Genomic DNA, 286849 nt, shown 5'->3' with positions numbered 1-286849 from the left:
TGAACACAGATCTGCAACCATGAAACTCCTAGAAGAAAATAAAGGTAATAAGCTCTTTCACACTGGTCTTTATGATGATTTTCTGGATTTTACACCAAAAGCAAATGCAACAACAGCAAAAATAAACAAGTGAGGGTATACCAAATTAAAAGCTTCTCCACAAAAAAATGGAAACCATCAACAATACAAAAGACCAACCTACCAAATGGGAGAAAATATTTGCAAATTAAATATCTCATAAAGCATATGTAATAGCTCAGATAGTAAAGACTGCCTGCAATGCAAGAGACCCAGGTTCTATCCCTGGGTTGGGAATATCTGAAAAGGGGTAAATATCTGGAATACATGAAGAACTCAGTAGCATAAAATGGAACTAAACAGACATTTTCTTTTCCAAAGAAGACACACATGTGGCTGACAGAAACATGAAAATGTGCTTAGCTTCACTAATCATCAGAGAAATGCAAATAAAAATCACGATGATAAATTGCCTCCAAACCTGCTAGAATGGCTATTATAAAAAGATATGAAATGACAAGTATTGATGAGGATATGGAGGAAAGGGAACATTCATGCATAGTTGGTAGCAATGCAAATTGGTACAGCCATTATGGAAAACAGTATGGAGGATCTTCAACAAATTAAAAATATAATGACCATACGATCCAACCATTCTACTACTTCTGGAAAAAAGTGAAAGTGAAAGACACTCAGTCTTGTCCGACTCTTTGTGATTCCATGGACTATACAGTCCACGGAATTCTCCAGGCCAGAGTATTGGAGTGGGTAGCCTTTCCTTTCTCCAGGGGATCTTCCCAACCCAGGGATCAAACCCAGGTCTCCTGCATTGCAGGCAGATTCTTTACCAGCTGAACCACAAGGGAAGCCCACTTCTGGCTGTTTACCCAAAGAGAGCAAAAACACTAACTCAAAAGATATATGCACCCCCATGTTTATCGCAGCACTATTTACAGTAGCCAGGAAATGAGGACAACCTAGGTGTTTCAAGATGGAAGAATGGATAAACAAATTGTGGTACATGTACACAATGGAATATGTGGCAAAAAAAAAGGAAAGAAATCTTGTCATTTGCAAAGACATGGATGGACCTTCAGGGCATTATGCTAAGTAAAACAAGTCAGAGAGAGAAAGATAAATGCTATTTCGCCTAATTTATATATGGAATCTAAAACAGCAACAAACAAAAGCAAAACTGAGCTCCTGCATACAGAGAATAGACTGGTGGTTGCCAGAGGCAGCAAGTGGATGGATGGGTAAAAGGGGTGAAAGTGGTCAAAGGGAAAAACTTCCAAATATAAAAATAAGAAAAACATTTTTATCAGATATAGAATTTATAAATATTTTCTCTCATTCTATGGGTTGTTTTTTCAGTTTCTCGATAGCATTTTTTGAAGCACAAAAGTTTTAAATTCTTTACCACTACTGCTACCTGGGAAGCCCACTACAGGCTATAAGAAGGCCTAACATTGAAAAACTGATTGTACCAAGTGTTAGTGAAGTTGTGGAGGAGCTCTCATACATTGTTGAAGAGAGTGTAAAATCACTCAACCATTTTGGAAAATAGTTTGGTAGTTTCTTTAAAAGTGAAACAGGGGGACTTCCTTGGTGGTCCAGTGGCTAAGACTCTGTGCTCCCAATGCGTGGGGCCAGGTTCCATCACTGGTCAGGGAACTAGATCTCACATGCCCAAACTAAAGATCTCACATGCCTCAACAAAGATCGAAGATTCCGCATGTCACAACTAAGACCTGGTGCAATGAAATATTTTTTTAAGTGAAACATTACTACCATATGAGCCAGCTATTCTACCCCTATGTATTTACCAAAGACAAATGAAAGCATATATCTACACAAAGATTTGTATACAACTGTCCCGAGCAGCTCTATTTGTAATAGCTTAAAACTGGAATAACTGAAGTGTCTAGCAGAATACTATTCAGCAGCAGGAAGGAAGAACTACTGATACATGCATAAGATTGAGTGAATCTCAAAATAACAGTGTTGAGTGAAAGAAACCATGCAAAAATGAGTATAGTAGAGGATAACACTGGGTAGGAATATGATAACTGAAAGGTGTTTGTTGTTAACCTTCATTGGAGGGAACTCACTTCTTGTTCACCTATGCAAGAAGCTTTTACCTAGGAAACTTATCCCTTATTCTTAAGAATTATAAACAGAAAGCACTCTCTCCCAACCACGCAAAATTCCTTATTTGGTTGCTTGGCAATAGGTGTATTGGCTGAAATGTTAGAGTGAATTAAGCTGTCTTATACTTGAAGTACTCTCCAGAGGAAAGCCAGCACATATTTTCAAATTTTCTTTTTTTTTACCATGTATTTTCTTTATTTAAGATTTGTTTAATCCATATTTTGAAAGGAATGCAAGTCCGATTCTATGGGATAAAGGTGTTGGTCAAAGTTCATTAAGTATAAGTAATTGCAATTCATAGGTCTATTGGGGGAAAAAGACTTTATTCTATAGTACAGTTAAAAGAGAAAGCCACCCACTTCTCAAATTATAAAGACCTCAGGCTTGGAATGCTTGCACAGAACTCAGTGTGCTGGAAACTGTGTAGAGTTTACATGTTCTGCTGTTACGCTATTTATTATCTACCATGTCAAAACTGTTGTACATGCATTCCTCTCAGCCATTATGTTCATTTTTCTTTTTGTTCATTTTCTTAACTGCAGAGAGAGGGGCATGTGGATGAGCAGAGTTGCCAGATAAAATACAGGATATATGCATACTAAAAAAAGGAGTCATTGTTTATCTTGAAACTCAAATTTAACTGAGAGTCTTGTATTTTTATTGGTTAAATCTGACAACCCTAAGGATGAGTAGAGAGTTAACAGTGACTAATCTCGGGAAGTTAAAAAGGACTACATATTGTACAAGGTAGAGTAGCACTTCTAAAACTTTAATAGAGTGTACATAAGAATTATCTGGAGCGCTTGTTGAAAAATAGATTCTAATTCTGAGGATCTGCAGGAGAATCTAAATTTCTAACAGTTGATGCCAATGATGCTGGTTTCTGGATCACAGTTTGAGCAGGGCTCTACTGGAAATTTGAGTGTGTGTGTGTGTGTGTGTGTGTGTGTGTGTGTGTGTGTGTGTGTGTGTGTGTGTGTGTGTGTGTGTGTGTGTGTGTGTGTGTGTGTGTGTGTGTGTGTGTGTGTGTGTGTGTTTTGGCTGCCCAGCATCTGAACTTGCTTTCTGAGCATAAGGAATTCACCAACATATTTCTTGAAGGAACGTGGAGCCAAGCTCTCACTATGAAAGCAGAAGGAAGGTGTCAAATACTCATTTTACCAGACTGTTTTGCAGCCTGGATTTAGTTCCATAATCTACATGGGGATTTAGTTCCATGATTTACACAAAGCAAAAGGCAAAGGCGAAAGGAAAAGATATACCCAACTGTATGCAGTTCAGTTCAGTTCAGTTGCTAAGTCATTACCAACTCTTTGCCACCCCATGAACCGCAGCACGCCAGGCCTTCCTGTCCATCAACAACTCCTGGAGTCCACCGAAACCCATGTCCATTGAGTCAGCGATGCCAACCAATCATATCATCCTCTGTCGTCCCCTTCTCCTCCTGCCCTCAATCTTTCCCAGCATCAGGGTCTTTTCAAATAAGTCAGCTCTTCGCATCAGGTGGCCAAAGTATTGGAGTTTCAGCTTCAGCATCAGTCCTTCCAATGAATATTCAGGACTGATTTCCTTTAGGATGGACTGGTTGGATCAGCTTGCAGTCCAAGGGACCCTCAAGAGTCTTCTCCAACACCACATTTCAAAAGCATCAATTTTTCGGCGCTCAGCTTTCTTTATAGGCCAACTCTCACATCCATACATGACCACTGGAAAAACCATAGCCTTCACTAGACGGACCTTTGTTGACAAAGTAATGTCTCTGCTCTGTAATATGCTGTCTAGGTTGGTCATAACTTTCCTTCCAAGGAGTAAGCATCTTTTCATTTCATGGCTGCAATCACCATCTGCAGTGATCTTGGAGCCCAGAAAAATAAAGTCAGCCACTGTTTCCACTGTTTCCCCACCTATTTGCCGTGAAGTGATGGGACCAGATGCCATGATCTTAGTTTTCTGAATGTTAAGCTTTAAGCCAACTTTTTCACTCTCCTCTTTCACTTTCATCAAGAGGCTCTTTAGTTCTTCTTCACTTTCTGCCATAAGGGTGGTGACATCTGCATATCTGAGGTTATTGATATTTCTCCCGGCAATCTTGATTCCAGCTTGTGCTTCCTCCAGCCCAGCATTTCTCATAATGTACTCTGCATATAAGTTAAATAAGCAGGGTGACAATATACAGCCTTGATGTACTCCTTTTCCTATTTGGAACCAGTCTGTTGTTCCATGTCCAGTTCTAACTGTTGCTTCCTGACCTGCATACAGGTTTCTCAAGAGGCAGGTCAGGTGGTCTGGTATTCCCATCTCTTTAAGAATTTTCCACAGTTTGTTGTGATCCACACAGTCAAAGGCTTTGGCATACTCAATAAAGCAGAAGTAGATATCTTTCTGGAACTCTCTTGCTTTTTTAATGATCCATTGGATGTTGGCATTTGATCTCTTGTTCCTCTGTCTTTTCTAAAACCAGTTTGAACATCTGGAAATTCACAGTTAACTTCACAGTATTGGTGAAGCCTGGCTTGGAGAATTTTAAGCATTACTTTACTAGCGTGTGAGATGAGTGCAATTGTGTGGTAGTTTGAGCATTCTTTGGTATTGCCTTTCTTTGGGATTGGAATGAAAACTGACTTTTTCCAGTCCTGTGGCCACTGCTGAGTTTTCCAAATTTGCTGGCATATTGAGTGCAGCACTTTCACAGCATTATCTTTGAGGATTTTAAATAGCTCAGCTGGAATTCCATCACCTCCACTAGCTTTGTTTGTAGTGATGCTTCCTAAGGCCCACTTGACTTCACATTCCAGGATGTCTGGCTCTAGGTGAGTGATCACACCATCGTGATTATCTGGGCCATGAAGATCTTTTTTGTACAGTTCTTCTGTGTATTCTGTGTATTCACCTCTTCTTAATATCTTCTGCTTCTGTTAGGTCCCTACCATTTCTCTCCTTTATTGAGCCCATCTTTGCATGAAATGTTCCTTTGGTGTCTCTAATTTTCTTGAAGAGATCACTAGTCATTCCCATTCTATTGTTTTCCTCTATTTCCTTGCATTGATCGCTGAGGAAGGCTTTCTTATCTCTCCTTGCTATTCTTTGGAACTCTGCATTCAAATTGGTATATCTTTCCTTTTCTCCTTTGCTTTTCGGTTCCCTTCTTTTCATAGCTATTTGTAAGGCCTCCTCAGACAAGAAAGTGGAGAAAACCACTAGACCATTCAGGTGTAACCTAAATCAAATTCCTTATGACTATACAGTGGAAGTGAGAAATAGATTTAAGGGACTAGATCTACTAGACAGAGTGCCTGATGAACTATGGACGGAGGTTCGTGACATTGTATAGGAAGGAATCAAGACCATCCCCAAGAAAAAGAAATGCAAAAAAGCAAAATGGCTGTCTGAGTAGGCCTTACAAATTGCTGTGAGATAAGAAAGCCAGAGTTCCAAAGAAATCAAGGAGATAGATAAGAGCCTTCTTAGTGAACAATGCAAAGAAATAGAGGAAAACAATAGAATGGGAAAGACTAGAGATTTTTTTCAAGAAAATTAGAGACACCAAGGGAAAATTCCATGCAAAGATGGGCACAATAAAGGACAGAAATGGTATGAAAGAAACAGAGCAGAAGATATTAAGAAGAGGTGGCAAGAATACACAGAAGAACTGTACCAAAAAGATCTTTACAACCCAGATAACCACAATGGTGTGGTCACTTATCTAGAGCCAGACATTCTGGAGTGTGAAGTCAAGTGGGCCATAGGAAGCCTCACTATGAACAAAGCTAGTGGAGGTGATGGAATTCCAGCTGAGCTATTTCAAATCCTAACAGATGATGCTGTGGAAGTGCTGCACTCAGTATGGCAGTAAATTTGGAAAACTAAGCAGTGTCCACAGGACTGTAAAAAGTCAGCTTTCATTCCAATCCCAAAGAAGAGCAAATGCCAAAGAATGTTCAAACTACTGCACAATTGCACTCATCTCTCATGCTAGCAAAGTAATGCTCAAAATCCTTCAAGCTAGGCTTCAACAGTACATGAACTGATAACTTCCAGATGTTCAAGCTGGATTTAGAAAAGGCAGAAGGATCAGCGATCAAATTGCCAACATCTGTTGGATCATAGAAAAAGCAACCGAATTCCAGAAAAACATCTACTTCTTTTTTTTTTTTTTTTAGGTTTTAAAATACAGCTGTGTTTTTATTTTTCATTTATTTTTATTAGTTGAAAGCTAATTAATTTACAATATTGTAGTGGTTTTTGCCATACATTGACATGAATTAGCCATGGATTTACATGTGTTCCCCATCCCGATCCCCCCTCCCACCTCCCTCCCCATCCCATTCCTCTGGGTCTTCCCAGTGCACCAGCTCTGAGCACTTGTCTCATGCATCCAACTTGGGCTGGTGATCTGTTTCACCCTTGATAGTATACTCGTTTCAATGCTATTCTCTCAGAACATCCCACCCTCACCTTCTCCCACAGAGTCCAAAAGTCTGTTCTGTATATCTGTGTCTCTTTTTCTGTTTTGCATATAGGGTTATCGTTACCATCTTTCTAAATTCCATATATATGCGTTAGTATACTGTATTGGTCTTTATCTTTCTGGCTTACTTCACTCTGTATAATGGGCTCCAGTCTCATCCATCTCATTAGAACTGATTCAAATGAATTCTTTTTAAGGACTGAGTAATATTCCATGGTGTATATGTACCATAGCTTCCTTATCCATTCATCTGCTGATGGGCATCTAGGTTGCTTCCATGTCCTGGCTATTATAAACAGTGCTGCAATGAACATTGGGGTGCATGTGTCTCTTTCAGATCTGGTTTCCTCTGTGTGTATGCCCAGGAGTGGGATTGCTGGGTCATATGGCAGTTCTATTTCCAGTTTTTTGAGGAATCTCCACACTGTTCTCCATAGTGGCTGTACTAATTTGCATTCCCACCAACAGTGTAAGAGGGTTCCCTTTTCTCCACACCCTCTCCAGCATTTATTGCTTGTAGACTTTTGGATAGCAGCCATCCTGACTGGTGTGTAATGGTACCTCGTTGTGGTTTTGATTTGCATTTCTCTGATAATGAGTGGTGTTGAGCATCTTTTCATGTGTTTGTTAGCCATCTGTATGTCTTCTTTGGATAAATTTCTGTTTAGATCTTTGGCCCATTTTTTGATTGGGTCATTTATTTTTCTGGAATTGAGCTTCAGGAGTTGCTTGTATATTTTTGAGATTAATCCTTTGTTGCTTCGTTTGCTATTATTTTTTCCCATTCTGAAGGCTGTCTTTTCACCTTGCTTATAGTTTCCTTTGTTGTGCAAAAGCTTTTAAGTTTAATCAGGTCCCATTTGTTTACTTTTGCTTTTATTTCCAATATTCTGGGAGGTGGGTCATAGAGGATCCTGCTGTGATTTATGTCGGAGAGTGTTTTGCCTATGTTCTCCTCTAGGAGTTTTATAGTTTCTGATCTTACATTTAGATCTTTAATCCATTTTGAGTTTATTTTTGTGTATGCTGTTAGAATCTACTTCTTCTTTATCGAGTATGTCAAAGCCTTTTACTGTGTGGATCACAACAAACTGTGGAACATTCTTTTTTTTCCCAATTATTTTTATTAGTTGGAGGTTAATTACTTTACAGTATTGTAGTGGTTTTTGCCATACATTGACATGAATCAGCCATGGATTTACATGTGTTGGAAATTCTTAAAGAGATGGGAATACCAGCCCACCTTACCTGCCTCCTGAGAAATCTGAATGCAGGTCAAGAAGCAACAGTTAGAACTGGACATGTAACAATGGATTGGTTCCCAATTGGGAAAGGAGTAGGTCAAGGTTGTATATTGTCATCCTGCTTTTTAACATATATGCAGAGTACATCATGCAAAATGCTGGACTGGATGAATCAGAAGCTAGAATCAAGATTGCTGGGAGAAATATCAATAACCTCAGATATGCAGATGACACCACCCTAATGGCAGAATGTGAAGAGGAACTAAAGTGCCTCATGATGAAGGTGAAAGAGAAGAATGAATAAGCTGGTTTAAAACTCAACATTCAAAAAATGAAGATCATGGTATGTGGTCCCATCACTTCATGGCAAATTGATGGGGGAAAAAATGGAGACAGTGGCAGATTTTATTTTCTTGGTCTCCAAAATCACTGCAGACGGTGACTGCAGCCATGAAATTAAAAGACGCTTGCTCCTTGGAAGAAAAGCTATGACAAACCTAGATAGTATATTCAAAAGCAGAGACATCATTTTGAGGACAGAAGTCTGTCTAATCAAAGCTATGTTTTTTCCAATAGTCAGGCATGGATGTAATAGCTGGACTATAAAGAAAGTTGAGCACCGAAGAACTGATGCTTCAAACTGTGGTGCTGGAGAAGGCCCTTGAGAGTCCCTGGGACAGTAAGGAGATCAAACCAGTCAATCGTAAAGGAAATCAGTCCTGAATGTTCATTGGAAGGACTGATGCTGAAGCTGAAGCTCCAATACTTTGGCCACCTGATGTGAAGAGCCGACTCATTTGAAAAGACCCTGATGCCAGGAAAGACTGAAGTCAGAAGGAGAAGGGGGTGACAGAGGATGAGATGGTTGGATGGCATCATCAACTCAATAGACACAAGCAAACTCCGGAAGATAGTGAAGGACAGGGAAGCCTGACATGCTGCAGTCCATGAGGTCGCAGAGAGGCAGACATGACTGAGCAACTGAACAACAAAAACATGGGGCCAATCAGAAGCACCTACATAGGAATTTGAGTCAAGGACTAGTAACATGTTAACTATGAAAGCAGTGTTTTCTCTCTTGCAACAGCCCCAGTTGCAAACTGGCCAAATTGTAAACCCAAGGTGGCAGTGGTGGTAAAGGAAGGGGCAGAGTCCAGGATACCTGGGAATATCAGAAACAGCAGTCTTCCCATTGGGGGGAATCTGCAATGTGATTTTGAGCAATTTTCCTAGCTCCCCAGCTTACTTCTTAATCCTCATAATGATTCTGTGAGCTGTTCACTTCCTTTTCTAACCTTAATCACTCAGAGTTGGTATTTGTTGCTTGAAACTAAGCACTCTGATCCAGTCAAAGGGTCTGTCAGAGGCTAGCTGGCTTGCACAGCCCCACCAACTGGCATGTGAGATGCAGTCTAGGTCACCACTCAGTGAGATCTTTGCTTCACAGGGTGAAGACATTTCAGACAGAGGGGCAACCTCCACTTGTGGGAAGGGTATCTATTTCCTGACGTACACGACTCTGTCCCTTCTTTTATTAGTACCTCTGGTGATGGCTGGACTTCCCAGGTGGCGCTAGTGTTAAAGAACCCGCCTGCCAACGCAGGAGACTCGGGTTCGATCCCTGGTCAGGAAAATCCCCTAGAGGAGGTCATGGCAACCCACTCCAGTATTCTTGCCTGCAGAATCCCATGTACAGGGGAGCCTTAACACACAACAACTTAGCACACACGCATGCTGGTGATGACTGGTCTTGGTTTAATAGAACTAGATTCATTCACATTCTATCCCTGTCACTAACTAGTTAGTTATGTGATTTGGGACAAATCACTTAGTCTACATTTCCTTGACTGTTAAAGGAGGAAAGATTATTTGCTTTTATTATTCACTTATTCACATTATTTCATAATTATTTTTACAACCTTATTGAGATACAATCTGCATATTCTAAAATTCACCCATTTCAAGGGGAATTTAGGGGAGAATGGATACATGTATATGTACGGCTGAGTCCCTTTGCTGTCCACCTGAAACTATCACAACATTGTTAACTGGCTATACTGCAATATAAAATAAAAAGTTTTTTTAAACTATAAAAATAAATAAAATCCACCAATTTCAAGTGTACAATTGAATGACTTTTAGTAAATTTACCAAATTGTTCAACCATCTCCATAACCTAGTTTTAGAACTTTTTGTCTCCCCAATAAGGTCCCTCAGGCCTATTTACAGTTAGTTCATCCCCATATCCACCTTCAGGGCTGACTAGCCACTAATTTATTTCCTGTTGCTATAGATTTGCTTTTTCTGGCCATTTTAAATAAATAGAACCATACAGTCATAACTATTTGTTACACAAGCTTTTTCTGCTCTACAACAAGTTTCCAAAAGGCATGTATCTAAGGATAGAAATCAATAAAACTGAAAACAGGAAAACAATAAAGAAAATCCATGAAACAAAGAGCTGGATCTTTTAAAAGATCAGTTAAATTCACAAACCTCTAGCAAGTCTGACAAAGAAAAGACACAATTACCAATATCAGGAATGAAGCAGGTAGTATCACTACACATCCTGCAGACTTCAAAAGGAGAGAAAGCAAATATTGCAAGCAATTCTAGAGTTTAGGTGACATAGCTCAATTGCTTGAAAATCACAAACGAAACTCATTAAAGACAAAAAAAAAAAACTACTGTGAATACTCCTATAACTACTAAAGAATGTTAATTCGTAATTTAAAACCCTCTCAAAAAGAAATTCCAGCCTCAGATAGTTTTACTGAGTAATTATGGGTCTTCCCTTGTGGTTCAGACAGTAAAGAATCTGCCTGCCAATGCAAGAGACCCGGGTTTGATCCCTGGGTTGGGAACTGAATAATTATACCAAACATTTAAATGAAAATACCATTTCTATGCAACTTCCTCCAGAAAAGAAAACAGGAGCTAACACTTCTCAACTTATTTTATGAGGTTGGTATTACCCTAATACCAAAACCAGACAACGAGCACAAAACAGGAACTACAAACCAATATCTCCCACGAATTTAGACACAAAAATCTTCAACAAAATCTTCTAACAATAGACTAAAAAATTATGAACAAATTACAACCATGTGGGCTTTATTCCATGTACAAAAGGCTGGTTAAACATTTAAAGATCATTCACTGTAACCAGCCATGTGATCAGTCCCTCACTCCAGTTCTACTATTCGGAACCCCATGGGACTGTAGACCATCAGGTTCCTCAGTCCATGGAATTTTCCAGGCAAGAATACTGGAGTGGGTCGCCATTTCCTTCGCCAGGGGTTCTTTCCGACCCAGGGATCGAACCCACATCTCCTGCATGGGCAGGCGGATTCTTTACTGAGCCACCTGGGAAGCCCCGTAACCAACCACATCAATAGGTTAAAGAAGAAAAATCCTATGATCATGTCAATTGACACCGCAAAGCATTTGGTCAGATTTAACCCCCATTCATAGAAAAAGGAATAGAGAGGAACTTTCTCAGTTTGGTAAAGAACATCTACAAAAACCTGCAGCTAACATTATGCTTCACAGTGACAAAGCAGCATACTTAACCACAGAGGAATGAATGCTTTTCCTGGGGGCGCGGAATCCACCCATGGAGACTGTGGCACCAGGAGAGAAGCTGCGGTGCAGTCCACTCGCCTGCCTTTGCCCTAGCCTCTCGGGGAACGAGCCGCCCTCAAAAGGGGACTACTTGTCCTTCCGCCTGGTCCTGCGCGGCCGGAGGTATGAGGGTCTGGGGCCCCAGCCCAGTTGTCTGCCGGAATGAGTGGCAGGAGATTAGCCTAGGGCTAATCCAGAATCGTCTCACACGAGCAGCCTCAACCCTCACGGACACTCCCCTTCCCACCAGCTTGTTTGCTTGCCTTTTTTCCTTTCTCTCTTTTTCTGTTTTTCTTTCTAACTTCCCCAGCGATTCTCCTTTGAACCTTCTCCAGTTGTTGACCCTGTCTTCTAAACACCTTTATAATTCTCTCTTAAGTGAGGATGAATGAGGAAAAAGAGCGTTCGTTAGAATAGTAATTAGCATGTTTGTCAAGGTTTACCCTAGGCATTCCACCACCGTCCAGGCTTTCCTAACAGACCGCACGTAGAGTGGTGCCATGGAGACTTCTCGTTGAGGAAAAAGACCGTACCCTTCATAATTCTTTAGAGATTCCATGGTCTCTTTCAACATTCTTGACTGTTCTCTTTTAATAAAGAGAGTCTTAAATTGGTGAATTTCTCACTTGGTTTTCGTCTGTGGTTCATTCAGAACATTTGATATCTTATTCTTTTTATATGGGGGGGGGGGGGAGGGAACGGCACTACCACCCCTTGCACACATTTGCAGACCTATGAGGCAATTGACATACACGTTTGAAGGAAGCAAATACTAAATTGCCTTGTGTTTTCACTTGCGTTATATTCTCCTGAGACTGTGGCTTACCTGTAAGCCCATGCCATTGGTATGGGTAATTAGCAGCCTAATAAGAGGGAGTAAAGAAAGTGCTATCAAAACAAGTAGGTACAAAGACCTAAATGTAAGGCTAGCCTCTTAGAGGAAAACATAGGCAGAACACTCTTTGACATAAATCTCAGCAAGATATTTTTTGATCCACTTTCTAGAGTAATGAAAATAAAAACAAAAATAAACAAATGGGACCTAATTAAACTTAAAAGCTTTTGCACAGCAAGGGAAACTATAAACAAAACTAAAAGAAACCCACAGAATGGGAGAAAATATTTGCAAACAGAGACTAACAAGGAATTAATCTCCAAAGTATACAGACAGCTCAGGCAGCTCTGTGTCAAAAAAAAAAAAAAAAACACAAAACTAACCCAACAAAAAATGGGCAGATCTGAATAGACATTTCTCCAAAGATGTGCAGATGGCCAAAAAGCCCATGAAAAGATGCTCAACATAACTAATTATTAGATAAACGCAAATCAAAACTGCAGTGTGGTATCACCTCACACCAGTCAGAATGGCCATCCTCAAAAAAGTCTACAAACAAACCAAAAAAAGTCTACAAACAATAAATGGTGGAGAGGGTGTGGAGAAAAGGGAGCCCTCATAACACTGTTGGTGGGAATGTAAATTGGTACAACCACTATGGAGAATAGTATGGAGGTTCCTTAAGAAACTAAAAATAGAACTACCATATTATCTAGCAATATCAGTCCTTTGCATATACCCAGAGAAAATAATAATTCAAAAAGATACATGCACCTCAAAGTTCATTGCAGCACTATTTACAATAACCAGGACATGGAAACAACCTAAATGTCCATCAACAGAGGACTGTATTTCTGCTTCAGATAATATCATGGACCCTTGGTGTCTAATTTATCCTGACTGTGTCTAAAGTGGAAGTAAAGCAATTCAGAAATATGAATCTGAGAAGGTAAATGCAGCAGAAGTGAAATGAGAATGTTTAAATGAAAATATAAACCCCACTCAATCTGAATGAATTCCTCTAGCACCTTGCTTCAGGAAAGAATCTGTAAGGGTCTTAATGATTGCTTCACTCACAACAAAGTGTACAACCCCAAGTGAGTCACTTAATCTCTGTGTCTTAGTGTCTTTGATTTTACAACAAGGTTAATAGGACCAAAATGCTCCTATACTTATAGGAGAAAAGAGAATCACACTATTTCTGAAATGTGCCTAATAATTGTCAATCAATTATCAAGAGAAATTTATGGAGCCCTGGATACATCCTTCATTATATGCCCAAGTCCTGGTAATCACTTTACATATAAATGCTCAAGAAATCTTTATTGCATGTATGAATGAGAAAATAAATCAATGAGCCATCTACTGTGTGCCAGGCACCTGAGATAAATTCCTGCCTTCAATGAACTATTCAGTAATTGTGTAGTCAAATAAGACATCCATAGATAATGTTATTTAGTAATTTAACATAGTAAATGCCAAATGAATGTTATCATCCATCATCTTCAAACTAGAATTTCCAGATTCTCAACTTCATTTTGAATTCTTCCCTAAAATTTGCCAGCTTAAGAATATGCCTATGATTTTATCACAGAGAAATATTTAAAGACTTTCAAAAATAGAAATATATTTCATGAGGATAAAATTCTATAGAGAAATGGAATGAAAATGTAAGTTCAAAAGGAAGAAAGAAAAATATAAAACATTTCAGTCATTCCCCAAAATTTCCTCATGCCTCAATCTTTTGAATCTCTTCTTCCATCCCCAGCTCAAGTACAGGTACTCATTGATCTGTGCATTCTGTCATTATAGATTCATTTGCATTCTGGGATTTTAACCAAATGGAATCACGCTCTATGTATTTTTCTAATGACTTCTTTCAGTCAGCATGGTGGTTTTAAGATGCATCTATATTGTTTCATGCATTAATAATTGTTCTTTTCCATTGATGCTTTCCATTTTGAGGATATACCCCAATTTCTATTGTATACCACAATTTGTTTATCCATTCATCTGTTGATAGACATTTGGGTTGTTCCCAGTTTGGGCTCTTACAAATAGAATTGCTATGAACATTTGTGTACAAGTCAATTTGAACATATGTTTTCATTTCTCACAGATGCATATCTGGAAGTGGAATAGATGGATCATATTGTAGGCTTTATGTTAAAAAATTTCAGAAACTGTCAAACTGTTTTCCAAATTGGTCGTACCCATGGTACATTTCTACAAGCAGAGCATGAGATTTCCAGTTCCTGCACATCCTTGCTAACACTTGATATGGTCAGTTTTTAAATTTTTGTGTATTCTAATGGGTATGTCGTGGTATCTCAATGTGGTTTTTTATTTCCTTTCCCCAACGACTAATGACTTAAAGTATATTTTCATGACCTTATTGGCCATTTGTCTCTTCTTTTTGTCAAATGTATGTTGAAATATTTTTTGCATTGTTATTTTATCTTATTATTTTTTTTGTTTTTTTTTTATCTTATTATTATTGACTGTGTGTGTGCATATTCTGGATATTTCCTTTGTTTGATACATGTATTGTGAGTATTTTTCCCAGTATCTGGCTTACCTTTTCTTTTTCTCAATGGTAAATTTTAAAAATTGAAAAAAAAACTTACTGGAGTTTTGCATTTGTGTTATACCTATAGATTTGGGGAGAATTGTCACTTAACATTATTGAATCATGGTATATTTCAGTACTTTTTAATTTCCCTCAGTTTTGTTTTGCAATTTCCAAGTAGAGAAATTCAATCAGATTTACTTACAAATATTTTACATTCTAATGCTATTGTGAATAGATTTGTTTTTTTAGTTTCATTTTCCAATTGTTTGCTCTTGATATTGTTGTTGTTGTTCAGTTGCTAAGTCATGTCTGACTCATGATCCCATGGAGCACACCATGCCAGGCTTCGCTTCTTTTACTATCTCCCAGAGTTTGCTCAAACTCATGTCCATTGAGTCGGTGATGCCATCCAAACATCTCATCCTCTGTTGCCCCCTACTCCTAATGCCCTCAACCTTTCCCAGCATCATGGTCTTTTCCAATGAGTTGGCTTTTCACATCTGGTGGCCAAAGTATTGGAGTTTCAACTTCAACGTCAATACTTCCAATGAATATTCAGGGCCGATTTCCTTTACAATTGACTAGTTTGATCTCCTTGCAGTCCAAGGGACTCTCAAGAGTCTTCTCCAGAACCACAATTCAAAAGCATTCTTCATTCTTCAGCGCTCAGCTTTCTTTATAGTCCAACTCTCACATCCATACATGACTACTGGAAAAACCATAGCTTTGACTAGACCGACCTTTGTTGGCAAAAGTTGGTATATAAGGATGCAATTGATTTTCTACATTAACCCTGTATTCTGTGACCTTGCTAAGTTGACTTATTAGTTCTAATATTTGTTTTCTAGATTCTCTGGAATTTTCTACATTAATAATCATATCATCTACAAATAGGGATTTAAAAAATTTCAGTGTTTTCAATTTATTTATTTATTTTTAATGCCTGGGACCTTCAATACCATGTTGAATACAAGAGAAGATGGTAGCATCCTTGCCTTGTTCCCATCTTAAGAAAGAACAATTCTATCTTTTGCCATCAATCATGATGCTAGCTATTGGTGTTTCATAGATGCTCTTTATTCATTTGAGGAAGTATTTTTTTTTTACTATTTCTAATTTTCTGAAAATTTTTAATCATGAGTGGACATTGGATTTTGTCATATGCTCTTTCTACATTGAAAGAGTCTATTGAAATGACTGTATGGATTTTCTTTTTTATCCTGTTAATATGGTGAATTACATCAATGGATTTTTGAATGTTAAATTAACCTTGCATTCTGGAATAAACCCTACTTAGTCCAGAGGAGCCTGATGGGGTACAGTCCATATGGTCACAAAGAGCAGGACACAACTGAGGGACTGAGCATGCCTGCAAGCAGAGTCTTGAAGTATGACTCTTTATTTAGTAATGTTTTGTTAAGGATTTTTGCCTCTATATTTATAAAGGATATTGATATGTAATTTTATTTTTACAGTATCTTTCTCATGTCTTGGTGTTAAGGCTATGCTAGCCTTACAAAATGAGCTAGACGGTGTTCCCTCTTCCTGTTTTCTGGAATGTGTTTGTAAAATTGGTGCTATTCAGTGATGAAGCCATGCAGTTTCCTTTTGGAAGTTTTTTAATAACAAATTCAACTTGTTTAATAGATAGAGGGATATTCAGACCTTCTGCTTCTTGTGTCTATTTTGGTAAACTATATTTTTCAATAAATTTGTCCTTTTCATCCATGTTGAATATGTTGACATAATGCCATTCACAAAGTTTTCTTATCCTTTAACCACTGTAGAATCTATGGTGACAACCCTTAGTTGTAGTTGTCATTACTATATATGCATTATGCAATGTATGCTAACATGTGATAGATTTATTATTGTTAAAATTAACTAGTATATAAATATTTAAAAATTTTAACGCAAAAAATATTATAAGTAACTTGCATAAATAAAAACTCCTTGGTGTCTTCAATTAATTTTTTAAAGCTGCAAAGGGCTTCTGAGAACCACTGATGTATAATATTCCAATGTCTCTATGTGCCATTATTTATCTATCTATTCTATGGTTGATGGACAACCGGGTTTTCTAGAGGTTTTGGTTATTACAAATAAAATACAATGGCTATTCTTGTATATATCTCAGGGTGGATATGTATACTCATTGCTCTTAGATATCTAAAAGTGGAATGGCTAGGTCTCCTGGTACTAGTATTTTTAAATGGATAGTAGTGAATATCAAACTCTGTTGAATTCAGATTCCTTTGAATATATTTCAAAGATAATATTCTGTAACATATATTTATGCAAAGGGTGTCAGTTTTAAATTCATCTTCAGCTCATTGCTCTTCTTACTTGACACATTCCCCTTGGTGAGGTCATATACATGCTAATCTGTCCCAAATCTTTTTCTCCAACTCAGAATTATCTCTTGAGTATTAGACTTCTATATATGACAAATTGCTGGACATCTTAATGTCCCATTCATGATCCACAGAGCAACAACCCAAACATCTTAAATGGAACTTGAAACTGGCTATTCTTCCCATATTCTCTACCCAGAAGCCCACACTAGAGAACTGGGCCTCATCTTAGGTTCCATCTTCACACTTAATCCCCACAACCAGGCAGTTACCAAATCCTCTCAGTTTTTCTGCCTAAATGTTACTTAAATTCTTCTCTTCTGCCATCCTATTGTCACTGTCCTTTTTATTTTCTTCTACACCACCACAAAGGCACCCTAATAAGTCTTCAAGCATCTAGCCTTTTTTCTGTTATCTTAACAAATATTTTAATTTTTTTAAGTTACAGGTGTAAAATAATAGCAAAAGGGAAAAGAAAGATATCAGTTACTGAGTTTCTACGCTTTATCAGGTACTATAGTAGGCACATATTACCTATATTATCATATGTTATTTTAAAATGGTCCTGTGGAGTAGATCTTTTCCCCTATTTTAAAAATGAGGAAACAAAGACTCAGAGTAAATTGCTTACAAATACTACCATATTTACAGATGTGGATAATAAATAGGAGAGGTCCAATTTAAAATCAGTTCTCTGGTTGATGCATATAGCCTTAATTCCTTCAAGTCTCTTCCACTTTGAGTCCAGAGAAATCAAAGTAAATCACAAATCTGCACTTCATTCTTCCGTAAAAATTTTCAATGGCTCCCTATGTCTGTCCACAGGGTTAAAGTCCAAGTTCCTATGTAAGGTATTCAATGCCCTCATTCATCTACCCCTCCCTCACCCCCATCTACCTCTTCATCTAATTTCCCTCCCCTGGCCCTTACTCACAAGTAATACTGTGTGATTTCTCGTTCTTCTGAATATATTTTGCTGCTTTGTGTCAGTTTAATCCCTTGGAAAAGCAGATGTCAGATGGGACTGGACATGCAAAATATTTATTGGAAGAACCATTTGTAAAGGATAAAAAGGGAGCAAGCAAGAAGAGGTGGGAAGAGCTTAGAAACCATGTTACAAGTCTGACACTCGTGAAAGAAAAGAGGAAAGAAAGTTCAAGTAGGAAAAGCCTCATAATGCGATGCAGTTCTAAGAAAGTCTTGGACAAGGCGGATGCGGAGTACTCAAGCAAAAACTGTGCATTAAAAGAATCTCATAATAGGCGGAAATGGACTGGTACTAGTAACCCTGCTGTGCCCAGTCATTGTCTGAGAATTCCCCTGGGGGAAGCACGGCCTGGTGGAAAAGCTGCAATGGACTCAAAGTTACTATAGCTAGAGCCTGTCGGTCATCAATGATCTCCAAAGCAGGTTCTCTCACAGGGAGATTGGAGTGGACTATTGATGTGACTGCTACATGATCTTACTCCTATAGGGTTTGTCCATTCTTCTCTCTACCACTATAATTTAAGCTCAGCCATCAGGTCCTTCAGGAAGCCTTCCCTGACACACCCAGGCTGTGTCAGGAGCCCTCTTGGAGTATATTTCTATTATAGCGCTATTATACTTATGAATCTGTTTCTACTACTTGAACACAAGCAACTTGAAGGCAAGGATTGTGTCCCATTTTTCACAATATTCCCAACACATGACCTTGTGCTCACTTAGCATTTGCTCCATGAATGAATGAGTAAATGAATAAATAAATACCCAAACTCAGTTCTCTTACCCCTGATGCATAACATCTGCTCTAAGCAAACTGGTCCATTGACTGAGTCATGGAAGCATTATTTTTGTTTATGTCTCTTTGTTTTCCTTCATGGCTCTCATCTTACCTAAAATTCTCTTCTCTGTCTTATTGAGTTATGTTCATCCTGTAAGACTCTGCTTAGTCTAAACTCAGCTTAAGACCAGGCCTTTCACATCTATTTCCATCTGCTCTAGTTTTCTATTCTCTGAATTCTCACTGTACTTGACAGTCTGAACCACATACGTGATCATAAGAGTTCTTGCATTGCTCACTAATTATTTCTGGGGTTTTGAGCCTAGTTTGCCAATTGGATGGTAATGCCATAAGAGAATGGTCTATGTTGTATCCCCCCTTCCCTATCCCCCCTTTAATATAGAGCATAATGCAAAGTACTGTTTACAAAATTTTAAACCTTTCAACAAAGTCAGTCTCTGCATACAGTTACCAGAGGAGTGTGAAACTCTTTTCCTAGAAATTACTGTATATAAGTGAGTTGACCATCCTTGAAACTTGTTCAAGAGCCCTCTACTGCCAAGTGATTCAATCAGAAATGTGAAGAACATAGAAACACTTAACTGAGATCTTAGAGGCCTACGTAATTATATTTTTCCCACCAAAATTTATATGACAAGACTGATTTTTTTTTATTAATGAGAGATTCATTCTAATTACTCTATTGCACTTCTTCTACATGAAGGTAGCATTGTTTGACATTCCTCTGTTATTTGATATGTCCTCAAGAACCTCTGATCCCAGCATATATGATCTATTTAGTCATTAATTCATTCAACATATATTTGCTGAACATCTGAAGAGGCAGGTCTGTATAATGGCTAAGGTTCCAGATACTAGAACCAGAATGTCTGAGTTCAAATCCTGGCTTTATCACCTTCTAGTTGTGTGAATGCAAACAAAGTACTTAGCATCTTTGTGTCATCTGTAAATGGGGATAATAAAAAAGAATATATACTTGTATTGAATAATCAATATTATAAATTGCTGAGAACAGTGTTGGCACAAGACAAGTGCTATATAGTTTTTAGTTATATAAACTATTACAATTGTAATCATTACTATATTCCCACTATCTCTACTGCTGCTTCTCCCTTCTTCTTGCATACAACTTCTTCCATTCACTGAAATGTTCTGAGAGGATATTTTCTCTAGAAGACCCCTCTCTCATAGTCAGCATACATTACTGGGAACTTTGGTTATTTAATCAGATATACTACTTGATCTCTTTGGTTTTTTTCATACAATGAGAAACAGAACAGGAAAATTTTAATGTGTGACCATTGAGTACAAATAGGAAGAGTATTAATTAGACTGGAAATAAGGAAAGTGAAAGTTTTAGCCTCTCAGTCATTTCTGACTCTTTGTGACCCTGTGAACTGTACCCTGCCAGGTTCCTCTGTCCATGAAATTCACCAGGCAAGAATACTGGAGTGAGTTGCCATTCCCTTCTCCAGGGGATCTTCTTAACCCAGGGATTGAATCAGGGTCTCCTGCGTTGCAGGCAGATTTTTACCATTTGAGCCACAAGTGAGTGTATGGAAATAAGGACCTAGGTTCTAGTACTTGTCCTGTCATTTTTCTCTGCCTTTTGTGCGATATTGGACAACTCTTTTTAATCTTCAATTTTCTATTAAAAGAAGCAACAGTTAGAACTGAACATGGAACAACAAACTGGTTCAAAATTGGGAAAGGAGTACGTCAAGGTTATGTATTGTCACCTTGCTTATTTAACTTATATGCAGAGAACATTATACAAAATGCCGGGCTGGATGAAGCTCAAGCTGGAATCAAGATTGCTGGGAGAAACATCAATAACCTCAGATATGCAGATGACACCACCCTTATGGCAGAAAACGAAGAGGAACTAAAGAACCTCTTGATGAAAGTGAAAGAGGAGAGTGAAAAAGCTGGTTTAAAATTCAACATTCAAAAAACTAAGATCATGGCATCTGGTCCCATCAATTCATGACAAATAGATGGGGGAAAAGTGGAAATAGTAACAGACTTTATTTTCTTGGGCTCCAAAATCACTGCAGATGGTGACTGTGGCCATGAAATTAAAAGACACTTGCTCATTGGAAGAAAAGCTATGACAAATCTAGGTAGTGTATTCAAAAGCAGAGACATCACTTTGCGGACAAAGTTCCATATAGTCAAAGCTATGGTTTTTCCAGTAGTCATGTATGGATGTGAGAGTTGGACCATAAAAAGGTCAAATGACGAAGAATTGATGCTTTTGAACTGTGATGTTGGAGAAGACTCTTGAGAGTCCCTTGGACTGCAAGGAGATCCAACCAGTCTATCCTAAAGGAGATCAGTCCTGGGTGTTCATTGGAAGGACTAATGCTGAAGTTGAAACTCCAATACTTTGGCCACCTGATGTGAAGAGCCGACTCATTGGTAAAGACCCTAATGCTGGGAAAGATTGAAGGCAGGAAGAGAAGGGGATGACAGAAGATGAGATGGTTGGATGTCATCACTGATTCAATGGACATGACTTTGGGCAAACTCTGGGAGGTTGTGAAGGACAGGGAAGCCTGACGTGCTGCAGTCCACGGGGTTGCAAAGAGTTGGACATGACTGAGCGACTGAGCAACAACAATTTTCCATTGACTCATTTTTAAAATTAGTTAGTTGGTCTAGAGCAATAGTTTTCAAACATTTATTATTTATTTGTATCAGTGGAAATTTTTTTCACATAAATATTAGATAGAAGTTCAAAATATAAACATGGAGTTGCTGCTTTAGTTAAAGAGAAGATGAGGAGCTTCCAGAGACACCTGTTAGTTAAGCATTGGGCCATAGGCACTGCAACCACAGAATTGAATCAGTGTTGTGCTAGTAAATCAGTTCTCCTAGAACAAGTAAGCCTTGATCAGTAATTTTCCTACCATAGCCAACTTTCAAGGCACAAGAATTGCCATGCTTTCCTGTGTGCAACACTCTTTAGGAATAAAACCAGTCCATTAGCCCAGGTCAGCTAATTACAATACCTACCTAGCGAAGAGCAAGTCTCTGAAGGTTATGCTAGAGGTAGGTGAGGTTTCAGAGAAAAATAAGGGCAAGAGGTAAGAATAAAAAGACATAGAAAGAGACAGTCTCTGGAGAAGGCAAACTCAGGTAGGTGTCATAAACACACAAAATCATCATGAATTTCCAGGATACTGGAGTGTATTGGCAATAGGGGAAGAGACATGGAAAGGGAAGAAGAAAAAGGAGTTGCAGACAAACTTCTTTCACGATGTCACCATTTTGCTTGGAAATGGCCTTTTTTAACTAGTGGAGGGAAAATGGAATCAAGGCTATCCCACAAAAGATGCAACACTCAAATGTTTTTCTATTGAATTTGGATTTTTAAAATTTACATTTGAATATATGTTGTAGGAGTTCTCTTGAAAGTAAATATGACATGACTCAGGAGAAGTTGAGTAACTAGTTTTCTTCTCCTGCTTTGCTGTTCAATTACTTGCTGCAGCCCTGCTTCATGTTATCAACAATTCTTTTTCAATGTGGTATTTAATTTTTTCATAATCGCCATCAGCCTGCCTATTAGTAGCCACCCCTCCATTTGCATTGACAACTGACCATTTCTCTCTTTTGTGTAGAGTGCAAAATCTAAAATCTACTTCCAACTAATAGTGTTGAGTAAGCCTCTCCTATATATAAATGGAACCTCAACTGCTCACTTGGCACTTCTTAGTATAGGAAAGAGAGTAATGTGAGTTTGAAAGGATGTCTCAGACTTCCCTGGTGGTCCACTGGATAGAAGTCCACCAGTGAAAGAGACATGAGTTCCATCCCTGGTCTGGGAATATTCTACATGCCATGGCAACTAAGCCGGTGTACCACAGCTGCTGAAGCCCAAGTGCTCTACAGCCCATACTCCATAAGAGAAGCCACTGCAATGAGAAGCTGATGCATCAAAACTAGAGAAAGCCCATGTGCAACAATGAAGATCCAGAGCAGCCAAAAATAAATAAATAAATATTTTTAAAAGCAAGCAAACCATGAATAGTTACTTTAAATGACTCAATAAATTTATTTTAAAAAAAAAAAGAAAAAAAAAAAGAAAGAAAGAAAATTTGTCTTTGTAGACAAACTCAATGCAAGGTATAAAGGTATCCATGAAGCTGTGGATTAGGTGATTTAGGTATAAACCATCAGTAGTCTTCTTATACTGACGCTGTAGTTGCTCAATAAAGTTATTGATATCAGGACATTGAGAGTATGTGCTAAGTCATGTCAGTCATGTCTGACTCATTGTGACCCTTTGAACTGTAGCCCACCAAGTTCTTCTGTCCATGGGATTCTCCAGGCCTGAATACTTGAGTGCCCTTCTCCAGAGGATCTTTCTGACCCAGGGATTGAACCTGTGTCTTTTATGTCTCCTGCATTGGCAGGAGGATTCTTTATCACTAGCACTACCTGGGAAGGGAACAGAGAAATGAGGCAAGTGGGACAATGCTTAAGTGTTAATGCTTTATTTACTTATTGCAATCAGTGACTTTATTCAAACTCAAATTACCCTCTTTATAGGAGAGGGTAATTACATATTATATATACATATTAACTACCATGTCCCTACCCGCCCACTCCCCAGCTACCCCCCACCACAGTCCCAGGCTACCACTAGTCTACTCTCTAACTATGCATGGTAGTTAATATGTAGAGGATTTCTGGAAATTGACCATGGTGATGGTCATTGATGTCTGTGATTATGATTCAAAAACTGAACTGTATACTTTAAATAAATGAATTGTATGATACGTGAACTCTCAATAATTTTTTTTAAAAAGTCTTATACACCAATGTCCATAGCTGCATTATTTATAATAGACCAAAAGTGGAAACAACCCAAATATCCATCAGCTGAAGAATGGATAAACAAAAATTAGTACGTCTATACAGTGAAATATTATGCAGTCATTAAAAAGGAATGGACTACTGATACAGGCTAGTACATGAAGAACCTACCTCAAAAACATTATGGTAAGTAAAAGAAGCTAGACACAAAGAGCTACATACTGTGATCCCATCTATGTGCAATGTCCAGAATAGGTAGATCTGTAGAGACACAGAATTGTTCCTGGGGATGTGGGTAGAAGGGACTTGGGAGTGGCTATTAACAAGTATGGAATTTCTTTTGGGGGATGATGTAAATTTTCTTGTTAGACAGTGGAGATAATTATACAATATTGTAAGTATATTAGAGATCACTGTACTGTACACTTTAAAATGATGAATTTTTACTTTAGTTTATCTCAGTTTAAAAACTGCTCCCAAAAAGGCTATACAGGAGTAAATCCTGATTAATGGTAGTCCTGGGTGAAATAAAGGAACATGGGGACAGTTGGTCAAAAGAACCAGAAGCCTGGAGAGGAGTTTTAAGGATAGACTAGTCAAAATCATCCAAATAATTTCCCATGTGCTGATTCCATTCTTACCAGGCATCTTTTTTTATTATAATTTGGCTTCTTATGTACATTTCCTTTTGAAAGAAAATTTGCTGACCAGAGTTTCCCAATCTTCTTTGCTATTATATTTTTCAATAAAATAAAGAATAAATTGGATTAGAATTTTGGTTTGGTTCATCCCTCCGAGGCAGATTGACTCTCCCTCCTCCCAATTTTACTTTAGATGTGCAGGTTCAGACACTTGTACAGAATTTGAGAGAAATTTCATTATTCAAGGAACCCTCACGGAAAACACAGGGGCCAAAATGGTCAGGACTTTCTTGAGAGGCAGACTGAGTGCATTAGGCCTTTATTGTCTCTAAGGGATGGAACTCACTAGCTGTAGATTTGCAAGTTTTAAATTTCCCTCTTGCACCAAAGGAAGAGGCAGAGGGCTGGAGAGCTGTGAGTTTGAAATTTCCCACCTGCACTGAAAGAGAAGGTGCCATGAGTGTAAACTTCCTAGTTTTAAATTTCCTACTGACAACAAAGGAGAGAGCACTGAGCTTTCTTATCAGCCCATCAAGAGGGAGGGGCCACCTGCATGAAGGTGAAAGTGTTACTCAGTCATGTTTGACTTTGCCACCCCAAGGACTGTAGCCCACCAGTCCATAGGACCCCACCAGGCTCCTCTAGTCATGGGAATTCTTCAGGCAAGAATACTGGTGTGAGTTGCCATTCCCTTCTCCAGGGGATCTTCCAGGTCTCCTGCATTGCAGGCAGATAGTTAACTGTTTGGGTCACCAGGGAGTGAACTGAAAGTTGCTCAGTCCTGTATGACTCTTTGAGACCCCATGGACTATACAGTCCATGGAATTCTCCAGGCGGAGTGGCTGGCCTTTCCCCTCTCCAGGCGATCTTCCCAACTCAGGGTTCGAATCCAGGTCTCCCACATTGAAGGCGTATTCTTTACCAGCTGAGTCACCAGGGTAGCCCATGGCTAATTCATGTTGATATTTGGCAGAAACCAAAAAATTCTGTAAAGCAATTATACTTCAATTAAAAAATAAATTTTAAGTTAAAAAGAAGTGGGGAGCAACCTATGAATACTTTAAAATCCTGGAACTTTAAACTTTCCATGCTGGTTATTTTAATTACTTTCTCTCTTTCCTTGTAAGGCTTATTATCAGAACCAGTAGCAAAGAGCAGTATAGGTGAGAAAGAAGACATTTGCTCAAATAGAAGAATTGGTACAGTTCAGTGGCTACTTGAACTTACATGAATAATAGTTCCTTAACTATTGAGGCAAAGTTTTATGTCTTGGTAACTCTTGTGAGGATGACCACTAGTGCCATAGACCTTATGAGGAAAATTGGGAGAAGAAACTTTCTATACTGTTATATATTGTTTAGAGTATGTTTCTGCAAGCAGAATCTTGGCAGGTGTTTTTCTTAACATTTTAATTATCATAGACATCTATATGGCAGAGTTAGAATTAACTGACAGATGCAACCAAAATCATATTTTAAAAACAGATTTAGTTAAATTAATCAATTATTTAAATAATTATTCCTCTTACTCATCTGGTTTATGTCTTCACCTCTTGGGTACAGTACTTTTCAAACTGCAGCGTCCAGCTCCTACACACTGGGAAGACCTAGAATTCACGTTTCCACGTGGTCAAATTTGATGCACAGCCCTGATTTCTGGTTTGCAACGCGGGTTGGACAGTGGGCTGACCGAGGTGATCTGCTTCAGCCCCAGACCCTCGCCCTGACCCACGGCTTGTAACCCACAGCCCACCACCCACAAGCAGCGGACCGCTGACTTCGAGAATGTGTAAAGCCTTGCACATGTCTGTGCCCGCCCTCCCTGGTCAATTAGAAAAGAAACCCGGATGTTTGGGGGGCGGGGGGAGAAGCTGGCGTCTACCCATGAGGCAGCGCGCTTAGTTATATACTTCTGCCCTCTTCTGAGGCACTCATTCCTCTCTGAGAGTCGCTGCGGGCCGTCGCTGTGGCTGCAGTCGCCGCCTAATGTTTTCGCGCTCCTCCCTTCCCTCCTCCTCTTTCTCCTCCTCCGAGTCCCAGTCAGGCTGACCTGCCCCGCTCGCGGTAAGTGTCCCCCGCCTGCGCCGCGCGGAAGCAGGCAGGGGCTCTCCCGCGAGGCTGTGGCCACTTTGCTCCGAGGGCAGTTGAGGTGGCCCGGGTGTGAGGACTGGGTCGAGGGTCTGGATGCTGGCATAGGTCGCCAGGATTGCCCAGGGTGCGGGGGAGGGGACGGACTTGGCGCGGTGGCGGGTGGGCCACCATCTTGCGCCAGCCCGGCGGGGTAGGCATCTCGGAAAGGTAGTTGCTTGGCGGCAGCGTTTGGCCACCCTCAGGCCGACAGCGTTTGGCCACCCTCAGGTCGGAGCCGCGCGGGTTGCTGCTGCTCCCTCCTCACCCTCGGGGGCCTAAGTGTCGGTCTGTCCCAGACTGGTTTTGGCTTTTCTTTCTGGAGGCAACTCCCTTTGGTCTTTTGTACACATGATGCCGATGTTTGGCGAGACCCGCCCACCCTCAAGGCTCTTCAGTCTTGGGAATAGAGGGGAGAGAGGGTCCCGAACTTTCTGGCTCCTGGCCTCCTTGGGCCCTTCCTTTCTGTGCTGACTCGCCCGACCCAGGTTACTGGTCATTCAGTGCTTACACCCTTGTTCTTGCCAAAGGAACCCCTCTCCTCCGTCGTAGAAATCGTGCTCCATTCCGTTATTGTCTAGAGGAGAAGAGCCTGAGGAGAAACGTGGAGTTAGAGACACAATTTTTTAACTGTGATCATTGCAGGTTTTACTTAATGAGACGGAAAAAATTATCTCATTCTGAGGTTTTATCTTTCTCTAGACACGGAGGGAGTTCCTCTTAACTTATCTCAAGTTTTAATGCTATTTTAAAAGGAGAGATCGGAGAAGAAAGTGTCAAGTGAACTAGCTTCTACATCCAAGGAGTTCTCTTTGTTTGCAAGGAATTTTTAGGTTTGTTTGTTTTTTTTTAATCTGTGAGCTTAAATTTTGCTTTTATTATTTTCAGGTTTGAACAGTGATTTTTAATGTCTTTTAGTGCCATTAAACATAAAATTAAAACCGAGAAGTAGAGTTTTAACCACAAAATTCTCATCTTAGCATTTGTGATGTGTCCTGCTTTGGGGGGTTACAGTGAAAATTCAAACTGTCTCCTTAAGCAGAAACTTTACTAAGCCTATGAAGACACCCATTTGCTTATAAAATTAAGGCTATGTGCCCTTGATGTGTTAACATTGGTACAAATCCCACTACAGTTGTATCTTGCATTTATACATTTCATTGCTATCACCTCTTTTGAGGTGGGCTGTGGGGTGTTGATAGAACTGTTTTGAAGTTGAGGAAACAACCTCAAGGAGATTTTACCCTTAGTCTTGCGGCTAAGAGTGATAGAACCAATTCTTGAACCTAGGTCTTCTGACTCCTTAGCCAATGCTCAGTCCACTATATTATGATCCACTTTTTGTGAGAGTGAAGTGGTTAAGGAGGAAAAGCAAGTAAACTCACCTAAAATATATAGGTAGCACTTTTCCATTTTCTTTTCCTTTATATTTAAAATACTTAAGACTTCATATCAAAACAACATTGTAAATCAGCTATACTTAAGTAAAAATTTTTACAAAAGAATTCATATCTTTTCAACTTTTTAGTATTAAAATAATATTATTTCCAAGTATGTTGAAAATTTGAAAAAAAGTTCTATGTTGAAGGGGTCCAAATTTCAGCTTCTCCTCTTCAACCCATTTCATCAGTTCAGTTTTCTAGTCCAATCTAATTTTTTCAGCCTAGGGTTTTACTCCTTGGCAACAGCTCTTTTAGTGGAAAAAGTAAGGGGAGTGGATATATATTTCTGTACCTCCTCTTCTCTTCAATTTGTTTTCTTTATTCAAGAGGACATTTAGAACCATACCGAAATATTTCTGTTCTTCTTATTATACAGGGAAAATACCTAAATGATTAGCAATTTTTGTAAACAGAAAATAGCCCATAGTTTTAGTGACAGATAAGATATTTATTGGATATTTATATTGAAAATGTTCTATTTCAAAAGTGTTTTGTTGAAGGTCAGAAGTATTTCACATATTCACTAAATATGTAACCCTGAATAATTTTCTTTTTGCTTCAGAGAAGGACTTAAAATATACATGATTTTCAGTCAGGTGGTTTTAAATAGTGACTCAAGAAGGACTTGGTTTTCTCCATGATTTGTATCAAAAGTGTATCTAGGCTTTTTTAATTCATTCCTTGCAAAGCAGTTTTCTTTTAAGAAGTGTTTTTAATAACCATATATCAAGAAAAGTAGTCATCCCTACATACCATCTGGGTCCAATGGACTACTTTTCTTTCATCTTTTGTATTTTAAGTCATTTTAGAAATAATTGCATAAGAATAAAAAATAGTGAAACCAGTTTTATTAGATAAGTATTAATAAGACATAGTGTACTCCTTTGTATGTTCTTTGAAAAACAAAAAATACATTTCAGAAATTGCTAAAAGTACCAATTGTCTTTTTATTAGGACAGATCCTAAAGACATTTGCAAAAATGTGAATCAGTGTCATTCTTATTAGATTTTTTGTTTTTGAAAGTAGTTATTTTAATTAAAGTATATGGGCATGTGATGGACTTTTTATTACTTTAAATAAGTTAATATATATTTAATTTTTTCCTCAGTTTCAATTTCTAATATGGTAAGTATAAATAGATATAATCCACATAAACAAAAAGCTCATTGGAGTCATCAGTAAGATTTAAGAATGAAGAGTGGGCCTGAGATAAAAAGTTTGAGAACTACTAATCTGGCGTTCTTTATTTGTGACAATATTTTAACAGTTCTATACATGAACTAGAATTTTTGTTTCTTTTTAGTGCTTATATTCACCAACTTGTATGACTTTTAGTAAAGAAGGAAATGAGCAAAATAAGGCAAATTACTGTATAATAATTTTTCATGTACTTTATTTAATCTTCCAGTAGTGCTGCAAGGAAGGTACTACTGTTTTCATTTTACAGATAGAAAAACTAAGTTCAAAGAGACCAATTAAATATCCTATAGGTTTGGCAACCAGAAAGTGGTAGACTTCAAATTCCCTCTCAGTTGTTCTGCTCCTATGTCTAGTGTTCCCATAATTGTGCTCCATATCTTTACTTGATATTTTCCCTAGTGGTTTAGTTTTACTCCTATAAAATGTGAATTAACAATATATACTTCCTGAGGTTACTTTAGAAATTAGTGATTATAGAATATCTTATGAAACTTCAATTAAGTATTTGTTATATAATTTGGCTTTGAAAGGTCCACTATGCACTAGTCTTTTCTCCAAGTTGTATCTTTTACATGTGAATTGCAATAAAAACATTTCCTTATCGATAAAATCTTTACTCTGAATATGATATAAAAATCACTTTGCAGAAAGTATATTTTACTAGAATGGTGGTCCATCTCAAAAGCTAATGTTAAAATGTTTTAAAATATAGACAAGCTTTGCAAAATATTGTGCTAATGATTTTAAATCTTAATGTCAAGTAGTTGTTTTCTACATATAGATGAATTATGAAAGTCAACTGAGACAAAAGTTGAAAACTTAAATTAGGGAAGAAATAGTAAAATTATTAAAGATCTGCTCAAAATGTACATAGACTCAAAATATACCTGTGCTCAGGCTTTCAAAAAATAATTTCCACAATATAAAAACTTCTTAGACAAAGACAAGATGATGAGTCTATGTTTTTCTTCTAAATTATATATGATTTGTTCCCAAGACCTGGTTTGAGAGTTTGAATTGTTCTTAGGTGCCAGTGAAGTTGTCTAATAAACCACAGTATAATACAGTGTTTCTTGGATTTGAGTACAGTACCAATAAAGTCCTATTATAAGGAAAACATTTTCACAGATACCCTCTTACTTAAAACAGTTAAATATTCTTAGAATGCTTGTACAGTCATAAAATAATCAGGACTGCAAAGTCAATACTATTCAAATCAACCTTACAGCACTGAATAATACACTTTGATGAAACAAAGTCACTACTTCAATTGAGTTTTTCACACCCATAATTCATATCTATCTAGGTAGTAGCAAGAATTTTCTATTTAAACTTTTTCAGTACCTTCATTTCTTTGTATAAACTGTTATTTTTCCCTTTGTTTAGTACAAATACATCATTTAGATATTCTTTCTTTCTGTTCTTTTATTAGGTACCAGCAGTAAAAGTAATAGTACTTGATGACAATGCAGTAGTAAATATAGACAAAAACATGAGTACTGATATAAGAAAACAATTCAACTTCTGAGTGTTTACCCAGAGGACACAAAAACACTAACTCAAAAAGATATCTCCACCCCCATGTTCACTGCAGCATTATTATAATGTTATTATTTAATAACCAAGACATGGAAAAATCTAAGTGTCCATCTTTTGATGAATGAATAGAGAAAATATGGAATATTATTCCACATTATTCCATGGAATATTATTCAGCTATTAAAATGAAGGAAATCCTGCCATTTGCAACAACATGAGTGGACCTTTAAGGCATTATGCTAAGTCAAAGAAAGACAAATAACTTGTGATCTCCCTTGTGTGTGGAATCTTTACAACATACACACATTTCATAGATACAGAACACATATTGGGGGAGGGGAGGACAAAATTGGGTGAAGGTGGTCAAAAGGTACAAACTTCTAATTACAGAATAAGTCCTGGGGATGTAATATAGTATGGCGTGACTACAATTAATAAGACTGTGCTGGGTATTTGAAAGTTGCTAAGAGAGCAGGGGGCTTCCCAGTGGTAAAAGAATCCGCCTGCCAAGTCAGGAGATGCAGGTTCAATCAGTGGGTGGAGAAGATCCCTTGGAGTAGGAAGTGGCAACCCATTCCTGTATTCTTGCCTGAAAAATTCCGTGACAGAGGAGCCTGGCAGGCTACAGTCCATGGGGTTGAAAAGAATCAGACACAACTGAGCACACAGGCTACTGCAAGAGAGTAGCTCTTAAAAGACCTCATCACACACACACACTCAAAACAACTGTAGTGATAGATGTTAATTAGACTTACTCTGGTGATCATTTTGCAATATATACACGTGTCACATCAGAACTTGAATGTCTCCCTGTTCTACCTTCTTTTTCTCTACTCTGTAATCTTATCGCTTTGCTATTCTTTGTTGGTGTCTTTCTTAGGTAGTCTTTCTCCATGTAGTCTTTTTCCATCACCACCAGGCTTATATCCTATCAGCTTATTATATGCCTAACAGCTTTATTCAGCTATAATTCACATAATGTACAATTCACTCATTTGAAGTGTACAATTCAATGATTTTAGTACATCCACTGTGCTGTGCAATTATCACCACAATCAAATTTAAAACATTTTCATCACCTTGTGAAGAAACTTTATATCCATTAGGAGTCACTCATTTAGTTACAAGTAATGTTTTTAGTTCTTTTTAGTTACAACCATTCTAGTGAGTGAAATGGCATCTTGATATTTTCAAGTATTTCATCTTGTAAAATGCACATAACATACAATTTACTATTGTAATTCTTTTAATCCACAGATTTTTTTAATTTTTGTAGAATTAACTCTTAAAAGATAGCTGAATTTTAGATGTATAAGAGCTGAAACAAGATATATATATATATATATATATATATATAAATCATAATTATTTATACATTCAGTCTCCAAAGCCTGAATGGATAATGCTCCAAGAGGTCTTTCATTAGTCAGTTACTTGAAATTCATTTTCCCCTGCATAAGACCAGTCTATTGAATTTGGGCATCCCTACCTGAGTCAGTAGCTGAGGTGGAGAGTTCTCTTCTGCTTATTTTGGTGTCAACTCCGAGTTGCAGAACCTGGAGACCCTTTGGAGTTGCTGTTATAGGAATGCTAAGATACTCCTTACATATTTTGCTAGATATTCCATTTCTCTAACAAATGACTTAATTTCTCATAGAATTCTTTGCCTTGCCACCAAAGCTCTGAAGTGATGATCTGAGAGTTTTTTGTGGTGATCACTTTGGGGAGGCTTAACTGCTTTATTGGGTAATGTAGCTTTAAAGTTATGATTCTAATGGCATCTGAGAGTGTTTATGAATGCACTGATTGAGGCTCCTTGGTGGCTACTATTGGCCTCAAAAGCTATCTCTGTAGTCATAGGCAGTAGATATGACTTGTTTATTATATAGACTACTTGTACATTTAGTACTAATGTAGGCCTTTAGTACCAAACAATATTGTTTATGATCATTTAATAAAAGGGTTCTATATGAATTTCAAAGGCTGTACAGTGGTGACTCTTAAAAAACACTTTCCATTCTTCATAGCAGTAGGTCCTTAATGCTGAGCAAGAATTGTCATGAATCTATGTACTTGACATATGCATTAACCTTAATTCTAGTTTAGGGACAAGCAATAACTATTCAAATAATTCAGTTCAGAGGTTTCAATAGCCACACCTCAGAACTAGGGACATTTAAGTACAGAATTCACTAGAGAATTTTATAATGGTAATTCAGACATTTCTACCAGGAACTTCTTCTGGAGTTAAGTTTTTTTTTCCCTTTGATCTAATGATTAAAGGAAATGATTTGAAATTGGAAGAAGCAAAAAAGCTTGCTTTTGCTAGTCTGAGGATAATCAGTTAACTGTTTATCTAAATCCTTTAGATTATTGATGTTTAAGTTTTAACTTTTTTAAATAGCTGAAATTTTTTAAGCATACTTATCTTGTATGTAAAACAATATGATATGTGCATGAGAATTCAGAACAGAAGTTATTGTTTTAAAAAAGCAATTTAAATGTTTTTTGAAAATGTTTAAATGTTTTAAAAAGCCCAAAGAAACATAGACATTAGATCATAAACTTGTGAAAGTAAGTCCTATGATTTATCTATCAATTTTCCCCCTAGAATTGAGCACATTACATTGAGTGCAGAAGGAAATGAGTAATTTTTTAATGAATTAATCTATGATAAAGTGTGTCCAACTAATTTTCTGTTCCTTTCAGTTAACATTGGTAAGAGACCAAAAAAAAAAAAACCCTTAAAATTTCCTTTGAATGCATTTTAAAAATAATATTATTTCTGAAATGTGAAGAATAAGTTAAAAATTAATGTTACTTAGTATTTCAAACTCAGATTTACTAAAACATGTATTACAGGGTCATTACTCATTTTTATAGGATGCCTTTCAAAAATTATTTGTAATTAAATAATTTATCAGATTTCTTCAAGTAATAAATGCTATTTACATTCAGGATTTTATTTAAAAAATTTTCATTCAGGAATGAACCAGTTATGGAAAGTGAGTAGTATGTAAATATCAAACTCAAAAGGTAAACTGTTTATAGAGAAGAATATTTAATGTGTTAGCATTTAATTTAACAAATCCACCCTAATAGTAAGTATCTTTACTTTTATAGGGCAGAAAACTAAGACCTAACTTGCTACCTTGTCTGGAGTCACATGGTGAGTTTCTGGAAATTGAAATTAAACCCAACGATTTTTGAAACCCAAATACCATGTTTCAGTATATTTGGTGTTACTTCAAGTGACTCATAAAATTGATTGATGTCATGTGTTAGTGCTTAGGTGACTCTGCAACTTGATGGACGACGACACCTCTTTTCAACCAAAAAGTAAGTATTGCTGCTGCAAGTGATACTAGTCTACTTGGTTCTTGTATTGATAACCTTGCTTCATAAGAAAATGTGAGAGAGACGGAGGTGGGCATATTGAAAAAAAAAAAACACAAAAAAACTCTTAAATTTATTGTAGTAATCTGTGTAGTTGCTAAGTTGTGTCCAACTCTTTGCGACCCCATGGACTGTAGCCTGCCAGGCTCCCCTGTCCATGGGATTCTCCAGACAAGAATACTGGAGTGGGTTGCCATTTCCTCTCCCAGGATTGTAGTAATACTATATAAAACAAGAACTACATACAATAAAAATGTCAGTAAAATAGAAATGAGGTGTTTCTTCCTCATCTCCAGAGTTAACTATTATATATGTTTGGTATACATAATCACAAACTTTTTTCTATGTGTAGACAAAAATATAAATTATTACCAAATAAAAAAAAATTAAATATAAATTATTACCAAATAAGATCATATTATAGATACTATTACGTGCCCTTAAAATGTTTTACTCAGCAGTCTATCTTGAATATAGTGATAGTGTCAGAACCCAGTTAATAAGAATATGAAAGACCTATGTATCTACATATTAAGACCATGGTATTAACACAGATATAATTTTTTTGTTATCAGTATACATGGGTCTCTCATTTTTTTAAATTTGGCATTCCCTGACTTTGCCTAGTTTCTTAGCCCTTATATTACCATATTACCTTATATTACCAATTACCAATTACCTTATATTGCCAGTTAAGTGCTTACTGCATATCCAGTAGACTGCTGTGTGTAGGAGGAAATGTAAAGGGAGAAGAAACTATGTTCTCTACTCTCAGGGAGCTTACTTTGGAGTTAGACATGTACAGTGATATATGGCAGAAAAGAAACCAATATTACAAAGCAATTATCCTTCAATTAAAAATAAATAAATTTAAAAAAAGAAACAGCGAGGGACTTCCCTGGTGGTCCAGTAGTTAAGAGTCCACTTGCCAATGCAGGGGACACAGGTTCGATCCCTGGTCCAGGAAAATGGGGACAGCTAAGCCTGCTCGCCCAAGCTGTTGGGCCAAACATGGGCCCTCTAGAGCCCATGCTCTGCCACAAATGAAGCCACCAAAATGAGAAGCCCGCTCATCACAACTAGAGAAAGCCCATGTGCAACAATGAAGGCTCAGTGCAGCCAAATAAATAAAGTCAATTAGATTAAAAAATAAATGAAAATAAATAAATAAAAGATAAATTTTAAATAGCATTATCTAATTTAAAAAAAGGATATTATCATCTAAGTCAGAACCCTGGAGTGTTATTAGTTTGTTTTGTTTTTATTTTTTCAAAGTTGTCACCCCATCCACATCTCACTCCATATATCTAGCTAAGAGTGAGAGAGCAAGCAATAAAGGAGGTGTGCATACTGGGTCTCTGTACTCCCTGTTTTTTTTCTCACAACATCCACTTTCAATAGTTTAGTTGTTAGAAATAATTACTTCCATGTTTCTAAAATTTTAAAATACTGCTGTCTCTTGAATCATCAGTTTTTGCCATTATCTAATGATTTCCTTCAAGGAATAGCAGGATTTTAATTTTCTTACACTGAACCACCCCCTAAGCATCTCCCAATGCAGTTATTTCTCAATTTCTAGTTAAGTCATATTTGATGTTTTTATTGTGATGACCACATAACAAACATTGTTTTCTGATGTATCCAGCAAATTAAATTTTTTTTGGTTTTTAAAATTCACTAAATTTTACTAGAATCTATAGCCAAGTCCTCTCAAACCCTTCTGTCACCTCTTAACTTGATTTTCTACATGTTAAAACTTGTCAGATAATCTAACAATTTGATTGTGTGTGTGTGTGCGTGCACGCACGCGCATGCACACATGCATGTGTTTGGTCTCCTAGAGACATTCCTTTTGGGAGTAATGTTCAATTCTATTCTGGCAGGTTGCTCTCTAGACTTGAAATAGCTATTGCCCTGGGACTTTCTTTTGTCTTTGTATTGTGTTGGATATTATGTTTTCTGCATTCCATTGTCTTCCTCCTTAAGTCTCATATTTTGATATGGTCTTGCTAAGAAAATAAGGGTGAATGGGAGGTAAATTTTGTGTGGTGTTGCTGGCCTTTATTCCTTTTTTTTTTGCTATCTAATGCATGTCCATTTATTTTACACTTACTAAAGAAATCACCCACCCTATGCCACATCCCCCCCAAGACAGTCTCTTTTTACACCTAAAAACTAAAACCAAATGAAGATAGACAAGTTAATTTCAGTACAATTATTTTTCAATGAAGCTGTCATAATTAGAGTTTAAATTTCTTACAAGTGACCAATGTCCAAGTGCTGTGCTTAGTTGCTCAGTCCAGTCTGACTCTTCACTACCCCATGGACTGTAGCCCACCAGGCTCCTCTGTCCCTGAGGATTCTCCAGGCAAGAATACTGGAGTGGGTTGCCATGCCCTCCTCCAGGGAATCTTCCCAACCCAGGGATTTAACCCAGGCCTCCCACATTGTAGGCGGATTCTTTAGCATCTGAGCCACCAGGGAAGCCCAATGTCCGAGTGACTTATAAGGAAATCCTGATTATATAGGGAAATCCTGATTATTGACCATATTACAAGTTAACAAATTCTAGTACAAAAATAGCCTGTGTGCTGGAATAGGCTTTCCTTTTACATAGGTCTCAGGTTTGTCTCTATAATCCGCTAATGTCTTGGGTTTTTTCTTCACAAATGGCTCTTTCATCATAGGTGAAGCAGCCTGGCACCCCTAATGGTGTCTGGGCTGAGTCTGCCTGGGGCCGTGCTGGAGATAGCAGGCCTGGGCATGCATCACTGGTCTGGGGGCAGCAGGGCAGGGACCCAACTCCAAGCCCTGGAAGGAGGGAAGACTTGTGGGCAGAGCTGCCTAAGACAGAGGCTCTCTGCAGGATAGCTCACCTCCTGTGGCATCAGTGGCCAGTGCAGCCCTGCCTTCAGTGTGTGGGGGAAGTGGGGAGCAGGCTACTTGTCTGTAAGGAGGTTGAGCTTCTCCTGGCACTCAGTGAACAGGTGCTGGAAGCTGAAGTTCTGTGGACTCCCACTGACTTCAGTGGAAGTGTGATCCAGCCCCAGTAAGTCCTTGCACTATTTCCGGGAGTTGGTATTCAAACCCTTTGTTCACGAGGTAATGCGTGTGAGATGAGGTACTGCGAAAGAGGGGGTAGCACGAGAGGAGATACCACGAGAGGACGTACCGTGCGAGAGGACATACCGTGCGAGAGGACGTACCGTGCGAGACGACGTACCGCGTGCACGAGAGGACATACGTGCACGCGAGGACGTACCACGTGAGAGCAGGTACCACGTGGACAAGAGGTACTGTATGAGAGGACATACCGTGCATAGCGGAGCCAGTGGCAGAGCCGCAGAAGAGGGGTGTACAAGAGAGGTGGGTACCGCAAGAGAGGACGAACCCCGCGAGAGTGGGTACCGCGTGTAGAGGCAGTACCGCGTGAGAGGATATCCTGCGAATAGGCCAGTGGTGCTATCGCAAGAGAGGAGGTACCGCGAGTGGGGGGAGGGGTACCGCGAGAGAGGAGATACCGCGAGAGAACGTCACGTGCGAGAGCACAGACGATGTGTAGAGGCGGTACTGTATGAGAGGACATACCGTGCATAGCGGAGCCAGTAGTGGTACCGCAAAAGAGGGGTGTACTGCAAGAGAGGTGGGTACCGCGAGAGAGGACATACTGCGCAAGAGCGGGTACTGCGTGTAGAGGCAGTAGTGGGTGACAGGACATAACTGCGCCTAGGCCAGTGGTGCTATCGCAAGAGAGGAGGTACCGCGAGTGGGGGGAGGGGTACCGCGAGAGAGGAGATACCGCGAGAGAGAACGTCGCGTGCGAGAGCACAGACGCTGTGTAGAGGCGGTACTGTATGCGAGGACATACCGTGCATAGCGGAGCCAGTAGTGGTACCGCAAAAGAGGGGAGTACTGCAAGAGAGGTGGGTACCGCGAGAGAGGACGAACCGCGCGAGAGCGGGTACCGCGTGTAGAGGCAGTACCGCGTGAGGATATCCTGCAAATAGGCCAGTGGTGCTATCCCAAGAGAGGGGGTGCCTCGAGGTGGGGGGAGGGGTACCACGAGAGAGGAGATACCGCGAGAGAGAACGTCGCGTGCGAGAGCGCGAATGACATGTAGAAGCGGTACTGTATGAGAGGACATATTGTGCATAGCAGAGCCAGTGGCGGTACCGCAAAAGAGGAGTGTACTGCAAGAGAGGTGGGTACCGCGAGAGAGGACATACTGCGCAAGAGCGGGTACTGCGTGTAGAGGCAGTAGTGGGTGACAGGACATAACTGCGCCTAGGCCAGTGGTGCTATCGCAAGAGAGGAGGTACCACGAGTGGGGGGAGGGGTACCGCGAGAGAGGAGATACCGCGAGAGAGAACGTCACGTGCGAGAGCACAGACGCTGTGTAGAGGCGGTACTGTATGCGAGGACATACCGTGCATAGCGGAGCCAGTAGTGGTACCGCAAAAGAGGGGAGTACTGCAAGAGAGGTGGGTACCGCGAGAGAGGACGAACCGCGTGAGAGTGGGTACCGCGTGTAGAGGCAGTACCGCGTGAGAGGATATCCTGCGAATAGGCCAGTGGTGCTATCGCAAGAGAGGGGGTGCCTCGAGGTGGGGGGAGGGGTACCGCGAGAGAGAACGTCACGTGCGAGAGCACAGACGATGTGTAGAGGCAGTACTGTATGAGAGGCCATACAGTGCATAGCGGAGCCAGTAGTGGTACCGCAAAAGAGGGGTGTACTGCAAGAGAGGTGGGTACCGCGAGAGAGGACATACTGCGCAAGAGCGGGTACTGCGTGTAGAGGCAGTAGTGGGTGACAGGACATAACTGCGCCTAGGCCAGTGGTGCTATCGCAAGAGAGGAGGTACCGCGAGTGGGGGGAGGGGTACCGCGAGAGAGGAGATACCGCGAGAGAACGTCACGTGCGAGAGCACAGACGATGTGTAGAGGCAGTACTGTATGAGAGGCCATACAGTGCATAGCGGAGCCAGTAGTGGTACCGCAAAAGAGGGGTGTACTGCAAGAGAGGTGGGTACCGCGAGAGAGGACATACTGCGCAAGAGTGGGTACTGCGTGTAGAGGCAGTAGTGGGTGACAGGACATAACTGCGCCTAGGCCAGTGGTGCTATCGCAAGAGAGGAGGTACCGCGAGTGGGGGGAGGGGTACCGCGAGAGAGGAGATACCGCGAGAGAACGTCACGTGCGAGAGCACAGACGATGTGTAGAGGCGGTACTGTATGAGAGGACATACCGTGCATAGCGGAGCCAGTAGTGGTACCGCAAAAGAGGGGTGTACTGCAAGAGAGGTGGGTACTGCGAGAGAGGACGAACCGCGCGAGAGCGGGTACCGCGTGTAGAGGCAGTACCGCGTGAGGATATCCTGCGAATAGGCCAGTGGTGCTATCGCAAGAGAGGGGGTGCCTCGGGGTGGGGGGAGGGGTACCACGAGAGAGGAGATACCGCGAGAGAGAACGTCGCGTGCGAGAGCGCGAATGACATGTAGAAGCGGTACTGTATGAGAGGACATACCGTGCATAGCGGAGCCAGTAGTGGTACCACAAAAGAGGGGTGTACTGCAAGAGAGGTGGGTACTGCGAGAGAGGACGAACCCCGCGAGAGTGGGTACCGCGTGTAGAGGCAGTACCGCGTGAGAGGATATCCTGCGAATAGGCCAGTGGTGCTATCGCAAGAGAGGGGGTGCCTCGGGGTGGGGGGAGGGGTACCACGAGAGAGGAGATACCGCGAGAGAGAACGTCACGTGCGAGAGCACAGACGATGTGTAGAGGTGGTACTGTATGAGAGGCCATACAGTGCATAGCGGAGCCAGTAGTGGTACCGCAAAAGAGGGGTGTACTGCAAGAGAGGTGGGTACCGCGAGAGAGGACGAACCGCGCGAGAGTGGGTACCGCGTGTAGAGGCAGTAGTGGGTGAGAGGACATCCTGCGCATAGACCAGTGGTGCTATCGCAAGAAAGGGGGGTGCCTCGAGGTGGGGGGAGGGGTACCGCGAGAGTGGAAATACCGCGAGAGAGAACGTCCCGTGCGAGAGCGGGAACGTCGTGTAGAGGCGTTACCGTGTGAGAGGACATACTGTGCGTAGCGGAGCCAGTGGCGGTACTCATGGCTGGAGCGGAGGATTAGCGCTGCTGCAACCTGACTGTCCAGGTAGGCTAGGGTGGTCTGTTGTAGGCCCATGTAAGGCACGGAGAAGAGGTAGGCCGCCTGACTCCGCAGCAGGTGGAGGCGCGGCCCTGGCCTGTGGCTAACGGTTGGGAGCACATCATGGCGTCCTGGGCCGGTAGGCAGCTCCTGATGTCTGCGCACTGGCCCAGTGAGTCCTATTTGTCAGAGACCAGGTTCAACACAGACAGTGACGGGCTGAAGTAGTTGACCTTGCTGTCCAACAGGTTCATCACGGGAATCTCGTGCTGCATCAACAAGACCTGAGACACCAATATGTCGCTTCCTGCCGGTACGGAGTGGAGCAACTCCTCGTTGCTAATCTTTATTCTTTCTTTTTTTTTTTAATTCTTGATGAAAGAATATATAATTTTATGCTTGACAAAAATTGTCTGGGTATACAATGCTAAATTGAAAAAGTTATTTTCACTTAAGATTTTTAAAATCATTTTTCTAACTTTCTCCTCTCAGATTCTAGGATATTCTGTTTATCTCCAGCACTTTGAAATTTCATGATTTGTCCATCTACTGTAGGTTTTTTCTTGATTATTGTGGTAGGTGCTAGTGGGTCCTTTTATCTGGAGAATTTATGTCCTTTAGAACTGGGAATTTTTTCTTGTATTTTTCCTTTTATTATATTCCCTGTCCTTTTTTTTTTTTTTCTGGGACTTCTATTATGTGAGTTGTAGTTTTGAAACTGATTTATCACAAATTTTTCTTCTCTATTTAGTATAGGTATATTTTTTTGTCTTTTAGTTCCACTTACGGGCTATTTGGGGCTTCCCAGGTGGCTCAGCAGTGAAGAATCCACCTACACTGTGGGAGCCGCTGGAGAGAGACCCTGGAGGAGGGCAAGGCAACCCCCTCCAGTATTCTTGGCGGGAGCATCCCTGGGACAGAGGAACCTGGGAGGCTACTGTCCATAGGGTCACAAAGAGTCGGACATGACTGAAGCAATTTAGCACTGCACCATGTGTGCGTGCACCGGAGGCATGGGATATTTACTCAATTTTGGCACTTTATTTTTCTTCACTGAATTTTGACTATTTTGTTTTTAATCTATTAGCTCTGAATATTAATTTTTATAGCATTCCTGTCTTACATCTTTAAAATGCTGATTATAATTTCTAATATTTTTTCTTGTCTTCAGTACTACCTGTGTTTTAATGTCCTTTGACCTGTTTTATTGCTTTGGTCTTTCACATTGGAGATTTTAATCATATTTCTGGTGCTTATTGGGTGTCTGTCCAATATTTAAAAATGAGACACTTAAGGTGCTTCCTGGTAGGTCTTTGTGATTGGTCAGCACTTATAGACAGGTGGTACCCACAGTATGTTCTTTACTTAGTTTCTTCAAGTGAGAAATGCTGCATTGGGATGGAATAAGCTTCACTTAATTATCCTATTTTTGTTCTAGCACTTCATCCCTGTGTTGCCCTGTGCCTAGTATCCCTGAATCTGGTTCAGTTTTCCTAGCATCTCTCTCACCTGTTGCTACTTATTCTCAGTTTATCTCCCTTTTGTTATTATAATACAGAAGTGTCTGGGGTTTTTTTTCGGGTAAGAGTTAGGTACACTCTTTTTGTGAATATAATTATATTCCAGCAATAAAATTAAAAACTCACTTTGATTGGATTTGATTGTTCCTAAAATTTATTAGCCACTAAATAACTACTGTCATCCATTATCTTCCTAGTTAGCTTAATTTTACTAGTTTAGATCTTAGAGATTGGGTTCAGAGTTTCATATTTTTGTTACCATTTCTGACTTTAAAATTTCAGTTCAATTATTGCTATTAGACTTAGTAAAGTACATCTTAAATATCATACTATGGATTACAAGAAAATATTTAGAAAAATAAAATTTGATTCTCTCTTTTTTGAAAATTAGATAATTCCAGAATGGCAGAACTGTTTATGGAATGTGAAGAAGAAGAGTTGGAACCTTGGCAGAAGAAAATAGAAACTAAGGAGGAAGATGATGATGATGAGCTGATCTTTGTTGGAGCGATACCAGGTTCAAAATCACCTGTTTCAAGTAAGCATTTACTTTCAGTGAAGCAAAGTTTTAACAGATGATGTTCCTAGTGGAAAATGTGGGAGTGTCTTATATATCCTTGTTATACTATAAGGTGCTGGACATGAGAGGAGAATATAGCAGTCAGTAAGAATTTGTGAGAATCAGAAGGAGAATGTGGTTAGGAACTTGAATAAGGAGGTGTGAGAGGTAAAAATATATGAGAGAAAAGGAAAATGTTAACTGAGTTACCTAAACGTTAAGATTGCTTAACAGCATTGTAGACCTTGTGAGATTAGAAATCATAATTTTATTGGAGCCAAGTCATCTATTTACCTGTTTATTTGTTAATTTTTCTTTTTCTCCCCTAAGCCCAAATGTACCTAGAAAAGGAAGTGTTGGAATGCTTTGTTTAAAACATCAGACTACTAAATAAGTTTGTGTTAGTCTCTGATGGAGTTTCTGACACCCAGTCAACTGCCTCATCAGTGTCTTTTTGATTTATGTCTACAAAATAAAAAGGCTCTGGTTTGTATATTGACATGAGCAGTAGTTTCTGGCCACACCCATCTTTCAGCAAGTCCTGATTATATTCATGAAGAATATACAGTGACTTGATTTTCAGCCAGTATACTAGGATGATGCAGGCAGTCAGCACACTTAATCCTCATGGCTTTTTGGGAGAATGTCAGATACCTTTGTGGATTTCTATTAATTAGATTTGACATTGTTGTAATGTAAAAATGAAGATATTAATGACACTTGTTAAATGTCCAGTCAATTCCCTGGTGGCTCAGAAAGTAAAGAATCTGCCTGCAATGCAGGAAACCTGGATTTGATCCTTGAGTTGGGAAGATAGATCCCCTGGAGAAGGGAATGGCAATCCACTACTCCAGTATTCCTGCCCAGAGAACTCCATGGAAAGAGGAGCCTGGTGGGATACAGTCTATGAGTGAGTGAGTGAAGTTGCTCAGTCGTGTCCGACTCTTTGCGACCCCATGGACTGTAACTTACCAGGTTCCTTCATCCATGGGATTTTCCAGGCAAGAATACTGGAGTTGGCTGCCATTTCCTTCTGCAGGAGATCTTCCTGACCCAGGGGTTGAACCCGGGTCTCACATTGTAGGCAGATGCTTTACCATCTGAGCCACCAGGGAAGTCCAAATGGAGTCCATGGGGTCACCACAGAGTCGGACACAACTGAGTGGCTAATGCTAAAACAAACAACAGCAACAAAAAGGCCAATTAGAATTGTGTAAAATTCAGAGGAATAACATTTAGTTACAGTGGTGAATGAAGAAACAGTCTTTCTCATTATATTTACCTCTGTTAAGCCAGAAGAATTTACCGAAGAATGTAGCCAGCATACCAATATTTTCTTACTATGGCTGTGCATATTAGTGTGGTTTAGAGAAAGAGTTTTAATTTTCTGAAAGCCTAGTTCTTGTTTCTCTGTCTCTAAACTTGGAATAGCACTTCTATTCAGTTATCAAAGGTAGAATAATTTAGTTTAATTCTCAGTATTACTTCCTGTGGCAAACTGAGAGATGCTAAGCGGAGTGCCACTTCAATGAAGTAGGCATGTTGATATATTTGCTGCTGATAGAGAAGCAGAATATTAAATTATTGTAATGTTTCCTAGTCACTGTGATGATTTTTATAGTGAAGTATTAACCATATTTAAAAGTTATTCAAATCATCTTATTGACATCGAATATATATCAATTAGTGATAACTATTACTCAACTAGAATAATGTGTATTAGTAGTGATTCTGTCAAAAAGAAATTTGACCCCAGTGAAATTTCTTTTCTAAGTAACCCAGAATTTAAATGATTCTATTAATGTCTTGTGAGTCATAAAATATTTTAGCATATGGAACATGAGTCTATAAAAGGGTGAATAAAAACTGTGTTTGATGGACTACAGTCACCAAAAAGTACTATAAAAATTATTTACTGGCTTGGATAAATACATATCTTGAATTTCTAAATGAAAACAATACCAACTTATTTGAATTAACAGATTTTTCTTCTAAAAGACTTTCATAGTGCTTAGTCATAGAGCACTTCATATGATAAAACAGCCCTACTTTTGTGTGACTCTTTATACAATTATTTTATGAGATCTAGTTATTTTCTACTGGGAGTGGAAAAAGGAAATTTTTTGATGTCTTACGGGATTTTTTTTCTGCTTTGTACCTTCTCTTGACTAGCAATTTTAGGTAAATCTCTATTCCAAATTTTCATTTGATTCCTCAATAACCTAGAAGTTATGGGTTCACATGCATAAACAGTGAGCAATCTTAGACTGATCCAGAAAATCACATCAGGCTCAAATTGACTTTTGGTGTAATGAGTAGATATGAGCTACTTTTATAAACTCTATAGATTCAATTTAGTCTTTGATGGTATTCCTGTCAGTAGTCAAGAGCAGTGGTATAGATAATCCATCAGCTTGCCCATGATGAAACTTCCAGGCTTTTAGGGGTGTGAATGTGACATGGAGATTGGGAAAGGGCTTGATTTCAAGTCACAGTAACGCAAGTTTGTATACAACCCTGTCACCATTAAAAGAAAGCTATATGCTTCAAGTATTACTTATATATAGATTTTTGGGGGGAAGTTTTTCTATTTTTATAATATATACTTTTACTGAAATAAAAAAATTTTTAAATAAATACAATTTTCATAGATACTGTGAACAGGGGTAATCCCAGCTCATCTTCAAAGGAAATAAAGAATGAGACAGTCAGTCAAGGTATAGTATTATTGTATTACTTTAAAATTAAAGTAAAATATTGCAGTAGAATTGGTTGTGTAGAAAAATAGTACTTGTGTAATTTTAAAATACAGGTATTGCTGATGCTTTCATGCCTTTAGGTGACGACTTCGAAGACTCGACATCAAGTCCAGAGGCTGCCTTTCCTAGATTTCATCCTGAGTCTAGATCTTCACGTAGCTCTGATACCGTTCAGAACGTGTCTAAATGTGTAAGTGTTTTTAAAACTACACAATTAAGCACAGGGACACATTTAGATATTATAATACCCAGTTAGAATTGTGGACTATCATAGCTAGTTATCATCCCAGTAGAAACATAATCACTGTCAGAAAATGTCACCATTTTTATGATGGTGCAACTGATACCCAAAATAATAGCGGCAGGAACTAACTATTCAACCTGTCAATAAATCAAATAGTATAATTAAATTGGTATAATATTGAAAACTATGCTGTCTAAAAGTGATTTAAAAAGTATAATCAGTAATGAATATTGCATAGTGGCAAAATTCTTAAGATAGTAAGCTGAATTGGGTATTCTTAATTGGGAAGATTTCTCCAAGGTCGTTATTGCTGTTTATTTTGAAAACATACTTTCATAGTTTCATTTTTAACTTTTTTTGTTTTTATTAGTTGGAGGCTAATTACTTTACAATATTGTAGTGGTTTTTGCCATACATTGACATGAATCAGTCATGGATTTACATGTGTTCCCCACCCTGAACCCCTCTCCCACCTCCCTCCCCATCCCTTCCCTCTGGGTCATCCCAATGCACCAGCCCCAAGCACTTGTCTCATGCATCCACCCTGGACTGGCAGTCTGTTTCACACTTGATAATATACATATTTGAATGCTATTCTCTCAGATCATCCCACCCTCGCCTTCTCCCACAGAGTCCCAAAGTCTGTTCTATGCATCTGTGTCTCTTTTTCTGTCTTGCATATAGGGTTATTGTTGCCATCATTCTAAATTCCATATATATGTGTTAGTATACTGTATTGGTGTTTATCTGTCTGGCTTACTTCACTGTGTATAATGGGCTCCAGTTTCATCCATCTCATTAGAACTGATTGAAATGTATTCTTTTTAATGACTGAGTAATATTCCATTGTGTATATGTACCATAGCTTTCTTATCCATTCGTCTGCTGATGGGCATCTAGGTTGCTTCCATGTCCTGGCTATTATAAACAGTGCTGTGATGAACATTGGGGTGCATGTGTCTCTTTCAATTCTGGTTTCCTCTGTGTGTATGCCCAGGAGTGGGATTGCTGGGTTGTATAGCAGTTCTATTTCCAGTTTTTTAAGGAATCTCCACACTGTTCTCCATAGCAGCTGTACTAGTTTGTATCCCCACCAACAGTGTAAGAGGGTTCCCTTTTCTCCACACCCTCTCCAGCATTTATTGCTTGTAGACTTTTGGATAGCAGCCATCCTGACTGGCGTGTAATGGTACCTCATTGTGGTTTTGATTTGCATTTCTCTGATAATGAGTGATGTTGAGCATCTTTTCATGTGTTTGTTAGCCATCTGTGTGTCTTCTTTGGAGAAATGTCTGTTTAGATCTTTGGCCCATTTTTTGATTGGGTCATTTATTTTTCTGGAATTGAGCTTCAGGAGTTGCTTGTATATTTTTGAGATTAATTCTTTGTTTCTTCATTTGCTATTATTTTCTCCCATTCTGAAGGCTGTCTTTTCACCTTGCTTATAGTTTCCTTTGTTGTGCAAAAGCTTTTAAGTTTAATTAGGTCCCATTTGTTTATTTTTGCTTTTATTTCCAATATTCTGGGAGGTGGGTCATAGAGGATCCTGCTGTGATTTATGTCGGAGAGTGTTTTGCCTATGTTCTCCTCTAGGAGTTTTATAGTTTCTGGTCTTACATTTAGATCTTTAATCCATTTTGAGTTTATTTTTGTGTATGCTGTTAGAAAGTGTTCTAGTTTCATTCTTTTACAGGTGGTTGACCAGTTTTCCCAGCACCACTTGTTAAAGAGGTTGTCCTTTATCCATTGTATATCCTTGCCTCCTTTGTTGAAGATAAGGTGTCCATAGGTACGTGGATTTATCTCTGGGCTTTCAATTCTGTTCCATTGATCTATATTTCTGTCTTTGTGCCAGTCCCATACTGTCTTGATGACTGTGGCTTAATTTCTCTTTCTGTTTTTCTCATTGTTAGTGTACAGGAATGCAAGGGATTTCTGTGTGTTAATTTTATATCCTGCAATTTTACTATATTCATTGATTAGCTCTAGTAATTTTCTGGTAGAGTCTTTAGGGTTTTCTATGTAGAGGATCATGTCGTCTGCAAACAGAGTTTTGCTGCTTCTTTTCCTATCTGGATTCCTTTTATTTCTTTTTCTGCTCTGATTGCTGTGGCCAACAGTTCCAAAACTATGTTGAATAGTAGTGGTGAGAGTGGGCACCCTTGTCTTGTTCCTGACTTTAGGGGAAATGCTTTCAATTTTTCACCATTGAGGATAATGTTTGCTGTGGGTTTGTCATATATAGCTTTTATTATGTTGAGGTATGTTCCTTCTATCTGCTTTCTGGAGAGTTTTTATCATAAATGGATGTTGAATTTTGTCAAAGGCTTTCTCTGCATCTATTGAGATAATCATATGGTATTTATCTTTCAATTTGTTAATGTGGTGTATTACTTTTAACTGAAATAATCAATAGTGGTAATATTTAACATTTGTTAGTCTTAGTTCTAAATACTGTATGTAAATTAATCTGTTTTAATTCTTATGACTTCCCTATGAGGTAAGCACAGTTATTTCCCCCATTTTATAGTTGAAACCGAGGCTCAGAGAGTCTAAATGATTCATCATGGCCAGTAATGATGGATCTGGGAGTTCAATCCAGGTTAACCCAAAATTTTTAAAATATGCACATCCATATATACATTTAAGTATATACTGGTGGCTCAGACAGTAAAGAATCTGCCTGCAATGCAGGAGACCTGAGTTACATCCCTTGGTTGGAAAGATCCCCTGGAGAAGGGAATGGCAACCAACTCCACTATTCTTGCCTAGAGAATTCTGTGGACAGAGGAGCCTGGTGGGATACAGTCCATGAGGTTGCAGAGGGTCAGACCCAACTGAGCAACTAACACTTTTACTTTCATATGTACATTTAAGTATATGCTTTTAGAAACAGAAGCATTATCTTAGAGCAGTGGTGTATTTCACAGACACTGGGGTTCCCTGAGAGTCTTTCAGGGGGCCTGTGAGGTCAAAACCGTTGTCTTAGTAACACTAAGACCTTTGCCCTTTTTACCTCTGTCAACATTTGTGCTAGTGGTGCATAGGCAATGGAACTGAAACTGCTGGTGGCTTAATATGAATCAAGGCAGTGGTACCCAGCTGTACTAGTAGTTTTTGGATTGATGATCACCAAGCACTCACAATAGAAAAATTTCACTTAAGAATATCCTAGAAGAAGTAATAAATTGTTTCTAATTTTATTAACTTTTGACCTTTGAATACACTTCTTTTTTAAATATTGTGTGTGATGAAATGGGTAGTATGCATAAAGCATTTCTATATCTGTAGTATGAAGTTTCTCTTGAGGAAAAGTACTTGTGAGAATGAATCACAAACTGAACTGGCTGGGTTTATTTGAAATAGAATGCAATTTTTACTTGAAAGGATGACTGACAAAGCACCATGGAGTTATTTATTGCTGCATAACAATAGTACCACAAACTTAGCAGCTTAAAGCAATATATACTTATTATTTCATGGTTTCTGTGAGTCAGGAGTTAGGGTATGGCCTAACTGGGTCCTCTGCTGGGCCAGGCTGCAATCAGTGTTTCAGGTAGAGAGAGCTGGAGTATCATTTAATACTGCTTCCAGACTCACATGGTTGTTGGCAGTATCCAGTTCTTTGTGGGCTGTCAGACTGAAGGCATCAATTCTTGCTGCTGTCAACTGGAGACTGTCCTCAGTTTCTTGTGTAAGCTTTCCTAGCATGACTTGGTTGCTTCCTCAAAGCCAGCAAGGGAAAGATGGGCTTTATAACATAATCATGTACATCCTGTTGCTTTTGCCAAGTTCTCTTGGTTAGAAGCAACCACAGGTCCCACGCACATTCAAGGGGAAATTAGACAAGTGTAAATATCAGGAGGAAATCATGGAGGCCACCTTTAAGATCTCTTTGGCACACACAGTGTTTCAGTACTCAGAAATACACAAAACCTGCCTCTCATGAAAGAAAACTGATAGTATTCTTGCCAATGATTAAATTTGGCTTTTCAAGCCAAAAAAAAACCCCATTTTTTGAAAGCTAGTATCTTCATTCTGAAATTATCATCAGTAATAATATGAGCCCTGGACTAATATTCCAAGGAACCTGGAAATTGAGAATGAAACTCTAATGCTGAGTCTGTCTTTGTTCCTAAGTAGAGCATTGTCACAACCTCTATGAGCCTCACTTTCTTCATTTCTAAAATAAGAACCTTTACCCAGACCACTGGATCTCAAACTTGGATCCTCTAAGTATCCACAGGCTGTTCTTTTTTGTTTTTAATGTGGACCATTTGAATTTGTTACAGAATTATTTCTGTTTTATTTTGGGCCAAAGCCTTGGTTTTGGCAGAGAGGCTTGTGGGATCTTAGCTCCTGGACCAAGAATCAAACCCGTACTCCCTTTATTGGAAGGACATATCTTAATCACTGAACCACCAGGGAAGTCCTTCCACAGACTGTTCTTAAGAATAGGTGTACCTAAAGATTGCGGACTACAAGAAATGCAAATGCAAAAATTATTTGATTTTAGCTAGAATCAGATGAACTCAGTAATTTTCTCATGCTATAATAAGCAGTTTGGCATTTAGGGAAAACAAACCAAGGAATTCTCTGGCAGTCCAGTGGTTAGGACTTGGTGCCTTCACTGCCATGAACTTGGGTTCAATCCCTTGTCAGGGAACTAAGATCCCATAAGCTGCACAACAAGGCCAAAAAAAGAGGAAAAATGAAGGAAAAACAAACCACACACACAAAAAATAAGGAAACATTATTATTTAAATGCAGTTAGGGACTTCCCTGGCAGCCTAATGGTTTAGACTTTGCCTTCCAATTCAGAAGGTGCTGATTTGATCCCTGGTCAGGGAGCTAAGATCCCATATGCCTCCAGGCCAGAAAACCGAAACATAAAACAGAAACAATATTGTAACAAATTCAATAAAGATTTTTAAAATGGTCCTTGTCAAAAAAATCTGGAAAAAAAAAACACAAATGCAGTTACATGAAAATCATTCCTTTGTTGGACTCAGGGAGGAAGAATAATAAGACATGGGTATCTTTTGTGTCACAAAAGTTAGAAACTAGAGCTCATCCAAACTCAGAATTTTTTGTTTCTGTGGACACAGTTGTTTAATCAAAGTTCCTTAATCAGGTTCCCAATCCTAGGGCGCTTTTTAAAAATAGAGATTTTTGTCAGTTGGTCTGGAGTGAGACCTGGGCATAATAGATTAAAAAAACATAATCTCTCCAGGTGATTATGTAGCCACAGTTGGGGATGACATATATTCTCAAATGAATTGAGAATCCTGTGTAAGGGGATTTTGTCTGAAATTTTTAAAACTGTCTTTAACCTCAGTAACTCTTTGGGGCAGGCAGGGAGATTATTATTCCTTTTAAAGTAAGTGTGATATATTTTAAACTGTTCAATATATTATTATTTTTGCTTTTGGAAGCTAATTATTTTTAAGAATTTTTAAATAATAATAAGTATTTTTATATTTACCTACATTAAAAAATTAAGAAAGAAAGTAAATGTGATATCGTTTAAGGCACAGACTTTGTAATAAGGCTAACGTGGGTTCTAAATTCAGCTTCATCAGTAACAAGCTGGGTTGTATTGGGAACCTTACTTAACCATACTTAACTTTAATTTGCCTATTTATTTGTATAAATAAATGTAAATATTTATATAAATATGGGAGATCATTTTAGGTCTTCATTAGTACTGCTATGACAACTGCTTAATAGAATACTAGTAGTACAGATCTTCCTTGACTTATGATGGGATTACATCCTAATAAACCCATCACAAGTTGAAAATGCATTTAATACACTTATCCTACCAAGCCTAGCCTATGTTAAATGTGCTCAGAACACTTATATTTGCCTACAGTTGGGCAAAATCATCTGACACAAAGCCTGTTATAATAATGTATTAAATATCTCATGTAATTTTTTGAGTACTGTACTGAAAGTGAAAAACAAAATGGTTTTAAGTATATTGTTTGTTTGCCTTCATGATCACGTGGCTGACTGGGAGCTGTGGTCTGCTGTCACTGCCCAGTATCAAACCACATCTCACTAGCCTGAGAAAAGATCAAAATTCCAAGTATGGTTTCTGCTGAATGCTTGTCACTTTCACAGCGTCATAATGTGGAAAATTGTAGGTTTGAACCATTGTAGGTCTGGGACCGTCTGTACTGTGAAAGAGGCAAGTATATTTTAAGTAGATAACAATTGGTGACTTTTATTTCAGTTGCAGAAGAATAACTTGAATCTCAGAAGTGACTTGGCAAAGGTTCCATAGTTAAATAAATGGACAGGTCTTCTGAATCCCAGTCCATCACCTTTTGTACTTACCGATGTATTTGGTATCTTTCTGAACTGCTTTATGAGATGTTAAAAAATCCCAACTGGAGAATTATTTTAACAAGTTATTTGTTGGTTTAAGAACGTATCTGCTCTCTGAATTGATGGTGGTTAATTGACCAGAATTATCACCTAGGAAAGGACTTAAAGTATGAACTTTGGAAGAACTTTTGTTAAAGAACTATTTGTGGAGTTGCTGGTGAATATTTTCCATGTTTCTCCAAATATTTGGAGAAAATACCTTGGAGTAAGATTGCGCTTGGTTACAATTAAGTAATATGGCTATTATTGATTTTATATAATAGGTATTAAGGCTGAAATGCAGAAATCTGAGTGTTATGCCTCAAATTCTAGGAATGAATGGTTTGTGTAACTTCGATATGTCTCCATAACTTCTTAACAGTCAGTCTTTGTCAACAGAAAACTTAGTAGCAAAATAAAATTCTTAATACCTGATTCTCTCTCAACTTGTAAGCACAAAGCACGCAAGCAAGATCCTTATATTCCCACGATAAAGGTAATAATATGTTTGGGGTTTGGTGTTCGGCGGGGGGAGGTTTAGAAGAAACAAGAGAATTTCGTTTTCTATGGATGGTTAGTATGATATATAGAGTCTGTTAATCAGGGCTATATTTTAAATACAGGTATCTACCTTATTTCCCACCAAACTTTATATTGGAAAAATTTCTTTTTGTCATTGGCCATTTCTGAAAATCATAATATTGCATGATAGTTTGTTTAATTGATGTAACCATTCCACCATTGTTGGACATACAGGTTTTCAATTTTTGCAATTATAAATAATTCTCCACTAAATATTTTCATTTTCTTAGCATATATAAATGCTTGGAAATGAAATATTTAGAATGATTGGCTCAAAGGATATAAACTCTTATAAAGCCGTCAGTAGATAACTGCCAGAATTTTCTTGCAGAAAAGTTGTACCGATATATAACCTTTACTTTGCTAGTAATACTATTATTTTTTCATTTTAACGGTTTATCTAAAACTAACTTAACTTTCAGAAAAATTACAAATATAATCCAGAGAGTTCTCTTGTACTTTTTACTCAGTAGATGCTAATTTTGACAGCAGGTAATAGTTATCTTTATTTTATAACTTATTAGTAATTGAATCATTAGGTGTATATTTACAGTATTGATGTACAGTTAAATTTACCTTTATAAAACTTTGTCAAAAAAATAATTATAACTTATTGCAGGATTTTACAAAGAGTTCATCACAAGTTGAGTCAGATGAGTCTTCAGACCCATTCTACTTGAGCCAGAATACAGTACCACTGTCCCAAGATGGATCAACAATTTATATAGAAGGTTTGGTTTTGGCACTTTTTCTAAGCATAGTAAAAAAGATACTTGATGAATATACATATGCAGTGAATTTCTATTTTTAAGCCTGTATCTTCATATTACATTTTTCACATATTGTAAAATGGAATCTAGGGCTTCTCAGGTGGCTCAGTGGGTAAAGAATCTTCCTGCAATGCAGGAGACACAAGAGACACGGGTTCAGGGTCTCTGAACACAGGTTCAGAGCCACGGGTTCTCTTCCTGGGTCAGGAAGATCCCCTGGAGGAGGAAATGGCAACCCACTACAGTATTCTTGCCTGGAGAATCCCATGGACAGAGGAGCCTGGCGGGCAGCAGTCCATAGAGTCACAGAGTGTCTGATGAGCATATATGCATGCAAAAGGGACACTAATTGTTCTTGAATACCTTTCTTGAGTGATTTCCTATAAAATCATATTTCATGATAGAATATTTTCTTTCATTTTATTAAATTGGCTAACATATATTCTTTGAGCACTTTGTCACTTGGAGCCAGCCATGCACTGAAAAATTTAATAATTTCTGTGAGTCAGGGAAGTCCCTGGTACCCTAATACTGTAATTTTTTTAAAAAAAATAATTACTTGGAAGACCATTAGTGTGAGAAAAAGCACATGGTTATAGTTGATTTCAATTAAAGAAGAATTACAGTTCTTTGATTTATACAGTAGTATACCACGAAGAAGTTTTATCTAGTTGAAAAATCCCCTGTTATCAAAGCAGTTATTGTTTCTGTGTTAGCAAATTAAATGTATATCACTAAGTGGAGAAAGGTACACAGAAATTTTTGTGACTGTTTACATTGTTTACAAACAAATTAGTATGTATTTACCAAATCAAAATAGAAAGAATTTATAGTAATATGTGTGCCAAAAATATTTTCCCTTGACAAGACTCGGTTTGATATTCACTTATGTAGGCATCACTTATCTAGATAGTAAAATAGCCAAGAACTAAAATAAATAAGGAGATGAAATAGATGTCTGAGTTTTGATTTTATGAAGCACCATAGTCTTTAATCATAGGAAAAAAAATCTGAATTCTTAAAGCTTCTACTCTAAGTTATCATACTGCAAGAATGAAATTTTGCCTTGATGGTAAATGGGTTATAGTTGATTAGAAAGAGGCTTGATCCTCTGTTTTTGCAGCCTTTATTAAGTCACCTAACCAATATCTTTACACCTCAATTCTCTCATATTATTAAAATAGATATTTTTATTTTCTCACATAATGCATTCATTCTCCAGACCTGAAATCAACCATTTAGCTATATAATTTTGATTCTTGCTCTCTTTATCTCGGGGATTTTTTGAGGCTCGGGTACGTGAAAAGTGAGAAATGCATTAAAGCTTTAAAAGACAATAAACATTGTTAGAATTGATCTCAGTGAGGCAGCAGTGAGTGGTGGCATGAAGTGAGATCGGAGTTCCTTGCCCAGTAATTGAACCTGGGTAGCCTGGATTGAAAGCCAGGAATCCTAGCCACCAGACCAGCAAGGGCTAGAAGCTATTTTTCCCTGGATCTTTGTCCCCCAGTGAAAAATGCAGTTATCACAGAGGCAAAAATATGCAGGTACGAAGTTTATTATTAGAGACAGCACAGCAACAAGTCAGAGAGCACATAGATAAAACAGTTGGTTTAGTTGAGATGGAAGCAAGGCAGAGATGCACACCCAGAGAGAAAGAGTGTGAGTGTGTCCCCCTAGGGAGGAGTGCAGTAAAGAGGAGGTTAAATCATTTATATAGGTCAGTTCTTCTGGGTCTTTGTTTACCTTTAGCCAATTTTCTGGTTTCTTTTTCCACACCTGACCTACCCTAGGGCCCTCCTCAACATACATTAGCAACTTTTTCCCAAGATGAATTCTGGCCCAGAGGCCCTTAGCATCACATACTGTGGGGTGGTCCCCTCTCCTTTTTGACCCCCAAGGAGCCTTTCTGTACGTGTGAGATGTCTCCCTTGCCCGGAGGATGGGAAATATATGACCTCCTGATCTTTTAACGGGGTTTAGTTCCACTCTGTCCCTGCCATAAAAATGCCCAGTGTCTGGTTATTTACCCTCTTCCTGTTGCTGGTTTTTATATCATGGTTTAGATTTCAAAGCATAGATAGGAGTCCAGATTTCAAAGTATAGATAGGAGTCCAGTTAAAAATATGTGGTCCCAGACCTGTTTGTCTCTTGCTTTAGGAACTGTAAACAAGGGCTAGTAATCAATGTCCAGCCTGGAGCTCATCTTCTTCTCACCCCAGGAAGTGTGAACAGGGGGTCAGTTATAAATGCCTAGCCTGGAACCCATCTGTCTCCTGCCTTGGAATGATAATTATGATAATATGTACTATATGTTCAGAATCATGCTTAATGGACCCCTGTCTAGGATGACCATAGGTTCTTGGAGAGGGCTGGATTTGAACTTGATTTTGAAGAAGGAGAATAGTATTTTTATTGGTTCTGTTGAAGATAGTGAACAGCACAAGCCAAATCCAACAGAGATAAGTTGAATCAGAATTTAAAACTTGAGCTCAGAGTGATCTTATTTTACTTGGCCATTTATGCATGCTGTAAAAATTATTATATATAAAACAGCCTGTTGGATAACTGGTTGCCAAGTCCAAATAGCAGCGCCCATTGGTTGTTAGTTAACCTGAGGATCTGAGAAGAATGCTAGTGTGATTACACAGAAATTAGTTCTAAGTACCTGCAATAAAACTGTCAGTAATCACATGTTTGAAGATGGGAAAGAAGCATTTCTGTGTTATCTGAAAGAATAAAACGCAGCTTTGACAGAGGAACCCACCTTTGCAATACTCTTTTTCTGGCATATTATCTATTCTGTTTCTCTTATTAGTGTAGAGTTGGAAGCATTGAGTTACATGCAGGTTTAGAATCTTTATCACAAAGTATGTGTGTGTATGCTCTGTCATGTTGGACTCTTTGTGACCCCATGGACTGTAGCCTGCCCAGCTCCTCTGTCCATGGAATTTTCCAGACAAGAATACTGAAGTAAGTTGCCACTTCCTACCCCAGGAGATCTTCCCCAACCAAGGATCGAACCTGTGTCTCCTGCATTGACAGGCGAATTCTTTACTATTGCTCCATCTGGAAAGCCCAACTATGTGTTATTTTCAAAAGGGACTTTTTCTGGATCTGGTTACAGCCTAAATAGCCCCACTTTTGCAAATACCCTTAATCACATAATTCTTTAACCTTTAAGGTTATGGTTTTCAAACTCAAAGCTATTCTTAGCAATGAAATCTCTATTCAAACAAAAATTTTATGTAAAAATCTAATTTAAAAAAATACGAGGACAATGTCTCTATCTGTGCCCACTGTATTCCCTAAAATGGAACCATTAGGCTCAGGGAAACATAGTTTGAAAGCTATCATACTAACTCCAAACCTCTTCATATGAATAAGTGAGGTATTGACATTCAAGATATTTGAGATTAGTTGATTCTACTTTGCCCGTAGGAATTATATAGATAGTGTAAACTACCCATCAGATTGTTAAGTGGGAAAAGAATCAACTCAGTTTTCCATTAGATGTCTTGGGACTTTTTCCAAGTATCTTAAGGCATTTCTCTATGTTTTTAGATTAGAATACATCACATGAATTTTTCAAACTGTGTCATCCATAATGACTGTTGCGCAGTTTCTACCTGTTGATCATACAAATTTTGATCATTATTTTCAGTTGTATGATATCATAGTTCAGTTATATTACCTTTATTTCTAAAGTATTCTTACTTAATTTTAAGTATAAGGCCATTTTAGTAGCATTTGTAAGCAGTATTCTATCCTAAAGCAATCTCAAATATCTTTCCCACTATTTTAATCATTGTAGGTCTAGATGAAACTCTGCCTAAAATAAAACATTCTGATATTTCTAAAGTAAACACTGTTAATCCAAAAAAGCCAAAGACCAGCGAAAATGTTTCAGAAATAAATCCTTGTGCTTCACTGTCTTTAATTAACTCTCCTTCAGCGACATCTTCCTATGTCATGTTGTCAAAAGGTAAATATAGAGCATAAAAAAGAAGCTGTATTATTTATACATAAATATCAGAAATTATTATGAATTTTAAAACTGCTGTTACTGGTTGGATTTAAGGTTAAAAAAGAAGAATTTGAGTCATAAAACTCCTTTATTTTAGGTACACAAACCTCACCAACTCCCAATAAAACTGGAACATTTTTTGTAAGAGCTTGTCCGAAGTGCAATGTTCAGTTCAATCTTTTGGATCCTTTGAAATATCACATGAAGGTAAAACTTTTTTGAAATTTGATTTTTAAAAATATTCACAAATCTCTGAAAATTTTAGTATTAAAATATTAAGAATTGATGTATAGTAAATGCTAATTTGTCCAGATATTTAGATAAGATATCTTCTCACTGGTATTTTCATATAACTTAAGTAAAAATTGATATTCATAATGATACCTTTATAAAAGATTTTAAAAATCCTTCCAAATAATTAAATTTTAAAAATTAAGTTTATATACACTATATATTATAGTTAATTTTTAATGAAATCATATACTAATCAGAATATTTTATTGATTAGATCATGCCATTCTTCAGACTTCTTATAAAGCAGGTCTTTTTATTGATGCTTAATCTTCCATGTAATTTAATTCTTTTTTTTACATTATTTTCTGTCCATGGTGATATATGTATGTCACATTACTCAGTGAAAATCTTAGCCTTGCATTTTAACTTTGAGCACTCAGACATAAACTCCTTATGGTGGAGCATTTCATATGAAATGATAGCTTTAACTCACGGATTACAGTTTGTGTAGTGTTATAAATTAATTCTAGCTTTATATTGGTTTAAGAAGCTCTTGAAATTAAGTTTTAGGTAATTTTCAAAGTGCTAAATGAAAATATTTTAAAAATATTTTAGTAGATACTGCACCATTCTATGCATCTGTGAAAAGATAGTCTGTATTCTTTTTGTATACCCAGTATAAATGGCAGGAAGTGGGGAAGGAAGCAAGAAAAATGGCAGTGTAGAAAATAATGCAGGAAAGAAAATTGAGAAGAAAGGAAGCTATGTAGGGAAAGTTGTTACTCACTATCTCAAAGATTGGCATTTTGTTGTTGTTGTTCAAATTCAACATTTTACCAAAAAAATATAGAAAGAAAAGAAACATCCTAGAATTCCAAATACAGTCTCTTTATTCTTGGGCAGAACTGTATTTGGTCTCTATCACTGTTCCTAACTCCCTGAGTATGACTTCTGTTAACTGGACTTTGGGCTTTGGTTTTAAAAGTAAGAAGTAACTTCTACAGTGCTTTCAGGTTTTCTATTTATGTAATATTGTGTGGAGACACTAGGTGTTTTTATGTTTTGAATAATAAATGGAGAGAGAAAAGAAAATGAATTTGTTATCTTTATTTAATTTGGGAGTAATATGGTCACATGATTGAAAAAGCACAAGAGGGAATACAGTGAAAAACATCACCCCTGGTCCTGTTTTGCCTAGTTCCCAGTACAACTCATAAAGGAAATATTAACTTGTTTTGTATCTTCTTTGATTTTCTTTCTGCATATACAGGCACATGTGACTGTTCTTATTTTTCATTTGTTGTTATACAGAAGTCATAGCATATTATATATACTTCTGCACCTAGGGAAAGTGGCAAACATTCTCTAACTTGTAGCTTTTATTGTTTGTTTGTGATTAAAACTATGGGAGACTATATTTCCACATGAGTGAGCCTGTATCTCACTTTTAAAAGAAATATAAATGAGGCTTTTTTTTTCCTCTTTCAGATTTGTTGTCCAGACCTGGTAGATGCATTTTTGGAAATGATTAAAGTAGAGCTTTCAAGCACTGAAAATAGAAATACGACTGGAGAGAAAGGAAAACTGATTATGTTAGTTAGTGACTTTTACTATGGAAGACATGAAGGAACTTTTGATGATGACGAGAAGACTTACACAACCTTTAAATGCTACAGTTGCTTGAAAGTTCTTAAAAATAATATTAGGTATGTAAATATTTATTTCTATTTTGATTTGAAAATTGCTACAGGTGTAAATATTGTATTTCCTTTTCTGTGCGATCTTAGATAAGCAATATTAACTTTCTACTGAGAATAAAGACAGATTTTCATGTTGAAAAGCTCATCCTTTCTTACATGTTTAGGAGTTTGACACTTTGATCCATTTAGTTGTATTTCTTTCAGATAGTTTAAGACAGGACAAAATTTATTTTAAGCTAGGGGAAATTCTCTCTATCATTGGACTAGGAATTTCCATGAGATATTTTTATTTTTTAACTGCTTCTGGTCTTACTTTTCCTATCACAGGAAGAACCACTTTATCCAATTTGACCTCTCCATGTCTGTCTTACTTAATATTCTAATTTTACAATTCATATTTATAGTTTTTAGTACATTTGCCTTGAGAAAGTGATTTTTTTAATCTTCTTTAAAGTACTAGTTCTAGGCAGCATGTATGCTTTGATTTTATAACGTAACACATTTTCAAAGTAGAGATTTAACTCAATGGAATTCTGAAGGGTTATACATGTATGCTTTAAATTTTAGAAATTTGTGCTTTACAATCTTTGAGTTATATGGCATATTACATATCTGTTATCCTAAGTGAGATAGTAACAAGACTTATTGATTAGTATTTTTCAATTGGCTATATATCCTGACATTTTTCCAATATTTTATTATAAAAAATTTCAGATGGCAAAATTGAAAAAATTTTAGTGAACATACCTGTATATTTATCACCTCGATTCTACCATTAACATTTTACTATATGTACATTGCTACATATCTATTTATCCATAGACCTATCTGATTTTTTATACTTTGCAGAGTGAATTGCAGACATCAGTGCACTTCCCTTAGGTGAGATGCATACATGTATATGTATGTCTGTACCTCTGTTGTGACACACATGCATATCAACTTTTAAAAATATTTACCCTTGAAAACCATCATTTATAACTAGCATCACTAAGTATTCTATAGGTAGGTAATTTTTAAGCCTAGCATTTATTTTATTTTCTGGTGAATTCTTGGGTCCAAAATGAAGTACTTATAAAAACACTGGAATACACTGTAATATAAGCCTAAAACAATTGTGAGTGCTACATTTATGACAGCACTTGATAGTTTTGAGAGACCTTTGACATATATTATTCATATGAGTTTTCACACTTCTTTACTTCCTTTTATCAAGTGCTACCAGCTATCAGTTGTTAAGGGTCCCAGTAGGTTAATAGAAGAGAAGTTGTGGTTTGAGATATAACACTGAGACAGTGTTATGATAGAACTTTGTGACCTCCTTCCATATTATCACTCATAGTAAAATACGGTAGAAAATAATGTTAGTAGATTCGGCAAAATGCATTGGAAAGTGGTTCACTAGTTAAGTTTCTTGTTACGTGTGTGTATGTGTATACTCAGTCATGTCTGGCTCTTTGCAGCCGCATGAACTGTAGCCTGCCAGTCTCTTCTGTCCATGGGATTTCCCAGGCAAGAATACTGGAGCAGATTGCCATTTCCTTCTCCAGGGGATCTTCCCAACCCAGGGATAGAACCTGTGTCTCTTGCACCTTCTGCTCTGGCAGGTGGATTCTTTACCACTAGCGCCACCTGCAAAGCTGAAATAGTATGCATCTGATATTAGAAGTTCTTCCATCATTAGCTTTTTGGCTTTTCTTTAATGAGATTAGTCCATTTAATATGAACATGAAGTTTTCTTTGTTTTTTTGTTTTCACTTCAAAAGACTGACTACAGATTTCTAGATTATCAGAATATCTAGAAATTTTAAACTAAGCATATTTTGTAAAAACCTAGGAATGTTGTGGCATTTTGGACATACTTTTAGTAAATGAAACTGAACCAGTAAACATTGGATAACCAAAGATGCTATATGTATTAAATAACATTTTACCTTAATGATTAAAAACTAGGACGGCACATTGATGATTTTAAAGGATGGTAGATGTTAATAGCTCAAGATTTCTCCTCTGAGCCCTGTCAAAGGATTGTAGGATATTTTTTCCTACAACGAGTGTCACCAAAACCAGTTAGAGCTATTTTATTCTGAGAATAGACTCACGAGGGGTTTTCTTTTTTTCACATCCCCATCTGCTGGTTTAAGAAGTGTGAGCTGCTGATGAGGGCAGGGTAATAACTAAGGAATAGCTAGTTGGTTAACAGATTTTTTTTTCCTGGGTGTGCCGTGATACATTCAAGATCTTAGTTCCGTGATCAAGTATTGAACCTGTGCCCCTGCAGTGAAAGTGCGGAGTCCTAACCACTGGACCGTCAGACTTCCCAACATTATTTATACAAATAAATTTTACTGAAGTTATGAGCTGAAAAGTTAATGGTTAATGACCTTTAAATGTAAATTCTTAGGCAAGACTAGGATTTTTAAAAAGATTTAAATAGAGATGATGTTAAAATGAAAGAAGGAATAAATGATACTTCAAAGCAAACCATGAGCAACTCTAAATAGAAGTGATGTTTTGTAGATGTGAACAGATAAATGTTAAAACCTCCATAATAATTATTGTCTAGGTTACAGACATTATTACTTCATTTCATGATTATTTCCTTTGGAGACTCGGTGACTAGCTGTTAATATTTGACCCAGACTAAAGATTGTAATTTTGATTAAATAACTTTACTTTGAAATTCAATAAAACATCTCAGTAAGCCCTTTGAAATAGATAAGCCTGTTTATATTGTACTCTCTGCCATTGAAGGTCGTAGTTACTTCTCATAAGAAACCTTTTAGGGAATCTGACAGAGCAGAATGTAGAACTGAAAAATGGACAGTAAGTGCTACAGAGGGAACAATCTGCGAGTTAGAAAGAACCATTTGTGCTAACAGTAAACGTGTCATTAAATAAAAAGATTCTTGTAATTATAGGTGTTAAAATTGCTGTTACATGCATTTAGAAATCAAGACACAAATAAAAATACTAATAATTTGTCTTCTAAGCACCTGAAAGCTATTGTATATCGCCGAGGCCATCAAGAGATTTCTCTCATGATTCTTTTGGTGGTAGCTGCTTTTGTTGGTAAAGTTCCCTTCCTTTAGGTATTTATTTTAAAATGTAGATAGTATTTCACATACAGAAAAGAAGCCTGTTTTTCCTTACAAAAAATTTTAATGTGAAATAATGGTGAAGAAGCTAATTAGTGGTATTAACTATATTAATGGATTATTTTAAAACAAAAGATGCAAACTGTTTACTGATGCACTTAATGAAAGTGATTATTTGAAGTGCACACTTTTCAAGAGGACTCGAAATGAGTCCACAGAGCCTTCTGACATCTTCCAAAGGAAGGTCTTATTATGAGGCTGGAAGGATAATCAGGGTGCCACCTGAGAGCTCTGTCCCTCCCCAACTTATGGTATGGCCCACCAGAAATAAGTGCAAGTTATTACTAGCTTGTGGTGAATATGAGTGAGTCCCTGCAGTTTACCAGTAGAAACGACAAGATGGCTGTGAAAGCACTGGCGTCAGGCTCTGAAGCAAACCCACCGTGGCCAAGCCGAAGGGACTGCAGTCCAGGAGAGCCTCTCGCAAGTCAGTGAAATGGAGCTGGGGGAGATCAAAAACCAAGGTCCCTTACAAATTAACAGAGATCGGAGTCAGATGTTATAAAGTGTAGAAAACATCCAGCAGCTCTAGAGGAAACAAATTGCTTGAGTTCCAGCTTCAAGGAAGAGCTAAATCATATGTGATCTCTCTTAATTGAACTACTAAAGCCTTATATCAAAAAACAAGTTAAGAAAGAGTGACATTGTAAAAGCCTTTGGAATTATAAGTTGTAAAAGAGCAAATAATTTGAATTGCGAGTGTGAAATAAAGATCGAGAGGATTGATGGCTTTGGAGGTGTTACTTGGAGTAATGCACTTGCGTTTTTAACATGTAAGTTCAGATACTTATTTGTGAGATTTGTCCTTGGTTATACATTTGAGTATTTGCACCTGTTGACTATCATGTGTAGGTTTATGAACCACATGAAGCATCATTTGGAACTTGAGAAGCAAAACAGTGAGAGTTGGGAAAACCACACCACCTGCCAGCACTGCTACCGTCAGTACCCGACGCCCTTCCAGCTGCAGTGCCACATTGAGAGCACACACACTCCCCTTGAGTTTTCGAGTAAGTCACAGTTCTGCTAAGCTCCTGAACATGGGTGATTTTGATTAGCTAATCTAGCAGGCATCCTTAAGAATTCTGTTGGAAAAATAAGAATAAGAAATAGATTTTGTAATTGGAAAGCTTGAAAGCATATTTTAACTTGTATAAACTTTTCAATACAGTTACTTACTAAAGTTGAAGTCCTGCTTGTAAATTGAAATATCCTTGGCATAACTCATGCATTGTACATAGGTGGCAAATGAGAAAACTCAGATCCCCTAGTTTGCAAATACGAAATAGGTGGTTTTCATTTATACTGTAATAAGAAAAGTAACTGCCTATTGCGATAGTTAAAATCACAGAGTCTGGAGTCAGACAGCTTGAATTCAAATCTCAGCTCTGCCTCTTAAAACGGCTGTGAGATGGCAGGCAAGTTACTTAATCTTTCTGGGCCTCAGGTCCCTTATCTGACAAGAGGGGATGAGGTTAACAGTACTGCTCTCAGTGATGGTATGAGAATAAAGCAAACTAATAATACGTAAAGTCCTTAGAACAGCATCGCAAAGTTAACAACTGTGAATTGTTGGAACTACCGTCAACACTACTATTATTATTTGTTGTTGTTGTTGCTGCGGATATACAGATTGAATCTTTGATTTATATACATCCTTAAAATGATGTCATGTGTGTTTCTCCACTTTCAGCTATTTGTAAAATCTGTGAATTATCGTTTGAAACAGAACATATTCTTCTGCAACACATGAAGGACACTCATAAACCTGGTGAAATGCCATATATTTGCCAGGTACACAGACATTTTATTTTGTATCTAGGTATTTGTTTAGTTTTCAGGAAATAGTACTGCTTTTTTGAGTTTTTAAAACCATTTAAATAAAAATGAGTTAGCAAAATGAAGAACCCCTTTAGTATTTGAAACTCTTGGTTTAACCCATGTATGTGTGGTGGTGGGTTGGATTTGATCTTTGGGCCATAGTTTGCTGACCCCTGTACTAGGCAGACAAAAAGCCCTGCTGTAGAAAGACAAACATACAGGCTTTCTTACCCTATAGGGAAGACCATAGACATGCTAGAGAAATAGGAATTATTGTTAGTTATGAGGAACTCAAGGCCTTTAGGGCGGTATTTTTCCAAAATTTGAAGTGGTTCCCAATAAGATAGCAAGATAAAGAGAAATTGCCTGTGTTATAACCTGTATGCTATTTAAAATCCAAAGAAGAGAATGCTCCATTTCATGTAACAGGAAGAACTTTATAGATCAAGGGGTGTCAGAGCTTGAAAATTCAAGTCAAGCTGGGGGATAGTAGATTTGAAAAGAAGAAGGGAAGCTATGTATGTTTAGAAATATATCCCTAAACTTTGCAAGACAATTTTTCTGTTTCAGAGATCATGTGTATTACTTGTTGTATCAGGATCCGTGGTTATATAGGCAGCAGAGCTGAATTTGTAGTACATAATATTACTCTAAACAAATGAGTTATTGTTCCTACTTTTGTATAATTGCATATCATTTATAATTTTTCAAGTTTAATTAACTCTTCTTTATACTTCTAGGTTTGCCAGTATAGATCATCATTATTTTCTGATGTAGAAACTCATTTTAGAGCATCCCATGAAAATACTAAGAACTTGCTGTGTCCATTCTGCCTCAAAGTTAGTAGGATGGCAACTCCCTACATGAATCATTACATGAAGCATCAGGTAAGATGCAGCAGTTCTTATTTGTTCATTTTGCCTTAGTGAAAAGGTTATATATCTAAAACTTAGAACATTGGTTAGTTTCGTTCTAGAAGGAAAGCAAGTGAAGGTGTTAGTCGCTCAGGTGTCCAACTCTGCGACCCCATGGGCTATAGCCCACCAGGCTCCTCTGTCCATGGGATTCTCCAGGCAAGAATACTGGAGTGGGTAGCCATTCCCTTCACCAGGGAATCTTCCTGACCCAGGGATCAAACTCAGGTCTCCTGAATTGCAGGAAGATTCTTTACCATCTGAGCCACCAGGGAAACAGAAGGAAAGCAAAGTTGTTCCAAATAACACAATTAATTTACAATTTATGCTGAAATACTTGGGAAGCTTTCACTGCTTTTCCTTGTCTGCTTCCTGGTGGTGATGAGGCTCAGTAATAGTGAAATTTCTAAAAGGTAAGTAGAATTAAGCAGCCTAAAGTGGAGGAAAAGAGGAAAGATGAATGGAATATTTAGTTGGATATTTCAAGGATTTAAGAATGGTGAGAATAGGAATGATTTTAAAGGTAGTTAATCAAGACCGTGGGCTTCCCTGGTTGCTCAGACGGTAAAGACAGCACCTGCAATGCGGGAGACCTGGGTTCCATCCCTGGGTTGGGAAGATTCCCTGAAGGAGGGCATGGCAACCCACTCCAGTGTTCTTGCCTGGAGAACCCCATGGACAGAGGAGCCTGGCAGGCTATAGTCCATGGGGTTGCAAAGAGTCGAACATGACTGAGCAACTGACTAAGCACAGCACAATCAAGATCAAGGAAGAGGATAAATTTTTAACTGAGGAAGATAAGATTGAGGATTCATAATCTTCTTTTTTTTTTTTTGAGGATTCATAATCTTTTGCGTTCCTCTTTTCAAACTTTATTTCCACTTTCTAACCCATTTTTTATTATAAGACATGTGGTTGTCATCAGTGATCCAGGATGGTCTCTTGTAGCAGCCAGTGACGAAGGAAACAGCAGTGACATGTTTGTAGTTGTGAACTATGACAAAGAACTGTGTTTAGGTTGTAACTTGTTTCTTGGATGACTTTGGACCCTTCTGTTTTGTAATTTCTGGGATATTGGTACTAGTGCTTGCTCCTTTCCCTTAAATTTTCATTTTATGCTTGCTGGTTCTTTACCTGATGCAATTAGACCATCCTTTATGTGGACTGAAAACTTTGATAAAACAGTGAGCCTATTAAGTGTTTGAAAGAGCAGTCAGACATTTGCCAAAATCAGAAGTCACTGAATTTACTGAATCTGATTACATAATCAAGTTTTTTCTTCTCACTGACTGATCAGCTCATCACATTTTCTTATTATCAAATGCATTATCATGGCCATTTTTTTCAGCACTTGTGCTAATGTTGCTTTCAGTTCCAGTCATTAGATGATCATGAAATCAACTTGTAGGTGTTAATTGGAAAAAAAATCATAAAAATAGAGTACCCAAATACATTCAGGATCACCTTTGTTGTGTCAACACGCTTGGTTTTTTTTTTTTTTTTTTCTGGTCCTGGTATGTCACCTCACTGTTACAAACCTATAGCAAAATCTTTCTATTCAAGTTTCCCCAGCAGTGTTCAATCAGATATCAAGTAGATAGATGGTCTACTCTAAAATTGTTCCTGGAAAAAGAAATTCAGTAAATGGCTGAACTCACAAAATAGCTTTTTATTTTTAATAGAATTTTTCAGAGCTTTTCACATGCTAAAAAATAATTAAAAGATCATAAATTTCCAAGCAAAGAAATGGTATATATTGTTTCCAAAACTTACTTAGCCATTAAATCCTTTATTTGCATAATACATTTTAACATCTCTTGAGGAATAGAGCTTGTGAAACACTGATCTTGGTGCTCTCTGTTTTATCTTTTGACCTTTGATTTTGAAAGAAAGACTCAAGGAACATGAGTTTGAGCATATTCTGTGAGATAATGAAGGTCACAAAAGCCTGGGGTGCTGCAGTCTATGGGGTCTCAAGGAGTCAAAAACAACTTGAGACTCAATGACAAAGAGATATAAAGCAGTAGCTTTATTTTATTGTGAAACTTTTAACATAACTCTTTTTCTTGTGCTTTACTAAGCTCCAGAGTGAGGTGTGGATATGGAAAGAGTAATAGATGTTTAGAAAGGTAAAGAGATGGATGGGCCTGCTATGTGGACTGTGTCTCCCAAGTGGTTTAACCCAATCTGTAATCAGTCTTCGTACTGTGAGTTGTGTGTCTTAACTTGCCACATATATAGGAAAGTGTTAACTCAGCAAGTCTGAGTTGCTCAAATCATGCACATTTTCAGAAGGGCCTGCTTGTATAACTGGCCTTGGCTAACTCCTGGAAACTGAGCCTTTGTTATTAACTGATTAAGTGTTTTACATGCCTGAAACCTTGAGCCATGTTGTACCAGCTTTTCTAGCTCATTTGTGCAATAATATGATTGTGGTGACCTCCTGCTTTTCTTCTGGGAGTCTGAAGATTAGGTGACTGAAGCTCATAAAAAACCCAGACTTTTAGACTCAAAATATCTTCCTTAGAAAACAAAACAAAACCCCAAAAACTTCACACTTGTTGCTACAGTTGGTTGCTGGGGGATTGATGAGTGTGTCTCGTGCAACTCCATTGGGAGAGGGCACTTGGAAACTGGTATCAGTATCCACCAGATTTCACCTCATGCACTTTTTTCCTATATTAATCCTGTTCTGTAGCCTGTTACTGTAATAAATCATAGCTGTGAGTATAACAACTTTTAAGCCCTGTAAGTCCTTCTACTGAGTCATCAAACCAGGGAGTACTGATACACGATGGGTGCCCATTTGTTTTATAAGTTTGGCATACCTACGAGGTAGGCGGTCCACAGTCAGTAGAGGAAAGAATCTATTAATAAGAAGGATCATCAGACATCCTTCAAAGTATTTGCAGTTTGTATAATTGTTCATGAAAGACTTGAAAATTATAGCTGAGCATGTTTATAAGCTTGTGTAATTAAGATGCTATTAGGGCAATTTTAGACAATAAGAATTGTTAAGTTCTTTATATAAATATGGGTCGTTTTGTTCTTTTTTAAGACTTTGGTTGTAACCTTTTCCTTAAAATAATATGTTATTATGAATTGAGTGATTTTAGAACCAGCAATAGTTTGTACAACTTTTTAAGAAATAATGAAGGATTTCACTTGTGTTAAATAGCCTCATTAGATCTTTATAGTAATAACAAGCAGTTAACATATATTTATCACTTGCTGTGTGACAGTCACTAGTGCTTTTACTTGGATTATCTTTTTTAATCCTCACAACCACTTTATGAAGCAGGTATGTAATCATTTCCATTTCACATACAAGGAAACAAAGCTTTATAGAGAGTTAAGTTAATTTGCCCAATATCACATTCTCTAATAATTGGCAAAGCCAAAAATTGACCTATGGCCCAAACTTTTACTTCAGAGTCACTTTACTGGCATTAGATCTAAAGGCAGGTATTACAGATAGTCAGAATTAGCCTTGAAGACCCTCCAATCACCCAGACAATATGATATCTTTGTCAAAAAGTTCAATACAGTTTTTTCTCTATCCTTGGGATAGGTTACCATTTTTTGGTTGAACATCATGTTATTTTTAAAATGTACTGTATTATTCTTAGCACATCACAAGCATACATGTAATAAGAGATATGAAAGACTTGAGTTCAACTAAGGGAATCTTCAATTAATGTCCTCATCTCAGGGCTCTGGGCAAATGCTCAATGAATGGAATGTCAGATACTTCGAACTAGTTAATTGTGCCTGCTTCTCGTATGTACTGTCATTCACTTGCTGCCTGCCTCACTGTTTATTTAACAGATATTTATTTAGTGCCTAATATATGCCAGAGACTGTTTTACAGAAGTGAGCAAAACAATTTGTGCCTTCTGAAATTGGCATTATGGAGGGGGAAAGAGAAACAGAATGAGAATGCATATTATGTCTGAATGTATGTGTATTCAAGCACATGATAAGTACCATAGGAAAGAAATACAGGAGGCAAGGGAATACCAGGGCTTAAGAGCTGAAAGAGCAGTTGTTTATATATATATATATATATATGGGATGGTCAAAGAAGTCTCTCCAGAGGAAATAAGGGAGTCAGCCATGTGGGCACCTGAAAGTGAATGTTGCAGGCAGAGGAGCCAGTGGGCAGTGAGGTGAGCATATATCTAGATGTTCAAGAAGCAACAAGGAGGCCAGTGTGTCTGGCACGTGGTAAACAAGTGAGAGGAAGAGTAGTAGGAAATGAGGTTGTAGTGAGAGAATGTGGGGAAGATATTGTAGGTCCTTGGAAGCCACAGTCAGGATTTGGGAGTGTTACGGAAAGCCATTGTAGTGTTTAAGCACGTGAGAGATCATTCTGGCAGCCATGGAGAGAAGAGATTGTTGGGAGAAAAGAGTAGAAACCAGGAAAAGGTAGGAGACTACCGTGAGAGTCCAAGTGAGTGACTTGGACTGATCTGGTGGCAGTGGTAGGAGGTGACGAAAAGTGGAAAGATTATGGTTTTATCAATGGAGTGGGTGTGGGGCATGAGAGAAAGAGTTGAGTGACCAATTTCTTTCATCCTGAGCAGCTGCAAGAGTGACGTTCTCATATATTGAGATATTGGAGACACTAGGGAAGGAACAGATTTTTTGCAGGGTGGATGGGGGAAAATCTGGAGTTTAATTTTGTCCATGTGAATGAAATGCATGCTAGATATCAAATAGTGATGTTGAGTAGGCAGTTGGAGGTGGATGAATGCTATTTGAAATCATGAAATTAGATAAGATATAAGTACAAACAGAGAAGAGATTTCTGGCAGCTCTATCTGAGCAATTTTCTGTTATGCTGTCTTGCCATCCGCTTCTTGACTGAGTTTTTTTTCCTTCTTTCCCCTCTCTTGAGCACATACAGGTGAATTTGTTTATGTTGGCTGTACCTATGATATAATGCAATTAATATTACTTCTAAATAAGATGAAACCAAAATAGTAATACAAATGCATTATAGTTATATAGTGCTTTGAACTTAGTAAAGAATTTGTATTTCTCCATTGCCTGTTATGCACCAGTAATGTCTAGATATTTTCATATATGTGATCTCATTGGATTTTCCTAAATGGTTACTTGTGTTTTAAGTGGAAATGATGAGCCTGTGGAAACACACTTCTAGAGAAAACATTCTTTGGTATTGGTATGTTGTTTCAAATTTACAAATAAATATAAAATGCATCTTTTAATGGACGAGTGCATGTACATAAAAATTGCAGTTGCTAATATGTAGTAGAAAAACCACTAAGTAGCTATGAGCAAGTGCCTTACATCTCTCTTGGGTCCTGTTTCCTATTGGTAAAATAATAAAAGGACCAGCTTTGAGAAGGAACATGGTCAAGGAGTTCTCAAATAGTAGATTCAGATCAGTTGTTCTGATTTATGCTTCCGTAGCCATGCTGTCCAATATCATAGTCACTAGCCACATGTGTCTATGTAAATTTAAATTAGTTTAAAATTAAAATTTAATAAAATTTAAAACTCCATTCTCTGTTGCACTTGCCACATTTCAAGTGCTCAATAACCACATGTGGCAGTGGATACCACTTCAGACAGTGCAGCTATAAAAATCATCACTGTTTAAAGTTCTGTTGGACAAACATTGCTTTATACAACCATTTCTATAATACGACTCTTTGGGGAGTTATCTGGTTAAATTTGCTTAATTTTAGAAAGTTCAGTTTATTTTACCAACTTGGAAAACAAATGGAAATAACAAATTATTGATCTTTCAAAAAATAAATTGTAATATGGCTAGCTCATTTTCACAGTATCATGTTTGAATAGTTTATTCTTCACATTTATATTTAAATAAACTCATACTACAAATAGCATAGGACTTGTCCCATTGTAATCTAATTGATATAATTATCATATTGATTACCTGTATTATAACAAATACTTTGAAACCCAAATACTAATGTAAGAAGTACTTTTTAAAAATGAAATGTTTTAGTATTTATGATACAATGTGGTAAAATTCTGGCTTTTAAATTCTTAAGCTGTTAGAATTAAGAGCAATTTCTGATCCTGGGATTTGTGGTGGTAGAAATTATTCTTTCTAATATTATTTCTAATATTTTCTGTAAACAGAGAAAAGGAATTTATCGTTGTACACAATGCAGACTACAATTTTTGACCTACAAGGAGAAACTGGATCACAAGATTGAACATCGGACCTTTCTAAAGCCTAAAGAGCTAGAAGGATTGCCTCCTGGTACAAAAGTGAGTTGTGCTTTTTTTCCCCTGGTATTTTTCTTTTTTTACAGTTTTTATTTTTGGCTTTTTTATTTTTAACTGAAGGATAATTGCTTTACAATTGCTACACAATGGTGTTGGGTTCTGCTATACATCAACATGAATCAGCCATAGATGCTGCCCTCTCCATGTGTCCCACCCTCTCTTTTCTCCTATGTCCACAAGTCTGTTCTCTATGTCTGCATCCCCAAAAGTGAATTTTAAATAGGTTGTATTCTAACATTATATGACAATAGAAATAAATGCCTTATAATTTTAAAAATTGATTTCTGGTTGTTATCAAAATTTTTTTTAGGTTTTATCATTCTTATGCATAGAAAGACAATTTTTTACCCATTGTTTTTGAGTTGATTGAAATGTGCTATATTGGAGAATAGTCCTTTGTAGTGAGTGCAACTAGATTAACTGTAGACTGAGTCAGTGTGTTGTTTCAATATCCTATAGTCTGTTTTTGAGCTTTTCCAGTTGGCAGCTTATATGTCTGCTTCAGCTGGTGAGGAATCATGTTTAATTTATCTTTGTGTCTCCAACATCTGTTATAATGCCTTGAATGCCATGGTTTGTTGAAGTTAGTATTACTGAAACTACTCTTAGAGAAGCAAGTTCTCTTGATTAACATTGCTGTGTTAAGTGAGCAAACATACATCTGACTACAAATTTCATTTTCCCTATTTGCCTTATGTACATCTGTTTTCTCTCACTTCTTTATATAAAGTCAGCTTTTGACTATTTGCTCCAGTGGAGAGATACATAATCCAAAGTGAAATAATTCCCAAACACTTACATATTTTGAGTACTAACCTTTGAATGTGAGTATGTCTGCTATTTGAGTTCATTAAAATAATGGAAAGCAGTGCTCTGAAGCTCTAGAGGGAGAGAAGCTATCCAGTATCTTTCCCTATAGGCCATTCATTCCATGCTGGAAGAAGACATACAGAATTCTAATATTAGTATAAGCAGTGCAATCCTCTCTCATATCTTCCCTTATTAATAATTATAGTAATAATTAGTATAGTACAATATTATTAAAAATAATACTAAGTGTCTTGTTCAGTTCAGTTTGATCGCTCAGTAGTGTACGAGTCTTTGCGACCCCATGGACTACAGCACGCCAGGCCTCCCTGTCCATCACCAACTCCCGGAGCTTGCTCAAACTCATGTCCATCGAGTTGGTGATGCCATCCAATCATCTCATCCTCTGTCATCCCCTTCTCCTCCCACCTTCAGTCTTTCCCAGCATCAGGGTCTCTTCCAATGAGTCAGTTCTTCACATCAGGTGGCCGAAGTATTGGAGCTTCAGCTTCAGCATCAGTCCTTCCAATGAATGTTTAGGACTAATTTCCTTTTTGACTGGTTGGATCTCCTTGCTGTCCAAGGGACTCTGAAGAGTCTTTTCCAACACCACAGTTCAAAAGCATCAATTCTTTGGTGCCTCACCTGTTAGCACTTCAGAATTAAGTTTTTCAGTGTGCTTTTTCATTCATTCTATTATTTAATCCCTGTAACAAACCAATGAGGTAGAGAAGGCAGGTATTATTCCCATATTACAGATGAGGAGGCTTAGAGAGGATAAGTTACTTACTCAAGGTCACATGGCTAGGAAGAGGTAGTATTGAAAGTTAACCTCAGGTTTTTTGACTTCTATTTCAGCACCTTTTGTATGATACTAAGCCACAAGTATTTCATAGGCCTTCCTCATTTGCTGTTCCTTAAGTACATGGCAGTAGTATAATCAAGTTATTAAAGAAAATGTTAATAGGTGACTGTTTTTCACCATTAACCAAATGGGTATAATCAAACATTTATTTTTCTGAATATTAAATGTTAATTTTTTATTAGCTCCAAGAAAATTCTGAGTATTAATTAAACTCTCCATGCTATATGATGAATTGCTGTAACCGCCACAGTAACCTTTGGAACCATAAATCCTGCTCGATGAACTCCCAGAGAGAGCAGGTCACATTTACTGGAGATCTGTTCATTTGTTTTTAGAGGGGTGTAGGTTCTTTTTTTTTTTTTTTTGGTTCTTTTTTTTTAATTGAAGTATAATTGATGTACAATATTGTATGTTTCGAGTGTGACATAGGATTCTGGAGCTCTGTCTTATAGTTACCAAGGAGTAATGCAGGCCTTTCCAGAGTTATCTCAGGATTTGAGATTTAAATTTTGACCTCTATATTTGCAAATATAGCTATTCAGTTATATCAGAACATAAAATAGCCATAGGATGAGCTCTTTTGACCTATTAATATTTCTGTTAACATATAAATGCCATCAATACAAAACCAGTATTACAACAGTAAATAAATACTGAGGTGAATTTCATTTAATTGGTGTGACTATAAAATAAGAGCTGACTCATTGGAAAAGACTCTAATGGTGGGAAAGATTGAGGGCAGGAGAAGGGGGCTACAGAGGAGGAGATGGTTGAATGGCATCATCGAATCACTGGACATGAGTTTGGGCAAACTCCAGGAGATAAGTGAAGGACAGGGAAGCCTGGCATGCTGCAATCCATGGGGTTGCAAAGAGTCGGACATGATTCAGTGACTGAACAACAACAACAATTTAGAATAAATTGGAGACTTCTTTGATTGTAGTTTATACTTAGATATTTAACTTTTTGTATGGCGGTGATTTTTTTTCCGGTAACAGCTTTATTAACATGTAGTTCATATACCATGCATACAATTTACCCATTTAAAGTATACAATTCATTGGTTTTTAGCATATTCACAGAGTTGTGAAAACATCCCTACAATCTATCTGAGAACATTTTGTCATCCCATATCCATTAGCAGTCACTCCCAATTTCCCCTCCACGACAACAAACTTTAACCTGTTTTCTGTCCCTATGAATTTTCCCATTCTGGACATTTCATATAAATGGAATCATATAATATCTACAATATGTGGTCCTTTATGGCTGATTTCTTTCACTTAGTATAATGTTTCTGAGGTTCATCCATGAGGTTCATCCTGTAGCTTGTATCAGTGCTTCATTCTCTTTTAAGGCTGTATTAGTACTTATGTATCAGTACCTTTATGGCTGAATATTATTCCATTGTATGAATATACCATATTTTATTTATTCACTCATCAATTGGTGAGCATTTGGGTTGTCTCTATTTTTTGGCTGTAATGAATAATGCTATCAGGAAATTTCATGTGCAAATTTTTGTATGAACATTTCCCTTGAGTGGAATTGCTACGAGTGGAACACCTAAGGGTTATATAATAATTCTTACGTTTAACATTTTAAAGAACTGCCAAACTGTTTTCCAAAGCTACTACACCATTGTACATTCCCACCAGCAATATATGAAGGCTGAAATTTCTCCACATCCTGTCAGCACATGTTGCTACCTGTCTTTTTCATTATAGCCATTTAGTTGGTCTAAAGTGATGTACTGGAGTTTTGATTTCCATTTCCTTACTGACTAATGATGTTGAGCATCTTCTCGCATGCTTATTTCATATGTATATCTTCTTTGAAGAAATGCCTATTCAGATCATTTGCCCATTTGTTAATTGGGTTGTCTTCTATTGAGTTGTAAGTTATGCTGTATACATGTCCCTTATTAGAGATATGATTTGCAAATATTTTCTCTCATTCTGTGGTCATCTTTTCCCTTTCTTAACAGTGTCCTTTGAAGTACAAAAGTTTTCATTTTTATGAAGTCCATTTATCTGTTCTTTCTTTGGTTTCTTGTGCTTTCAGTATCATACCTAAGAAATCATTGCCTAACGCAAGGTCATGAAGATTTACTCCTATGTTTTCTTCTAAGAGTTTTACAGTTTTAGCTCTTACAATCTGGTCTTTGATACATTTTGAATTAATTTTTGTATTTAGTATGAGGTAGGGTCCAAATTCATTCTTTTGCAGGTAGATATCCAGCTGTCCTAACACCATTTGTTGGTAAGACTATTGCTTCCCCCCTTGAATTATTTTGGCACCTTTGTCAAAAACCAATTATGCTTTGCATAACGTGTGATTTTTTAATATTAATGTGATGATTAATTTTCTAAAAGTATATATTACCTTTATTTTTATAGGTCACTATCCGAGCTTCAATTGGATCTCTTCATTCAAGACCATCAACTTCCAGGAGTATTCTACCTTCCAGTAGTTCTGCAAGCACTTCTCTTCAGATCTCTTCTTCAAGGTCTAAAAGTACTGGAAGTTCTTCAAAATTTAATGCAAGTGAATATAAGACAAAAAAGTTTCATGCAACTGCATCCACTGGCAGTAAACCTAGTACAAGTAAGCAAGGTAGAGGTGCAGCTAAATGCAGAGCAAAAACCTCTTACAAGCCAAAGAAAAAACGCAACAGGAAGAGTAAACTCAGCATAGCTTTGAAGAACTTAAGGTAGTATCTTTTATTCCTGATACACATTCCTATTTCAATATTAAATATTCAAGGTTATTTTAATATAGCTTACCATATCACCAGATAATGCACATTTACATGATAATCACTTATATGGCATAAAGGCCAAGAAAATAATAAAAAGATACTTTTTACTACTGCTGAACAGAACTTTGAATTACTGTACTTATTTTATAATTGCCATCTTCTACACTAATCTTATAATTTGTGCTTATATCTTGTGATAGTTGAATTGGTTTATGTGATCCTTTTTATTCCAAGGAAACATTAGCTGATATTAGAGTTTTTACTTACTCTAGCTTATTGTTTCAAAGCAGATTTTCAAATTCCAAGTTAAAGATTTAATTTAAACGTTTTGGCTCCAATTAATAAAACATGAATAAGTCTTTACCTTATTTTTTGGTTTTACAATATATTTTTATCATTTTTTTCTGTCTCCATAAGGTTTCGTCGGGGAGTATACAAGTGCATTGAATGTCATTCCAAAATAAAAGATTTTGCAAGCCACTTTTCATTATTTATGCACTGTAATTTTTGCAAATACAGCACTAACTGTAACAAAGCCTTTGTAAACCATATGCTGAGGTGAGTTAAACATGTACACGGCCAGTCATAACTACCATTCAAGATAACTTGGTTTTTGAAAACAAAGCCACTTTGTCACATCAAAGATCTAAAAAGATCTAGCAACAGGGAGCTTCTAGGATATTACCCAATACTGTTTTCCAGCATAATAACTCATGAAATTAGTGGGACAAATGTTTAGGAACAGTTAGGCTAATGAAATTAGAATAGGTTTAGTAGGGAAGTTCTTTTTCTAAGTCTTTCAAAAAGGGGTCCATAAAATTTCAAATGTTCCAAAATATCTTATCAAATAAGTGCATGTAACTATGCGGTGTTCCTCACTTCAAAGCAATCTCTTTTAGAGACTTCAGCTTTGTCAGAAATGCTGGGAACATCATCAGTGCTCACATGCTCACTCTCTTGTGTTCTTTATCGCTCATTCTCCTTCTAAGCCATCTGTCTGTCCCATTTGTTTTTCATGGCCTCCATCTTTGCATTCATTTGATGAAATGTGAAATGAGACTGCAGGAATAGTCCAGTCATGACATTACTGTTGGAATTCTTTTTCATATATCAATTATTTTACATCATTTGAGCACCTACCCTGTACTCTATGCTAGAGAAACACTTCAAAGCCCACATTACTTTCGTTTGAGTCTTATTAGTACTTTATTCCTGCAATATGGATTTTTCTAAATAAACAAAAATTGTTCAGATATAAATATGCTAAGTTGATTATTCAAATGGAGGTAGGTCCATTTATTTTCAGTCAGAAATAAGATATAACCAATAAAAGTGGTTTCTTATATAATTAGCTTATATAATAATAAGGGTCAAGTACCTTTATTCTGCCTCTGTGTTACTTTATGGTCATAGTTAGCTACCACTTTCAAGGATTTGCCCACAATTTTTAATGCCTTCAGCACTTAACTCTCAGTGTTTTTTCCCCTTGATGATTCCCCAGCCCAACTGCATCGTACCTTGACTTTCAATGCCAGCACTTCACATCCACCTCTAAGGCATTAAAAAATGCCACCATCCAATGTTACCTTATCATATACAATATACATTCATTTTGAAATCTCATTACTTGAAGACTTTTAGCCTTGGCTCCTCTTTTCAGTCCAGTACCACCAAATCCAATCTTATAGTTAACTTCAGCCTCAAAGTCATCTGTTGTGAATCTTGCTTTGTTTTTTGTTCTAGAATCCTTCACATCTTCAGCCATGCTTACCTTGCTATCCTTGACTCTCTTACCCTTTTTGATCTTTCTCTTTGCTTAATTCTAGACTGTGCTTGATTTAGTCAGCTTTGAATCTATGACCTTTAATTTTAATGTGGTCCTGTCTTGTCTTAAGAATACTTATTTGTGGGACTTCCCTGGTGGTCTAGTGGCAAAGACTCCAAGGTCTCAATGCATGGGTCCTGGGTTCAATCCTTGGTAAGGGAATTAAATCCCACATGCTGCAACTAAAGACCTGGTGCAGCCAAACAAATAAACATTTAAAAAAAAAAGAATACTTATTTGTTTTTGTCTACAACATCTGTGTAGATGCTTTTCAGTACCTTCAGGATTTTATTCTAGTCTCTCAATTGTTAACCTTGCCCACTAATTACTCAGAGGTCTTTTTCATTTTTCCCAAGGTTAACCTTTTTGTACCTCAAATTTCTTCCCTTCATCCAGACATTAATCTCAGAAAAAGACATGTCCACTTTTTCAAAGTTAGTTTTGCCCCTCATCTCCTCCATTTCCTCCATAATCTTATGCACCCTCATTTCATCTTTTTCTCTGTACCACATTCCTTCTGCCTACAAATATTTTCAGGGTTGGTTTTTTGGTTTTTTTTTTTAGTATGAGGAAGAGTTGCCTTTAATTTGCATATTTTGTTGTCTTCCTTTCACTGTCAACATTTGTAAAAAGTATTCTTTTCTATCTTATTTGTCATTTCTTTACCTTTTGTAATTTGAATATCACTCCCATCTTAATCAGTTCAAGCTGCCCCTTTCAAGATTATCAGTCATGTCCTAATCACTAGATGTATTCACTGCTTTCATTCTTATTCTTCTATGAGTTCTTTAAGAGTATTTGATACTTTTGATGCTCACTTTTGAAACTCTTCTCAAGTTCCCCTAAATGATTACCACAGTTTTTTTCTTTTTTGCTCCTCCTCTATTTCGTTACCTTTTCTTTCTTCAGCTCTTCTTGCCTCTTTGCATTTCTTTTCTTGGTACGTTAACCACTCTTGAGAATTTTATATTTTACCTTTCAACAGTAAATCCTCCAATTTCAATGCTAAGTTTTCCTGAGATCCAACTCTTCATCCTAAACTATTTGATAGATCACGGGACACAAATAAGTCAAACATTTTTGTCTGTCCAGGATCCAAGCTATTACTACCCCCTCCCCTTTAAGCTCAGTCTATTTCAATGCATCGTTTGCGTAAATGTGGAGCATCACCTGGAAATAATACACTTTTAAGTTTCTGAAGCCTATGGTGTTCTCTTGATATGGCACCATTCATCATGGCTTCCTGAAATAATACACTTTTAAGTTTCTGAAGCCTATGGTGTTCTCTTGATATGGCACCATTCATCATGGCTTCCTGAAAATCTATCTTTCTGTAATTTATCACTCTGCCTCACAACTACTGCAGTGGTTCTGCACCTATGCCTCAGTTGTTCCAAACCAGACTCCAGCCAACCTTTCTCTCAGTATACTGCTGGGGGGAATAGTGGTCTCTTGTTCTGTGCCAAAAACGTGCCTGCTCCAACAGGGCTTTAATTCTGCCCTGAATTTATAGGAGATTAAATTGAAAATTGTCTTTGTATTCATTAAGTTCATGGATCATTCTGTCCTCTCCCATTTGCCATAGGCTCCTCACCTGTCTTGTGGGACCTATGGCCCCATTCTACCCCCAAAATATCCCCAGTTGGCCCTAGGCTTCCTTCATAAACTTTTTCTAATTTCCAGTGAGCCGCAAGCCTGCACTGCATCATCTTCAGGCACACTTACTTATCGTTCGGCTCATACAGAACTGAAATCCTCCACTTCTGCTCTTCTAAGGGCTTTGTAAGTTTCTCTGTGTTTCCGCTACTTCATTCTTGCCTTGCTTCCTTGGTTGCCTCAAGTACCTCCCCCTAATTGGAGACCCTCACTCACTCTGACTCAGTGTGGACTTTTGTCATAAGATTGAGCTCTGTACATACAGAAGCTTTGTTTTCTCAGAGGTCAAGTACCTTTATTCTCAACCCATACAAACTCTAACCATACCAGACAGAAGTCAAGCCCCTCAAAATAATTGATCTTCCTCAGTGTATAGTTTGTCCCATATGCCATAGAGTGACTTTTCCTTATTCTTTGTTATTCTTTGGCATGCGCCTCTCCTTTCCTCTCATTTTACCTTCTGTGAAGTATCTGATCACTGTGGCCCCTCATAGGAATCAGTTGTTTTTTTGAGTTCTGTACTGTTCAGCTATTCTGCCTCATATTAAATATGTGTCTGTCTTACCTACTTGAGAGAGTGGTTCTTTGTATTCACCATGGCACCTATTCTGAGGACATTTTCTTGGGAGGATAGGTAGTCATTCTTTTCCCATGTGTACATGGTATGTTGATGGATAGTTACCATGTGTCTGAGGATATCCATTGAATTGATGTGTTGCCTAGTTTGGGTCTGTCAGTGCAAGCTAGGGCTAGTACTTTTCAAACTTTAGTTTGTGTAAGAATCATCTGAAAAACTTATTGAAACTGATTTCTGGGCACCACCACCAGAGATTAATTCAGTAGGTCTGGAGTGGGAGCTGAGACTTTGTATTCAGTATTTCTAATAAGCTCCCAGGTGATGCAGATGCTTCTGGTCCTATGGACCACACCTTGAGTAATACTGTGCTATGCCGAAAGAAAGTGAAAGTGTTAGTCGCTTAGGCATGTCTGACTCTTTGCAACTCCATGGATTGTAGCCCAGCAGGCTCCTCTGTCCATGGAATTCTCCAGGCAAAAATACTAGTGGGAAGCCACTCCCTTCTCCAGGGGAATCTTTCCGACCCAGGGATCGAACCCAGATCTCCTGCATTAGCAGGCAGCTGCTTTGCCTTCTGAGCCACCAAGGATCCTGGCTAACTCTGCCTGACTTTCTAATAGAGGAAAGCTTTCCTTATTAACTTAAAAGGCAGTATAGAAGCTGTTAGCATTGGCTGCAAAATTTGGTTAGTGGTTTTCTGTTCTGTGCATAGAGGAAGTATTGTTTTAACTCGAGTTCTGCTTCCTTTAATTCATATTCTTTAAAAGCTTTTCCAGTAATTGCAGAAGATTCTTTAAGTATTTCATTTTGCTGATGGTAATGTCACTTGGCCTAAGAAACAGTTTCTTCCAGGGTCATTCATATTCTTCCCCAGGCTAAGTATATTAAGATTATAAAGTAATAAATAATTATTATTCACAACAGTTTATATTACTGCAAAATACATCATTAGCAAATAATTTTTAAATTGTTCTCAACTCTTATTAAGTGAAAAAATTAATTTGATGTTCTTTGCATGTTTAACTCAAGTTATTTTTTTATAGCAGTGAGGTATAATCATTTAAGATTATTCTCAGGGAAACATGTTGTTAGAAAATACAATGATAACATGAAATGTAAGATAAACATCTTGAATTAAACAGATGCTAATAGAATTTTATAATTTAAATTGTGGTCTCTTATTCAAAACTAGGAAACTAAGCATAGGCTTGAAAAATTGTCATAAAATTAATTAATGACTTACTGTATAATAAAATCTCATTTGTCTCTTGTCTTTCCAGCTCTCATAGCAGCCAGCCAACTAAACGGTTTTATATTTTTAAGAGGCGTTCTAGAACTCTCAGGTAACTAACTAATCATTTTTTTATTCTCTCTATAGTAACTTTTTAATCTGATGCTGGAGTGCCTAGTTTGGTAAATGAAGTGATTGCTACTGGACATAATAGAATTTTATTCATTATATACTTAGATCAAAGAGGGGATTACCTAATATTCTCCAGCTAAACTTTGTTTCAGTTATATTAGGCATTAAGATGAAACTTTTCATGAATTTGCATTATAAAATTAAAAAATAAGGCTCTCCAGCAATATTTGAATATTTTAAAAACTTTTAAGATAGTTGACAAAGTGACTAACACAGTTTTATTTTTGAAATAAAAATACACAACTTGTTTACTATTCAAAGGAATTGTGAACATTTCTGAAAAGATCAATAATTAATGTTGGTTCTACCACACACACTTAGCTTAGAATTCACTAAGAACCATCTTTTCACATTCTTCTAATTCCTTTTCACTCCATTTTCCTTTGGTTAATTATTTTGTTCATGCTATCATTGCTATTAGAGATACCAGTGTCAAGATCTTTATATTAAGAGCATCAGGCTAAGACATAGACTTAAGTTTAGCCAACACTTGTTTTACTGCTTTGGGTTAGTGGAAGAGGAGAAGAGGGGATGCTGTGACTCAGGATCTTGTATTTTGATCTCTTCTGCCTCGTTTGCTCTTCCCCAGATACCTGCATGGGTAGCTAGCTCTGTCGCCTCCTTTAGGTCTCTACTCCAATGAGTGAGGCTTTTCCTTGACCTCCCCATTTAAAATACCATCCTTTCCCCAGCCCCACTCCTGACACTCCCTATTTCCCTTTCTTACTTTGTTTTTACTTCATGGCAACTTTTTACTGTTCAATAGATTGTATATTTCACCCTCTTGTTTACTTCTGTGTCTTCTCACTAGAATGTGTATGATTTGGATATTTGGCTATGCCAGAAATTTGCTGGGCTTTCAGTAGTGGCCTGGCATATGGTAGGCATTCTGTAAATATTTATTAAGTAAATTAATATTGAAAGTGACATATGTGGAGTGTGTAGATGATAGACCAATAATAGCTCATAGGAAGAGGAAAGTTTTATTCCATTTTTTAAAATATATCAGTGCAATTTTAAAACTATTGGTAAATTCAAGGAATTAGGAAATACTAATAAATTTTAGATATTAACATTTACTAAAAATTTTTATAATAATGAAAAATGTATTAATTCTAAGGATGAGAATTTAATTTGATTTTTATCTCACTATTGTCAAACTGAGTTGTGCGCTTGGTTCTTAGATTTAATCGTACGACTTTTTTTCTCACACTGGGTGAGTCTCAAATTTAAACCGAAAATTGGTGATTTTCTTTTTTTTTTCTTTTTTTTTGGTGATTTTCTGTGTATGGGAGTTTTCATACTTAAAATTTTAAGAATAGTAAATTTATAATTGTTATTAAAATACAGTGTTCATTTTTAAATTCACTGTACATCTGTCATGTATAACACAAGGTAGCAAATTCTGTGAAGATGGCAGTGATGAAGTAGGCTTGATACCAGCCTTCAAGGAATGTACAATTTATAAGATGTGAACATAAGTAACTACAGAAATTAATACAGGGAGGTTTGTAATAAGTGCAATGAGAGTTACTGATTTGACGAGAAAGAGAGGTTTCTACTTATAAGAAGAGGCACAGGGGCATTTTAGTTGGAAAAAGAGCATGAATGAAAATTAAGAAAGGAAAAAAGCAAAATATATACACAGTGAATGACAAGTAGTACAGTTTGGATGAAGCATGAAGTTCATATAACATAGTACTAAGTTCAGAGTCTGGGAATAGTTTTGAGCTTAGATCCAGATTGTGGAATCTTTGGAAAAGCCTAGGGAATTTGGACTTAATTTGAAGATGTTGGGAAAAATCATTGGTGCTTTATGTAGAATCAAGGATACTAAAGGAAGATCAATTTGGAGGGGTAGCTACATGAGGCAAGTGCATGCATGTGTGCATGCTTAGTCACTCAGTCGTGTCCAACTCTTTACAACCCCATGGACTGTGGCCTGCCAGGCTCCTCTGTCCACGGAATTTTCCAGTCAGGAATACTGAAATGGGTTGCCATTCCCTTCTCCATGGATCTTCCCCACCCAGGGATCAAACCAGAGTCTCCTGTGTCTCCTGCCTTACCAGGCAGATTCTTTACCACTGAGCCACCTGGGATGCCACATGAGGCACATAGACTGATTAAGACTATTGCAGTAGTTAAGACTGATTTAATAAGATAATCTGGGTTGAAGTGGTGAAGTGGTATCATGCCACATTTAAGAATATGAGCGCTAGAATCAAAAGGTTCAGTTTCAGACCTGGTCCTGATCTTGCTAAGTTACTAAACCTGAACCTGGCTTCTATAAAAAAAAGTTAAAATTACAACATCTACCTCTTTGGGTTGTTACATGATATAGGTGAGATGATATATCTAAAACCTTCAGCCTACACAGAGTAAGTGCTCAATAAATTGCTAATAATGCATGTTATAAAATTTTTCAAATAGTTACTGTCTTAAGGAAAAAAGAGTCAGAAATAGCTACAGTTTTGAGCATTTGTGTCAGGGGCATGGCATCATTAAGGAGACCAGTCAGGAGGAATGACTTTTCACAGGTAAGGAGGAAAGTATACGACTTTAGTTTGATGAAGATCATTTCTGATGAGACAACTCAGTGAAAATATACAACAGGCTGTTAAGAGTAGAGCTGCAAGGGAGAAGTTAGTCTAAGCTATGCTATGAATTTATTCCTATATGGGTAAAGTGCTTAATTTTGAAGTATTTAAATTTAAAATGAACTGCAAAAGTATATTTATGCTTTGTTAATAAGCTGATAATAATAATTGCATGATTTATTTATGTTTACATAATTTATTTTTAAGACCTCATTTCTTCTCTGATTTTATCATCATTTAAATAAGACATTAGATTGTAGGCTTCAGAGAGTATCCTTTTTTGTTCACTCTTATATTTGTAACACAGATACATACTAGTTAGTACAGAGTATGTAAAGAAGGTTCTCAGCAAATGTATATTGAATGGATGAATCTTGCTTTGCTGATGGGCAAAGGCAGAGAAAAATTGTGCCTTGAACAAGTTATACAAGTTGTTAGTGGAGTGCTGATTGGGTTTTAGTTCTCTCTTCACTCATAGCTTTTAGAAAACACATGGGAGGGAACTGGAGAAGGAAATTGCAACCCACTCCAGTATTCTTGCGTGGGAAATCCCATGGACAGAGAGGCCTGGCGGGCTACAGTCCATAGGGTTGCAAAGAGTTGGACACAACTGAGCGACTAAACAACAGCAAGGAGTGGGAACAGCAGATAGAGCACTAGGCGTTCGCATAATTTAGAAATGGTTATGCCATTTTCTAGAGACATAGTTATACCATTTCAAATATATCGGGCTTATATAACAAAATTTGGAAATGGTGGTCACAACACACAAAAAAACTAATCAAGTTATTACATAGAAAAATAATAATTGAATTTGTGTATGGATTTTTTTAAAAGACAAAAACCTGTTCTTTCTTATTTTTTTTCATAGGGGCATTACTCTTGTGTGCCTTAAATGTGATTTCCTCGCTGATTCTTCTGCTCTCGATCGTATGGCTAAACACTTGAGTCAACGCAAAACTCACACTTGCCAAGTTATAATAGAGAATAGTACGTATATAAAATTGTGTTACTTTAGATCTCTGATATTTATTCCAGTGTTTTTGATCAACCACAGTACGGGCTCTTACATATTAAAATAATAGTTTCATTCTTCATACATTCTTTTTTTTTTCTTTTATTTTTCCCTCATACATTCTTTAAAAACATTTTATTTTATAATGAAGTATAGTTGATTTACAATGTTATATTAGTCTCTGGTGTACAACACACTGATTTAGCTATACATAGATATATATAGAGAGAGTCTTTTCATTACAGTTTATTGCAAGATATTAAATATAGTTCCCTTGTTCTTTATCTATTTTATATATAGTAGTTTATATTTGCTAATCCCGAACTCCTAATTTATCCTTTCCCTCCCTTTCCCCTTCTCATTCCTCATATATTCTATTTTAAATGTAAAACTCTTTCTAATTTCAGTTCCTGAAAGTACCTCAACTCTTGAACCCACTTCTGCGTAAGTTTAATATTCATTCAGTGCATTTTTCTTTGATGGATTGAAGCACTATTGCATTTATTGAATGTGTCACTAACAGAAATAAAAAATATTAAAGTATTTTGTTTTTGTTTTTGTTTTTAAAGCCTCTTGTTGAAATAGATTCCTGCTCTATGGAGCTCGTGCAACCTGGTGCAAGACAAGTTGGAATTTCCTAAGTTCAAAGTTCTGAAGTGTTTTCTTATACAAAGGCAGTTTCCTAAGTTCAAAGTTCTGAAGTGTTTTCTCATACAAAAGCAATTAACAGCCAAGTTCATGACACTAGTTCTCATTATTCAGCTCTTTTCAGCTGTCAGATGGCACTAGAATCTTATTCCACCTTATCTTTGTGTCAGGTTAACATACCTTAACATATGCTTTTTTCCTGTTGGCTTTCTTCAAAAATAACTTCTGTTGCTATGGTCTTTTCTTGCCTTGCTTAAAATAATTCGTGTTTTTCTCCGCTATACTTGCTTTCAGAATACTGCATTCCAAATGATGTGACTGTTCACCTTTCTTGTCTGTTTTGTCCGGTTTCTTAGTTAGTTTCTTAGGAGATTACATTACATTTTTAGGTCAGATAGTTATCTTTTTCTTCATTCCTTGTCTGTCATTGTTCTATTTTTCATATTTTTCAGATGCAGAAGCAACACAGAAATTTCAAATAAAGTCCAGGGTATTCCTGGTCAGTGTCCCCCTTCGATGGACACGTCTGATGCCTGTCCTCTCTTTCCAAGGAATGTGAATTATTTGACTGTGAGACCTCCTCTAGATTTTGGCCTTAAGAAATCAAATCTTAGGGAGAGTCCCTTCCTTCATGACTGGCCTCCCATAAGACTGATTTGGCGAGAGATGACCTCAAGGCCCACCAAATAAAGCACAACTTTCTGCTGGGGGCTTTGGTTCTTGATCTTAAGCTTATGGGTCGATTCTGACCAAGAAAAGCCCATCAGATCAATGCTTCAACATCCAAGTTGAAGTTTAATCATTCTGGCTGCTGCCCTTTTATCTTCCTCTAACATGCATGCAGTCCAGGGAATATAAAAACTGGTTATATAGGGAACCAAGGTTACTTTTACTTTCATGTTCTTGAAAAACAAGTTTCTGAAATTACAGTTCCAACATCAGTTATTTTTACTGTTGTTTAAAGTTGTTTCCAGTATTAAAACCTAGACGCATTCAGCAATACTAATATTCAATTTTTTTAAATTTTTTTAGTCTAATTTTATCTTGGTTTTATGTTGTCTTTGCCAAATTTATTAATGTCTGTTTTGTTATATCCTCTTTTCTTTCTTGTCTTTAAAGCTTGTTTTGTGTTCATTTTCTTTCGTTAATAACTCAAAAAAATCCTTTGAATTCCCTACAAATTTTATGTAGCTACCTATTGGCATCTTCTTAATTTGGTAATTATTCAGAGCACTAGATGTTATTACATCCACTGTCTATCTTGGAACTATTGTTATCTTAGTGATTGTGAGTTCAAAGGCATGAAGAATTGTCAAAGAACACTTCCTACAGACCTTAAAACGAGTTTTAATGTTGCATTTCTGTACATCTAATGCATACTATCTTTTTAGCCATTAATGTAATTCCTTTGGATAAAGATAATATATTCAGAAAATATTGGGACCAAAAAATGCACTTGTTTCTTGCCCATATATATATAGATGTATATTTTTTTTAATTTGGTGTTTGTTTATTTTGGTTACATTGAATATAGATTTGCTGAACAGTTTTGATGTTATTATTTTTTTAATAAAATTTTTGAAATTTTATTGTGAAAGTGCCTCTGGAATTATTTTCTAATAAAGAACTTCGAATAAAAGTTGTAGATTTTGTCATACATCTAGGAGCATTTCTTTGCTTCTTACATGGAAGCCTGATTAGGAAGGCCTACAGACTGAGCACTTCATTGAATCCATCTTATAGTTTTTCCTTCAGCACAGTTAAAAGCTCACTATGTGTACCTTAGGGATTCCCAGTGGTAAAGAAGCCACTTGCCAATGCAGGAGGCGCAGTCTCAATCCCTGGGTCAGGAAGACCTCCTAGAGGAAGAAATGGCAACCCACTCCAGTATTCCTGCCTGGAGAATCCCATGGACAGAGGAGCCTGGTGGGGTGTGGGCAACAGTCCATGGGGTTGCAGAGAGCTGCACGCAAGCACCCACATGCATCCATCATCCATCCATGTATACTTCTGTAATTTTTAGAACTTTGAAGACTGGCATGAAGGTGGGCAGGCTCAGAATTTTCATCATGAGTGATTTTTACTCAATCATGAGTGAGTTTTATTTTTCCCTCTTAACATTAGAACTTCTTGAACTGTAATTTGAAACTTTGTTTGAGCTGCTATAACAATACCATAGACTGGGTGGCTTGTAAACAATAGAAATTTATTTCTCATTATTCTGGAGGTTGGAAGTCAATGAATAAGGTGCTGGCAGATTCAATGTCTGTTGAGGACCCCTTCCTGGTTCATAGACAGTTGTCTTCTTGCTGTGTCCTCACGTGGTGGAAAGGACAAGAGTTCTCTGGGGCCTCTATTACAAGGGCATTAATCTGATCGTGTAGGCTCTACCCTCTAGACCTAATTACCTAATGAGGCCCCACCTCCAATACCATCACAACTGGGGATTAGGTTTCAACATATGAGTTTGGCTGGGAAAAGGGGGACACAAATAGGCAATCTATAGCAGAAACATTTTGAAAGCCAGTTTCAATGATCACTTGTTATGTAGTCTACTCCTTGTAACTCATAATCAAAAGACTTGAACTTACTATTTTTAATTTTCCAGACTGATTTCTGCTGTAAATGGCTTTCCAAAATTTCCAAAAGTTGCTTGTTTCTGGGTGCACTTGGTAATATTCTAGTCTTTAGTTCCATATTTGTATCTTGATATGTTTCATTTACCATCTTTATGCCCATTTTTTACTTTTCGAAAAAATCGTGGTAAAATTATATAACATAAAATTTACCAGTTTATTTTCAAGTGCATAATTTATAAGTTAATTACACCAAGTTTTAAACTTTTGCCCAGGAATAACATGGTTTTAATGTAGGTTCTTTTTATATAGATTTTCTCTGCCTCTGTCATAGTTCACAAATAGGAAAACCACATTCTTGCTATAGTAATTATTTTATTCAGGGGTGCATCTTTGTGTTCTTCCATAGGATTCTATTTCCACAACATACATTAAGTTCATTTTCTTTTTTTTAATAAGTTAATTTTCTTAAAGTATAATGCCCTTAAAATTCTGTGTCCTATAGCATCATTTTTTTACTTCATTTAAAACATCTCAGTCAGTACTAAGCTTGTTTATTATAGTCAGTTGGGTTTTAATTGATGCTAATGAGTTTTAGCTTGACAGTCTCTTCCCTTTACTTTCAGGCTATTCTCAATAATTCTTTGACCTGATTCAGAAATAGCCATCTCACACATGAGTGTTTCTTGGTTACAGCTGAATAAAAGGTGTAATTGACTCAGTTTCAATTTATCACTATTACTAGAAAAATAAACTCAACTACAAAGACTTGAGTTTCTTATTCTGTTTCCTCAAACTTTGTCAAAACACCTCTTTGGGCCTCATTTATTGGTTTAGCAAATGTTTACTGAGCACTTACTGTGTGCCTGACACTATTCTAGATGCTGGTAAAATAGACTGAAATCTGCCCCTGTGGAGTTTATTTTTCAGTGTTGGAAGACACAACAGAAAATAAGGGAAGTATATATTGTGTTAGATACTGAACAATACTATTGAGAAAAGAACGGGAGGATAGTATGGATTAGTAGTTGCTGCTGCTGCTAAGTCGCTTCAGTCATTTCCAACTCTATGCGACCCCATAGACAGCAGCCCACCAGGCTCCCCCGTCCCTGAGATTCTCCAGGGGAGAACACTGGGGTGGGTTGCCATTTCCTTCTCCAATGCATGAAAGTGAAAAGTGAAAGTGAAGTCATTCAGTTGTGTCCGACTCCTAGCGACCCCATGGACTGCAGCCTACCAGGCTCTTCCATCCACGTGATTTTCCAGGCAAGAGTACTGGAGTGGGGTGTCATTGCCTTCTCTGGGATTAATAGTTGGGAGGTTGCAATTTTAAATTGGTGGCCCAGATAGGCTTCCGTGACAGGGTGACAACTGAGTTAAAGATGTGGAGGTGAGGAAGTGAGCCACTTGGGTATCTCTCAGAAGAGCATTCCAGAGAGAGGACAGCAAAGGGGAAATTGGAATCCTCACTCATTGCTGATGTAATGCAAAATGGTTTGGGCACTGTGGAAAACAGTTTGGTGGTTGCTCAAAAAGCTAAACAGAGTTACCATACAACCTAGTAATTCCGCTCCTAGGTGTATACCCAAAAGACTCTCAAGCAGTGACTCAGTCGTACATGCATGTTCATAGCACTATTCACAATAGCCCAAAGAGGGAAACCAACCAAATGTCATCAGATGAAAGGATAAATTCTAATGTATTCATGGTGGTGGTTTAGTCGATAAGTTTTGTCCAACTCTTCAACCCCATGGACTGTAGCCTACCAGGCTCTTCTGTCCATGGGATTCTCCAGGCAAGAATACTGGAGTGGATTGCCATTTCCTTTTCCAGGGGGGCTTCCTGACCCAGGAATCGAACCCAGGTCTGCACTGCAGGCAGGTTCTTTATCAACTGAGCTGTGAGGGAAGCCCTTCTATATTCATATGATGGACTATTATCTAGCCATAAAAAGGAATGAAGTAATGACACATGCTACATCAAAACACATGATGCTAAGTGAAAAAAATCATAGAAGGTCACATTATGTAATTATATGAAATACATACAGTAGAGGCAAATCCAGAGAGACGGAAAGCAGATTGGTGTTTTCCAGGAACTATGAGGAGGAGGGAAGCGGGAGGAACTGCTCAATGGTTACAGGGTTTTCTTTTCAGGGTGATGACAGTGTTCAGGCACTAGATAGAGATGAGGGTTGCACAACATTGTCAGTGTACTGAATGCCACTGAATTGTTCACTTTAGAATGGTTAATTCTACAGTACGTGAATCTTCTAAAAAAAATTTAGCAAACTAGGAATATGAAGGAAACCTCCTTAACCTAACGTATACCTAGTAAAAAACATATAGCTAGCATAATGATGAGAGGAAGAAAAAGAAGGGCCCTGAAGCGGGATCATGCCTGGCTCAAGGAAGAGCAGCAAGACTGATGGGGCTGCAGTAGAGTTGAGGGGAGGGAGAACAGTAGTAGGAGATGGGGTCCGAGAGGTGATGTGGACCTTGCACTATAGAGCCTTACAGGCAATTGTGAAGATTGGATTTTCATTCTGGGGTAGGAAGCCATCAGTGGATTTTGAACAAAGGAATGTTTTTGTTTTGTTTTTTTGTTTTTTATTAAAAAGTATGAAAAAGCTGGCTTAAAACTCAGCATTCAGAAAACTAAGATCATGGCATCCGGTCTCATCACTTCATGGCAAATAGATGGGGAAACAATAGAAACAGTGACAGACTTAATTTTCTGGGCTCCAAAATCAATGCAGATGGGGACTGCAGCCATGAAATTAAAAGACGCTTGCTTCTTGGAAGAAAAGCTATGACAAACTTAGCATATTAAAAAGCAGAAACATTACTTTGCCAACAAATGTCCATATAGTCAAAGCTATGGTTTTTCCAGTAGTCATGTATGGATGTGAGAGTTGGATCATAAAGCCGAAAGAATTAATGTGCCAAAAAGAGTGCTGAAGAATTGATGCTTTTGAACTGTGGTGTTGGAGAAGACTCTTGAGAGTCCCTTGGACAGCAAGGAGATCAGTCAGTCCTAAAGGAAATCAGTCCTGAAGTTTGGGGTCCATGTATCATTTTGAGTTAGATTTTTCTCCAGATATATGCCCTGGAGTGGGATTACTAGATCATATGGTAACTTTATTTTTAGTTTTTTAAGGAATCTCCATACTGGTTGTTAGTTCACATTCCTACCAACAGCGTAGGAGGGCTTCCCCTTTCCCACGCCCTTTCCAGATGAATACAGGAGTGTTTTATACCTCAATGAAAAACAAAAATTCTTAAGTACAGTCCACAGGATCACTCTACTGCTGACTTGAGAATAGGACGCGGTGGACCAAGGGCAGAATCAGGGAGATCAGCTTGGAAGCTATTGTAATAATCCAGGTGGGAGATAACAGGGATTTGGGTTAGGATGGTAAGAGTGCAGGTTTATAAGTGGTTCAATTAGGGCTAGATCGTGAAAGTTGAGCCAACAGAAATCGTTGATGGTTTTTGGATGTGAAATGTGAGAGAAAAAGTGTTTGGGGAACAGCACAATCAGTAGCCTAAGCAACTGGGAAGAGGATGTTGATATTAACTGAAGTGGAAAAGAGGAGCAGATTTGGGAGAGAAGGTAGGGACTTTGATGTGGGGCATGTTTGAATTTGAGATGCCCATTAAATATCCAATTGGGGATGTCATGGACATTCTCATGTGTGAGCTTGGAGTTTAGGGGACAGGTCCAGGCTATCAGTAACATTTAAATCTTTCAAGTCACAAGAGTGAGATCTCCAAGGGACACAGTAGAGGTAGAGAACGGACAAGGTCCACAGATAAAGCAGAGAGATGAGATGGAATCGGCGGAGGAGACTGAGGAGTGGCTGGTGATGTGAGGACACCAGGGAAATGACTGTATCCCTGACCTCGGATGCACTATTTGTAAAATGTAGGTAGTAAATTGTTCTGAAGTTCTTGGATTTTATTATTCTATTTTGGTTATACCTATATGTAATTTGTTCTTAGAAGAAAGTGAATTCAGAAAGTGTGTCCTTAAAACTATTACTATCTTCAGCTGATTTTTATCTGTTGAGTTTCTTGTTCTGTAAAGTTTACTTCCTATGTAAATAGCTTCAAGAGATTTTCCTTGATACTAAGATTATGAGCTTCAATCCTGAACTCCACAGTAAAGCCTCCCTGTACCTTAAAAGGGCAGTTTGGTGGGGTGGCTAAGAGCCCAGGGCCTGCAGCAGACTGCCTAGATTGGACTTCCTGCCCAGCCACCGACTAGATTTTTGACTTTGGGCTCTGTGCTTCAGTTTCCTCATTTGTAAAATGCAAGTAACACTACCTACTCCTAGAGTTAAGGGAATTAAATGAGTTAATATGTGTATATAGCACTTAGAGTAGTGATTGGCATCCAGGAATGTAAGTCATCATTGTTACTATTATTGTTAGTCTATTATGACCCTTCCTGATTTTATTTCTACCTTCTTTTATTCAGATTGAACGGCCCTAGTCTTTCCCCCTATTTTTCACTTCCACCTTCCAACACCACTTTTACAATCATTTTGGTCAATTTTCTTTTCCTAATCCAGTACCTAGTACCTTTTCCTAACCTAGTACCTTTTTTTCCCTAACCTACTACCCAATGATTCTTTCTCGAGAATCACTCTTGAAGCATACAGTACTGAAGGTACCATTAGCTTTTGGTGTCTCAAACTCACCAGACTTCTATTTTTAGGGAACATGTATGAACACTCCTAGGTCTGGGTCATAATTGTCTTTTATAAATAGTATTAGGGCATTTCCCCTAAATTAAACTGTCTTGTACTTGATCACACCATGGTTCTCCTCATACTCATACTCACACACCTCAATTCTCTGATTTTGAGATCATTCTACAACCTCACTTCTGTCTCTTTGGTATTCGACCACCTGGAAAATCTTGCTTGCATCAACCAACTTGGAGAGCCTACTGTTTTTAATCCTTCATACTGAAAAATATCTATTTTTCCATACCACTGGATTATCTGGTGGTGTGAAGGGAGTTCAGCCTTGCAATAAGATAGTCCTAGATTTAAATCCGGGGTTTGAACCTAGCCAGCTGTGTGGCCTCCTGTGAATTACCTAAACTTGCCATGCCTCAGCTTCCTCATCAGTGAAAGGTGTATGTGTGTGTGTGTGTGCGCACGCATATGCGAGGCATATATAGAAATAAATAATTTGGCACTGGCCTGGAAAACAGTAGGCCCTCAATAAATGCAGCTGCTTACCCTAGTACCGTGAACGTGAGTGCTGTTCCTGCTGCTGCCCCTGCCATGACTGCTCCCATTGCTGTTACTCGATACTACTGCTAGAAGGAGACCGTGGGAATACACATCAGTGGAATCTTCTCATTGACAGCTTTAGAAGCAATCCATCAGCACTGTGGTGATCTGTAACTTTGGCTTATAGTTCCCAGGTCAGGCGATACATTCCTCCAAACTGTGAGGTGGATAACATCTTATCACAGAGCTTCAGTTACACATGCTATAATTCTCTAATGTCAGAAATGAGGGTAGTTCTGGCTTTTCCTGTCACGACAATGATAAGACACTGACTCATTAAAAAATGAGTGCAGAATTCAATCTGCTTTGGAGGAAAACATTTCTTTTGTGTCAAAAGAATCCCATGTTTACAGGGAGCTTTTAAATTATTATTACCAGGAATTCATTTCCAGGGATCTCGGCTGCTTATCTAATACTAGTAATTTTTTTTTTAATATACAGTAGGAACATTTATTTTAACACTTCTAAAAGATATTTCTCCATGCCTGATGATTTGATATAAAAATCAAACCCATCATACTTTCCCCATCAGTCTCTCTACATCAAGGGCAATCAGAAATTTGTACAACATGAATATTTGCTTCTGAAACAAAAATTACAACTTAAGTGATAACAAAAATACACAAATCAACTGGACCCTAAACAAATTTCAAGTGTCATTGTAAATACCACAGTAAAGTAGCCTTTCCTTTGGTAGTTTAGTCACTAAGTCATATCTGACTCTCGTGACCCCATTGACTGTAGCCTGCCAGGCTCTTCTGTCCATGGGATTCTCCAGGCAAGAATACTAGAGTGGGTTGCCATTTCCTTCTCTAGGAGATCTTCCTGACCCAGGAATCGAACCCGGGTCTCCTACATTGCAGGCAGATTCAGCCTTTCCTTTAGTAAAGCTTTGAAATGATTAAAAAGTCCCTGCTTTTCTCAGAAGTTAGGGATATTTTCAGTAGATCTGGTAACAGCTCTGTTTGCCCCTTATCTCCTCCTTTCCTGCCCTCCATTTCCTCCAATGTATCTATCTGGACATGGAACGACAGACTGGTTCCAAATAGGAAAAGGAGTATGTCAAGGCTATATGTTGTCACCCTGCTTATTTAACTTATATGCAGAGTACATCATGAGAAACGCTGGGCTGGAGGAAGCACAAGCTGGAATCAAGATTGCCGGGAGAAATATCAATAACCTCAGATATGCAGATGACACCACCCCTATGGCAGAAAGTGAAGAGGAACTAAAGAGCCTCTTCATGAAAGTGAAAGAGGAGCGTGAAAAAGTTGGCTTAAAGCTCAACATTCAGAAAACTAAGATCATGGCATCTGGTCCCACCACTTCATGGCAAATAGTTGGGGAAACAGTGGAAACAGTGGCAGACTTTATTTTTTCAAGCTCCAAAATCACTTCAGATGGTGCCCGCAGCCACAAAATTAAAAGACACTTACTCCTTGGAAGGAAAGTGATGACCAGCCTAGACAGCATATTAAAAAGCAGAGACCTTATCTTTCCAACAAAAGTTCGTCCAGTCAAGACTATGGTTTTTCCAGTAGTCATGTATGGATGTGAGAGTTGGACCATAAAGAAAGCTCAGCACTGAAGAATTGATGCTTCTGAACTGTGGTCTTGGAGAAGACTTTTGAGAGTCCCTTGGATTGCAAGGAGAGTCAGCCAGTCCATCCTAAAGGATATCAGTCCTGAGTGTTCATTGGAAGGACTGATGTTGAAGCTGAAACTCCAATACCTTGGACACTTGATGCAAAGAGCTGACTCATTTGAAAAGACCCTGATGCTGGGAAAGATTGAAGGCAGGAGGAGAAGGGGGCTACAGAGGATGAGATGGTTGGATGGCATCACTGACTCAATGGACATGAGTTTGAATAAACTCCCGGAGTTGGTGATGGACAGGGAGGCCTGGCGTGCTGCAGTTCATGGGGTTGCAAAGAGTCGGACATGACTGAGTGAACTGAACTGAACATAGAACAGAAAGAATGCTTAAAGTTGTACAAGTTTCTTTTTCTTGATAAAAATGTTGGGAATAGAAAGGAGCATTTCTACCTAGCAAATCTTCAGTATCTTAAGTGTCCTTGAGTAAATCAGTAAATATCTCAAGCTTAGAAAATTAGGCCACTTAATCAGTTGTCTATTTATTGATTCATCCTAAATGCCACATTTTGAAGTGATTTTAAAAGTTGATTTAGTTATCTCAGTAACTTTCAAGTGACTTTGTGGTTAAATTACCTCAATTCTGAATAATTTAAAAGAAAAATATATTCAATGCTGCTTTATTTTTTGTTATTTTTCTATGATGTTGTTGTTTTTTTTTTTTTGCTTTGTTTTTTAATCTTTTGGCCATGCCTATGGGATCTAATTCCCATACCAGAGCTCGAACCCATGTCCCCTGCAGTGGAAGCACAGAATCTTAACCACTGGACCACCAGGCAAGTCCTATCGATGCTTTATTTTAAAAACTGAAAAATCTGGAAGAACCTGAAGTCTTCCATTTTTTCTTCCTTAAAGCCCTTGATATTAAGGGAATTGAATAAAGTATAATATATAAATGTTTACCCATAAAGTACATTTCACATGTTATTTGAATCTTCAAAAAGCCTGTAAAGATGATTTTCAACACCATTTTACAGAGGAACAAACTGAGGTCACTTGTCATTCTGAAAACAAAATGGAATCATCCTTCCTGTTCAGCTTTGGTCAAATCTGAATATTTTCTTTTTTTGTTGTCTCACTGTCATGCACAAAAACAATTTTTTAAATTTACTTTTTAATTGGCAGGAAATTGTTTTACAGTGTCATGTTGCATTTTCTTTAGTGGAAGATCTGCACAATTCTGAAGCTTACTTCTGATCTGCAGTCAAGGAAGCAACCTTTATCCAAAAGCCTGAAACTTGACCATCTTCACAACTGGCTTAAAACGCACATGGCCATTGAAAAAAGCTAGTGCACAATCACACTATTCTCAGGGTTGTTCATACAAATGGAGAACTGGAAAGGTTCTTAAAAGTCCTTTCTTCCCATCTCTCAAATGGTATTAGAAGCCCTTCTAAAACATCTATTTTTTAAAGTTCCAACTGTCAGAACCAGCCCATGTCTAGACTTTCCATCCTCCTGCCCTCCCTCTCCTCCTAGGAGGACCATTTGATCCTCAGGTACCTGCTCAGTCCCTACCCTCGAGTTTTGGACTTGGCCCTGCACCAGGAGTGATATCACCAGGTCAAGCCCTGGCATATAGGATCAGCTCCCAACTAATCTACTACTTTGTCCTGGATGCAACAGGAGTAGAGCCCTTCGTCTCAGGCCCAGGAGCACAGCTTCCTTCCAGGCTTGAGAGAAACAGAGACAAGAGAAGTTAACAATGTGGTTCTGGCTCTGCAGTTAGACTTGGGTCACCCCTGCTCTGACACTGGGCAGCGATGTGAGCCTGGCAAGTGACTTTGATCATTCCATGCCTCAGAGGTTACTGTGAGAATCAAGCATGATAGTCCATGTTAAGCACATAACCGAGTACTTTAGCAGTGCAGAGTAGACCATAAAGTTTAGCTACCATTAATAATTGTTGTTATTTGAATTGGAGGTAGAGAGCTTGAAAACTGGGTGAGATTTGACATCATCCTTCCCATGGAATAATCTCCCTTGAAGGATAGGAAGGACCGACATACCTGGGTGATGTGTGCCTGCTAAGTTGCTTCGGTCATGCTCAACTCTGTGGGACACTATGGACTGTAGCCTGTCAGGCTCCTCTGTCCACGGGATTCTCCAGGCAAGAATACTGGAGTGGGTTGCCATGCCCTCCTCCAGGGGATCTTCCCAACCTAGAGATCAAACCTGCATCTGTTATATCTCCTGCATTGGCAGGCAGGTTCTTTACTGCTAGTGTCACCTGGGAAGCCCCAATACCTGGATAATTCCCCTTTATCTGCAGCATCAGGGTTTCCACCTGGGATTGGTGGGTAAGGATCAGATAAGCCAGGTTTCTTATCCACAGTTTTATCTGATGCTTCCTCTGGTACTTTAAATGTAGCGGGTCACAATACTTATTTTATTGCTGGAGAAGAGATTAAGTACCAACCAGAGTCAGCTCAGGTCATGAGGTCCATTTGTGTCTATTTCAACTGTGTGATGGCTTAGGGGATTCTCTCTGTACCCCCAGGGCTCTCTCTTCAGGCTTCCAGGGTTACTTACCTACCTAGATTCAATATCTATCTCCCTGGATGGGTGAAATGCTTCTCAATGTCTCCCCTCCCTCCTTGCCACCAGACTGAGAGTTCTCCAGGGGTCACAAATTTCCCTTAGGAGAGTTCAGCCCAGTGACTTAGTGAAGATAGCTTACTTCTAAGAAGGTAGCTTACTTCTAAGAGTAACCCTTAACATGAGATCTACCCTCTTTACTGTGGTGCTTTTGAACTGTGGTGTTGGAGAAGACTCTTGAGAGTCCCTTGGACTGCAAGGAGATCAAATCAGTCAATCTTAAAGGGAATCGGTCTTGAATATTCATTGGAAGGACTGATGCTGAAGTTGAAGCTCCAATACTTTGGCCACCTGATGGGAAGAGCCAACTCACTGGAAAAGACCCTGATGCTGGGAAAGACTGAAGGTAGGAGGAGAAGGGGACAACAGAGGATAAGATGGTTGGATGGTATTACTGACTCAACAGACATAAGTTTGAGTAAGCTCCGGGGGTTGGTGATGGGCAGGGAAGCCTAGTGTGCTGCAGTCCATGGGGTCACAAAGAGTCGGATATGACTGAGTGACTGAACTGAACTGAACAAATTTAAAAGTACTGGAGGAAGTGTTCTTGACACAAAAACTGATGGTGGTGGTGGTGGTTTAATCACTAAGTTGTGTCTGACTCTTGGGACTCCATGAACTGTAACCTGCTAGGCTCCTCTGTCCATGGGATTCTCCAGGCAAGAATACTAGAATGAGTTGCCATTTCCTTCTCCAGGGGATCTTCCAGACCCAGGAATCAAACCTGGGTCTCCTGCATTGCAGGCAGATTCTTTACTGACTTAGCTATGAGGGAAGATTATTAGTTCAAAATAAAAAAAGTGATGGATATGTTTATTACCTTGATTGTGATGATGGTTTCACTGTGTATGTGCATGTGTCCAAACTCATCAAATTATATAAAGTCAATATGTTCAGTTTTTATGTATCATTATTACACCTCAAACTTTTTTTGAGTTAGTAGCCTTTCTAGTTCCAGGTGTCCAAGTGCCCACACTGGGACCAGGATTCACTCCTTCTGTATGGGCTTCCACACCAGGACATGGTCAGCACCCATCAGACATTAAAGAATCTGCCTGCAATGTGGGGGACCTGGGTTTGATCTCTGGGTTGGAAAGATTCCCTGAAGGAGGGCATGGCAACCCACTCCAGTATTCTTGCTTGGAGAATCCCATGGACAGGGGAGCCCGGCAGGGTACAATCCATGGGGTTGCAAAGAGCTGGACATGACTGAGCAACTAAGCAGAGCGCAGCAAACACTTTGCAGCCTTCACTAATTTTACCAGCAGAGGGCACACAGCAGACATGCGCTCTCTATTGAATTATCAGTCTTGATTCCAGAGTGGTCCTCGTAGTGTTGAGCTGTTAATGCTCCAAATTAGTTCTTCACTTTCCCCTCATGGTTAAGAGGCTCTTGTCTTCTATTTCAGACGGACAGCCCAAGGACATTTACTATGTCTGGAACAGTTTCATTTATCCTAGGAAAGGATCCATCTCACCAGGCTGGATTCTGTGGTGACCTAGATCACTGATTTTGAAGGCATGGCTCAGGAAAGGTAGTTGTAGACTTTAGGATTTATCAGGATGCCTGCAGGGGTGGAGGGGGAGAGAGACACAGAGATCTGGAGGCACATCAGAATCAACTGTGCATATTAAAAAAAAAAATTCCTGGGTGTGGCCCCCAGATCTAATACATCAGAATGTCTAGGCTGGTGTCCCAGGAATCCATACTGTAACATGTTGCCATGGGATTTCATGAAGTCAGCTCTGAACCAGCACTGGGGACCTACCAATCCAGGGCAATCTCTGGTGTTCCCATCTCAGTCCTGCTACTGTAGCAACAGCCCATAGGGCCATGAGCAGTCATGGAGTCAGAAGTAGGTGTAAAGCACTGGGGCCTGGACCAGCCCTTCCTGAGGGAGCAAGGCCCCTCCCACTGAGGGAATGTGGAGGGTGGTCTCTAAAGTTAAGGTAGCAACTCTGTCCCCTCTGAGGGATTTTTTAATATTTATTTATTTGACTACGCCGAGTCAGTTACTGTACGTGGGGTCTTCAATCTTTGTTGTAGCACTCAGGATCTGTTAGTCGTGGAGTTCAAACCCTTAGTTGTGGCATGTGGGCTCAAATCCCCTGACCAGGGATTGAACCTGGGCCCCCTGCATTGGGAGCGTGGAGTCTTAGCCACTGGACCAACAGGAATGTCCCTATTCCGCCAGATGTGATCAGAGAATAGCCACTGCATTGGCCACTCACAGTGACAGGAGAAGCTGCACCTTGCTTCCCAGGGAGCTCTCAGCTTGTCTCCAAGCCCTCCATCCCCACTCTGCACTCGGGCAGGGTGGGCTGCAGGCAGCTACACTTGGGGCCCGGGTCTCTTCCCCAGCACGGCTCCAGATGGCGGTGCTTAGAGCAGCTTCTATCTCTCTGACTGAAAGGTCTTCTTGACAGAGTTCTCAGTCACATTGAGCTCAGCCAGAGCCCGTCTTCAGGCTGAGTCAGGAGCTGAGCACATGCTCAGATATTGGTGGGGGGGGGTGGTCCTGGGGGTCCCAGTGACAAGATCCTACAGACCCAAAGGCTGAGCTGCAGAGTCCGGCCATCTGTGTGGTTCCCAGCTACCGTCCAAGCCAAGGGCATCTTAGGGACTCCTTCGGCCCAGAGCTGATGCTTCTGTCTGGCACTCGGATTTCCTGGAGGATCTGGTCAGGGGTGTCTCATTCAGGGAGGGAAGTCCTTCTCTGGCCTCCTGGATACTGAATGGCCTTCTGTTCAAGCCTCCCTGGGTTGGGGTACTGACTGGAGGGAACCTGCCATCCCCACAAGGGGAGAAATCCTGGAGCTTGAAAGGGACTTGAAAGATGGTGTAATATCATAGAAAGAGGCTAGACATGAAGTAAGACATTACTACCTTGGACAGGTCAGCACCCATATTTTTATCTGTAAAATGGAAGGTATTACCCCTATCTCATAGGGTTGAAGGAACATTAAATGAGCTAGTGAAAGAATATAAAGTGTTTCAGCACAGCGCCTGACATCCAGTCAGTATTGAAATGTTGGCAGTGACTTCTCCAGGTCCTTCCTGTCTCTGTAGCACAGGTGAAGACTCAAGGGTACAGGCCTGGAAAATGAAGGGGAACTGTAGAGGGGAGATGCTGGCCATCATGAATTGTTTCAGAGCCTCACTGGGGCTGAACAAGAAGCCTGCATCCCTTGAAGCCCCCTGCTCCTTATCACCCTCACAGCAACAAGGGTGTCACCGTTCTCTGGATTCCTGTATCCCCTTTCCTCCAGGTGCATCCTGGTAACAGCCCATTCACACGTCCTCTTGCTCAATCTATGGGAGACCTGGGGACCACCAGGCCAGCCTGCTGCTGCCAGCAGAAAGTTCTGGGGCTGGAAGACTGGGTGGAGCCTGGGGCTTCTCAGGATTCCTGGGGCCACTGTGGGGAGCCCCTGGACTTCTTGGCTGTCCCCAGGTCTCCAAGCCAGAGCAACGTCATCCTGTGTGAAGGGCCGGGATGGGGCAGGTGAGCTGCAGAGGATATAGGCAAGTAGGAGCGGAGGGGGCCTGCTTTTGGCAGCAAAACTCCCAGAGCCTTGGAGCAACCAAAAGGTAAATGTCTGGGGGCAGTTTTCAGAGTCTGACTTTTAAGTTCAGGCCCAACCAGTGTGAAAGTGGCAACCACACCCTCCTCCTTTCTGTTCCTCAAATGCACAAAGTAACTCAGAGAGTAAAGAATCTGCCTGCAATGCAGGAGACCCAGATTTGATCCCTGGGTTGGGAAGATCCCGCTGGAGAAGGGAATGGCTACCCACTTCACTATTCTTGCCTGGAGAATCCCATGGACCGAGTAGCCTGGCAGGCTACAGTCGGTGGAGTTGTAAAGTCAGAAACGACTGAGCGACTAACACTTTCACTTTCACTAACTCCTGCCTCAGGGCCTTGGCGTTAGCTGTTTCCTCTGCCTGAGGTTCCCTTCACTCATGGCTGGTTGCTTTCTTTCACTTAGGTTTCATCTCAGATGTCTTCTCTTCAAAGATGCCTCTTGTAAGCATTCCAATATGTTGCCCTCCCCCAACTCCCACACTTTCTGTCCATTTACCCCATTTTATTGCCCTTAGAGTCCTTATCACTCTGTCAAACAGTCTCATTTATATATCTCATTTCTTGTTTAGTGTCTGTCACCTTTATGAAAGTAGGATTTTATTTCATTCACCTATCTATCCCCAGGGCTGAGAACAGAAGGACTTAGTAGGTACTCAGTAAACAGTTGTTGAGTGCTGGAAAGGTGTTGGATCTAAGAGAGGCAATCCTGATGGTGAGAGAGGTTTTGGAATATTGTCATCTTGACCTTGTTAAAGCAGAAAGGAGTGTGATCAAGGTGGGCCAGGACTCAGACTAAAAGGCACCCATTAGGGTGAATGGATAAGTGTCCTCGCAGTCACTGAGAGGTGGCCTGACCCTGCAGCCAGGTCACAAGAGCCAAAAGACATCACAGCAGTCGTCCATATCCTGGAACTAGGAATTGGCTTCTGAAGTCTGAGACAAGGTCCTGGGGTGTTCCACTGGGGAGAAGCACAGTGACGAGGGTTCAGCAAGCAGCTCACCCATAGACCACAGGACCCCAGCTCCTCAGGTGAGATTCACGGGCAGAACGTTAGGTGGCAACAACTGGACAGAAAACACGGCCTTAACCAAGATTACTAGGGAGACTCCAAAAACCAGAATCCAGGCAGAAACCAAGTCATGAGAACCAGAGTGGGAGCTGGGCTGAGCCTGAGGTCAAGTGGGAACTGGGCTAGCTGGGGAATTAGCCAGTGAAAGAGGCTGTTTGGTTGGGAAACACGTCTGTGGCCCTTTGCTGTCGGGGCAGGGGGCAGAGCTGCATTTGCCTACCAAAGACAGTGCTCAGCAGCTGTCTTCAACCCTCTCCCCTCCTCTTGGGTTTCCAACAAGAGAGCTGCTTTCAACAGCACCCCTAAGCCAAAAAATCTCCCTGGGGCTGTTGTGGATATGCCTTCAGAGTGACTTTTAGTTATTTTAGCCACTGGATGAGGAGCTGTCATATCCACAGGACCTGACATACAAGAAATACCTATAGGACTTCTGCCGGAGAGAGACCAAAAGTTCCCATTGACTCAAAAAGCAATAAACTGCCCAGCCTGGGGCATGCGCCCTCTCCAATCTTGGCTCCCCATGAGAGCTGCTCGGTTGTCAGTAGGCCAGACTCCTAGCTGCCCTCCTGTTCAAGCCACAGGCTCATTCCTGCCTCCCTACCTCTGCCCACTCCCCTCTTCTTTACCAAACCAAACATTACACTTTCTTCAACAACCAAAATAAGTTCAGTGATTTTTTTTGGTGACCCTTCCATGATGTTGTATACATAATGCTCTCAATTTCCATAGCACAGTCTTATACCTGGTAATACTGTGGACTAATTTTTGTTCCCAGGTAGTTTCAGCATGTACCTTGTTCTCCCAACTAGATCAGAGTGTCCTTTAACGTAGAGGATGGATCATCCTGCTGTATTTCTTCCAGAGCACCCAGCAAAGAGCTGGGGGCATCATAGATCAATGCTAATGTGAACCCTGCCCTCTTCAAGAAAGGGCAAGGGTAAAGAAATACTTTTGGTACCCGGGGCTGCTCGGTGAAAGATGGGGAACAGGAGCTAAGGGCATGGGGAAGAACTGGGCCTGTTGGGTAACTTACACTTTGTATTTTTAAATTTGGGGAAATAAAAGAAGAGTAGCCTAATTTCAACATCCAGGGAACCTAGGAACTAATGATGAGTCAACGTCTCCTTTTAGAACTTCTCTATCCCTCCCCTTGCATTGGTTTTCAAGAACCACATACCTGGCCTGTATTCCACCCCCTCTGGGTGCTTCTGCCCACTGATGACACCATATGAGAGAATGAATTAGTCCTGAAGAAGTGACTCAAAGGATGAGCATTTCAGTCGGCATAGAAGACTGATAGAAAGGGTGCCTATCTAGTAGGGTGAGCTGCCTCTTCTGCTCATCACAGTCAGAAATGTCTTCTTGGAAGAAAGCAAGACATGAAGGCATGTGATAATCTATACAAATTTTATTTTAATATCAATTTGTGTGGAAACAAGCAGGTGTCAGTGTTACGCAGGCACGGAAAAAAGGGAAAGAAAAAAACCCTCCAGTGATAATTGCTCTTGTATTTACACCATTTGGCTTCAACAGGGACAGGAAGTTTTACTGTTAGCTTCCTGTGGGAACTCCAGTTTCTGCACCTTTCCCTGCTGCCTCTCAGCATCACGATAGAGCAGGGATTTCTGAGCCTTCAATCGGCAAGCCAGGCACATGAAAATTGACTCCACATTCTGGCTCTCTTTGGGGTCCTTGGCCGACGTCTCAAATAAGAGCATGTTGTGGGCATCAGCAAATTTCAGGGCTAAGTTGGAGGGCACCTGGATCTGTTCCCTCAAGTCACACTTGTTGCCCACAAGCACTTTGGGGACTAGTGGGGGCACAGCATGCCCATTGCATTCTTGGATCCACATTTTGAGGTTGGTGAAGGATGTCATCTTCGTGACGTCGTAGACAAAGACCACAGCATGCACATTGCGGTAATAGTGCTCCACCATGCTCTTGCGGAAGCGTTCTTGGCCCGCTGTGTCCCACACCTGAACCTGGAAGACACAAACGATCGATATTTGGAGTCAGAAAAGGAAACATAAAATCAAGATAGGAGAAAACATGGTTCTGTGGCATTATAAAAATGAGGTGACAACATATATATGGAATTTAGAAAGATCGTAACGATAACCCTATATGCAAAACAGAAAAAGAGACACAGAAATACAGAACAGACTTTTGAACTCTGTGGGAGAATGTGAGGGTGGGATATTTCAAAAGAACAGCATGTATACTATCTATGGTGAAACAGATCACCAGCCCAGGTGGGATGCATGAGACAAGGGCTCGGGCCTGGTGCACTGGGAAGACCCAGAGGAATCGGGTGGAGAGGGGGGTGGGAGGGGGGATTGGGATGGGGAATGCGTGTAGATCTATGGCTGATTCATGTCAATGTGTGACAAGACCCACTGAAGTGTTGTGAGGTAGTTAGCCTCCAACTAATAAAAAAATAAAAATTAAAAAAAAAAAAAATGAGGTGACAAGCCCTGACACAGGAAGTGGTTCTTTGACAAATTGGCAGAATGGTCTTTTTCAAAGTAGAGAGAGAAGTTTCTTCCAGCGTTTATTAAGTCTCTCTTAAGATTTTGAGTTGAAAATCTTAAGGTTTTTAGTTGAAAACCTAGAGTATAAATTGGTCAACTTTCCTGGAGGGCAATTTGGCAATATTATCAAAAGCTTAAAAATGTACAAAATTCTTAGAGCCTAGAATCCCATCCAGAAATCTATACAAAAGAAATAGCGAAATAGCAGATAATGTAAATAAGTAGTTGTGATATAATATACAGCATGATGCCCATAGTTACCACTGATGTATGATATATATGAAAGTTGTTAAGAGAATAAACCTGAAAATTCTCATCACAAGGAAAAACTTTCTCTTTTTTTGCTTTCTCTTTTTCTTGTATATGCATGAGATGATGGGTGTTCACTAAAGTTACTGTGGTAATCATTTCACAACATATGTAACTAAAACTATTATGCTGTATACCTTAACCTTATATAGTGATGTACATCAATTACATCTCAATAAAACTAGAGGGGGAAGCAAAAAGAGAGAGAGAGAGATGTGGTCAAAATTCTGTACAAAGATCTTAATCAATTTTTAAAAAACAGGAAACAACCTAAATGTTCACTAGGAGATAAACAGCTAAAATGCACGTGTGTATCTATATAGGTGGGCTCTTCACCAGCTGAGCCACAAGGAAAGCCCATCTACACAATGGGCTATTATGCAGCCATTAAAATACTCTTTTCAAAGAATAAGTCGTGTGGGAATTCCCTGGCAGTCCAGTGGTTAGGACTGTGCACTTTCACTGCCAAGCCCCCAGGTTTGATTCCTGGTCAGGGAACTAAGATCCCACAAGCTGCACAGCATGGCCAAAAAAGAAAAAATGGTGTAAAAATGCTCACAAGATGCAAGCTTAAAAAGGAGGATACAAAATATTTTGTAAACTATGGTCCCAATATTTTTTGAAAAAATTAAACATAGACATATGCATAGAAAAGATCAGAAGTGTACAAAACTAGAATATTAATGGTTATTTATGAATAGTGGGATTTTAGGTGATATTTATTTCCTTTTTTGTATTTTCCAAATTTTCTACTGTAAGTATATATCACTTTGGGGGTTTAAATTTTTTTGTATGACTTTTTAAAGAAAATAAAGTCAGTGTTAAAATCTCACTTTGTGGCTCAATTTATTTTAAATTCACTTCTTTCTTAGGTAAAAGGTAAATTAGCTCATTGGAATTTTCTTCTGCATCTTAGCTTTTGGGATAAAGGCCAATTAGCAACATACATAAAGATACAGTTCCCAGGGGATGCTCCGGAGTCTACACACATTCAGCCCAATCTAGTTTCCTTTATATATCCAAAGTCTTGGACAAGGGAAATCATGCTGAGAACAGCTGTCCCAAGGCCTTGTACAATTCAAAGTTATGAAAGAGAATGTGGTTATAGTCACTAATTGACTACTATGGTTCTTAAAATGAAGTATAGCCTTTATTTGGAATTAGCAGTCAGTAAGTAAAATCTAGTAAATATAATTAAATCTTTTTGCTGGGTAAACATCTTATAGGGCACTAGAGTCATCATTCTGAGCATCTATTTTCATCATCCAGGCTTTCCTTCATCTCCTTTATGGAGATGGGTGCCATGCTCCTTTGGCACGATCTTCAAGTCATCACCTTCTTCCATTCAGATTTCCATGTATTTTGGTCAGATTCTCCTCTCCTCACTTCTGGACTACAGAAAAGGCTTTTGGATTCTAGATGCCTTCACCCCAGTGGCTCTTGCATGCTGCTTTCAAATCAGCCTTCCTAAATCCCTGCTTGTATCAGCGTGTCATCCTCCTCTTCAGCCAATTCCAACAGCCCTCTACTGCATATGGCATCAAAATAGAAACATTTCTGTCTGCCACAATTCGACCCCACCCAACCTAGTTTCCAGGTACTCAGCTCCACCTGGTTCATTCTGTCCTCTGTACCTCTGGTCCTACTAGTCCACCTTCCCCTATATCAGTGGTTACCCCCAAATTGCTCTATCCAAATCCCACCCATTCTTCCAGGCTCAGCTCATATTCCACCTTCTTCCTAAAACCTTCTCCAATTTTTCAGTTCTCTTTCCTTAGGAATGTTTATTATACTTTGAGTCTCTACCACACCATTTAGAATATATTTATTTGTTCTTTGGCTTTCCCAGGTGGCTCAGTGACAAAGAATCCACCTCAGTGGTAAAGAATGCAGGAGACTTGGTTGGGTTCAGTCCCTGGGTCGGGAAGATCGCCTGGAGAAGGAAGTGGCAACCCATTCCAGTAGTCTTGCCTGGAGGATTCCATGGACAGAGGAGCCTGGCAGGGTACAATCTATGGGGTCACAAAGAGTCGGACATGACTGAAGTGACTGAGCACACACGCATACTTGTTCTCTAGTCGTTTCATCAGTGTTCTTGGCACCCCTCCAGATAGACTGTAAGCAGTCTTTTTCTGCATCAGGTCCCTCATCATCATGCTTGCCATTAATACTGTCGTCATGATCAAAAAGCAGTATTGGCCTGAATCACCAAAACTACCATCCATCTGACATCCTATGTATCTGCCAAGGATTTCAGAGACAACATTCGACTTTGGTTACCCAGAAAAACGTAAGTCCTCAAAGGCTGATTTGCTTCAGCAAGCAGAGACAGAAGGGATTCTCATTTCTTCCACCTCTCTGGTGCTCTGAGCAGGGAGAAAGAGGAGAGCAGGCCAAGAGAGGAATGGAGGTCAGTGGAAAGAGGGCAAGAATCGCCAGAGAATATCCTTATCACTTGGCTCCAGGTTTCCCCACACCTACCCTCTGGTAGTCGGTAGTCGTAACTCTTGCCTCTGAATAAGGCTGAATCCCTACCAGCCCTCAGGCGTGTGGCAGATGCTTTAACACCATGAGCTCAGGACTCTAAAAATACCTGCCACTAGCAGGAACACGGGTGGGAGTGTGTGAGGTGTTTGGGGCTGAGTAGGTTGGCTGTTTGGCTTTTCTAAGGTAGGGCTTCAGAATGATGCACGCCACCCAAGCCTGTGGAGACTTGAACCTTTGATTTGGGGGCTTGAAATTCCAACCCCTTTCTGTGGTGAGAGGGGAGCCAGGAAGCAGACTGCTCAGAGCAGAAAATCACAAGAACCAGTGCTGTGGCTTCAAGAGCCATCACAAAGCGGGAGCACGACAGTCAGGCTCTCTGGAACAGGAATGACCTCATTTTGTTTCGGGGTTTGGTGTCCCAGTCCTTCTCGGCACCCTCATAAACCCCCGGCCTCTGCTGGACAGTGAAAGCAGCTCCTCCCCCTTCGGCAGCTGGCGTTCCCTCACCCAGTGCCCCCCTCCCGCCATGGGCACAGCATCCACACGGTGGCCAGCACTGGTGCCTGCCCCTAAACCACACACATGCCCCCAGGCTCCTTTTTTTCTCTCCAAGGACCAGTGGGGTTTAGTGGAGTCAAACCAACGAGGGTGCAAATCCCAGCCCAATCACGTCCTACTAGTTAGGTGTCCTCAGGCAAGTTACTTTATCTTCACCGTCCTCCTCTGGAGACTAAGGATAAACACAGCAGTCCTGTAGGGATGCTGTGAGGATTAGCATCCTCATAAGTACACGACACAGTGCCCAATACAGTCCCCCTTCATCCCTGGCCCGAAACCGCCACCACCAAGTCTGGCCAGACAGCTCATTGAGTGGGTGCCCTTGGCAATGCAGCAGTGGATATGGAATTGGGAGACGTGGGTTCCAGCCCCTCCTCTCACTAACTAAGTCAATGACTAGGCAAAGGAAATAACATGCGAGAAAGATCTTTTGCACAATACAAAGTGTTCTGCAAATACTAGTTGTTGCCATTGTCTCAGGGGCCCCATAAGCCCTGTCCTAGTAGCATTGCTCCTTTAATCCATTGGTTCTCATCTTGGAAAGCAAGATGAGACAGCTTGGCTGCTTTTTCTTCTTTTTTTTTTTAGCTTGGCTTCTTGATGATGAGCTAGAGCCAAGGCAAAGGCAATCAGTGGGGAGGGGGAAGAAAGAGGAAGGCGAGCAACATGCCCTGGTGGCTGGGGTCGGGCCCAAAGTGATGGGGACACTGGAGGAGCATCGAGGGGCACAGGGGAGCTGCCAAAGGTACCTCTAGCCTTGTAAACCATTTTCCTGGGGCTACGGCTGCCTGAGCAAATCCTTCACCCCCTGCATGTGCTCTTAGGTGACTCAGGTATTTCTTTTCCCTAGAGAAGATATCTGGTATCTTTCTACACATGAGGTATGAGATATGAATATCCTTCTGTTGGAGGCCGGTGGGGGAGGGTAGAAATGGAGAAAGGGAGAAAGTACATCTGTAATCTTTGGAGGATGCCCGAGGGGGTCACGGGGAAAGTTTAAGACAAGTCTTTCTTCAGCGAGCTGGACCATCCCATCTGCGTCTAAGATACACCCAGCTTCACATGCCAGGCTGACACAGAGAATAGCAAAGGCAGACGGAGAGACAAAGAAACTCACACACAGCAAGAGAGGCAGCAATGGAGACAGAAAAACGACCAAACTGATGGCTAATTAACCATTAAGCTAACTGGCAGAAGATAGAAGCTCAGAAGCCCTAAGGAAGACATGATGTCATTCTGACTGCAGGCAGCTTCTGAGGGAACACTTAGTTCACCCTCCATCCACTCGGTAATGTAACACACACGAGGGTGTTTTTCCAAGTGAGTTCGGGGGAAGAGAAATCCACAGTCTTGAGCGGCACCTGCCCTCAGCCACGGCTGACCACAGAATGCCTGGTCCAGAGGCTAGGGCAGAGGGTGTGCCTGGCGTGTAGGAGGAACCCAACTGCACAGGAGAAGATGCTTCCATAAAAATCTACAAAGAGGGGCTCAAAAATTAGAACTGAGCCTCCCTTCTACTACCTCCCCACCCCCAAACACCCAGTCCTATTTGGCATTTTCCAATGCTTTTAGACTGAGACAGGTGCCATATGTGTTAGCTAAACCTGTAAGACGACAGACACTCAATGTTCATTCAAGGAAGTTCCACCCTTCCCTTGGGGGCTGGGGGAGGCCTCCATCCTTCCTAGGCTGATGTCAAGAAGGCCTGTCAATTTTCCCCTATGATGTCTCACCGTATCCCTGTCCCAGGTAACTTTGTGGGTTGGATGGACCACGGGGCTGGCCCAGTGTGGGGATTTACGGACTTTTCCAAGCCAGGCAGCACAGTATGTGGTAAGAGCACCAACAAGGGAATTAGGAGACCTGAGCTGTAGGCCGGGCCCTGGGTGATCTTGGGTAAGTCACTTTCCCTCTCTCAGCCTGAGTTTCCTCTCTGTAAAACAAGGAAGTTGGATTAGAGATGCTCTGAGGTCTCGTCCATCTCTGAACATTCTCTGATTCTTACACTCAAGGTAAGACAGTCAAGGGGCAGAAAGGAAAACCTAGGTACTCAGCACAATGCCTGCAGTGCAGCTGAAGGGGGCGTTCTTGAAGGCTCATGGGTCCAGGGGCTGAAACCCTGGGCCCCCGGGATCCCATGAGGCTGGCTGCCTGGCATGCCACCTCCCCCTGCGCACAATCCCTCCCAGCCAGATATTGCCCGACTGGAGGAGAGAGCAGTGACAAAATGCGTGGGCTCTGAATTGAGGTTGAAAGCTGGCCCTATCACAGGGAAGGCAGGACAGTGAGATGGCGCAGTGCTGGGGCTCCAGGGTCAAAGACGGAAGCTCAGATCCACGTGCCTTGGGGCAAGTTATTTCATCTCTCTAACTTTGGTCTCCTTATCCATAAAACAAGAACAGTAATAATAGTCCTAATTTCACAGGGCTGCTGAGAAGATCAAACAAGATAGTGCATGGAAAGTGTCTAGCCTGGGCTCTTTGTTTCTTCAATAAATAGAAGTTGCTGTTGTTGTTATTATGATTATTGCTGACTCGCTGTAGGCTTTTCTTGATGTTCTTGTGAATCAGGAAATACTGGATTATAAATGTCGTGAGGGGGTGGCAGACACATAGATTGCCGACACCAAATGGGGCTTTAAGGCCCTACAGATGGCACTGGCATTTTGTCTGGTGTTGTAGCTTGTTTGTTTGTTTTTTGGCCATGCCTTCTGCCATGCAGGATCTTAGTTCCCCCACCAGGGACTGAACCTGGCCCCGCCTCCATTGCGAGTGCAAAGTTTTAACCACTGGACCACCAGGGAAGTCCCAGCACTGCCATTTTAGAGCGTGACAGCCTTCTCCTGCTGAACCTGTGGTCTAGGGCTGCCTCAGTTTGGGGACTTTTCTCTCTCTCCCCAAAAGAGAAGCCTTTGACAGTCACCTCCTAGCATGGGTTTGGCACCTGTTCCTTGAGACACTTCAGGCCAGCCAGAGTCTGGGGCAAAACTGTCTCCCCTGGAGTGTCTCTGCTAGCTGCTGCGCTCTGCCATCTCCCCAAAGACACTCCGGTCTCACCTGCCAGCTTGGGCCCTGGGCTTGCAGCAGCCTTGCTGGAGGCAGGGTCCCCATCCCGCTGCTCCCACACCCTACCCTGAGCCTCTTCAGAATCTGTACTCAGAGGGCTTGTCCATGAGCAGTGTCACAAGGTTTCGTCCTCTTGAAAATATCATCTTCCCAAAAAAGCCTGTATTAAGCACTTATCTGCACGTGGTGCTGTGCTGGGCTCCATCTCTTGTGAGTCACACTGTCACAGGCTCTGCCCTCTGGGAAAAGGTCCGGAATCTTTGGCGGACACTGTAAAATCCAGTTTGACTAAGTACTGGATGTTAGAAGGGAAGGAATCTTTGCAAAATCTCCCCCAAGGCCATTGGGCAGTGACCCTCTTCCACTCGTTTTCACCTTCCACTTTCTGGCTTCCTCCTCTCCTCTCCCCGTCTTCTCCTTTCCTAGACTCCCAAACACTTCCTTTTTCCTTCATCTAAATTTCAAGTGGACTTCTTTACCCCTCTCTTAAATGTAAACGACTCTTTGGCTCAATGTGACATGATGTTAAACAAGCGATAGCATTAAATTCAAAAGGTTTTGAGGGTTTAAGAACACACCCATAAGTATATTTCTATTTTAGATGTTAAGAGGCATGTTTTAGAAATTCCAGAGTCTTACAACCTTACATTAAAGAAGTCCTAGCCAAACAGACATTGACATAAGAGCCCTAGGGAAGGATGGAGACAGATACCTACTTTGACTTTTAAAAGGAAATGTAGAAATCCCCCTACCCCCATCCCCCACCCCCATCCCACCACCTGGCAAAATGAGAGGGGCAAAAAAGATCACTATTTCAAAACAGTACCCTATTTTCCTGATCCTGGGGTCAGTTGTTCTCAAGAGCACTCCCTTATCAGTACTGAGCTGCCTATCTTCCTGACATCAAGTGCCTTGGACCAGTCTCTGAAGCCATTTTAAAACCTGTTCATTTTAATAACGAAGGAGTCAGGAATCTTGTACGGTTTAGAGCATTTCATCACCCTCCCCAGTTACTCAGCCCTTCTCTCTACATCATTCAGAAGAGAGGTCCTGTGGTCATTTGGGCTGTTTGCCCAATGGAAAGGGAGGGTTAACTTCACCTGACAGTGTCTGACCATAGGCTTGAGAAAAGGCCAGCTGTGGCTCTAGAGGAGTTGGTCTTTAGTGCCCAGTGCCTTTCGAGGTGTCTTTTCTGCTCATAACCCTGTCCCCTCTGCTCCCCTGACACATGAAGCTGCCCTTGCCATGTCCTCCCTCCCTCCATCTTCTGCACATTGAAATATTCCTGTCCTCTTGAGTTTCTACCTTTTCCGATCTGAAAGTGAGCACAAATGGTCAGACAAGAATATCTGTACTTATTGACAAACTAATGAGAGGGGAGCACCAAGACACTTTCCTGAGCCTAAGTCACATAAGTCACTCTGCATCTTTACAAAGGCCCACTGAAGACAATACCAACAGAATGGGTAACAGGCATTAGGTACCCCAGACAAATAAAGAAGCTATCATTTGAGGGGTGCTCTTCCAAAAGAACTAGTTTTATCTGTTATGAAGTGCGGGCAGGTAACCCTGTGTCAATTTCTTTCAAAGGGCTCATGGCTTTGTGCCAGAACCACTGCACACCACTCCTATTCCAAACCAGCCCTAATCTCAACTATAAATTTTAATTTAAAATACAGTACTTTTCATTCTTTATGGATTTCCGTCCCCCACCCCCACCCCACCGCGGCCTGCCCACTGCCAAGGCCTGAGGGCTTAGCCAAAGCAGATTTGTGCAACCTATTGGCACTCAGGAGGTAGAAGAGACCTCAAGATATGTGAAGTGCTTTGGGATCCATTCCACAGACCAGGACGGAGATCCCTCATACCTCCCTCTGCCCACAGGTGCCGCTGCTCCCGGCTCAGGGTCCAGGATTGGTTTGAACCTTTTCCTGGCAGGAGCTGTCAGGCAAGGGCAAAGGGCATGAATGCAACCACTCCCTCCAGCCCTCAAAAAAAAAGGGGGGGGGGTGAGGTGGGAACTGGGCCACTGAGAGAGGCGAAAAGGGATGAGGACTTGCGGAGGGTCTTAGGCTCAGCAAGCGGCGACACAACCACACGCTGGATATTTACAACCACGAGAGCGATACCTCTGGCAAGACCCCCTCCCAGATCCCTCCCTTTCTGGACCTGACCGTCTGAATCACCTTGATCTTCTCGCCCTCGATTTCCACCGTCTTCTCCCTGAAGTCAACGCCGATGGTGGCTTCAGTCTTGTCCGGGAAGGTACCCCCGCAGAAGCGGAAGGTCAAGCAGGTCTTGCCCACGTTGGAGTCCCCGATCACTATGATTTTGAAGATGCGAATCTGCACGTACTGGTCCAGCGACGAGTCCAGCTCCAGGGAGGCCAGGCCAGCGGCCGAGGCGGGCTGCAGGTTCCCATGGCCCAGGATGGGCTGCGCCATCTCCCCCGGACCAGACCGGGCCCCAACCCCCCTCGATGGCTCCACACAAAGAAAACGGCCACGTTAGTGCGCTCGAGGCGAGCGAGCTTTGTGCGTGTGTATGTGTGTGCGTGCGTGTCTGTGAGTGTGTGCCCGCGCGTGTGTGCGTGCGCCGACAACGTGTGTGCGCGCGCGCGCGCGTGAAGGGGGTGCCTCTCACCCCAGCCCCCCTCCTCCAGCGCACCCTCCTAGCAGCTCAGAGACAGCGACACAAAAGCCGGGGAGGGGAGGAGAGATGGAGGAGAGATGGAGGAGAGCCGGCAAGCCTTCTCCTTGCGCCTGTGTCCTCCGGCTTGCGATCCTAAGGCGCTCCCCAGGCCGCCTCTGCCAACACCGCGCCTTTGCATAAACCCTCCCCTGCCGGGACCCCAGGGACACACCGGAGGGAGGAAGCCTAAGGAGGAGAGGGTGGGTGGGGAGATCCGCACACACCAGCTCGGGATGGTCTTCCTTTTTCCTTGCCCCTATTTATTTTATAGCTTTCGGGCTCCCCACTCCCACTTTCTCAGAGCGCTCGGGGTCAGCGGGCTGGGAGCACAGCTGGGGAGGACAAAGAGAGCTGCACCCTCGGGCGTCTCTAGAGCACTTTGGCCCCCGAGCGACACTACTCGGCGGGGGTGGGATGTGGGGCGAAGACACCTCTTTCACCTCTCCAGCAGCGGGCAGCTGCGCCCCGCCTCCGCGGCCCCCTCCCAAGTCTTAAGATAAAGGGATGCTCTGTCTTATTGAGAAAGCAGGTGCGCTCGCGCGCCCCGGGGAGCCGGGGAGGGCGCTGCCAAGACACGCCAGGGGTTGTGGGGGCCCGCGCAGCTGAGAGGGGGAAGGCAGGGGCACGGGTGTGCGTGTGTAGGGCGAGTTACTGTTTCTGTCACAGACTTGCCAGATGTAGGGGGGCGCGTGCCAGGCGCCAACCTCCCCTCATCACACCACGAGCACCCATCCTCTGAATGTTCAGGAGAGTGGCTCCCATTGGCTGCTGCGGTCGGTTGTGTTTGGCTGGCCAATGGGGAAGGCCCGCCGCGGCAGAGGGCCGGTATGTGGGGTAAGAGAAGGGGGAAGCTAGTGCTGGCAGCTTCAGCAAAAGGGGACTTTGTTTCCGGGGCTAACCGTGACAGGTCCAGGTGGAGGGATCCTGGGACATGGCGTAAACCTCACAGTGTCTTGCACTCCTGGGCTCTCCATAGAATCACAAACCCTTGCAGAATGGTGGAGTTTCAAAAGGAAGTGGAAACCCCTAGGAGCGTTCACCCCTCTGCAACTGAATGTAGAACAAAGTGGTTGGGTCTAATTTGCCAGAAGCCTAGATTATGCTTGGAAGATGATAAATGAACAGAACTTTCTTACGGAATTGGGGGCAGCTTCCCAAGGCTTAATAAGCATCACACATCTTGGTCAAGACCAATTCCCTCTGCCAAAAGTGATTTGCAGGTTCAGAATTTGTTTGACATCAACTCTACTGAGGTACAACTTACATACAAGAAAATGTGCCCGTTTACATTTCCTTTTAAGACTTTATCCCTCCTCCTGCATATGACATGCAGGTATTAATGACACATACCAAGAGCACCGACTTCCGAGTTCTTTGCTAATGCCATCAAGGTCAGGGATTCCAGAAGCACACGTGAGTTGCCATCTTATTTGGGTGTGAGGTTGAGCGGCAGAAGAGACAAACAGGACTAAATCCATTCCCACCATAAGGAAAACAATTCAGAGCATCAGTGACAGATCTGTAAGCAAATTGCAATGTGACTGCTCAGCCATTTCCACGTTACTCAAAATGGCTGGGAAAATGGAGTCTTCTAGTTAGTAAACTTTTTAAGCTGAGTTAGCAGATATATTTATAGCTAACTCTTTTAGCACATATGTGGGTCACCCATTTCTAAAACCCTAGATTATACTATTCAATGTTAAAACCATTTCGAGAAGGATTTAACCTTCATTGACTAATCCAAGGTCACCATTATGAATACCTATTATCATTGTATAGTGTGAATAGCAATCCTCATTGTATTTTGTTTTTGATTGGTTGAAGTCTAAATAGCTTGCCAGATAATTCTCCTCTGTATTTGAAGCTAATGCTCCTGGTGATCATTATCTACAGAAGAGTAGCTATTTTAAAAAAGAGAGAGAGAGAGAGATAACTATTAACTAGATTTCCCAGGTGGTACAGTGGTAAAAGAATCCACGTGCCAATGCAGGAGACCTGGCATCCATCCCTGGGCATCCATCCCCTGGAGAAAGAAATGGCAACCCATTCCAGTATTCTTGCCTGGAAAATCCCATGGACAGAAAAGCCTGGCAGGGTGCAGTCCATGGGGTCGAAAACTGTCAGACACAACTGAGAACGCATGCGCGCAAACACACACGGATATATCCAGGAGGTAAGAGTGAAAGTAAGTTCTGCTAATTATACCCATAATTAATGCTAACTTTCTGTGAGATATAAAAAATATTGCATCCACATAAGATTATTTAGACGCATGCCTCCAGCAAAAACTTGTCACTGAGTCTGAGAGCTCTCATTATATTTGTAAGGTAGAAACATTGATTTCTGGGAATGTGGTATATCAAATGGGCACATGCCCTAATAAAAAGTCTGTGAAGTGAGATTTTGAGGAACTTTCACTCGTATTTTTGGAGTTACTCAATATGTGTACATTGTTTTTGCCCCCCCCTAAAAATGATAAAATATCATTTTTTTATTAAGAGGCCAAGAAAAGTACCTCATTGCACCTATTGCAAAAGTATTAATTATCTAGGGTGAAACAGATCACCAGTCCAGGCTGGATGCATGAGACAAGTGCTCGGGCCTGGTGCACTGGGAAGACCCAGAGGAATCGGGTGGTGAGGGAGGTGGGAGGGGGGATCAGGATGGGGAATACATGTAAATCCATGGCTGATTCATGTCAATGTATGACAAAAACCACTACAATATTGTAAAGTAGTTAGCCTCCAACTAATAAAAATAAATGAAAAAAAGTATTAATAACTAAGCTGTGCAATGCCTTTTAAAAGATAATTTTATTTATTTTTGGCTGTGCTGGGTCTTCCTTGCTGCCTGGGCTTTTCTCTAGTTGTTGTGAGTGGGGGCTACTCCCTAGTTGTGGTGCGCGGGCTTCTTACGGCTGTGGTTTCTCTTGTTGCAGAGCACAGCCCTAGGGCATGTGGGCTTCAGCAGTTGCAGCACTGGGGCTCAGTAGTTCTAGCTCGAGGGCTCTAGAGCACAGGCTCAATAGTTGTACACACAACTTAGCTGCTCCCGGCCTGTGGGCTCTTCCTGGATCAGGGATCAAACCCCTGTCTCCTGCATTGACAGGCAGATTCTTTACCACTGAGCCCCCAGGGAAGCCCTGCACAATGTCTTTTTGTGTTAATGTTGCATCACTAAATGATTGCCTTTCAAATACACTCAATTGTTTTCATAGGTACCTGGTTGTCAAGATTTTGAGTGTTTTCCAAAGTTTCTTTCACCACCAGATAGGATTAACTTTGTATTTAATCAATCCTTGTTCATTACTGACTTTTAGAAATAGTAATAAATGTCAATGTCTGCAAGGCCTTTTTTTTCATTTATTTTTATTAGTTGAAAGCTAATTACTTTACAATATTGTAGTGGTTTTTGCCATACATTTCTTATCCATTCGTCTGCTGATGGGCATCTAGGTTGCTTCCATGCCCTGGCTATTATAAACAGTGCTGCAATGAACATTGGGGTACACATGTGCAAGCCCTTTAAATATGAAATAAAGAGAAATTTTTTACCTTATTGGGGAATTGATATTTTCAATATTTATCCCCCTCAAACAGCCCTACTTTAAAAGTCAGCTATTACCTGCACTTCTGGACATTAACCTATTCTTAATGAGGATGGGGACCCTGAATCATTTTCTCCCAATAAATATTGTTTCCTGGGTTAAACTTCCTAAAACGATGTTGTAATTTCATTCTTGATCCCTAATTCCACTAAAAATGATAACTTTATCACCTACAATATTAGGGCCAAACTTTTTTGCCTGTTTGAATCTGGCCCCACCACATTCACCTGTCCTTATTTACTTCCTAGTATGTACTCGCTGCCACTGTCCCATGAAAATGTGGTGGGTTTTGTTTGTTTTATTCTTCCAAGCATTTTAAATGGCATGGTGCTTCCTCTAAGATACTTTACAAATATTAGTTCATTTAATCTTCACAACAACCCTATGGGATTGGTAGATGAGGAAAGTGAGGCATAAGTGACTTGCCCCAAGTGGCAGAGCCAGGATTCAAACCTGGAGCACACTGGATCCAAATTTAATGATGCTTCACCACTGAAAATATTACTTTTGGTCCAAAGTATTCACCATCTGAAACATCATTCCTTCTCCTCCACTGTCTATGTTAAGTTTACTATTCATTCTTCAAGACAGAGCTCAAGTAACACTTTTTACATGAAGTCCTTCATTAGCTATTCCATCCTGTACTATTTTCTCTTGATCTGGCACTACATCAGATGTTATTATTTAAATGACCAATATATGTCATCTCCCAACTAGACAGTGACCACTTCCTATACTTTTCATATCCTCCAGAGCTTCTTTCATGGCACAGTCCAAGTGGCAAATGCTCAATAAATACTTGTTAAATGAACATGAAACTCAAGGGGGTGGGGAGGGAGGCTCAAGAGGGCAGGGAGACATATATATATATATATATGGCTGATTTAAGTTGTGGTACAGCAGAAACTAACAACACTGTGAAGCAATTATATTCCAATGTTATATTCATATAATAAATTTACTTATTGTATTTATTATATTTCATTGTTATGAATAATATTTCATTATTAAATGCATTATATTTATTTATATGGTAAAGCAATTATATTTCCAATTATATGCCAATTAAAAATATGTAACTCAAAACTTTGAAAAAGGCATATGTTTTGCATACTGCAAAAAATATATTTTTACATTTGGTGGATTCAAATCACCTATTTACATTCAGTCCCTCATCCTACTCCTCCCATAATTCTTAAAATCCTGCTTAGGATTTCTCTCACAGAAAGTTTGTGAAACACGAACTCTTTGCCAGCATCCTGCCCTCAAGCATGGAAGCCATAATAAGCAGGAGACTATCCGCAGCACCGGGGACAGCGTCTAAGACACAGTACTGCACGACGACAGATTTGGGAAAGAGAGCCCGTAATGATTCCTCCTCCAGAAAACAAGGGCTGGGTGGGAAAGCGCCAGCAACTTGTAAAAGCAGGAAGTCCACTCCGAATCTGCATAGCCAGGTGCCTCGGCTGGACCTCCGCAAAGACTGGAAGTGGACTACCGTCAGAGAATCCGGAAGGCTTAGGACCTAGTAATCAGTGGCTTAAACAGAAGAACAAACTGTGCTGGGGCCACGCTTTGTGAGGTGCCGTTACAGGTTCCCGCTATCGACACAGCGGCAGCAGCGGCCACCGCCTTCCAGCAAAGCGGCCTCACCGATCCCTCCTCAGACAGCTTTCTGAGCTCGCCTAGCGGAACGCAGTGCCCCCAGCCCTTGGAAACTTGCAAGCAACTCCGCCTGGGGTCTTGCCAAGCGTTCGGACAGCTAGGCGCCTGCGCCCAGCTCCTCCCCGTGCGGACCAATCGCAACGCTGCGCGGAGCGCCACGCCTGCGCAGTAGGCCTCCAGCCGCGCTTCCCCTTCCCCAGCTCCGGCAGGCCGGCTTAGCTGGCCAATGCACACCCGGAGCTGGGAGGAGGAGCCTGCGTAGAGTGCGTGTGAAGGGAGCTGGGGGAGCGGGTCAGGGCCCAGGGTGTCTGACCCGTTGGTACGTGCGTAAGAAGAAAGGAGAGGAGGAGCAGGTCCAGGGGAGCGGTTGCCGAAATGTTCCGGTGTGGAGGCCTGGCAGCGGGTGCTTTGAAGCAGAAGCTGGCGCCCTTGGTGCGGACAGTGTGCGTCCGAGGCCCGAGGCAGAGGAACCGGCTCCCAGGTGACTGACCCATCCCAGGCAACCCCCACCTTGAAGACCAAGGGCCTGGGTTCCACAGGCTCCCTATGCCGCTCAGGGCTCCCCCACCCCACCCCCATCCCTGGGGAAAAAAAAAAACTACGCACACTCACGATCGATCGTGTGAATTCCGAATTGGCGGGATCCAAACCGTGAGTTTCGCAAGCCGAGCCGACCTGACCTTCAAAGGATCTGAGCCCGGTAGTCGGCTTGAGGCCTCTTCCTGTGAGGGTTGGCTGTCCAGGGATAACAGAAGAGCTGGCTGACTTTTATTGTCCAGTGCCACCTCCCGGCCACCCCCAGTTCGCCTTTTTAGAGCAGTGAGGTCAAGTAGACTTTGTCATTTATCGATTTGTGGGACTTGAAGCAGGACACAAGCCCTGCGCTTCAGTTCTTCTGTAAGTGAGCATATAACCTGCTTACCTTCCAAACCCCAGATGAGAGTCACAGGTTTGAGTCCCTTGGGAAACAGAAATAGTGCAGTGCAAAGTAAGAAGTCTGTCCGCTGTGCGCCAGCCACCGGAAAGAGTTGGCCCAGAATTCATTTGAGTTGAGTTGCCTGGTCAGTGTAATTCTTGATGGTCTCTAATGTTTCAAAGAAACAGTTTGCAGAACACATTGTATTTGCCCCCCCGCCCATGAACTTGTTTCAGCAAATTTTAGAGCTGGAATGGATTTCATGGTAAAATTCAACCCACTCATTTTATAGATAATAAACCGAGGCACAGAGAGGTGAGATTACTTGCTCAAGGTCATATACCTAATTAATAGGTAGAGCAGAGGATAATTTGCCCCAACTCCACACTGCTTCCTAAAGTTTGATCTCAAAAGGTTAAGGATAAATCTGGTTCCCCTTTAAGCCCATTGGGCATCAGATATCCTTGAATTTATCTAAACCTGTCTTGAACCTGCCAATTTTCAACCTGCACAACTTCAAGGGGGTAAAGAATTATCCACCAGTAGAAGGTTCTTGGTTTTGTTGGTTTATTATTTTTTTTTTCATCAATAATCTTTGAATGGTCACCCAAGGATATTCATATTAGCAGTGTCAATATAGAACTGCCTTGAGGCCTTTTCAACGTGGAACTGCTTGCTGGGTGCTTTTTAAAAAGTGGAAAATATTTCCCTTAGATTGTGAGAGTCTTTATAAATGTACATTTGAATAGTTTTTCCAGTTGCTATCCCTCAAGAAAATGTTTCCTGATGGGTGTACCTGAGGTATGTCCTAAGGCGTGTTGCTCTTGAAACTTAAACACTTCTGCCTTAACAGAGGTTTGAAAAACTAGATTAGGTTTGAAAAACTAACATCCTGTCTATGATGTCATCTGTATGGGTTTTGTGCGTTGAATTGAGGATGCTGTATGTAAGTTGGACAGAAATTTAGGTAAGCTGATGATTTTCATCCACACTGGGCTTTCAAACTGTGTACTTATTTTGCCTAAAACTCACAACTTTTGCCAACATTCTGAAGTCTGAACAAACGTTCTCATCAATTAAGTGTGGATTTGCAAAGGTGAATTGATTTAAGAGACATTTGAGATGGTTGGTGATATTAGAACTACTGAAAAATACTCATTAAAAGTGTTCTTTTCCATTGCATGACTTTGTTTTAAGTCTGCTGTAGAGTATATTCTGACTTCTTGACAGATCCATCCATTTCTTTGTATACAGTTATTTGCCCTTTGGCCAAGCACCAGAGGATAACCTTATTGTCTTTAGCAATGGGTGGGGGTGGGGTTACAATTTCAAAAAGAAATGATTCTGTCGTTTTAGGAATCAACCTTGTTTTGTGGCTTAATGACTAATTGCTCTTAATCTGAATTCTTTTGCCCATAGTAGCGTTTACCATATGTTTTTACATAGATCAGGGAGAGACATGTTTGTGGATAGGCCATTTCCCCTTCCTGTTTTCCCCTCCCTCCTCACTAGTTCTTTGCCAGGATTATAGCAAACTTTAAACCTGCCTTGGAACTTCTCATCCATATCTGTCACTATTGTCCAGTTCATTTGCATTATATGTTGCCCTTTGCCTTAAAACGATAATTGCTACTCTCTGGTTATTTACTATATTTGGATGCTCTGCCTCTTTCCAGAAATGATTGAAGGTAATTTATAGTAACCACTTTGTGTAAGCATTCAGAATTGAGGAGCATATGGGTTAGGTAGGTAATAGATGTTTTCTGTTATGTAGTTTTTTATTTGGTTATCAAACATTGTGCTATCGATGTGGTCAAACTCATCACTGACCCCCGACCTGAGGGTCAAATGTTTGAACATTTTGCTCTGTTCAGAACACTTTTCACCCTCTTAAAAAAGAAACTGTATTCCTTGTGGGCAATGATCCAGACTTCCTGGACACTGCCAAATGACACTTTTTTGAAGCCTAGAAGACAAGCCTTTACCCCCTCTTTTTGCTGGGACAGAACTTTCCAGAAGAAAATTTTAGCAAGTCAACCTTTTCTTCTAGACATTTGCTAATAATTTAAGGGAGTTTCTGTATATTGTAACTTTCATGTTTCCAAACTTCCCTGGTTGAATAAGTTAAAGTGGAGGGCCAACCCCAACTGTACCAAATGAGAATCTTTGGAAGAGAGCTGTGGGAATTTATATTTAACAAGGCTGCTGATGTAATTCGAATGATCAGGCAAGTTTGGAAACTGCTATTCTGAGTGAATAATGACTCCCTTTTGTTCCACTGACCTAAGGATTAAAAAGCCAAACTGAGCAACCTTGAATCTCTTGTGATTTGTGTCAAGCCCATTCTTCTGATACTCAGAATAGTTACATCCATTCTCCCCTCCTTAACTGTTCACTACTCGAGGACAGGAATTGTGTCACATTTAGTTTTGTGTCCTCAGCATTTTGTACAGTCTGGTACATGGTAAATTCTCAGTGACTGAACTCTAGTACTGTGAAGGACTTAACTTTGCAGAATAGAGTTAGATTTTTTTGTGTGTCATCAAAATCATTTTTCTTCTGGTGCCTTTCTTCGGAGTGTTTCACACAAGAGGCATTTAGCTGCAATGGACAGATTACCTAGGCTTGTCTGATCCGGTGTTTTCGACATGTCAGAAGAATAAGTTTGATGTTCAGAAAACAAGATTCAAGAGCATATTAGACCTCCTAACCACTTGAAATTTCTGGGTGCCTCAATTGTATGGATGTATTTGTGGAAAAGGGCTTCTGGGTGTATGGAAAAATAGGAGATTATGAAACCTACAGCAGTGAATTTGTGATTTAGGTACTATTCTAACGCTAGCCTGTGGTATTCAAAACTTCTTTGCAAAAATTTCTTCAAAATGTTCAGTCCTTATCAGTAGAACTGGGATGAATTTCTATTTCTTTATTTTATTCATTAATTCATGAAATATTTATTGAGCAAACTCCTACAGGAATTGAATCCTTGCATGATATAATGAATATAGACAATAATATTGTATTATAATATCAGACTTGCTAAGAAACTAGATCTTAATTATTCCAACAACTACAAAGAAATGATAATTATATGACATTGTAGAGGTTCTAATTATTGCAAAAATGGCAATCATATTATTATGTATAAATGATCAGTTTAAAAAAAAATCATAAGTATGAGGAAGAAAGCTCTACTTTGGTACATGTGGTCTGACTGCAGAAAATCTAAAATAAGTAGATTGGTGCATTGAGAGGTCAAGAATTAAGGGGGCTTTCCCACATTAGTAAGACAAATGAAAAGGCATGTTTCAGTCTTTATGTAAGATTTCCTAAAACTCTGAGGCTGTGGTAGGAAAGGTGTGGGAATAATTTTTTTGGGGGGGGGAATAACTTTATAGGTAAAAGAAAATTGGAGGGAAATATGAACATCCATACCATATTATCATCTTTTACAAAATTAAAGTCACTAGATATGTAAAAAGTTGGTTTGTTAATGTCTGTATTGTGTTGTATTTCTTTTCAAGTAATAGTGTAAATGTAAACCCATTTCCTTTTTTAAAAGTCAATTTGCTTTTAAATGTCTTTTTTTTGCAAATTGAGGCAAAAACTGCTGAACTTAAATTATTATACTAAAACAAAGTTGTTATGGTTTTTAGATTTAGCATCTTCTAGAGGAATAAATGGAATTTTAAAAACATTTATTTTTGTTTAAAAAAAAAAACTTGGGATGGAGGTAAGAGACAACTAAATTCATTGTACTATATCTAACCATGTGGAACTTTTTCTACCCAGTTTCGTTTTCTAAGCTCTGAGATTTGTCAGTTTCTATTTCTGATGCTTCATCATTTTTATGGACTTCTGAAAATCAAAAGCTTGCCCAGATTGAGATAAGTTTCTTAACCCTTGCCCATGTTTTTATTTTCATGATTTGTTGTTGTTCACATATATAAGCCATTTAATTTTATTCAGTGATGAAAGATTCTAAAACAGGTAAGAAATAAAAACAGTAGAGAAAAATACATTTCCAGTTCTAAGAATATAGATCCATAGTTTCTTATCTATAATTTAGAAATAAAAATAGGACTAAAAAAAATCAAGTTTTTGGAACTCATTTGTCAAGTTTTTGTAACCCGAACTGGAGAGAAGTTAACTTAGAATCTTTTGTTTATTCTCTTCATTGTGATCGGTCATAGAAACATTAATGCGTGTGACTGGGTTGCTGCCCCTTATTGTGCTGGGTGTTACTTAATATATGGTATATGCATTATATACTTACCACCTAATAATTCTAAGCTCTGGGATGCCCATGTTCCCAAGGATTTCAGGTAAGAGAATGCAGCTGTGTTTTGGACATGTTTGTACCCCTCTGAGCCCTGTAATTGTGAAAGCTGCAGAAAAGCTCTCTATTTTGAATTTCTACAAGTACATATGGACCAGCTACCGGCGCTCTTGTGTTTGTCTTTTAAAGCTTGGTCAGATCAGAACACACCTACTTGCCTCTAGACCAGTGATTCTCGAAGTGTAGACTGGCAGCATCAGTATCACCTGGGAACTCATTAGAAATGCTATTTCTTGACCCCTATCCCAGATCCTCCAGCTCAGAGACTCTGGGGTGGGGGTGGTGTAGGTCTGGCCTTCCATGCTTTAATAAACCCTCTGGGGGACTCTGATGCCCACTCAAGTTTTAGAACCACTGCTCTAGATCAGGATTGGCAAACTACAGCCCACAGGCCAAACCCACATGCTTTCCTATGCCCCTTGAGCTAAAATTGGTTTTTGCATTTTTAAGATGGCTCAAAAAAATTTTTAATAGACGATTTTTTGAAAATTATTTAAAATTCACATTTCACTGTCTGCTAACAAAGTTTTGTTGGGACACAATCACACCCATTCATTTTTTTGTTGTGGTTGCTTTGGCACAACATCAGCAGGATTAAGTAGTTACAGCAGAGACTGTGTGGCCTGCAAAGCTGAAAAGATTTTCTATCTGGTTCTTTACAGAAAAAATTTGCAAAGCCCTGTTCTAGGTCAGTAGTCAACATGAAGGCTGTCACAAGCAGGGAAGGTGCTGGGACCTTCTTTCTTCATTTGAAAATGCCAGCATCCTCCTGGAGAAAGAAGTCTATGAAACTCTGACATTTCCATGTGTGAGCGTTGTTATGATCCTCAAGATTCTTAATAGCCATTCCGAGTTTCTACATCAACATAATCTTTGTATTATTTTGGAGGACTAAGAGCCAATTAGTCAGTGGATATTTTAAATTTTGTCATTCTAAAAAATATAATCTAAAATTCTTCAGTTCTTTGGGGGAGATAAATTCACCTAATTTTTTTTTCTGGTTTTCTTCTGAGATTTAGTATTTCTGTCTTCCAGGACACATTACCTTTCATGCAAGGCTAAACTCTATTCTGGTTAGAGTGTGTTGCTGGAGTCTATTTGTGCGTTTGAGCCAGCCATTTAAATTACTCCTTAAGTGATTGTTAGAGTGTCCCAGGTAGCCTGTAGTTAACTTGTTATATCTGTCTATTCAGTCATCTCTCCGTGTTTGCTTCATTTTTGGTGAAGATGTGAAGAGAGAAGTATTTGATGAACTGCCCATGTTTTTCATTACCTTTTCTGGAAGCTATAAATTCCTCCCTGGACAGCATTAAATTATACTTGTAAAACTCCAACAACTTTAGAGTGTACATTCTGATATCTGTTGTATTTGTGTGTACAGTTTTCAGTTTTTTTTCCCCCTTGGTCATTTGACAGTGAATATGACACAGCCCAATGTGCATTTAAGTCTTGTGCAATGCATTGACATTTAGTCATAAACATGTATTAACTATTTTATTTTTGTATGTGTGTGTGTCTTAATAAATTGTGTTCCTTAGGCAACTTGTTCCAGCGATGGCATGTTCCTCTAGAACTCCAGATGACAAGACAAATGGCTAGCTCTGGTCCATCAGGGGGCAAAATCGATAATTCTGTATTAGTCCTTATTGTGGGCTTATCAACAATAGGAGCTGGTGCATATGTAAGTAGAAAAGCAGCTTGTGTAAAGAAGCTGCCAAACAGCTCCCATTAATAGACTCAGTACTACTCTGCTTTAAGACTTTTACAACTAATTCTCCTTTCTCTTTTTGGAAGAATTTCCAAAGAGCCTTCTTTAGAGTGCCTACTGTCTAATAGTCTGTGAGAACCAATTTGGGAATGACTGAAATTTAATCTCTCGTTGATGATCTTTGCTCTTTGCACTTGTCTTTTTACTCTTTACTTGAAAGCTTCTGCATTTCCTTAGATTTGACTAATCTATGGAATTGTACATTTTCTTTTGGATATAAAGCACTAACCTATGAATAAGGTCAAAATTCCTTGCAGCTCCTTAGCACAATATTTGATTTTGACCCATTTGCCAAATATTGTATTTTTCCTTGGCTTGGGATGATAAACATTTGAAAACAATAACCTTCAGTTCAGCATTCCTGAAAGGAAAACTTATCCAGGAACCTCATCCAAAGACTAAATTATAGAAATAGGTCTAGTATCTCCAGGTTTAGGATGGAGTTCGTGTGAGGCGAGAAATGTGCTTTAAACTGTTATGTAGTATTACCACAATAATATCCCCTTAAATGAACTGTGATCAGCTTAGCTGGTGACAGAGGAATTATTCTGTGGGCATTTTTTTTAACTTGGCAGAGTTTACTGTGACTAAGCAGATCAGTCTAAAGCTGGATCATGTAAGGTTGAGTGAACCAACTTAGATAACACCTAGTAACGCCCTTGATTGAAGGAAGCTGTTTATTTTACTTATTGAGAGCAAATGGTTGGACAACATTACAATTTTAGTTCTTTCTACATTGGTAAGAGGGTGAACTTAATCTTTGTTACTCAATCACTGTGTTAAAAAAAAGGGGGGGACATGAAAATTATTTGAAGTCACTTAGATGATCATTCTCTGACCTAACTCCAAATGCACAAGGAAAGTAGATAGCTCTTGCCAGCTGTGAGTTGAATCAGAGTGAAAACTAGGTGAGCTCTGTCTGGTGACAGACTTTGAGGAAATATACATTTTCCTCCAATCCTGGAACAGCAGTTGTTTTTCTTTTTAGCACAGGGTAACCAAAAACACTTCCCTGCCTTTATATTGAATGTTTCTTCATTAATACTTAGTGCCTTTTCTATTTCCCTTTGTTTCTCTCTTGGCCTTATCTTTACCTACAGTTGTGCAGTGTCATCACCTAGGACCCCCTTCTAGATCACTAGCGTCTACGGGTGCTTCTGGGAAAGATGGCAGCAGCCTAGTATACTTCTTAATTGTAGGAGCAACAGTCACTGGGGCAGGAGTTTATTATGTAAGATACTTACACTCAAATGTATTTTGGGGGTAGGGTGGGTGAGACCATGGCACTGATGGAAACTTGATCCATTAGAACACGATAAAACGTTCACGGCATGTGCTTTTAGGTATTTATTAAAGGGACATTGTCAGTCACTAGGGAGTCCTCCAACCTCATTCTTCAAACTGTTAAAGTCTTACCGGAAATATCTGAAGCCATACATTTAATGATTGCTATAAATCCTCATCATCAACCCTGTCTTTGAAACTTTTGCCAATTTCATAATTCTTTTTTTATGATGCTAAATTATATTGTGCTTTAGTGCTGCATACCTAACAAGATAGCCTCAAAGAGTAAACATTGAGTAAGCAAATAAAGGTGACTTGAACACCATCCATTTTGAATTATTTGAGGTAAAATATAATTTCTGTGTTTTGTGGGAAACAGTAAATTAACCCTACTTTTATTGTGAAAGGGCATTTTATTGAATGCTTCTGAGGAGGTCCAAAAAGCCATAGAAATTGCAGTGTTCTCCACACTCACCCCCAGCCTCTATTTCAACTAAATTCATTTGGCAGTGTCCCTTTTGTAATCTGTAATTTGGTCAAACTAGTGGCTGAAGTGGTATAAGCTAATGCATTTGTGTCAACTGCTTTCTTAAATGCCTCTCTTCCATTACGTAGATACTATCCCCTAAACCTTAATTTTTCCATTTCATAGCTCTCTCAACTTTTCCCATCAGTTCCACCCCATTCATTCAGAAATAGATTTAAATTGTTCGTATCTGATATGTTTGTAACATTTGAAACCCATTAAACCTCTGGTTCATGTTGCTGTACCAGAGTTGGATGGCCTGCACAGAGCTGGCCAGGCAAATCTCTTAATGCCAGGCCACAGGACAGGGCCACTCATACTGTTGCTTCCTCTTGTCTTAGAAATGTCTGTGAAGCACAAGTTCCTCTCAAGCCATTCAGTTAAATGCCTCATTGCCCTCTGTGTTTATCCAACACTGGTAATAATAAAAGCTGCTGTATTATGGTGGTTTTAGGTTAAATGATAAGCTTTTGTCTACCTACAACTTATCAAACTATTGTGTTTTGTTTTAGATTACATTTTAAATCATTTAAAACATGATCTGAGGTGACTTTGATTTGTCAGTGAGCAGAGGAGCCTGGTGAGCTACATACAATCCATGGGGTTGCAAAAAGGCGGACACCGCTGAGTGTGCACGCGCGCACACACACACGCACAGAGCGAAAGTGGCCTTTAGAGTATTTAATGAGATTTAATATTTGAGCCATTGTTCAACTGATAGGACCACATTGCCTCACTCAGAAAATGAACTGTCACCTTTCATATTCCTTCAACTGGAATAGATGGCATTACATTCATCTGTTTAGAACAGCTGTCTGCTAACGTATTTCAGAATTTTGTAGTTTTTTTCACCTGACATGTATTCATGTCACCGACTGGAAATCTGCAAACTGGAGAGACAGAGACACTTGGGGGGAAAGTTAATTTTTATTTAGTAGGTCTGTAACTTATTTTTATATCAGAACATTTACTTAAAAGCTAAATATATGACAAACCTCTTTCTTGTTCTTTCCCCAGTAAACCTCAAGGTATTTCTTGGTCTCCTCTTCCCTGATGTGTGAAGCCAATAGGAGGTGTGAGAGGGCCTAGGCTATTATTGGATATCTGTCTCAGTGTGAACATGACCCCAGTTTATTTCTCTGTTCACTCACAGTGACCAGCTTAAGCCATCTTTTTAGGTAGAAATCCTTTTCTTAAAATAAATATTTTTTTTAAGGAATGAGTAAATGCTGGACTTGTATATAATATCTGCTGCCAAGATTAAAAAAAAACTCTTCCTGAAATTAGTGTTACTTGAATTCAGTTTATGAATTTGATGAATTTAGTGGTAAATTCAAGGAATAACCATTATCTTTTAACATACAGCACTTAATTTTCTAATCCATTCATATTGTATATTAGATGTTTCCAGGCTGATAAATGTCAAGTGCAAATCTGAGAGTTCAGATTCCTTAATGCAGTACATTGCCTAGTGGGTCGCTCTGTAAGAGGCTCATATTATTCTTAAAACATGTTTTATGCTACTTCCTCTGATTATCCTCACTTTTTCCTCCAGTTAATCAATAACATGGGATTTCAGCTGACATGTGGTCACTTAAATTCCTGTCTTGTTGACCCTGTGGGGTACAAAAAGAGCAAAAGTGTTATAATGATAACAAGTCGTTCTTGCCTACTGTTTTTTAAAAGATCTTCAGTAAATTCTGATGCTGAATTAAAAAAAGAAAACTATTCAATTCTAATGCTGTGTTAAAAAAAAAAACTAGCCCTTCAATTTGAAAGGATAGAGAAGATAGTATATTTTAAATACAATAGTTGTTTAAGTGAAATGTTTGCCCATTAAGTATCTGAGTGTCATTAAAGAATAGGCCTTTGAGGGAAAGATGGGTTATTCTATGAGACAGGCATACTGGTGGTCATGCTTCAGGGTGTTATCTAAGTCCTGTGATACTTAGATAACCTGGGACATCTTCCAAGAGAATTTATGGCCCAGCTTCCTACCCAGAACCCTATAGATTGGTTTCACAGCTAGTATCCAGCAGAGTCCAAAACCTTTTTTATAAAGTTTAGCTCTTTCTAGCACTTTATTCTTCCAATATAAAGTATTTTTCTTTTTTCTTCAGCTGTACCTTCAGAATTAAACATGAGGAAAATTCTTCACATAGAGCCTAAGGAAATCTGAAACTGGAACATTTTCATCTGCTTACCTGTATTCTTTCCACACCAAGTGTGTACACACTAAATATTTTTTTATTTCTTAAGAAAATATTTTTGCCTTAGTGAAGAACACAGAAGAACTAACTTCATATAGACAAAAGCTTCTCATTTAATTGAAAGATAATGAATGTTACTTATGATATGTGCTAGCTAGCTGTATGATGAAATAAATTTTCTCCATGTTTGGGTCTACAGGCCTACAAGACAATAAAAGATGACAAAAAAAGATACAATGAAAGAATTTCAGGGTTAGGGCTGACACCAGAAGAGAAACAGAAAAGAGCCACATCATCTGGTGAGTATGATTTGAGACTCAATATATAAAGGGAAAGTTATAGACAATTTGCTGTGCTTTGCAGGTATTTCATTGACATGATGATACTGTGAGATTGTAAACTTCCAGAAACTATGATATTACAAGTGTTTGACTGTAATTTAGATTTGAGAATAAACTTAGTGGTTAGTGATTGGTTATATTAAACTCTTAAAAGGCAAGCTTTAAATTAAAAAATGCAAGCTTGGCAAAGATACTTATTGGAAAAGAGATAAAAGCCTTTTTTCCCCCAGTGAGGATATTCTTTTGGTCTGTTTTGTTCCCCTTGTGAGTCTTTGGAGTTCGGAGTTGTTCAGGATGTGTTTGTTTGCCTAAAGCATATAGCACTAGCCATCATTTCCATCCCACACTCCTGGCTTGATTTCTCAGGAATGTTTTAATCCTTTAATAAACCCCACAACTCCAGGTAGGCCCATTTCTATCGCTTTCTGCCATAACACCTCCTTATTCTTGAACATTGTTTACTAATCCCCAATTGATCTCAGTTTTCCCCCATTATTACTAACAAAAGGTGAAACTGAACTTGATATTTTCCTGTTGGCCATTAAGAAATTAAATGGGCAGGGCAGAAGCCTTCTAATATATACTTTCTAGTATATTTGAGAAATAGCTAAACATTGAAGCTAGGTTCTAGTTCTGAGAGGCTTAGTGAGTCAATGACATTGGCCACATCATTCACCTCTTTTTGAGTATCCTTCACTTATCACAGGGACGCTTCCTTTTCCTGTCATTTCAGAAGATGTGACGTTTGTTAAGATTAATGTAGTTGCAGTGTTTTGCTAGCTTTTTATATAAAGGATTGAGTCAAGTTCAAGGTGATTTTTTTTTTTTAAATAGTCGCAAGGAGTCATCTGAGACTTAAAAAATATTCACTTTGTCTGATCTTTTGCTTATAGCTCCGGAAGGAGAGCCAGAACCCCAAGTTAGGATACCAAGTCATGTTCCATTCCTGCTCATTGGTGGAGGCACTGCTGCTTTTGCGGCAGCCAGATCCATCCGGGCTCGCGATCCTGGAGCCAGGGTAAGGCACACACTGTCTTGCTTGACATGGAAGGTGTGATCCACAAGCACTTAGCCAACGTGAGCACTTTGACATTTGCCTCTTAAACAACTTGGCTGTGATAAGTATCATTATTTTGTGTCCAAAGGTACTGATTGTATCTGAAGACCCTGAGCTGCCTTACATGAGACCTCCTCTTTCAAAAGAACTGTGGTTTTCAGATGACCCGAATGTCACAAAGACACTGCGATTCAAACAATGGAATGGAAAAGAGCGAAGGTCTGTTCACTTATGTAAACTGGGCTCAACCAGCAACTTCAGCTGGTTGTACTGTCTCTTCAGCACAGAGAATAGGACAGGATTTAGCAGGAACGGCACACAGCACATAAGACAGGTGACTTGGCAGTACCCCGGAGTCCACTGTAGTACACGCTTAGAGCGTGTGTACAGCTTAGAGCGAACATCAGGCTGTAGTGGCAAGAGTCCTGGACTCTGTTAACCAGTGCTACCAATAGCTGAAGTTATAATGTTGGCCTCTGAAGTACTAATGCCCCTGTTCCCAGGACCTTGTATCAGACTTCGAAGAGCAGCTCAGCCTGTGTTGTCACGTCCTCAAACTTGCCTAGGCATGTCCCATAAAAGCAGAACAAAAGACACTGTTGTATGACACTTTCTTTGACGCCCCAGGAAACATTCAGAATTGTAGGGATACAGTGGGAACACAAAGGAGGAAACTTTTTATTAAAATCTTTGCATGAGAGACTTAGGAATACAGGTCAAGAAGCCCTTTCCTTTAAAAGGCTCCTTGGATCTCCTGAGTCCAGTACCATGTTCTTGGGTGTCAGTTTTTTTCCTCGTTAGTGGATCCCTTTGACACTGGACTAAATTTTATAAATCTACCTGCCTCCCTCACTCGTATCATATCCTGTTATCAAGTAGGATGCATACTTCCAATTATGTGTGTATGCTTAATCGCTTAGTTGTGTCCAACTCTTTGCACCCTTTGGACTACAGTCTCCTCTGTCCATGGTATTCTCCAGGCAAGAATACTGGAGTGAGTTGCCATTTTCTCCTCTAGGGGATCTTCTTGACCCAGGGATTGAACCCACGTTTCCTGCATCTCTTGCATTGGCCAGCGGATTCTTTACCACTGAGCCACCTGGGAAGCCCTCCAATTAGGTTGTTGTGCTCAGTCGCATCTGACTGTGTGATCCCACAAACTGTAGCCCCCTCCATGCTCCTCTGCCTATGGGATTTTCCAGGTTACCCATCCCATAATTAATCCCTCATAGACGGTATCTACTGTTTGGGATGAGATCATCTCAGGAGCTAGACCAAGTTGTTCAGTGATCAGTGCCATCCTGGACAGCTTGTGTGGGTGGATGTGAGTACCAGTTCCTCGGCCACTCCTCTAGTCCTGACTTTGAAAGGAACCTAAATGCAGAGCACAATTTCTCAACCTCAGCACTGTTGACATTGAGGGTTGGATAATTTTTTGCTTTAGGGGCCTGTTCTGCATACTGTTAGATGTTTCACAGCATTCCTGGCTTTTACCCCCTAGATAGCAGAACCATCCCTCCTGCAAAGCTGTTGGAGCCAAGAATGTATCCAGATTGTTCCCATGACCAAGATTTAGTGCCCTTGGACACTTGCTTGAGAAAATATTCCTGAAAGCTTTCCTTGGTGGAACCAATTTTTCTGAACCCCTGGGGGAAGTTGATAACCATTCCACGTACATAAAACTTTTTCTCCCTTTTCTCTATACAGCATATATTTCCAGCCACCTTCTTTTTACGTCTCTGCTCAGGACCTGCCTCACGTTGAAAATGGTGGTGTGGCTGTCCTCACTGGAAAGAAGGTGAGCTAGTAGGCTGCTTTCTTAAGTCAAGCTCCACCTATGTGCACACAGGGGCAGCAAGGATGGTGACTTGCATTCCCACTACCACTTCCATCTGTCTGTCACTGTAGTTCATCAAAGAAAGAGCAAGTCAGGGGGTACTCTTTTGCCCCCTTCTGATGCCTATGTCAGAAGCTTTCTCTATCTCCTTTATACTTTAATAAAACTTTATTACACACACACAAAAAAAACATGACAAACTAGCAAAAGAAAAAGAAAAAAAAAGAGAAAGAGCAAGTCATTTTAAGGTTTAATATTGCCAGTCTGTACTAATTAGTGTGTCTCCCTGGGGAAAGCACTGTCTCTAGCCTAGAGTAGCAGGCTAGCTAAACCTTCCCAGGGAAGTCAGATCATTGGGGACCATGACTCTGAGGCTGTTCCTTCTCCTGATTGGCTCCTCTGCCTTTCCTCCTGTTTTTCCACACTAACATTTCTTTGGGGTTATTGATGACAGGAGATTGGCAAATGTATATTATTCAGGATAGTAAAAATAATTCAGGCATGACATCATCATGGAAAATATTGTTGGACTTTACAAAGGTGAGTGCCTGAATACAGGGGTGGGCAGTGACTGGAGGGCATTTAGGGTTCAGGGAGGGTTTTGTTTGCTTGTATTTGGTTTTGTGTTTGTTAACAGGAGGGAGGTCTGGAGTGTGTCTGTAAACTACTGGCAACATTCTAGTAGAGAGGGAAGGGCTATCAGAAGGAGCAAGGCCCAGAAGAGATAGGATCCAAAGCTTGAGTGGAGGCACTGAGCTTTGATAAGGACAGGTTCATTTCTCCTATACAGGGATGTTAGGTGGAGAAGATGGGTATGGGTTGGTGGATAAGTTGGTAAGAAGACTTTATTAAGTATCCCCTATGTGTAGCACACAGGCCCTGCCTTCTAGGGGCTAACAGTATTAGGCAAAAATGTGAGCAGATAATCATAACATAGATTGATTTTTTTATTAGTTGGAAGCTAATTACTTTACAATATTGTAGTGGTTTTTGTCATACATTGACACATAACATAGATTTAGAATAAGAAAGAAATTCGGTATATTGTGGGAATTACTGGGAAGTGTGCCCAGTATGGTGATAGTTTCAGGAAAAGCTTCCTGGAGAAGGCAGTCTCCTTCTATAGAATGGGACATATGATGGAATGAAGTAGCATTCACCAGATTAGAGAAAAGTGAAGAGCACTCAAGTGAAAAAGAATAACATAAGCAAAGGCACGAGGGGGTGAAAAAGCTTGTTTGGTGCAGGGAAACATAAGCAGCTCGGGACTGATAGAGCAGAAAGTTAAGGAGTGACAGGAGACAAGAAAGCAGGAAGTCAGGCAGGGGCCTGATGGTCGAGCTCTGTCGTGTGAAAGATCTCCAGTTTTATGGCATTGGCCCTGAGGAGCTGTTGAGTTTTAGACAAGAATATAAAGCAGTTGGGTTGAATTTTAAGTAACCACTCGGTTGGCTGTGAGGAGAATGGATTTCAGGGAAAGCAGACTAGAAAGAGACCATTTCAAAGACTTTTTAATAATCCACATGAGAGATGGTGGGAGTCCACATAAGGGCAGTAGTGCTGCTGATTAAGAAGAAGTAAGCACAGTATTAAAATGCTTATGTGTGTTTAATTACATCACGTTACCCTTCACAATAATCTTATGAGGTGGGTACTAGTAATATTTCCATTTTACAGAGAAAGAAATGGAGATTTAAAAGAGGTGAAGTTTCTTGCTTGAGATTACATAGTTAATAAGTAGTAGAGGCAGAATTTGAGCCCCAGATCTCTCTGATTGGAGAATTCTGATTCCGGAGCCCAAGCTCTTAATACCATCATTGTATAGCTTCCTAACAGGAAGGTGATGAAGAGTAGGGAACAGACTGAAAGCATAAAGTCAAACTTGGTGGGGTGTGGTGGTGACCGATTGGAGGAAGAACATAGGAGAGGGGCGAAGATGACTTTCTGATTTTCATCTTGTGTGGTAGATGGTAATACACCCCCAGGTGAGAGAGACATTGCAAGAGGAAGACCTAGTTTAAGGGGGACATGACATTTCATTTTGGACTGTTAAGTAGAACTGGAATATCTGTGTGGATAGGCCCTAAGGGCAGTGTTGGATACACGACTGTAATGTTCAGAGGAGGCTCAGATATGGACTGGGGAGTCGTCCACATACGAGTCAGAATTGAGACCATGAGAGTAGGTGAGCCACCCCCCCCCATGGAGAACTGAGGGAGTCATGTCAGAAGAGGAGTGAAGCAAAGATGGAGCCCTGCGGAACCCAAATTTCAGGAAACAGGCTTAAGAAAAAGTGTCCTAAAAGGAGACTAGGAAAGAAGTATTAAAAGGGCAGGATGAGGTGAGCCCAGGGCGGGGGCCAGGGTTGGAGAGAGTTTCAAGAAGGAGGATGTGAGCCAGAGTATTACCACAGCAAAAGAATCTGCTAACAAAGGAATTCTAAAATGACCCATTACATTTAGCTGTTCAGATATCATGGTGAAGTTAGAAAAGAGGAGAAACTACTCTTTCCGAAAGTTTAAATGACAAAACGGGGATGGCATTGGGCAGCAGCTGGAGGAGGACATACGTAGAATCAAAAGTGGGCCATTTAGGATGGGGCAGACTTAAACATGTCAGTGGGCTAAGGTAGAAGATGTCACGAGAGAGATGGGGGAATGAGCAGCTGACTAACAGGAGAGAGAGGAAGGGATAAGAGTCAGGCATAGAAACGAGACAGAAAGGCCACCTCACCCCAGTAACTGGAAGAGAGGAAGTGAAGTCTGTATTCAGGGGTTAGGAGGTGGGAACCATTATGGGAAGCTGAGGAAGCTCACATCTAACGGCTTCACTTGTGTTTGCAGTAAACTAGGATACCAGGTGGGTTACCTGAGAGGTTTGAGTCGAGGGGTTGGATTGAGGAGGGAGGTTACCCAGGACAAATCAAAGGTGGCTACAGTAGCTACTCACCCATCCCATCTGTTTATATCATGGCCTCCTGGACAGCTTGACTCGGTGCACCTGTCATATGTTTCTAGCACTACCTGCCCTGTCCTTATTAGAGCGTTTCTCACGCTTGATTATAGTGCTTATTAAATTATCTGTCTTGGCTGCTGCACTCTGAAGGCAGCAAGGTATCTGTTTTTCTCAACATTGTGTCCCCAGCCCTTAGCACAGCACTTGACACGTGAGAGTGCTATTCACTCAGTCATGTCCGACTCTTCGTGACACCATGACTATATCGCCAATCAGGCTTCTCTGTCCATGGAATTCTCCAGGCAAGAATACTGGAGTGGGTTGCCATTCTCTTTTCCAGGGGAACTTCCCAGCCCAGGGATCGAACCCACATCTCCCACATTGCAGACAGATTCCTTACCATCTGTGCCACCAGGGAAGCCTAACACATACTAGGTGTTTAATAAATATGTCTTGAATGAATGGTCTCACTGCTCATAAGGAGCAGAGAGGAGCCAGAAACCCCGGTCTCCCTGACTGCAAAACTCAAGCTCTTAATCATAAGGAGCAGGGTTCATGGAAATGAAGGATGCTGGCAAGAGCATGGTTTGAGAGATCTACCATTGGCCCAGACTAGATGGAATGGAACAGCCCACTGGGTAAATGGAGAAAATCAGAAGCAAGGAAAGGTGCCACCAGTGGGACTGAGAGAAAGCTGGAAGGATGGCAGACTGTGGCCAAAGAGTGAGATATTTGATGTGGAAGTTTATAAGAGAGGATTTGGATGTTGCTTGGAGGAAAAATATGAGGCAGGTGCCAAGGACTTCAGTGACTGAGGGGTGACCAAGAGCAGGCCAGATAACACTTGAGTTGTAGGGGATATAGGTCAGTGTCCTTCAGAGGGGATGAGGGTTCGAGAGTAACTCGGAACCATCAGCAGCTATAATCCTCTCCTTGTGATGGGGAGGAGTGTGGGTGAGTGAGCAATCTGTACATATAAGCTGTCCTCTGCGGGTGGGGGGAGCTCAGGTTTAGTGAAAGCTAGAAATTGGGAGAAAGCATCCTATAAGAATGTCAAGAGAGTTGTTGTTAACAATGAGAGTTGTTAACAAAGAAGTAAGGGTCCCTGGACTTCCCTGGTGGTCCAGTGGCTAAGACCGTGCTCCCAATGCAAGGGACTCGGGTTCAATCCCTGGTCAGGAAACTAGATCCTATGTGCCACAACTAAGAGTTTGGAGGCCACAACTAGGACCCAGCGCTGCCACTTTTTTTTTTTTTAAAGAAGGGTTCCAAAGAGGCAGGCAGAAAAGTCTGTTCCTCTTCTCCATTCCCACAAATTGGGCATGAGCTTTGGGACACTAGGAACTTACTGTGATGTTGGCCACTTAGGAAATTATGACTCCTTGAAGAAATTGGTACCAGTGATTAGGTTTCTTAAGGATCACCTTAGGTCAAGAAGTAACTCTTCTCATTGGGCTGATGACTGCCAGGTACAGGGTTTTTTGGAGGGTGATGGAAGTGTTCCAGAATTATATAATGATGATGGTCGCACAACTTGTGAATATACTAAAACCCACTGAATTGTACACTTAAAATGGTGAATTGTATGTTGTGTGAGTGATACCTCAATAAAAATTTTTTAAAGTGAATTTATCCCTTTCTGTGTGTGTATGTTTGGCGGGACCAGGTAGTACAGCTGGATGTGAGAGGCAATGTGGCAAAACTTAATGATGGCTCTCAAATAACCTATGAAAAGTGCTTGATTGCAACAGGTGAGTACTTCTGGAGATAGCTTCATTCCCCGGTAGAGCTCCCTCAAGTTTTAGTGTAAAGACATTACTAAGAAAACTGAAACCCAGACTCTGAAGTGGATGTCTTCCCTTGATGCAAAGCGTGGCTAGCTAACTACAAGCATCTGAGCAATAGCCCTTCTGGACAGTCCTTACTGTTCCCTCTGCTAAAGGCAGGGATGGCTATTGAAAAGGGTTGCCTTTTTTTCCCTTGCCCTTCTTCACCTTTGCCCTCTGCCCTGAAAGTGATATAACCTCATGGCTTCATTGCCACTTTCAACCAGAAATCAAGAGAGGGGTTTGAAGCAGTTGCTTCAACAAACATGACTGTGCTTTCTGGTGAATCCTCACGAAAAAGTAGAAGAGAATGGGAGCAAAAAGTGAGGCCTTCTGGCCATCTACAGGGAGGGTGGGCCCTTTGAAGAGAGACTCTCAAATCTGCTTTTCAAAGGAAATTGATAAAAGCCTGCTGCGGGGATGAGTGGAAAGAAAACAAAGCCTTGTAGCGAGCTGATGCTGCTGTTGGGCCAGCTCCTGCTTGTTGGGCTAAAGGGTTTTTCTCCTCTGATTTCCAGGAGGCACTCCAAGAAGTCTCTCTGCCATTGATAGGGCTGGAGCGGAGGTGAAGAGTAGAACAACACTTTTCAGAAAGGTAATTGTCAGCTTTAGTGCTTTTGTCAGTTTTGAAGAGGTAGCATAATCTTGTGGCCCCAAGTACCCACCTGGGAATTGGGAGATCTGGGTTCTATCTGTGGCTCTTCTACAGACTTATTATCTGGCCTTGAGCAAATCACTTCCTCTCTCTGCACCTCAAATACCTCACTCAAGAGTTTTGAGCTCCTAGGTGAAAAATACATTTAGCGTTTTTTATTGCTTTTTATAGTTCCTTCCGATTTCCCTTCCACAGTTGTTTTTTTTCTTTTTTACTGATGCATTTGAGTCATTGGAACTCCTTAGAGCCTCTTGGCATTTTTCACTGCAAATGCTATTGTGGAGACTGGGGAGAAAAGTTAAGAGTACCTAAGTGAAAAAGAGGAAAGAGTTGCTTCTTAACACCATGTTCTACGTATGAAAACTGAAAAATTTCAGCCACTTTTATAGGTATTTGAAAAGATTTTTACTATCCTTTAAGTTCTTAATACAACAAGGTTTGTCAGCCTTAGCACTCTTGGCATTTTGGACTGGATAACTGTTTGTGGTGAGGGGCTGTCTTGTGCATTGTAGGGTGTTTAGCAGTGTCTGTGGACTCCACCCACTAGCTTCAAGTAGTACCTCCCCACCCTAACTGTGACAGCCAAAAATGTCACAGACAATGTCAGATGTTCCCTGGGGGAGAGGGGGCATGCCTGTCTCCAGTTGAGAGCTACTAATAGAGTGTTACATTGGAGAAAGAAATTTGCATCAATAAAATAGAAGCTGTAATTGAGCCACTTCATACAAGGAGAAGATTTTATGTGCAAATTACTGTTGTCAAAGATTTATCAGAAAATATTTCCTAGTATTATCATTGTATACCCCTTTGAGAAATCAATGGATTAAACTGGTGTGATTCTACAGATCGAAGACTTTAGAACCTTAGAGAAGATTTCCCGGGAAGTCAAGTCGATTACGATTATTGGTGGGGGCTTTCTTGGTAGCGAACTGGCCTGTGCTCTTGGCAGAAAGGGTGAGTATTGGGGAGTGACCTCCATTTTCTTTCTCTGTCTTTTTTTTCTTTTACTTTCTCTGGTTTTATAGCACATGCTTTGCATAGATGCATTTGCTAGCATCAGTAGAAAGGGGTCAATTAAGGTTTACGTGATGAAAAACTAATCACGGAGCTTAGGTCTGATGTGGGTCACCTTAGTGATTGAAAGGCTGTCATCCAAGCAGCTGAGCAGTGCCGCTTTCTTTCCTTTCCTCTCACCTCTAGGCCAGAACTCCTTAGAAATAAAATATTAAGGAAAGTGAGTTTTTAAGATGGTAGGGGCAATGTAGACTAAAGAACTGCATGTATCTTTGAACTGCTGCTCCCCGTAAAAGTCAAAGACTTCTTTCCGACACATGATGGTTCACAGCTTGACTGATCTGTGAGTTCCAGTTCAAATGTTTCACGGCAATCATTTTTTTTCTTAGCATGATTTTTCAGCTGTGTGAAATCATAGCATCTTCTCAGGAGGGTGCATACTATTCAGAGCTTGGAAGGCACTGTGTAAGCCTAGGTGTAAGTGCACTGAGTTCACTGTATGTCCCTGAATCCAGGGACAAGTTCTGGCACCTGTTGTGTTTGCCATGTGAGTGGCCTTGTGCCCTAGTGGCCCAGAAATGTGTGCTCCGGCCCAGGTCACGGCCTTGCCCTGTGTGCAGTAGATGGCTCCCACTGGCCCCTTTACTTCTCTTCCTGGGATTGGCCTTTGCCTCCTGCTTTACCTACTCTGTTTTTTCTTCCCAGCTCGAGCCTCAGGCACAGAAGTGATTCAGCTTTTCCCTGAGAAAGGAAATATGGGGAAAGTCCTCCCCGAATACCTCAGCAACTGGACCATGGAAAAAGTCCAACGAGGTAGAGACACTCTTTCCATATGCTCCCACTCTTGCCTAGAGTTAGTTAGAACTGGCAGAGTTTGCTTCTTTGGGAACCCCCTGTACATAAGCCTTACCAGCTGCCAGGTGAGAAGTTTCCACCATTCTCCTGTCAGCTGGCTTCATGTAGGTGTTATGAATCTGATGCAGCAGATTCCTGGAAGAGCCGGAAATGAACTGTGGGTGTGGGTGCCGGTGGCTGTTTAAGGCCGCCTGTGTGCTGACGAGTCCTGGTTTTGTGGGGGTGCCTCTCGTCTTTTGTGAAGGTGGTGGGCACACAGGCTCAGCCTCAGGTCTCATTTGCCTTCACAGAGGGGGTTAAGGTGCTGCCCAGTGCTATTGTGCAATCAGTTGGAGTCAGCGGTGGCAGGTTACTCATCAAGCTGAAAGATGGCCGGAAGGTAAGAAGGGGAAGACAGGCGGCCAGAAGACCTTCCAACCCTGCCCTGCCCTGCCCTGCCCTGCCCTGCCCTGTTTCCTCATTCTTATTCCTTCATTTGATACCCATAGATTAGTTGTCTTGGCAGTCGCCATTAACTTGTCATAATTTTCTGAATGAACTGTCCTCTACTAAAATAAGAATGATGGGACCCGGCGTAGACACCTGGGAACCATTTCCCATAGCCCCTTCCTGTGTGTGTCACACATTTTTGAGACCTTCTAGGGTGGCAGATTTCTGTTCGGATGGAAGGGGGTATGTATGTGTGCAGGGGTGACACGTTATGAAATGGAACTTAGAACCTTTTTATCAGAGTTAAAATCAGTGATTTTTTGGTAAAGCCCCAACTTTTAATGATGTGATGTACAGTTGCTCCAACCGTAGGTATACGAGGAAACTGTGATCATTGACTGAATTCTTTCTGTCCTCAGGTAGAAACTGACCACATAGTGGCAGCCGTGGGCCTGGAGCCCAATGTTGAGTTGGCCAAGACTGGTGGATTAGAGATAGACTCTGATTTTGGCGGCTTCAGGGTAAACGCAGAGCTCCAGGCCCGCTCTAACATCTGGGTGGTAAGTGTGTGGTGATGGCTGGACCAGACGCAGTGCGTTGGCTCGGGCCTGGGCGCAGGTCTGCCCGGTGTTGCTCAGAGATTCAGCAGCAGCTTTCTAAAATAGGGTCTCCATGTTTGGAAGCGGAGGATAGACAGCAGAAGCTTGTGAACTGTTCGGTTTACAGGATCAGGTCTGGCCTCACGCCACAAGCTTCTGGAAAAGGAAGCGAATGGCGCACATGGCCACAGAAGTAGGCCTCTCCCGGTTCCGCTGTTGGCAGCGGCCATCAGCATCCCCTTGACGGGCGTGTGTGCAGCTTTCAGACTGATCTGCTGTTCCTTTTGCCTGAACACGAGTCCAGTTTTGTAACATTCTCTGGAAAGGAAAATTACTCCATTTTCATTTTCCTTGAGTACTATTTTTAGGTGTTTTTAAAAATCTGTTACAACACAAACAGGACTATAGTATGTAGGAACATGAGGTAATTTCCCTATTGTTAGATCATAACAAGTGTATTGTGTTTGATTATGGACTCTGCAACCAAGGACGTAGGAACTTTGAAGGGTGTTTTTCCCTTAAAGCTTTTTTTTTTAAAGATACAATGTACTGGATTTTTCACAATTGTTATAAAAGCAATACATGCTCTGTGTGGAAAACGCAGCCCAAAAGGAGAAAGGGAGTCCTCTGCAGCAACCACGGATATTTGGGTGTATTTCCTTCCCTTCATTTCCTAGCACATAGGTGTTTTTCTTTGTTGTAGACAGTCATGGCAAGTGTACTATGTATAAACCTTTGCATTCTTTTCTCTTTCACTTAACGTTCAAATGTAAGTTTTTTCCACATTACTTCCAATTCTGAGAACAGTGTAATGACTGTATAATACTCCATTTGGTGGATCTCAGAGTTTATCTCGCCACTGCTCATGTGTTGGGTTTTTAGGTTGCTTTGGGGGTGTCTGAATAGCCACAAAGATGAACAAAGAGTGAGAGCTAACATGCCACCACATCCTCCGTGAAGCTGGCCTTGTTCACCTCCAGCCGGGGGCGGGGCGGGGGGGGGTCCTCTCACTGCATTCCTCTTGTGTGGCACACCATCGTGTGCAACAGTGCCATACCTTCCTCAGCACTTGTGCACTCCTCGTGGGCAGGGTCTGTGTCAGGCATGTCTCTTCAGCTCAGACAGTATGGTGCTCTGTACAGAGTAAATACTCTGGAAATACTTGCTGAATGAATGAATGAATGAATATTGAATGACCAAAAAAGAAATCTCACCTTGGAAAAGATTTCTAGGTAAGAGGCAGTCACATCTAAAAACTGGTTTCCACACAAGAAAAAATATTCTGCAAATCCTGGTTATTAAATACCCTGTTTCTGCTAAAGGGCAGAACAAGAAGAAATAAGTGCAAGCTGGAGCATGCAGGACTGAGGTTAGCTTTGGAGAAGCATCTGATGTATTTTTAAAAATGGAAGTGTACCTGTTTTTGATATTGTAGGTATGATTCCGACCTGTGGATGGAAAATGTTAGTTAACGTCACAAGCATTTTTTTGAACCCCCCAAAGAGTTTATTTTCTGTCCTTAACTTGCTTTTTTTTAAATCATGTGCTCATGTAACATATTTGTCTCCAAAGGCAGGAGATGCCGCATGTTTCTACGATATAAAGTTGGGTAGGAGGCGGGTAGAGCACCATGATCATGCTGTTGTGAGCGGAAGATTGGCTGGAGAGAATATGACTGGAGCTGCTAAACCGTACTGGCATCAGTCAATGTTCTGGTAATAGTTTTGTGCCTTGAGGACTCAATCGGTTAGAACACAGAATTAATGGAGCCAGAGTCATATGGTTTGGTTTCCTGGTTGGCCAGTTAGCTTCATACAGAGGGTAAAAAAATTGCATCTCATGTCTGTGCATTCTACCCCTGAGCCATCTTCTGGTAAAAGGGTTCCATTCGACCTAAGTTTGAACAGGTGAATGAATGGAGATAGCACTAGAACTTCTGCTAAAATAGCTCAGGGTTGGAGCTACAGTAGGTAGGACAGAAGTGTGCTCTTAGATACAGACAGAAGTATATTTTCTTTGTTCTTTGCTGCTGACTCTCAGGAGCCCAACCTACTGACAAAGACAGCCCACTCATATAACCCTTGAAATAAGCAATTAAGAGTCAGACAAATATAGGCAACTTTCTGGATAGTGAAAAGTTAGCAATGGATATTCCTGAGTACTGGAGCTGGCCCTGTTTGGCCCACTCTCATCTTAATTTGAAAGATGGGATACATAAAAAAAAAACTCAAGGTTTCAGAAACCTCTAAGCCGTTCCTGTTGAGAAAATTCTCAGCTGATGGGAGTACATTTCAGGATTATCACACACAGTTTCATGAGTGGGCAGCAAAACAAATAATAGATGGATCTCGGGGTCAACATGTGTAAGATAATACACTTAGGAAAAGAATAGCTCTACAATTATCAGTTTCCAGGAACAGAATCCAAGAAGTCATTGTAGACTGTTCCCTGAAGACACCAGTCCAATGAGTTTCTGTGGCCAAGAAGATAACAAAATATAGGGCCCCAGAAACAAAACAGCTCAAGTCGCTGAGATGATTACAAAACCATGGCATGCCTCTGCCACCAATATTCTGTGAACTTCCTAGCATGATGATGATAGGAAAAGCTTCCAAGAAGAACAAAGAAAATAAAATGACCAAGTGAGCCAAGGTGCCTCTGTATAGAAAGCATTTCAGCTTTGAGAAAATGAAAGCTAAGAGGAAATAATACAATACAAAGTAAGGTAAGGAAGTTTATCAGTTAATAAAACCACAAAATATTTCACATTCTGAGTTCCATAAATATGGAGCACTCTTTGAAGTTTCAAAAAGGCAGCTTTGAAAAGAGGTAAAGGGAAGTAGTGAATAGTAAATGTGGGGATGCCGTCCCACCCCAGATGTGGTGTATGGTATATATAAAATGATACATGATAAAATTTTAAAACATACAGATTGCAGTATGGATCTGCGATATGCATAGTGGCTTGTTAAGGAAAAATTAAAACTGTTTGGGCTAATCGTGCTTTCTCACAGTTGTCCCCAGATGCCCTAGCAGGCGAGAGATCACTTTGGGATTTCTCTTGCTACCAGGTTCTTTGGTTGGCACGAAAGCACGGTTGTTGTCTTAGAGAAAACATTCTGCCACATAATTCTTGACAGTCCTCTGACAGAACACCTTCTCTCTCCTTCCTCAGGAGTGATTTGGGCCCCGATGTTGGCTATGAAGCGATTGGTCTGGTGGACAGTAGCTTGCCCACAGTCGGTGTTTTTGCAAAAGCAACTGCACAGGACAACCCCAAATCTGCCACAGAGCAGTCAGGTAAGGAAGCCCAGCCTCTTCTCATGAAGAGTACTGAGAAGCCGTGGTCCAAATCCTCCCGAACAAGGGCTTTCGGTATTGGCCAGGGGTAACTGTGTGAAAGCCGCTCTTCATGGTGTGCTTTAAAATACACCAGACCCGAAGTCCTTACTCTTTAGTGGTCTGAGAGCTGGTGAAATCAGGTATCCTTGTCAGAGCATAGATAGATACAGTGGGTGTTATCCTAGACTCTGGATGGTAGGTAACTCAATTACTCTGGAAGTCTAGTTTTTCTGGATGGACTAGGAAGACTGGTGTGATGAAGAAAACTTGTGCTTTTTCAGTGCCCCCCCCCTTTTTTTTTTGCTTCCTGCTGATCCCAAGCACTAGGCCCAAGAACCTTAGTGTGGGACCTGCTCCCTTCCTTGTGCCTTGGACAGTGAAGAACTGGGCTGAGTACTTCTTCCATACTCAGTTGCTCAGTCATGTCTGATTCTTCACGACCCCATGGACTGTAGCCCACCAGGCTCCTGGGATTTTCCAGGCAAGAATATTGGAGTGGGTTGCCATGCCCTCCTCCAGGGGATCTTCCTGACCCAGGGATTGAACCTGTATCTCCTGTATGGGCAGACAGATTCTTTACAGGGCCACCTGGGAAGCCCAGGTAGTTCTTGAACTGCCTCTAGTTCCAGTTGTCAGATCTGAACACCAGGTTTTCTTTAGACAGGAGGCAAAGAACATCTCTCTTGAAATGAATGTCTCTCCCACACACATCTCTTTCATTAACTCCCAGGCCTCTTCTCTCTCCCTTCGTGACCTTGGCTGAAGTTATTTAACCTTTGTGTCCTCCTATTAGAGGCATTTTAAGGACAAATTGCTCTTTAAGAAGGAGAAAGCAAGACATTATATGGATATGAGGGTCTTGTTCATGTATAATCTAAGTGGATTATGTTATTACTCCTTAATTTGGCCCTCTCCTGGGAAGTGGATCCTCGGAGGAGGATCCAGGGACTTATAAACTCCAGGTCACTGCTCTGTCCACTGGGCAGTATTACCTGAAGCCTGGTTCTCAGAAGACAAAGTACCCTCTCCCCAGGCTGCTGCCACCACCCCACCCAGGAGGAAACACTTGCACTACGGTTTTTCCATTTGGAAGTGCCTTCTGCTTTGGCCAGAGTGTCTCTAGTGGTGCTAAGAGAACTTTCTGCCATAGTGGCAGTGTTCTGTCTCTGTCTGAAACATTAGCCACTCACCACATATGGCTCTTCAGCACTTGAAATGTGGTTAGTGCAAACGTGCTACGTCGCTTCAGTCATATCCTAGGAATTTCCCAGGCAAGAATACTGGAATGGATTGCCATTTCCTCCTCCAGGGGATCTTCCCGACCCAGGGATCAAACCCACATCTTTTATGTCTGTCTCTGGCACTGGCAGGTGGGTTCTTTACCACTAGTGCCACCTGGGAAGCTCAAGAAGAAAGGCTTCCCTGACCGGGAATCAAACCCGAGCCTCAGTGGTGAGAGCACTGAATCCTAACCACTAGACCACCAGGGAGCGTTGGGTTTCACAAATGAACTGGTTTGGCAAATGAGGAACTGGATTTTACATTTTTTGTCCAATTTTAGGGAAAATTAAACTTCAATTGTGAATTAATTATAATTAGGATAACTATATGTGACTAGTGGCTATTGTACTGACCGTAGCTCTAGAATGTTTCTCAGAGGACAATAACAAGTCTTCTGTAATTTGAAAAAGATACCAGGAAGTATCCGTAGAGTCAATTTAAAATGAGATAGGAAGTTTGGGGTCAGACTGACCCAGTGCCCAGCAGCTGGCAAGGAAGAGCTTTTGTTGGCTCTATCAATAGAGAGGGGCTGGAGAAGACCAGTGTTTACTGAGGCGGCATAGAAAAACAAATCTAGAAGCAGCCTGAAGCAGGTGTTGAAAGATACTTGCCTTCTAGAATTTCCAAGCGCATAATAAGTGACTTTGTTTTGTTTTGACTTTGCTTGTTTGTTCGGGGGGTTGGCCACAGGCACTGGTATCCGATCAGAGAGCGAGACAGAGTCTGAGGCCTCGGACATCCCTGTTCCTCCCAGCAACCCTGCAGTCCCCCAGGTCCCCACCCAAGGGGAGGACTATGGCAAAGGTGTCATCTTCTACCTCAGGGACAAAGTGGTGGTGGGGATCGTACTGTGGAACATCTTCAACCGGATGCCAATAGCACGGAAGGTAGGTGCTGGCAGAGCTCTGAGAGGAAGATGGGGGTGTGGGCGGAAGGCGCTCCTGTGACTTCGTCAGGTGCCCTGCCATGTACTGTCCTCCCAGGTCAGACTGGGCCTGAGCAGAACAAGGTGTCGCCTTGGCTCAGGAATGTTTCTTTCTTTCTTTTTTTTTTAAAGGAATGTTTCTTTTTCACTTGGGACACGGTTGGGTGGCCTGGGCATTGGCACATGCTCACTTGGGCTTTGCAGAAAGCCATCCCCACAACTCCCTCCTGGTGTGGAGTGGGGGCTGGCCTGGCCCGCACACACACACACAGTGAGTTAGACTCCTTGTTCCTCTGTCCCTCAGATTATTAAGGACGGTGAGCAACATGAAGATCTCAATGAAGTAGCCAAGCTCTTCAACATTCATGAAGACTGAAGCCCTCGCCCTGGGTAGCAGGCAGGCCCTTGGCTGTCCCTGAGAACAACTTAGATGAGTAAAGGAGCATTTTTTTTTTATTCAGCAGACTTCCTCTGAATGTATGGGTATGAATGATCAAGTCCTTTGTGAATATTTCAACCATGTAGGCAAATTCTTAATGTTCACATCATTAAATAAAACCTGATTCTTCTAATTTAAATTCTCTTCTCTTTGAAAGGGAGCGAGTGGGTGAATGGAGGAAAGCTGTGTGAATGAGAGGGCAGACCAGTTGGAGCCATTCCCAAATAGACCATCTTCCTCGGCCTCCTACTCCCTGCTTCACACTCTCAGCTTCTTTCAGTTTCCTGAACTTCTCCCTCACCTTCCCGCCTCTCTGTACAGACCTGCTGTGGCCTCTGCCCGCAGAACTTGACCCCTCTCCCCTCCTCTGGGGAAAATCACCGTCTCTGAAGACTTTCCTGATCCTCCCAAGCCTGTTCTTGCCTACATGTCCCCCTGCTGCTCTGCAGCTTCCTGGAAGCCAGAACTCTGGCTTTCCTGTCTTCTCACGGTTCTCTCCAGAGCTGGGCACAGGGTCTGGCTCATAGTAGGTGCTTAGTGAAACATTGAATGAGCACACACATAAACATGTGGACTCCACTCTGCTTTACCTGGGACACCTCCCCTGTGTACCCCCTAGCCCAGAACTGAATTGGTCGTGGGAGGGGAGGGCAGAAAAGACATTTACTGCAAATGGAAACAGAGATTTGGAGACTGGTGCTTCAGGGCTAAGCTTGGAGTCTGACTCATGGAGGGATCTTGGTCTCTTCAACTCCTCCACTCACTGTCCCCCAAACTGGAAATTGCCCTCCCCTATCCCCTTTTATCTCAAATAGGCTTATAGGCAAGCCTCATCTTATAGATGATTTCCTGGGAAGAGAAGTCAAAGTTTCATAAATCAACTCATCTTTTACATTTCAAATTACTTAACTTTTAAAAATCAAATATTAATTTCTATTAAGAGGAAAGTTTTACTACTTTCAAGAGTCCTATTGGGAATCTTTTTCTAAAGAGAGAATAATTATCAGGCTGGATTTTGTTATCAATATTGGGTTTGTTTAAAGGGAGTAGCAGCTACAATGAAATCCCTTCTAGACACTAGAACGGGACACATGTCCACTTTAAGAATTAGCTGCACTAGAACAGCTTCTTACCATATATATACACGTTTAGTGAAATATGATCTGAGGCATGACATATCTACATCCATAGGTAGAAAACTCATCTAGTATTCTGTGAAACGGGACTTATTATATAGTAATTGCTGCTTACAGAGATGGTACCAAGACACTGTAAGATCCTGAAGCATTTCACAAATCACTTTTTAAAAAGATCAAATTGTGATTTGCCTTGTTTCACTGTTAGGTGCAGTTTAGTCTAATTCTTTGACAGTTGTCATCCTTGCATGGAATGTCATAATAATTCAGTTAACTAAAATGAAAGGATCTGTTCTTCTATTCAGTGTTCATTGAGTACCTACTAGGAGCCCTGTAGATGGCAGAATAGGAAGATGGAGAAAACATGGCTACTTCTCTTAAGGAGCTGCTGGTGGCAGTGAGGAAAGCAGACACATGAACCCAGAAGCATAACATAGTCAGTTGTGTCCACAGGAAGATACAAAAAGCCCTGTAGACATGCCAAGAAGGGAGATCAGCCAGAGCACCCATCCTTTGTCAATCGCTGCTGCTGAATCACTTCCTAACGCATCACTTGGTCCACATCCCCCCACCCTACAGCCTGTGGGTCAACATACACTGACACCCTGTCATTAGTCACATCAAGTCCTGACCTCGGCCCCCTCTGCCCTGGGGACCATCTTTGCACATGCATGCGCACACACACATAAACATCTGGTTTATCTCCACTTTTAAACTTTTGTTTGTGCTCTTCACATTTGAAACACCGCCCCGGTTCCCTTCTACGTATCTAAATCCTGCTTATCTTTCAAGGCCCGGATGAAATCCCACCGTGGTGACGTCCCAGCTGGACTAGTGCCCACATGTGATTTCATCTCTGAACTTCAGTTGCACTCACTGCCTTTGAACTTGATTGTGCTTTAAGTAGTCTCATTATTGGTGTTCATTCCCTAAATTGGCTGTAAGCTCTCCCAGAGCAGAGACTTTCTCCTCAGGATGGGGACAACGTTCCCTATCCCCCCCCAAAACCCTGGCAAAGTGCTGACCAAGTCCTTGGTTGCTGGATGATGCTAGATAACGGGGCTTATTGTAAAAATGAGCCTCTTCCTTGGGGCCTCAGATCTCTGTAATCCAGGTTATCAGACCGTTACTTCACCCGCCGCCACTTAGTCCAGGATGTGTGTCATCTGTCTGGGTCCCCAAGGATCAAAAGGAACAAATCCAAGGACCAATTTCTGACTACAGACGAGGTTTGGCCCTCGATAGCTGGCCTGTGATTAGCTGGGCCACAACACAGCGCAGTACAGGGCTGGTCACACCCTGTGAAGTTGGGGCTCTGCCAAAATATCAAGCTTTTGGGGCTCACCCACTTGACCTCAGCCTCACTTCTCTTTGCCATTTTACAAATGATACCTGGTGTACCTCGGCCCCACTTCAGGGTGGTGCCTGGCCACCTGTAGGACATACATGGTGAGAGATGGCCTCGTACTTGAGCTGGAAAGTTGGACCTGAGGGGAGGGAGTGTGTTTGATTGGAAAGGGGTCATAGTAAGCCTCGTAGTGGAGGATGAGGTCAACATGTGGGACTTTCTTCTTGTTGTTCTAATCAACAGGGCCTGTTTTGGAGACAAGAGGCTTAGGGCAGAAAGGGATGGGGGTGGGGAACCCACAGTGATCTAGCAGGCTGCTTCCTTGAAGGAAAACCAGCAGCTCCTCTAGAGACCCGTTTAGACAAAGGAACTCTCCCCTCCCTTCCACCACTGCCCCTTCCCGTTCCCGCTCCTCACTCCTTGCAAGTTTGGCTGCCACAATATCCCCTCTGTCCTTCCCTGACTCCACCTGAAGCCTGGTACTCTTGCTGTCCAAGAGATTGCTGGGGCTCCATTCCAGTGCCCTGTGCTCTGGGCAGAGGGAAAGTCCTGCCAGCCCCAGAGGTGAAGTAAGACTGCCTCTGGCCTCTTTCCCATCTTATCAGGGAATTTCTGGCGGGCACGGACACATGTAAACAAAACCACACACAGAGACACACAGCCCAGGCCAGTGATGACGTTCCCCTGCCTGGCTGGTTCTACAGATGGGTGTGACTGGGTCAGAGTACAGGGAGAGTCTGAATATTTAAATACTGGACAGCCAATTCCTGGTTGGAAAACAGGGATCATCTCAAAATGAACATTTTGAGAAAGAGAAACGCAGCCCCCTGACACCTGGAAGCTGGCCTGGGACTGTCAGCAAGGCCTTGGTGTCACTAAAAACTCCCCACTGGGCCTGGGTGTGCTGTTGAATGTAAACAGGTTCATGGGACATTAGCAGCATATGAGGCCACCCTGACCATGGTGGATGAAGCCAAAAACAAGACTACTCCAGAATCATGTGTGAACAGGGGCAAAAAAGAAAAAAAAAGCCAAACACTGCCCAAACCACAGAAATGAGCAAACACCACCCTCCATCCTGGCTAATCTAAGTGACTACTGCTTCCTTACCAATTACAGATTAAGCCGCACTCCAGTCTGCCCTCCTATTGGATATGATTTATTCAGTAAGACACTTCCTGACAGCATCCAATTCAGAGTAAAGCCTGGCTTCCTTAACCCCTCCCCCAAATCACCCAGCCTGGCCTGAATTCTACAAGTCCTTCCCAGCACCCTCTTCCTGAGACACCCCATGGTTCCCCAGGGCGCACATCCTCTCTCACTGCAGCCTTTGGCTGGTAGGTGTTGACAATTTGGTGGTAGCCAAAATACCTTCAGGAGGCCCACTGTGAGTTTTGCCTAGTCTCATACTTTCCTGAAGATCTTTCCTGGTCCTGGTGGAGTGTCCAAGGTCTGTGTCAGTTGGAGAAGCCCAGGAGTCACATCTGGTGTGTGGACAGAGGTGCCTGGCTCCCAGGCAGTTTCCCGCCTGTGCTCTCGTGGCATTTGCAGGGCAACACAGAAATGCTTCTGAAGGAGCACCCAATGTGGGTGTTGAATTTATGAATACATACATACATTTGTAAATGGATTTATTGGTCAGCTAGCAAACATACGGCATAACTTACTGCATGCTGTGGGACAACAAGCCCCAGAGATAAGACGATGAGTAATATACAGTCCCTGCCCTCAGTGGCTTTATAACCTAATGGCAGACAGACAGGTCATCGGGAACCATCAGTGCAAGAGAGGTGCTGGGAGTATGATGTGTGAGTTCACATCAGATCTTCATCACTCCTCGGATTACTGTTCTGCTTCCATCTAGTCCAAGCTTTTCCTCCACTGACCGAATCATGGTTCTTCCTCCATTCTCGTACCTTCTCTCATCTCTAGGAATAGGACATGAGTCTGTTTACTTAAACTCTCAGCAGCCTCATCTATAAAATGAAGGGAAACAGATCATCCCTCCACCCTCAGCTCTAACCTCCTGTGTATGGAAAAGTCTCTCAGATGCTCACCCAGGACTTCCTTCAGTTCTCCACAGACTCACTTGCCTTTCATCCCTAGGGTCTACAGCAGATGCTAATGGGACCCCAAACCCTTGGCAAATGTTTCCCCACATTGCTTCTGCTATCCCTTTGACTCAACAGATTGTTTTTGTGGTTGTTTTAGTTTAAGGCTTATGACTTAGCAAGTTACATGTAATTGACATAGCAAGTTACACCTAGACCTAGGCCCCTAGAAATTGCTCCTTGCCAGATTTGCTCTCCATGGAGAGTTTGACAGCCTTAAAACTGCTTCATGAAAGGTGGCATCCTTTAGCCCCTAAAAAAGGCTGGCTTCAAGCCCAAAATTGCCCCAGGAAGGCTTTATGGTGAGACTGTTCTCAGCCATGATCCTAGCACTATGTTCCTACCCAACCATTCAGTGGCTCCCAATCCCCAACAAACACACCCTGCAGAGCTGGCTGGTGAAGAGCCACCTTAATCAAGCAGCTTTCAACTTGAGGCTGAGATAATGAATGCAGAAAACCCCCTTCATACCACATAAACCTCAAGTCTCCAGACTAGTTTGCAGGCCCCCTTTGCTCCTTAGTACATTGCCATTTCCACATCAGCCATGGCCTTGGCAGAGCCCTGCCCCAAAATGCAGTGACAAGTGGGCCAGGAAGCTTGCAATCTTCACCACCCAAACCTTACTGTAGAGACAAAAGGAACTGCATACAGGGTAAGAAAGAAAATCAGCACTGTGATTTGCTGGGTGGGAAAGGATGCTTAGGGCTTCCCAGTTGGTGCTAGTAGTAAAGAACCCGCCTGCCAATGCTATAGACTTAATAGATGCAGGTTCAATTCCTGGGTTGGGAAGATCCCCTGGAGGAGGGCACGGCAAGCCACTCCGGTATTCTTGCCTTGAGAATCCCATGGATAGAGGAGCCTGGGGGCCTATAGTCTCCTAGGGTCGCAAAGAGTCCGGTGCAACTGAGGTAGCAAGTACCTACATACACATGCAAATAATGCTTAAGGATCTCTGTCCCTCCAGAGGGAAAGGGGAGCTTTAGGTGTTTCAGAGCAGGCTGCAGAGCCCTGCCAACTTGAAGCCTTCCCTGGCCCAGGCCTGAGGTCCTCTGCCACCTTTGTTGAAACTAATTTCTGGTCTCCCACTCCAGTGGGAGTCCTCAAACTAGTGGCACAGTGCAGGGGCAAAGACTGGTGGTGAAAACAGAGAATCCTTGGCCTCAAAGTCACCCCTAACTCAGCCTGGCCTGCGCCAGTACCAAGTCATAGGAGGAAGGCCACAGCGACCTCGCAGGCATTTGATCAGCTTAATGGACGAAGGAAACTGGCAGGCTACAGTCCATGGGGCCATAAAGAGTGGGACACGACTGAACGACTTCACTAATGCCCGGGTCGAGGGCAGCTCAAGGCTCAGAGCGCTCGGCGTTTGTCCCCTTGGTGGCGCCAGCCCTTGTGCTGGCTGTTCGCGGGAACAGGAGGTTCCAGAGATTTCAGCTTCCAAGCGAACTCCCCAGCCAGTCCTGAAGCCCCGAGGCCTCCTGGGTGAGGTGGATAATTGCAAAAGGATACCCGGATGGGAGTTTTGCCCACAGTTGCAAAAGCGCACTTCCCTCCGGGGCAGCCCCCGTGCGCCCCAGAAGAGCGGGGTCGGCAGGGGCAGAGCGCAGAGACCTTAACGCGGACTCCCGCCCGCCCTTCCTCTCCCAGCTACCCCAACAGGCCCTTCCCTGGGAGTCCGGAGCCGCCCCTGCTCGCCCGACGGGGCGCAAGGAAGGGAGGGAGGTGCGGGAAAGAAGGGATGGCGGGGAAGTTTCAAGGGGTGTGCCGGGGACGGGGGAGGATTCTCATGAGTCAGCGGATCGCGCTCGGCGTGACTTCACTGCTTCGCGAGAAGAGGCGCCTGGGGCAGAAGGCCGCAGGAGTGGAAGGTCCGAGCGCCGGGCGGGGCGCGGGACGGGGCTAGGCGCTGGCCAGGCCGTTCGAGGCCGGGCGGCGCCAGGAGGCAGCGGGCGAGCGGGGAGCGCTCGGGGCCGCGGAGCCGACCTCTCCCCTCTCCTCCTCCTCCGCCCGCTCGGCCTCCTGTTCCCGCCTCGGCCCGAGACGTGGCGCGCGTTCCGCCTGCAGGTGGCGCTGCAGAGGCGCACTGCTGGGGTCGGGGTGGAGAGCTCGGGCCCCCGCGGGGAGCCCAGGGGTGCGGGGCGAGAGGAAGGCTGCAGGGGCTGCCACGACCCCACTGTCCCTCGGGCCCGGCGCTCCCACCCGAGCGGCGGCAGAGTCCGGAAAGCCGACCAGCAGCGCTAGCGTCCAGGCGTGGGGCTGCCTGGTGCGCGCTTCAGGGTCCCTCGGGCCACCTCCTGGGCCCTGCAGAGCTTGGGGAGACTCGCCTCCAGCCAAGAGACCGCGGTTTAGGGGCAGCGTTTGCTCTCCAGGGACGGCGCTCTTGACCCGCGGGCAGTAGAATGGAAACTTTGAGTCGCGTCTCGGGCGTTAGGAGTGGGTTTCCCTGAACAGCCATTCTCCAGCCTGGCTCCCATGAGACCAAGGATGCGTCTTCTGCAGAAGGACAAGCTGTGGCCGGGGTTGGGGAGCAGTCTGAGACCAGGGCCCGTGCTGGAGGAGGGACGCGGCCTCGGCCTTGGGCTGGATGGAGGGCGACGGTTAGGGATTCCGTGCTTGTCAATCCGGAATTCAGCAGCTATGTAAGAAAAAAGGCCAAGAGGCCCATCTGGGGCTCAGACGTGCAGCCTAGGCCTCGGTTGATAGAGCTTCGTGCCCTACTTCTGTGCAGGCCCTGAGCTCTAGAAGTTATGATGCCGCTGACCTTCCCCTGTTGGTTCATGGTTATGTGGTAGCTGGTTAGTTAGCATATTGAGAGTATCAGGGCACAAAAATAACCTGTGGCCAGACACCTTTAAGCTGAAAAAAAAAAAAAAGCTGTTGGGGGCGCAGGCCTCACCCTTTCCAGACGCTCCAGTGGCTGACTTTTCCCATGATACAACTTTACATATAAATGCGTGCTTAGAGTATGTCTCCCTTATAGGTACAAAGATGTACACACTGTGCCCTGCACTAGGGTTCTGGGTGTGTCTTGTCCTCTATCAGTACAGCTCCCCTGCTTTCAGGATGTCCAAAACCATCTGAGAAAGTTATCTAAGGATTTTCCATAAAGAAAAGGAAAGGGAGAAAAAAAAGAAAAAACCCCAAAGGATCCGAAACGTTCCCAGGTTTCACTGTGTGCCAGGAGAAATACCGTCTGTCTCCCGCCCAGACCTCAGAGCCCGGGCCTCCTTCCTACAGGGCGGTGCCCAGCTATTCCTGGAAACCCCCTCCTTTCTACCAACCCCCTCCCCAAGGTGTCTCCTCCCAGAGCACGACCTAGGAAAATGATCGTATTGTCCAAGCTTGATGTCCCCTGTCCCTCTGTCTGACCTGCCGCAGTCCTCAGCCTGCCCCCTCCCTTGATGCCCGCACGCTTGCTTCTTCTCCCCGAGCTAGTGGGGCCTCTCCCTCCAGCCTGGCCCGTGGGCCCCACCAGGTGACTGGGAGAGGATCTGATATACTAATTTGTGTTAATATGATAATGGGTACTAATGGGGTCACGTGCTAACCACGGCCTCAAGCCCAAGCCGGGGCTGCAGGAATAGGGATTCCAGGCTGACTAATCTCCACGGCTGGCTGGAGAAGGGGAAGCGTGGGACCCGGGACCATCCCAGGGTGCTGCCGCTTCGAGCTGCCGCCTCGGTTTCAGTTTCATCCTTGGCTGACACTTTCCTCCGACGAGAGGAATTGCTTTGGTTTCCCTCCAACCCCTCTCCCCTCCGCGCCTCCCCCCCCCTTCCCTTCGACTGCTAGCTTCCCTCAGCCAGCCCTTCGCTTCGTGAGGGGAGAGATGGGAAGATAATTTGGCAGCGATGAGGAAAAAATGTACACGTGGACACCCTCAGATGCACAGGCTCACACACCACACTGCCTTGCAGACACACACATGCATACTCCCTCCACAAACACACACGCGTTCGCGAGGGGACTTGACACACCCAAGAGTCAAGCGCGTGTGTATGTACATGTGTGCGTGTGCACACCCGCACACCAGCCCCAGTTACACCCACACTCTGAGGGACACATGGACTCACACATAGGCAGGCAAGGCCCTCCAGAGACCCATCCCACATACAGACCCACACGCACACTCACACACTCTCACACAGAAACCAGCAGCAGCAGCCCAGTTGGATGGCTTCCTCAAAAGAGGGCTGGAAAGTTTGTTTGCTGCCAGCGAAGGGGCCTAGACATTCCGTGAAATGACTCATACTGCACCTTTATAGACATTAAATGTTGTATTTTTCTGAATTCAACAACAACAACAACAACAAGTACCCTCGCCCCCTGTCCTGGGGGCAGGGGGGTGAACTGAAGAGTGCCTGCAGGCCTCACGGGCCTCCGTCTAGCGTCCAGCGTGTGGCTCAGGCTTGTCCTCGCCTCCATATGGGATGGGGCGACCTTGAAAGGGCAGAATCCTCTACATCCTGTTACAAGCCTCAGCCCAGGACCGCCCCTTGGCAGGATGTGCAGTGGGTGACATTGGGAGCTAAACCCCCCTCATAGCCTCTCCCCATCACTCCCCTGCCTGCCCAGTTCCGAGGACCTGGAGTCAGCCCCAGTGTCCCCACTTGGTGCTCCAGAAAAAGGCTTTCCTTTTCTCTCCCCTGCATTCAAGCACCCCTGCCCTGTGCTCTCCTGTGTCGGTCATTACTGCCTTCTCCCTGCACAACTCCAGGGGGCGCCATTTGCCGTATGTAATACCAGCACCCCATGTAATGTGACTGGGGCTCCCTCCTCTCTCCTGAGCCTCCTCTCCATCTGAGGAGGGAATGCCCAGCTCTGTGGCTGCTTGTGACCCTCTCTTCCCCCCAACACCCCACACACTCAAGGGCCACAGAAGTCACTTGGTGCTCTCTCCAGCAAGGCCTCCACAGGCTGGCGTCCATCTGCCTCTCTGTCTCACTCCCTGGTCCCTAACAGCAGCTTTGATCCCAGGCCTCCCTAGGCCCACTGGTGTTTCCTGCAGCATGGAGGGGTGGCACCTTCAGAGTGTAACTTGGAATCCCCTCAGGGCCGTGGGCACAGCAAGGTGGCCCGCCACACAAGATGGGTGCTGGGGCAGCAGATGTCGGGGGTTGAGGGGTTAACTCTGGTTCCACTGGACGATTGCCAAAAAATTCTGGATACTGTGCTGCTTCTGATAGGTGCCCCAGAGCAGGCGCCTGTTCTCGGCTTTTCTCCAAGGGACTTTTCCAGGCTGAGCCTAGGCCTCAAGATAGGGGCTAGGGACCAGTGGGATTAGAGACTCCAGAGGCCTTGCCCTCAGTTACTGAACTCTGTCTGAAGCCAGTTCTTCCTTGTTTTTTTTGCAAATGAACCAACAGGATTGGGTCCCTCCCCCTCCACCCACCCTCCAGATCTCCGCCAACCCAGAGGCACAGAATCTGTTTTCCCCAATACTAGGCCGGCTCCCCTTGCTTTGCGAGCAGTGGGAACAGCGCCTCCCAGCTGCCCCTGGGCCCCGAGCGGACACACAGAACACTTGGTCAGAGTCCGTGGCACCTCCTCTATGGGGCTGTCATCTTCCTCCAGGCAGGCGCCTGAGCTGCTGTCTGGCCTAAGAAGTGAAACCCAGCACTCCTCTGAAATGTTGTAGGGGCTCTCAGGATGCCAGGGCCTGTCCCAGTAAAGGTCTGGAGGGGAAAGGTAAAGTTCTCCATTTTAATGAGAGCAGGGGTTGGGGAGGGGTAGGACTGAGAGAGGCTTTCCCAGAGCCCCAGCCAAGGAAGGTGGCTGGCCAGAACATGATCTGTGAAGTTGCTCCCAACTATATCCTCGCACCTGCATGCCTGTGCTTTGGCCTAGGCCCCTCAGCCCAGTTGCCCGCCCCCTCCCCCCAGTATGAGCCAGACAAGGAGCACTTTGGTATAACCTATCCCAAAGAATTCTTCTCTTTTGCAGCTACTCAACAATCTTTTGAGAACAAAAACTCCTTATGAGGCCCAACCACAATCTGTCCGTCATTTAAATCTATCTAAGGCCTCATCAGGTCAATCCAATAGAGGTGAATCTGAAGTTACTGAACAGAGGAAAGACTGCTGGCTGTAGAGAAAGGATTAGAGGGGACATCTCCGCTTTACAGGGGAGAGGACTCCTCTTAAACCATAACTTCTAAAAATAAATAAATAAATAAACCATAACTTCTCTCCTGCCTTTTGAATATGGTTCACATTCTGAAAGTCTGATGGACAGGCGACCTTCCTAGCATGTGTCTGTGATGGAAAGTAAGGGCCATGGCCACGGAGGCTGCGCACTGTGGTATTTCGTTCTGGCCACAGGTTTGAATAGAAGTTATTGAGGCTAAGGGATTGAGGGAAGCGGGGTGTGGGGGTGGAGGGGGGGGGAACTAGCCGGCCACCTTGTCCCCAGAGCACCTGGGGTGATTTGCAGGAGAACATAGGCCATCACGCGCTGCTTAAAAGAGGCGACATAGAGGGGCTGAGAAAGTGGCCAAGGCGGAAAGGCAAGTGGAGCGCAGAAGCGGGGAGGTGGCCCTACACAGGCTCTGGACAGCCAGGGGGTCCCACCTCTCCCCAGGGGACCCCGGTGCCGAGGCCCGAAAGGATCAGACTGGGGCTGGAGAGTGGGGGGAAACAGGGCTGGAAGGAGGGAAGCTGAGAGGGCACGCTGGATGGCACAGCCTGGGCATACACAGGGAATTCCTGCCAAGTCGGGGAATGAGCCGTTGGCACAGACAGGGTGGCTGTCGTCAGGAGTGGTGATCTCAGCCGCTGGCCCCACCTGGCTGGGGCTCACCCCACGTCGAGGGCTGGGGAGCAGCAAGGTCATTGGAACGGCAGCCTGGCTGACCTGGAGTCAGGAAGGTCATTCAGGTGGCCTAGGGCTCCCTCAGGCGAGGTCAGCGCCAGGTTCCCATCAAGGGGGTGGGGTTTGCTTTGACTGTACCTCCCAGGTCACGGGGCTGCGGTTAGTTTCTAGTGGCTGCGGATGGTGGGAACTTCTGGGATTCCCACAAGCCATGGGCTGTGGGTCACTGGGAGGCATCAGGGCTGTGAGCAGGTCCTCAAGGTGCCCGTGCCGTCCTCTCTCCCTGCCCTTCCCAAGAGGAAGACCTCTCCTCTAGCACTTCCAAACCTTGAGGCCTCGAGCTTGGTTTAAACCACACTCATAGGAGGCAGCCACCATTCTCAGCAGCTTCCAGCCTGGCACACTTTCTCCCAAGAGCTGGGTTGAGAAAAACGAGATGAGACAGAGATGATGCTAAAGGCAGCTAACGTTTATTGAGGGCTTACTAAGCACCAGGCACTGCCATAGACAGACTATCTCATTCAAGCCTCCTCACAGCCTTGGGAGATAGATTATTATCCTCAATTTAAAAATAAGGAAAGTCAGGCTCGGAGAGTTTAAGCGACTTGCCCAAAGACACACACAGTCGGTAAATGGTGAAGCTGGAATAGGAACCCAGGTCTGTCCGATGTTAGAGACCTCTGAACTCTTAGCAAAATGGGAAAGCCTGTGTGTGCCTCCTCCCCCAGCGCGCGCGTGTGTGTATGTGTGTGTGTGAAGGTCAAAGTAAAGGCCTCTTAGGGATGGCTAAGACCTACCACAATTTTGAAAGGGGAGCCTCACTGGCAGAAAAATTGCGTCTTCAGACCCAGAATCCCCTGGGGAAAGTGTGTTCATTTACAAGAGAAAAGGAGTGGAAATTTGCTCTGGGCACTTCTTTCAGGGACTTAACTTTAGGTGGCCGAGAGGTCTGAAGGTGTTCGGGTGCCCCAGTCCAGCCCCTAGGTCTCTCCCTGGAAACCGGTAACCCATAGCTACCTTCGCCAGCGTCACCCACCACTCCCGTTCCCCAGTCCTGTGCCAGGGCCTCTCCTTTCCCCAGGCTGGGGAAGCAGACGTGCTGGTGGCTGAGCAGGCCCCTGGACCTCAGGTCCTTAGTCCACCCCACCCCCGCAGAGGGCCCCCCTCCCCTGGGGCCCTTTCCGCTTTGCTGCGCTCTGCGGAGGAGGGAGATGCCGGCTGAGGCCTGGCGGGGCCCCTCCTCCAGACCATGTAGAGCCAGAAGTGACAATTCCCAGTCAGCTCCCTCCTAGGGCCTCCTAGGTGGGGGAGGGGTGGGGTGGGGTGGGTGGGGGAGGGGTGGGTGGGGTGGGGGAAGGGTGGAGGGGGGAGGGGTGGGTGGGGGCGGGGCGGGGGCTGGAATGGATGCTGAGGCACGTCAGAGGACAGGGTAAGGGGGAGGTAGAATGGGCTGGGGTTCAAAGATAGCTCAAGCAGAGAAGCCTGGCTCTGGATAGAAGGGGGCATGAGTTTTTCTGCAGCACCCTAACTCTGGGTACATTTGCACCTGCTGCACCAGCCCCTCTCCCCCCAATCCTTCCCCGCATTCGTATCCTCCTGGCCTCCGTCATCCGGAGCCCTAGGCTCGACCTCCTTAAGAAATCCCCAAAACTCTCTAGTCGCGCCAAGTGCACGAGGCATTTGGCCCGGGATTCCGCGGTGTCTGGCATATCATCCCCGAACTGGATCCTCCGGGCATCTCCCGGCCTCACCCACCCGCTCGGCCCGCCCTCGCGCAGGTCCGCCGCACGGCAGGCGCTCAATAACAGTCGGGAGCGCGGGGCTGAGGCCAAAGCCGGTAAGCGCGAGGAACCGAGGGGGCCGGATATAGCCATCCGGAGTCCCCCGGGAATGGAGTGATTTTGTTTTTGTTTTTCTATGAGACACGGTGTGGGGCATCCCGGCCGGAGCTGCGGGCCCCGGGACGCGCCACGTGGGGGGCGCTGGGCGCGCGACGCGAGCTCCGCGGGAGCCGGGTTCTCGCCGTCCCCCGGGGGCCAGCGAGCCGGGAGGGGAAGGAGAGGCCGCGCGGGCCCCTGGCACGGCTCCCCCTGCCGTGCTGGCGACCGCGGCGGGCCGGGGGTGGAGGGGCGCTGTTTCCACCAAGACGCCTCGTCCCTCCCTCTCGCCCTCCCCCACCCCGCCCGCCCGCCGTCCCTCCCGTCGGTCCCTCCCTCCGGCTCTTCCCTCCCTCCCGCCCTGCCTCCTTCGCGCCCGCCCCAGCCGCCGCCTGCGGGGACGTGTGTGTCTCTAGCGCAATTTCCCCTTTCGCTCGGTTGTCTCGGCGCAGGTCTCCGTTGGCTCGCGCCCCCTCCGCGGGCGCCTCAGCCGCCCCCTCCCTCGGCCTGGCGTCCGGGCTCCCCGGGCACTCCACCCCGCCCCCCGGAGTCGTCTTATAAGGGGGCGCCGCCGTCTCACCTGGTATTTGCATCTCGCCCTCCAACTTGCCATTGGCGGCGCGACGTGTGGGAGAGCCCTGCGCCTCGCCCGCCCGGACCAGCCTGCCCCGGCGCCGAGGTGAGTCACGGGCGCGGGGCCGCGGGGGCCGGCGGGCAGGGAGGAGAGGAGGGAGGGGAGGAAGGAGGGGAACGGTGGCCCCGGCGGCCGCGGGGACCGACCCGGCGCCGAGCTCAACTTCCACTTCTCCTTTCGCCGGCGCCGAAGTCCCGGCGCCACTCGCCCGGCCCGGCTTCTGAGGGGGAGAAGGCGGGCCGGCCGGGCTGGGGACCCCGCGTCTCGGCTCTCCGAGTGGGGAGGGAACCGCGGCGGTCGACCCCGGCCCCGCGACGGAGCCCCCGCAGTCTCAGGTACGTCGATGGCGCCGGTTCTCCGAGCCTTCGGGGCCCTCAGAAAGTTTGCCGGAGAGCGGGAACGGGGACGCCGGGGCCCCGGGGCATTAGGGGCTGGGGGGCCCAGGGAAGGGTGGGAGAGCTGTGGCGTGTTGCGTCCCGCCCTTGCCTCGCCCCACCGCGTGTGCTCTGGGGAACCCGGGCTGCCGGTCCCGGGTTGGAAGCCCAGTCGATTTCCCCTGTCGGGGTGGGGGCGGGTTTGCCCACTCCCGGGGCAGCCCGGGGTCCGTGATAGGGCCGGTTGTGACAGCCCGCCCCAGCAGCTCGGCAGCTCGGTGCCCGAGGGCAGGCGGTCGGCCTCCTTGTGGCGGAGCTGCTAGATTGATCTGGCGGCCCCTAGGGCTTCTGGGACCAGGCGCCTTAGGGTAACGCACTCTCTCTTTTTCTCTCTCTCTACACACACGCGCGCGCGCGCGCACACACACACACACACACACACACACACACACACACACCTATGACTTGGATAATTGGATCGCCAAAATAGAGACCTCTTGGCAGGGGCCGGAGTTTCCGTGTGAGCCGGCCGCCAGCCTTCCCGCTCCCGCGTTCCCGCTCTCCCGGGCTCTCCCGCCTCTGTGTTCCCTCCTCTACCTCCAGCTCGTGGACTCGGCAGCCGCGCAGCGCCGGGTCCCCTGCCGACCGCGCCTTGCTTTGGGAGACTGCTGAGGCGGCTGCTTTTCGGATTGCCTGTCCCTCCATCGCACCCTACCTAACTCTGTCGCCCTGCCCTCCCTGCCCGGCCTTCCTGACCAGGGTCACCTCCTAACCCCCTAATCCCCTCCGCGCCTCGGCCAGGTTCTCCCTCGCCCCCCGCGCCCCCCATCCCGACCTCCCCACTTCCCCCCCACATCCCAGCCGTGGGATTTGATGGTCCTGACCCTCATCTCTGCCCGAGATAGAGGCCTGTCTGGTCCTGCAGCTTCTTCTGGTTAATGTTTGACACTTCATTGTGGCTAATCATTTTAATTAGCTCTTAAAGTGGGGAGGAACAGTTAACCTTGGACTTCTCGATTTTGGCCTGGTGGGGCCTCATAGGGGAGGAGTGCTGGGGAGGTCGGAGCGGAAGTGAAGTCACCGCCCCAGGGCCTGAGCCACCACTGCTCGGCCCCAACAGCTGGTGGGCACGCCCATGAGGGACTCACCCCCAGCGGGCTGACCCCTGGTCCTAGTGCCAGGTTGGGGGGGTCGGTGAAGGGATTAGCTCTGGCTCTCTGCTTTGGGGAGACGGGACACATTGGGACTGAAAATACTCAGGGTCCCGTTTGCACGACTAGAATGCAAATTCCTCCTCACAGTTAACAGTAGGGTTTTACCGGTTCGAAGGTGTTTTCTCAACCATTAATTCCGCGGACCCTTGGCAGTACCAGCCTGAAGGGGAGCTCTCCTGAGTTAAGCGAAGGACTTAACTATCCTGGAGGACTTCCTGTCCTGGTCAGTGTAGGGAAGAGGCTGCCTTACAAGTGGTTGTCTCTGGGTTCAAACCTGGGGAGGTGTGTGTGGGGTGGGGGTGGGCGTTGAGCAGGCTCCACGTTGCCACCCTCACCCAGCCTCTAGCTGTGAGCCGAAGGAGTGGCTTGTTTGCAACTATGTCTGGCATCCGTCCCAATGCTGCACTGTTTGCGCCGCCGTTGCTCAGGAACTGGCGCCCACCCCTGGACAAGCTGGAGGCCTGAAAGCAGTCCTCTCGGTGCCTGGAGCTAAGTGGTGGGCTTCTGTCTCCTCTGTCCTGTATTGGAATCTCAAAATGAGGGTGCTGTGACCTCTCATTCATGGGCCTGATTAATGGGATGTCCGAAATGTTCCTAGCCTGCAAAATTCAGGGCCTCCCTCAGAGGCCCAGCCAGACGCAGGCTGAGGGGATTGCTTTCCCAGGGAAATCCCTGCGCAGAAGTTTGGCCTTGGTCCTTGCCAACCCCCTTCTCTCCCCTCAACATTTTCATTTTGCCTCCAATCCCTAGAGCCAGACTGTCTGCGTCTAAATCCCAGCTCTGTTATTTACTGTGTGACCCCAGTCAATTGTATGCCTCAGTTTCCTCATCTGTCAAATCAGACCTACCTCATAAGATTTTGCCAATGATCAAATATGTCAATACATATAAGCTGTTTATTTAGAACCATAAGCGCAAGCTAGCCTTACGGTATTGTCTAATATGGGGCCTAAAACTCAGATTTAACTCAGCAAGCATTTGCTGAGAACCAGTCCCAGCACTGAAAGTAAAAAGTGAAAGTGAAAGTCGCTCAGTCACCTCCGACTCTTTGTGACCCCATGGACTGTATAGTCCATGGAATTCTCCAGGCCAGAATACTGGGGTGGTAGCCTTTCCCTTCTCCAGGGGATCTTCCCAACCCAGGGATTGAACCCAGGTCTCCCGCATTGCAGGTGGATTCTTTACCAGCTGAGCCACAAGGGAAGCCCAAGAATACTGGAGTGGGTAGCCTATCCCTTCTCCAGGGGATCTTCCCAACCCAGGAATCAAAATGGGGTCTCCTGCATTGCAGGTGGATTCTTTACCAACTGAGCTATGAGCGAGGGGATTGCCGAGGTGAAGAAGACACCAGTGTGAACTGTGTGTACCTTCCGGTGTGGGCCAGAGTCGGGGCAGGGGATGTGGGAGAGGACCAGAGAGGATTGCTAGGTCATCTATATAAATAACCATAGTTCAAAGCCAGTGTGGGGAGCCAGATACCCCAGACTTGGAGCCTCCTCCGTGTCTGGGGACCCAGGCTGGGCTCTGGTCAGGATTCTACCCCTGGACAGAGGCCTGCCCTGAGATTTGGGTGAACAAGAGGGATGGGGAGACCCAGTTCCTGTGTGAACCACAGGTGGCAAGCATCTAGTGCTGTGATTTGTTGGGTTCCAGGACAGGATGGCATTACTTAAGGCCACCCCCAGATGCCCCTCTAACCCCCCTACTTGCCATGCCCCCAGCCCCCACCCTGAGGTCCCCCACCGAGCTCAGAAGGGTCTTGGGCAGCCTTCTCCCCTCAGGCTTGGGCCTGACCCCAACCCAGGCTTGGTTCTCTCTCCAGGATTTCTAAGCTGCAAAGAGGTTTCTGGCTTCACTGCCAATTTATTCCCTTTGTGGTTTTCAGGCTGAAAACTAGTTCTGCAGGGGAGAAAAGAAACTCATGCAAGGTACCCAGAATCCCATGAGCGCTTTCCTAGGGGTCAGGGGCTTTTCTCATCAACACCAACCTGCCTGCAAATCTCCAGCCGCTGAGTCTTGCATGGCCTGTAATAGCGGCCTCTCCGCTTATGCCCTGTAGCTCGGACCCCAGAGCTGGTTGCCAAGGAACTGCTGGTCGGGGTGCTTATGACGGTTCTGACCTCATAGGAGCCGCTGAGTTTCAATTCAACAGACATTTATTAACACCTACTGTGTGCCCAACCCTTGCTAGGCGCTGTGGGGGAGACAAGGGAAGGGGGTGGCGGGAGATGACTAAGACATTGAAAACAATCAGAGGCGAGGACAAGCTGCCAGGACTGTGGCTGGTCAGGTGCTAAATTGTGCTCCTTGGAGCAGGGGCCAGAGGCGGCCGGGCTCGGAGATCAGCAGCTGGAGGAAGAGGGAAGACAGGCTTTGTGCGGCCTCGGCTCTGAGCTAGACCTTGAAGGGGTGGGGCGGTGTAGGGGAGATCCAGCTAGGCAGAAAAGGGAGAAAAGCCGCCTTTCTCTTCCCTGGCTGCATACTGACCTTCGAAGCCTCGGTAATCATTTGGCGAATGCGTGTCCCATAAAAGATCAGGACAGCCAGTGTGGGTGGCTTGGTGCAAAGCCCGAGCTCCACTCCGGGGGATACACAAAGTGGAGAGCCCAGCGCGGGTGGATGCGACACGAAGGGTGGCCAGGCTCTCCCAGGCGGAGGGGATTTCATTTTGAACTTCCCCCATCCCGTCCCCCGACCACGCGCAGGCCCTGGAGGGGAGAGAGGAGGAAAAGAGAGACGGAGGGCACCAAAGGGACAGGATGACTGCCCTACCACAGGTGTGCACAACCAGCACTGACTGGTTGAGTCTCACTTTCCCCAGCGTCCTGGGATTTCTCTGGCAGCCCAGAGGTTCAGGTAGAGGATGGAGATTTTCATTTTCTCAGCCAGCCAAGAGCTAAAAGGTCTAGAGAGTCCCATATGTTTCTGTCCGGACCCCCTGGGCAAGGGCAAGGACTAGCTGTGTAGTTGTTCTGTGACTTTTGTATCTCTTCTGGCTGGATGCAATGGGGAGACTTGATCCTTGTTGGATTTAACTGGATGAAAACACCTGGACACACGTATACCACCCCCCTCCCCGCCAGGGATCAGTCTTCCTCTCTCTGCCCTGTGGGCATCGCCCTCCCCAGCCAGCGCGTTGCAAAACCAGAGACACACCAGAGTGCCCTGACTTCTCATCTGGGGAAACTGTGTCCTAAGGTGAGTTTCTTGGCAGAGACCCCACCCAGCCTCCTCACCCAGGGTGATGAGGAGGGTCAAGCAGCAGGGAGCAGCACTTTCCCTGGCAGATGCAAGAGGGTCGGCCAGGGAAAGTGCCAGAACATTTCTCAGCCAGACCAACAAGAAGAAAGAGGTTAAACAACTTGCCCAGACTGAGGAAGCTTTGCCCTAGGTTCCCATCTTCTCGAGTCCCAGTGCTGCCATTTCTCACTTCTCACTCTACCTGCCCTTCCCAAAGCTCCCTTCCTCTTCCAGTCGAGCCCTATATTCTTCTCAAGAACGCTATTCTGTGGTATTGTCCCGAGGAGGAAGAGCACAGGCTCTCTGCATTCATATCCCAGGCCTGTCACTTAATGGCTGTGTGACTGTGGACTGATCACGTAATCACTCGAAGTCTCAGTGCCCGCCTCCCAGGGTTGGAGTGAGGGTTAAATGAAATAATGCCCGTAAAGCGCTGTGCATGATGCCTGGCACACGGAAACCACCCAGTAAGTGTGAGCTGCTATTATTCTGTGGCTATTATTGTTGTTGTTGTTGTTCTTATCGTTTCCTCCTCCCACACCCTTGACTTTACCAGGCTCCAGGGATCAACTACTTCTCTGGCAGTGCTGGCAGGGAACGCAGTGCTCATTCATAAAAGCAAGAGGGAGATTTTCTACATCTTTCTGCTAACTTTTTGTTAACTCTGCCATCACACAAGATAAAGAGGGATGTGGAAGAAGGGGTGTGTGTGTGTGTGTGTGTGTGTGTGTAGTAAAATCTTTCTGATTTAAAAAAATCAGAATAAAATCTTTCTCTTTACTACAGGCAGTGCTGTAGGAAAGAGCAGAAATCAAGTCTTGAACATTTTTATTAACTTTGCCATCTTTATCTCGTCACCATGTTCATCTCGATATTCATTCGCTGCAGGAATAAGAGTGAATTTGTTCCTTTGAGAGGAGGCCTCATGTTCCACCCCTGGCAAGTATTTAGCAATCATCAGTTTGTTGTTCTTACCCTACTGAGTGTAGAATTCTGGGAGCGGACTGGCCAACCACTGCTCACTTTCTCCCTTCTTTCACTAGAACTGAGGCCTTGGCTTGGGGCTGGGACCCTGCCTTTGCCTAGAGGAGTTCCTGGGGGGCTGGGAGGCCATTCCCATTCCAAAGGCCTCCCAGAAAGTAACTTGGAGCTTCCATCTGCTCACAAATGGGTTGTGTTTGCTTGAGGTGCCTGTGGCCACCCACAGGGGCAGAGGCCCTAGACCACCCTTGAACCACCCCTGAACCACTTCACTCTGTCCCTTGGTCCCCGCCCCTAGGCCTTGAGGGATGGGAGAGTGGGCAATTAGTCTTAACCTCCCCAGATTCCTGATGACCTGATAACAAGGAGGTACTTAAGACATAGATTTAGCAGATAATGCCTTTTTTCCGTAACGCCCCCAGAGAGGCTAGTTTAGCTCTACTGATTCTGTGAGAATCCATGCACAGAAAACACCTGTCTCATTAAGTGACCACTGTCTTGGCGCCACCCTGATCCTAAAAAAACACAGTAGGTCCAGGCCCCTGTGGGCCTAAACCCGACTCTGGAGCTCTGGTCATACACATGCACTTAGCTTCACAGCAGGCAAGAGCTGAAGTGCCAACAAGCCTGTGGCACTTAAGGTGTGGAGAATAGGTGATAATGGGTTCAAGGAGGGCATACCTAGAGGAAGATCTTTCTTCTCCCTCCTTAGCTTAATTGGGGGAGGCTTCCTGGAGGTGAGAGGGCACATGGCCTTTCAAAAGAGGAAAGAGAGCACATTGGCTGAGTTCTAGGGGCCTTCCAGGCTCGGTGGGACAATGAAGTAGGCATGAGAGTGAGCCAAAGATAAAAAGAACAAAACACATTCGAGTCAGCACACTCAGTAACTTCCCAGGTTCAGAATTCGTCTCCACGGGTGGCACCAAGGAATGTGTTTTCCAGGAAAGCATGCGTATTCTTGCTTCTTTTGTCTTCACTGCTGTCATATGGTGATATTACTGCATAGTTAAATTATGCAATAATATTATTTGCTAAAATTACATAGTAAATGCCGTTGTTATTTTACCCAATCTGAGGACCTTTTTCTTTCTCTTTTACAGTTTTATTGAGGCAATGTTGACACACAATAAACTGCACATATTTAAAGTGTACGATTTGATAATATTTGACATATGTATATACTCATGAAACTAATCACCCCCAAGAGTTTCCTTGCACCCCTTTGCAATCCTTTCTCGTCCTGAGCAACTACTTATCTACTTACTGTGACTGTCGATTAGTATGCATTTTTAATTGAAATGTACAGATCTTCTTTGACTTATGATACAGTTACATCCTGATAAACCAATCAGAAGTTGAAAATACATCTAATACACCTAACCTGCTGAGTGCCATAGCTTAGCCTAGCTTACATTAAATGTGCTCAGAACACTTATATTAAATTAGAGTTGGGCAAAATCATCTAACACAAAGTTTATTTTATGATAAAGTGTTGAATATCTCATGTAATTTATTGAATACTGTTGTTGTCGTTGAGTCACTAGGTTGTGTCTGACTCTTCATGACCCCATGGACTGCAGCGTGCCAGGCTCCTCTGTCCATCACTATCTCCCAGAGTTTGCTCAAATCCATGTCCACTGAGTTGGTGATGCTGTCCAACCATCTCATCTTCTGTCACCCCCTTTTCCTCCTGCTCACAATCTTTCCCAGCATCAGGGTCTCTTCCAATGAGTTGGCTCTTCACATCAGGTGGCCAGAGTATTAGTGTTGAGTGTCTCATCTAATATATAGAATACTGTACTGAAAGTGAAAAACAGAATGGTTGTCTGGGTACAGAATGGTTGTAAGTGTATTGGTTGTTTACCCTTGTGATCACAGAAGATCAAAATTCAAAATTTGAAGTAGGGTTTCTAGTGAATGTGTAACGTTTTTACGCCATTGTAAAGTTGAAAAGTCTTGAGTGAACCATCATTGAGTTGCGGACCATCTGTATTTGACATATAACATTGTGTAAAGTTAAGGTGTACGACATGGTAATTTGATATGATTATATATCATAGTGATAATTAGCAGTTCTGTTATTGCATAATTATTCTCTCTATTTAGTGATTGGAATGATTAAGTTCTAGTCTCCTACCAAGCTTAATGATTGTTAATACAATATTGTTGTTTACATTTACTACACTGTGCATTTGAGTTCTAGGGCTTATTCAGTACTCACTGTAATAGTTTGCATTTTCTAGAGTTTTATATAAGTGGAATCATATAGAATGTGTTCTCTCCTTGTTTGGCTTCTTTCATCCAGCACATTTATTTTAAGATCCATCCATGTTGTTTTCTACATCAATATTTCATTCCTTTTTATTGCTAAGTAGAATTCCATTGTCTGGATAATACCATATACTGTTGATCTGTTCATCAGTTGATGGACATTTGGTGGTGGTTGTGATTTTTTTCTAGTTTTTGGCTATTACAAGCAAAGCTTCAGTGAACATCTTTGTACAAATCTTTCTATGGCTATATGTGTCTTTTTCTCTTGGTCAAATACCTAGGAGTGGAATGGCTGGATCATATAGTAGTTGTAGGTTCAACTTTTTAAGAAACTATCAATCTGTTTTCCAAAGTCATTGTACCATTTTACATTCCCATCAGCAATTTATTAAAGTGCCACTTGCTCCACATCCTTGCTAACACTTGGTGTGGGCAGTCTTAGAATTTTAGTCATTCTAATAGGTGTACAGTGGTATCTCATTGTGGTTTCAATTTGTGTTTCCCTAATGACTGATGATGTAGAACATCTTTTCATGTTGTTATTTGTCATCTATATATCTACTTTGGTGATGTATCTATTCAATTTTCTGCCTGTTTTTAATGGACTTTTTTGTTTTCTTGTAGTTGAGTTTTGAGAATTCTTTATATCATCTAGGTAGGAGACCTTTATCAGATACATGCTTTGCAAAGAGTTTGTCTGAGTATGTGCCTTATCTTTTCATTCATTTCACAGTGAAGAGCAGAAGTTTTTAATTTTGATAACGTCCAATCAATCAATTTTGACTTTTATGGATCGTGCTTTTGGTGTTGTATCTTGGAATGCTTTGCTTAGCCCTAGGTCTCAAATATTTTGTCTTACAGTTTCTTTTAGAAGTTTTATAGATTTAGGTTTTACATTTTGGTCTTCGATCAATTTCAAGTTAAATTTTCTCTATGGTGAGCCATACAAATTCATTTGATTTCTTTTAAAATATGGGTATCCAGTTATTCCAACACCACTTGTTGAAAAAGCTATCATTAGTCTATTACAGTTGTCCTTTCATCCAGCTTATGTGAGCTTATTTCTGGACTCTATATTCTGTTCTGTAGATTGATCTATTTGTTTATCTTTATGCCAATACCAATTGTTTTGATTACTGTAGCTTTATAATCTGTCTTGAAATCAGATAGTATTAGTCCCCCAACTTTGTTCTTTATCCAAGTTGTTTTTGGGACTTCCCTGGCAGTCCAGTGGTTAAGACTCCAAGCTTTCAGTGGAGGGGACCTGAGTTCAATCCCTGGTTGAGGAACTAGGATTCCATATTCTGCATGGCACAGCCAAAAAAAAAGAACAAAGAAACCAAAGTTGTTTTGCCTATTTTAAGTCACTTGCAATTCCATATGAATTTTAGAATCAGATTGTCAATATAATTTTTCATTGATATATTGTTGTTTAGTCACTAAGTTGTGTCTGACTCTTTTGCACCCCATGGACTGCAGCCTGCCAGGCCCCTGTGTCCATGGAATTTTCCAGGCAAGAATACTGGAGTGGGTTGCATATAAGTTTCAGGTGTACAACATAGTGAGTCACAATTTTTAAAGGTTATACGCTATTTAGAGTTATTATAAAATAGTGGCTATATTCCCTGTGCTGTGCAATATATCCTTGTGGATTATTTATAATATCATGTTCCTTTAATACTTGAGAATTTATTCTATTTACAATAATAGTTATAACAGATATGTTTAGCTGTGCTATTGTGATCTTATTTTATAATCATGGATGAGCCTAATGCTACTGTCATTTTTAGAAGATGCTTAATCTTTTCATTGATACCCTTCAGTAAAGAGTTCCTTAACCTTACCATGCATTTGCAAAATAGGACCATTTATTATTTGCCCTTTGTTTATACCTATTTTTGGTGTGGTGTTCCACGATTATCATTTTCTAGATGCCAGTCATATCCCTTTTCAACCTTGTCTGTCTAGCAAACAAAAGGCCTCTTTAAAAAAAAAGTTATCTTTGAATCCCATTCTCTTGAATCATTTTAGCTCTTAGAACTGATCCAGTGTTTTGAAGTCTTTCCCGAGGGTTCAGTGATCAGACCAGCACCCAATATTCACTGGGTAGAAACACTGTGGTTTGTACAAAGAGAGAGTGCTTTGATGATGACCTGATTGATCAACTGCCTTCTTGATGATGTTTGGAATAAATGACTCTAGCTGGTATGTGTTTTCCTTAGTAGAGGCCTGGAGCAAGGGAAGACAAGTAATATTTGAGTCTGGGGCCCTTTGCTCCCTAATTCTATTCCTATCCCCACCCCTAGACTATAGCCCTCAGATCTAGCAGAACTCGGGGTCTCTATTCCAGAGATTTCGCTTGGGCTGAGAATTTACATGGGCTTAGTTCATGAATGCCCAGACCTGTGTTAGAGTCAGGAGAAGATAAAATAGACCTTGATCCCATGAATTTTACAGCCTGTTGGGGAAATAAGACATACACATGAAATAATTAAAGAGCAATTCGAGATTGCCTGGGATTAAGAGATTTTGTGCTGGAATTTAAGGGCTCTGGGAGTTTAGAAGGGGGCCCCATGGGTGTGGACACTAGTTATCAGGGCAAAACCAGCTCCATGGATTTGGGGAACTTGGTTGGGACCTTGCTGGATGGGCACTGTTTGATTAAGTAAAACAGAGCAGCGAGGGCCTGGCAGGCCTGAGAAACTCCGTGAATGAGCCTGGAATGTTCCCTCAGGGGACCATGAGGAGACCACTGGGCTTGAAGCCCAGGCTTGAGTTGGGAAATCATGGGAAACGAGGCTGAGTAGGTAGGGTGGGGTCAGACTGTGAAAGACCTTTGGAAACCAAGCAGATGAGCTTGGACTGTAAAGCCCTGCTGAGCATGGCTGGTGTGGCCACAGCCATAGATCTAAATGTGTGCCCTGGAGTAGGAGCTGGCGCCAGCTCAGAGGCTAGGGGAGGAGCTCGGCAGAGGCAGGGCCCTGACTGGAACTTACTCTTCCTCATGCCCAGTCAAATGGGCTTTCTGCTGCCCCAGGCCTGGTTAGCTTTTCAAAGACTTTCACATCCCCTCTATACAGCTTCCCAACAGAAACTACAGGCATGGGGAGGAGATGGGGAAGGCCTGCTCCAGGGTTAATGGTATGACGGGAGGCAGAGTCAGCAAGAAACACTCCCTCGCTCACCTGCCCCCCTATTAACCCGCAGAGCCACTCCTTAGGTTAAAGCAGGGTAGCTCCAGATGGCCTTTTAAAATGAAAATGTGTTGAGGAGAGAGGTGACACATTAACCCAGTATCACCCATTAACACATTAACACTAAATGGTTTATTATTTTTGAGTGGTGGGAAGCTGTTCCTGGGGAGGTGGGATGACCTGTGGAGCCCCGACTGCTACTAGGGTCAGTAAGCTTGTGAGAAGCTCTGAGTAGCATGAAATCTATGGTGGAGGGGGGCGGGGGAAGCCCGGGGCTGTGAGAGCCATGTGACATGGCATGCCTGTGGTTACATAGCCCATTAATGGCAAAATTGCCTGAGCAGAGTTTTTCCAAACTTTCCCACCCAAGTGCCCCAAACTATTAAATTCTATCTCAGAGACCTAGAAAAACACAGTTTCACAAAAGTTCTTTGAAGTATGGCATTTTTTTTTCTATACCGTGAATGCCTGCAATCTACCGCCTGAACATATTTTAATTGACTTCTCAGTGAAGCGCCCGAAAGATGAGGGAGGATCCGGGTTTGGATTGTGGCTTTGATTCTGGCTATGGGGATTGGTCAGCTTTAGCAAGCGGGCTCTGTCCCTGTGGGAGCTGGCTAGGGACAGGTCAGAACTTGAAGTTTCAAGGTTTTAGCCCAAAGTGCTGGAAAAGAAATCCATCACCTTCTGATGTTCATTCACCCATTGTCCCCCACTGTCTCCTTCCTTGATTCAACCTCATTTAATGGAAAAATCTAAGCCATTGTACTCTGAGGGGAAGTCATCGGACTTGCTCAGTGGTTAGCTCAGGCCTCGTCCTAGCCTTTGGGTGGGCGACCAGATCCCAGGGTGAGCTGTAGACAACGGTGGAACCCAGGAGGCCCCCAAGTCTGTGCCCACAGTTTCCCTAGCCTTCCCTCCTCCACCAGACTCAGTCTGCAAGCCTCCTCCCCCGCCTCACCTGGAGCATGGAGTACTGTTCAGTTAAAAACAAAAACAAAACAGCCTCGGAGCCTCCCACCCTTGTGCTGCCCCCTGCCCCCGCACTGCTTATTTCTGGGTGGCTGAGAACAGAACTGTCGGTGGAGGCTCTCCAGGCCAAACTTGGCCGCCTCTGCAGCCCGAGGGCCTCATTTCTATCCCCATAGCCTGCAGATAGAGACCATGACAATAGAGAAAGCCTGGACCAGGTGGATGACTTGCTATGAATATTCAGGTCTCACTCTGGCAGGCTGCAAGCCTTCATCCACACCCCCTGCCTGCCTGCGGTGGGGAGGGGATGTAGGGGTGCCTGCCTGGAGTGACGAAACCACAGCAGGTAGGGCCCTGGGCGGGGCGGGCCGCGCCGGGCGGGGCGGGGCAGCCGACTGGGTGAGGCCCAGATTCCCCAGGCTGATAAGGCAGCCTGTAAACACCCAGCAAGAGGAAGGGGCAGAGGGCAGGCGACCAGATGGCAGGAGAAGGGGGAAACCGGAGCCCAGGCCTAGCTGCAGGAAGTGGGGCTTGATGTGGAAACATCCTGTCCAGCGGGGACTAGATTGGTGGCCGGCAGTGATCGCTCCCTCCACCGCGGAGGCAAGCTCCGCGCCAACTGGGGGTGGCCTGGGAGCTCGGCCAAGAACCTGGTTCACGACATCGCCAAAGGATGTGATCATTGGGTCTCATGAAGGGTTATTCTACCACCTAGCACTGCGGGTGGGCAGGGGCAGCGGGTGGGGAGGAGTGATATCAGGTCCGAGCCACCCCCATCCCCCCATAGAGAAACCGAGCCGCGGAGTCCTCAGAGAGCTTGTGACTTTCGCGGGAAGGTCCTGGTTGTCACCATGCCTGTGAGGAGCATCAGCTGGAACCCCTAATCGCAGCCAGCTCCCTGCAGCACTCCAAGAAAAATCTGGTATTCGACATGCCGGTCTCTTCCATTCTGCAGTGCTTTATAATGAGAACTGCAAAGAGTCAGAGCTGGTGGAACCTTTTGTAAAGGATCACCAAACTCAACTCACTTCACTTAACAAATGGGGATGCTGGGGTTCAGAGAGGGGCAGGGACCTGGCCATGCTCATGGAGACCTAGGTTAAAGGCCCAGCTCTAGAGCATTTTCTACTCCTACCCTGTTGCTTAAGACCCCGCCACCACAGGGGACGCCATGCATAGGGCTGCCTTGCACACTCACAGAACTTCAGCAGTTATGGTTGCTCAGGGTTATGCTGAGGCTGGTGGGAGGAAGAGAGCCTTGGCATCAGAAGTAAGAAGACCTGGAGTGTGGCCTGAGCAGTTCTAGCTTCATCACCCCATAAAGAAACTCTATACCCATTAGCAGTCACTTGCCCTTTTCCCCCAACCTCTAAGCCTCAATTTTGAAGAGACACTTGCTATAGAAGTGTTTTGAGGGGGGAAAAAAAACCCAAAAAAATTTAAAAAAAGAGAAAACCCTAGTAATATTGTTTAGGCAGATGCGCTAACCCAGCTTACCGGGGACTTATCTGCGAATAGACCTTACCACAGAGAATAGGGTGGGCCCAACGATAGGCCCCAGGCCACAGACCTGGCACCTATGAGGTGTTCAGCTCTGACTTTCCATAAATGTTTGAGTAAACAGGTGAACCAACACCCTGAGATAAGAACCCAGACTTAAATTATGTGTAAGTCGAGAGCAAGTGTGTGTTTATGGGGTAGGGACCATGTCTAGGCCACTCCGGGTCTGGAGCCAAGAACTCTCTGGAAACAGGCTCCTAAGGTACAGGACTCCTTCATCACCAGAAACTTCATCACTCCTACTCCACAGTACTTATCCTCCACAAGGGCTCAACTCGTCTCCATTTTGGTGCATCTTTGCCCAGGATAGGTTTCACTTATCACATGGAGCCTGAAGGGAAGGATCTCATAGGGGCTCTGAGCCTTCAATACTGGGTATAGAGTTAGGGCTCTGAGCAGATGGTCGCCAGCATGGGGCTGCGTGGGAAGAGCACAGACATTGAGGTCACACGGACCTGGGTTTGAGTTCTGCCTCCATTCTTGACAGGCAGTGTGACATTGGTCATGTTACCTCATCTTTTCTAGGCCTCACTTGTGCTGTTTGTAAAATGGAACTATTAAAACAGGATTACTACCAAAATACATGTAACTGAAAACAGTTCAAAGAGCACAGTAGTTGGAAATAAGCCTGACTTCAAACCTGGGCTCTGCCACTGACTAGCTACTTTGGGATGTTGTAAGAATGAAAAGAGATAGCCTATGGAAAGTGCCTGGCATGACATCAAGCCCACGCTCTTACCTGGTAGATATAAATCCGTGCTGTCCTGTCTCCCTGTAATGGTTACTCTTTGGTCCCCTGCCCCAGAAGCAGAGGAAGCAGCCTGGAGTGATATCCGAGGGCACAAGAGGAAAACCTTGCCCGCTTTAAACAAGTACCCATGCCCCCCTGCCCCTCCCGCCACAGGCCCGTGGCTGAGGCCACGGCGGCCACACCCGCCACCCTGGGCCCAGCCCTAGCTCAGATTGGTGCCAACCCCGCAAGCGCTGGCCCTGAGCTGGCAGCAATCTCAAGTGCTTCCACCTCCTCCGCCCAGTCAGATGTGCTTTCCAAACACGTGCCACCAGCTCTGAGTCGGGCTCGTAACCAAGCCCTGGCCCTGGGTTTGCACTGCAGATGTAGGGAAGGGCTGGCAGGGGCCCAGGTGCACGTCCAGATGTTGTCTCTGACACTTCCTTCGCATCTTCCATGCCAGCTGTGAAGCAGTATTCACTCCAACTCACGGGGCGGAGCAGGCAGTCCCCTCATGGGCGATGGGTCCTATGGCAGGGGTGCTGGCTCTTTTTGGCCCTGGAGGCATAGAGGGAAAGGGCAGAGGGCAAAACCAGATTGCTCTCTTGACAGAAGGCCTGCTTGGGCGGGACTCTTGGTCAAAAGCCCAAGAAGATGATCTCTCAGAGCCGAGAGAGGTAGCAAGACCATCTTTTTTTGTTGGTCTTCTCAGAGCCATCATTTCTATGCATCTCCTTAGCTTTTTTCACTGCTACTTGAACCTCATGGAACAATATTACCACAGGGGGCTGAAGTGGTTGCATTTACCCACTATGAGGACCTCATTCCAAGCATTGAGGCTTCTAGAACCATTGTCATGTACTTCCAACCTGTCTTCAGGAGAACTAACAACTGGGCAGACGTGCAGAACCTCAGGCGGCTACCGCTTCTCTGACCCATGGCCTTGGGTCACCTGCCCCAGTCCCTTGTGGGCACCCAGCCCCACTGCTAGGAGCCCCACCTTGTAAAGGCAACTGCGAGGCATTTACAAGTAGAAGTCACCACACCAAATCAGCAGTGTCTATGGAATGTGATAGCTTCCTGTTCCATCACCCAGAAAATGCCACCACCCTTGACTCGCATGTAATAGAATACTTTACTCTCCATTGTTGCCTCTGACCCTCAGTGCTAGGGACAAAATCATGCAGTTATGATGTGCCATTCATTTCAGTGTCACCTGCTCCTCCGAAATAACCCCTGTGGTTGGCCTGGTTTCCCCAGGCATTCTTGCTTCAACACGTCTCCCCATGTGAAGCCGCCCAAGGCTGGCCCTCAGCCCAGGTGGACATTGACCTCAGCATTTACAGCCCAGTCTTTTACCCAGCAGGCGCACTCTGCTCCCCGAGGTGATCACCTGGTGAAGTGATGAGCTCACGTCTACGTATCTGCTAACAGGAGAGGGTTTATGGAGACAACTCCACCTCCCACCCAGGTCCTGGCTCCCCTGGCCCAAGCAGGCTGGCAGAAGAGCTGCTGGGACGTCCCCTTGTGTAGACAACTGTCTCCTCAGCCTTCCTGTGAGGGATCTTCCCCACTCACTCGCAGGGCCCCTCCCCTCTCTGCACTCTCTGACCTGTGTGGGGCAGGGGCGGGGCTGGGAGGGCCAGCAGGCCCCGAAGGGGAAACTGCTGAAACCCCTGGGACAGGAAGTGGCAGAGAGGGGCTGTTTCCTCTGGCAGAGCAGGGGTGCGGGGAGGGCTGGCCCTGTCTCCTGCCTGTCTGCCGTGGCCTCTGGGAGCCAAGGAGAGCTGAGAGTCCTTCTCTCGCTCTGCCCACCCCTACCGCCACAGTGGAAGCTCCTGGACCACTGAGGTGGGGCTTCCTTCTCAGAGGAGGCCATCTTCATTTTGCAGGGAGAAGAATTCAGAGAGAAGGGTAGCAGAAGGGAAGGGTCAGGGGGGGCAGGTGGGTATAAATGAGGGGGCCCACTTGGTAGGGAAAACCACAGCTGAGGAGGGGCACCTTCTGTGAGGTCTTGTTCTGAGAGAATATGATCAGAATGGTGCCTGCTCAAAAGTATGTGAGTTGGAAATGCAGGACACTGCTGAGTCTCTAAATCACAGGGCCAGAAAGGGCCTGAGGCCATGCTGGCCAACCCCCACCCCACCCCCCTCCACCCCCGCCTCGTTGTGCGGCTGAGGAAACTGAGATCCACAAAGCATAAGTGACTTACTCAAGGTCACATCGTGGGCCAGAACATTCTGATGAAAATCTAGCGTTTGTATTTGATGTTCCACGGCTCCCTCCAGGCACCTCTGAGTCTGTGACATTCTTCTCTGAAAGGAACTTGATGAATGTATTCCCTCTGAAGGGGAGTGAAGCCTTTAGTCCAGGAGTCAGCAAACTTTTCTTTCAAAGGACCACACAGTAAATCATGTAGGCTTTATGGCCCATGGGAACTCTGTCACAACAACTCATGATGCAAAACCCACCCAGACAATACGTAAACGAATGCGTATAGCTGCGTGTCAATAAAACTTTCTTTGTGGACGCTGAAATTTGAACTTCATATAATACTCCTGTGGCATGAAATATCATTCTTCTTTTGACTTCTTCCCCCCGATCGTTAAAAAAAATGTAAAAACCATCCTTAGCTCACCAACCACATAAAAACAGATGGTGGGGTGAATTTGGCACATAAAGCATTAAGAAGAGGAGGTGAGGGAGGTGAGCCTTCATCAGGTGAGGGGAAAGCAGGTAAGGCTTTGAAAAGGACATGACATTTGTTTCAGATCTTGAGTGCCGGATGGGAATCGGAGCTGCAGAAATTGGGGAAGGGCATATCAGGCCTGGCGGACGGTGTGAACAAAGGCACGGAGGTGGGGAAATAATTGCAAAAGTTAAATGTGTTCTGCACATGTGTGGCCTCATTGTTGTTTGCCAGCCCTGAGTCTCGGGCTGCTGTCTGTCCTCACCAGAGGAAAGGGTTGGCTTTTTTGAGGCTGCCTAGAGACAATGAGGAGGGGAGGAAGAAAGGTCACCTAGGAGTCACCGCCACTAGCTGTGTGACCTTGAGCAAGTCACTTCTTCCTCGAGAACTCAAGCCAGATGACAGGAAGGATGGATGCGCTGATCTTTCAGGGCCGTTTTAACTTTCACACCCTGAGACTGAATCAAGGAGAGGCTTTCGGTCGTGTGGGGAGGAGCCCCAAGAGCTCACGGTGACACTGGGGCTCGAGCTGCCCTCCCTGCCTGCCCACCCCTACCCGCGGGCTCTTTTCCACCTTATCCTTTGTGCGTGGGATGCTGGACTGCCCCTTGCTTCTGCTCACCTGGAAAGTGGCCCGTAGGGGAAGGAGGCATTTGGAAGAAACAGCAGGTCTCAACCTGGAGCCACCCCGTCCAGCTGGGGGAGCCCTCGATATGAGTGGGGAGCCTCTGCATTTGTTTCTAGGACATGTGCTGGCAGGGACCTCGACCAAGAACACTGTCCCTCCAATAAAAGTTATCTGAATTAATATCCTGTTGGTGCCTACTCACAGATGGCCCTAGCTTCTAAAAAAAACCGCTAGTAAATTTAATTAGTCTCTGGTCAGTGTGTCTGTCGACGCCCCCCCCCACACATACACCATGGAAACAGATAGACTTCCTATGGGCAGGGGTGGGGTGGCAGAGCATCTTTCATTCAGCACATGTGCCTTCCTGCCACAGTGTTGGGAATGCAAGCCTCACCAGGCCAGGCCTGTTTCTCTGGCTGCTGAAGGCTCATGGAAACTCCTCCTGCCAGGGGATGTGTGTGTTTAGCAAAAGTGACTCTCTGGGCTGTCTTTTGTTCCATCATTAATGCTGTTTTGTTTTTTTTTTTAAGATCATCCCAACTTCAAAATGTCTGAACTGAACTCATGTTCTTGTCATACTTCCTGCCTTAATCTCTGTCTTTTTACCATTTTCATGGGAAGAACTGGCTGCAACCTTGGGGTCTCTACAAGTCTATATGACCCCACCCTCTGTCATTTTATTTCTTCAGGGTGGCCCTGGGAGTCACCTCCTTGGTTCCAGCCACCCAGCTGGTCCCCTTCCATCGCCTCCACTCAGTCAGATCAAACTGATCTTCCTAGAAAATGGCTTGCTCTGTGCCCCTCCCTTGCTCAAGAATCAACAGTGACTCCCAGTTGGATCGAGGCTTATGCACTTATCCTCCTGATTTCCCTGTGGCCCCCCCCACCAGCCAAACTCATGCACCCCCTCCCCATAGTCAAACTTGTTTCTGCACTCTACCATGTTTGATAATTGTTGATTATGTCCCCCTCAGTGTCCATTTCATCCCACTACCTCCATTTCCCTTTCTTCCTGTCCATCTAGGTAAAGATATCATGAATGCTTAATGCATGACCTCAGCCTGAAAGACACAAATCTGACCAGGAAATCTAAAAACACACTTAGAAGGTAACAGAGCTTTCACCTATGTTAACTCGCTGGCTTTCCACGATGACCCTTTGTGCTAGGGAGGGTGTCCCCGTTTCCCAGAGGAAGAAGGTGACCTGCCTAAGCCCCAAGGCAAAGCTTCTCGCCTGTGCCCTTACAGTTCGCAGAAACTTCTGAGGTCTTCACCTAGGCTGTGGCTGACAGTGTACCCCCTGGGGTTCAGGAGCTGCCCCTGACTTGGCTTTGGCCTTGTTCCTGCAGCCTGTCTTCCCCATCACTGACTTGTTCTTCTCTTCCCCTCCCCGGGAGTACTCTGCCTCCTCCTGGTTCCTGGAGCTCTGGAGATGAGGGTGTGGTGGCTGCAGGCACCTCCAGGGGGTGCTCTTTCAGCTTTCTCAGGCCAGGCCCCTGGGAGTCAGGGCAGCTGGGAAAATAGGTTCCCTTTGACATAACCCTTCCCCCACCTCTCCTCCCCTACTGGGGCTTCTGTAGTGCTCTTCTTGCCACATAACCACAACCCAGAGGGCTGGGGCCGGGTGGAGGCGGTGAGGACAGGGGACTGGGAGCACCCCTCCAACCACAGCCGCCTGTCCCTCCTGCAAGGCCCCCAACCTTAGCAAAGGAGCCAGCCCCCCTCCAAGGCGACCACTGGAAGCCTGCAGCCCACCCTGACTATGTTCTAGAGCCATGAGGGCACTTCCGGGAGCTTAATGGGGTCCCCAGTCCCCTTTGGTCTCTGGGAGGTCACCTGGAACTTGTCATCTGAATGAGTGTGTTTTAATTTTCAAAGCACTTTCCCACCACCATCTTCATTCACCCGAGACACCCTGGTGAGCCCCTACTAGGCCTGGATTCCCCTCAGCCCTCACCCACTTTAAGGATGACAGAAAGCACAGCCCAGAAAGATGGCTGACTTCTCTGCGGTCCCACCTTTTGTTAGGATGCAGCCGGGAGAGGGCTGATGGGTCTCCTGGAGAAAGAGGAGCACGCATCTCTGTGCTTGTGGCCTGCAGCCTTAACTGCCCCTCCATGGGGCCAGCTGTGGGGCTGGGAAGGCAGGGGCAAGCTTGCAGCTGAGAAAGGGTAGGGACAGTGGAAGAAGAGCTCCGGGCCTGCCTCACCGTGAGAGCTCTGACAAACCCTACAAGGAATCAGGCAGTGACCGAGGGCCAAGGAAGGAAACTGGGTTTCTTGTAAATGAGCACAGAGAAACCCCAATCAACAGAGCTTGCAAAACATTTATTTTTTCCCTCCCTCTTCCTGATTTCATCTCAGATGGAGGGGGTGGTAGAAGGCAGGAATAGAGGAGAAGGAGTTGACAAAATCGCTGTGGCAAGGGGGCCCCTTCACTGGGCATTTTGCTCAAGGAGGGGGGTTTTGGCTGGCTGATTGGAGTCCAGCCCTAGTTGGACCAAGATTGTAGGGGAGTCCCACACTTGGGCTACTTCTGCTTGGTCCATGGCTACAGACTGGACCCTTGGGTCTGACCTTCTGTCTCTTAAACACACGCCGCTGATCACGTGGTGCCGCGTGCAAATATGCTGCTTGATGACTATTAGCCAGAGGAGGGGCTGTTTTTAAGTGGAGGGTACAGCTATTGCTGGGGTAGTTTCCACTTTGTTTGTGGTTGTGGGGGAGGGGTGTTGAGGGAGTGGGAAATGGCATGAAGGAAATTGTCACTTCCTTTCCAGAGAATTCCAGAAAGGTTTCAGGGAGGACGGGGTATTTCAGGAGTGAGGGCTGGCTGTGAGAGGACGAGGAACATGAGAATGCTGCTCTGCAGGCCTGGCTGACCATCTGGCCCCCATGTTTGCTGGCGTGTGTGAAAATGCCACGGGTGTTATTAGTGATTCTGTGAGAGCCATTGGCTCGGCTGAGCGGCTGTAGATTTAAACTTGCTCCACAGAGACTGCGGACGTGGCTTTCACATTGGGGCTGTTTCCTGTGGAGGAGGCCCCAATGGGTGAGTGCTGGACACCGCTTGACGTGTTCCAGTGACAGCCCCAGAGAGGGTCTGAAGGGGGCCCAGCTGTGATGACGCAGAAACAGCCCAAACCGCTTCTATTTTGCTATTTTGGTTTTGAAATGCAGTCACAACCACAGAGAGCCAGAGGTGTGCATTTGCAAGCCCGGGATGTGGGCGCCCTCGCTTGCTTGCTCCCTCCTGTGGTGTGCCTGCGCGCGCGCGCACACACACACACACACACACACACACACACACACACACACACACACACACACACACACACACACAGAGACACACACACACACACACACACACACACACACACACACACACACACACACACACACACACACACACACACACACACACACACACACACACACACACACACACACACACACACACACACACACACACACACACACACACACACACACACACACACACACACACACACACACACACACACACACACACACACACGTTCAGTAGCTGGGGCCATATGCTCTCACAGAGGCTTTGCTTTCAGCCCAAGCAGGACAGGCCCTGGGAGCCAGGGATACTGCAGTGGCCTCAAAGGGAGGGGAGCTCTTGCCACTCTGGGAGTGGACTTTGACTGGAGCCAGCTGTGAGCTTTGCAATGAAGAGGTGGGGTGGAAGGATCTCAGCACTAGTAACTAAGGGTTACCAGGTGAGCCCAGGGTCCTTGTGGACCTCCCTAGCCCCCCACTCATCGATAAGGCAGTGTCCAGGGCTCTAGGCAGTTGAATCTGTGTTCCAGAGTATCTCTGAGGATGCCAGAGAGGGGAGCCCCTGTGCGGGCCTCTCCGGCCTCCAGCAGGGCGGGCCTTCTGTGCTGGTGGCTTCTTTGGTTTCAGGTTCCTGGGAGAGGGAGGTTATTTTGAGGGACTTGGGGGAGAGTGAGTGAACATGCAAATGACTGCTCCCCACCTCTCACTTTCAAATCCTCAAACATCCGAAGGGGGAAGGGTGAAACCTTCTGGACTGGAAGGTTCCATAGGGGTGAAGGGAGAGTTTTCTTAGCCTTGACCAAGAGAGTAGGACAGCCAATCCCACCATACACACACACACACACATGCGCGCGCACACACGCACGCGCACACACACACACATGAGTTCACCTTAGCTTCAGACTTGAAGAACCCTGAATTTGGATACTGAGATATGCTGATACTTAAAGAAGGCAATTGGATTTGCCTTTCTTTTATTTCAAATCTCTCTTTGCATTGATGGCTAAGGGCTCCATCCAATCTAGTGCAGAGCTGCCTTCCCTCTCCTACCACACCCCGCCCCCCAGCAGAGTGGACCCTGGGGGCTCACCCCTAGGACGCATGGGCCATATACACATTCTACTCTGGCATGCTCTCCCTGGGAAGCAAGAGGATTTTGAATTTTCCATGTTGGGGGAGGGGTGGCGCTGGGTGGTGGTGGCCGCTAGGCCCCGCCCCAGCCCACTTCACCACAGCCAGCTTCTGCCAGCCGGCAGCAGCTAGTATTAGCTTGGGCTTGTCATTCTCACGAAGGCAGGCCTGGAGGAGGAGGAACCGACGACTGTGCTTGTGGCTCTGCTGGCCCGACCAGGACCAAAGCCCTTTGACACACAGAGGCTCTCACGCACTTGTCCCCACACCCGGCACATACATATAACTGCAGTGTGCTCGCACACCCACAGGGAACTCCCTCCCCAGCTCCCGCTCCTAGTTATAAATTACCATGCAAAAATACACAGACATAGCACACACACAGGGCACACGTTTCTCTTTCCTGTAAGCTAGACCACTGGACACCTACCCCACACCCAGTAAACACATTCGTATACTTACAGCCCAGAGAACACACCCCACCTCACTGGTACCGATTGACCAGTGTCATTCATTCATTCATTCATTCATGTGTTCGTTCCACCAACACACATTGGGCATCTGCTACATGCTAAGCTTCATCAGTGAGCAGCACCGGCGTCCCTGCCCTCAGTGAAGCCGCTTTCTAATGGGGGAGGTAAGGAAGGCACCCAGAAGTTCCCCAGGCAGAGAGCTCCCAAGCATCAAACACTGATCTGCGAAGAGAAGCCAGAGCAATGAGCAAACCTGCAGGGAAAGGCCACGGCGGAATGACCTTGGAGGGAGAGGGGCAGACACAGGAGTTTCATGTTTAGACAAAGTGGGATTAGGTGAAAGTGATCACCTTTCATTTGATTAGTATGAGAACGCTTCCTGGGGGCAGACAGCCGGCCTGGGGGAGGGCGGGAGCTGCGGAATGCAGGCCTTGGGGCGCTTTGGCTGGGGGAGACAGACCTTCCAAGCATAAATGGCCCTGGAAGGCTTCTCTGGGAGGCCACAGACACCCGGTCACGTGGGTCATGTGCAGGTGGGGGTGGGGGTAGGGTGGGGTGGGGTGGGCGCCAGTGGTTTAAGGCGTCTTAGCTTCTCACAGTGCTGGGCCTCTCATTCACCCAAAGGGAAACTCAGACCTGCCAGGTTGAGTCGAGTGACTTCTCAAAGGTTTTTGGTTGGGGGTGGGTGGCAAGGTGTGGGGGTGAGTGTGGGGGTGGGGAGAGGGTGGAGCCAGCCCTGTGGGCTAACGGAAAGGAAGTGGGAGAGGCCTGGGTGTCTCCTGTGGGGGAGAGTGGTCATCTGGGAGGGTCATCCGTGGTCCCCCTCCCTTTCCTCCCCTTTGCCCCTCTCTGAAGTTCCTCATTTCTTTCTGGGCCAGGAGGAGGTTTTGCCACCCTGGCACTGGCAAAGGAGTGCCGAGGAGGTAGGGGTCAAGTGTGTGGCTCCTCCTCTGGTGCATGGAGCCGGTTCTTCAGGTGCTCGTGGTTGAACCAAGCCGATCATAGGCCCGCCACACCAACACACATGTGGATGCCACACAAAGCCGAACCCTCGGGGCCAGAGCCATGGTACCTGGACATGGAGTAGCCTGAGTGTTAGGGTGGAGATGCTGAGAATGTTTTGGTGGGAGGGGCGTGGGAGGGGAGCTGGGGCTTTGGGAGGCAGGCCGGGGTGCGCCGCAGATGACTTGAGAAGGGCAGGGAGCACAGGAAACAATCAGAAGCCTGGTGCCTTGTGAGCGCCGGAGGTGTAGACTATGAGTGCCAGAGGCATTCTGGGAGAGGAGAGACATGTGGGCTGCAGCAGACAGATTTCCTGGAAAAGGGGGCCCTGAGCTGGCCCTGGAGGATGGGGAAGGTTCCTGTGGGCCCCTCCCCCAGCTGGGGCTCTCCCAGGGTGACAGTTCACTCTTGAAACTGAAAGCAAAGCTAAACCAAAGAGCCCAAGCCACATACAGCACAGAGGCCATTGTGCCCGGCATCCCCAGCGGGTGGTGGTGGCTGGGTGGTGACTAGAACAGGGCATGTGGCCCCCCGGCCCTCTGACATCAGGCTCTCTGGAGGCGTGGCCGAGTCTGAGAGTGCCATCCCCTGTCGCTGGCCCTGACAACACAACCCTTATAGTGAAAGATCACTTCCTCTGTGGACTCTGCCCTTCAGAACTAAGCGGCCCTTACTCCCACGGTGGACCAAGTCAGGCAGAGTCTAGAAGACCATCCTGTGCACCCAGATCCCTCACAGGGGTCCTTTCCCCAGCCAAGGGAATTGTAGGGGTCTTCACGCTCCATCCACAAGGCCACTCGGGCTGCCCTGGCTTCCCCTATGGCCACACCCTGGGGATTAATCTTCAGGGTGGAGAGTGCACAAAGTCCTGCTCTGTCTCATCTTGTCCACATGGGATGGGAAGTGAGGGAGACTGTGTATCTTGGGGGTCCGCTCACGTGTAGGTCCCCGTGACCCAGACTGGCACCAAGGCTCAGCCCTTCTGTTCCCACTGTCTTCCCCCTTTCCTGCTGTCCCTCTTCTGGCAGTCTGTCCTGGGAACAGGACCGAAGGAAGGTGACTGGCTCACTGTCCCCATCTCTCCCTTCTCTGTAGGTCACTCCTACGCTTGGCCCAGCCCAGCATGCAGCCTTGAACCTGGGTTAGGCCCCTGCCTACTCCAGTTCTCTACAGCCCCTATTGTACTGTGACTCAAGGAGTAGGTGCTAGGCTCAAGGTATCTGAACAGCATCTTTTCATCAAGGAAACGCCGCGGCTCCAGTGGGCCCTGCAGGCCCCGCAGTCAGCTCTCTGACAAGACAGCATGGCTGTTGCCCTGCAGCCCAGTGACCTGATCTTTGAGTTTGCAAGCAACGGAATGGATGACATCCACCAGGTATGGCCCCAGAGAACAGAGCCTGGTCAGTCGGCACAGATGATCAGATAGATCCAGACAGGCAGGCAGAGAGCCAGTAAGCTGGCCGACTGGCCAGCTAGCCAGTCAGCAAACACTGATCAAGCACCTACTAGGTTCAAGGCATGGCGGCTGTGGGCCAGGCAGACTGTGCCATCAGCTAGTCCCATGTGGCCAGGCAGTAGTCATCGGGCGGTCACTTAGTGAGCTGGTTTGGCCAACATGCAATTACAGGGCACGCGTAGTTCCCAAGTCAGCCAAGTAGCTGCTATGCGCACTAGCTGATCTGTCAGTCAGCAACGGGGGGCTGAGTGCACATGTGTACACTGACCTCCGTGTGCGTTCTTTGGCCATTTGACCCCATGTCACAGTGAGAAAGGTGCTGAGACAACCACACAGTAGGACAGAACTGCCAGCTGGCACCGCAGGGTACAGTCCATCCCCTGGCACCTTCAGACTGCTATCCTAGCATGGTTGACCGGCCCTTCCATAACTGTCTTTTCAACCACCATCTAAGGATTCAGAATAAACTGGAAATTGGGTCCTCTGGTCGGAGGAAATTGGAAACTAGGACAGAATTCTGGCACTCAGGCCCCTGCTGCTCCATACCTTGCCCAGCACCCTCCTTTCACACACTGGAGAAGAGGAGGCAGCCAGGTACTGCAGAAGGAAGGGAAGATTAGTGGTCCGAAGCCCTGAGTTCTGATCCCAGTGTGGCCATGGTGTCTCCTGGGCAAGACCTGTCCCCTGCCCTACCTGGCTGCCATCTCCCCATCTTCATCAAGAGGAGGTCCAGCTGGATCATCTCCAAGGGCACCCAAGCCTAGTTCTGATGCTGTCTCTCTCAGATCCCTGTGAGGACAGGAAACTTCGTCCAATCTCCAGTGACCAACCAAAGGCTGCCCCCTAGTGGTCATGGAGCACACGGTGCTTTCTGTCCTGCTAGATGTTAAGCTAAAGTGGCTCAGTTTTATCCAACACCTCTGGCATGCCTAGCCTCCTGAAACAAGGGAAGAAAAATCTAACCTTACCTGGGTTCTCAGTGTGGCTAGTCATCTTTTACTTGTTTCTAGACCACTCAACAATTCTTTCTATTCTTCCTAGAAGCTGCTCTTCATAGAAGCTGTTCTTACCTCCTGAACCCACAGCTGCCCTCTGAGACAGCCTCTTCTCCAATCCACAAAGGAGCTCAAAGCCAAGGATTCCCTCACTTTCCCTCATTCCTCCCTCTTAGCAATAACATCACCTGTTCTTATTTCCTTTCTGCTGGCCTGGGAGAAAGAAGTGTCCCTCTTCCTTCCAAGGGCAACACCCACCCCGGGGCTTAATCTCTTCTCTCCTGCCGCCTTCCAGACCTCACACCATCCTTCACCTCCTGTCTCTCTTGTGTCTTTTACACCTCCCAGACCTCTCTCCTCAACCTAGAACATCTTCGTGTCCCCCTAACCCTAAGAGAACCCTCCCTCCCTTTTGCCCACCTCTTTAACATACCACCTTCTTAGCTCTGTTCTCCCCAGTGTAACCTCCATCATCTGGGTTTACTTTCTCACTTCCCTTCTCTCACTGTTTTTAGGAAACACTTTTTGTTGCAAAATACAGTATGAATATAAAACAGATAAACTGTAATTGAAAAGAATCTGAAAAAAATATATTTTAAGAATAACTATAAAATTAACACTCATTAACTCACCACCCAGGTTAAGAAATTTAATGTTACCAGTCTCCTAGGGGGCTTCCCTGGTGGTTCAGATGGTAAAGAATCCACCTGTAAAGCAGGACCTGGGTTTGATCCTTGGGTTGGGAAGATCCCTTGGAGAATCGAATGGCAACCTACTCCAGTATTCTTGCCTGGAGAATTCCATGAACAGAGGAATCTGGTGGGCTACAGTCCATGGAGTCACAGAGTCGGACATGACTAGGTGACTAACACTACAACAATAGTCTCCTCAGAGTCCCTGATGCCTAAAGCATATAATCAGAACCTACTGTACATCAGACTCTAAGTGCTTTATGTACATTGATCCATTTAAACAACCCTATGTGGTCAATAACATGATCACCCCAGTTTTATAAAGGAGGAAACGGATGCACAGAAATGTATCTTTCCCAAGATCACACTGCTCATAAATGGCAGAGTTTGGGCTCAAACCCAGGCAGTCTGGCATCAGTATGGTCCAGTAGAGTTTTCTGATATTCTAGAAGTGCTGTTAGCTCCCCTGGTGGCTCAGACGGTAAAGCGTCTGCCTGCAATGTGAGAGACCTGGGTTCGATCCCTTGGTCGGGAAGATCCCCTGGAGAAGGAAATGGCAACCCACTTCAGTACTCTTGCCTGGAAAATTCCATGGATGGAGGAGTCTGGTAGGCTACCAGTCCATGGGATCGTAAAGAGTCGGACACGACTGAGTGACTTCACTAGATTTGTGCTGTCCAGTATGGGGCCACATGTCTATGGAGCACTTGAACTATGGCTGGTGCAACTGAAGGACTGAATTTTAATCTTGAAAAACTTTATATTTACATTTAAATAGTCACCAGTGGCTAGCGGCTACCATGTTGGTTAGCTCTAAACTCTGGCCTTAATCACTATACCCCCCTGCCTGTCTCCCTCCATCCGTCCTCTCTGAGACCCCAGCACTCCCCTGAAACTGCTCTAGCCAGGTGACTGCCCAGCAGCCAAACCCAAAGGCAGTTTCATCAATTTTTATTCTTCCGGATCTTTCAGGAACATTAGGTAAAACTGAGCATTCTCATTCCTTTTTCATGAAGAAAGAATTAATAGCCCCATGAAAGAAGATTCAGAAAATACAGAAAAGTAGAAAGGGAAAAAAATCACCCACAGTCCCACAACCAAAATATAATTATTATGAACATTCCAGTACATTTCCTTCTATCAGTAATTTTAAACAACAGTTGCAATCACACTTATTTTTTAAATTTACCTTTGTTTGATTTCAGAATAACTGTGTCCTCTAGGGGTCAAATTCTCATCCTGATGATTTTACCCACTCTCAGTGATGAGCTCGTGGATACATATTTTTGACTCCTTGATAGGTATCTCCATTTTAAATATCTCAGTGGTACCTCCAACTGACCACATTCAGACACTTGCTCCCTTATCTTTCTCCAAAAGCCTGCTCCTCTTCCTTCTGGTTTCCCCCTTAACAAGGACAGTACCCCCATGCACCCACTAAATCAAGCCAGAAATTGGAACCCTCTCCCCCATCCAGGCCATTACCTTTTTTAAAAAATTATTTTTATTTTATATATTTGGCTGCATTAGATCTTAGTTGCGGTGCATGGGCTCTAAAGCTCGAGGGCTTAGTTGCCCGACTAGGGTGGATCCTTAATCACTGGAGCACCAGAGAATTCCCAGCCCTTAACTTTCTATGTCTCTAATTCCTCTGTTCCTCCATCTTCATTCCTGCTCTTATCATCACAAACTGAGCCCTAAGATGTTCACGATCTGAGCCCTTCACCCTGGTACCCAACCCTGAGCATAGGTTGAGTCCCTCAACTAGCTGTAGATTGAGCCCCTTGCCCTTGCCATTGACAAATTTTCCCACTGGTTTCAGAATGAGCCTAACTAACCCTGGCCACAGCTTAACCCGTAACTGTAACCAGTTAAAGTTGCCTGCCCTTGGTTGAGTGAAGGTGGTACAGAACTAACCCATTTCTACCAATCAAGACCCCACTAGTGAGTGAGGTTGGACCCAGAGCAATGCTATGCCCTACAAAGGACAGCCCCTGAGGGATCCAAGAGTTAGGAATTGCAAGAAGGGCCAGATTCTGGTACAGAGGGCTTCCTGGGAGAGGCGGGTGGGCCTTGAACCGGATCACTGTCTTCTCTGTAGCTAGAAGATCCCTCCGTGTTTCCAGCTGTGATTGTGGAGCAAGTGCCCTACCCCGAATTACTGCATCTGTACTCAGGCCTGGAGCTGGATGACGTTCACAATGGCATCATAACAGATGGGACATTGTGCATGACACAGGATCAGATCTTGGAGGGCAGTTTTTTACTGGCAGGTCTGTTTCCTTCCTGGGCAGGGAAGGCGTGGAGGAGGGAGGGGTTCTGTCTTCAGGCAACAGTAGCCCGCAGAGGCTTCTAGTGACCCCATGCAGCCAGGAGCAAGGCCCCCAATAGTTGGAAATTAGATGGGGTGACTAGAATAAGCAGAAGGTAGTACCACTGTAGAGAGGAGAAAGCTACCTAAATGGACCCATGATCTCCTGAAATGCAGTGGAACAGTGAGGGGAGACCAGCTCTGCTGGGATGGGTGTAGAGTAAGGTGGAGAATCAGGGTGGGAGGCACGCTGCTACCTTCCCGGCTGCCCCTGGGCTCCTTAGCCTCGTTCTGGCTGCACCCACTGCCCTATGTCCTAAGGGAACTTTTTTCTTCTCTCCCATCCATGGAACCTGGCACCAGATGACAATGAAACCACCTCACAAACCGTGTCAACCACTGAAGTCTTGCTCAATGTCGAGTCTCCCAACGACATCCTGGACGACAAGCAGATCTGTGAGTTTGAACTGTGGCGCCTCAACTCATGGCAACACAAAATTCCATTTTAAAATATCACATCTGCGTATTGGATTCTCAGGGACCTGTGTGTGCGGACTAATGTACCCACACCACCCCTACACTTGTTAACATGCTCTTGAGCTGTGAATGGAGTGGGATGGGGCAGGATGGCCCCTGCAGATGAGGAGGAAGATGGAGTGACTTTTTATAGCTGTTTATAAAAATAACCAGATTGACTGGTTGTTTTTTCCAATTTTTAAATTACAGTAAAATACACATAGGGCTTCCCTGGTGGCTTGGTGGTAAAGAATCTGCCTCCCAATGCAGGATACATAGGTTTTGATCCCTGGGTCAGGAAGATCCCCTGGAGGAGGAAATGGCAACCCACTCCAGTATTCTTGCCTGGAGAATTCCATGGACAGAGGAGCCTGGTGAGCTATAGTCCATGGGATCACAAAGAGTCAGACATGACTGAGCGACTGAACAACAAACTACACATAACATAAAATTAACCACCTTAACCATCTTTCAGTGTTCGGGTCTGTGGTATTAAGTACATTTGTTATGTTGTGCAGCCACCATCATCCTCTCCAGAACTCTTTGCATTTTGCAAAACCTGAAGTCTATTCCCATGAAACACTAACTCCTCATTTCCCCCTCCCCTCAGCCCCTGGCCACCACCGTTCTACTTTATGTCTCAATGAATTTGACTCCTCTCAAGACCTCAGATGAGCCGAAGTGTACAGTATTTGTTTTGGGGGGACTGGTTTATTTTAATTAACATAATGTCCTCAAGGTCCATCCATGTATAGCACGTGTCAGAACTTCCTTCCTTTTTTAAGGCCGAATGCTATTGGCCAGGGTAACATCAGGCCGCTCTGCTGTTTCACTGAGCTCCCAGGATGACTGTGCCAGGTGTGGCTTAGAAATGTACCGGGCTGGAGCCTCCTCATCCCTTCCCTGTTCTAGGAGGTTGGCCCCTACCTCCTGCGATGGCCCCTGAGGCAGGCTCCTCCCCCAGCAAACACCCCCATCCAGGCATTTGCCATGACTCTACAGGAAGATTCCTGGCTCCAACTGACCTTCCCAAGGAGGTGCTGGGATACAGGGTGGCAAAAAAGCCATGAAGCTGCAGGTTCCAATTCCTCATCCCACCTCTGGCACTAATTTTCATTCAGGATTCAACAGATTATTTACTGAGTACCCTCACGTATCAGGCATGTGTGACCAAGTTGCTATGTGACCCTGGGCACATGCCCTGCCATCTCTGGGTCTCAATCTCCTCATCAGGGCTAAATGAGGTCTAAGGGCCCTTCTGGTTGTGAAATGAGTAGATGACTAAATGAAGGTGGCCCTTTTCCATGGGTGTCACCTGGAACTTCCCACCACCAGCGGCAGGCTACACATGTGCATGCTGTGATTGGGGCCAGCTCGTGCCCACAGCTCTGCAGATGTTTCCTCTCCTCATGCTGTGAGACACAGGAGGCATTTTCAGGTGTGTCCTGCGTCTGGGGCTGTGGGGAGTGACACTTGAAGGCCCCCCCCACCCCCCAGGAACCCACTGTTCTCTTGAGCACGGGGAGACCACACTCCTCCCGTGCCCTGGGTCCCCGCCACCTCAGGCCTTTCTTCTTGCAGTCAGCACCTCTGAAATGCTTCCAGAGCCAGACCCTGCTCCAGCCATGACACTGCCCAACTACCTGTTTCCTGTCTCTGAGCCCGACGCCCTGAACAGGGCTGGTGACACTGGTGACCAGGAGGAGAACTGTCTGGAGGAGAAGGTCCCCAGAGAAGACAGCACTAAGAAGACTGGAAAATCGAAGAAGAGAAGTAAGATGGGGGCGGAGAGAGAGTGTGTGTATGTGTGTGTTTCTTCGAGGGGCTGGGCAGTAGGAGAAGGCTCAGGGAGACCACGGCTGGAGGTGAGTGCCATGCTTCACAGACATGTTCAGAGCATAGCTCTCTGGTGTGGCAGAGACAGATGGAAAGTCCTCCCTTCTGGAAAGCTGGGCCTCATCAGGTAGCTTGCCTAAAGCCTGACATTTTCCAGGCCACTCCTGTCTGCCCAGCAGATATGTAAATGCTTATTAGCAAGCCCATGACCTCAGTGGGTTGAATCCTGCACTGTGTTCAGACACCAGCCTTGGCCCCCTGGCCAGTTCCTGGCTCTCTGGGGGCCTCTGCCTCACTCTCTGCTCTTAGCTTCCTTCTTGGAGCTTACGGAGCTGAGACCATATATGGTAGAGGACTTTGGGCTTTCCCAAGCCCCATGTTATTGATTTACTCAGATGATGGCTAGTCGATACTGCCGTGTCAGTGTGGCAACCAAAGCCCGGTGCCACACTTAATCTGCACAACAGTCACGCCTTCAGACTGCCATTTTGTTTCAAAAATTAGGCGGGGCAGATTCTGTGCTTCTAAAGGTGACTCATTGGCAAGCACTCCATGGCCCCACATTGTTTGGGGCCTGAAAATGCAGGTGGGCCCTTGGGTGGTTGGAGCTACCCGAGTACGATGCCTGTGGAGTGTGACCTCCAGCCCTGGAGGCAACCTGCCTCTTCCTTGTCACCGGGTGCCCCTCAGTCGGTAAGCATCTGGGCCCTCCGTCTCGGGAGCCCAGCCCTGTAGCCTCAGCCCACTCCCACCTTCCCCCCACCCTCAGTCCGGAAGACCAAGGGCAACCGCAGTACCTCACCTGTCACTGACCTCAGCATCCCCATTCGGAAGAAATCGAAGGATGGCAAAGGTACAGCGGGGAGGCGGGTGAGGTGGGAAGGGAGCTGGTGGGGGTGGGTGGGGTCTGGACACCCCATCACCACCCTGCTGCTCTGCAGGCAGCACCATCTACCTGTGGGAATTCCTCCTCGCACTTCTGCAAGACCGGAACACCTGCCCCAAGTACATCAAGTGGACCCAGCGAGAGAAAGGCATCTTCAAGCTGGTGGATTCTAAAGCAGTGTCCAAGCTCTGGGGGAAGCAGAAGAACAAGCCTGACATGAACTATGAGACGATGGGCCGGGCACTCAGGTAGGAGCCCCTGCCCAGGTAGGCTCCCCATGCTTCTCCCTCTGTCCCAGGAGCCCCTCACTAAGGGGCCTCCGACTTTCCCTGAAAAGATCAGGCTCTGTGTGGGTGATGAGTAAGTACCTTCCTCCTCGTGCATGGGTCACCTAGACACTCTTCTGAGGAGCGAATTCCTGGGCCCATCCCCACAAGTCTCCTGTGACTCTCCCATTTGCTTGCCCCCCAGCCCGTTTCCCAGGTCCCATCTGGGAGGGACGGTCCCCTTCTTCTTGTGTTTCTGTCCTAGCCTTTTCTCTTTTTAGAGTGGAAAGAGAATTTCAGGGCCTCCCCATCCCCAAGAAGGGCTTCTTTCACATTCTGCAAGCCAGGGACCAAGGAAGATGGGTCTGACTTACCCACAGTCGATCTCTCAGGATGGGGGATGGCTGAACCCCAGTCCTCCACCCCCTCCCATCCTTCACTCACCCTATCCTCTGCCCCAAAGCAGCATGAGGGTCAGCATTGGAAATCCCCTTTCGTGGACCCTTTGAGTCATCAGAGGGAGATCTCAGAAACTTCATAAAAGCCTTCTAAGTCCAAAGTGCCCCTTCCCTTGCCCAGGGCTCCCATCTGCATCCCCCTCACCGGCCCTGGAGGGCACTGTGTCCCTGACACTTCCCACTCTCCGCCTAGATATTACTACCAACGAGGCATCCTGGCCAAAGTGGAAGGGCAGAGGCTGGTGTACCAGTTTAAGGAGATGCCCAAGGACCTGGTGGTGATCGAAGATGAGGATGAGAGAAGCGAGGTCACAGCCACATCCCCTCAGGCCTCTGCTCCCTCCACCTCTGGCGGCAGCTCCCGGAGAGCCAGCTCCCGGGTCTCGACCAGAGCTGCCCCGCAGGGCAAGGGCGACACTTCCTGGGAAAAGTCGAAGGTGCAGCATGTTGGTCTCCAGCCATCTGCTAGTCTGGAATTGGGACTGTCTGTAGATGAAGAGATCCCCACTACCTCCGCCATGCTTGTCTCTCCACCAGAAAGCCAGGCCAAAGTCACCAAAGCTGTGAGGTAAGGGCGCCCAGGTCATTCCGAGTCTTCCCCTAGGGATGGGGACATTTTCAGCTTCTTGCAAAGCTCTGCTCTGTCTCTGACTCCCGGGACCCTCACAGCATCCCTGGGAAGCCAGTGGGACACTCGTGGCTTAAAAGAGGGAAAAGTGACTTGACTGAGGTCACACACCAAAGTAGCAAACGGCCAAGCCAACCATTGACCTGGGGGGTCTTCTGTTGCCAGCTGGGACTACTCCTATTACCCCAGGGCGCTCCCCAAGAACCTCCATTCCTGAGCCCATCCCGCAAGTCTCCTGTACTCCAAAAAAGAGGCAACAGAGAAGGTGCCATTCCGCCTTCCTCAGGCCCTACCAAGCCCACCAGGAAAGCTCTTGTTACTACTTGTCCACACTCAGGTCCCTCCAATTTTCCCTGAAAAGTTTGGCCTTTGTCTGGGTTATACATGTGTACCTGTTGCTATGCTGGTGTGGGCCATGGGGATGCTCTTCTGAAGAGGGATGTCAGTACACTGCAGTGGTGATGAACACAATCTCTGGAGGCAGAAAGCCTAGGTGTGTCCCTGTTGCTGGCTCTGTGGTCTAGGGCAAGTTATATAATCTCTCTGTGCCTGTTTCCTCATGCAGGAAAATCAGATTGTTAATCTTATTCAACTCATGGGCTGATCAGAAGGTGGAGTGAAATCCCACATGCGAACCATTCAGAATGATCCCTGACCCAAGCTAAGGGCCCAACAAACAGTAGCTGAAACACCTTCCACTCCATTCCCCCAGTGCCCTCCTTCCACGCCTCCCCCCTAAACCAAATGTGCTTTCTGTTTCTCCTCAGTACTTCTTCAGTGCCCAGCAACATCCACCTAGGAGTGGCCCCTGTCAGGTCGGGCTCGGCCTTGACCCTGCAGACCATCCCGCTGACCACAGTGCTGACCAACGGGCCTCCTGCCAGTACTACTGCTTCAACCCAGCTCGTTCTCCAGAGTGTTCCGCCTGCTTCCACCTTCAAGGACACCTTCACTCTGCAGGCCTCCTTCCCCCTGAACACCAGTTTCCAAGAGAACCAGGTGGCAGCACCGGGGGCTCCACTGATCCTCAGTGGCCTCCCCCAGCTTCTGGCTGGGGCCAACCGTCCGACCAATCCGGCAGCACCCTCAGTCATGGGAGCTGGCCCAGCAGGGCCCAGCTCTCAGGCCCCTGGGACTGTCATTGCGGCCTTCATCAGAACTTCCAGTGCCACTGCAGCCCCTGGGGTCAAGGAGGGGCCACTGAGGCCCTCGTCCTATGTGCAGGGCATGATGACTGGGGCCCCCATGGAGGGCCTGCTGGTTCCTGAAGAGACCCTGAGGGAACTCCTGAGGGAGCAGGCTCACCTTCAGCCACTTCCAAGCCAGGCAGTTTCAAGGGCTTCCCACAATCCGAGCCTTCTGGGAAACCAGACTTTCTCTCCTCCCAGCCGCCCCACTGTTGGGCTAACCCCAGTGGCTGAACTTGAGCTCTCCTCGAGCTCAGGGTCCCTGTTTACGGCTGAGCCTAATAATGTAAACACACCCGGGAGCCTGCTGACTAGATCCCCAACTCCAGCCTCCATCTCCCCATTCAACCCCACTTCCCTCATTAAGATGGAGCCTCATGACATGTAAATGGAGGGGGTCAGGGGGAAACGTGACCGCCAGGCAAAGTTGAGCAGCATTTGTACACGGACTTTCTCTAAGAGAGACTGACTGAAGTAGCACACCAGCCCTTACATTTCAGCAGGGTGTCAATACACCAGACCCCCGTGCACCACCCCTGCCTGTTGTCATCATAGCCAAGACAGACCCAGTTGGAGCATCCCTGGTGTCAAACCATGGCTTTCAAGAGTACTAGGGGATATGCTTTTGTCGGAGTAATGGGCTGACTTGCTGATGGAGGCCAACCTGAGACGTTTGTAACCAGGGCTGGGGTGGGGGCTTCATGAGAAGAGTCTTTTCACCTGGCTGTATTCCATCGTCTTCGTTCCCTCTGCAGAGTATTTACTATCCCGTATGTGAATATCTCTGTATGTATTTGTGTGTACCTGTGCGTCTGTATCTCTGTTTCTTTGGTGAGGACGGGGGTATAGCTGTGAGGTCTTCAAGGGTGTGTGTCTCTGTGGAGGTCAGCCACAGAGATGGGGAATTTTCTGTTTTGAGGGAAAGCATTCTCTAGTTCGCTTTGTAGAAGCCAAGATTTGGTTGTTCTGAAACTATGGGGTACAGGTTGGAACCCCCAAATCCGGAGAGATGTCACAGAGCTGGGGCAGGTCTGGGGAGGAGAGCTTTGATGGGTGTGTTCGTTGGGGAAGACGGAGTTGTAGGGGACAAGGAGAAAACCATGTGGGATAAAACCCTGAAGAGAGGGAAGGAATTCAGCCCTCTGGAGCAGCCCTGCAGGTTAGACCGAGGTTGTCTTGGGCTCAGCCTCATTGCCCACCGGTCATTTGCCAGCAGGCCAGATCCTTAATCTCCCCAGAGTGCTTTGCGCCCCTCCAGGGTCAGACCCAGCCACAAGGTCCTCAGGGGAAGGGGATTAAATTAATGGATGTTTGCGCCCAGGGCTTGGGCTGTAATTCCAGCCTTCACAGCCACCCTGGTCTGCATCCCAAATCCTGGCTTCCCTCTTGACTAATTTCGCCCCTGCCGTTTCACTGCTGGCAGGCAGTGCAGGGGACGTCGGGTAACCACACGCTCGGGGTCTGCCTCCATCCCTGCCGTGCCTCCTTGCTGCTCAGCCTGCTTTCTACTCCCCTCACAGGTCTGCCCACCCACCCATTCCCTCAATGGCTGCAGTAGACCTCCTCCAGTGGGCCAAGGTCCTTGATGGCCAGCCTTCTTACTTCACTCTGACTCCTCCTCCACGAAGATGTGAGCTCCTGTCCTTTATGTCCCTCTGCATGCCTTCCTTCCACCTTTCCTCTTTCTGAGAAGGGGGTCAGCCAGTTATCTCTTAAAGTCCACCCCTCAGCTGGGGCCCTTGATCCCCTCCCCTCTCTCTCCTATGAATTTGCCTTTATCTCTCCTGCCAGGTTTGGGAGCAAGGCTGAGAGCTCTACTATGTCAGCCTCGGAAACAGTGATAGGATCTGGTGAATGTGGTTACTGTGAATTGGTGCCTCAGGACCTTTGCTGTGTCCTTGACACGAAACCAGCCACTTGACCTCACTACCTCCCCTGGTTGCCCCTTCTCTCTCTCTCCCCTTCTGGTCACTGCCAAGCCCATTATCATGCTCTGTCACCTCTTGTTCTCCCCCTTCTCCACCCTGGGAGGGAACCATGTATGGTTGTGCAGGTGTATTTCTTACATGTCTCCAGCACTTGGCATTAATGTCCCTTTTTCTAATAAAATCAGCTTATGATGACAGTTTCCTGGTGGTGGAGAGCAAAACATTTTGAGAAAGGGTCACCTTTGAAAACAACTTTACACAAAGATGCCATGTGGGTTAGGAGTGGCCCTGCCCCCCTCACCGGAACCCCATAGAACTCTTCACCTGAAGTCACTGATACCCTGGAGGTGATGTCAAATTTCTTCTTCATAGTTCTTGGCCCCTTGTGAACCCTCACAGCACATGACACTACTTCCCCTTCCTCCATCACCTTCTCTGTGCCCTTGCTAACTCCACATCTGCATTCACTGTGGGCACCCCCATGAGCCTCAGCCATCCTCCTGGTTCCAGTGAGGCTCTTCAGGTTGGGTATGGAACCTAGAGGCCCAGCCCCTACTCTTCTCAGCTTCTGGCTCACATTTCTGCTGGATAGTTCTACCTAGATGCTTGTCAGGCCCTCAAAGATTGTCCCTCTATCAAAAATGGATTTTGGGAAGTCTTCCAACACACAAAACCATTCCAGACAAAAAGGCCATCATGACTTGCCTATTTCTGTTATTGTGCTGACCTTCTAAGCTTGACATTTCCGAGCCATCTGCTGGCCGCATTCACTTGACCCTGCCCCGTCCTCATTGCCTCAAGTCTGGTGTGGTTTGCCACGTCTCTCCAATCCGGCCATTGTTCCACACTTGCAGAGAGCCTCCAGCCTTGTTCAGCCTCCCCCAGAGCATATCCCCTTCCCTGGACATATAAGCAGCCCCCCAGTGTGATCTGAGTCACCCCTTCCAACTTGCCAGGGCACCAGCTCTATTCTTCCTCTGCCAAAAAGTCTCCTGGGGCTCCTCACTGCCTACAAGTGGGGGTGATACTCAAAATCCTTAACCTCCAATCTGTTCTTAGTGGCTGGCCATTAACCCTTTATTGTCTGACTCACAAGGCAGTCCGGGGTCCTGGAGGAGGGATGGGGGAGCACTTGATGGCTCAGGGCAGTTTTTCCAGGAGTATTTTGCACTTCACCATCACGTCCTAGCCTACTTCCCCATTCACCCAGTCAAACGGATGGATTCACTGACCTTTGCACGTGCTTCTGTTGGAGTTGCCTACCTCTGTACTTTTACTTTTCTTGCTTCTGCTCAACCACAATGCTCTTCCCACCCCGCTAGTACTCATCAAATTGTACCCATCCTTCAAGGCTCAGTTCATGGACACTGCCTCCCCAGACCAGCCTACCCTTAAGTGAGTTCATTTGAAATGTGTTGCAAGTGCCATTCTTTGGTAATTGTGAGCAGCCTGTGACATCGCCTCTATAATAATCACAAACTGTTACTTAAATCTTCAATGACCTGGACTTATGTAGTCTCCCCAGTTAGTGTGTTACCTTCTAAGGGGAGTGGGACTGTCACCCATAGCAGGGCACACTATGAAGCATCTAGTGAGCGTCAACGGACGGTTACTGATTGAGCTGGTGAGAGAGGGGGACCAAAGTGAGGTAGGTGACCTCTGACCTCCCCTCTGCACAGACACTCACCCCAGGTGCTCCACTGCCCAGGGCCAGCCCTCCCTGGCTCAGTGCCCTCATGGTACCCCCACCCCACCCCTGGCCTTAGCACCCAAAAGTTGTTACTACTTTGAACATCCCCTGCCTCTCAAGAAACTTCCCTGTCCAGTTTCTTTCCTACTCAAAGTGTTAAATTAGCTAAGCTGATAAACTAACCTGTGCTGATGTAGTTATGGGAGAGGGCTAGAGGAGAGCCTCAGGAGCTAGGTTCATTTCAACCAGGGTCATGTGGCAACAGCACCCCTGCCTTTGTAATAGTTTGATGGAGTCAAGAGACTGGCTCCTCACCCCCAACAGCTGATGCATTACTCCCTCCTCTGAGCTCCCACAGCACTTTGTATATACCTCTTATTGTAGCACTTAGCACATGGTAGCGCCTTAGCTATGTGTTTATGTATGTTTCCCCTCCAATAGACTGTGAGCTCCTCAAGGACAGGGACTGTGTGTTAGTCACTGATGTATCCCCAGCGCCTAGCACAGTGCCTGGCACACAGTAGGTGCTCAATAAATGTTTATTAAAAGAATGAATGAGTCCTGTTTCTAATGGAGATTTCAGTGCTATACTAAGGCAGGCCAGAGAGGCGGGGAAGGGACACCCACACTTGGGGCCGACCACAGCTTTCGACCCCTCATAGAGCATGGCAGGTAGCTGGCTCCCTTGCCCATGTCTGCAGCCACCCCAGGACAACAGGGTCCACGAGGAGCCCAAGGCTGCTTCCAGCAGTGCCTTGCTGTCACTACGTGCCCCGGGCGACTCTGAACTCCTGCCCTTCGCTGCTGCCCCCTTCCTGGGACAGACTCATCGCTATTTCCTCACACCTGGTGGAAATGTCAGGCCCTGTGGGAGGGACGGAACAAGAAGTGATTCTCATGATCGTCGTTCCTCTGACCCCATCATGTATTTTTAAAGAGGCGGTTGCCTCCAGCTCCAAAGCTGCTGGATCCGAGGTGAGTGAACTCATTCCCCAGCCGTTCCCAGGCCAGGGAGGCCAACGCGGTCGCTCCTTGGAGAGCCTCGGCCTCGGCACGCCAGGCGTGCGTCCGGCGTCCGGCAGGTGGCGCTATGGAGCCGGCGCAGGCGGGCGTCTGGCCCAGCGGAGCCCGGGAAGGGAGAGGCGGTCAGGGCGGGGCCTGCCGCTCCTGGCGGGGGCGGCCGCAGCCGGCATCTTCCTGTCCCTCTATCCTGACTCTGCGCCCCAAACTGTCCTTGGGCGGCTCTGGCTCCCAAGCAGGCCTTCCATTGCTCGGAAGCTTGGAACTTTCCCCCCAGCCCCCGCCCCCTCCACTTTCCAGGGGGAATTTAACAGTCGAATGAAGACCCTCTCCCCATTGGCCGGTCGCGCCCTGGCCCCGCCCCCGTCGCCCCCAACCCCTAGCCTCCGGGACTAGCAGGTGAGCACGCGGCGGGCCTGGCCTCCGTTGCCGGCCTCCACTCTCTCCCGGGGGGCGGGAGTGAGCCCGGGCCGCGGCCGCCAGCCGCAGGGCTCCCGGCCTGGCGCACCTCCCACCGCAGCCTGCCTTTAGCTACAGTTGAAGCTACAGCGCCGCTTTCAACCTTGAAACCGGAGAGCAATTGAGGCGCCCGTGACAGCCTTCTGCCCGCGGAGGGCCCCAACCGCTCGCGGCAAGACCCCGAGCTACTGAGGGTCCGGCGCGCGGCCGGGGAGGCATCCGAGCCCGGTTGCCCAACGCTGGGGCTTGTCAGTCCGCCTCGCCGGGGAAACCCGTGGTCTAGGGGAACACGTGGAGCCCGCCCCACCCCGTGGCGGGGTCCAGAAGGCCCAAGCACTTGGCGCCTGCCCCTGGCTGCTAAGCAGACTGCCCCTGGGGCGGACTCCATCCTCCCTGAACACACGCAGCGCACTTGTCTTAGCAGGGATGGGACAGAATAAAATGCCCAGCAGTCTGCCCCGTCGTGGATTAAAGTATGCAAGGGGCAGGAGTTTGCCGCCCAATTCGCCGCCCTCCCCCAACCCAAATAGGGCTGCAGTGAAAGCGGATCGTCCTTTCTCAGAGTATGGAGACTCCAAGAGCCTCCCTCTCAACCCAGCACCTCAAAGAGGAGCACTCTAGTAAGACCATCAACTGTAGGCTCGTGAGCTCGGTCTGTCGGAGGAGCTAACTTCAGCTAAACAGTCATGGTTACTCAGTATGTTTCTCTTCCATTGGCAGTAAACTGGGCCCCATCTAGGTTCTCTCTCACCCGCTATCAGCCTAGGTGGGAAGTGGTGGGCTGGCTCTTTCCCTGAGGCCGCACTGAAAAGGATTAGATCGTTTAATAAGAGGCGATCGTCCTCTCCCCAGTTCCAACCTGGGAATGCACACTCATCTCTTGCTTTATGGGATTCACAGCCCATTCCTCCATTTTTGGTCTTCCCACTCTAGCAGAAGAGCAGTGAGAGGGCTCCAGGAAAGGTGTAGAGAAGGGAGCCCAAAAGCAGGAAATAAGAAACTGCTGTTTGGTGTGGCTTTCAACCCACTTCCTTTCTCCAGAGAAATAAAGGAGTGTGTGCATGCCCACACACCCAAACGCCCAGGGCTGTCCAGGAGTCGCAAAGGACCATCACCCATTCCTTTGTGATCAATCTGACTTTGCCCACTGCATCTCCATCCTGCCCTAAATGGAAATCCTTACACCCCTAAGGCTCTCCCTTCATCCTTTGTTCTGAATCAGGCAATCACCTTTTCCCTTCCCTCTGCCTGTCCTACCTCCAACATATTTTACCAATGTATTAAAAGAAAAAGGAAAAACTTATGTCACCACCTGGTTTAGAGTTCCCATGGTTCCCCATCACCTCAGGCAAAAGTCAAAGCCATACTCCTTGGCATGGCTGGAAGGGCTCCTACATTCTCCTTCCCCACCTGTACCTTCCAGCTTCAGTGACACTGAAGTGGGTTGAGGTTTCCTGCACATACGACCCTTCTTTTTTGTCCCCAAGCCTGTGCTCAGATGTCCCCTTAGTTCAAGGGTTCCTCCCTGCCACCCCAATTCCCATTTTCCTACTTGTCAACTAGGCATCACTTCCGACCACCTCCATGCCCTTGCCCATCCAGCTGAACTCCCAAAGCATCCTGGGCTTAGCTGGATCCTTGCATTCATCACATGGCCTCAGGTGTTGTTTGGGAAGCCTTGAGGCCTCAGGATCAGGAGGTGGGGAATGAAAGCTAATGGAGAGGATTAATGTTGCTCCTCCATCTGAGCAACTCAAGGGTCACTCCTGGGGCAGGATGGCTGGATTACTGTTGGCCAGACAGACAGACCCCCTGGCTGGTACGTGACACGGCTCTCCAGACACGGCAGCCACAGTGAGAGATCCTAAGAGCATAGCTTACAAGGGCCTCATCCCAGACCTGCAGACATCCCCTTCCCTTCAAAGAGTAACAGGCTCATTCTCGAGCCAGCAGTCACAAGTCACAATCATACTTTCTCCTGCTGATTTTCAGAAGAAGGGAGAAAAGTTGTAAAGTCTAGGAAGGGTATCTTGCCTCCAAAGCAGGTGGGTCTTAGGAAAGCAGAACCATGGAAGGTCTGCACTGTGTAGGGGGGCAGAGGGCAAGACAGGGAGGGCAGTGAGTGACAAGACCATGAAGTCTGCTGCTCACACAGGTGGCTCAGGGCAGGAAACAGTGCTGGCAGGCAGGTGATTTCCTTGAGTTAAAGAGGATCATCCCTCACAGCTACCTCAAAGAGGCCCCCTCCCTCTGACCATACTCCTCTGGGGAGATCGAGGAATGTGTGCACATGTGTGGGGGCACCCCCACGCAGCCTACCAAACTGATGCAGGTACTCGATTTTTCCCAGGATTTGCCCCGGCCTTTCCTTTTCTTTCCAGATCTTGCCAAGGTGACCCAAATCCTCACTGGTCACTCTACCTGTTTTCTCATTTGCTGTGCCAATAAGGACCCCCAAACTGCAAAGCAGGCTGAGGGTTTTCCCCACTGACTTCATAGGGATACCCATCTTTTTTTTAACTACAGAAAAGCCAATACAGGGAGCAGAGAAAAGAGACAGGAGACAGAAGCCCTGACACAGGTTTTTCAGTATGCAAGTGTTTTTGACTCCACAGCCAGTTGCTTAAAATGAAACATAAAGGGCAGCCAAAATACACACCCAAATGCAAAAAAGGAAAGGCAAACATAAAATAAACCACACAATACCATGAACCCCAACAAAACCAGAAAATTAAACCCAAAAAAACCCCTCAACTTTATATATATATATATATATATTTTTTTTTTTTTTTAAAAAGGGAGAACAACTGTTCAAAACCAACTGGGCAGTATGGTGGAGGTGGGTAGCAGTCCTACAGAAGGGGGCCTAGAACTTCCCCCTGGGAACAAAGAACAAACACAATACAAAGAAAATAACCAACAATCCTCCTGCGAGGGTCAGGAGTCTCCAGAGAACAGATTGTCCCATCCTCAAACTGGCTTTTTTTTTTTTTGCCTTTTTTTGTCTTTTTTTTTTTCCATTTTCTTCTTTTGTTGTTGTTGTTTTAGCACCTGTACAATAAAACTGTACCATCTCCAACCAGAGCCGGCCGTAGGGAGGCCCTCCTGCTTTTGGATGGTACATACTCTCTACAAGGATTGTTCGGAAAAATAGCGATTGGTAGAAAAATAAGAACAAGAGTGGGAAAGACAATGCCACAGAGGGGGCTGGGGCAAGGAAGCAGCCCAAACCCCTCCTTCTCTCTCTCCACCAACAAACCCAGCGCTGAGAGGGAGACCTGGTAGGGCCGGGCCCGCAGCCCCCTGTCCCCAAGCAGGAGTGGGGCCTGGCGGGAGACCAGTCTCCTGCCCTCACCTAGGAAACAGCTGAGACCTGGGTTCAACATCTGGCAGGAACTCCCAGAGCCCTCTGGAAATTCCAAAGGAGAATGGGTGGGGGGCGCAGAGGGAGAAGGAGCTAAGGACAGAGAGAAGAGAAAGGGAAGCTTCAAAGGCAAGGAGGAAAGATGGGGACAAGGGCAAGAGGGAGCTGAGAGGCTCAGTCTCCAGGGAGGGCAAGGCCCGGGTGGGGTAGGGTGGCCAGGGGTGCAGGGGAAGAAACTGTGGAAACAAACCTATATTGTGCATTCTGAGGGCAGTGAGGACGGTGAGGAGGAGGCAACCTGTTCCTTCAAGACCCATTCTCAACTCTCCATTAGAGTAACTTATTAATAACCCCTTACTCCCACAATCCTCCCCTCCCCAGTAAACAAGCATCTCCAAACAGCAGGGCTGCTGCAAAGGGCAGGGGGGGGTGAACGGGGGTGGGGGGGTGGGATTGGGGGAGGGGTGAGCACCAAAGCCTCAGGATTCACCCCCAACCCCCCAGACCTGGGCCAGCACCAACCACCTTCATTAGTTACAAGTCAATGGCCCCCACCCTTCCCTGCCTCCTCCCCAGTGGTGGAAAAAAACCTGGGAGTAACTTTTTCAGAGGGAGGAAACAGCTTCAGAGCTTGATCAAGAAAGACAAAGAAAGGAGGTGAAGAAAGTCCCTCAATACAACAAGTTGTCTCAAATCGTCACAGTGATACAGACTTATCAGAAACCAATGAAACAATACAAATTAAATACTAATAAAATAAATACTATGGAAGACAAAAGAACACAGGGGAACGGAGGGGGCGCTCAGAGATTTGGGCTTTTCTCATTTCTCTTCCGGACAGGCCGTGGCCACCCAGGGCCCCGGGTTTGGTCTTGGTCACACACAAGGAAGCCAGTCCAAGGGACCCTGGCGCCACCTCCCACCACCCCTGGGACCTCTTGTCCTCAGACGTGGAGTTCAACTTTCCACCCCCATCACCAACCACAACAACAATGACGATGACAGGGAGATGAGAACTAACTGTAACCAAAAAAAAAAAAAAAAAAATCCAGTCACTAATGCTGGCATCAATAAGGCGGCTTCTTGTTGGTCCGTATTATTGCCTCTTTCTGCAGTCTGGTGCTCGGTGGGGGGAAAACATGGGAGGTGGGGGAGGGGTGAACTTGGGAGGAGAAAGAAGAAAAGGGAGGGGCTGTTTTCCCGGTCAACTGTTCCAAGGCTGGAACTCTACCTCGGACCCTAGGAGCCGAAGCAGCTCCACCTCGTACCGCACCAGCTCCACAGTCTCAGAGGAGCCCGGGGCAGAGGTGCCATCCATGCCTCCAGGCCTCTCGGCGGGGGTCAGCAGCTGACTGGAGGCCACCTGCCGGTAGAACTCAGCCTTGGGCAAGGTGGCGATTTCAAAGTGCGGGAACCGAGCCTGAAAGATCCTCGAGGAAAGCTTCAGTCTCTTCAGGACGTCGGTAAAGAGAAACCAGTTGCAGGGCCTGGAAAAGGCAAGAACGAAAGTTAGGGAAGGGGCAGAAGGGACAGGGTGGGGTGCGGGCACTGGGCGCTGGCCTGGCTACCCCTCCGCTAAGCCCCTGACCGCTTGGGTGTCACAGAGGTGACAATTTTCTCCTGTCCCCTATGCTGGCAGGCCCCAGGCTTTCAGCTCAATGGCAAACACTCAACCTGTGACTGACCCCTTCCAAAAAGTGGGAGTAGGAGGGAAGTGGGCCTTCCAGAACCATGAACTCTGAGCAGGCGTCCCAGCCTTTGCAGCCCAGGTGACCTGGAAGTTACCCTCTGTGGGGACCAGTTCTGCCCCCCAGTAAGCCCTGCCAGCCTGTCTGGTTTCCCTTTCCTTGTCTCACCCCTGCTTCCCTTGCCTCCTTCTTCTCCAAGATCTTCCCCAGCAGAGGGGGAGCCGTGGAGAAAGGCCTAAACTGCGGGTAATCCAAAAGGCATTTCTCTTTGGCTCTGGAATGCATTAGACAAGTTTTTTCTCCAGCGGCAGCACCATCGTTTCTGCAGGGCTGCAGCTCACGTTACAGCTACAGCTAGTCTGACTTTGCTGAGCACACCCGACTGGGCCTGGGCGGCAGCCTGGGGACAGCTGGGAGGGGGGCTGTGAGGCCGCCCAGGGCCAGACGCTGGCTTTGACTAAACCGGGAAGAAATGCCGCGTCCCCATGTTAGTGGCCCCTGTTTCCAGGGCTGTCTTTCCTCGCCATCCGCCATTCCACTGTCCCACTTCCAGCCTTTGCCACTTTTAGCCTGGACTGTATTGCATCAGCCTTCTAACTGGTTTCCCTCTGCCAAGAGTCACTCTTCCACACCCCCCACCCACCCTCGCTGGATCCTCAGTTACTCTTCGTTTTCTAAAAAGAAAATCAGACCTTTTCACTCGGTCACTAAACCACTTTTAATAGATCCCTAGTATCTCCAGCAAAAAAAACCCTTCAAACTCTTTAGCATGATTATTATGCAAGATCTTCCAAACAAACCCCATTCAACCCCTTTGGTCTTATCTCCACCCAATCACGCTCTCACTCACACACAGACGCACACACACAGGCTGTCTACCCCCACTCCACCAAGTACCAGCCATTTAATGCAGGACTAGCCCTGTTTTCTGAACTTGAATGTCTCAGTGCCTTTGTTCATGCCATACCCTCCATCCTTGTCTCCTCGGCAGCCCAGTGCAGACACCCTGTCACCCGTGAGGCCTTTCTCTGATGTAACCGGTTACTCGTCCCATCTTCCACAGTCTCCTGGCACTTGGCTTGTACCCCTATTATAACCCAGTAACAGAGCCCATTTCGGAAAGAATATAAAAGAAATGCAAACTGTGGTTCTCTCTGTGGTCCAGGAAGGGGAACCTGGGGGTGGACTGGAACTTATATTTTTCCCTTGACAGCTTTCTGAACTATTGTATTATTTACAATAATAAATCTGCTTAGGTATGTGGTCTTTTATTAGAGTTCATGGTATACTTGTCTGTGCCCTATACCAGACTGGAGAGTCTTTGAAGGCCAGAGCTATATTCCAGCACTCTGGGTTTGACCTGGTGCAACTGCTTAAGACATGATTCTGGAATTGAATGTTCTGTATGCACCTAAAACTTCTCCCCAGACCCACAGTCCTCATCCTAAAAGGCAGCATTTCTTCCGAATGACAGTGATCTCTATCATCTCACACAAGCAGGGAATGGGGTGTTCTGGGTTAAGAGAAAGGGGGTTCAGACGCCAGAGCCTTGGACATTGCTTTCAAAGAATGGAGGAAAACCCCCTCAGAACACTGACAGTGGTGATCAGAATTCAGTTTTGCTTTGATGAGTCAGCAGGCACTTCTGAAGCCCACAGGGCCTCCGAGTCATCAGGATGTGACACCCTCCCCCCTTTTTAAGACGATAAATTCTTAGACGGTGCTGCATTTGTGTGGAAGGGCAGATTCAGAAGCAGTGCTCGAGAATGTAGCATCAAGAAAACCAGCTCTGCTGGAACCAAGCTCTCAGCCAAATACCCACCTGCCAGCCAGTTTGCTTTCTGACACTCAGCCCCTGGTTGCCCCTGTTCTGTCTGCACCTAAAGCACACTACCCTGGTCCTTTTACCGCCTGGGGCCCAAGATCCTATTTCAGCGAAAGAGGTGCTGAATATGTTGGAGGAATTAATTAACTGTGCAATACTATATCCCAGAGGCCCAGCCCCGCCCTCAGGGATCAGCTTTTGCCCAGAAGAATAAGGACCAAAAGCCCGTGAAACTTGATCCCTACTAGTGTCATCATAGAGGCTATTTTTATTCTTATCAGGCCAGGGGGGAAGGGATGCAAAGAAACTGTGGTCTAGTGGTTAGAGTCACCAAGTGAGGGGCTCCCTCAAAGGGTTCCTAATCCATTGTCCACCGCTCCCCATTATGTGCACTTCATGTGCTTTTATTTAAAAGAACATAGGGTCTGATATTTCAAAAACAGATATCAAAGAAAAAGTATACTTAAAAGTGTTTGCAAAGGTTTTGAAATATGTGAAGACACCAAGAAGAGGACACTTAATGCTGGAGGCCAAGATCCCCTGGAGGAGGGCATGGACAACCCACTCCAGTATTCTTGCCTGGAGAATCCCATGGACATGGAGCCTGGTGGGTTACAGTCCATAGGGTTGCATGGTCAGACACAACTGAAGTGACTTAGCACTAGCACAAGAACAAAAGGCCAGTGTATTCTGTATCCTCCTAACCAGCTCAGCCATGGCCCTGCAGGTTGCTGAGCTTTCTTCTGAATCATCAAATAAAGGTGACATTGGGTCCACTCTAATGCTAAGTACCACATATATTCTAGTCTCTGAAAATGGGTGATCCTTATTATAATATGTGTGGTAATCTGAGAGGACAGCAGCAATGCCATCACCTCACCAACATTAAGGCAATGAGCAACCAGCCTGTGGATTACTTAAGGACCCCAGTGGCCCCACAGCTATGGCGAACATATGTCCTGGCTTTTCCAAGAATCTCAATTTCAAATGTTCTATCTGGCTGTCCCCAGAAACCACAAAAATGTTTCAGAGAATCTAATAGTTCACCAGCCCAGATATCTCCCAGATCATCTGTTACACCCAGAAACAGCACAAAAATTCTTCAGAGTGAATCTAGATATTGGTTTTGGAAAACACACATAGTTAATGCACCTAGCTAATCTGGGTGCACTATCTAACATCTAATATCTAATTAGATATTAGATATGTTCTAATATCGAACATATCTAATCTGGGCTGGAGAGTCAGGCTGGACTGGTCATATTTTCTCCTTCCTGCACTCTAGCATTTGTTCTCCAGGTCTCAGCTTCCTGCAGGAGAACTCCATCCTTCTCAGGATCCTAGTGCTCGGTCCCCATAGACTACTCAAACACTCACCCGCGGGACACTGACACTTGGAGGTTGTAGCAAGGGAGAAGAGGCTTATCTGAGAGCTCAAACATAAAATTATCCTCTTCCACATCATCTCCTTCTTGATCAGAGCTCCCAGGAGGATTATGGAGGAGGTCACAGGCAAACCCGTCTTTTTCCTCTGTAAAGACATCATATAGGGAATTAGTACTTAGCTACATGCATGATACCACAGAAAAGAAATGTTCCAACAAGATACAGATCCCTGGTCGGGGCCAAATGTCTCTGATCCTTGGGAGGGCGTGTGAACGTTCTAGACCCAGGAGGTAGTGCTTAGTGGCCACAGATTCATTATACTCCTCCACCTTGCAACTGGGAAAAAAGCAAGGAGGTATGAAGGATATGCTGCCCAACTGCTAGAGACAGAAGCCTGAATACACCATCAGCAGTCAGAGACAAAGGGAAATACTTGCCCTTCAAACTACAGCTTTGAAAGTTGCCTGCCTGCCTGCATTGGTCCCCAGAAATCCAGTAGCAGGGACTAGGCCTCTGACCTTTCCTAGCCGCACGTTCGGGTGTGGCCTGTTCTCCTGCTCCAGCTTCCCCCAAACTTAGGAGTGAGCACCTTCCTCAATCTCAGTGAGCGCTGGATGACAGCCACAGAGAAAAGCTCACTACTCTTTTGACAGAGGAAGGTTCAAGCCGGAGCTAAGGACTTGGGAGCTGGCAGCTCTCTCAGAAACTCTATGTGTATCCTGGGGACGGGGTAGGGAGGGATGGTAGCTGCCAGATGGCGGGCTGGGCCCCTTTTGAGTGTGAGCAAAACCAGAAGAGGCGACAGTGCACATGTGGGCTTCCAGCAGGGTTAGGACAAAGCCACGGAGGAGAAAGGAAGCTTGGGAGAGAGATAATTTTAAAAGTACCCAGGGTGGGGAGTGGTAGAGGGCTAATGACGGATGGCTTTGTCCAAATCAATGACATCTGTTGATTCTGGCCACCTAGTTCTGAGTCTGGGAGAAGCATGGGCTGGAGTGGGGGGTGAAAGGGTCTGTAAGCTACTAGCAGGTGAAGAAGGGCTACCTCCATTGGGTCACTCCTGTCTTTGAGAAGAATCAGTGATACCCAAAGCAGATCCCATATATCTGAGACATAGACCAGGGTGGGAAATATCCACTTAAAGCTTACCCAACACAGAACTGCTGTAGAAGTCCCAGGAAACGCCAGGATCACCCTCTGCCCGGCCCTGGAGATCTGAGAGGTGATCTGATGAAAGAAGAAAGGGCAGTGAGAATAGGGGGTAGACTAAAAGAGGAATCTAGAAGCAAAGTACATACATTTGGCATTAGGAGAATGGGTGATGGGAAGGAAGGACCACAAGAGGGTCCAAGAGTGACCCCAGAGAGATCTGCTATCCATCAGAGGCTACAAACCAGTGCCCAGAGCCAAATCTAGCCCACTGACCACCTGGGTTTTGGCCCAGTGTTTTAAACCTCCACAATTTAATTAACTTCTAACATTTTAAAGTTGGGAGATTTCACTTAAAAATTCAGATTTCCAAGTTCTCTTGAAAAAAAAAATCAAGAGATCTGGCAAACACTGTATCCACATTCCTGCATGTCATCAGTTGGCTAGAGGGAGAGGCGACATGTGCGTTCTCCAGTTCGGCAGGCCCCACCCAGCCTGCCTGCTCTCTAACATGATCAGTCTGAAGGCATTTAGGCCTGGGACCCCTTCTTCAAATGATGTAGGGCATTACTCTGCAGGCAGAGTCCTAGATCCATCCCAGGATTTCAATCCCCTGCTGGTCACAATGTTCATATATCCAATTGTGATCTTGCCAATCCAAAGGAAGATAAAGGAAGCATAATTCCTTCTGTCTCGTCTTTGAAAACATGGATTGGTGGGAAGAGGGATGGCCAAGTTTATCCTCGTGAAAACCTATTGCTTCCACAGCAATACCCAAAAGAATTAAGAACAGGTAATGAAACAAAAACTTGTACATGAATGTTCCAGAGCAGCTCTATTCACAATCTCCAAAGAGTGGAAACAACTCAAATGTCATTCAACTGATGAAGTGAGAAACAAAATGAAGATTAACACAATGGGATAGTAATCAGTCATTAGGAGAAATGAAGTACTGATACACGTTACCTACAACACGGATGAAACTAGGAAACAAGGAGGCTAAGGGGTTAGGACTTAGCGCTTTTTCTTTTTTTGGGTTCATGGCTTACAAGATCTTAGTTCCCCAACCAGGGATTGAACCCGGGCCCTGGCTTAAGTTGGGTTAAGCTCCAAGTCCTAACCACTGGACTGCCGAATTCCCTCTCTCTAAAAAAACCATTTCAAACCACCTTTCACTTACACAATCTGAGAACTGACATCAGGCCACCTCTTAGCCTCCCTGTTTCCTAGCTAAGCATCATCTAGATGAATTGTTTCACTTCTTGGCTCCATGTGGACAAAAAGCAGGATTCCATGACAAATTCAACTGTGTCCTCTGTGGGCACATGGCCCAGTGGTTGCCAATGTGCCATGTAGTACAGTTGGCAAGCTGATTTAGCTGTGTATGGTCGCCACCCGCCCTCAAGTGACACCTGGGCAACAGGACAGGAGAGAGTCCAAAGGGCACAGGTTGGGTGAGGGTGCCCCCTGAAAACCAAATCCCAGGAGGAAGTTGGCAGCTACTCTTAAAGGAGCAGAGCTAAGTTCCCAGATGGAAAGCACCACCACATTCCAGGATACCTTCCCTTTGGGTCACACATTCTATCAGCAAAAGTGCCCATCAGCTGTTGTGAGCTACTGAAAGAAGTTTGTTTTTTGGCAACCCCCTAAGAGATGAGGGGTTTCTTCTGAGAGGAAAAGACAGTCAGAGAGAAGCTTTCAATAATGTCTGAGGAGCCAGAGTGGAAAATCTTTCATCACATATATGAGATCTTTTGAGTATTCCATGAAAAAACTCTTGAGGTTCCAGATGCCAGCTTATCTCCTCTTCTGTACCCTGTGCCATTTGGGAGCTGGAAGTAATTTCTTCCAAAGGCATCTGTCAGGTAGGTGACTATATTCGGTGCCTCGCCCTGCACTAGGTGTCCTGGGAGATAAAGGAATGAGATTGTTAGTTCCCAAAAGTCAGGGACTACATTTGTCCTGTTCATCACTGTCTCCCCAGTTCCAAGGCCCAGGTGCCTGGCACAGTAAGAGCATGATAAACACCATGGGGGATGTAAGAGGGGGGAGAAACTACTACAAGGCGAGACTATAAAGTCAAGGACTTGCTTAGCCTGTGTGCTGGCACATAAGCATTCAAGTGACTGCGGTCACCAGAGGACTCCAGCAGAGCAGCCCTCACTCACCATACTCCTGGGGCTCCTCTCTCGGACCTGCCTTCAGAGGCCCCCAGGCACTCATCTAATTCTCCTCACTGACAACAGATCTCTGTCATTTGCAGGTGAATGTGTCTTTTTGAGATAGCCCAAAGTCAACTGGCACAGACAAAGATGCCAAAGTCAGAACTGGCCCACAAGTGGTGCACAAAAGGAACCGTCAAAGTCTGCTTGACAGGGCAGCTTCGAGGCATGTTTCCACACGTGTCTTCATGTTCAGTCAGGATGAAGAGTGACTCCTTTTCCTTGATTTTCCCTTGTCCTCCCTGTAACTTTGAGTTCTTTTCTCTTATCCTTGCCTTCAAAAAGTACCCTCAGCCCAGCAATCCTGCTTCTAGGTATATACCCCAAAGAACTGAAAACTTGTATTCAAATATTTGTTCATGTGTGTTCACAGCAGCACTAGGCACAGTTGCCCAAAGGTGGACACAACCCAAATGTTCCTCAACAGATGAATGGATAAAAGAAAATGTGATCTATCCAGACGAGGGGATAGTATTCACCATTAAAAAGGTGCTACTATGTGGACTGACCTTGAAAATGTGATGCTACATGGAGGAAGTGAGCCTCAAAAGGCCTCATATTGTATGATTCCCTTTTATACGAAATGTTCAGAATGGGCAAATCCATAGAGACAAAGTAGACAGGTGGTTGCCAGGGGCTGGGGTTGGGGCTGGAGAACAACTGCTCAGTGGGTATGGGGTTTCATTTTGGAGGGATGAAAATGTTTTGGAGCTAGATAGAGGTGGTAGTTGTCCAACATGGTGAACACACCACCAAATGCCACTGAACTGTTCACTTTTAAATGGTTAATTTTATCTTACATGAATTTTGCCTTGATTAAAAAAATATTTTTAAGTATTCAATGTGAGTGGTGGCCCTGGCAATAGAAGTTTCTCTATTTCCTAGGGTCCCATTGTACCCCTGCCCATCTCCTACAACCAAGTCACCAGCTGAGGGACATGTAAGGGGAGAAAAACAAAAAATAAACACCCATCGACTGGGGGTCATATGGCCGAGGTCTCTGGGAGGAAAAACAAAAACCTGTGATTCAGTGACCTCAAGTGGTAAACTGCTAACCCTTTCATTGGTGGAAGGAAAAGCAGTCCTGAGAATTCCTCCAATGCCCCAACCCAAACTGCAACAACTCCCCACCGGCTCCCACATTCTTTCCGACAGAGGACGTAAAAGCAGTCTGTTTTCCCTTGGCTAGGCTACATATTATTCTTTTCTTCAAAGGGTCAAAGGGAAATCAGTCACATGCCTGCCTGTAATCTGGCCCAAGAAGGAGCTCTTCCAAAGGCCTCTTGGAAGGTTTGGATGGCTTGGTTCTCCAAGGACAAGGAGGAGAGACAAAGGGTTCACTGTCTGACCTCCAGTACCCAGAACTGTACCTGAAACTTAACAGGTGCTCTATAAACACATGTATGAACACATGAAGCAGTAGCACTATACCCTCCAGGGTCTCGGGAGACATGGGCCTCATGCTAAGCCAAGGCAATGGAGGAAAATCCACATTTTCAACCCACACGAATCACCAGCATCTTTTGCTTTACAAAAGAATTCACTACAGGATACCACTCCTCTGTGTATTTAAATGAGGATTTGATTCCTCGAGTTTTCCAGGAGAGAAGACTTGCACAAAATGAGGGATGCTCTACACGAGGCACAACCCTGATGCTGGCTTACCGTTTCCGTCCTTGACACCCTACAGGGACTCGCCTTCATCTGCTGCCCAGTGGGATCCCCACTAGGGGAGGAAGAAGACAGTGAATCTGTGGGGAATTTGGTCAGGCAAATGCTTGGGGATGAACAGCAAAGAGCTTTTTAACTACCTCAACCAGACAGGCAAGGTAAAAAGAAATCCAGAAGTCTACCCTGATGTATTGAGGTGTAGTGGTTAGGGAGGTGGGGCAGAGGAGGAAACCACCTCCCCAACCTTCAACCTCATCGTGCTTCCAGCAGCCACTCTACCCAGTGGTTTCTTGAGATTCAGGGCAGGGGAGAGGTAGGGAACTGATACGAAACAAGAGAAACACTCCATTGGAGGAATCGTAAAAGCTCCTGGTGATGGTTACTCAACATTGTGAATGTATGAAATGCCACTGAATTGTTCACTTCAAAATGGTTCTGTTAGGTGAGTTTTTCCTCAACCTTAAAAACCGTAAGTGTTAACCTCTTATCCCCTCACAACAGCCTTTGAGCTCAAGTCCCCCCTCCCGGAACCTACGGAGTGCTGCTAGTGCCTGCTTCCCCGGCTGCCAAGGTCCTAACCAGATTGAGCACTTTCCCTAATGGCCAGTCAGAGCTCTGCCTTTAATTGGCACTCAGTATTTGCATGGAAAAGAGGTGGCCCAGTTTTAACACTCCTTTCAGCTCCTGGCCCCCATTATGAAGTTATAGCTCTGTGCCCATAAAGGTGAGAAACAATGTCAAGAATTGAATGAAGGTGTTCAGCCTGGAGAGCCTAGGAAGTGCCAGAATTTAAGAAAGTCTTCTCTTGTGTCCACAGCACAGACTAGAACTCAAGTTAGTTTAAGGAGGCATTGAAGGCTTTCCAGTAGTTGGGATTAGGTAACAGACATGAGAAAAGAGAAAACTATGTTTACTTCTCACTTTTTAACTACTTCAAATGGTTTCAACATTCAAACTCCTTGGGGATTTTGGAGAAGGGGTCCGTGAAGAAAAAACTTTGTGACTACAGAGGTTAGAAATAGCTTTATTTGCACCCAGAGGGCCCCAAGCCCTCAGGAGGGTGGTCTCCAGCCCAAAGAGGCCTCTGGATGAGACCTGCTGGTCAGAGGAGTGCTTCATGAGGTGCTTTTATCATGTTGAGATGCTCTGGATGTTCCTGTGTGCCAGCTTTCCCTGGGAGTTGAGTGGAGTGCAGACAACACATGTTCATGTGGAGGAGAGTGCAGGCATTCTGTGGTGTGTGGGAAGAAGCCACAGAAGGTGGCCTGCCCCGAGCCCCATGCAGCCCGGTGATGGTCCAGCTAAACTGAACAAGAGTCCTCACTAGCCCAGAGCAAATGCCTGAAGGAGTGTCCCCATGGGGCCCTGCCCTCACAGACAGGCCTGGGCCCCAGAGCTGGTGGAGCAAAGAGACAGTCCTCCTGCCCCCACCAGAGAGGCTGGGTCCAGCTGTGGGGTGGAAGCCTGGCTGTGGACTGGATGGGGGCAGCCAGGCAGGGGTCAGGGCCTCCCTCACAGCGTCCCATCACTCCCCCTTCCTTCGGTACCTAGAAGGCCCTTCCCACCTAGTCCTCCTTCCACAGGGACCTTCGGCTCAGGCTACTACTTTGTTTCTTCCTCCATCATCAGCTGCCTGGTTAACCTGTATTCCATAAACAAATGAGCTCCTGCTTGGGAGCCTAGGACTTTACATGATGGTGGGGTGGGGGGTTGGGGTACTAACTGAGGCCACAGCCTGGGAGAGAGGAAACAGCCTTGGGCAAACCCTTGGCCCTGTCAGCTTCTAGGGTAAGAGGAGCTCTACCATCAACATCAAAGCCTCCGAAGAGGACCGGTGACACAACCTCCAGCTGCTCCATCCACCCAACTGTGCTTAGGCAGGCTGAAGAAGTCACCGCTGGAGTAAGGGCCAAGCTGTAATATCACACAGGAGGTGGGGTTCCTTTATTCAGAGGTCAAGTCTGAGGAGATTTCCACTGAGCATGCCCAAGCCAGACTTCCTTCCTCCCACTGCCCAACTCCATAGAGCTATCTAACTGCAGAGAAACAGCTGTCATCTACTAATGAGAAAACAAATGCAGGTTGGCCTGTGGTGTTTGCCATGGGCCTTAACACTACTTTTCCAGAGGGGGCAAGTGAGGGAGGAAGAGCAAACAACAGGAGGATGCACAGGGAACATCACAGTTACCACAGGGTGTGAGGAATAAAGCATCTGGAGGGGTCCCAAGGGTTGAACTTTGATCACCAACAGAGATAAAGTGCAAGTGCAAAAACAAAAACAAACTGCTAAGTGTCACCTCTTTGCAACTGGCAGACCATTCAAAGCACAAGTCCACACATTTTGCCCCAAACTCAAACTACTAGTGGGGCCACTGTCCCAAAGAGAGGCCTGCCTCACACATGGAGCAGGAAAAGGGGTCCCCAAGGACAACCAGGGCCCTGAAGAGGATGCATGCAATGAGGACACCCACAGCACAAGGACAAGAGGAAGCTGCCTGCTGACTTTTTAAAGTTCATAGAGATTTCTGAGTTGCCAGAAAGAAACACATGAGGAGAGCTGATGCCCCTCATAGGAGCCGCTTGAGGTGAGTGAGATGAAGGGTATCTCAGGAGCTCAGGGTCAGAGCCCCAGTAATGAGGTTTTGAGTCTGGGTCATACTCACCACTGAGAAAGCGCTTCATGGTGTCACTGCTGGCCAGCTTCATGGCTGTCTGTCCTGAGTAGGTGGCCAGCGTGGGGTCGGCCCCATAGGACAGCAAAAGCCAGATGGTCTCCAGGTTGTCGTTGACCACTGCATCGTGAACTGGCCTGCAAGGTGACACAGTGTGAGAATAGCAGGACCCAAGTGGGAACCTGGGTGTCTAGGCCTCAGGCCACCTTAGCAGGGAAAGCAAAGCGAGAGGAGCCCAGCGTAACATGGGTAAGAGGGCAGGGAGCCACCACTGGCCTGCACTGCCCTCCATATTGCCCCGCCTCTTTCTCCTCCCTCCCAGTTCTCTCTCTTATGTTCCCCAATGGTGGTCTGCTGGTAGTTCTGGAGCTCAGGGGAGAATGGGCCCCTAACTGAGGATAAACTTAGAGAAGATTCTGGGGGATGTGACTGGAAAACCCAGATGACTGCCCCAGAGCTACTCCACACACCCAACAGGTGGCCCAGCAGCCCACATCCTCTGACCCAAGCCCCCCCCGCCCTCCACTTGGTATGCAGCTCAGGGGTCAGTTTCGCCCAGGGAGCAGGCCCTCGGATATAGCACAGGAGAATGGGTGCAATTTCTTTAAGACAAGGCAGGTGTCCCTTTTTTAAGTATATAGAGATCAAATCAAGAATCAAATCTGGGATGTTACCTCAAGATCAGCCTCCCGATTCCTAAAGCCCGAGATTCTGCCTGAAGACAGCTGCTGGGGATGATCCCTAGAGAACCCTGGCCTCCCATCAGTGGGCAACGTGAACTGGCCAGCCAGGGACTCATCCAGCCTGGCCTGAAGTGGGGTGGATTCTCTTGAGGGAGGGGCTGAGCGGGGGAGGGGGTGGGAGAGACGAGAGGGCAGCCTTCTTGCCTGGTGCCATCCTGCGCGCTACAGTTCACGTTGGCCCCGTGCTCCAGCAGGATGTTCAGGATGTCAGTCCAGCCCCGGGAGCAAGCCTCATGCAGGGCCGTGTAGCCGGCATTGTCACGGTGATTCACATCTTCACTGTCTTTCTGAAGGCAGTAGAGGACAACGTCCTGTGGGGACAGGGAAGGCGCCGTGAGCAAAGAGAGGCCGAACTCTTGCAGTCACCTGGGTTAAGTTTGAAGCTCTCCACGTGTCCGAAGAGTCTCAGAACGTGCTCTTTAGTCCAGGGACTGACGGGCAGATCTCAGAATCTACTGTCAACTAAATCAGTCTTGAGGTGCCAGCTTTGGGCAGTGTCCTCAGCAGAGCGGAGACATTTCTAATGACTGACAACACTGATCAGGGTGTGGGCTGTGCGTGTAAGCCCTTCAGAGAGGCTCACCTGCCCACCTGGAGCTCACACCCTCAGGCCTCCATGGTCTGACTGCCTGTTCCCTCATCCGGGGCTTTGCGAGACGGCCCCAGACCATAGAAATGAGACTTGTGCTGGCAAACACCGCCTCTGGCAGTTATTTGAGAACAAGGAAGAAAGAACTGGTTTAAGTACCATCCCTGGATGTGTATCCCAGGGCAGTCAGTTCCAGCCCTCCCCTCAAATGAAGACTGTTCTGAGTATCATCCAGGGTGGTCAGTCATCCATAGTAATGATCAGTGACCCTGGGCTGAGATGACAGGACGATAAGTGGGACTCCAGGCTGAGAAGCAGCCTAGCTAGCTGTGGTGGATAAGCTGAGGCAGAAGGGAGAGGCAGTCCCTCTTCTGAGGGAAAGAGGCTGACAGCACCTACCAGCGGCCTCTTGTCAGCTCCCCCAGGCCCTGGTGAGATGGGACTCAGCTGTTCTGACTGACAGCTAGCACACCGGCTGGCTGGCTAGAGCCTGTGTGTACCTGCATGGGGGTGCTGCCTTCTGGACACGGAACTGTCACATTGCCTCTACCCAGGGGGTCACGAGGCCCCCACCCTTCCCACCACTGCAGATACCGCCTCTTCTTCCTGGCCTCAGACGCTTCCTCCTTCCCTTCCTCCTGTCACAGGCTGTCCAACCTGCCCTTGCCCTGTCCTGATCGGTTCACCTATGGTCTCCTGCTGCCTGCTTTGGCCCCAGGTAAAAGAAACTCACTTAAAGGGCAAGGGTTGGTCATCATTTTTTCTTTAGATCTCCCTCGGCAGCTATCCAGGCCCCCACACTAGGTGCTCAAGACAGATAGGTGGCTTGCCAGTGAGACAGTGTCAAGGTGGCTCTCTTATGCCAATCCGCCTGGCTGGGAGTGAAGCTGTCTTTAAATGAGTCAGTTATGGGTATTGGAAGCCTTAAAAAAATAAAAGAGGACCTACTCTAAGCCCAACATCTCCACACTTCAGAGCAAATCCTGTGGAAATAACTGGTGTGGCCAGCAAAGGCACATGGTCAAGGAGCTCATATCCACAAAATACACTCATATCAACAAAAATGCCCAACAATGTCATTGAATGAATCTGGCTTCTGCCCTTACCCTTTGGGAATCAAAAAGACGCTGGTGTGAATTCAGACTCACATATACATAGTGCTCGAGTGACTGTGGACACATCACTTGACATGGCTAACCCCTGATTTTCTCACCTGTAAAACAGGGTTAATAAAACCTACCTCCATAGGCTTACAGTGAAGATGAAAGGATATGAAGTAACGAGAGCTCTTAACATGACCAAAGAGGTGCTCAACAAACACCAGCTTCCTTTCCAGTCCATAGGGAAGCAGCATAAGGTGGGGGTGAGTGCAACTCTGCCCCTCCAATGTACTCGACCCCTCCACTACTGGAGGCCAAAAGGAGGGGAAGCTGGAGGGAGATATAAAGAGTAAGCGATGATCACCCCCATTCCTCTCTGAGTGGGGAGCCATGGCACAGGGAAATTCAAGATGACAAAAAACCCCCCAAATCCCATTTCTGGCCTATGAAGGTACTGGATGATATTGTCTTACCATTTCAATGCTATTCATCCTAAATTGACATCCAATTGGGTTTGCAAGCCCACACAGCACATCGGGATGAGGCAGCTCCATAGGCCATATACACAGTAGGAGGGGGCCATCCTGGACTCAAGCCCCAAACAAAGGCCTGGCCAGGCCACAGAAGAGCCAGTGGGGAGAAGGTTATCCACAGATGCTGGGGCAACGATATCCTGTGGATATGAGGGGGTGTTCCTTACCTTATAGCCAAGGCGGGCTGCCCGCTGTAGGAGGGTCTCGCCAGCATTTTTGTTCACTATGAGACGACGAGCCTCTGGGGGGATCTGCCGGGCTGTGGGTGACTCGGAGGCCTCCTCTGGGCCAGCACTTCGGGATTTAGAGGGTGTGCATGGTTCTGTGGGCTTCGCTGGGGTGGGAGATTTGGGAGGGCGTGTCTTCTGCTGGCTCCAACGCCCTTTGCCCTGGAAAGCAGAGACACAGATCAGCACAACTCACCATCGCATTCCCACCCAGTGAGCAGATGCAGAATGGCTCAAGTCCTCAACCCCGAAAACCAAGCAATGACGAACAGATTGCATGCAGAGCTCGAGGGGATATGTCAGCTTCTCTCACACACTCTGCATGCCTTCTTTACCTGCCTTGATCCCCATTTGTTGAAGTTTTTAACTAGTCACCTTGATAAATAAGCAGAAGCAAACTCTCAGAGTGAAGAGAGGTGGAGACAGCTTGCTGTGATGAAAGAGGCACAGCTGTGGAAGCCTTCACTCTGTTGCAAAAACCTTCCCACAACATCCAACCCTTACCAGGCTTTCCCCACCTCCTAGCACACTGTCCCGCTGGATCACACCTGTACCCGCCTGGGCTGGTGGAAAGTGCTCAGGCTCTCGAATCGGACAGAACGGCTTTTGAATCCTGACTCTGCCAGCTACTAGCTGCAAGACCTGGGGCAAGACCCAACCTCTCAGAGCCTCACTTTCTCCCCTACAGGGTCTTTGAGATAATGAGCTAGAGCAGCAACAGAACAATGCACACGGTGGGTGCTCATGAAACATTACAGTCCTTTCCTCACGAATGACCCTTGCTTGTCTCCTTTCTTCTCCCATTTTGAACTGGAACGTCCAGAACAGGTTCTCGTGTCTGGCACACCACAGTGTATTAAGTCCATAGGGGCAGGTTACTTGTCTCTTTCAGATGAGAGGAGGGAACTTCAGACAGAGAGGAACTGTGTTTGAGGAGCTGCATTCAAGGAACCAGACCCAAGGTGCTTCATGTTCACCTGGACCTAAGTTTGATGATGAGATTCTAAACTTGGAGTTAATGCCATAAGTGGACAAGACTTTGGGGGAGCCATGGGAGAGGAGGGTATGACTTGCACATGGAAGGAACATGAATCACTGGGGGGCCAGGGGACAAGAATGTGCCCCCATCAGACTCTAAATGACTGTGATGACCCCCACCTCCTGATATTCATGCTCTTGTGTAGCCCCTTCTGCACAGGAGAAGGCAGAGATGATGGTGTGTGACCTCCAAGGCCACGGCCTAAAAGATAAAGTGGCTTCTGCTTTGCTGTCTTTTGAATCGCTCATTCAGGAGGAAGCCAGCTGCCAGGTCATGAGGACAGTCAAGCATCCCTTAAGAGGCCCAAGGGGCAAGCAAAGGAGGTCCCCCACCAACAGCAAGCCTCGACTTGCCACCTATGTGAGGGAGCCACTCAAGAAGCAGATCCTCCAGCCCCAGTGGAGCCTTTGGATGAATGGAGCCCTGGCTGGCACCATGACTGCAACCTCATGCATGGGAGACCCCAAGTCAGACACAGCAAAGCTGCTCCTGAATTCCTGACCCCAGAAACTATGAAATAATACATGCTTATTGTTGGGTTAAACTGCTAAATCTTAGGGTAGTTTGTTGTGCAGTGCAATAGATAACTAGGAGGGCTTCCCAGGTGGGTCACTGGTAAAGAATCTGCCTGCCAATGCACGAGACCCACGTTTGATCCCTGGGTTGGGAAGATCCCCTGGAGATCTTCCCTGGCTACCCACTCCAGTATTCTTGCCTGGAAAAATCCCACGGACAGAGGAGCCTGGTGGGCTACAGTCCATAAGGTGACAAAAGGTCGGACATGACTGAGCAACTGAGCACAACAGATAATGAATACATCTTACTTACCCAAATCCCCGAGAGCATCAAGGGCTCCCTTAAATCCTATGTCGTCTACAACACTGTGGTCCCCACTGCCCTTTCTCTACACACCCAGAACGCCTAGTCTGAATCACATAATCCAGTGCCTTATGCCTGACTGTCAACTTCCTTCTGTTGTTTCATGGGCAAGTCTGGCCTCCCCTGCTACATTTTAAGCTCCCCGGGGTTAGGGTTCATATTGTCGTCATCTCTTTTGTTCCTTACAGCAATTAACTTGGGGTTGGGCATGTCACTGCAACAAACATTTGTTGACTTGATTCAAGCCAGCTATACATAGAGCCCTGGGCAGCCAAAAGAGTTGCCTAGAAAGACACAAAGCCAGGAAAGAAATGGCACCAGGGAAAAGACGTTGACCCAGGGCATTTGTTTCCTCTGGTAAACTGCAAGAAAAGAGCTGCTCTCTGTCCACATCCTGAAAGGGCAGAGAGGTATACCAGCTAGCAGGAAAGGCCCTGGCTATGAGGGTAGAATGCAGCTTTCTTGCCAGGAGGACAGAGGTGTACAATGGCAATACTGGAGGATGCTGGGTAAAATGCCTAGGTTGTTGCTAAGCCAAGTGAGGAGCCAAAGGGTGATTCCCCTTCAAGGGGCCAGAGCTGGCAGAGAAAAGGGAGGCTGCCAGAGAGAGGGAGGAGCAAAACCCCCCCGCCCTGCCCCCCTGGCTTGGAGCCCCTGTGGGAAGAAGCCTTTGGCTGATGCGCCAGCTTCAGTGTTGCAGGCGCGTCCCCGCCCTCCCCCTGCCTTGCTTCTCACTACAAAGCCCTGTGCCATGGGGGCAACTGGAGCAGGTGGTGGTGACTGGGAAAGAAAGAAAGGCGGGAGGGAGAAAGGGAGGCCCTGGGAAGGCACCAAATCTCTCTGGGAGAACATTTCAGTGGACACACTGCCAGGCAGAATTACCAGACAGAAGCATCAGCATGTGCTGCTGAGTGTCAGGTGGCTCGTCACCTTTGTGTGGGACGGAGTCATGTGAGTGGGGAAGAGCAGGGGATGAGGACGTCCAACTTCCATCAGAGCTGCTCCGGGTGGCAGTGTCTCCCTGCTCAGCCGTGCCCTACCCCAGTGTCACCTGAATGCAGACAGAAGCCACCCATTCACAGGGTGGAGGCATATGGAAAGGGTAGGGGTTGGGGGTGCCCCAGGGGCAGCCAGGCCTGCCTCATGCCCCAGGTCTGTCACTCGGACCACTGAGTAACCTCGAGCTAGTCCCTGAACCTCCCCAAACCCTGGTTTCCTTACCATAAAATGAGGACAAGAGGGTCCACCTCTGACAGCTGCTGTGGGAATTGAGTGATTCTGTGAGCAGAGCACCTGGCACAGAGCAGACGCCCCAGTTCCTGCCTTGGCCTCTCCGGAGTCTCCAGGAGCCGGCCCTGCTAACTGGACTTCCTGTGTCTCTGTCCCCTCATTTTTGCCTTGGTCTGAAGCTCGAGAGTTTACACCAGCCTCAGAGATAGCACCTGACCATTAAAAAAGCCTTTCACATCCATAGCCTCCTTTGTTCCCCTAAGCACCCTTGTGGGATGGAAAGGACTGGAAGTATAATCTCCTTTTTTTAAAGATGAAGAAATATGCTTGAGCACTTTGTTTGCGCTGAAATCAGATTCCAGAACACGGATGGGGGACTTGAGACCTGGGTCTCCTACCTTTTGCCAGTGCCACTCAGGGACCCTGCTCTGGAGCTGGGAAGAGCCATTAGAGTCACAACTACCTAAACCAGCCCAATACGACCTTTTGATTTTTGGTTGTCAAGACAAACACATACTATAGGCATATATTTGAACCTGAGCCTTGCATCTCTCAAACATCCTTGCACCTCTAGGACGAGGATTGTGTGATGTTCTTTTTTTCAATTGTACAGTGTGGAACTGAACACCAATGCCATGAACATCAGAACCCAAAGAGACATCAGTTCTGAACAGGGGTTCTAGTGCCCTTGCTTGGCTATGGATCAGTAGGCACTCATGAGAAGCACAGAAACTGAGGAGTGGGGTTGGGAAAGTATAGCTATGACCAGTCCAAGTGGAACTGCTTCAACCCCACCCTCAGGCAACCTTTGTCTGGACATCAACATCCTTGCTTCTACAAATTGTTTTCTACCTTGATTGACTCAGAAAGCTCCCTGATTGGTTTCCAGTGAGTTGAGCCCAGACAAAAGCTTCTTGATTGGATGTTAACAAGCTATTCAGGCTAACATTCTGCCATATTCTTTAACTCTTCCCTAACTCTAAGGAGATCCAAGGATTGCTGAGGCAAATTCATCCTGGGCCAAACCCTACAGTTTGTAGATGCTTATTATTAGCTCTGACTTCAGTTCCCAATCTTCAAACCCACAGCCCAACCCTTCGAGAATTAGTTTAAAACACTGTAATATATATGAGTTAATTCAATCCCCCCATGCACTCAACTTGGACTTCCCTGGTGGCTCAGACATTAAAGAATCCACCTGCAATGCAGGAGACCTGGGTTCGATCTCTGGGTTGGGAAGATCCCCTGGAGGAGGGCATGGCAACCCACTCCAGTATTCTTGTCTGGAGAATCCCATGGACAGAGGAGCCTGGTGGGCTATAGTCCATGGGGTCGCAAAGAGTTGCACATGACTGAGCGACTCACACTTTCACTTTTTCTGTTCATGCACTTACTCACTCACTCAGAAGACTGTTCCTCAAGGAGCTTATGGGAAACATGCCACCCTAGCCCAGTCTCCACCCCCAGCTTCCCTGGCTGATAACATACCTTTGCGTCTTCTGAGACCGTCACCATGTGCTTGGTCTTGCACTTTCGTTTTCCTGATGGCTTTTCTGAATTTTCAAGGCAGGCTGGCTCCTCAAGGTTATTTGGGAGGAAACCATTTGGTGAATCTGAGATCCCCTGGGCTTTGTTGGGCAAGAGGAGGTTCCTGTTCCGGAGGCGGTGCTCTGGGCTCTGGGAGGAAGTCTTCTGCTTACGGGCCTTTAAATCTGCAGGAAAGAATGGATGTCAGGGAAATGGCACACAGAAAAGCAACACCTTCCTCTAAGCTGAATCCGAGGACTTTGGGGATTAGAATCTCAGGACAAAGTTGTGTAACTATTCCCTACCAGTATCTGGTGCGGGGCTGCCTATTCCACTAGATGCTTCTCGAACAGACACTGTGCTTCCACATCAATATCCCTCCCCTCCAAGCAGAAGACAACTCCCAGCCCTGCTAGCAGGGGGCAGCCCTTCTGGCTGTCCCAAAGATGAGGGTCAGTTTAAAAGGAAATCAAAACTTTCCCAGCACTTCCCCCGTTTGTCTCTTTCTCCACTCCAATATGAAACAAAGCTAGCAGCCCTGCTGAAGTGAAGCATGTAGTATACTAGGGGCGAGTAAATGGGAGAAGGCGTCCCTCACAGCCTTAGCTCTACCTGCCTGTCTGCCCTGTTGGTCTCTCTCCAGGCACACAAAGATCAAAGTGTCACAGAAACTCCCTGAAACCAGAAGTTGCCATGGGTCAACTTAACTGAGGGGCAGTCACAGAAATCTGCTGCCCTCCGTAGCTGGAAATCAAGTCACCGGGACACACTGAGCAACATCTCTAATTCTAGTCATAGCTCGCTGAACAGAGCACATTCCAATTTCCAAAGGGCCTGCTGGGAACTCCATTACCAAGAGCTTCATCCAGCAGGGTCAGTCCTAAGCCCCATGGGGTGGGGCGGGACAGATTGAGTTGATCCTTATCTCTTAACATGACTGTTACATGGCATGGCCACTAGCTGTGTGGTTGCTGAGGGCAGGTCATAATCTCCCGGAGCCTAGTTTCCACGTCTGTAAAATGAGGAGGATAGAATCCACACCACCCTTTTATAAAGTGTAAGGCATCATTACTGTGTTATTTAAGTGTAAGCTTTTAGACAGGACCATGCCCATGTAGTCTTTATCTTCCCACCAGGACTGGCCACCATGCCTAGTGAACAGTGAAAGATCAGTATGTCTCTGAAGTAACTGCAGCCTCAGTTTCTCCAAGTTGTGAAATGAGGGGGTTGTGCAAGATCCAAGAGTTCTCAACCCGCCTCCCTTGACCTTGGCTTCTCTTACATGTGACATTGCCAAGGGCAGATCTAGATGGAGAAGCCAATGTCATAGCATGAGGAATTCTCCACAGGTTACGCACAGCTCTCAAAAGGCCAGTTGTCAAAGCCCCCCATCCTCCCAACTCTCCCTAGTCCACCAGTGGGTCCCCACCTCTGCCTAAGAACTGCTGTGCGGATGTTTACAATAGCCAGGACACGGAAGCAACCTAGATGTCCATCGGCAGATGAATGGATAAGAAAGCTGTGGTACATATACACAATGGAATATTACTCAGCTATTAAAAAGAATGCATTTGAATCAGTTCTAATGAGGTGGATGAAACTGGAGCCTATTATACAGAGCGAAGTCAGTCAGAAAGAAAAACACCAATACAGTATATTAACACATATATACGGAATTTAGAAATATGGTAATGATGACCCTATATGCGAGACAGCAAAAGAGACACAGATGTAAAGAACAGACTTTTGGACTCTGTGGGAGAAGGCAAGAGTGAGATGATTTGAGAGAATAGCATTGAAACATGTATATTATCATATGTGAAATAGATCGCCAGTCCAGGTTCGATGCATGAGACAGGGTGTTCAGGGCTGGTGCACTGGGATGACCCAGAGGGATGGGATGGGGAGGGAGGTGGGAGGGGGGTTCAGGATGGGGAACACATGTACACCCGTGGCAGATTCATGTCAGTGTATGGCAAAAACCACCACAATATTGTAAAGTACTTATCCTCCAATTAAAATAAATTAAAAAAAAAAAAGAACTGCTGTGCTGGATGGCTTCTAATAGCATGTCAAGCCAGCACATTATCAACCAGGCCTTTTAATGCAACCAGTTTGGGCTGAGGCAAAAGAGGAAGGAACAGAAGCGAGTCTTGTGAGGACCTCAGGAAACGTGGGGAAGCCATATTACAGCATTCAATGCTGCAGGAAAAGCAGCAGCCCCTTCCCCATGTACTCAGGGCAGGGTAGGCTCTGGAGTTTATTGGACACTGGTGGAGCACCCTCATGGTAGCACCAAAGGGAACCGGGAGTGAAGGTAGCAGGTATGTGAGTGGCAATGGTTCTTCTTATCCCCTCTGCAAATCAAGGAGAGACCCAAGCCCAGGATGAAAAGAAAGATCATGAGGCTCACATGGGAGTTGTCTGGTCTAGTCTGGTCTCTGCCTGACTCTCTGATGTCAACCTGAAAGAGGATAGTAATAGGAGGAATTGGAGCTTCTGGAGAAGAGAGATGTTTGCCAGGCAATTCCTTCAAGAAGAGTTAGCATCAGATCTGGAGAAGATCGTAGGCCAAAGCCAATAGACTTAACTCAAAACCCATAGACACACACACGGAGGGAGAATGATCCAGTGTTTCCAAACACTGGAGGTGACCCCACAACCAGCAGGATGCCTTGCTGAGTGGCGCTCTCGTGCTCCTGGAGGTGGTTATGTTGAAGCTGTCAAGAGTGCTGTGGTGATACAAAAGTGAAGTGAAGTTGCTCAGTCATGTCCAACTCTTTGTGACCCCGTGGATTGTAGCCTACCAGGCTTCTCCATCCATGTGATTTTTCAGGCAAGACTACTGGAGTAGGTTGCCATTTCCTTCTCCAGGGGATCTTCCCGACTGAGGGATTGAACCTGGGTCTCCCACATTGTAGGCAAATGCTTTTACTGTCTGGGCCCCAGGGAAGTGGTGATACAAAAGCTCCTCTTTATCCTAACACAAGTGGCTGAGGCCAACTGCTTGACAACTCACTCCTGACCAATCCATCATGGCTCTAGCAGAAAAATGGGAAAGTCATCCCCACTCTCATATGGTTGACAAAAACTGGCTCAATTACTCTCCTAAGTGTGGGGATAGATATAATATATATCTCTGCTTAAACAGGGCCAGAGATGAGGGTTAGCCTTCCTGGCATTATAGCAAACCCAGAATATACTACCCACTCCAACATGGTTGTTCAGTCTTCACTAATAACAAGATCGCAGATATTTACTAGCAATTCAGGATGAATACGTTATAGGAGACAATCAATTGTTGCTTCAAGGGCAGAGGTCAGAGAAAGAGAGTGAGAGACAGAAGTGTTTTCACTGAACCCAGGGATGTGCTTTTCACTCATCTAGAAATCCACTACAGGAATGGGCCTGAAGAGCACTTAACAGAACAAACTGGTATCGGCCTTGGTGACAGTCTGTGCCTCCATGATTGCATATCATAGCATCTGACGTGGCCAAAGAGAGCCTGGTGCTCTCTTCGGGCTGCCCACTTTTCCAGCTCAGGTCCAACAAAAATGATGCCACCTCGGGTCATGTCAAAGCTTCACTCTGCCTCAATAACCTTTGTGGCTTTAACCAAGAAAGTCAAGTTGTGCCTGCTTCTACTTGAACTTGTTATGTTGGGTTGAGGAAACCATTGTACTTCTTTGTAACTTTAGGGGCTGGAGGCATCCCAGGAAAGGCAGCCAATGCCCTCTTTCTTCTCGAACCTAGGATTCTAGGAGAGAAAACCCAACCTCTGAGACCCAACTCCCTCAAGCCAAACAGAGAACTGCCTGGTAACCAAGGACATCACTGTGGCTGTGCCCACACGTTCAGATTTATATATATATATATATACACACACACACACACACACACATAAAACTGGAGGGCTTGGGCATACATGTCCTCAGCTCACCTGAAGGTCAGTGGGAACTCATTCAATCTCAACCCCAAGCCAAGACCTGGGGACTGCAGTTGAGTGACCCCCTCTGGCAGCTGGCGCTCATAGCACCAGGTTTCTCTGGGTGCAGAGGCCTTTGGCGGGAGGAGAGGAGGCAGGGGTGGGAGTACCCATGATGCCTGAGGGTCCCCAGAAGCCAGAGTCACTGTGGTTTGGGGACGGGTGACAGCAGCTGCCTGGGGCAGCAGCCCCTGGCCAGCCTTACCTGCTCTCCCTTTCCGCCGCTGCTCTTCCTCCTGCTCCGTCAGGTACTCCCCAGTCTGGTATTTTCGGCTCTTCTGCCGTCTCCGTTTCTTCCTCTTCACCAGGCCCTCCTCCTCATCGTCCTCCTCCTCCTCGTTAGTGTCCCACATTTGCCGGGCAGCTTCTGTTCTCCAGGGCATCTCTCGGGCTCGCCATAGGTGCCTGCGGCCCTGGCTCAGCAGGGTCTTGTCTTGGGCATGGTGGCTGCGATACTGGGTGTCCCGCTGGGTCTTTCTCACCTTTCGACGCTTGGCCGGGGTGGGAGTTACTTCCTCTTCCTCCTCTGTGGGGAAGACTTCCTGGCATCCCATGTCACTGTCTGCCATACCAGCAAAGGAGCTACAGATGCTTCCTGCGGGTGGGATGTACAGGGGACGGTCATGCATCTCTTCAACGGACTAAGAGTATGGTGTCGAAGCAAGTGCCCTGGATTAGGAGCTAGCAGGTCTGGGTTTGAGTTCAGGCTCTGCCAGTTATTGGCTGTATGCTCTGTGAAAGTTCCCTCATTTCTGTCTCCTTGTATATAAATTGAGAATACTGTTCTGAGCCTTACTGACCTCACAGGACTGTTCTGAGGCTCAAATGAGATAATTCACTCCAAAGCGCTTTACAGAGTCCAATAATTACACAACTGTCGAGTATCCAAACCACACACCCTTCCTCATCCGTGCTGCCCTGCCACTTTCATTCATTCCACAAACTCTTACTTAGTGCTCACGAGGTGCCAAGAGTTATGTGAGGGGCAGGAGAGGGTCACAGGGTTTAGTAGAGGGTAAGGGAGGGCAGACTGACATGGGACCCCACCCCTGCTCACTATGTGACCCCCAAACTTGCTGACAGATCCACCCTGCGCAAGTTGAGCTGTCTCCGAAGGCTCTCAGGAAAAGTGAAGCAAGGAGCCCCTTTCCTGTGACAGCCCGGCTTAGGCCCGCCCAAATGTTCCTGAGCCAGGCCCTCTTCCCTTACATTGACCCCACCTTCTATTGAGCGGCCACGAGTCCAGGGGTGGAGCTTTCTCCCCAGCTCCACCCCCCACCCCGCTGCAGCTGTGCCTCACCGCTGGGCAGGCACTTCCTCTCCTCTCACCACCACCCCAGGATGATGGGACCTTTCCTGCCCTCTTCTGCCACTGGCCGAGAGGCCATTTTCCTCCCCACTCCTACCCTCAACTCTGCTGACAACAAGCACAGTCCTAAGTTGGCCCGGCTCAGCGCTCCAGGAGATCTGACGTCGTCCTTGGAAGCGGCTCTGAGACACCACCAGTTTTCTCTTAAGACCCGGCTATTAACTCGGCAATCCCCAAACCCGAGTGAGGTCAGCAGAAGAGAAATGGTTCGAGGGAATTCCCGGGTGGTCCAGTGGTTAGGACTCCAAGCTCTCACTGCCGAGGGCCTTGGTTCAACCCCTGGTTGGGGAACCACATGGAGCAGCCAAAAAAAATAAGAGAGAGAAGAAATGGTTCGAGGCAAACAGAGTGGCACTGGACCAAAGCTTCAAGTCCCTCAGTCAGACCACTTAAAGACAGCAAATGTCCAGCAAACTTTCCATTATACAGACCAGGCAGGGAACGCAGTGTTCTAGTTAATCTAATATTCTGGTTAATATGAATCACCATAGAGATCACCCAGGGATCACCAGTTTCTAAAGAACCAAATATACTATGCTGTGTTTAACACTAAAATGGCAATGGCTCTAATGTAATGGCTCTTTGATGACTCAGAGGACACTTCAGGATTTGTCGAGGGCTCCAGGCTGTCATTACGAGCCCCAATTACCACCGTGCTCTCCGTGTGCTGAGGTGCTCATTAATAGAATGTCAGATAACTGAGTTTACACTGTGCCCTGCTTCCCCATTCCATTCACTTTGCCTGGATATCTGGGTGAACCCAGGCAACCATTTCTAGCGCTAAGTACCAACTTGGAGGCTAGCAGACAAGAAGAGCGCCTGGCAAGAGCCATCCTTTCTTAGACACTGGAGGTTGACTAGTACAAATTCAGGGGACCAAGTGTGATTCTGCTGGCCCTGACAACTCAATGACTGTTTCCGATTTTGATGATGCTTGTCACATGGAGCAAGAGGAGAGAGGCCCAAAGATTAAAATGTCTGTGCCGGTAACTGGCCCCAATAATCAAGAGATGCCAAGGCCTGGAGTAGAACCAGTTTTCCTGAGTGGCACAGGCTTTTCCTCTTTCCACCACTGGCTGCCAATAAGAGGTGTCAAATCCCTGTTCTAAAAAGCTAAGCAAATCATCCTAAAATTGTGGGCAATGACCCAGCTCCTACCCTAGACTCTCTTGTCTCTGCAGGGAGCTGGGCATCTTGGCACAATGAATGAAATCCTCACCTCTCCACTTAGGCCAATGGCAAAATGGCTCCATCAGATTTCTACCTGTCTGCGGAGAAGTAACAAGATGGGCCTCAGCCTCAGACTCACCAGACTGACTGCGTGTCCGGGTGCTGAGGACCACGGGGATGAAGTCACGGAAACTGCTCTTTGCTTTCTTCTCTAAGGAACCTGGAGTGGTGTGTGGTTTCAGGGCAGAAGGCAGAAATATCACAATCAGAGTCTCAGCACAGGAAAGCCCCCCACCCTTGCCCTGAAAGGCTCAGATGGAAAGCTCAAGAGAGGGTTTGTGTTCTGCCTGCATTACATTTATTAGCTCCCCCTATGCCGCTATCAGCGCTTCCCTGGTGGCTCAGTGGTAAAGAATCCGTCTGCCAATAGAGGAGATGTGGGTTTGATCCCTGGGTCAGGAAGATCCCCTGGAGAAGGAAATGGCAACCCACTCAGCATTCTTGCCTGAAGAATCCCATGGACAGAGAAGCCTGGTGGGCTATAGTCCATGGGGTTGCAAAGAGTTGGACATGACTGAGCACACATACATGCTGCTACCATTTAAGTATCTCTTTTAGAAAAGGAGCTTTTCCTGGTGCTTTTTGAAAACTGGGAGTTGGGTCATTTTGGCTGACACCAAAAAAAAGCAGTGCATGGCATCAGTGGGCTGGCATACCACAGAGTGGAAGGCCTGGCTGCCTGGACGACTGTGAGGCTACTGCACCACCACAAAATTCCAACTGAGCTGCAGTAGGTCTCAGGAAAGGGATCTTGAGGGACTGAGCAAGGCAGGAAGATGGGAGCAGGACACGGTGGATGGCAGAAAGCTGCTATTTAAGAAGAGACTAAAAGGGGCAGGCCCTCTCAGACAGGAAGGCTGTGAACACAAGCTACTATGGGCCGGAATACGCGGGCTTCTCTCTGCAGAGGGTACCATGGAACTATCACTGGCGGAGCATGTGGATTGCGTACACACCTCCCTGCCCCAAACATCCTGTACGTCCCCAAATAATAAGGGTTTAGGATTTCTCTAGCCATGCTAGCTAGTTAATTTTTTAACCTTTATAATGGGAGTTTCCAGATATACCAAAGGTAGAGAAACAGTGTAAATAATCCCCCTTCGGCCTCAATCCTCATTAAAGCCATTTCTTCTCTGGGCCTAGACCCACCACAGCTAATAGGCTGGCTCCTCTGGGGTCGGACTGACTCTTGTGTGTCTGAAAAGCACCACTTCAGAGCGTGCCTTACTCCAGCAACAGGGTGAGCAGCCCTACTCCTGTCTCTCTTCTCCTTCCACTTTCAGAGGTGTTAATAATCTCTCCCTCCTCTCGTGAGCAAGTCCCACTTTCCTGGTCAGTGTCAGAGGCCCTCCTCCCCGCCCCAACCTGCCATAGGGATCCCCCTGCATCCCAGAGAGAGGGTCAGGACACACGCCGGGCCTACCTTCCTCATGGCCGTCGGCTCGTTTTCCTGGAGACTGGGACTCCGGCTTTGCTGGCTTCCGGTGCTTGTGCTTTACCCTGACTCCATTGTGCTCTTTTCCTGAATCTGAAGCCCCCCTGGGGCTTTTCTTGGTGGGTTCCTGGGCGTCACTAGGTGGCTTCCGGCACTGTGGAGAGGTAGATAGAGTCAGGTCCAAGGTCAGCTTCCCATCTTAAGAATGTTCTCTTAATGTTGAGCCCTGTGCCCTGATTCTGAAACATGGACACAAGCTGCCCAGGCATGGGCTGGGGGAAGGGGCAGCCCGCTGCCTTCCACAGTGGGCTACAGAGGCTTTTTGGACCCAATCCAGTGCCCTAGCTAATCCCCTTAGACATCCATATCCCATTATTTTAAACAGGTCCACAGAGTCCGCATTCACAAGCCGAATAAACACCCAAAGTCATTTGAAAAGGTGCAAAGTCAGGCCCCATACTCTATCCGAACAGCAACAGAGAGACCGACAGAAAACAAAAATGCCTCTTCTGCAAGTTGGGTGACTACATTGTTCAAATAACTTCACTGTGAATAGTATCAACACCAACAACTGAAAATAATTCTCGCATGGGCCAATTCAAGAAAAATTATCTATTTTCATGTACAAATTAATACTAGAACAAAGATTCCACTAAGGCAAGAAGAAAAGTCTGCCCCGGGAGCCATTCCAATCTCCCCGTACTTAGGAAAGACACTGAAAAGGCTCAGGCATTTTCAACAATGCCCCCTTACACTTTGTGGCCCTTTCACCTTTTCCAAACACTCTCTCTACCATTCGATCTGTTATTCTTAACAACCCTGTGAGGAAAAGCTAATAATCACCCTTAGTGAAGAGACGAGGAAACTGAGCCTCCAGGGTAAGAGTGTACATGATTTGTCCAGGGCAATGCAGCCCAAGGTGTCCACTTGCCTCAGGGGCCACCAGGAACCAGGCCAGCCTGCAAGTTAGCTGGTATGCGCCTGTGGTGAGTAAATGGCCAAGCTGGGACCAAGACCCAGGGCTCCTAGAACCCAGGGCAGGCCTCACCTCCATTCTCACGCCTCTCCTCTTCTTCCTTCTGTCCTTGTGTCTCCACTGACCATGCTTGGCTCCACTCAGACCTACTGCCTGGCGCCTGGGACAGTCACAATGGTTGTGCTTATGCACCATCAGGATACTCTGAGCCTAGCAGTCACATATTCTCACAAGCTCTGAGATCTCTCCACGCCATCCAGCAAGAAATAGGGCAAGAGAGGGACTTTCAGTATTGTAGTGTCCAGGGAGTGTGGAATAAGCAAACCATTTTAACAATGACACGAGGAAGAAAGGCAGAGTGGTTTTCCCCTTAAGCAGACCTGCACACCACTTTCTAGAAGGTTATCACGGTCCAGCTCCAGCTAAGGGGATAGCAGATATTCTACTAATGGAGCATCTTCCAGCGAAGGTTGGCAGGGGGACACCACAAAGTCACCATTCCCCGTCAAAGTCCAGGGAATCCTGCTATCCCATCAACTCCTCCTGTTTCTTACCCAGTGGAGGGCTGAGCTGGAAATTAGAGTTCAGTTTCTCCCTTCACTTGCTGCGAGTTCCTACAAACCAAAGTGTTAGGAGAAAGAAAGACATGGGGAGGAAAGAAAATGGGCACCTGCTGCTTCAAGTGTGCACTTCAGGTATAGTCAGAAAACAACTCCTTCAGGTCATGGGGAATAAAGTTCAATGCACATCAATTTGAACATGTCCTATTTATTTCTGTATATCATTTTTAGCTGGCTCTTTCAAGTACAGATCATTAACCTTTACTTCCTAAGATAAGACAAAAACAAGTAGAACAGAACATCTAGACGGGATTCCTGTCTGCATGTTCTGCAAGGGCACACTTCAACTTAGGCAAGAAGTTCAGATGGTAGGAGACCATGTAAAATGAATGTTCTAGTCAACAGAGTGTTGAAGGGTTTTCTAAAGAATTTTCCAAACGATGAGGAGACCACCAGCACCAGACTGAAGGAGAATTTTCTTTGCTGATGATTCAGAGGTCCTTCAGGAGTCTCCAGGCCTTGGGGCAGGTGGTGTAGGAAACAGGAGACTGCATTTCTTTTTGAAAAAACTTTTTTATGTCTTTTTTTTAGGTCACATTGGTTTATAACACTGTATAAGTTTCACACACTTAACATCATATTCCTACTTCTATATACACTCCAGAGACTATTCTGATTCTTGGCCATACCCTGAAAGGGGCTGTTTTGAACTCACCCCTGATTTTAGTTTTGCCAATCAATGGTTTCTTCCTCAGGAAGATGGAACGCAAGAAAAGAAAGAGCCAGGATATTTGCTTTCCAGAGAAACAGACATTTACTAACTCATTACAGGCAGTTGCCAAGGGCTGCTTCAAGGTTCCTGACCCTGTAACTTTATTCCCTGCCCTCTGCATCTGTCAGTGGGCCCCGTGAACTCTTCAACTTATATAGGAAGGGGCGGTGCCTGTCTGCCAGTGAGTCACCTGCGAGACAGAAGTTCCAGGAGGGCGGGGACCACATCTAACCTATTTGTAATACAAACAATATCAATAGCAGCCACCAACACTTCCTGAGCACTTATCTGCCAGGCACTGTTCTAAGCATCAACACATATCACTTCATTTAATAATTTTTTAACAACAGCTTTGTTGACATAATTTATCGAGATATATCATATACTTGTAATGTTTGTCATTCAACTGTTTTTAGTATAGTCACAAACAAGTGTAAGGATCATCACTATCTAGTTCCAAAAGTTCTTTCCTCACCCCAAATGGAAACCCTGGACTCATTAAGCCGTCTCCAGGTCCTCGTTCTCTCCACCCTTAGGCAACCACTCATCTATGTCCTGTCTCTATCAATTTGCCCATTCTGGCCAGTATACATCATCACTGGGTGAGAAAAACCCACCCAACTCTATCCCCAGGGTTCTTAACCTGGAGTCCATGGGTGAGCTCTGGGGCGTGGGTTGGGTCTTTGAGCCCCTTGAAATTATCAGCAACATTATGAGGTCATGTTTCTGAGGATAGGGTCTGCAGCTCTCATTAGCTTCTCAAAGTGCTCTATGGTCCAACAACAACAAAACTAAGAACTTCTGCACAGACAAATTCAAGGTGCTCTAGCTAGAAATCTGTTCAACATCCAATTTGAAGACTTGTTGACATAACCTCAAATTGCTCCATATCTTTAATAAGCCTTATCCTCAACTGCTTCTAGAATCTCCTTGATAGTGGCCTTCAGATACTTTTTAGAGGAACACTGGATTCAGGTCAAGTCCTCTTAGCCCCGCTGTCTGCCTAGAACCCTGCCATCCTCCTTAGCCTATTAAGAACCCAGATCCAGATGCCTTGGACATCAAATCTCCAAGGGGCTGAAACCCAAAGCTGCCACCCCAAGCATTAGGGGGATAGGAAACTGGTGGATGAGCCCAGAAGCTGAATTGGCTCTGGCCCCACAAAACTCCAAGCTAATCCTAAGCAGGTTTACCCAGTGGTGCAGGGAGCAACCCTGTCAAGGGCCCCTTCCCTCCCTGGGTCCCAAATTCTCAAAGCCATTAGTTATCTTGGAAAAGGAAGAATGGCTATGCAGCAAAGGGCCTGTTATTAATTTCTCTCCCTGTATCGTATCGTACTCTTCTGCTTTCCATCCTCATCTGGGACAATGGCTTCCTCAGCTACAGGGATCATTTCCCACATCCTACAAAATGCAAACTCCGCCCCCACCACACTAAAACATCCTATATGGAGAATGTGCCTTGGTTAAGGGTCATGATTCACTTTGCACAAGCCTTGCAATCACTTTGCTTCACAGACCTACTCAAGAACACTGCCTGAGGTTGACGTCTGCAGGACAAAGCAGACCACTGGTGTCTTGGCCCTGCCCTCAAACTCAGCCCAGCACTCACCTTGGGTCCATGGGAACTTCGGACCAGGACCTTGGCTTGTGGCTGCTGTTCCTCACCATCCTTCTCTTTGCCACATTTCATTTTCTTGGGCGGCGGCGATTCGGACGCACCATCGCTCACCACAGAGTCTGGCTGCCATTTGTTCTTACAAGCAAAGACACCTACACTCTCCTGTTTCACTCGAGCCTGCCCGGCCTTACTCCGCGCTTCCGCTTGGCCCCTCGGGGTAGCTGCTGGGAGGCCATCGGCCCGGAAGCAGGTGGCTAAGTTGAAGACCACATCACCATCCACCTTCTCCATCTTCACCCGGCCCAGGTCCACCTGGCTTCCAAGCTGTGGAAGCTCTGTGCTAGAGGCCCTGGCGCCGCTGGGAACCACGTCCAGGATGAGCTCCTTGGGGCGGCTGTCATGAGGTAGCAAAGGCAGCTCGGGCATCTTGTGCAGGTTCTGGGGGGTGGCCAGGACCAGCTCGTGGGACATGTAGGTGGCCAGCACTTGGTTCTTAGGCTTCGTGTCTCCGGCCAGCTTCAGGCCACAAGCCCCCTGGGGGCCTTCCAGCTTAGGAGTGCTGTCGGGGCAGAGGTGGCTCTCCGGTTCCCCAGGCCCCTGAGTCACTCGCAGGTCCCCACTACTAGGCTGCACAGACAGCGCCAGGGTCCCTGTCTGAGGGCTGAGAGTCAGGAGGACAGGGTTCACTTGTTCCTCGTAAGGCTTGGCAGCAATGCGGCAGGTTTTGTTCTTTGCGCCCGTGTCCTGCTCGGGAGCAAAGGGGCCCCCAGGCCGTGGCGGCTGCCCCTCAGGAAGCCCATGCATGGCCTCACTGGGGCCGAGGGATGGCACACCAGAAAACTCAGAAACGACGCTGGTGGGCCTGATGGGCACCCCCTGGCTGGGGGTCAGCTGCCCAGCACTGGAGATGCCGATGGAAAGCAGAGACGCCTGGTGGTACGGTGACCAGCCAACAGGTAGGACCTGGGTGCTGGTGGGTTTCCCGTTGACTGAACACCGTGGGTAAATGTTTGCCGGCCCTGTGGGCTTCCAGAGTGAGAGCTCCTTGCTTTGGCACCCTGGCAGCCCAGGGGCGATGCGGGCAGGGGTGTAACGTTTGACTGTGCTTGGCGGTCCCTCAGTCCCAGCCTGGCTGCTCTTCTTGCCACAGGGGGCACCAGTGCTCTTGGGCTCGCCCTGATCGATGATGGAGATGGGTTCCTGCTTGGGGAGATGGCGGGGGTCTCGGGTGAGGCCCAAGTTGGGGTCTTTGTTCAGCAGGAGGGAGGCGGGCACCGGGTTGGCCACGCCCACATAGGTGCCCGGAATGGTGCTAATGAGTGCAGTGGAGTTCTTCACCCAGGTACTCGGGTCCCCGTTCCTCACAATCTCGGGGAAGATGACAAAGGGTGAGGAAGTGGAGCCGAGGCATGAGGTGACACTGCTGCCAGCAGCTTGGGTCGTGCGCTGAGACCTAGACAGGACGGTGGAGAGCAGGGCCTTGCTGCTGGTGTGCACGGGGGTCAACACGGGCATGGGCGGCGTCTTGCGCTGGTTCGGCAATGGGAGCTTCTGTCTGTTGGACTTGGAGGAGAGGTCGAGGGGCATCTCGCTGCACTCAGATGGAGAGGCCATCTCTCGCTCCAGCTGTGGAGGTGACTTGAGGGGAGAGAAGGTGACAGAAGTCCCTTCTGTTTGCTGCTCCACGCTGCCTGGCATCTTGGTGGGATGCGGCGGGGCTGAGCTCCCGCTGGGGGTTGGCAGCAGAGGCTGTGGTGGTGGAAGCACCTTGGCAGGAGCAGTGGACAGGGATGTGTCTGCCAAAGGCCCGGGGACCCCATCGGGCGCAGGCTGGGTGCTGGTGCTGCCCGATGGGGAAGCACACGGGAGCCTGTTCACCTCCAGAGACACCAGCTTGGACTCTGATGTCAGGGGCCGGGCCACAGAGAATGCATACGGGTAAGACCGCAGCTCTGGGGAGGCCAGCACCCCGGGAAGACACCTGTCCTGCAGGTAGGATGGCAGGACGGGGAGTGTAAGCGTGGAGGAGACTCCCAGGGTGGTTGGCAGTGTAGCCACGCTGAGTGGCTGCCCACAGCTCGGAGGCGGGATGTATACCAGCGGCTGGCTTGGGGTCAGCACTGTCCCCGGCTGAAAGGACAGGGGGACTTTTTGCATAGCTGGTGCCTGAGCTGCAGGGAAACACACTCGACTCAAACTGAAGGAGGCCGGGATGGGGGCCGAGGTGGGAATGGCAGTAGGTGTGGCAGGCGGCATGGGCGTGGGGGCTGGAGTGAAGATCGGGGCAGGGGTGGGTGCAGGCACTGGCGTGGGAGCAAAGGCAGGGATGAGGGTGGGGGTAGAAGGCGGCCCGGAGGACGGGGTCGGGGTGGGCATCGGCACCGCTGGAGGGGCAGGAGCTGCTGGAGGGGTGGACGCTGGCATGGGCGCCAGAACTGGAGTGGGGACGGGCGCAAGGACCAGGGTCGGAGCCGAAGGGGGCACGGGAGCTTGGATTAGAGCCAAGGGAGGAGCCGAAACTGGGACTGAGAGCGGGGCTGGGGCTGGAGCCGACATGGGGACGGGGCCCGACGGGGGCGCAGAAGCGGGCACCGGCACCAGGACCGAGGCTGAGACTGAAAGGGGGTTCGAGTCGGAAATGAGCGTGGGTACTGAGGGTGGTGCAGGGGCCAGAGCCGGGACTGGCGCCAAGGGAGGGGAAGGAGCCGGGGCGGGAGCGGCAACCTGAACGGGGACGAGCCCGGAGTGGGGGACCGGGGCAGGGACTGACAGGGGCACCTGGAATGGGTCTGGAACAGATGGGGGGACGGAGGCCGAGCTGGGTGCTGGCGGGCAGATGGGGGCCGGCAATGGACTGAAGTTAGTGGTCACCAGAGGGAGGGTGCCCTCCACAGGGACGCCAGTTCCCAGAGTTGCCAGAATGAAAGTATTCTTCTCCCCGACGCCATGCCGCGAGTCCAGAGCCTTGGCCCCAGCTGGCGAGCAGTCCACCTGTTTGCTCATTTGGCTGCTAAGGGGAGTCCAGGAGCAGTCAGCAGTGTCGTTGCCAGCCTCGGGGCCGTCAGGAGCAGAAAGCTTGAGCCCGTCTCCTGGGCTGCTCAGGGACACCAAGGGGCCCCCTGCCTCAGCCACACTCCCAGTATAGTCCATCTGGGGCTGGGCGTCGTCAGGCCTGTCTTCTGACTTGGGCCCGAGTTTTTCTGTTGCACTGCCATCTGGGTCTGCCCCCCGGGCATTACTGCCACTTCCAACTGTCGTGAGCTCCACCTGCAATGACAAAGTTGAAAGCCTGTCTTAACTAGCTCTCTGTAGGTCGTGCAAGGCTCCTGAGGCCTGGGAGGGGCAACTGCTGGTCCTCTTTGCAACTTGGCAGAAGCAAAGCACAGCGGGCTGATTTCTGTGTCACATGCAGCAACTCCTGGGAAGCACCCTGGTCCTGCCTGGCCCCGTTCGGGGAGGGCAGGCTGGCCACCATGCCTGGGCGGTTCAGCTCCACCCTTTGGCAGGTGGCATGTGGCTCCGCATGGCCCCTTACCTTGGAAAAACTGCTGACACAAAACTCCTGAGATCCAAAGCGCTGGCAGTCACCTGTCGTGGACTCCTCATCAGAAAGAGGTGCTCTTCTAGCATGAGAGACACAACCAGAAAAAGGACGTGAGGCCAAGCCTCCAGGCCACCACCACCTGCCCCAGAACACCCCCTTGCCTGCCTGCGTTCACAGAAATCCTTCTGATCTCGCTTCCCTTGTTGGCTTGGGGGAGATCACAATAAACTTGAGGCGGGGTGGGTCCAGGCTGCAAATCAGAGCCTCCATGCTCAACTTTTCAAGTTCCTACAAAGGAAAAGTCCTGATCTGACCAGACTCCCCTCTCTGGGCTGTGTGTCCAGTTTTCTAGGGCTCTCACCAGCGGTGTGGAGGACCCCAGCACCTCTGCCTTGTTCCTAGAGCTGGTCCATCAAGGTGACTGTGCAGAAAGTATTGAGCAGTGCCAAGAGGGGAGAGATGTAACTCACAGGAAATCTCCAAAGGCACACAAACTGCTTTTCTCACAAACGTGGTCTTATTTGAAGTCTGTAAAGAAAGCTGGCTGCAGGCATCATAAGGGTAACCCTTTCCTGAAACAAATAACCACCTCCATTGTGGTTCTAAATCCAACTCTCACCTGTCCACCTGACAGACTTGCCTACAGCAGATGCACGTTTATTAGCATACATAATGACACTGATTCGAGGCAGGTCACTGGGTGTCAAGGGGCATTTCAAGGGCATGACTTCTTTCCCTCTAGGATACTGGTGAGCTCAGGCCAGCACCCTCCTTCCTACCTTTCTGCTCTTGCTTGCGTCCCATTCCCCACCAGCTCCCCTCTCTCCCCTTGGCCTCCCAGCATCACTGCATTTTCTCTCAGCCCAAAGGGAAGGAAGCCTTCAAGGCCACAGACCCCACATTCAAGCTGGTATACTGCAGAGGGAAATGCTCAAGGCCAGAGCACTGGTTCCCAAAGGAGGAAAACTCTACTATACTCCCACCTTCTAAAAAGTCTTCTCTAAAATTTGGGTAAGAATCTTAGAAAATGGGATTTGCTCAGACGTGCCTGACTCTTCGCAACCCCATGGACTGCAGCATGCCAGGCTTCCCTGTCCTTCACCATCTCCCGGAGTTTGCTCAAACTCATGCCCGTTGAGTCAGTGATGCCATCCAACCACTTCATAGAAAATGGTATATCCTGACCCCCTCCCCCGAAAAAAGGTCAGCTTGGGAGGGTGATGTTGGAGAGAGGATAAAGCCCAGGGGAAACTTGGTGTCTGAAGTACAGAATGTGCCTCTGTTGCCCTAAGGAAGACACTGGTGGGGCAGGGGTGGGTGCGAGTGGGTGAGTGGAAGGCTGAGGTGCAACAACAGAGCTCTAGCACAAGCACTACAATACAGCTCCTAGGGTGCAAACACAGGAATGCTCTGTGCACCTCCAGGGAGCTAGACTGCCTTGGGGTTTGCCATCCTCCTATTTCAGAGCCTCTTTCTGAGCTCTGCCACAGCCAGGGAAGAAGCAAGCACCTGCCTCACCAGCCAGCTTAACCAAAGGGCAGTCAGGGTGTCCCCACCCAAGCCCCACAAGAACTCCTTCCCTTGCACTGGAACAGGGAACCACTGACACACCCCCAAACTGCACCTGGGGCAAGAGGAGCAAAAAAGGCAAGGGGGTCATCACAGGCCTCTCCCCATCTTTTCAGGGCTGCAGAAGGGACTAACTGAGGGGAAAGGCTTGTTCCCTTTAAAAGGCAGCTAGGCTGGCAGAAGTGGGAGGGTTTCACTGCTTGCAACGGACTGCTGGTGACAAATAGCAAGGATCAAAAGGAGAAACAGGGCTGGAGACACAGTCGGGGGTCTCAAGGAAGGCAAGGAAGGGGGAGCCTGAGGGAAAGGGAAAACGTGCTTGGACATCAACCCCTGAGAGCCCAGAAAAGCAAGCCCAACCCCCAGCCTTGGGCCAGGGGTGAAGCAGGGTTCCAGGGCTGGTTCTGCGAGGACGATGGTGGTGAGGGAAAAGAAGCAGCAGGGACCCCCCGCTTGGACAACCCCTCATAAGGTATCGCAGAGAGGACACACTATTTCCATGTCCCCCCTGCTGATGATACAGAGGGGAGCTAAGCTGCATACTCGGTCCTGCTTGCTCGGCTTTCACCCTATATAAAGTCACCCTGAAAGTAGAAACCCTGCCTTCAAAGACAGCTACCAGAGAAGTGCAGAGCCACTGGCCCAGAGAGTCTCGAGGTGGCTGCAGAAACAGTGATCCTGGCTACTCCAGCCATACCTACACCTGAGCCAGCTGCCAAGGCTCTGGGAAAATGACCCACGGCCACGTTTCAAGCCTTATGAGGAGTGTGTAAAGCCAAGCAAATGTTAAACTGCTCCATTGACAGAAGAATGTGGGACAGGGGAGGGGGTTCAAGGGAAGAGCCAGGTCAACAGAGCAAGATTAGGAGGGTGCAGGTGGTAGGGAGAAGAAAACGGGAGTCGAAGCAGGCTTCAATCAGGACTGAAAATTGATCCCACCGTTTCTTCCCAACAGAGATGACCCTAGGCTGTTATGCTCAAGGCTTTGTTGAACTTAAACCAGAACCAGTCATAACCTTTCAGGGCTGTCTGCCTAATTATTAAGGGCTAGCACCAGTGTCAAACCAGACCTTTTTCAGTTCCTGTTGGGCCTTAACTACATGGCACATATCTCGCTCCTTGGATCCCAGCTCCTGCAGACTTTCCCTGCCTCAAATCCCATCACACCCCAAGACTGCCTTTATTCCAGCCAAAGTCCCCCCCACACACACACGGTGTGACAAACACCAGCCCTCACCTGAAACTCCTACTCATCCCTCAAGCCCTGGCTCAAATGTCACTGCCTCTGGGAAGCCTTCCCTTCTTACCCCAGGAAGTTTTTGATTCTTGCATCTAGACTCCCACTGAACATGCCACTCGACAGCACTTACCACCAATGTCCCATGACAAATGGTTTGCTCTGAATGAGTTTAACAAATGTTTGGTGAATGAAGTCATGAATGGGTACAAGAAAGGAAGCAAGCAAGCAAACAAACAGAGGGATTTAGCTGGAGGCTGGTCTAGAGTCAGTCACCTAAGGCCAGAAGAAAGCCCCTGTCCCCTGTTTCTATAGTCCCCAACTATATCTGATGGAGCTGGGTGGGCTTCTCAAACCTAACTTTAAGAATTAACCCCCATATGCAGCTTTACACTCCAAATAGCTAAATTCTACAGGTGGTAAAGGGTTGATGAGGAAGATGGTTTTAAATAAGGTGAGATCACCTTTTGGAAATTAGCTGTAGCATGGCCTAGGCTGGAGCAGGAAGGCAACAATAATGGGTAGACGAGGTCAAAAGTGACAACACTTAAAAGGTCATCCTAACCACGTGGCATATTTGGTAACCAAACATCCCAAGAAAGGTCCATAAGAAGTGAAAATCAAGTTTGGTTCCAATTCATGGTCCTTTTTCAGTGGGGATTTAGAATGGACAGTAAACCCAAGTAACTTGTCCATTGATTTTTTGAAGGCTCTAGTCCAGATCTCTACATCAAAGTCTCATCTGCTTATAACTAGTTGCCAATGAATACTCACACAAATATCACCACTCTGCCTTCCCCACATCATCACTTAGTTATTATCTAAGGACACACCTCATATGCAAAGGAAAATATCTTCTTGCACAGATCCTAGAAGAATTTTGTCTTATTTTCCTTGAACTTGACTTTTATATTCTAAAATTAAATTCCTTTTAAGTCCATCTCTAACTCATTCCTCTGTGTAGAGAGCATTAAACCATCAAACACTAATGGCTTCAAAAAAAATAAAAAGGTCTATTCTCCTAACCTGAACCTCAGACAAGTACACACTTCTCCAGTTAAGAGCAGAAGAAGGAAGATAGCCATCCCTTTTCCTTTCAAAATTACCCACACCCCCTCCACGCACACACACCCATGCACACACCTCCAAGATTTCCCCAAGGAAATGCCAGATCTTGAATCCAATGAAAAGTCATATTGTTCTGTGTTCTAGGTGATTGATTTGACCTATTTGGATTTCAAGTCAATATATTGAAACCAGCTAGCATGGGGGAGCCATACCTTCTCTACAAATGGGAGAGGCATTGCAACCAACACACATGCTCTTTGGCCAAGAGTCCGGAAAAGTCAAATGTAGAATCTGAAGGCCATTTTGAGTGCTCTTCATATGGGGTATGATCAGAAATGGCACAGCTTGGTCAACCCAGTATTTTGGTGAACAGAAAATTGAAAATGCACACAGATCCAGCAGGCATCACCAACTTTCAGTTTCCTATGAAAACTACGTTAAGCAGTCTGATCGTCCTTTGATACTTTATAAGTATCTCACTGCAAATCATCACTAGCCTCGTGAGGCCAGAAAGTGCTGATCACCAGAATATCCACTAACCATTCCCAGTGTAAAGCTGAATGATAAAACTGTCTTTCTTCCAGGCTTAGATCAAGGACCAAAAATATCTTATATGTATCCTTGAGCACAGAACATGGATGCAGCAAATAAAAACTGCAATTGCCTGAGCATCCCTTTATTCCACAATCTGACAGTTCTTAATGAGTAGACAAATACTAGCTGGCAAAAGGTCATCTGTTGGCCTCCTCACTTTCATCTGAACAGGGACAGCACAGCAGAGCAGGCCACTCTCACCACCCCAGCCCCAGCCCACCTCAGGAAAATCAGAAACAACTAACAGTCTCCTTCCCAGGGTTCCTCCTCTGGCCCTCTCATAGCTACCCTGCTGGGGAGCAGGGACAGCTCACCGGAAGTCGGCCACAGCCACCTTCCCAGCCTCCTCACCTCTCCTCGTTGATGCCACACATGCGAATCCGCTCAGAACTGGTCCAGTTGTGCACGCCGCTGTAGAGCGGTGCTGTAGAGATCATGACAGCCACTCACCACCAGCTAGGACCTGCTGCGGCCACTCCCCCTAGGGAAAAAGAACCCCCAAAAATCAAAACTTGTAACACAGACGGTGCTTTAACCACCTTTTACGCAAAAACACTGAAACAAATAAAGGTAATTAGAGTGCCAAAACATTAAAGCCATCTCTCTCACAAGCCTGACTGCTGTGGAAAATTAAGGTCCAAATGGGGACGAGGGAGCACCAGCTTTCCAGGAATCCATAGGTTTCAGGATGGAGATGAGGATGCTGTTAATCACCTAGAGTGATTTTTAAATTATCTGAAAGACAGATATGCATGAGTGTTCGAGGAAATTCAATCTATTTCAGACAAGTGAGATGACAGTATATTTTTCTACACACATTTAGCCTAACCAACTACAATTAGAGGGTCATTCCCATATACGAACAGTGCATTGAAAGACTACTGGGGAATCTTTTTCTCGTCAACTCTCTAATCCATGAGTACTGAAGTATTTGAGTGACATTGCCAATTTAAGCTCTCCAGAGGAAGCACATGCTTGCTTTATAAGCCCTTCAAAACTATTCTAATTTCAAGGTAGGAATCATATAGATATAATGCATATACCTAAGCAGGTTTAAAGCACCCTTCAAATCAGATAACATACTCCTTGTGCTCTGACCACAAACATGCAGATGAAAAACAATGCTCCATTAAGAATTGCACATGTCTGTCCTTGTCTCTCCTATCAGTCTCTCATCCCTATGACCTACCACCCCCTTCACCAGCCAGTGTTGGGCTCTCACTACTGATAACCAGTGCAAAGCCAATTCACCTTCCAGAGAAATCAAGGCATCAAGAGAAAGATGTTTATCCAATGAGCTTGTCTTGAGACCTTCAAATTCGAGTTAACTTATTAGCTAAAAGCCTTATTCATCAAAGCTCTACTGAACAAAACCCTATGGTGATCAGAATTTTATGCTGTTCTCCACTGTACAAAGAAGTAAATCATAGTAAAATATAGCTACCTCGGGGATTTGTTTCATTTATCCTTTATATGGGCTTCCCTAGTGGCTCAAATGGTAAAGAACCTGCCCGCAATGCAGGAGATCCAGCTTTGAACCCTGGGTCAGGAAGACAGCCTGGAGAAAGGAATGGCTACCCACTCCAGTATTCTTGCCTGGAGAATTCCATGGACAGAGGAGCCTGGCAGGCTACAGTCCATGGGATCACAAAGTCAGACATGACTGAGCAACTAACACAGAAATAACACATCTTTTATACAACTTTTGGAGATTGTCCATATTCAACATATCATCACTTATTTATCCAAAAAAATTTTTTCAAGCACCTACTATGTGCCACCACTGTACAAGGTACCAAGGATTCAACAATTAACAAAAAAGACAAGAAACCCCCGTGTTCATGGAGTTTATATTCTAGTGGGATGAGATAGCCAATAAACATGTTAAATGACTATGTTACAGGATGTTAGAAGGTGATAGAACACAGGCTAAGGGACAAGGCAATAGTGGGGGGCAAGGAGCAGAATGGGCTACAATTTATAAGTGGGTGATGAGAGTAGGCCTTGCTGAGGAGACATTTAAACATCCTGAAGGAAGCAAAGATGCGAGCCACGTGAACATCTGGGGAAGTGCATTCCACAGAGGGAACCACCTTGCACAGGTCCTTAAGGCAGGAGGTGCCTGCTAAGATCAGAAAAGAGCCCAGAGGCTGCAGGGCTGATGCAGAGGGAGAAGACAAAGGAGAGTCAGTGAGAGGAGAGCAGGGCCGCATCCTCTCCTTGGACATCCCCCTCCTCCTGTCCCTGTCACATAGGAGAGCGTAGGACACTGCTGCTTCACCCCTTCCTTTATACTTGCCCCTCGTCTGGCTTTACAGACCCTGCGCCTGTGGGCTTCTCTCCTGCCACCCCAGAAACCTGGCCCTCATCTTGCTAAGTCTCTCCTCACCTCTGCCATGTTCTCCCACCCCTTCCCCTTCCCTCCCTCTCTCTTCCTACCTGCCTCCTCTCTCTCCCTTCCCCCTCCCCTCTCAATCCCACTCTCCCATTTCTCTCTCTTCCTCCTCAACATGCCCCTTCCCCCATTATTCTCCGGGCTGTCTCTCTCTCTTCCCCTCTCCTTGGCTTCTCTTCTCTCTCCTTCAGTGTTCTCCCCTTCCCCCGCATCTCCTGCCCCAGTCCTTTCCCTCCTTTATCTCACCTTCCTTATTTCCCCTTTCTCCCTCCCCATTGCCTATCCTCTCCTCTCCTTTTAGTCCTTCAGCCTCAGCCTTCAGTCTCCCGCTCTGTCCTCCTGTCTTCCCTGCCTCTCCAGCTCAAGTCCTCCCAGTTTCTGGCTCTCCCCAACGCCCCCTCGCCCTGCCTCCTTGTGTGTGTGTGTGTGTGTGTGTGTGTGTGTGTGTGTGTGTGTGTGTGTGTGTGTGTGTGTGTGTGTGTGTGTGTGTGTGTGTGTGTGTGTGTGTGTGTGTGTGCGCGCGCGCACGCACACGCCCCACCCCTCCTTCTCTCTTAGCTGAAGACCTCCCAGTTTCCACTCACCCCTTGGGCACTGATGATGCCCAAATCTGTATCTCTAGCCCTGACCTCTCTCCTTAGACCCAGACCAGAATTTCCAGCTGCCAGCCACTTGCTGTTAATTAGATGTCCACCAAGCCCCTCAAACTCAATGTGTCTCAAACCGAACTCATTATCTGTTACCAAGAACCTGCTCCCTACCCTCCATGCCCAGCGTGTTTCCTATCTTAGTTAAGAGCACCACTATCCCCCAGCCTGGAAATTTCTGTGTTCAGCTCCTCTCCCACACTACCCACATCCAATCAGGAGTCAAGCCTTAGTAACACCATCTCTGTCCTCTCCTTCCAGCCCTCTCGCCCCTGCCCCTGATGTGGTCCCTCATCATCCCTCACCCAGAATATTGCAGTAGCCTCTTAACTGGTCTCTCTGTCTCTAATCTCTTGATTCTACAATCAATTCATCTTCTAAAGCACCAGTTCGATCACATTGCCCCCTCCATCTGCCAGAGCTTTCAACAGCTTTCCTCTGTCTTCAGAATCAAGCCCACATTTCTTAGCACAGCCTTCAGGGTCTTCCATGACCTGGCCTTTAGCCTCCTGTCTGGCCACATCCTGCGCCCTCACCACTCGATTCCTGACCCTTCCCTGAACAGACCATCCAGTTCCAGGCTGGTTCCTTACCCTGAAATGGCCTCTCCTGTGTCCCCTCTTCCCCTCTGTCCCCTGTCAAAGCCTAGCTTGAATGTCACCATGTCATCTCTCCACCCCACCCCACCCCCGCTCCGTCCTTGGCCAGTTAACTCCTCCCTGTCTGGTCCTCCCTAAACATTTCATTCCCATACCTACCACAGCACAGATTCTTAGTCCCTCTGCTGTGTGATTAACTGGGCATATGGCACAGGTGTCTTTCCCCCACTCCCAGACAATCAGCTACTTAAGGTAAGAAATACCTTCTTTTCTGTCTCTGGTTCTTCTGCAATGTCTTATGCATAGTAAGTACTTAGTAAATTCGTGTTACGTGGAAGTGAATCTTGGGTGAGAATTTAGGTGGTGACCCTGAGAAACTATAAAAGGCAAAAGAAGCCCCCCAGAAAAAGTACTCACCATGCCTATTTCTTAGAAACTGTACTTTAACAAAAAAGCTCTGCCTTATCTACAGCACACCCTTCCAAGCTGCCTGATTCTAGCCCTGTTCATTGTCTCTGAGCTCTTTTGCACCTCTGTAAATTGCAGGTAACTGATGGATATGCAAACTCTGTCTTGTCCCATGCAGTTTGGATTGACTTCCCTCCCCACTGTGGAAAAACCAGTTTTGCCTCCATTTGCAATTCAATTCCTTTACTCCATATAAAATTGTGCTTTGGGGACCTTTTTCTTTGAACCGACTATAAACATCTGTCTGGTTCCCTTGTTGATTAATGAGTAAAATAAAATCTTTAACACGTGCTCATTCTTAAATCTGTAACAGACTCATGATTTTACCTTTCCGTGAAAATTATCTTTAACATTTCTAAAACAGTTACATGGATTCACACATAATTTTAGGGAGATTTCAGCAAGGGGTAAGACACCTCAGTTCACTAGGATCCCACTCCCTAAACATCCTGGTTAATCAAGTTTTGACTGTTTCTTAGAGTATCTTGGAATATCCTACTTTAAGGAATAACAGCTCAGTCTGTTGGCTGATCATCTTTTTTCATCTTTTTTCTCTGTGAGGCATTAGAAGACTCAGGCAACGGAACAGGCCATTCTTGGCACAGGACAAATTTTTAACATGAATTTTAACGCACGTTTTAGTGGCTACCTGAATTTTGTAGGCAGCGGATATGTAAGTCACCAAGGCTTTTTCACCCTTAGGTTAATTTTTCTTCTGTTTAGAGGCGATTAGTAGTTTGTAGGACCTGGGACAGAAATCAAAGGAGAGAATCCTAGCATTTGGAAACAGAACAAAGTATAGAATATCATTACCTAGATAAGGGAGTTTTTAGACGGCCCCAAGACCCCAAATAACAACAAGAAAACCAAGTAAAAACCAAAATAATTAGCATAAAATACATATTTTATGACTACCTAGAGGGCAAACCTGATCCTAGAGACCGCCACTTGCGCAAGATCCTGAAGATAGAGCATCAGCTTAAATCTCGGCCTCCCACTCCTCTATTATGACTTTGTCAGAGCAGCGCCCCTTCCTGTGTGCCGCTTCCTGTGTGAAGGCCTGTGCTGCTAATTAATAGTAGCCTTTGCAGGGGTGGGGAGGGGAGGGGAAGGGTGGAAAGTGCAGTCAAGAGAGCATCAAGCTAAATGGTCTACACAAGAAGGGCAGGGAGTAAGCAAAGGTCACTTCTAAAGAGGTACCGATGGTGTCAATGCCCACATGGGACAGGAGGAGTCAGGATGGACCACGCACACCAATATTTTTCAAGGTGCTGGTTCAAAATACAGATTCATAGGTTCCAGCCCTGAAGATTCTGATCCAGGAGGCCGAGGGTTCTGTTCTAAGTCCAATCAAGTTAATAACCACTCAACGGTACACAACTTCTCAGGAGAGGTGAGCACAAAGGGAAAATCTTACAGACATGTCACCCTTGGCAGGCTCCACTGGTGTGCACACTTGGGGCCCAGCTTGCTTTCACTCATAGTGCCGGCACTCATGTGTGGTGTACAATTCTCCATCGGCCTCTCACTCCTTCTCTGATGGCAACCATCACATCAAAGGTGAAAAGCGAAGTTCCTGAAAGGAACTTGGGAGAAACCTGGTAATCTCAAGTGACCCAGGAAGCACAGGCACAAGGATACGAAATACCTCAAAGGATTTTACCAGATGTCACAACCATGTAATTGTTAAGAAATGAACAGCTGCAGGGCTGCAGAATCAAATGCAGCAGGACCACAGCAAGCTGTCCCCACTTTGGCGGGGGGGGGGGGGGGACTCAAAAGGCACATCCAACTTGTGGTGAGAACAAAGAAGAACACATGCTCCACCAACCTGAAGTGCTAAGTGGTGCTGAAAAAATTAAGAAAAAGTCTAGATTTAGCAGGCGCACGTGCACATAAGTAGAAGGCCTGACCAAGATCCAAGGGATTGAATCCAACAAGCGGGCAGCAGAAAGCAGGTAGCCAGTCAGGATCACCACACTATGAAACAGGGAAAATCAAAGAGAAAATGGATAATGGGAGAGCAATGACCTTAACATGGTGAGAATAGCAGCTAAGTTTAGGGCGAGCAGGGAGTAGAAGAAAAACCGTAATGAAGTAGAATGCTTTCCCCAAAAAAAATCCAAAAGGAAGAAAGAAAAACAAAATCCTCGAAGACAAGTGAAGGTATAAACGGCATAAAAGAGAAGCCCATAGCAAATAACAACCAAAAAGGAAAAAAATGAAATAGGGGAACCTGAAATATTTCACCATCGTGGGCCAAACTGAAACACTGTGGGGAAGCACTGAAGACAGACATTTTAGAAAAGTTTAGAGAGAATATCTTCTCAAAAGGGGAAGAACATCAAATTGTAGCCCAAGTTAGGGCTGGGAGAGTTGGTAATACAGGACAGTCAGCACTAAAATCTCCAAGATCCTACAGATTGGGTAGAATTTTTTGGTTCGGTTTTGAAAGGAAGATGCCAAAACAAGGAGATTTCACAACAACTACAAGCAAAAGCATGGTCACCCTGCATAGGAGGAAGAGGAGGACATGACAGGAGGTGACAAAGTATCTATCTGACATTTTTTAAAATGAAAGTAGACATTGTTAAAAACTTTTAGTTTCCACCCTTGAAAATGACCATACAGTGTGTTTGTGAGTCTAGTGGACAAGTTCTCCGGAATCATATGGCTCCTTCTGTGGTTGAAGACCCCTTACATGAAGAACAACTGCTGATGGCAACGCATGTGACACAACCAGGGCCCTTACACATAGCATGAAACCTGCCCACTTACTCCTGCTTGGACTCTACCATCAAGACAGTAAATTAGAAACTCAAGATTAAGAAGGCCTCAGTTAAACTAAATCTGGTAGTACTCCCCCAGGACTCTTTTGGTTCACACTGCCTTGTGACCTGGAAGCAATTACAACCTTAAAAAAAAAAGAAAGAGCCGGAAAATATTCATCTTGAAGCCTGGCCCTGAATCTGTCCTCAAGAGGATAGGCGTGGCCAGCAGACAGTTAAAGAAGGAGGGTTGGGTCAGTGATGACTAATAAGTAAAGAAAATCAACTTTGGGACCTACTGCTCCAATAGAAATTCAGAACTCTGGGGAAAGTTCCCGAAAGACAGAGAGAGAGGTATTCACATTCTGATTTCACAGAAGTTAAGGCAAGGCCACCCCACTCCCCACTTTGGGAAAAGCGACATCTAAGATACCCGCCCCACCCACGCAAGGAGACCCAAGAGCTCATTGGCATTGGGATCCCAGGGAACATGAAAAGGCCATGACTTCCACACAATCACCGGAGTGCCTTTAGAGAGATGTCAAAATGTCTCAAAAGCATTGCTTTCAATAGGAAAGTTTACACATACCCAAGAAGGATAACTTCACCTCGCTTTAGATATGGAACTCCTACCATGGGTCTTACCCTCCTTGGCCCTCTGCCTTCTTTCATGTGTAGGACTAACATTCCTATTTCCCCCACTTAATATCTGAAACCTCACCCCCAATGAGGAAGTTCTTCCAACTTACATTCTTCTAATTTAATGATTCTCCATATAAGGATATTCTAAGATTCTCCTCCAGCTTTTCCCTCAAAATCTATATCCCCTCATCTTTCCCTACCATTAACCAAATACCACTCCTTGAAACTCAAGAGTCCCGTAAACATGCCCCAATCACTTTGCTTCCCTTCATGCAAAACAGGTTCCTCTACCACCATATACCACCACACACAAACATACACACAGATGAAATCAACTGAAAATAATCTGCTGGGAAATTGGAATGAGAAAGGGGTCCTTTGCCCTATTCATCCCCATCTTATATTCTCACATTTCCTAGTTACCCTGAGGTTTTGTTGTGTTGTTTTTTTTTTTTCTATCCAAAAAGTTCCACCAGTTCTACTCCAAGGCATCAGTCCTATAAGGGACATGGCATCCTGTTCTCAGATACATTCATTCCTGTGTTTACCGAGAAAGCTAAGGCATTGCCTGCAGACAGCTCTAGCAGAGGCACCTTCATAGACTCCTTAGGTACCTCTATGTTTGAAAACCTCACCTTATAAACATTTATGAGACTTGGATACAAAGGAAGGTTAACTATCTGCTAAATGCATAATAGCTTACTCACTCAAATGAATGTCATTACTTCCAAAGTAGTCACCTTGGGAGGCTAGACATTGATCTCAAAGGAGTGACCAGGGCTTGAGGTCTTGATCTTGGTCTTCGACATCCGCAGCTGGTTGAATTCAGGGATGCGAAACTCATGTTGCTGTGGAAATTTCTTTCTACTCTGCCATTTTGCATCAGCGACTTGAGAATTGTGGGATCTGATTCCATTTTGACATCTGAGGAGGTTCCTGGAACCACTCACCTGCAGATACCAAGTGACGACTATGCTCTACTACCCAAAGCCTCAACTGTGGGGGAACAAACTTGGAGGGCATTTTCAGCCCCTACTTCTCAACCATCTGAGACATCTTACTCTTGTCCAGTTACTATGTCATCTGCAAAAGTTGAGAATAACACAAAAGCACTTGAATGGACCAAAGGTAATCAATTCCAGCAGTGAAGTAGGCAAAAGTAAAATATTTTAATCTCTCATGTACATTTTCATACCACCAGATCATTTTAGTTTTTCCACCCACTGCCAAGATATTTTTTCCCTATTATTCAAATAGTACTCACTTTTATTTCTTACTGTAAGGACATTATTTTACTCCATTTAAAGAAAATTTCTCACCTCATCATAGCTTTAAACTGGACCTAGGCTCTAGGAACAAGATTTTGAACAACTTCTAGATGTCACAGATATCCAAAAAACCTAAATATCAGGAAATTAATCAATCCTTTTCCAAATGCAAAACCACCTTAAAATGTCACCCTACGTAACTAGGGTCATCTTTTGAGCACCTCTCATTTCTACTAGATCAAAAAAAAAAATAAGAGCTGGCTTTCCTCAATTTGGTCTTCAGCAGGACCATGTGAATATTGCAGGTGTTTTTCACACTCCAAAGCTGAAGCAATGTAACCTGAGACTTCAATCCCTTTTGTGATGCTTTTGGGTCCTCCCTGCAATAAACTGTGACAGTGGCTCTCACAGGTTCTTCATTTCAGTGTACAGCATTCAAGATATGGAATTTTTCACTTAAAAGATTCCTCCTCACCAAGCTTTGGCCTTTCTTAAAAAAAAAAAGTCTCCTGGACCTCTTACACAAATATTTGGAGAGGCCATGTCAGCCTATTTTTTTTCCCTATTCTCTCACCCCAGACTATGGGCTTAACTCATTTTATAGACATTACTCATCCAAAGGTATACACATACATACACACATTCAGCTCACAGAATCTCAAACTCTCAATATTGGCTCAATCTGCTATTCATCTATAGAGTTTTCAAGGCTAGGAAGATTTTCTACCTCTTTTAATAGTTCCTCCCAATAGTGCCTAGCACGATACAAGGCAGGCAATATGTACTTGATAATTAAATACTTGCTAAACTATGGGTAAAAATGGAAATACCCACTACCCACTACCCCATACAGAAACCCTGTGTAAAAAGCATTGGACCTATGAATTTCTTTTACTTCCTGTGCTTCTCTCATAAACTTTCTCTTCTTTCTTCTCCTTACTTCCATGATAAAGAAATCACAGAAATAAAATAAAATTGGACTGGAGCAAAATAATAAAGTCAACTTCCAATTATCTGAGGGTGGTTTAGCCACAGCTAATTTTTAAACCCAGACGACTTATGGACTGCCTTCTGCCACTTATAGTACATGTGTGCTCAGGGAACAACTCATTTTAATATTTGCCTAAGCAGAATATAAATAGGAAGGTAAATCCGCTGGGGAGGGGGACAGGCAGAGAATAATAATGCATTTCCAAAGTCAAACAGAAATCATTAATTTGTTCACTGATCTACTGTTTCAAATTGGCCTGACACTCTCCCTATATTGGCATAGTTGATTGTTGGCATCAAAGTCCACTTTGGCTGCAGAGAGGGACTATAGTTTACAGCCCATCATTTTCCCTGCCCAGAACTTTGGTTTGGGGATACCTGAGCTATTTGAGACGCTAATCTCTCCCATTCAATCGCTGATGAACATCCTTGTCATAGAGCCATCCCAGACCCGGGCTCTATCTATCAGCTCTTGTAGAAATTCCAGATGTCAGAGACAGCTGGAAAGCCCAACAAGTCATAATTAAACACAGCAGCCCTTTTCAGAAAGCAATGGATTTTTAAAATGTCACCCTGGTAAACTACATTTGGGTCATTTTTAAACCATGGCCCAAAATGTGCCCTGAAGTTTCGACTGGATGTACACCCTTCAGTTCCTGCCCTGAAACACTGAGAGCCATGTTACAGCACAGCTGGTAAAGAAGCTGCCACTTCCACCTCAAAGGTGGATGCAACAATGCAGTAATGAGCCAAGCTATTTCTTCCTACCACATCGTAAATGCTAAATATGTACTAATACAACAGGAATATGGAGAAAGAGCACAGAGCATCAAGATATAAGAGGAGCACTCGGGAGCTATTGACAGTTTTCTTTCTGCCACCACATTTACCATAGCATAATAAAAAAAGATAATGTCATAGGACACAATTGAATAAGAAAAACTAGTTACACTATAATATGAGATTATACTACTAGATTATACTATAATACTAAATGCCATTATTGGGCACTTGCTATAGACCAGGTACTAGAGACCCATCATCTTGTGTAATCCTCACAGCCCTGTGAGGCTGGGATCATCATCTCCATTTTATAGATGAGAAAACTGAGGCTCGAGAAAGTTCCACACAACTAGGACAGAGAAGAATGAGGACTCTAACATAAGGCGGTATGTCTCCAAAGGTCTCCAGGTAATTCTGATGAAGGCTAACGTCTGAGAACCACTGGACCACACTAACTTGTGTGTCATACGACCAAGTCCTGCTGAGTAAAGCTTCGTCATGGTAAGATACCTAATCACCTCTCAGGTCAGGTATAGGGTGCATCCACTCATGCTGGGTTCAGGGTGGCATATAGAACATTTCTCTAGAGAACTTGGAAAAATGAAAACCTGCTTATTCTCCTTGTCCCTGGACACCAGCATTATAACAAAACTTAACTGTACCCTTAAATGGCACTAACACTAAGATTTCTAGGCATACCTTAGCAATGAGGTAACCAAATTTTGTTTCTTAGCAGACAGTCAAAGAAGCCTGAAACACAAATCTTTGCCTGCCCCTCAGTACTCTCGATTCTTCACGGACACTTAGCCTAAGGTCTTCTTAAAATCCAAATGAAGATGTATCTTGCGATGCACACTCTCACAAATAAGCTGAAAATTACCCTATTTTACAAACAATAAATCATCTCTCTTCAAATTCATCACAATTCATTGACCAGGGAGAATATGACCTTGACACGCAGCCTGCAGCCACTTTTTAAACAATGATCCACTTTTTAATGTTTTATGGGGAAAGGGTGGCTTCTGCTTTAAAAAAAAAAAAAAAGAGGGAACCAGAACAGCATATTTGAATTATGGGGATAGAAACAAAGTTAAATTTTACTCTTGACCAGAATTCAACTTCAGTTCACCAAAGAAAGTTTTCATCATAAAAGAGTGCTTTTAAGTTATGAACAGTAGGAAAGCATATGATTTAGAAAGAGAACAGGTTCTACGTTATTTTAAGGATGACCATTCAAAAACTGGCATTAATAAAGCCTAGTTTGTATGTGAGATTACATAAAATACTGTATAGCATCCTACTGGCCAAAAGGTAGATTACTTCTTATTACCTCCCTCTTTGGCCAGTCAGACGCTAAACCTTCTGGCAGAGACTCACATCCAACTGGAACGTCAGCATTAAGAAATTTCCTCTCTGGGACTTCCCTGGTAGTCCAGTGGCTAGGACTCTGCCTTCCCAATGCAGGGGGCCCAGGTTCAATGCCTGGTCAGGTAACTAGATGCTGCAACTAAGAGTTCATATTCTGCAACTAAAAATCCCACATGCCACAGCTAAAACCCCAGCCAAACTCTGGCACAGCCAAATAAACAAATAAATAAACAAATATTTTAAAAAGAAATTTCTTTTCCTTTTGAAAACTCAAAGGTGTAGGGTCTTCCTTCCGCCCTTAATGTAGTCATCGGTGGCTTCTCCCTTTCCCTGTCTATTTTACCCCGACAATTTCCACTTTCCTCAGCACTCTTTCCACTCCACTCTAGTGTTCACTTTCCCACCAAACTCAACCATGAACTTCTCCTCTCTCAATCCCGGAATGCTGGTTGATGCTGGAAAACAGCTCTCTACCGTCTGAGGCCGTTCTGCTGCTAAGTCACTTCAGTCATGTCCGACTCTGTGTGACCCCGTAGACTGCAGCCCACCAGGCTCCCCCGTCCCTGGGATTCTCCAGGCAAGAACACTGGAGTGGGTTGCCATTTCCTTCTCCAATGCATGAAAGTGAAAAGTGAAAGTGAAGTCGCTCAGTCGTGTCCGACTCTTAGCGACCCCATGGACCGCAGCCCACCAGGCTCCTCCATCCATGGGATTTTCCAGGCAAGAGTTCTGGAGTGGGGTGGAAGCCGTTCTAGCCCATCTCAAACTTAGCTCAGCCTAGAAGCAATGAACCACTCCAGCTGTCCAACCCCAGATTAACGCCTCTTCTCCCTGCTCCCACCCCACCCTCCCATTCTGGCCCAAGGCTCTCAGGCCACTGTTCTTTATCCTGTTTCATTCTGGAATTTCCATCATTCACCTCCCTATATCTAGGATTCCACCCACTTGCAGACTGGAAAAACTGGTGTATTCCCTCTTTCTCCTTCTTTCAAGGCCATTCTACTAACAATGGTGAATTCCTACCCCCATTCTGTATACTTACCTTAGCTGAGATTTTATAGTTAATGCTCAGACTTGTAAGCCCTGGATCCCAGCTAACCTCTGCTTCCTGGGCCCTCCCAGGGCAGCGGCCATCAAAGCAAGTTTTTATGTTCCTCACACCAGCTCCAGATGACACCTTCCTCCTCTGGCTCATTATCCCCCCTCTTTCTCTATTCTGCATTTTTCAGTCTGTATAGTATCTCTAAACTTCCTATTTCCTTATGTGTAAATATATTTCTGTTTCTTCCCATATATCACTTTTTCTCCCTAGCCCTACTTTTACCCAAGATCCTTCTCTCATGGGGTCACAAAGAGTCGGACATGACTTAGCAACTGAATGACAACAATATCCTTCTCTCTTGCCCAAACCTTACTTATTCTAGCATGAAAGTTAAGAGTCTTAAAGGGTCTTCAAACTTTACTTTGGAAACATTATCCTGGAGATTTTAAGGTTCCACTTTTTCCTAGTTGGCCCTAAAATGGGACCAGTGATAGCCACCTTTCTTCCCTCTTCACTGCCTATCCAACCCACTTCTGACTTCTCTTTTTGCCTTCCTTCTTTCTAATATTCAAATCCTTTTCTCCTATAATTCTGTTCCTCTAAAAGAACACACTCTCTAAAACCCTAATCCAGACTCATCATGTTGAGAACCTTCCCCCCACCCCCATGTAGTGAACTATAGCATGAATAAGGCAAAGAGATGTCTGGAGGAACCCCTTTTGCTTCCCAAGAAAGTTTACACTCCTGAGAAAGAAAGGGATCCTCCTTCCCTCCCTATCCTCTCCTGGTAAATCAATACAGCCAGAGCTACAAGTGCCCTTGGTACAGCCACCATTTCTTGGGGAACTGCCTTCCACTCTGACCAATCCAGACTCCAACTGCGGGGCTTGACAGGGACTCAGCTTTCCTCTGCCCTAGCCGACAATCTGACATCTCCTCCTTGTGACCTAAAGAACAAGCCCTCCTTAACCCAGACATCAGAGTCCACCCCACTTCCTCCATCAGCGACTTCTCAGGGCCAGAACATAAAGAAACCTACCTACCTTTGCTGCAAACCTAGCGATAGGGTCAGCTCTCTTATTAATGACGCCAATGTGAGTAAGGCTCTGTGCCCCATGGGCGTGCCTCCTGTCCCCTACATCCACCCCCAGGGCAGCTGCCTCACTTGCCGTGTCAAAAGATGTCCACACAGCTAGCAATGTCCACACAGCTTAGTCAAGATGGCCATGTCCCTCCTCAACTCCATCAGCCTTCAGATTCTCTTAACTTCCATAACCAAGCCTCCTGCTCCTCCTAGCTCCCCCAGTCTTTCCTACTAACTTTGCTGCTCCATCAGTATTTAACAGGTTCCTCACTCTATGTTTTGCTTCTATTTGGAGTCTCTGGATGATTTTTAGGATTAAGTTACCCCCCATTTAATCTCCAGTGGAATCCTCCAAATTTCTTTCCTACATAACTGTCCTCTTCAGTACTACATGGACATCACCATCCAATTTAAGTACCCCTAAACTCTGCTCCACTGTGCTGCCTACCGTGTCTCCCAAAATAAAGCTTCCCCTCTCCCAACATTCAAGGACAAGACAGGTAAACAGAAAATTAAGTGGCCTTTAAAGTCCCTTCCAATGCTGTAATTTTATCATCAACCTAATCCACTCCCAACCCCAAACGCATCCTGCATTTATTTCCCCTGAAATATGTTTCAGCAGACTGACTTGGAGAAATAGCCTTCTAAGCTGAAAGACCCACGGGCTAACCAGGGTAGCGCAAACCTACCAATGCGCCCGAGAAGTGTCATCAAACATTTTTGCAATCGTACTCCACCTCTGTGCCCAACCGCCTGGAGAGTATTCACTCGGCTGTCGCAGAAGTTACCAGGCTCCCTTCCCACGCTAGCATAAAGAGCCCCTAAACTGGGCTAGACTCCTGGGCTAGCCTCGTCCTCACCAAGATACGCTTGTCCTTACTGTCTACTCCAGGAGACACCAAGAATGAGTAAGTATCACCGCATCAACAGCTTCATTCAGACAACGTCTAAAATTTTCAAAACAATAAAACAAAAACAGAGTGCCTCCACCGCAGGTGGGGTGGGAGGGTGGAACAGAAGCCCCCACCCCCCACACCGGCCTCCGCGGTTTGCAGTCTGCTTGCCTCGCGCCTTCCCCTTGACCACCTCTTTCCCTACAACAATCTCCCCCACCTCCATAACTCGAAATCCCCAGCTGAGGTGCGGCCGGCTCCTCCCAGCCTTGCCCCGGACGTCCCTCTGGCCCAGCCTTCCTCTCGGCGGGACCCCGGAGAGCAGGGCCCCCTCCATCGTCCAGTTCACCTCCCGGTCCCTTCCCGGACCCCTGGGCACCCCCGCAGGGCTCCCGTCCCGAAGCAGAACCTCGACGAGCCAAGCCCACGAGGCCCGTCGCGGGACCCACCCCCCGCTTCCTTCTCCCAGCACCTCGTCCTCCATGCACCCGGCCCCCGGGGCTCTCCGTCGTCTTCGTCCGGGCTCGTACCGCCCCCCGTCGGGGGCTCCACCCCCCGCCTGCCCCCGCCCCCAGGCCGGCCCCCTCCCCACCGCGCGCCGCCGGCGCCCTCTGCCCCGGCACGGGACTCCCTTTGGCCTCCGTTCCCCGCCCAGAAGCGGCGGCGGCGGCGGCAACGGCGGCGGCGGCCCCAGCAGGAGCAGCAGCGGCGGCGGCAGCGGCGGCGGCGGCAGCAGCGCCGCCCCGGCCCCGCCCCGCCGCCCGCCGGAGCCCCACGCCCCGCCCGCCCGCCCCGCCGCGGGACTGCTCCCCCCGAAGCCCACCACTAAGCCCCCCCGCACTCCCCAGCCGCGATCCGTTCGAATCCAGCTCCGCCGGGCCTGCTGTCCGTTCCTCACGCCCCTCAGGACCCGGGGTGGGGGAGCCCTGGGGTTCGTGGCCATCCCTCTCCCTCCTTCCCCAAGGGCTGAGGGATTGCCCCTGATCCCGAAACCCGGCCCCGTAACCGGAGCCTCCCTCCTTGCAGTCCTCGGCTTTGCTCTCAGACCCCTCGCCTTCAGGCCTGGCGCGAAGCGGGTGGAGAGCTTGCACGCCGGGATCTCCCCCCTGGCTTGCCAGGGCTAGTATGAATTACCCCCATCTCATCCTCCTTCAATTTAAGCCCCCTCCCCGCCGCGCCCGGCCCGGCGGCCCCCGCCCCTAGAGCGAGGGCAGCGGAGCCAGGGCGCTCCGAAGTCATCCCCCGCCTTTTTTCCAGGGACTCGGATAATTGCCCCTGCCCCCATCACAGCACTCCCACTCCCGAACCCAGGCCCCGCCGCCACCTAGGGGTACCCCTTACCCTACGGTTCCTGCACCCCGACACCAGGGAGAAAGCAGCCCTTCAGAGCACCCGTCGCACCTCCCCTCTGAGGTTAGAGGGTATTTTCTCCTGGTCTCTTCAGGACTTCATCACGGACAGCCCCCCCCTCAAAAAAAAAAAAAAAAAAAACAAGCCCTTTCTCGCCCTGCCCTGCTGGCCAGCCTCCCTTCGGATGGTCGGATCCTCGGAGCAGGGGGTTGGGGCCAGGTAGTTAACAAGACCGATGCCTCCACCTCCCTTTCCGAGGAGTGGGGTAATTCCAATGGTTTCCCCCCCAGGATCAACCCGACCCCCGTTTCCATGGAGACCCCCGCCCAGCCGGGAAGAAGACTCTCGGATCGTGGTGAACAAGTCTCACCTGGCTAAGGGGAGAAGGGGTGAGGAGGGGGTAGGGTATGGCCCGGATGGGGTACGAAGGTGGGAAGTGGAGGGGAGCTGTCCCAAAGGGAGGGGCGAGGGCAGATTGAGCTCCAGGGAGCGCTACGTCCGGGGACACGAAGAGGACGGCGCCCCCGGGGGGCAAGCAGAGCGGCCGCGGGGCGAAGAAGGGACAGGGTTGGGGAAAGGCTTGAGGTAGAAAGGAGCGGGTGGGGGATATGAGAAAGCTGGGGAGTCAAAAGGGGTGGAAGGGTTGGGGGAGAGAAAAAAAAGACGCACCTGTTCCCGACTCGGCTCCGCGGGGAGGCTCAGGCCGCCACCCGGACTCCCTCTAACCCCTTCAGAGCCACCACCCGCCTAATACTGCCCCGATCTGATGCCCCCTCCGCCCCTTATTGCCACCGACCTCCTTCTCCTCTCTCGCGGCGGCGGCGGCGGCGGTCGGACTCTAGGAACTGAGAGGAAGAAGGGAGGGCTCAGCAAAGCGGAGGAGAGACAGAGCCACACACTGGCAGCAGCCGCGGCGAGCGAAAGAGTGAGGGGGAGAGCGGTGTGTGTGTGTGTGTCTGTGTGTGCGAGCGAAGCCTGGTGGAGTGGGTGCCGGTCGCAGGGCTCGACGGGAAGTGGAGTCCGGTCGGGTTCGCGGGTGGCGCCGGCCCCCGCTCTGCGGGACTACAACTCCCAGAATACCGCCTGCCCGGGGGGAGGAATAGGGAGGAGGAGGCGAAGGGAGGGAGCAAGCAAGAGAGGGAGGGACGAAAGCAGGGAGCAAGCGGCGGCGAAGGGGGCAGAGCCAAGCAGCCCCGGTGACACAGGGAGGGGAGGGGAGGAGGAGGGGATCGCTGCGAGGACCGAGCAGATTCCGGAGAGGGAGGCAGCGGTGGCTGCAGCAAGCCGGGCAAAAAGCTAGACTCCCAGGAGAGGCGAAGGTGCTCAATTCGAGGGGCTGCAGGAGCCCCACGCCCCCCCACCGTACGCCCCACCAAGGGGGAGGTTGAGGAAGGGAAAAGATCAGTGCACCATGGTCAGGGGTTTCTCTCTTTCTTCCAACGCTCTCCACCTTATGCCCCGACCTGACTTTCTCAGGCCACCGGTGCTGGATCCAATGTGCAAATCCGGAGACCCCCGATCTCCCCTGCCCAGCAGTACAGAGCAGACGCATTCAGTCCCCTTCTCCCAGGGGCCTGAGGGAGGCTCCCCTTGCTGGCAGGGCGTGACTCCCCCCTTCTTCCCGCCCCCCCTCGTCGCCACCCCTCATCTCCCTCCCCGGAACCCCTCCCTTGAAGCCGGGGCTCGCGTCTCCCTCCCCGCCAAGAAAGGGAGTCCCTCGGGGGCGACTACCCAGCCCCCTCCCTTATACTGGGCCCTTACCCACCAGTATCCCCTTCTTTAGCATTGCCCCCCCTCACCTAAGTAATAGTGGGGGCGACCCGAGTTGGACTGGTGGCTACTTTTCCTCCGAGACCAGCCGTCCTTGGCCACGCCGACCCTGTGTAGAGACAGAGAAACACATTAACACTGCTGTTCCTCCCCTCGAGTTCGGATGCCCGTGGAAATGGCTCACAAGGAAAGAGGGGTTGGTACTGGAAGTGAGCTGGGGGAGAATCCCAATCCTCAAACCTCATCCCACGCGTGGAAATCCAGAGATCCGGCCTCTTCCTTAAAAGCCATCAAATCGCTTGGGGTGGGGGGGCGTTAGTTGGGGTAAATTATCTGAACCCCAATGTCCACGCGACTCGAAGCGACGCTACATGTAAGAATAAAGATAGGAACTAGGCTGCCGCCGCGAGAGGGAAAGTATACCCACCCCCCGCCGTCGTCCACCCCCAAACACACACCCCTAGGAGAGTCAGATGGCCGAGTAAGGCGGGGGAGGCGGTGGGAGTGCTGGAGAGTGAAAAGGTTGTGGCGGGGAGGGTCCGCGGCCCCCTGAGAGCAGAATCCAGATGCTAAAGAGGTTGCGGGGGGGGGGGGGGTGTGCGGCATAATTGCAGACAGTGTCTCTCCGCGCTTTTCCCGGAATCGCCGCCGAACACCGTCTAACACTCGTAGTTGCTTACCAGTCAATCCCCTAGCCCCATTTGTGCGCGTGAGGCGGCCGGAGCCCGGGAAGCCCGGGCACAAACTCCGCGGAAGCTGGCCTTCGCCGCCGCCGCGCTACCACGGGCCTCCCTCCCTTTGCTGGCGGCCCCGCCGATCTACCTTCGCCCCCGGCCGAGGCCAGACCCCGCTCCCAACTCCACGCCCCTACTCCACCCCCAGCCCCCCCTCCCCTCGCCCTCTCCCCGCGAGCCGGGCCCAGCCCCTAGCACCGCCCCGCCCTACCGCTCGGTCCCGAGCCCAGCAAGTGCCCCGAACTCGCCCCCCGCCCCCACGCCCAGGCCAGTCCGGCCGGGCCTGGTTTCCCCCTCCCGCCGCGCCCCGCCCCCGAATCCACGTCCTACTTCGCCACCCAACTCGGCCCGGTCCGGGTTCGGCCCGCGCCCAGGCCACCGGAGTCCCCGGTTCGGTCCGGTGTACGGCCACCCACCCCGCCCTTGCCTGGGTGCCGGCCTGGCCCGCTGCCTGCGCCCGCCTAGCCGACTCGGGCGCGCGGTCCGGGTCCCGGTCCCGGTGCCGGCCTCGGTCCTGGCGGCGTTGCCGCGTCTCGCCACGAGGGCTGGGTCCACGCAAGATCCGAACCCGCGCGGGGTGGGGGCGGCGGAAAGCAAGTTTCTTTATCTCCCCTCCGCCCCCGCCGCAGGGCCGCGCCGTCCCCCCCGCTCCCACGGCGCCCCCTTCACCTGGGCAGAGCCCCTCGCCGGCTGTCGCAACTTTGCTCTTCTCCACGCTGCCGGGGAAGCGGGCGAAGCGCGAGGAGGAGGGAGGTGGCGGGGGGTGCTGGGATCAGGCCGCTGGGCTCTGGGAGGACACGTGGGGGAGGAGGGGAAGGAGGAGGAGGAAGGGGGGGCGGGCCTGCAGTTCTCGGGGCTCCCCCTGCCAGCCCCGGGGAAGCCGGAACCTCGCCAGGCAGCCGCAGACCCCGCACTGGCCACGGGGGAAGAACGGAGCCACCTTCCCCGGCCAGCCCTTGGCTCCAGGAAGGAGGGGGGGCGAGCAACGCCGCTCGGGGTCGGAGAGCAAGCGTTTTCGCTCGAGCTTTCTGTGTGACTCTCTCTCTCGGTTTAGCCTCTGTGTAAGCGGGTGGTGGTTAGGGTCTTGCGTGCGCGGGGTGGGGGGCGCCCCCGCCGGACGCCCCGCCCCTCCCCCGGCCCCCCACTTCCCTAACCCGGGCGACCTCTGTGCGTGGCTCCGACGCTTGGGCACCGAGGCCGCACGCGGGTGCAGCCCCAGCCCCGGCGCCGAAGTGGGACAGGTGCTGGGGAAGGGAAAATGCCGGGGCTCGCTGTCTCGCGTCGCGTCTCCGGGGCGTCCCACCCTTCGTGGCAACCGCCCCGGCTGCAAACCTCCCTAGGCAGACCTCAAAGGGCAGCCCCCGGCCTGGGCGTGGAGACATGGGGGTGGGGGGGGCGGCGGGAGTGAGAGGCCCGAGGGAGGAAGGAGGAGGGGGCGAAAGGTCTGTAAAGGGGGAAGCCTGCTCGACTCGGGCCAAAAACCTGGCTCGAAGAGGATTCAGCTTCTGCCCGCTTTCTCTGGGCTCCTCAGACACCAAACTGAACCCCTTGACCCTTACCCTTTACCCTAACGACTCCTTTCCTGGCTAAAGGAATAAATCCTCCTACGTGTTTACATCCCAGGCTATCCCCGGGACTGAAGGGCTGAGAAGTCTGCGGTCCACACTGGAACTCTGATGACTTTACATTAACTCTGAGGAGGAGAGCAGCTTGCGATGGATCTAAAGCTGCCGGCCTTCTTGCTTTCAGTCTTTGGGTGTTTCTTAGCAGTTCCAGCCCTGAGTCCCTGGTGGGGACTTCAAAGGCACGGCCTCAACCTAGAGGGTATTAGGGGAGGTGCCCAGCAGTTCCTGGAGGGTTCAGGGCATTATTGTCAACGGAATGTGAAATGAATAGCAGGAATTTGAAAAAAATCTTTATGTGCAGATATATTGATATTATTTATTATATATTTATCTATACTAAGGAAGCCAGAGGGTCATTTGGACTAAAAGGAAGCCCAGCAGGATTAATGTCTTCCTCCTCCTTCTCCCCGCCCGCCTGCCTTTGTCCTAGGCCCAGAGGTTCCATCCCTAAGCTATGGGGTGTCTTCTCTCCTTTGGAAGGACTTTAGAGATGGCAGTTGAGACTTGCCTGGTATGTCTGCCTCACCTGGTTTGAAGGATGCGCGTGAGTACTGTGGAGGAGGGCAAGCATGAAGGCCGCAGTGGTTTTGCTTTTGAGGCCTGGTGTTCTGAGACCCCTCTTGCTTGTCCTCACCAACCTCAAAATCTATTGCCAGTGGTGAGGACAGACTGCTTGCCATTTTGCTTTGCTTGGGGGAACCTCTTCACTAGCTGTTTTACTTGACCGCTCCCACCCTGCCATGCACCGCACGCACATACATTAAAAAGTGCTTGGCCTTAGTTGCACCAAGGGAAAGTGAAGATTTGGAAATGATTGTTTAAGCTAATCAAGGTATGAACTCAGAATGCATTCTTAAAGGGGGGAAATTGCCTCTATCAGGCCTGATAACGCAGACCCCACCAATTCTGCTTTGATTCACATTGACCGTCTTCAGTGATTTTAATTAACCTGGTAATTACTGCATCTCCACATCTCTTAAGGCCCTTAGGGCCTTAGGGCTACTTTGTTCCTTGGTTTGAGGCTGAGATGGATTTTGGACATCTCCATTCCCTCTCGTTTGTGTCTCACCATTTGGCTGCATCATTTATCTGGTGAAATGAAGGTTGGGGCAAGATGGTTATTTCCTGGCTGAAGCTTTAGCTTTTCTGAGCCCTTTCCTGTTGGGGGCCACACTTCCTGCCCTGCAGGAGATGATGGGAAACCAAGGAGCAGGGTAGGGAGAGTTGTGGGAAACCTTGTAAAGAATGCAGATTTAAATGATTATTTTATTTGAGGCTAGAACCACAATATCATCATCATAATACCTTATCTTTGTACAACATCGGAGTGTTTACAAAGCCCTTTCAGTTGTGTTATTTCATTTGTTTCTCACTGCAGCTCTTGATTTTTTAATTGAGGAAACTGAGGCCAGGAGCGGCTCTGAGCAGCTAGCTGAAGGTCACATGGCTAGTGAATTCCCGAACCAGGATTCAACCTCAGTAGTCCTGTTTCCACATATGGAGCGCCTTTTAATATGGTATGGGGCCTCCATTTCATGTCAAAAATATTCCCTTTCAGGCAGATTTGTTTTTCTAGTTGTTTCTCCCATCAATAACAGCTGGACTCAGAGAGGCAGCTTGTTGTAATGGAAAGAGGATTGTTTGGAGAGTTCTAAGAACCCCATCCCAGTTCTGTCTTGTCAGTTCTGTCTTGTCGATAGCTAGCAGTGGGACCTCAGGCAAGCCCTAGAATTTAAGCAGTGCAAGCCTTGTGCCAGGTAATGTGTTTTGGGTCTTCCCCATGCTCTAAAATATAGAAATCAATGCACCTGTCATACTTCCCTCACAGGCACACACCTGAGCATCAAATGAAATAATGGATGGGAAAGAATTTTGTACACTGTAAACTACTAGGCTCATACAAGAGTTGTTATTATTAGCGTTGGCACCACCAGCCCCCCTAGATGTGGCACAGAGATTTAGGGGTGACCCTGGCCTGAGCCCTGTCTTCGTGAGCTGACCAGACAAAACAGGGCATTGTGGGGGGGGGGGTGTCCCAGGGTAATTTAGGCCCCAAACCAAACCTCTGGCTAAATTCATAGGATAATTGCTTCAATTCTCTGCTTTGTTCTGCAATCACAGGCCTTGTCTCTCTGGTAAAACAGCCCAGTCCTATGACAACAACAACAATAAAATCCCAGTGGTTTAGATCTTTAGAGTGTCAGAATGAAACAGATTTGCAGCTTCTGGTCATCCCTTCAGTCCCTGCAGTTGAAGGTGAAGTCAGTTGAAGGTGAAGTCAGGTTTGGAACCTAGGGTCTCAAGCCTGTCAAAGGACTCATGCTAAGTCACCCTACTTGAAAGCAGACCAGAGATCAGGGTTCAGAAAGAGACTTGCAAATCTGGGGAAAGAATGGGGCTGGTACTAGACTGACTGTGACTTACACACACTATGTGCTTTCCAGTGTTTCACTTATCTTCTGGGTAGGGCCACAGAGAGCAATTCATTGCCGGTATTCGTATAAATTTCAAATGCACCTTATTGCCGCAGGTTGCTGCTGGAGATGCATTCCAGCAGCTCACTGCAGCTGAGGAAGGCCTGGTTTCTGCCCTCTCAGAGCCCCGGGTCTAGATGGGGAGACAGTGTGTCTGGTTAAACTTAACTCTGTAAACAACTAACAATCTTTCTGGATTTTATAGCTGCGGGGCGGGGGGCGGGAAATGAGGAAGGGGGCTAAAATCACCCCGGAGCCCTCTCCAGATCAAGCCTCCTCCCCTCCTGAAGACTCCTAGGCACTTAACAAGGTTCTTAATCAAACAGACAGTGTTAGAGGTGGAAGGAACTCGAAGAAATCAACTGCCCTCCTGAAAAACTGGCTGTGACTGCAGGCTGCCAACAAAATCAAGTCCATGAGTCCTCACCTAACTTTCAGGGCCCTCCCCGGTTTGATTCCAGCCTTCTTTCCTTCCATGTCCCTCACAGGGCTTCTGTTCTCACCAAACTGGCCCTCTTGGCATTCCTTGGACAAGACCAGCGCTTCCTTGACTGTCCCCTCAGCTTTGTCTATGCCCTTCTCAGCTTGTTGAAATGGTACTCAACCATGACTCAAGCCTGCTCTTTCCTGCCACCTCTTCTCCCCGACTCCCTGACCCCACAGTTCTGAATTGGTCCCTTTACTTAGCACTTCTATGCTCTGCCTATCTATCTTTCCAACCAGATTTTCCCTTCCTTGGATGAAGGAACCCAGTATTTCTCATCTGTGTATCACAGCCTCCGTCCTCCCTTACCGATGTTGTCCACCCTGGCATGGAGTTGGCCCTCAACAAGTGTTTGTTAAGTGAATGAATGGATGATCTAATCCAACCTCTTTATTTTATAGTGGGGAAACTGAGGCCCAGAGTTGGTTTTCCTCCTAGCCAGTTATTAAAGACTCAGTTTTAGCAGAATTCTCTGGTGGTCCACTGGTTAGAGTCACAAGCTTCCACTACAGGGAGCATGGGTCCGATCCCTGGTCTAGGAACTAAGATCCCGCATGCCGCTCAGCCAAAAAAAGGGAAAAAAACATTAAACACTCAGTTTTAAATCTTGGTCCTTTTTAGTCTTTCTCTTCCCATTTAGTGGTTTCATACAGTCTCTGAAGTTAGACAGATGTGGTTTGAATCCTGACTCTGCCACTTCCTAGCGATATTACTTTGGACACTCCACTTTTTTCTGAGCCTCAGTTTCCTCATGTATAACATGGGACCTAATATCTCCTGAAAATGTTTCAATGGTCAAATGAGTTCTGTATGTTAAGTACTTCGTAAAGTGCCTGACCTCCAGTGGACATCCCATAATAGTTTTCTGGTTATTGTGTTTAACGTGAGGAGTTTTTAAAGAGTTCAGAACTTGGGAACACCTGCTGAATTCAAGCCTGGAAATAAAAGCCACAACCTAAACACAGAGAAAAAGAGAGGTGTATTTTTGAAGAGGAGAATGGAATAAAATGTAGCTAGACTTTTCAGTCAGTCAAACTATTACCTCTTCTTCCAAAGAGGCTGAAGAAGCTCAGGAACAGTTCTCAGCCCAGAGGCCCACATTCGGTGGGAACTCCCCAAATTGCAGTTCCTGGAGCAGTGCGTTCCTCTGGTTGTAGTGGTGGTTCTGTGTCGGCTTGGGGATGCTGACCCGAGATTGACGTGCCCTGCTGAAGCTACACATGCTATTCTCACCCCTATCTGTGTGCCTACAGGACACCCTTCACCTGGCCAAATCCTTCAAGCCCCACTTCCATGAAGCTTTCTCTGAATGCTTTTGCCTCTGAACTCTTGACCCCATAGGTAAGCCCCGCTTAGCAGTTAGTTCTTTTCTGTGTTCTGTGCCCTAGTTCTACCTCTCCATCTGAGGGCAGGCACCTTGTCATAGGCATAGAAGGTGCATCCCCCACAGTGCCCAGCAGTATTTGAGGAGGCAGCACTCCAGGAATACTTTGGGATTGTTTGACCGTAGGTGTTCAGTGGGGGCATGGGACCCTTCAAGTCTCACCCACACTCTATCATTTCCCACCCCCTTCAACCTCCCCCCCCTGTACACCACACTTCTCAAATCATCCACCCCCAGGATACCCCAACCTTTTCAGTAGCCATCTTCTCTCTTAGAATTTGCAAATATCTGGAGGGCAAGGGCCATGTGTTACTATGTCCTCTGCACAGCCCAGCATAGCACTTCCGACATGAGCAAACTAGAGTAAGCACATGGTTTTGTTACTATAGATAACTTGGTAAAGATACCATGCTTATTTCAGGACTGTGTGTTTATATGTATTCTTGTGTGTCTGTTCTTGCTCATTAAACTTCAAGGGGCTCCAGAGGAAGAATTGTCCATTTTGGGAAGGCAGTCACAAGATAAAAAAGACAAGTTGAGACCTGGGATTTAGATTTTTTTTTAAAAGCTAGAAAGCCAGTGTTCTCCCTTCAGTACCTACTCAGTTTAAATGCTCATACCAGGACTTCTCCAGTGGTCCTGGTGGTCCAGTGGCTAAGACTCCATGCTCCCAATGCAGGAGGCTCGGGTTCAATCCCTGGTCAGAGAACTAGATCCCACATGCCTTAACTATGAGTTCACATACTGCATCTAAAAGGCTGACATAAAGAACAGCCGTTTGGACACAAGAGGAGAAGGAGAGGGTGGGATGATTTGAGAGAATAGCATTGAAACATGTACATATTATCATATGTAAAATAAATAGCCAGTGGGAGTTTGCTGAATAACTAGGGGAACCCAAAGGGGGTGCTCCATGACAACCTGGAGTGGGGAGGGAGGTAGGAGGGGTTTCAGGAGGGAGGGGTCACAGGTATGCCTATGGCCTGTTCATGTTGATGTATGGCAGAGGCCATCACAATATTGTAATTATCCTCCAATTAAAATAAATAAAATTCAAAAAATAAATAAATTTAAAAAAGAAATGCCAAATACAGTTCCTAAATATGTCTCTAAAAAAATAAATAAATAAAAGATCACAGGTGCCACAACTAAAAAAAAAAAACAACCCCACATGTCACAACTAAGACCCTGTGCCACCAAATAAATATATATTCTTAAAAATACCAACACCAAAATTTCTCAAATTTAATATACACAAGTCTTGTGGGTGGTGCTGTCAAAATTCAGATTCCAAGGCACCCACCCACCTGGGCTTTAATTGAATAGGTCTGAGGTGGAGTCTCATACTCTGAATTTCCAATAGTCGCTACCGGGAAGTTGGAACCAGAGGATTCCTAGACGACCCCTTGAAAGACATTGAGCACTCTTTCCATTTTCATTTTCACCCAGGGACCCCCCAAATTTTCACTGCCAGAGGTTTTATGAATTTTCACGGGCCCCATTTTAAACACATGTAACTTAGTGTGTGCTATACACTGTTGCAAGGATTTTACAAATAATAACTCAGTATAACTTCTTAAGGTAAATATTATCATTTTCTCCTTTTACAGATGAAGAAATTGAAGCACATAAAGGTTCAGTGACTTGCTCAAAGTTGCCCAGTTAGTGACTTTTTTTTTGACCACCCCCCATGCCATGTGGTATCTTAGTTCCTTGACCAGGGATTGAACCCATGACCTCTGCACTGGAAGGCAGAATCTTAACCACTGGTGAAGTCCTAGTAAGTTTTTTAAATGGAGGTTAAATTTACATAACATAAAATAACAACTTTGCTTTATTTTACTTTTTGGCCACAATGCATGGCATGTGGGATCTTAATTCCCTGACCTGGGCTTAAACCCACTCCCTCTGCAGTGGATGCCCAGAGTCTTAACCACTGGACCACCTGGGAAGTCCCTAAATTAACTAATGTGTGCAATGCAGTGCGGAGGGGGGAATAAATTAGTAATTAGGGATTAACATATACACACTACTATATGTAAAATAGGTAAAGAGCAAGGACCTACTGTATAGCACAGGAAACTACTTAATATCTTGTAAAAATCGATAATGGAAAAGAATCTTTAAAAGAATATATATGTGTGTGTATAACCAATATACTTGGTGTACACTTGAAACTATCAAAATACTGTAAATTACCTATACTTTAGTAAAAAAAAATGCTCTATAAAAACATTCCATATTAAAAAATTAGAAATCTAGAAAATATTTGTCAATGTTGGCATTAACAATAAATTCAACACTGAAAAATAATAAAGTATGCAATTGCCTGGCATTTAGTACATTCACAGTATTGTGCAACAACCTCCTCTGCCTAGTTCCAAAACATTTTCATCACCCCAAAATGAAACTCCATACCTGTTAAAAAATTGCTCCCCTTTGACCTCCCCCCAGACTCTGGCTACTTCCCATCTGCTTTCTATTTCTACAGATTTACCTATTCAGAATATTTCATTTAAGTGAAACCATATAATATGTGGCTTTTTGTGTCTATCTTCTTTTATTTCAGTATCATGTTATTGAGGTTCCTCTGCATTGAAGCATGTATCCTCATTCCTTTTTATGACTGAATAATATTCCCTAGAATGGATGCACCACAATTAATTTATCCACTCCCACCTACTAAGTTTTGAAGTTGGGATCTGAATCCAGGCAGTCTGGCTTCAGGGTCTGTGTTCTTAACCCTCTGTATTCAAAATATTTATCTCCTGGTGGTCCAGTGACTAAGACTGCATGCTCCCAATGCAGGGAGCCTGAGTTTGAGTCCTGGTCAGGGAACTAGATCCTACATGCCACAACTAAGAGTCCTCATGCTGCAACTAAATATCCTGCATACCGCAACTAAGACCCACCCATCTCAGTTAAATAAATAAACCAAATCAAAAATAAATATTAAAAAATTATCGACTTAAATGGGATATATTTTAAGTAATAATTTTTCATTGAATAATATAGCAGATACATATAAAATTGGGCCAGAACTTCAGATCAGCCCAAGCTAGTCACACCAAAGTCATTTAATTCTGGCCAAAGCCAAAAACACTCTCCTTTGTAGTTAACCTCTGCAACCACCTGCTGGTATGTTTCACTAGACCTTATGAAATACCAGCGTAATTCATTGATTCTCTCTCAGGCTATTAATGGGTTCAGGGACCCCAGTTTGGGATTCACTGATGGCAAATCCCTGCAAGACACCCTGTCAGTGGAGAGATTCTATTGAGTTGCTCATTAAACTCTATTCACAATCTGGGAAGTGGGTTCATATATGTCAGAAGGGTTTTTTCCACACCAAGAAGCTAAATAAGAAAGGAGTTGAAAATTAACTTTTACTAAATTGGCTAATTCCGGGTTTCCCTAGTGGCTCAGTGGTAAAGAATTCACCTGCCAATGCCAGAGACACAGGTTCAGTCCTGGTCCGGGAAGATCCCACATGCCATGGAGTAGCTAAGCCCGTGTATCACAGCTACTGAGCCTGTGCTCTAGTGGAGCCCGGGAGCCGCCACTGCTGAGCTCATGTGCTGCAACTGCTGAAGCCCAGAGCCTGTGCTCCACAACAAGAGAAGCCACTGCAACGAGAAGCCCGCACACCACAACTGGAGAGTAACCCCCGCTCGCCACAACTAAAGAAAAGTCCTTGCAGCAATGAAGACCCAGCACAGCCAAAAACAAATAAATAAATAAATAAAATGTTTAAATTGGCAAACTCCAAAATCCAGAAAATCATTCGGCTTCAATGTTCTAGTTAGTTAGCTAACTAGAATTTCCCCACCAAGGGTGCACATGGCCATGTACCGGGGACCAATAAGACAACCCTTTAACTGCCCCCACCAAATGCAAACTAGGACAGCCACTATGGAGAACAGTGTGGAGATTCCCTAAAAAACTGGAAATAGAACTGCCACATGACCCAGCAATCCCACTGCTGGGCATACACACTGAGGAAACCAGAATTGAAAGAGACGTGTACCCCAATGCTCATCGCAGCACTGTTTACAATAGCCGGGACATGGAAGCAACCTAGATGTCCATCAGCAGACACATGAATAAGAAAGCAGTGGTACATATACACAATGGAATATTACTCAGCTATTAAAAAGAATGCATTTGAATCAGTTCTAATGAGGTGGATGAAACTGGAGCCTATTATACAGAGCGAAGTTAAGTCAGAAAGAAAAACACCAATACAGTATATTAAAGCATATATATGGAATGTAGAAAGATGGTAACAATGACCCTATATGCGAGACAGCAAAAGAGACACAGATGTAAAGAACAGACTTTTGGACTCTCTGGGAGAAGGCGAGGGTGGGTTCATTTGAGAGAATAGCATTGAAACATGTATATTATCATATGTGAAACAGATCACCAGTCCAGGTTCGATGCATGAGACAGGGTGCTTGGGGCTGGTGCACTGGGATGACCCTGAGGGATGGGATGGGGAGGGAGGTGGGAGGGGGGTTCAGGATGGGGAACACATGTACACCCATGGCTGATTCATGTCAATGTATGGCAAAAACCACTACAATATTGTAAAGTAATTAGCCTCCAATTAAAATAAATTAATTAATTAAAAAAAACTGCCCCCCACCAAAAGGTGACAGCCTAAGCCGGACTTCCCAGAGAGAACTTCCAGACCCAGAGTGTCTGCTCTGACAAAACCTGAGGTGAGAATGCTGTTCCAACACAATGCTAATCGCATGATTTTTCTCCTGACTCTTCAAGGCTGTGGACAAGAAAAAAAAAAAGAATCAGGCTTGCTTCTCCTCTGGAGGTTTGTGATACCTGTGCCACGTGTCTGAGAGACCATTTGATGTTCTGAGCACTGCCCTCTCCAGAGGAGCCCCTTGTTGCCCAATCAGAGACCCAACAACCAGGGCTGGATTCAAAGCCATTAGCCCTGGCTTCTCTCTGCCAAATAAAATGAACAGCAAGGAGAGCCTGAAGGGGGAAAGATGCTACAAAACATGTTGCTTGCAAGGCAAGAGGTGAATGGTGAGCAATGAAGGCTTCTTCACTTTTGTTGCCCCAGGGTCTAGCAGAAGGCCTGGCACTGATGGGAAAGCACTCAAAAACTGTTTGTTGATTGAATGACTGACTGAAAGAGAGCCTTCTTCTTGGTCTGGAGGTCGTTATGCAGGCATTGTAGAGCCGCTCTGTGGGGTCAGAGAATGGAGGGAAGTTGGCATGGGTCTCGCACACCCTGCCAGGACCTACACAGACTATGTTTTTCTCTGCCTGAAAATTTCTCCCAGGCAAAGTTCTCAGAGCCTGCAAGTCTCAAAAGTAGATTCCTTGAAGCTCACTGTGTGCTTTATTCTGCTGAACTCAAGTCGGAGGGACTTAACAGTGCCATAGTGTTGTGCGGAGAATCTGATGAGAGCACCTATATAGAAGTATACTGAAAAAGACAGAAGGCCAGGGAATTCTTGTGAACTTACCAATATGGCTCTACACAGTCTAAATGACTCTTTGTGTTACTTGGCCAAGTAGGTTTCTATCTGTGGGTCTTATCACTGAAAATGCACTTGTGCAGACACCCCCCCCCACACACACACACATTTCATAATGTGGTAAACTCCTGTTTGCCAAAATCCAAATAACTACAACCCTCGAAGTGTCAGAATGCTCTTTATGAGATGCAATGCAATAATCCCTTACATTTGTAGAGGGCTTCGCAGGTCACAAAGTGCTTCCCCATCCATGACCCCATTTGTTTTTTCACTGATGTTCAGAATGGTCCTGACGCTTTGCAAGAGCCTGAGAGAGGGTCCTGTGAAGCATCAAAGAGCGATGACATGTGTAGTGCCAGTGGCCTTGGCTGGGTGAAGGACCTCCAAAGACCAAGCCCCTAGTTGAGGCAGAGACATCAGGGGTACAGTGACTGTCACAGACTCGCAGGAACATAGCAGCACTTGGGAGGCGGGGCTGGTGGACATGACAGCTAGAGCTGACAGCTGAGACTCTTCTGCCCACAATCAGCACTAGGACACCAGAGGAGGCAGAAGGATGGGTGCAACTATCACTCCTTCCTTCTAGCAGCCTTTCTCCATCACTCAGAAGGAGTTTGTTCTGGGTGTTGAGAGTACAGAGACAAACAAGACTTGTCTCCTATGGCACTTCCCCGGCAGTCCAGTGGCTAAGACTCCCCACTCCCATTGCAGGGGACCTGGGTTTGATCCCTGGTCGGGGAACTAGATCCCACATGCTGCTACTAAGAGTTCACAGGCTGCAACTAAAGATCCCACATGCCACAACTAAGACCTGCTGCAGCCAAATAAACCAGTAAACAAAATATTGCTTTAAAAAAGTAGGTGCATTCATAACACAAAATAAGACGTGTCTCCTGGTTCTCCCTGGCCATGTGATTTGTGAGGTCTTCTCCCCTTCAAATCACTCCTCGTTCAGTAGAACCCTAGCTTTCTAAGGGAAAATGTTGAAGGAAAACCAATCACTCCCTCCCATTTCCCTCCCTCTCTATCTCTGAATCTCTTTCTCATACACACACACACACACACACACACACACACACACCTTCACTCAGGGCCACAAAAGCCTCAAGGCTAACCTGGCTGTGTCATGCTCCTCTATTAAGGAGAGAGCACTGAATAAATCAGATCCATGGGAGCAAAATGAAAATTCATAATGCATAGTAACAATAATAGTAATCCCTCATATCTATATAGAACTTACTAGTTTACAAAACATCTCCATCTTTATTCCTTTATTTGATCCTGTGTCCTGTCATCATCTTTCATATTCACCTTCTGATTTTGATCTCCATCTATGAGTGAAGCAAGACTAAGGCAGGGCTAAGAGTCCCTCTGCCCCTCACCTCCCCAGGTAATGAACCTGCCCCCTGGTTTGTCTTTTTGCACCTTTTTCATTTTCTCTTCCCTCTTTCTCTTGCTGTGTTGTCTGTAGAGTATGAAGTTGCCTATGACTCAGCTTCCCAGTCTCTTGGGAGCCTGAAACCCCATGGGAAAAGGCTGCTGATCAGTAGCCCCTCAAATTGGTCCACAAAGCCTTTGGTTCCTGCCAGGATGGGTGGGATGGGGAGGGGAGACCCTCTTCTTTGGGTAGTTCCCAGATGAGCCCTAAACTACTTCAACGGACTGGGCAGCCTAGCCTGGGAGAGAAGGAGCAGTTTCCATAGAACAAGGAAAGGAGGGTGCTGTGAGGTTTTCAGTAGGATGTAAAGGGAGGCTCTGAAGCTGAGAAGGCAGTCACTGAGTGCCGACATACAGAAGGAACCTACTTCGTGCAGAAGATGCTAGTGAAGGGGAAAGAGGAGCCCCCATTGCATCCACTGGGTTTTTAGGCCTTTTCTTTTTTAACCCTAACTAGTTCACTCACCCCCGTTCCCTCCCATGCTCCCATATTCCCTTCATTTCTCCAGTCTCTTCACTGACCCGGTTCTCCCTCCATTCTTCTCAGGCAGCCCCAATTCGCTGAGCTAAAAATGCCCTCAGTGAAAGCCCACTCCAGGTTGTTCTGAAGCCATCCCAGCCACACGTTCTCACACTCTCCCATCCCTCTCTCTACGTGGTACTTAGCACATGGCTCTGGCCACACCAGTCACACCCTCCACCTGGCCAAGAGCCAGCCCCCGATGGGAATGCCCGAGAAACTAGGGAGGAATAGGGGGTATAAAGCCACTGTGCTCTGGTGATTTGCAGCAGTGGAGGATCAAAGCCTGTCCTCCCCTGGTAGGAGGGGTCAGGGCCGTCAGTCCTGGCGGTTGCAAGCAGGGGGCCCAAACAGCAGGGGAAAGCTGCTTTTAGCAAGTGGCCAGGTTTAAAAGGGACGATTGTGCCTAGTGGTTGCCATGCTGGGATGGGTACAGAGACCCACGATCGCCTCCCTTCAACCCTGGATGTGACCAGGAGTCAGTTGAGGCTTCCAGCCTTGCCCAGCCTTGGAAACTCCCTTCCTTCAGGAAAGGAGATTCATTCCAGCCCAGGAGCCCCCGGCCGAGCTCTTTTCCAGCTCCTACCCTGACGTTTGGGGCCGGCCGAGTTAGCATTGTCGCTCCGGCAGTGGCAGCCAGTGCGGGGCGGGAGTGTGTAATTGCAACCACTTCCTGCCCCAGCTTGCCCTAGGGCTGGCCCCGCCCCTGAGGACAGTCGGGGCGGGGCCCAGGTACAGTGAAGGAGTCCGATTGGTGGGGGGCGGGGTGGGGGCTGCCGAGGGGGGCGGCCCTCAAGGGAAATCAGCTGAGACTCATAAAGGCCGGAGGGGGGTGCGGGGGTGGGGGACGCCCTCGGTTTGAGCCTGCCGCACGAAAAGGGCTGGGGCCTGGGGCATTCTATTGGCACAATCCGTCCCTGCAGAGAAGGATCCAGACAACAGTCTCTCTTGAACTAGTATACGACTAGTTCCAATATTAGCTTTATTCATGAGCACTGCTTCTCTAGGGGCAAATTAGGAGTGAGAAGAGGCAAGGGATGGGGGCTGCTGAAAAGACTTGGGTGGTACACGCACCTTGGTCTGCAAGAGCCTCTCCCTTCCTGGAGCTTCCAGGATTCTCTGACTGCTGGCATCATCGGTCTGTCGTCTACGCAGGCCTCAGAACACCCATTGTGTGCAAAGTCTGTGCTATATCGGGTACCCTGGAGGTCCAAAAGAAGCAGAAAGGCGTCTCTCTCCCCTCAGGGAGCTGGACATTAGGGTGGCAGAGTGGGCAAAACGTGCCTTTGATGGTCAAAGATGCGCCATCCTCATGTATTAGCTGTGTGATCTTGGGCAGGTGCTTATCTTCTCTGAGCTTCAGTCTCCTGATGTGTCAGATGAAGCTAGGGGTGGTGGTAAAGGTCAAATAAAACACACTTTGAAAGCTCTAAAGCACCCTACAAAGGCAAGGAAGGGATGCTCATGTTAAGTGGGGTGGAGGTGGGAGAGATGACCCTGATGGGGGGAAATGAGTGGGTACCAACGATGAGGGCACAAGCTATCCACCGGAATGTTAAAGGAGCTTGCTGCAAGGGGGCTAGCAGAGGCAGGCGAGGTTTGGGGGTGGGTTAAGTCTGACCGGGCTTCCACTTGGAGGTGGTTCTGAGAGGAAAGCCCCCTAAGAAAAGGTAGGCAGGCCAGGTGGAGAAAAAGCCATAATTTCTCTCCTTTTGAAAAGGGCTTGCGATGGTCCTGGTTGCCTTAATCATGCCCATGTAAAGAGAGGCCAGCAGTGGGTGAGGAGTTTTGTCTGGGGGGAGGGGGTTGCCTGTCAGCCCTCGAAGGCAGCAGCTGGAAGCGCGCCGCTTGCTCGCATACCACGCCTGCAGCGCGCACACGGCTCACTGGAATGAGCCCGGAATGTCTCCTCTCCTCGCCCTCTGCAGACAGAGGAGAGCCGAGGGGAGCCAGGCACGCTAATGGCAGCTGCAGACCTATAGGCTTCTCGGTCCCCTTGGAACTCTGGCGAGGGCTGCCTAGGCCCAGGTGACCCCTGCCCTGCCTTCCTTGCTCAGCAGCCACTCTGAGGTGGGGTCATCCTCATTTGCTAGGTGGGTGGTGGGGGGAGGGTGTACCCGGGTGTAGCTAGTGATGGCACGTGTTTCAGGGATGCACCCATGTTGTGCATGTCGTGTCTGCATACAAACATGTGTCATACATGTGCACACTCCAAGTGGCATGATTGTGGGATTGCCATTTCTGCTCCTGTCTGACTTTGGACCTCAGTTGTAAAATGAAGAGACTTGCAGCAGAGCCTCTCAGAGGGCCCTTTCAGCTCAAACGTTCACTGTTTCTGCATGTAGGGCTGTGTCTGCTTAAAAAGTCAGGAAGGGCAGTGAAAAAAAAAAATCAGCCAAACCAGTTGCGATGTTGGTTGCCGACACTTCAGATGTTTAGGTTTGAAGATTCAACTTTCAAAAGGCCAGTTACTTGGCATCATGTAACGTCTGTTCACTTTCCAAGGAGTGGTCTTACACTGACACCCGGACTGTGGCATGACAGTGTTTGTCGATTTGGTCTGTGTTTACATGTATGTGAGTGTAACTATGGGTGCGGGTTTAAATTGCATCACAGAAGATTCGAGTTTAACAAGATCCTGGAGGTCATCTAGTTGAATCCCTTCCATTTCTGGTTCATTTATTCAACAGCCTTTTTGTGAGCCAGGATCTGTGTGAGGAGCTGCAGAGCTAAATAAGACATAGTTTCTGCCCTCCAGGAGCTCACAGTCTAGCAGGGGGGAGAAACATGTAAACAAATAGTTACAATACAATGTGATAATAGAGGTATAAATCCTACTCTATGGGAGCCCAGAGGAAAGACCAATTAATTCTGCCTGGAGGTGTCTGGGGCAGAAACTGCAGTGACAGTCTCACAATCATTCTACATCCAATGAGATTTTACCTTCACTTCCAAAATATTCATCCTTGTTCTCCTAACCAGCCAGCTTTCTTCTCAGGAAATCTAGGAACTCCTAGTGAGCTGGGAGAGAGATGTTCCCGGCTGGGAGCATAAGGCTATGAGAGGAGAAAGAGCACTGCGGGCCATTCCAATGGCCCATCTGCACAACCCGAAAAGGATTGGCCAAGTGGCATGCTCGGGTCAGTACCGCCCACTGGGAGCCGCCGTGACCCACCCCTCTCAGCTCTAGGCCGGGGAGAGGCTCAGGTGGAGATAGCTGAGTAGGGAGATGGGTCAAAGATGGGGACTGAGTGGGAGCCCAAGGGTACTGAGACTCCAGCCTTTCTTGCCTGGCCAAAGCGGTGTGTGGATGAAGAGCGCCTTCAACAGGGCGTGCCCTTCGCCTTTTCTGCCTGAGGAATGGGGCTGCGCTAGGCATCCTTTCTCCCTGGCCCCAGGCGGCCCTGGTGAACAGCAGTGCACGTTAGTGAGATGGTTGCTAAGGATAACGGGGCAGCCTTACTCCGTGCGGAGGGCAGATTAGAGAGAAGCTAACTGGCAGAGGGGAGGGGAAGACTGTAACCCTGGTTTCAACCTCTGCCCTACCTGCCCAAGAGATAGCTGTGGGAGGCTAATCTCCAGCCCTCAACCTCCACCCCACCTAGCGTCCTTCTCCCTCTCCGCGGGCAAAAGACAAACCACCCTCTGGGCCTACCACCACCCACCCACCCGCGGGGCGGGAGCACTCCCTCCCGTTCCCACCCTTGGATCCCTAAAGCCTGGAGATGCTATGGCGAAGGGAACCCTGGGAGTGCGCCTTGAATGACCCCCAAACACATCTGGATTTTTGGAGTTCAGGCCAGCCCCCGAAACGGACCCCAGGGAAGTCGGCCAGCGGGAGGGGGCGGGGGAAGGGAGCTGCAGAGCCAAGCAAAGGGCCCGGCGTTTAGGACTCCCGGCCCCACGACTAGGACCGTCCCAAACTTCCTGTTTCTTCCGGCCGCTCTGACCCCGGGGCTGCAGCTCCGAGATAGCTCGGGGCCTGGAAGTGCATGCTGGGTAAGCGCAGACGGACGGAGTAGGCGAGCTGCTCGCTGTCGCTGTCGCTGTCGCCGCGGCGCAGGGCCGGTGTGGGCGCGCGCTCGCCTGCCTTCCCCGGCGGTCACGCTTTGCATGTGGGCTGGGCAGCGGGCAGGTGGCAGGGAGGCCCCCGCGCCCGGGGCTCTGGGAGGAGCCTGAGCCGGGGCGGGGGCGGAGGGGGAAGGGGAGGAGGCGGCCGGAGGGGCGGGGGTGTGGGCCGGGAGTTTCTGCATTTTAAAGGCAAGCCGAGTCGGCAGCTTCGGAGGCCGAAGTTCCAGGCGGCCTCGCCGCGCCGAGTACGCGGAATCCTGGAGGGGCCGCGCAGCCGGCTCGGCCCCAGGCGGGCCCCCGGCTCTCACGCCTCCTGAAGCCCTAGGAGGGGTCGCTTAGGACGAATAAAAGGAAGTCCTTCTCTACTCTGCAAGGAGGAAATTTAACGGAACGGGTGACCCCCACCCCCCGCCCCCCGCAAGATGAGCCAGATTTATGGGCAAATACCTGACTCCAGAGAGAAACCCAGGCGATCCCAATCGTGGCAGGGTGACGGCAGGAAAAGGCAACATTTTCCTCAGTGCCTGCATCCTCAGGCTAGACGGCATGAAGTGGGGGGGGGGGGGGCGCTGAAACAGACGACTGCTATCCTGAGGCGCCTTCTCCCCAGCAGCCCCACTCTCCTCCCCGATGCTGCTACTTAGCTCCCGCTTCGAGACGCCAGGGCAGAGGAGGCGCCAGGGAAGGATGGTTAACTATGTAAAGATGAGATTAACACCCCCCCGCCCCGCACCTGCACTATCGTTTGGGGTCAGACCCTCTGGATGCCATCGCATCTCCCACTCCCATCACCTCTCAATAGTCCCCACTCTCCGGCTCCGCCACAGATCTGCGTGGCACGTCGATGAAACCTGTAGTTATGCTCTCGGTCTGGGGTGGAGGTGGGAGGTAGGACACGCAGGGGCCCACGTCACAGATTATTGCTCCCATTATGAAGATAAAGAAACGGAGGCATCCCAGAGAGCTTAGACCTTTGCTGAGCTCACACAAGGAATTAGTAATAGAGGTTAAAACACACCTTGGAGATGGGGAGCAGGGGTGATGTTTAAGACTCAGATTAGGCAACCAGTGAGTCTCTCCAGACTCCATGTCTCCCATAGCTGAGTGCTGCCTTAGCAATCCTCTCTTATCCTCTCTCTGATGGCACAATGCACTTATGGTTTTGTTTTGTTTTTTTTTTTATCACGTTTCTGTCACCCATGCTATGCTGGACTGTGAGTGTCTCAGTGACCGGGTCTTGATATGTATTATGTTATATGTTATCTCAGTGCCTAATAAAGTGCCTGGCACATGGACATCATTCAATAAATGTTACTTTCTTGAACAGTAGGAATCAGGAGTCCAGACTCCCAGCTCTTTTCGAGTCAAAATGCTCTCTTATCTACCCATCTACCTGGCTTAGAAGTACTCCTTAAGGGGTAAGATCTTTCTATTGTCACATACCCCTGATGCTGGAGTCTGCACTTAGAGGGGCTTTCAAAAGTAGACACAGAGGGTGAGGGGCCGTCTTGGGCTGGCTGATTAGCTCACCTCGTCAGGGGCAGGCTCAAGCTGCCCAGTTACAAATCTGTTATGTATGTTCTGTACTCCGGTGCCCTTCTCCCGAACCAAAATATAGCAGGCAGTGCAAACATTTATGCAAATGAGCCAAGAGCCCTGCTGCTTTCAAAAATAAATGATGGAGCCCATATCAGTAGTTGCAGTGTGTCTTGGCAGGGCTCGGAAGGGGCCCTGCCCGCCCCTCGCTAGTTCTCTCGGGAAGCCGGCACAGTGAGAAGCAGTGTCCCCTACCCACGTAGTTTCCCCCTGCTTTCCAAAACTACAAACAGCCACAAACCACATGGCCCACAAGCAACAGAGATTTGTGGCCTTTGGAACCTCCCAGGGCAGGGGTCAGTCAGGAGGTCAAAGGGGGTGTAGGCATCACACAGTCCAGAGTCATTACTCTAATGCCCTCTGGGAGAGTTTCAAATCAATGGACCTATTTGTCCTCCCTCCAGGGAGGGCTGGGGGTAGGGCAGTGGGGGTCCATTATCATGCCCACCCCACCCCCCATAACACTGCCTTCAAGAAGCTCACTCCAGGCCTGGTATCCTGCAAATCTCCCCACTACCAGAAAAAGCAGAAACCGGAAGTCGGACGATTTCTGTGGGGATGGGCAGGCAGGATGCGTTCTTTGGATTCTAGGTTTTAGGAATCTAGGAGTCTGGACTTTTATTTGGGAGTCTGTGGCATTTGAAACGGCAGTGGGGTAACCTATGGGCCACTGTTAACCCGCCACATTTTTGTAGCCAGCCAATTTCCAGCAAGACTGTGCCCTGGCCCATGATTATCCCTGTTCCTTTTGGGAGAGTTTTAGAATCACTCCCTGTGGGAAAGAGGTGAGATAGTACAGTGAATGGATGAGGTCCTGAACTTGGGCGTTGGCTAGACCTGGATTCCAAACCCAGTTCTGCCACTAACCAGCTGTGTGGCCTCTTCAAGTTACCTTCTCTGAGCCATAGTTTCCTTATCTGTTCAAACAGGATAATAATACTACTCACCATAGGAGACTGTTATTGGGTTAAATATGATGTGTATTGGGCTTCCTCAGAGGATAAAGAATCCACCTGTAGTGTGGGAGACCTGGGTTCAATCCCTGGGTTGGGAAGATCCCCTGGGGGAGGGCCTGGCAACCGCCCCCCCCCCCCAGTATTCTTGCTTGGAGAATCCTATGGACAGAGGAGCCTGATGGGCTACAATCCATGGAGCCGAAATGAGTCGGACACGACTGAGCGACTAAACACAGCACAGCACATGATGTGTACTATGCACTTGGCAATTTCTTTTTTTAAACAAAAATTACTTATTTTACTTTTGGCTGTGCTGGGTCTTGGTTGCTGTGCAGGCTTTTCTCTAGTTGCGGCACGTGGGCTCAGTAGTTGTGGCACACAGGCTTAGTTACTATTCAACATGGGATCTTCCTAGACCAGGGATCGAACCCCTGTATCCTGCGCTGGCATGGGGATTCTACCACTGAGTCACCAGGGGAGCCCTTGGCGCTTTCTTAAATGCTCATTAAGTTGTAGCTGTGGTGACCATTCTTATTTAGTGTTGTTGTAAGTAAGCAATGTCCTGCCTGTTACCTGTCAAACCTGGGGCATTTCTCAAGTCACTCCCTAAGATCCTGGAGAGATGGAATTGCTCCAGGCGCCCCTCCCTTTCCAGCATTTGGGTAATCATTATCAGGATTGACTTGGGAAGTACCTAAGATGCTGCAAGGATGGCGTTGGCCACAGGTAGTATCCTCTGAGGGGATTTAGCTTTGTTGACTAAAATGGTTTTAAGTGGTCAGCTGGGGGCTTGGGGGAACTCTCCCTCCCTGGGCTCTAAAACACAGGCCCGTGATTTCTAAGGCCAGGCTAGTACCGTGGCTCTAGGCACTAGCTAAGTGTGTATTTACAATAAGGCAGCTTTGAAAATGTTTTGCCTGATTTACTTGATAACTTCGATCTTTAAATGGCCTTTGTTTAAAAATTTACCCTGGTGTGGAATGAGAGAGAGAGAGAGAGAGAGAGAGAGTTCACTTTTAATTTCAAATTTTGGAGGCGGGCACTAGCAGGCCGGGGAGCAGCGGCTCCCTCCGTGCTGGCCAAGATGGGCAGGGACACACAATCTGGTTCTGCCAGAAGTTCACGAATATGTAGCTCCAGCGCTGCTTTTGCAGGGCACTTTCATGACACTTTTGGATTCGTCCTTTTTTTTTTTTTTTGGTGAGTTTGTACTGCAAAGGGGAGGGAGGCTGAGTCCCACCAGCCTCTAGCTTCCTGAGGTTGGAGACCTTGTCATCACCCTCCATAGGACCAGGAGCTTTCCGACGGCGGGGTCCTAGTCTCCCCAGTTAGGCTGGCGGTTCCCCAGAGTGGGAACCGAGAGCGCAGCCTCGGTCCTCGGAGCATCTTCCCCCACCGGCGTCCGGTGCACTCGTTGGTATTCGAGGCGCCCGGAGGCTCAGCACCCGCGGCAGAGCAATTGGCGCGAACGAGGCCCGGAAAGGATGATGCCTCGGGGGCCCTAACTCCCCAGACCTCTGCTGGGGAGGGGAGAGGGGAGCCGCACGCCGCCCGCGGAGGGAGGGGCCACGTGGTGGGGAGCTGCAGAGGGGACGCCCCCGGAGTCCGTCCAAGACCTTTTGTCTGTCCCCCGCGCAGAAGCCCCCTCCCCAAAGAGGGATGGCACCGGGGACGGAGCGAGGCAAGGCGGTGGCGGGGTGGGGGGGAGGCGGGGGCGAGAGGGGAGGGGAGAGGAGCGGGAGGGAGCACCATGGGGGCTGGGAGAGGCTGGAGGGGTGGAGGGCCGGAGGCCGAGCCGAGAGGAGCGGCCGGAGCTGCCCCAGAAGGCGAGGAGGAAAAAGCGGAGGAAGGAAACCCATCCTGCCCCCAACCCCCGAGTGTCTCCTGTTACCAACCGAAAGGTGCTGCCTCAGGAAGAGGTGATCGGAGCCGTTGAGAGCAGTCGGTCACGTGAACCGAGCCGAGAGAGAGCGAGAGGGCTGGAGAGCCAGTGCGAGAGCGAGCCGACAGACAGACCGACCGACAGACAAAGAGCCCGAGAGGGAGGCCGGCGGGGACCGCGAGAGGAGGAGGAGCCGGAGGAAGGGCAGCGCGGCCCCGGGCCTCCCCCTCCCCTTCCCTCTCCCCCTCTGCAGCCTCAACTCTCCGGTCTCCCACTTGGGGAGCCCAGTGATCGAGGGAGGCAGCCCTTTATTCCCCTCGCTGTCTCAGTCTGCCCGTGCAGCTGGGCTTGACGCTTCCCGTTCCCGGAGCGACAAAATCAGCTGTAACTGGGCCTGGTAAATACTCCTTTCTAGATTGCAAACAAAATAAGGGCAACTCCCTGTTATCCGCAGGGGCGCTTCCTAGGGGATCTGGGAATCCGGAATCTTCTAGACCTCAGA

The 286849-nt window shown here is 45.5% G+C and overlaps 5 protein-coding genes, 2 long non-coding RNA genes and 1 other non-coding gene across 29 annotated transcripts; 4 read left to right on the top strand and 4 right to left on the bottom strand.

Annotated features, from left to right (window-relative positions):
* The first annotated feature begins 26414 nt into the window (after positions 1-26414).
* Positions 26415-87079, top strand: ZNF280C (zinc finger protein 280C). Of its 13 annotated transcripts, none has more exons than XM_043896829.1 (22): positions 26416-26577; positions 27343-27473; positions 33946-33991; positions 34115-34161; positions 40619-40683; positions 42282-42428; positions 45101-45166; positions 45289-45398; positions 53026-53137; positions 56991-57161; positions 57301-57410; positions 58926-59143; positions 63148-63305; positions 63989-64089; positions 64857-65003; positions 71169-71300; positions 75390-75703; positions 76169-76309; positions 81090-81152; positions 84701-84819; positions 85252-85288; positions 85414-87079. In XM_043896829.1, exons 5-22 carry the CDS (start codon positions 40668-40670, stop codon positions 85427-85429), a joined length of 2178 nt encoding a protein of 725 aa, XP_043752764.1. In that variant the 5' UTR covers positions 26416-26577; positions 27343-27473; positions 33946-33991; positions 34115-34161; positions 40619-40667; the 3' UTR covers positions 85430-87079. The 13 variants fall into 13 exon arrangements, with proteins under 13 accessions (XP_043752759.1, XP_043752760.1, XP_043752764.1 ...); XM_043896827.1 differs by having other exon boundaries at positions 34108-34161; XM_043896824.1 differs by lacking the exon at positions 40619-40683 and having other exon boundaries at positions 26415-26577; positions 34108-34161; positions 45262-45398.
* Positions 87080-103676: 16597 nt separating this feature from the next.
* RAB33A (RAB33A, member RAS oncogene family) lies at positions 103677-114333 on the bottom strand. The gene is made up of 2 exons (XM_043896022.1): positions 113420-114333; positions 103677-104265 (listed from the first exon to the last, which is right to left on the bottom strand). Exons 1-2 carry the CDS (start codon positions 113675-113677, stop codon positions 103810-103812), a joined length of 714 nt encoding a protein of 237 aa, XP_043751957.1. The 5' UTR covers positions 113678-114333; the 3' UTR covers positions 103677-103809.
* An 875-nt stretch (positions 114334-115208) lies between these two features.
* On the bottom strand, positions 115209-119934 carry LOC122689519. The gene is made up of 2 exons (XR_006339836.1): positions 119809-119934; positions 115209-115392 (listed from the first exon to the last, which is right to left on the bottom strand). It is a non-coding gene; the product is annotated as an uncharacterized LOC122689519 (long non-coding RNA).
* AIFM1 (apoptosis inducing factor mitochondria associated 1) lies at positions 119382-147933 on the top strand. The gene is made up of 16 exons (XM_043896021.1): positions 119382-119677; positions 125990-126132; positions 130439-130538; positions 131474-131598; positions 131726-131856; positions 133345-133435; positions 138096-138180; positions 138774-138850; positions 139756-139864; positions 140630-140737; positions 141070-141158; positions 141628-141768; positions 143380-143522; positions 144983-145107; positions 147121-147317; positions 147660-147933. The coding sequence occupies exons 1-16, from the start codon at positions 119572-119574 to the stop codon at positions 147729-147731; spliced, it is 1842 nt and encodes a 613-aa protein (XP_043751956.1). The 5' UTR covers positions 119382-119571; the 3' UTR covers positions 147732-147933.
* Positions 146568-146639, bottom strand: TRNAE-CUC. The gene has a single exon. It is a non-coding gene; the product is annotated as a tRNA-Glu (tRNA).
* Positions 147934-161453: 13520 nt separating the features above from the next.
* Positions 161454-198832, top strand: ELF4 (E74 like ETS transcription factor 4). Of its 2 annotated transcripts, none has more exons than XM_043895547.1 (9): positions 161454-161758; positions 186572-186851; positions 190721-190892; positions 191294-191386; positions 193028-193219; positions 194052-194135; positions 194224-194416; positions 195086-195460; positions 196288-198832. In XM_043895547.1, exons 2-9 carry the CDS (start codon positions 186780-186782, stop codon positions 197093-197095), a joined length of 1989 nt encoding a protein of 662 aa, XP_043751482.1. In that variant the 5' UTR covers positions 161454-161758; positions 186572-186779; the 3' UTR covers positions 197096-198832. The 2 variants fall into 2 exon arrangements, with proteins under 2 accessions (XP_043751482.1, XP_043751483.1); XM_043895548.1 differs by lacking the exon at positions 161454-161758 and adding an exon at positions 161844-162048.
* A 5550-nt stretch (positions 198833-204382) lies between these two features.
* Positions 204383-265442, bottom strand: BCORL1 (BCL6 corepressor like 1). Of its 9 annotated transcripts, XM_043895971.1 has the most exons (17): positions 264355-264545; positions 263915-264041; positions 263704-263783; positions 261896-262022; positions 245959-246088; positions 241131-241218; positions 237587-240862; positions 233656-233821; positions 232312-232392; positions 229839-230228; positions 225610-225833; positions 220914-221135; positions 218669-218835; positions 217773-217918; positions 211217-211294; positions 210059-210212; positions 204383-206655 (listed from the first exon to the last, which is right to left on the bottom strand). In XM_043895971.1, the coding sequence occupies exons 5-17, from the start codon at positions 246042-246044 to the stop codon at positions 206373-206375; spliced, it is 5361 nt and encodes a 1786-aa protein (XP_043751906.1). In that variant the 5' UTR covers positions 246045-246088; positions 261896-262022; positions 263704-263783; positions 263915-264041; positions 264355-264545; the 3' UTR covers positions 204383-206372. The 9 variants fall into 9 exon arrangements, with proteins under 9 accessions (XP_043751906.1, XP_043751907.1, XP_043751905.1 ...); XM_043895972.1 differs by lacking the exons at positions 263915-264041; positions 264355-264545 and adding an exon at positions 265078-265440; XM_043895970.1 differs by lacking the exon at positions 263915-264041.
* Positions 265443-267435: 1993 nt separating this feature from the next.
* On the top strand, positions 267436-272083 carry LOC122689493. The gene is made up of 3 exons (XR_006339829.1): positions 267436-267550; positions 270245-270332; positions 271986-272083. It is a non-coding gene; the product is annotated as an uncharacterized LOC122689493 (long non-coding RNA).
* Positions 272084-286849: the final 14766 nt, after the last annotated feature.

Source organism: Cervus elaphus, chromosome X (assembly GCF_910594005.1).
Source record: "Cervus elaphus chromosome X, mCerEla1.1, whole genome shotgun sequence".
NCBI lineage: Eukaryota > Metazoa > Chordata > Mammalia > Artiodactyla > Cervidae > Cervus > Cervus elaphus.
The sequence above is the reverse complement of the archived record's forward strand: the minus strand, read 5'-3'. Positions and strand labels throughout refer to the sequence as shown.

What these genes read in the sequence shown, in the direction of transcription:
- BCORL1 (XM_043895972.1), bottom strand. Translation starts at nt 246,044, where the DNA reads ATGATCTCTACAGCACCGCTCTACAGCGGCGTGCACAACTGGACCAGT. An exon ending in TGTGGCATCAACGAGGAGAG is followed by an intron (nt 241,219 to 245,958) that starts GTGAGGAGGCTG and finishes CTCTCATGCTAG; the next exon opens with AAGAGCACCTCTTTCTGATG. An exon ending in AGCGCGCAGGATGGCACCAG is followed by an intron (nt 217,919 to 218,668) that starts GCAAGAAGGCTG and finishes GTCACCTTGCAG; the next exon opens with GCCAGTTCACGATGCAGTGG.
- AIFM1 (XM_043896021.1), top strand. Translation starts at nt 119,572, where the DNA reads ATGTTCCGGTGTGGAGGCCTGGCAGCGGGTGCTTTGAAGCAGAAGCTG. An exon ending in GCAGAGGAACCGGCTCCCAG is followed by an intron (nt 119,678 to 125,989) that starts GTGACTGACCCA and finishes TGTGTTCCTTAG; the next exon opens with GCAACTTGTTCCAGCGATGG. An exon ending in GGATGCCAATAGCACGGAAG is followed by an intron (nt 147,318 to 147,659) that starts GTAGGTGCTGGC and finishes TCTGTCCCTCAG; the next exon opens with ATTATTAAGGACGGTGAGCA.
- ELF4 (XM_043895547.1), top strand. Translation starts at nt 186,780, where the DNA reads ATGGCTGTTGCCCTGCAGCCCAGTGACCTGATCTTTGAGTTTGCAAGC. An exon ending in GGGCAGTTTTTTACTGGCAG is followed by an intron (nt 190,893 to 191,293) that starts GTCTGTTTCCTT and finishes ACCTGGCACCAG; the next exon opens with ATGACAATGAAACCACCTCA. An exon ending in GAAATCGAAGGATGGCAAAG is followed by an intron (nt 194,136 to 194,223) that starts GTACAGCGGGGA and finishes GCTGCTCTGCAG; the next exon opens with GCAGCACCATCTACCTGTGG.
- RAB33A (XM_043896022.1), bottom strand. Translation starts at nt 113,677, where the DNA reads ATGGCGCAGCCCATCCTGGGCCATGGGAACCTGCAGCCCGCCTCGGCC. An exon ending in TCGAGGGCGAGAAGATCAAG is followed by an intron (nt 104,266 to 113,419) that starts GTGATTCAGACG and finishes TGTGTCTTCCAG; the next exon opens with GTTCAGGTGTGGGACACAGC.
- ZNF280C (XM_043896824.1), top strand. Translation starts at nt 34,131, where the DNA reads ATGGACGACGACACCTCTTTTCAACCAAAAA. An exon ending in CACCTCTTTTCAACCAAAAA is followed by an intron (nt 34,162 to 42,281) that starts GTAAGTATTGCT and finishes TTTGAAAATTAG; the next exon opens with ATAATTCCAGAATGGCAGAA. An exon ending in GTTCTTAAAAATAATATTAG is followed by an intron (nt 59,144 to 63,147) that starts GTATGTAAATAT and finishes TATCATGTGTAG; the next exon opens with GTTTATGAACCACATGAAGC.